Raw genomic sequence first — 278,854 nt, forward strand, 5'->3', positions numbered from 1 at the left:
TTACACTTCTTCATTTACTATCCAATTGGAAGGGAACACATCACGTCAAGAGCCCAACAGAGCTACCAGGCTTATGGTAGAGCCCAGCTCTCTCCCAGGCCACCAGGGCCCCTGGAGAGTGAGTCAGGTGAATCGGAGTTTGAAGAAGACTTCCCGGGGAAGAAAAGGCTTCAGCGGAGCCCAGAGCAAAGAGGAGACCCCCAGGTCAGATATTTACCTTCCCCTAGAAATTTCTGGCAGCGCCATGTGACACCCATTTTACAGAGTGGAACACTGAGTCCCAAGGCCCATTCAGACCTCCCCTGCCTCCCACTCCAGTGGGAGTGTCAGTCCATCTGTTTAACAGCCACTGCCAGTGCCCGATGTGCCCCCAGCTGCAAGCAGGGACAGAGGAGCTGCAGTTCCCGCCAGTTCTGAGCTCTCTGTGCCTGCCAGGGCTTCCTTCTCCCTGCTCCTCCCAGCCTCCTCTGCCTCCGCTGGGCCAGTCACAGGTCCTCCCCTCTCACCTGATCGTAGCCAAAGGCCGAGGAGTGACCACCTGTCCTCTCTGCTCCACCAACAGGCACAGGGTGGGCCTTGTGGACCGACAGCATCAGTGACTCTTCCAGGGCACAGCATCAGGGAGGGCTTCTAGAGGAGGAAGCTAAGGCCTGGAAGGTGAGACACCCAGCCAGGCGGAGCCCGGACGATGCTCCCAGGCTGGGCCTAACATGCAGAATCAGGGGGCCTGGGCAGATGGAAGAGCAGGTAGGTGGGAGTCAGATGCTGGGGAGGGGCCTGCTCTACCCGGTGTGGTGACTGCTGAGTGTCCCACATCTCTCAATGGCCCTGGGGGGGGGGGTGACAGTGTGAGGGCCCAACCCTGCTCGAGGGACAGGCAGGCCGGTCAGGGTGCTGAGGTTGCCTGGGCTGGCTGTTATCCCCAGTGGGCTACTGCCTTCCCCACTATGGGTCTCAGTTTCCCTCCCTGACCAGTGGTGCTGGGCTTCGCAGGAGCCATCCCTGGGGGCCCTAGGAAGGGTGGTGGGATGACCCAGGAGAGGGTTCAGATCGGCCACAGGCCATCCTCCAGAAACAACCCTGGGTCTCTCCCACGGCTCCCAAGGCACAACGAGGTATACAGTTTCCTGTGGAACATGACAGAAGTCCTCAGGCCACCGCTAGGTCCCCAGCACCACGTGCCTGACTGTGCAGAGCGGCAGCCCAAGCTGCAGGCTGCTGGGACACCTGCTCTGTCCCCCAGGCACCACCTGTTAGGGGCTGAGCAGGATCCTCGAATGCACTTGTTGAAGTCCTGAGCCTCAGTGCCTGTCGCTGTGACCTTATTTGGAGACAAGTTCTTCACCATCGTAATCAAGTTAAGATGAGACAGTCGGGTGGGCCCTGATCCAGTGGGACTGCCGTCCTCTTTATTTATTTATTTTTTTTAAGATTTATTTTTTATTTGAAAGATGGAGTTACAGAGAAAGGCAGAGACAAAGAGAGAGAGAGAGGTCTTCCATCCGCTGGTTCACTCCCCAAATGGCCACAATGGTCAGAGCTGGGCCAATCCAAAGCCAGGAGCCAGGAGCTTCTTCCAGGTCTCCCTTGTGGGTGCAGAGCCATCCACTGCTTTCCAAGGCACATTAGCAGGGAGCTGGATCAGAAGTTCAGCAGCTGGGACCTGAACCGGTGCCCATATGGGATGCCTGTGCTGCAGGCTGGGGCTTTAACCCACTGTGCCACAGTGCCGGCCCCAGGCCTGGCATCCTTACAAAAGAAACCTACACAGGAAGAACGCCCAGTGAAGGCAGAAGCTACACTGCCATGGGCCAGCCGCTGCTGGAAGCTGGAAGAGGCTGAGAAGGGCTCCCCGGAGCCTTTGAAGGGAGCGTGGCCCTGCTGACCGCTGATCTAACTCTGGCCTCCTGAACTGTGAGACAATGGTGTTCCAAGGTTCCCTGTGGTCCTTGTCATGAAGACCTAGGATACATGCCCACCGTGGCCACGTGGTCAGCGTTCTTCGACTCCTGGGAACTCGGGCCAGAGTGGTGGCGGGGGGGGGGGCACCACCTCCACCCAGCTCAAGCCAGCACCTGGCGGCCAGCCCCAACCACGCAGGGGAGGGTGAGGGTGTGGGTGCTAACCCAGAGGCAGGGGCCACACAGGCCCGGGTGGCGACTCCAGGCCGTTGGTGGGGAATTCTCAGGCCCTGGATTGGCCTGGAGTGGGCTGGGTCCCAGTGGGCCCTGTGGATGCTGCTGCACTTTCTGGCACGGTGGGGAGGACACACAGCCTTGGTGTCACGTCTCGGGAGCTCACCTGGCCAGGCCCTCCTGAGCCAGCCACCCTGAGCTTCTGGCTATCCCTGGGGCTGGCAACTAGTATGCCAGCCTCAGGACTTTTGTGTCTGCCAGGAAAGCACCTCCCACCCTGCCCGAGCTGGGCAGGGACCATCTCACCTGCTCCAGCTCCAGGGAGTCTGTGGGCTGAGACCCCCTACTAGGTGGTTACCCGGGCTGGGGGCTCTGTTGCGGCTGGGTGGGGCTAGAAAAGGAAAGGTCTGGTCTCTGGGCTCGGTGGGGCCAGCAGAGGTCCCTGAGGGTGGCTTTAGGCAGGAGGGTCAGTCAGGAGAAGGCAGGTCCCCAGCTGCGTGCGGGCCCCTGGAGCCAGATCCGCTCCCACCACCCGGGGGGTAGGGGCAGAGGGCAGAGTCCAGACAGACACCATTGTGGAGGGGGAAGAGGAATTTTGCCCTTTGCCCTGTGGTACCTGCGGAATCTGGCACCCTGAGAACTCAAAACCCTGTTCACAAAATAAGCACAGGCAGGCACAAGTGAAACCACCCTGGGGTGAGAGTGCGAAGCCCAAGGCAGGAGGGACGTGGTGGGAGGAGGCGTGGGGCAGAGACACACCGCCGGCACCCAGCAGACCACACTTCCCGCGGCAGGCAGCCGCTCTCCCGAAAGGGTGTGTCGGGGGCGGGGCCCGAGTCCGCCCCGCCCTTCTCACCGGCCCCGCCCCCGTGCCCGCGAGCCCGGCCGAGAGCCTCGGAGCGCGCAGGATGCGCGGGGCTGCCGCGACCCTCCGCGGCAGGGCTAGGCCCCGGAGGCGGGCCTGGGTCGTCAGCACCGCCGCTCCGGGGAACCGCACAGGTGAGGGCCTGGGCCCTGCGCCCATTATACAGACAGGAAAGAGGAGGGGAGGGGGCACAGCCGGGTGCAGGGGTCGCAGCCGGAGGTCGGGAGGCACGGTCTGGGCTGCCTGAGGACTAGCCCTCCCTCCTACCCTCCGCGAGCTCGGCGGGCGCCCCAGCGGAACCGAAGCCGGACGCGAGCGGCCGAAACCAGGGGGCGGCTCCGTCTGGGGAGTGGGAACTGGCCTCACCTGGCGACGCGCCCCGGGGAGGAAAGAGCCCGCGCCCCCAGCGCAGGAGGCAGCGTCCTCAGGGGCTCGGTGACCCCCCAAGCTCAGGCTACGGAAGAAGGTGGGGCAAGCTTTTAACTTACTTTGAAGTGTTACAACAAAGTGCTAAGGAGGTTTCGCCTTCGGTGCGGGGTTCGAATGCGGCCCTTGCGTTCGTGTTTCAGAGTCTGAGCATTTTAGAAACAGAAACTAAACCGCAACCCTGCGTCTCAGATGTCCCGAAGGTCGTGGTCACCGCTCCCCAGGGGGCCTGGGCGCTGGGTTCTAGCCCTGTGCACAGGAGGAAGTAGAGGCCTGGAGGGTGGGGCTGGGTTAGGCCCAACCCGAGCCTGCAGTCCTGGAAAAGCGGCTAGGCCTGGCTCCTTTGCACAGGTGGAGAAACTGAGGGCCAGAGACTGCAGCGGTCTGCCGAGAGCAAGGCAGCGGCTCGCGGGTCCTAATGCGGTGCTAGGGTCAGGAGCCCTTTGCTCCCCCACTTGAGGAGGGCCGGCCGGCCGGCCGGCCTGCCTGCCTGCTGTCTGGGGGAGGGGAGTCTGAGGTCCCTCGCCCAAGGTCAGACCGAGGCCTGGGAGTGCCTGCCGGCTCTGACGTGTTTGCATACAAAGGCTGTTTGCACCGGAATCCCAGTGAAGGGTCTGTCACTGCACTGGCCACTGGGCGGGCCCCTTCTCAGTCACGTGCCCCACTGCGGTCCATCCCCCTGAGCACTGGCCAGGCACTGGACCCCTCTTCCTTGGAGTTTTGGGGCCCCCCGCTACTCCATGCCTCAGTTTCCCCTGTGTACTTGCCCCTAGGCTTGTGGGCAGGCCTCAGCAAGGGCCTTGGTCCTGCTGTAGGACAATCACTGCCCTGCCTCGGAGCCTCAGTTTCTCCCTGTGAGGCGAAGGAATGAGGCCGGGGTTTTGGGGGGCGTTTTCCCATCACCTAAAACGTAGCGACGTGGGTATGTGTTTCCCACAACCATGGAAGCGGGCTTCGTGGAGCAGATGGAATGAGGAGAGCCCTCCACACGGGCATCCCAAGGCCCGCGGTCTTCCTGGGTGAGGAGGCTGGCTTGTATGTTAAGCAGCCGGCCCGGGCCCTGCTTCCTGTGCCACTCCAGCCCTCCCTCACTTAGGGGGTTGTCCAGGAATAGAGTTCCAGTGGCTCCAGGTAGCCCCCATGACACCCCTGGAAGGGACCTGGAAGGGCAGCAGGAGGCCCAAGAGGTCAGGCAGGGCTTGCTCTGTGTGCCTCCTCTCTGCTCCATCCTTGCAGGCCCACCACCGAGCTGGGCCGAACCCATTTCACAGAGCAGTGAGGCCTCGCGGGAGCCTCTGTGAATCAGGGAGGGGAGGCTTGTGGGGCCCCTGAGGCCTGGCTGTGGTGTCCCGCAGGGTGCTGGCCGGGCACTTTGGTGGAGAAGGCACAGCTCCCTGGAGGCTGGAGACCCCAGGAACTCGGGGGCACACTCATCCGCAGTTCTGGCCTGGAGGCTCAGCCTGGGGGACCCAAGGCCACACCGCAGGCTCAGAGCCTTTGCCACCCTCCAGAGGGGGATGGGCTCGGAGAGGACAGGGGACTCGCCTGAGTACACAGTGTCCGGGCCACGCACTGTCCCAGCTGCTGGGGTCTTGCTTGGTGGTCCTGCTCCTTGAAGACCTGTGTGTGTGCAAGCTGCCCCTTTGACCTGGGAGAACTCCCTCGTAAGGGTTTCTGTTTCCCATCTGGGGAAACTGAGTGCTGGCCAGGGTCACACAGGGGCTCAGTGTCCAGGCCTGGTGAGGCTGGGTCCCCTCCGCTCCCAGAGGGAGCTCCCCGACAAGGTCAGGGTGCGGGGGCCGTGTGGGCGCCAGGAAGGAGGACAGAAGGGCCTGGCCTCTGGTCCAAGGTTCCAGATAAAAGATTAACAAGCAAGGATCATTCTGATTCTGCGGGCCTGCGGGCTGGAAGGGTGGGGGGCCCCACTCCGGTCAGACAAGCACTCCTCCATAGGTGAGGGTGAGGTGGGATGGGCAGAGATGTCTGGTGGGCTGAGGGCCCATGCGGGGTCGGTAGCATCCCCTGAGCCACAGGGTGGGTGTTGGGTGTGTTTTGTTTTAATTTATTTATTTGAAAGGCAGAACAGCAGCAAGAGTTACCCTCCATCTGCTTCTGTCCACTGGTTCACTCCCCGAATGGCTGCAACAGCCAGACCTGGGCCGGGCTGCAGCCAAGAGCCTGGAACTCCATTTGGGTCTCCCACATGGATGGCAGAGATCCAGTCAGGTGGGCCTTCTTCCACTGCTTTGCCAGGCACATTAGGGCAGGGAGCTGGATTGGAAGTGGTGCAGCCAGGACTCGAACTGGCACTCTGATATTGAATGCTGGTGTTGCAAGCAGCGGTTTAACCCCCTCTGTCTTAACGCCGGCCCCTTGTGTGGTTTTATTTCTTCTTTGCTTCAAAGTCATTGATTTAATTTTCCTGTTGATTTTTCCCTCTCCTTTAAGATTTATTTGAATAACGAATGCAGTTTAAAATGCCCCAGAGGCCAGTGCTATGGCATAGCAGGTTAAGCATCCTCCTGCAGCACCAGTGTCCCATGTGGGCGCCGGGTCGAGTTCCGGCTGCTCCACTTTCCATCTGACTTCCTGCTGTTAGCCTGGGAGAGCACTAGAGGATGGCCCAACTGTCTGGGCCCCTGCATCCACATGGGAGACACGGAAGAAGCTCCTGGCTTCAGATCGGCCACGTTTCAGCTGTTTGGGGAAGTGAACCAGCGGATGAAAGACCTCTATCTCTGTTTCTCCCTCTTTGTAACTCTGCCTCTCAAGTATATAAATAAATCTTTTTTAAAAAATGCCCCAGAGCTGAGTATGGAGGGTAGGGGTACAGGGCTGGGGTGTGTGCAGGGTCCAGTGTCCCTGGGGAAGTGAGACAGAGGGGCCTCCAGCATGGCTCCCCAACTCAAGAGCTAGGTGTTCCATGCACAGAAGGGAGCCCAGGGTGTTCATTAAGGGCACCAGGGGTGTTCTTGCTGGTTGTAAGCAGAAGAGGGACAGGTGGGATCTGCCTTGTAGGCACAAGCATGGGACAGGGTTGTCGGGATGTCAGAGCTGGGTGGTGCTGGACCTCGACTACACTGTGGGGTCAGCAAGGAGTGGCTGGGGGCCAAGGGGTCTGTCTGTGAGCCAGGCGGGCCTGGTTCTGTAGTCATTAGGGATGTGGTGGCTGGAGCCTGCCAGCCCTGCCCCCTAAGCCTTAGCGATTTTGCGAGACCTCCCTGGGTTGGGGTATGGCTAAACCTCTGTCGACTGTAGCCCCGGCACTGTGCCGCCCAGCTCTTCTTTGCTGTGAGTCCTATGGGAAGAACCATCTGGAGGGGACAGAGGGTCAGGCCCTCACATTTGACGCTGCCCTATTAGCTCAGGGCGTGGGCAGGCCTGTAGGTCTCAATTTGCTCATCTGGAAATGGGCTCAGCCCAGAGGAAGTATTTGCAGGAGACCCCATCTGGCCTGTGGAGTGGAAGTCCCCTGGATGCCATGGAGTGAGGGGTGGGGTCCTGGTGGATTTGAGGTCTTCTGAGCCCACAGGCCATGAGTTTGGGGACTAGGGTCCCCGAAGGGTCCTGGGGTACTTAGGATATAGTTTAGTTAATGTCCTGCTCGGGAGTGGTCTGTGTACCAGCCCCTGCTACTTGGTCTTTACAGGGCTGTTCCACTTCTTCTTCTTTTTTTTTTTTTTTTTAAGATTTATTTATCTGACAGAGTTACAGAGAGAGAGAGAGACAGAGAGATGTATCTGTCAGTTCACTCCCCCAGATGACTGCAATGGCTGGGGCTGGGCCAGGAGCCAGGAGCTTCTTCTGAGTCTCCCATGTGGGTAGCAGGGTCCCAAGGACTTGGACCATCTTTTGCTGCTTTTCTGTGCACATTAGCAGGGAGCTGGATTGGAAGTGGAGCAGCTGGGACTGACTAGCACCCATATTGGATCTAGGCACTGCAGGTGGTGGCTTAACCCGATAAACCACAATGGCAGCCCCAGCAATTTCACTTCTTACCCATCTCACAGATGGGGAAGTAGAGGCTGAGTGAAATGAGGAGTCTGGGCTTGGGACCTGCCACTGGAGAGCAGTGGGGTCAGGATCAGGCCCCAGAACCCCACAGCCAGCCTCATCTTCTTAACCTAGCCCCTTCCATTTCATTTTTAAAGTAAGAGCTGTCGCAACCATACCCCACATTAGGAATCGGGGCTCTCTGCCTCTTGTGAGCTGGTGACTGCCTGGAAATGCCGGGTCTGATTCTGGGACTACGTTTAAAGTAGCCATCACCCCCAATCCGAGCCCCCCAGGTTCCCACCCTCCCCCCAGCCAACCCTCTGCACACCTGGGTTATGCACTTACAGGACTGGCACTGGTGGTACTGGGCTTGTGCTCCAAATTGTTCTGCACTTTTATTTACATCTTTAATGGGGTGACACAGCCTGAGCCCACAGGTCTGTATGACAGTGCTGGCCCGGTCTTTGTGGGTAAAAGACTTAACCCTTCAAGCCCCACGTTTATGAGAGTCCCTAACTCGGCCGGGGCAGGCTCAGGGCATCGGGGGAGAGCTTGGTTCTGGGCTGTGGATGACGCTCCTGGGTGCAGCTGTCTGAGAACTAGGGCCCTCCCCCAGCGGAACCTGAGGCGACAGCTCAGGATGTGGCTGTTGACAGACGGAGAGCAAAGCGAGACGGAACCTCTCTGTGCCTCACCCACCCACTCAGGTCATCCACGCTGCTCTTTCTGAGATACACTTTGGGGAAGTCTAGTGGTTTCCTTGCTGGGGACGCCATCATTTCATCCAGTACCTCCCCCTACCCCTGCCTGCCTGGGGCAGCATTGACAGGTGCAGACACAGGGCGGGAAGGGACCAGGGTCCTGCTGGCTCCCCAGCTGGCCTGGCTGGCTGGGTGTGGGCAGGGTGATTCCAGCTGGGACTCACAGGCAGGTAGAAGAGCGGGCATCCCAGGCCAGCCCCATGTGGCTGGTGTGGCCAGTGTCGGGGCTGATTTACCGTGAGGTCAGCTCTGGGCCAACAGGGAGTCAACGTTTGTATAACCAAACATCCCCAGCTGGATTCTGCCTGTGATGCTTCCCCAGCCAGGCTTATCAGCTGTATCCATCGCTCCATTTCTTTACCCATCCCTCCAAGCATTTGTTTTCATCAGATTCCGCTTTTACTTTTAAAGGATGGGCTGTGGACTCAGCCAGGCACTGATGTGGGTGCCAGCAGAGGCCTGGAGTGCTCTCACCCCCGACTGACCGCCCGTTGCCCCTCCCCCGCAGTACTCCCCATCCTCTGGCTGAAGGGGCCCCCTCTCTGTGAAGGCCACCAAAACAGAAGAATGAGGAAGTGGAAGTCACAGCTCTAAATTGAGGAGCAGGAAGCGGTAGCGCCTGGCATCCTAGGGAGGGGCCACGTGGCTGCCCTGCCCCACGCCCACTACCCTGACCAGCAGGACAGTTCCTGTCCAGATGCCAGGACCCTGGAAAAGCCACGGGGGTGCCCTGCTTGTGACTCTCGCCTGTGAGGCCAGGCTGCCTGTCATCTGGTCGTTCGATGGCTCCTTCACTCACTCCTGCAGAGCTGGGGGTCATGCAGAGCTCAGACTTGGAAGCCTGGCTTTGCTTCCTGGATCACCCTGTGATCCTGTGCACCCTCACAGAGGCCAAACCAGAGGGGCCGCCCCATCTTGGACTTGAACCTCCAAAACCATGAGCCAAAGTAAGCTCTTTATGAAGTTAGACTGCCTCAGGTCTAACTTGACTGATACACTACAGGTGCAGGATATAGCCCAGGCCAGGGGTTTAGAGTTGTCTTCAGCAGAGAGGGGCCTCAGGCAGTGCTAGTTTTCTGCCCCTCTTCTGCAGGGTAGCACAGCCCCTCCCTGCTCTGCACACTGCCTGCCAGAAGGTGTTACTGTTCCCTGTATACCCTCACCAAGCTGGTGGGCTGGTATTTTAATCTTGACCCTGATAAGAGGGAAAAAATAGTACCTTAGATCTTAAATGTACATTTATTTTATTTTTTAAAGATTTTATTTATTAATTTGAGAGTAGAGTTACAGTGAGAGGGAGAGACAGAGGGAAAGGTCTTCTGTCCGATGGTTCACTCCCCAGTGGCTGCAACGGCCGGAGCTGCGCCGATCTGAAGCCAGGAGCCAGGAGCTTCCTCCCAGTCTCCCACACAGGTGCAGGGGCCCAAGGATTTGGGCCATCCTCTACTGCTTTCCCAGGCCACAGCAGAGAGCTGCATTGGAAGAGGAGCAGCCGGGACTAGAACCAGCGTCCATACCAAAGGGTGCATTTATTTAATTGAAAAATATTTCCCCAAGGTGAGGGGGGTGCATTTGGCTCAGTGAGTGCCCAGGTTCAAGTCCCTGCTCTGCTTCCAATCCTGCCTCTTGCTAATGCACACCCTGGGAGACAGCAGGTGATGGCTCAAGTGCTTGAGTCCCTGCCACCCAGGTGGGAAACTGGATTGAGTTCTGGGCTCCTGGTTTGGGCCTGGCCCAGCCCTGGCTATTGTGGGCATTTAGAGAATGAACCAGCAGATGGAAGATCTCTCTTGCTCACTCTCTGTTGCTCTGCCTTTCAAATTAAAAACAAACAAACAAACTATAATTCACATACTATACAATTCATCCATTTAAAGTGGCTCAGTGGGTAAAGCTGCCACCTGCAGTGCTGCATTCCATATGGGCACTTATTTGGGTCCCAGCTGCTCCACTTCTGATCCAGCTCTTTGCTATGGCCTAGGAAAGTAGTAGAGGATGGCTCAAATCCTTGGGCCCCTGCACCCACGTGGGAGACCTGGAAGAAGCTCCAGGCTCTTGGCTTCAGATGAGTGCAGCTCTGGCTGTTGCAGCCATTTAGGGAGTGAGCCAGTGGATGGAAGACTTCTCTCTGTCTGCCTTTCAAAAAGATAAATAAATAAATTTTTTTTAAAGTACACAGATCAATGACTTTCAGTGCATTCACAGACATGTGCAACTATCACCCTGGTCAAATTTAGAATATTTGCATTACCCCAAAAAAGACCCCAAACCCTTCAACAGTCACCTCTCCATTCTCCTTGCAACCAGCCTCTGACAGCCACTAATTTGCCCATGGTGGGTGTCTTATATAAATGGACTGGGGGGTCTCTATGACCAGTTTCCTTACTCAGTAGAATGTTTCCAAGGTTCGTCCGTGTCGTAGTGTGTCTTGGTGCTTCGTTCCTTTTTGTTGTCAGATAGTGTTCCATTTTTATTTATTTGAAAGGCAGAGAGAGGAAAAGATCTTCCATCTATCTGCTGGTTCACTTCCAAATGTCGACAACAACCAGAGCTGGATCAGGCCAAAGCCAGGAGCCAGGAACTCAATTCAGATCTCCCATGTGGGTGACAGGGACCCAACCACCTGAGTCGTCACCTGCTACCTCTCAGGGTGTGTATTGGCAGGAAGCTGAAATGGGAAGTGGAGCCAGGACTGGAGCCCAGGCTCTTTGACTTTTGATATGAGATGCATCAGATACCTTCCCCTTGTGGATGAGTTTTTGTGTGGACATGTGTTTTCCTTTCTCTTGGGTGTTTATCTAGGAGTTGAGTTACTGGATCGCAGGGCAGTTACGTGTAGGTATGAAAAACTGCTGGACCATTTTCCAAAGTCACTGCACCCTTTTACAATCCCACACGCAGCATATGAGGTTCCAGTTTCTCTTCATTCTCCCTAATACTTGTTATTGTCTGTCTTTTTGATGTATAGGTGACTGGCTGAAGTACTGCCTATTGTGACTTTGAAGGTTAACAGTGTCTTTTCATATGCTTATTGGCAGCTTTCAGAATGTCTAAAGAAGTATCCAGATCCTTTGCCCATTTTTAAATTTGTCTGTTATAGTTGGGGTATAATAATTCTGTTTTAAAGCTTATTTTATTTTTATTTATTTGAAATGCAGACAGAGAGAAAGATCTTCTATCCACTGATTTACTCCCCAGATATCTGTAACAGCCAGGGCTGGGCCAGGCTAAAGCCAGGAGGCCAGAACTCCATCCAGGACTCCCACTCATATCACCGCCACTTGCTGTCTCCCAGGGTGCACATGAGCATTGGAAGTAGAGGCAGGATTCGATCTCGGGCACCCAGATACAGGATGCAGGCATCTCAAGTAGTGGCTTAACCTAATGTCCTTGCAGTGCCCGCACCAAATGCAATCTAGATACAAGTCTCTTATCAGATATATGATTTACAAATATTTTCCCTATCAGTAGAGAGTAGTCTTTTCGCTTTATCGTGTGCTTTGAAGCACAAATGTTTTTAATTTTAATGAAGTCTAGTTCATTATTCTTATGTTTTGTCATAGCTAAGAAAGCATTGCCTAAGATCATAAAGATTAACCCCATGCTCTCTTCTGAGAGTTACAGCTTTAACTCCTAGAGTTAGATCTTTTTTTCATGAAGTGTTAAGCTTGTATGAGATGTAAGGTAGACGTTGCAATTTCATTCATTCTTTTACATGTAAGTATCCAGTTACCTGAGCAGCTGTTATTGAAAAACTGTTCTTTCTCATTGAATTGTCTTGGCAAAAATCAATTGATTGTAAATGTGGGCGTTTACAAAAAGAAAGAAGAAAAAGAATAAACCTGAGAGTTTATTTCTAGACTGTCAATTCTATTCCATTGTCTGTATGTCTGTCCTTAACGTTAGTACCACAGTGTTTTGACTACTGTAACTTATAACTTTGTAGTAGGTTTTGCAATTAGGAAATGTTTAGGCTATTCTAAAACCTTTGCATTTCTGTATGAGCTTTAAGGTTACCTTGTTCATTTCTACAAAGAAAGTCTGTATGTCTGTCCTTAACGTTAGTACCACAGTGTTTTGACTACTGTAACATAACTTTGTAGTAGGTTTTGCAATTAGGAAATGTTTAGGCTATTCTAAAACCTTTGCATTTCTGTATGAGCTTTAAGGTTACCTTGTTCATTTCTACAAAGAAAGTCTGTATGTCTGTCCTTAACGTTAGTACCACAGTGTTTTGACTACTGTAACTTATAACTTTGTAGTAGGTTTTGAAATTAGGAAGTGAGAATCCTCCAAGTTGGTCCTCTTGTTCAAGATTGTTTTGGCTATTCTAAATCCTTTGCATTTCCGTGTGAGCTTTAAGGTTACCTTGTCCATTTCCACAAGGAAAGCAGCCAAGATTCTCATAAGGATTCAGCGAGGTTGAAGGATAGAACAACATACAGGAATCAATTATATTTCTGTATGGTGACAATGAGCAAATCTGTAGATCAATTTGGAGAATATTTATTCATTTTCATTTTATTTGAAAGAGAGAGAGCAATCTTCCCTCTACTGATTTACTCCCCAGATGCCTGCAACAGGCCAGGCCAGGCGCTCCATCCTGGTCTCCCAGCTGGATGGCAGCGGTCCAAGCACCTGGACCATCATCTCCTGCCTTCCCAGGGGCATCAGCAGGAAGCTAATGGATTGGAAATGGAGCAGCTGAGACTCAAACCAGCGCTCCGGTATGGGGTTCCAGCCTTGCAAGGGGCAGCTTCACCCTCTGTACCACACCAGTACCTGCAGTTGATTTTTGTATTTTGTTCTTCTATCCTAAACCTTGCTTAACTTCTCAGTTCCAGCAGGTTTTAGAGGATTCTAAGGCTTCTCTATATGTAAAGTCATGTCATCTAATAGAGATAGTTTTACTTTTCCTTTCAGATTTAGATGTCTTTTCTTGCCTAATTTCCCTGCCTCGTGGTTTTTGAGCCATTTGTTTTACTTTTCTAATTTTCTGGTTTTTTGTTGTGATTTTTGTCATGTCATATAATTATAATAAGTGCTGTTGCTCCTCTCCCTCCCTCTTCCCCCCTCCCCATTCCCTCCCCCCTTCCTGGCTCCCAGTGATCCTTCATCTCCATGCACACTGCCATGGCCACATCTGCCACCCTCACCAGATGCCCAGACCACTGAGGCCACCTGAAAAAATTTCTTTTAAATTAAAAATAATTGGCCAATGCCGCAGCTCACTAGGCTAATCCTCCGCCTACGGCACCGGCACTCCAGGTTCTAGTCCCGGTCGGGGCGCCGGATTCTGTCCCGGTTGCCCCTCTTCCAGGCCAGCTCTCTGCTGTGGCCCGGGAGTGCAGTGGAGGATGGCCCAAGTGCTTGGGCCCTGCACCCCATGGGAGACCAGGAGGAAGCACCTGGCTCCTGGCTTCAGATCTCTCTGTCTCTCTCTCTCACTTTCTGTAACTCTACCTGTCAAAATAATAATAATAATAGTAAGTGCTGTGTATCTAGAAGAGACTAGACCTTTGTTACATGTATCTGCGCTCTACTTCCTGTTCTGCCCTAAATTAGCAGTCTTCAAACCCAGGGCCAGTGCTCCTCCATCAGTGGGCATTCGTGCAGGTCGGCCTCCTCCTCTGAGCCTCGGTTTCCCCCACTGCAGTGATGGTGATCTCTTCCCTGCTCTTCTCTTGGCATGGTGATGAGTGTCACGTGAGTGAGGAACCTGGGTGGTGCCTGGCGGGGAGGGGGGCGGGGCTTACCGTGCTGAAATGCCCAGGGCAGAGTGCCCAGCAGGAGCGGTCAGGGGGCCTGGCTGGTGCCTGTCAATGCCCTGGGTCCTGAGGAGGCAGGGCCGTAGTGGTTGGGGACAGGGAGGCCTGACACCTTGGAGCCTCAGCGTGCCCTCTGGGTGGGCTGATGAGGTCAGAGGTGGGGAGCTGTCCGCCTGCACAGAGGCAGAGCCTGCTCGCAGCCCGCCCACCTCGTCACTCCTGGATGGCCATGAATAGATCTGGGGGCGCTCTTCAGCCCTACCGCAGACACTTTGGATATTCAGAGCCCACAGCATCTGTGGGTCACTTGGTTGTGGATTTAGAGAGAGTCCAGGGAAGTTTGAAGATTTGGGCCCCAAGAAGCTGAATGACGGAGAGCACAGGAATGAAAATTAAAGTTGGAGCGGGGGATGCAATGCAGTGAGATTGAGGAAATGGAAAGCTTGACTGGCTCCGAGAGCGGCCAGACATCCATGCCTGGTGCCTGGGGGACAGTCCTGGATGGACAGAGGACAGGATCACAGTGGGTCACAGTGGGCTGGAGCGGAACGAGGGGGTCCGTCAGACTGCATGCCCCAAGCCTACATCTCCACTACCTTGTCTTTGCAGGCACAAAGCCAGCAGGTGCTCCTCTGAAATGAGCTGCCTGGCACTCAGTCTTTGCCTCAGCACACTTTGGGCACCAGCACAACCTGCTCTGCCTATACAGTCAGTGCTCGGAAATCAGAAACACCAGGGGCCAGCTTTGTGGTGCAGCAGTTTAAGGTGCCACTTGCGATGCCGGTATCCCATATCGGTGTGCGTGTTTGTGTCCCGGCTGCTCTGCTTCCGGTCCGTCTCTCTGCCAATGCACCTGGGAAGGCAGGGGAAGACAGCCCCAGTACCTGGGCCCCTGCCACCCACATGGGAGACTCAGATGGAGATCCTGGCTTCAGCCTGGCCCAGCCCCAGCCATTACAGCCATTTAGGGAGTGAGTCAGTGGCTGGAAGATCTCTCTGTCTCTCTTCTTCCTTCTCTGTTGCTCTGCCTTCTGAATAAATAAAATAAATACTTTTTAAAAAGGCAGAAATTGCAGGAAGGCAGAAGGAAAAGCCCCTTGTACACGGGCACCAGGAGATCTGCTGGGCTTAGCAGGGTCATGGTGCGCCCTGAACCACAGGATGCAACTCCAGTGCCTGTCTGTGGGGACAGCAGAGCAAACTGGGGGCCTCCCACCCAGCTGAGCCCTCAAGGAGCAGCTGCCGTGGTACACGGAGCCTGAGGAAGCTGAAGAGGAAAAGGTTATTTGGAGACTCGAGTCCAGGGTCCCATTGGTTTGGCATCTGATGAGGCTGGAGAGGATGGCAGTGGTGGAGTGTGTTGAGGGTCACATGGCGAAGCAGGGAGCAGAGTGACCAGGCTGGGCCCCTCTCAGTCTTTAGAGCCAGTCCTCTCACAAGGGGACGCCCCCAGTGACCTAAGGACCTCCCACCAGGCCCGCCTGCTAATCGTTTAACAGTGCATTAGTTTCCACCCTCTTGGGACCATTAACTGGCTTTGAAAGTCCTGCGTGAATTCGGGAGACAGACCCTACTGAGTGTGTGGGAGGAAGTTACACTGATTCTGGATTTCTGCCCTGCCAGTGGATGAGCTGTGTGACCTCAGCAAGTGGCATCCCCCTTCCCCAGTTTGCTTCTCCGTCTACTAGGGATATGGCCGGCGGGTTGATGTGCAGACTAATGAGCTAGCAAGTCTCTTCTAAGTGCCAGCTGCTGTCATTATGGTTCTGTAAAAAGTCTAGTGATTGGGGCAGGTGTTTAGCCTGGCTCTTAAGACTCCTCCACCCCACATCAGGGTGCCTGGTTTGATACCCAGCTCTGGTTCCTGACTCCAACTTCATGCGAATGCAGAGCCTGGGAGGCAGTGGTAATAGCAGCAGTGATTGGGTTCCTGCGGCCCACGTGGGAAACCCGGAGTGAGCTCCTGGCTTCAGGCTTCAGGCTGGCCCAGCTCCGGCCTTTGTGGGTATTTGGGGAGCGAACCAGCTGATGAGAGACCTCTTTCTGTCGAATGAATAATAAGAATCCATACGATTGCCACAGCATCCATCTGGAGCTCCTCTCTGTGTCGTTACTGAAGGAGAACAAGCGCAGTGCAACCACTGTAGGCACTGTGTCTGGAGGCAGCTTGGTGAGAAATCGCTGCCTACTGCCAGAGCCATGGCCGTTCCCACCCTTTCACTGCCATGTGGCTGTGGGGCACACGTCCCGTGTGGAAGTCTTGGAGGCAGGCTCTTACTTCCTTTGGCTAAAATCTCAGGTATGTGTGCGGCCTAAAGCCCTTAGGTTATCTTTAGTCTTTGCCACAGGGATGAGGGCTTACTAGAATTACTGTTTCTTTATTACTATGTACTTTTCCATGTCAGCGATTTATGTCTTTTTTTTTTAAGATTTTATTTATTTTATTTGAGAGGTAGAGTTACAAACAGTGAGAGGGAAAGACAGAGAGAATGGTCTTCCATCTGCTGGTTCACTCCCCAAATGGCTGCAACAGCAGGAGCTGTGGCAATCCGAAGCCAGGAGCCAGGTGCTTCCTCCCGGTCTCCCATGCAGGTGCAAGGGCCCAAGGACTTGGGCCATCTTCTATTGCTCTCCCAGGCCATAACAGAGAGCTGGATCGGAAGTAGAGCAGCTGGAACCAGAACCAGAGCCCATATGGGATGCCGGCGCTGCAGGCAGAGGATTAACCTACTGTGCCACGACGCCGGCCCCGATTTGTGTCTCTTATGTGAATGACTCGTTCATATGTTAGTCCTTTTTTTTTTTTTTTCATTTTTATGTTTTATTTGGAAATGTTTGCACCACAACAGTGAAACTGAAGTTTTGAGACAATAGGTATCATTATTTTAGGCAGCATTAGTTTGTTGTAAGAGACATGGAAATGATTTAGGTGATGGAAGAATTCAGAACCTCAGTGGAACGGGCAGATTCATGAGATGCCACTCCAGTGGAGATTTCAGTCTACGTCTTTTCCAGAATGTCACCATCTCTAAATAAAAAACAGTCCCTGTTGTCTGGAACCACTTCAGTGTGTCTGGGTCCTGGAAGAACACTCTGTCCACCTTCCCCACCCACTGGTTGAATCTCTCCACCCTCTGCTTTAGAATCCGATCCCACAGCTCGCACTGTGCCTCGCTACGCTTGTCCTTGAGATTTTTCTGGGAGCGTAATGCCTCCTTGGGTTACGGTTTCCACGGCACTCCTCTCAGCCAATGCCTGGTCAAGCAGGGAAGAAGCCTTCTAAGTGCTTGTCCGCTCGGCTCCCACACAGCCACTTGGAGAGACCCACAGTGTGACCCTCAGGATGTGGGAAAGCCATGGTTTGGTTTGGTTTGGTTTGGTTTGGTTTTTAAATGTGGATGTCCAGCTCTTACTGGGGTGTAAGACCTCTTTATATGTCAAGGGCATATAAAGAAACTTTTCCATGCTTTCCACGTGGCTTTCTGCAGTTTTTATTTTATTTTTTTCATTTGAGCTGATGTTTGCTTTTCAGTTACTAGGAGTAAGGAGTTCTCACCTTTTACCTGAATGCGGTCAGATCTTCTTCCTTGCTCTCTGCCTTTGGAGCTGTGTCTAATAATAACTCTGTCTTTGCTCTCACTATCTTCTACTGTGCTTCTTTCTGCAACGCTGCTATCCTCACGGGATCCAGATGTGCTGTGTCCCAGCATCTGGATGCCTCTGTGACCTTCTCCGGAGCCTCCTGTGGTCTTTGGGGTGACCCCCTGCCTGCTCCGACAAGCAGCAGCCCCAAGCTGGGCCAGTACCTCCCTGCACCCTGCACACCGTCCCACGTGCTCAGCTGCAACCACCCCTCGGGGCACCCTGCACAGCCACAAGCTGAGCCCGTATTTAGGGTCCTGCTCCCAGCACAGTGGTCCCTGTGAGCTCCCCGTCTAAATGTCCACTTGAATACTTGCTGCTGGATCCCAGGCCTGGCTCTGCCACTGTCGGGCCCCTCGCCTCCAAGAGGTGATCGGTGCAGTTTGAGCTGGTACTTTGTCATCTCTCTTTCTCTCTCTTAAATTTTATTTGGAAGGCAGAGTTACACAGAAAGAAGGAGAGAGGGAAAGAGAGAAGTCTTCTATCTACTGGTTCACTCCCCAAGTGGCCTCGATGGTCAGGGCTGGGCCAGGCCAAAGTCAGGAACCATGAACTCATCCGGTTCTCCTAAGTGGGTGGAGGGGCCCAGGCCATTAACAGGGAGCTGGATTGGAGCTGGAGCAGCTGGAATACAAACTGGTACCCACGTGGAATTTTGGCATCGACATATGGTGGCTGAACCTGCTGTGCCACAATGCTGCCCCCCCCCTTTTAAAGATTTTGTTTGTGTGTTTGTTTTCATTTAAAAGGCAAAGTGCCATAGGAAGAGAGAAAGAGAGAGATCTTCCATCTGCCGGTTCACGTTAGAATGGCCAGGCCGAAGCCAGGAGCCTGAAAGTCCAGCTGGGTCTCCCACGCAGGTGCAGGAGTCCAAGGACTTGGTCAGTCTTCCACTGCTTTCCTAGGCCATAGCAGAGAGCTGGGTCAGAAGTGGAGCAGCCATGACTTGAACCAACCCGCGCTCATATGGGATGCTGGTGCCGCAGGTGGCGGCTTTACCAGCCAAGCCACGCTGCTGGCCTCTTATGCCAAGAATTCTAAGCACTGAAGACAGATGGCCTGGTGTCCTTGACCCTGGAGCCTGGGGGAAGAGACAGTTTTCTGGTTGAATTTGTCATGCAGGTTGTGGAAGGGTTGATGAGACAGCTCCTATTGAGTGCCGTGTACGGCAGTTTCCAGAAGGAGACCTGTGTGTTACATTGCTGTGTTCTGTGCATGCACAGGGCCCCAGGTCTGAGCACTGTGGTGGTGCTGGGAGCCTGCAAAGTGCTGCCACCCTCAGGGAGTCTCTGAGAACAAGGGCCTCTGGTAGGATCAGGTCCCAGGGGGCACAGACTCCAAGGTGCAGCTGTCACCCTCAGGAGGGCCAGCCAGGCCCCACCCAGTGTGGCCAAGGGTGGTGGCAGCTGTGTTCCAGGCAGTGGTGATGGCGTGAGGGCCCAAGACCAGGCCTTGGTGCCCAAGGAGGGGGTCTCAGACACTTACCGCATTGCCCCTCGTGCACCATTGCCAGAAGGTGGGCCTGTGGTCCCTGGGATATGCAGCTTTGTTCTGGATGCTATGTCCAGCCAGGAAGCGGGGCCTGGGGCACAGGAGGCGTGTCCACTGTTGGGGGAGAATCCACGGTGTTGCTCAGATTGGAGTCCAGGGCCCTTTTTCCCAGAACCTCCCTCAGCATCTGGTTTTTAGCATGTGGCAGAGGTCACGTGGCAGATGTGTGCTGAGTGTGCGTTGACCCCAGTGCAGGCATTTGCCGCCTTTTGCTCCTCCCTGGAACATGATCTGAGAAGGCGTTAGGCCCGAGAAGGGTTGTGCCAGCTTGGGGCCTTCGGAGAACCCAGGCAGCAGGCCTGGCAAGTCCTTACCAGCACTGTCCACCGTCATCTGCTCCCATTAGGGTTTCAGGGGTGGGGGCCTATGAATTCCTAACTCCAAACTCCCTGTCACAGCTTCTCCAGTTTGCCACTCTGCTAGCTCCTGCACACCCTGCAAAACCCTGCTCAAAAGTTCCCTTCTTGGGGAGAGTCTTCCCAGATAGCGCCCATCCCCAAATGCAGTTTGCACAGACCTCTGCCTCAGCCACCAGTGCCCGGCAGCCTCCTCTAGGGAATGGGCTCCCCAAGGCTGGCGGGTCGGGCGAGCCACACGCGGGAACTGGTGGTGTCTCCTTCACAGCCATGCCGCTGCAGGAGACCCTAGGCTTCAAGGTGGCGGTGATCGCCTCCATCGTGAGCTGCGCCATCATCCTGCTCATGTCCGTGGCCTTCCTCACCTGCTGCCTCCTTAAGTGCATGAAGAGGAGCGAGCAGCGGCGCTCGGACAGGTACGTGGCCTCGCCCCAGGAGGGGCCTGCTGCTGGCATGGGTGGAGTGGGCAGAGGCTCCCCAGGAACCCCAGCACTGCCCACAGCGCTCCCGCACCTGCCCCCGGCTGCCCTGGGCCTCCCCAGTTAGGAAGGGAGGTCAGCAAATGAAGCAGTGTGCTGCCGGTCACGGCGAGGGGGCGGGACCCAGGCTTCCAGGGCGCTTGGCCGGGCAGTGGGCACACTGAGGACTGCGCATGCGTGAGACTCTGCCGTGCCAGTGAACTTCGGGGTTATGCAGGTGCTCCCACGCCTCAAGGGGGCTCCACTTCCCTGTGGCCCCCAGCGTGGGTTAAATGCAGCCCCTGGGGGACATCTGGCCCATGTGGGACTTCGTCCCCACAGTGGCTTCAGCTTTTTGTTACTTGTTTTTTTAATCGTGGTAGAACACATAGAAGTACCCTTTAGCCATCCGCAGCGTGGCGCTCACTGCACGCACAGTGTGGTGCAGCCGGCAGAGGTGAGCTCGAGGGGAACACGACCCCGCTGCCACTGCAGACTTCAGGAGACACTGCGACCCCAGGCCCGGCACACCCACCGGTGGCGCTCTCAGGGGTCTGGCAGCCACCACCCGCGCCAGGGAGCACACAGGTGCCTCCACGCCTGCGGCTAGGGACGCGTGCGTGCGTGCGTGCGTGCGTGCTCAGGGCCCTCCCTCCTGACTCCCCTCAGGACGGCCCAGCTGTGGCACCAGCTGAGAGGCGAAGACCTGGAGACGGTGCAGGCCGCCTACCTGGGCCTCAAGGGCCTCAACTTCAACAACAGCAGCAGTGGCCCCGGGAGCCGGCGCGCTCAGGCGCACGACAACCACAGCTTTACCACGTGAGCGGGGCCGGCGCGGGGCGCGCAGGTCGGGGACGGAGGCACCATGACCTTGGTCGTTCTGTTGCGATTCTGACCTTCCTTCCGGCCAGCTCGCTGGGTTTTCTTCTCTTTCTTTCCATTTCGTCTTGTTGAACTCGCGGATGTTTCTTCTGGTTCTGGGACAGTCTCACTGATACGCAGAAGTAGAGGGAGCAACGTCAGGGATCCCCTGCCCCCTGCCTCCCGGCTCAGTCACGGCGCTGCCCTGCGGGCTTTCCACGGGCCCCAGGGAGCAGGTGTCCCGCCTTGCACGGGCGTTCCAGGCCGGAGGCCTCCATCTGTGCGGGACCTGAGGCCAGCACTGCTCTGGGAGCCCCACCCCTGGAGGTGGGTGAGGGTCCTGATCCCAGTGCTGCCCAGATCCTTCCCCCTCAGTCCACGAGACGTGTGGCATGTCTCAGTTTCCCCACCTGTCATGTAAGAACCACAGGAGTGCTCACCCCCTCCCCGCCCCGTGAGGTCTGTTGTGGTGTGTGTCTCTGGTCCCCACTCGGGACACAGCTCAGGGAGGACTGGCCCCTGGGGTCACTGTTGCTCTTGTCCTCGTGTGGATGAGGACACAGGAACACAGGAAGTGTGGCCTGTGTTGTCCTGTGTACCTGAGAGACGTGCTGGGGCCGGCCAGCGCCTGCAGGAAAGGAATCCTCCTTCCTGTGAGCTCGCCTGGAGCGCCAAGTGCACATCGGGTCAGCGAGGCTGCAGTGGACACGCCTCCCGCAGCCTTTTCCCACCCATCGCTCACCAGCCTGGCCTGAGGCCCTCGCAGTCTCGTTCTTGACAGCTACCTGTCTCGGTCACCGCAGACTGGGTGAGCCGTGAAGGAAGCGGGTTTGCGTGGCTCACAGCTCTGCTCCGTGGAAGGGCCGTGTCTGGCCGTGGCCTTGCTGGCAGAGCGGGGAGGCTGTGCAGGGCATGTGCATACACGTGTGTGTGCATGTGTGTGAAGTGTGCACGTGTGTGTGTGTGTGTGTGTGCACAAGCACAGGAGTGGGATGCACCCGTGTGCATTTCTCCTCTGCTGTCGATCCAGTCATGGCCCCCCGCCCCATGATGACCTCATCTATTTATTGCCTCCCAAAGACCCCTCCCTGCCCCCAAAAACCACAGGCTTTATCTCTCACTGTGGGATCACGTCTCCACGCAGAAGGGATGCTCACATCAAGTGCAAACCACAGCACGTCCTGTTACTCCAAATGCTCCTAGATCCATTCCCACCTCCCCTAGGGACCCATCAGGCTGTGGGGAATGTCTTTGGGCTTAAAGCTATTGTTTGTTTCTTTTCTCCCTTTTAGAAAACTGATTTACTTGAAATGCAGACAGACATACAGAGGTCTCCAATCCAGTGATTCAGTCCCCAGATACCCACGATGGTTGGGGCTGGGCCAGGCCAGAGTAGGGAACACAGTTCAGGTCTCCCATGTGAATGACAGGGACCTAGCCACTTGCCCCGTCACCTGCTGCCTCCCAGGGTGCGCATTAGCAGGAAGCTGGGATCGGAGAACAAAGCCAGGACTGAAACCCACACGCTCTGGGCGTCCCGAGCAGCATCTTCACGCTGTACCAAATGCCCACCCGTTTGTTTTCCGAGACGGCGTCTTTGGTGGGAGCCTGGGAAGGAACCGTGTAGGCCAGAGTCTGAACGTAGCCATAGCCCAGGTCTCCGTCCAGGAGCTCAGGGCAAGCTAGTTCAGCTGCCTCTCTGCAGCGGCCGCGTGGGCTCTGCGTGTCCTGACCCTCTTACTTCCCGCTCGCCTGTGCAGCAGGTGTAAGTGCCACACATAGTCTCGTGGCCAATTCTGTGGCTCAAGTTGACGAGGGACGTTTTCTCCACACCCGGGCTCCCGGTGGCATCGCTGGTGGTAGCTGTTTGTTGGCTCTTCTGGGTTAACCCATTAACGTTTTCCTCCTGAAGACTGGGGCTCCCTGTGAGTTAGGGGAGAGCCCGGCGCACAAAGTGGCTGCAAGTATTTTTATCCACCCTTTTTTCTTTTTTATACTTTTTTTTTTTTTTTTTTTTGACAGGCAGAGTGGACAGTGAGAGAGAGAGACAGAGAGAAAGGTCTTCCTTTGCCGTTGGTTCACCCTCCAATGGCCGCCGCGGCCAGCACGCTGCGGCCGGCGCACCGCGCTGATCCGATGGCAGGAGCCAGGAGCCAGGTGCTTTTCCTGGTCTCCCATGGGGTGCAAGGCCCAAGCACCTGGGCCATCCTCCACTGCACTCCGTGGCCACAGCAGAGAGCTGGACTGGAAGAGGGGCAACCGGGACAGAATCCGGCGCCCCGACCGGGACTAGAACCCGGTGTGCTGGCGCCGCTAGGTGGAGGATTAGCCTAGTGAGCCGCGGCGCCGGCACCCTTCCTTTTTTCTAATTCGGCTCCTGCATGTCCTTTGTGTGTAGTCACGCATCCTGGGCTACGTTGCCTCTCTGACCCCTCTCCCCGTTACAGAACTGTGGCTGGGCTCACCTGTGTCGCCACTGAGGCCAAGAGCAGGTGGGACGGGGGTGCTTGGCAGAGCCCTCCCGGAGCTCACTCTCACATGGGGAACCCCACCCAGCACTCAGCTCGGGGTGTGGCTGGGACTCAGAGGCTGTGGCTCCACCCTCGGCTGCACAGTGCCCGCCCCGAAGGCAAGGTGCTGGCTGCCCAGTGGGTCATAGGTTGTCCTTTGGGAGGTAAGGTTTGCCCTTGACCTCGCTCCTCTTTCCTGAGCCCCCCCCAGCAGTGTGCAGGGCACAGTCCCAGGCTCTTGCAAACCTCCGCTCTTCACCTTTGCGAGGGCCCTGCTTTCACCCGGCTTTGCCGGTGAAGAACTGCGTGGGCCGTGACCCACGGTCACCAGTCACAGCAAGGCTGGGCCTGACCGCAGGCCATCTGGCTGCTCAGCTGCCTGCCAAGCTGCCTCCCTTCTCCATCAGTGAATGGACTTCTCCCTTTCTCTCCTCTCCACAGACCCTTTTACTTGTTCGCTGAATGGACAGGTCATTTCTCGATTCTCATCCCTAGAGTTTTTTCTGAGAATTAGATGTGGGTAGAGTAGTGGTCTGGGAAGGCTTCCTGGAGGTGGTGATACCTGAAGTGAAGGCACTGGGAGAACCCGCATGGGGTGGGGGTCCAGAGTGGCCAGGTAGCCTTGTGTGAGAAAGCCTGCGGTGGGATGGAGACAGGGTCTGATGAGCCTGAGGAATGCATTAGGTTTGTGTTTGGAGGCTGAGAGAATCCTGAGGCTGTTCAAGGGGGTGGTCTGGCCCCAGGCCACCAAAAAGGGCAGGGCCGGCAGGAGGGAAGCATCCTCCTCCTTGGACACTCCTGGTCCCTGTGCTGTCCCCGGGAGGTGCACAGACCTGGCCCAGCAGCGGGCTCCTGGAGGTTTACATACCCTCTGAATAAGCCCAGGCAGCCCCTTCCTGCCCCTCAGCATCGGGAGCCTGGGCCCCCCATCCCGGGGGTGAGGGCCCTGAGGCCCAGTCGGCAGCAGGACCTTGGGGAAGAGATGCACTGGGCCCCCAGCCTTCGTGGCAGGGGTCTGCCTGGGCCCCTGGGCAGGGTGCCTTTCTCCCTTCCCCCAGCTCATGCCTTTTCTCCCCACAGAGAGCTCGAGGGCATCAGAGCCCTGGACGGAGTGACCTGCAGCGTGGACAAGGGCCCCTGGAGCCCCTCCAGCAGCCCCCACACCTGCGTGATGGTGCACACAGAGAACCCAGGGCAGACCCTCCCCGCGCCTGGGCCAACCACAGCACACTTCCCGGGATGACCACAGTGCCAAGGCCAGCGTCACCATCCACGCCGGGAGAGCCAGGCTGGCCACCCAGCTGATCACCCGCAGCTCAACACGTGTCCGGAAATCAGCCTTGGGTTGCCCAGATGCTGAGGGCGGGGACCCAGTGGGGCGGGCTCTGTCCTGAGGCTGCCCAGCTACAGCGATTTTACAGTGGCTCGTTTTCAAAGCACGTTGGGGTTAGCACAGAGGCGCCGTCTCCCTCCAACCAGGGTTCCTTTAAAGAGGCTGGGAGACGTCTTGAGCAGATCTAGTTTTACACAGTAGACTAAGAAAAGAGCAATAAACTTCCTTTCAGCAACTACAGACGGCGACCTTGGCCTCTTCCTTGGCAGGACGTGCCGCCCAGGAGCTGGAGACCCACGGAGGGCTCCACACACCCGGTCTGTAAGTGCTCGGGAATACAGAGGTGACGGTCACTGACCCAGCTGACCACCCCTGTAACAGAGCCGCCCGTGGTGGTGTGAAAGTACATCGCTCGTTATTCCCTGGGCGCTCCGGGTCTGCAGGGCCCTGCTGGGCAGTCGTCACTTGCGGTCTCTCCCATGGTATCAGCCGTCAGCCCGTGACTCACACTCGGGTCCTGTTGGAGCTGGGCCACGCACAGGTCTGGCCTTGTGCCTGGCTGCCAGGAAGGACCTCAGGCGTCTTGCCGCCTGTGTGGCCTGGGCCTCCTCACGACATGGGCGTTTCCAAGGTGAGACTCCCCCGGCGAGCCCCAGGTGGAGGCTGCTTTGCCGTGGAGACCCTGACCTTGGTAGTCATCCCACGTTGCTTCTGCTGTGTCCTGTTCATTAGGAGCCAAGTCCACTCTGCTGATGGGGATGGAAGTTGGACTTGACTGCCAGCTGGGGGTATTGCCGGGTTTGTTGTCACTATGATGGAATACGTGAGGCAAGCTACCTACAAGGAGAAGACATTTAACTCACAGTTCTGGTGGCTCAAGCAGGTGCCTGTGTCAGCCCAGCTCTGGCGAGGACCTCATGGTGGGTGGTGGGAGAGAGGTCCCTGCCTCAGACAGGAAGCCACAAAGAAACAGGAAGAGCCAGATTTGCTGACTTTTAAGTTTATTTACTGATTTTTATTTATTTAAAAGGCAGAGTGATGGGGAGGCGGGGGAGGACAGAACTTCTATCTGCTGCTTCAGTCCCCAAATACCCTCAACAGCCAGTACTGAGTCAAGTCCAAGGCAGGAGCCAGGAACTCTATCCAGGGTTTCCCATGTGGTTGGCAGAACACAAGTGTTTGAGCCACTGTCTGCTGCCTTCCAGGGTGTACATTAGCAGGAGTTGGATTGAAGTGGAGGCCGGACTCAATGCCAGGCACTGTGACACGGGATGTAGGTGTCCCAGGTGGCGGCTGTACCACAGTGTTTTACTACAACTCTCGTGTGAAGTGACTGCGTCCCTGAGAACAACCTTCCTCTTCCAAGGCAGCGCCAGTAACCTACACTCCTCCTACAGGTCCCACTGCACTGGAGACCGAGCTCCCAACACAAGAGCTCTGGGGCCACGTTCCAGCCACGTCCAGAGCAGGGGAGGGGTGACAAAGAACTGCCAGACATGCTTTAAACCCGGTTACTGGTTCGGGTCCCGGCTGCTCCAATTCCGATCCAGCTCCCTGCTAATGTGCCTGAGAAGCAGCAGAGGGTGGCCCAAGGACCTGGGTTCCTGCCACCCATGTGGGAGACCCAGATAGAGTACTGGGCTCCTGGCTTGGCCTGGCCCAACCCTGGCTGTTGCAGCCACGTGGGGAGTGAACCAGCAGATGAAAGACCTCTCTGTGTCTCTGTCACTCTACCTTTCAAATAAAAAAAATAAGACCCAGTTACTTGTCAGAGCAACTGTAAAAGAGAACTCCAGGGGACTGGTTCACACAGCAGACCCATAAACAGGCCTAACACAGACTTGGTTTTAGACATTTGTGTCTGCTGCCATTTAAGATGAACCCAGAGCTCATTCTGTGGCTCCAGTCCCCTCTTCATCACTTCTGAGCCCCACGGTAGTCAGTCCTGGGCCAATTAAAAATATACGTGTAGCAGGGGCCAGTGTTGTGGCACAGTTGCTTAAGCTGCTGCCTGCAACGCTGGCTTCCCACATGGGCGCCAGTTTAGTCTTGGCTGCTCCACTTATGATCTTGGTAAATCTACCTTTCACATAAACAAGGAATCTCACACATACATACGTGCATACACACATACACACACCTGTACTCCCAGTAGCTTGGAGTGTGGCCTGTCTCAGGACATAGAGAAGCAGCTAAGGTTTCCCTTTGATTTTTCCCTGCTCCCAGCCTAGAGGCCTGGCAGCCACGTTGGAGCCATGAGGAGTTCAAGAGGACGAAGCCCTGGGCCCATGCTGTCCTTTGCCTGCTGAAGCCCTATTTGTCATGTTTTCTTGTCACCTACACTGAATGATTGCCTGACTCAGGCTCCAGAGTGGCCTGTTTCCCAGGCATCCTGTGGTTTGTGTATTCTCAGCTGCCACACCTCAGTATTGATGCCCTTCAGGTTTTGGGGATGCTGTTTCTGTCGAGTGGAGTCCTGTAGTGGAATTGTGAGGCCAAACGGTGAGCTTAGGGATCCTGGGGCCCCGTGGGGGTCCACAGCAAGGCACTGAGGGGGAAAGCTCAGACACAGGCTTCACAGGACAGCAGCTGCCATCTCTTGGGGGTTCCTGGAGGCTCAGGAAAGCAGTGCCCTGAGGGTGGTGTGGGTGCACACGGGCCCTGACGCTGCCACGGGTCCGGATGCAGGGTGAGGGTGACAGGGACCCACGGCGAGGGATCAGAAGCCACTCTGCTCCCAACAGGCCTTCAGCACCTCTGGGCAGGGCTCAGCAGGGACAAAAGACTGTTCTTGTTCTAAGTCCCGCCCTCCCAAGCCGTCCCTGCTATGCAGAGCCCCACTGTGGTGAGGGGGAGCCAGGCTGGGGACCCCCATCACATGCCCAGGGCGGTTCAGGCCAGGGGGCCCAGAGGCCTGCCTGGAAGGTCTGGGGCTGTGAGGGGCCATGGGTGTGTGCTCGGTGATGGCTCACGCTGGGCCGCTGGAGCAGAGCACCGGAGAGCTGGGGTGAACGGCTCCAGTGTCTAGTAGCTGAGAGTTCCAGGAGTGGGTGTCCTGATGGCCACAGAGGGGCAAGGGGAGGAAAACGACCTGCTGGGCAGAGCCACATCCAGGAAGGCTGTGCGCTGTGAGCCCCTTGTGAGGCAGCGCACTGGGCTCCCAGTCTACAGGGCTGGGGGCTGCAGCCTTGGAGCAGGGACTGGCAGACCCGTGGAGCTGTGGCTCAGGTGCTGCAGGGGTAGCCGGCTTCAAAGCCCCATGCCCAAACCCTAGCGGCCCGGCCCGGCCCCACCAGCACTGCTCCGGGGGTGACCACTTGCCACTGGGATTCTCGGGGATACACCCAGCTCACTCCCACCAAGGCCCTGGCGCTGCCGCTCCCTTTGCCAGGAACACCAGCCCTTGTTGGCCCCTCCGCTTCCCCATGCTCACCTTGTCCCTCAAAACCCAGCAATTCTGCTATTACGTGGTCCTCCAACCCTCAGTCCCCAGCTCGTCCCAGGTGTCTTGCCCAATGTGCTTGGTGGAGTCGCCAGGGCCCCCATGAGCGCAGGGAAAGGGGTGGGGAGACCCACTCCCACAGCTGTCAGAGGGGGTCCAAGCCTTCTCATGGCCTCCCTGCCTCCAGTCAAGCCCCCCAGAGTCGGTTTCCACACAGCTGCCACAGGGTTTGTTTTTCTACTGTAAAAAATGCACAGTGCAAATCTTACTGTTTTAACCATTTTAAAGCATACGGCTCAGTGGCATTAAGTTACATTCACATTGGTGTGCAGCTTTCACACCACCCAATTCCAGAACTTTTCCATCTTCCCAAACTGCAACTTCGTCCCCATTCAACACTAATGTCCCATTCCCCTCCCCCAGCCACCATCGTTCAACTTTCTGTGGTTTTTGTTGTTGTTGTTGTTGTTTAAGATTTATTTTATTTATTTGAAAGGCAGAGGGACAAAGAGAGCTCTTTCATTCCCTGGTCTACTCCCCACACGGCTAGAACGGCCAGGGATGGGCCAACCTGAAGCCAGGAGCCTGGAGCTTCAACCAGGTTTCCCATGTGGGTGGCAGGGGCCCAAACACCTGGGCCATTCATTCTCTGCTGCTTTTCTCAGGCCACCGGTAGGGAGCAGGTCTGGAAGCGGAGCAGCAGGGACTATAACCAGAGCCCACACAATGCCAGCCCTTCAGCTTCATGTTTATTCTGGGTGCTTCATCTAAGTGAGATGATATGGTCTTTGTCTCTTTGTAACTGGCTTATTTCACTTAGTACAACATCCTCTAGGTTCATCCATGTCACATGTGTCAGAATGTCCTTCCTTTGTTAAAAAGAAAAAAGTGAGAGACAGAGCTCCCATGTGCTGGTTCACTCCCCAAATGCCCACAACAGCTGGAGCTGGCCTAATCTGAAGTTGGGAGCCAGGAATACAATCTGGATCTGCAATGCGAGCCCCAAGAACCCCGTACTGCACCATCACTGCTGCCTCCCAGGGTCTGCCTTAGCAGGAAGCTGGAGTGAGGAATTGGAACCAGGGGGCCGACAGTGTGGCACAGTGGGTTAAGCCGCAGCCTGTGACACCAGCATCCTATTATCTGAGTGTAGAGTCAATTCCCGGCTGCTCTGCTTCTGATCCAGCTCCCTGCTAATGCACCTGGAAATGCAATGAGAGATGGCCCAAGTACTTAGCCTCCTGTCACCCATGTGGGACTCCCAGATGGAGTTCCTGGCTCCTGGCCCAGCCCCAGTCAAACAAAAGAATCTGAGCCCAGAATCACGCCAGCAAGGCCAATATGGAATGTGGACGTTTTAACTGCTAAGCTAAACACCTACTCTAGAATTTGCTTGCCTTTTTTTTTTTAAGTTTATTTTATTTATTTGAAAGGCAGATTCACGAGAGAGAGAGAGAGAGAGAGAGAGAGAGAGAGAGAGAGATATCTTCTATCTGCTGGCCCACTTCCCAAATGGCCATAATAACCAGGGCTGGGTCAGGATGAAGCCAGGAGTTTCATCCGGGTCTCTTGTGTGGTAGCAGGGGAATAAACACTTGGGCAATATTCCACTGCTTTTCCCAAGCCATTAGCAGGGATCTAGATTAGAAGTAGAGCTGGGGCCGGCACTGTGGTGTAATGGGCAAAGCCACCACCTGCAGTGCCATATGGGCGTCAGTTCAAGTCCCAGCTGCTACACTTCTGATCCAGTTCTCTTCTTTGGCCTGAGAAAGCAGTGGAGGATGGCCCAAGTCCTTGGGCCCTGCACCTGCATGGGAGACCAGGAGGAAGCACCTGGCTCCTGGCTTCGGATCGGCGCAGCACTGGCTGTAGCAGCCATTTAGGAGGTGAACCAATGGAAGGAAGAACTTTCTGTCTCTCTCTCTCTCTCTCACTGTCTAAATCTGCCTGTCCAAAAAAAAAAAAAAAAAAAAAAAAAAAAGAAGAAGAAGAAGAAGAAGAAGAAGTGGAGCAGCCAGGACTCGAACTGGCACCCATATGGGATGCGGGTGCTGCAGGCCGTGGGTTAACCTGCTACGCCACAGTACTGGCTCCACTGTTTGTTCCAGAACACTCTTCCCCAGCTATCTCACCGCCCTCTCACTTCAGCCGGGCCTCTGCCCAGATGGCAAGCACATTAGTCCTATGCTGCCAATAACGGAGCACCTCGAAATATACTAGCTCGAAACCAACAACCGTGATTTATTCTCTAGCAGTTGGGGGTCAGGGATCAGGGCTCTTTTAGAGACAGTGGCTCTGGCTCAACGTGTCTCATCTAAAGGCCTGACTGGGGCTGGGGACCCATCTCCAAGGGGACACTCAGGGCAAGCGGATGCTGTTGGCTGGGCCTCAGCTCCACCCCACACAGGGTGCCCCCCAGGGCTGCTTGAGGTGGCTGGCCCCGCCTCAACAGCTATCCAGACACACAAGCCAAAGTCACACCACCATCTCCGCCACACTTGATTTGTCTCATAGGCCGGGCTGATTCTCTGAAGTAGGAGACTACACAAGGGCATGACCCAGGCTGTGAGGATGGCCGGGCCCTCTTGGAGGCTGGAGGCCTCGCTGGGTGCTATAGGTTGGCTCCTGGTGTGGCAGTGTTGAGATGGTGGGACCTTTAAGAGGTGGGGCCTAGTGGCAGATGAGTAAAGCCTCAGACAGGATTAATGCCGGTCTTGGGGAGTGGCTAAGTTTTCACAAGAGGGGGTTATTATAAAGCAAGGCTGCCCTTTGAGCTTGGATCCTTCTGCGCATGGCCAGATCCCTCTCTTCTCTGCCATGCTGTGATGCAGCCAAGGACACTTGTGCCAGCTGTTTGGACCCTCAGGCACCAGAATCCTGAGTCCAAAAAAAAAAAAAAAATGCCATTATAAGTGAGCCAGCTTCAGGTATTTTGTGCTAGCCACACAGACGGACTAAGACACCAGGCACCTTCCAGCTGTAACCTGCCCGGCCCCCTTCGCAGCAGTCGCCAGCGCCCACATGCAGACGTGCCCCGTGTCCCCTGGTAACCGGCAGCCTCTGGACACTTCCTCTGCCCTCCGTGAGAGCTAGCTCTGGGTTGCAGCACGTTTAGCAGACCTTAGTTGATGAATGCATGGACGAATGTGGAGCTGGACTCAAGGGAAGACAGAGCCCACTGGTTGGGGAAGAAGCAGGTGGCCAGAGGCCTCAGTAAGGTGAGGAGGATACTTGGAAAATCAGGGGTGCCTCGCTGGACCACCACAAAGAGCCCACCTGCAGTGAGCTTCCCTACACAGTTTAGCAAGAACCCCTTCCCCCTGTCTCTGATCAGTCCTCACCCCCCACCACCCCTGCCTGCCTTCAGCCAGGATCCGTCTCAGTGCACCTCCCGCTGTTATAACTGAATGCCACTGTCACTCCCCGTCTTCGTGGAGGAACGACACAGGACCCTGCGCTGTTCTTTTGTCTGCTCGGCCCTCCCCGGGTTTGCTGCTGGTTCTTCCCGGGTTGGCTACCGATCCTTCCACCTCCGTGGAAGGGCGGTTCCCCCTGCCACTTTCCCCACTTCCGCAGGGGAGCGGCACACCGCCGGCCGGCTCTCTCGGGGGCTGCACAGGTGTTCCTTCAGATAGATGTTCCCCCTAGATGTTCCTGGTGCATGTTGTCTCTCTCCTCCTTTATAGTCCTCTTCCACCAATCCCAACTCTGCTACCCACACGCCGAGTACGCTGCTCTCCTCCAATCAGGAGCAGGTCCTACAGTTTATTGGTTGAACTGGAGGCAGCTGTGTAGAAGCTGTTGACTCCTCTCCCAGCGCCATATTGTGGGAGAGCAGATGCATAGAATAAGTCTTAATTCCAGTAACTTAGTCTAGTCCGGGTTGCTCCCCACATGCCACAGCCTGGGTAATTCGTAAAGAACAGAAGCTTATAGCCCAGAGCCGTGGAGCAGGTGCCAGCATCTGCTGAGCCATGGCGTGGTGGAGGTGTCACCAGGCAAGGCAGAGCAAGCGTGTCATAGAGAACCACTTTTGTAACAAAGCCACGCCCTCCATAGCCCATTAATCCACTAATCCATTAACTCATGAATGGATTAATCCATTCCTGAGGGCAGAAGCCCTCATGACCCAATCACCTCTTAACCGATTCACCTCTTAATACCTCACATTGCAGATTACTTTTTTTTTTTAAAAAAAAGGATTTATTTATTTATTTTAAAGAGTTAGAGAGAGAGAGAGAGAGGTCTTCCATCCACTGTTTCACTCCCCAGTTGGTTGCAACAGCTGGAGCTGTGCCGATCTGAAACCAGGAGCCAGGAGCTTCTTCCAGGTCTCCCATGTGGGTGCAGGGGCCCAAGGACTTGGGCCAAATTCTACTGCTTTTCAAGGCCATAGCAGAGAGCTGGATGGGAAGTGGAGCAGCCGGGACTCGAACCAGCACCCATATGGGATGCCGGCACTGCAGGCAGCGGCTTTACCTGTTACGCCACAGTGCCAGCCCCGCAGATTACTTTTCAACATGAGAGGGCCTGCAATGCCCCAGCAGCCCATATGGGTGCTATATGGTGTCCGGCTGCTCCACCTCTGACCCAGCTCCCTTCTAATGGTCTAGGCAAAACATGAAAGATGGCCCCTGTCACCCACATGTGAGGCCCAGAGGAAGCTCTTGGCTTTTGGCTTCAGACTGGCCCAGCGCTGGCCCTTGCAGCCATCTGTAACCCATTGCCTTAGTCATTTTCCGTTTCCTGACCCCACCTGCTTCTGCTCACCCTTGTGTTTGGGGAGGGGTGTGTCCTGACTGCCACACCTGGGCCAAGAGTTTTGGGATCTCCAAGCAGTAACTGCACCCATTCTCCACAGGCCTTGCCTGCCCCAAACTGTGATGGGACACAAGGAAGAACCGAGGCAGAGATGGAGGGCACGTGGAAGCAGGGAGCCCGGGTTACTCTGCTAGGGAAGCAGCAGGCCCGCCCAGGCAAGTAGTGAACAACTGTCCACCACCGCAGGCAGCGACCCCAGGTCTCCATTTTGTGGCTGAGACCCACTCATTTGCACAGGTGGGGTTGGGGGGTATAGAGGTGGAACGTGGGTGACCCTGTGAGCCTGCCTGCCTAGCCCATGCAGGACAAGGTTAGCCTGCCTGCTGGCAGGTGGCAGGAGCCCCGGACACATTTTCCCCACCCCTTCTGTTGAAGAGCCTTGTGCCTGCCAATCAGGTAAACTGCTCCCGGCTGTGGCCCAGGCCAACCAGGGAGGCTACGGTAGCCTCCGTGACCTTCGAGCTGACTGGAGAAGCATAGCGGCACCAATATCAGCTCTATCCTATAGAATCAGTGTTGCCCTGAATTAGCCACGCCCCCTCCGCCTCCCTTTAAAAAGTGTGCTTGATTGTTAATAGACATGTTCACCAAAACTTGTCTCCGGTGCTTTTTGTCTAAGAACCTCGCCGCCCCACCATCTTGGCAGTGTGCCGGTCTTGCAGGACGAGCCCCGAGTGGGAGCTTCTGGAAGTGGGCACCCGAGCCAGGAAGGGCTGTGACGGAGGGGGAGTGCGCTGGGAGGCAGCGTTTTGTCCCAGGTCACTCTTCGTACAGTTTGGGAAACCGAGGCTTAGGCGGATTAAATGACCCCCTTGGTCAAGGTCACCAGGGCAGACCAGTGATCCCTGTGAGTTACTGACTAGTTTACTCCCAGAATGGCCACCACAGCCAGGGCTGGGCTAGGAACTACATGCGGGTCTCCTATGTGGGTGGCAGGGACCCAAGCTCTTGGGCCACCATTAGTCGCTTTCCCAGGAAGCTGAATCGGAAGCCAAGCAGCCGGGACTGCAACTGGAGCTTTGACACAGGATGCTGGCATCCCAAGGTGGCTTAACCTGCTGCGACACGACGGCTGCGCCCCACTGGCCTTCCGTCCAGGGCTGACCACCTGCATGACCTTGGGTAAGTCCCGTCCCCTCGGAGTCTCACCCTCCCCGCCTGCAGCAGGGCGCGGCAGCTTGGAGTAGGGCAGGCCGCCGACGGAAGCGCTCGGGCCACCAGGAGGGGTGGAGTCAGACGGGGCTGGTTCACCATGGGGGCGCGGCCTGAGAGACGCGCGCCGGCTTTCGGAGAAGCTTGCGGGGGCGGGACTTGAGTGAGGGAAGGACTAAGTGAGGGGCGGGACTCCGCGCTCCTAGCGGACGCCAGAGGTGCCTGTCTTCGGTGAGGGGCGGGACTCCGCGCTCCTAGCGGACGCCAGAGGTGCCGGTCTTCGGTGAGGGGCGGGACTCCGCGCTCCTAGCGGACGCCAGAGGTGCCTGTCTTCGGTGAGGGGCGGGACTTAGAACCCAGGCGGCGCCGCCGGAGGAGACGTGTCCTGGGCGAAGTGCGCGGCGTAGCGCCCTGGCGGCGCCGGAGGCTGACGCCGGAGAGGTGTGTCTTGGCTGAGGGGCGGGGCGTAGAGCCCTGACGACGAGGACGCCGGGAGACGCCGGAGGGGGCGTGTTGTGAATGAGGGGCGGGAGCTAGAGCCCGGCGGCGACGCAGCCGACGCAGCTGGGGCGGGGACTGAAGGGAAGGGGTGGGGCTCTAGGCCTCCCCCGGGCGGCGGTCAAAGGAGCCGAGGCGGGCGGCTGACCGAGGGGCGGACAGCCGGGACGACGGGCGGTGCCGTGTCGTCGCCATGACAGGTGGGCACGGGGCTTGAACCCGGGCGATGGGGCCGAGTGACCTTGGCGGCGCGGCGGGGGCGGGCGCGGAGGGCGGGGCGCCAGGTGTGGTTGAAGAGGCTGAGGCGCAGGTGGCTCCCGTGCAGGTGCTTCTGGCGCAGGCTGCGCGGCTACGATCAGGGCATTGAGGGGTGGATCGTACCTGCGGATGCGGGAGTTGTGTCGCGGTCGGGGTGCTCCGAGGCGGCATTGAACCTGGGGGAGCAAGGGAGGTGGGTGGGGCTCGGGGCCCCGAGGTGGAAGGAGAGGTGAGGGAGCAGTAGGCGGGTCGGTGTTGGAAGGGGCTGTTCTGTCTCTGTCAGGCATCCCGAGGATGAGTTTGTGGTCTGCGGTAATCTGGCTCCTCCCCACTCACTCGGAGCCTACGGAGACTCCCCCCAAGTTGCACCCCCTGGCCCCCGACAGATCGAGCGGAATGGGGACAGAGTGAACTCAGCCACCCTCTCCCCCACCCAGGGCCTCTTTGGAGTGGGGTTCTTCCCGTGCCCACTTAGCTCTTGGTCCCAGCTAAGCAGGGTGACCCAACTCTGGACCTTCCCATGTGGGGGAAGCCCATCGGGATGATGGGCAGGTGACTGACCCCATGGCAGCGCCATTGAGGAGTGTTGAGAGCTCTCAGAAGCCGCAGCTCACTCCTTAGGGCCTGCCCACGAGGCAGAAGCCACTTAGGATGGTCCAGGGATCAGGGTGGCCCCGAAAGTTGCCAGTCTTTCTGGTGCTCCCTGGATTCTGGGCCCGAGACCGGCACACAAATCGGGATCTGCAGGGCTCGAACCTGGTGCCTTCCAGGATACCAGGCAGAGGAGGGCCCAGTTGCCGCTTGCTGTCCTTGTCATCTCTCTGGACCTTTTGTGTTTGTGGTTGCTAATTCTGAGCACCCACCGTTCACCAGGCCTGGGATAGCATATGTGTGTACAAGTGCCCCGGGCGCTTGGCTGGTTGGTGGTAGGGCCAGGATGAGAGTCCCGGCCCTGGCACCTATGCCTAGGCCCCCGCTTCCCGGCTCCCTTAGCAAGTTCATCAGGATGCATGGGTCACACACAGCTCCAAGGAGGCCCGGCCCAGGGGCTGGGTGTGGGTGGAGCCTAAGGCAGGCCCACCTCGGAGGAGCTGGCAGGCAGAGAAGGCTTTGTGCGTGAAGGGACCCTCAGCCGAGAGGCCACTGAACGGCAGGTGTCCTGAAGGCCCAGACTTCGGACACAGTGCCCTCCCCTTTCTCCCTGCCAGCTACTCGCTGGGCCTCTACACACTGCTCACAACCCTTCATTTTCAGGTTGTACTGAGGCCCATAGAATGCGGGCCTGGGAGGGTCAGGTGGGCAGCCCTGCAAGGCTGCAGACCCATAGTCTCCTGGGGTCAGTGCCCCCCCACCTCGTGCACTGACCGGGGGCTCTGGCTGCCAGCGAGCTGTGTAAGCCGACACCTGCCGCACACAGGGCTGGCGCTCAGCAAGTTACCAGTGATTCTCGCCAGACTGGGTGGGAGCTGGGCCAGGAGGGGCTTGTGGAAAAGATTTGGGAGGGGAGGTTGATGCGGAAGTGTCCAGCCCCGGTGAGAGGCCTCTTCGGCAGGACAGCGACCGAGCAGGGATTAACAGCTGAGAACTGCATGAACCCGTAATTGTCGGCCTGGGGTGGGGCTTCCTGGCAGTGTGGCAGGGGTAGGGGCTGCCAGCCAGGAAGACTTGGTGACCTCAGGGGCCTGTTAAGGACAGGTAGGGCCAGCTTCCTCAGGGCCCCAAAGGCCAGGCTGAGGACTTGTTTGCGGGCTGAAGAGGAGGTTGATGGTGGGGTGACAGCGCTGGGGGCCATACTGCTGGCACCAGGTAGGCGAGAAGGGAGCACGTGGGGCTGGGCAAAGGCTCCGCAGGTTTGTGCAGTGAGCCCACCCTCAGCCTGTGCACTAAGGCCTGGCACCAGGGCGGGTTCCTTGCTTGTGTTTTGTGCTTTGCAGTGACTTGTGCAGGAAGTGCAGAGCCCTGGGCTGTGCTGCCCGTGCCAGGTGACTCAGGGCTGTGGTGACTCAGGACTGCAGTGACTCACAGCTTGTGGGCAGCGGAGGCCCCGCCAGGCTAGCGGCTCAGGGTGCCAGCTGCCATCCACCAGCAGCCCTCAGTCTTGGACCTGGGTCAAGCTATTCCAGAATCCTTTTGTGAATGCCTACTGTGTGCCCAGCCCTGTGCACAGGGCACAGTAGACGCTGGGGAGGCAGTGCTGGACAGACAACCTTGGTCCAGCTCTTGGTCTGGCAGAGAGCCGATTACACCGTGGTAATTAGTGTGTTGGCTAGAAGGGCAGAGGAGGCTTGCGACACTGCCGTGGCTGGTCCCCACCTTGGATCTGTCACTAGCTGACTGCAGTCTCGGGCAGGTATCTCACTGCCCCACTCTGCCTCAGTTTCCCCTCTGAAAATGGGGGTGGTGGTCAGGCTTACACTGCAGAGCTGGTGGGAAGAAGCAGGTAGTGGAGGGGGTTGTGCCCACAGAGTGCCTGGCACATGGGTTGCCCTGTGAACTTGACGATGATTCACCTTCACTCTGAAAAGAAAGGCTGCAGGCAGTGGAGTCCAACTACCCATGAGCCTGCTGTGCAGCCCCGTGCAGGGCCTCCCTGTACGAGACCACTGCACTGTGGTGGGCTGCTGGCGAGGCTGTCTTCCCCCATCGACCACCAGAGAGGCTCGCCCCTTACTGCTCCCTCTGTGGCCATGGCGATGGCCTGAAGCAGATGATCTGATTTAGTGGTCAGAGGGCTTCAATGTGGGTATGGGAGGCAGTGACCATGAACCAGGACAGCCCCATTGTTCTCTGGATGACAGGTGTCTGTGGGGTCACTAGGGGACTGCAGCCCCCTCTCCTACACCAAGAGCCCCTGGGGAGGGGTATGCTGTCTGATCCTTGGGGCGGGAGAGTTTAGAAGTCCAGAGACAGCCCAGGGGAAGGCGGAGACAGGGGAAGACAAGCAACCTCCTGAGTCCAGCCTGTGGCCAAAGCCAGAGAGGGCTCACCTTTCCCAGGTGGTTACCCTGAGTTATACATAGTCAAGGCTGTTAGGAGGAGGAGTTTACTGACATCTGATGCGCTCATTGTTAGCATACATTTGGTAAGTTTTAACAAATGTTCCATAAGCACAGTAGATTCAAAACAGAACTTTTCCATCCCTCCAGGAAGTACCTCCATGCCCATGGGTAATCCCAGCCCAGCCCAGGGATTGATCTGCCTTCTATGAGCCCCATTTTTCCTTTGAAACTCAGTAATGAGATTTTCCAAAAATCTTTTTTAAGAGATTTGTTTGTTTATTTGAAAGGTAGAGTGACCGAGAAAGAAAGATCTTCCAATCCCTGGTTCACTCCCCAGATGCTCATAACAATCGGATCTGGTCCAGACCAGAGTCGTGAGCCTGGGACTTCATCTGGGTCTCTCTCCTGATGGGCGGGAGCTCAGGCACTTGGTCCATCATCTGCTGCCTCCCAGGCACATTAGCAGGAGGCTGGTTCAGAAGCATGGAGTAGCTGGGACTCAAACCCATCACTCCAGTAAGGGATGTGGGTATCACAAGCAGCAGCCACAGTGCCCACCCCCAGACTTTATTTTTAAATAATAACAGTTTTAGTTTACAGAGAGAAAGAGAGAAGGAGAGGGAGAGACAGAGACAGAGAGAGAAGTCTTCCATCTGCTGGTTTGCTCCCCAAATGGCTGCAACAGTAGAGCTGGGCTGATCCAAAACTAGGAGCTTCTTCCGGGTCTCCCACATAGGTACAGGGGCCCAAGCACTTGGGCCATCTTCCACTGCTTTCCCAGGCCATAGCAGAGAGCTGGATCAGAGGTGGAGCAGCCATGACTTGAACCAGCACCCATATGGGATGCTGGCACTGCAGGCAGTGACTTTACCCACTACACCATAGCACCAACCCCAAAAGATTTATTTTTAAAGACAGAGTTACTGAGAGATAGAGGCAGAGAGAGAGATCTGCCATCCACTGGTTCACTCCACAATGACAGAAACTAGGACAGGCCGAAGCCAGGACCAGGAGCTTCTTCTGGGTCTCCCTCTTGGATGCAGAACCCCAAGCACTTGGGCCATCTTCTAGTGCTTTCCCAGGTGCATTAGCAGGGAGCTGGATCAGAAGTGGAGCAGCCAGGTCTTGAACTGGTGCCCATATGTAGGATGCTGGCCCTGCAAGAAACAGCTTTATCTGCTACACCGCAGCGCTGGTCCCTTTTTTTTTTTTTTTTTTTAGAGTGTTCTGTGGGGCCGGCATTGTGGTACAGTGGGTTAAGCCACCACTTGCAGTGCCAGCATCCTGCATCAGAGCACCAGTTTGGGTCCCAGCGGCTGTGCTTCCAGTCCGGCTCTCTGCGAATGCACCTGGAGAAGCAGAAAATGGCCCAGGTGCTTGAGCCCCTGCCACCCACTCGGTTGGAGTTCCTGGCTCCTGGTTTCAGCCTCACTCAGCCCTGGCCATCGTGGCCATTGGGGAGTGAACCAGTGGATGGAAGATATCTCTCTCTCTCTGTATGTCTCTCTCTCCCTCCCTTCTATCTCTCTGCTTTTCAAATAAATAAATTAAATCTCCAAAAACATATACTGCTGAATTTGGTTTGCTAGTATTTAGTTGAAGATTTTTGCATCAATATTTATAAGGGGTATTGGTTTGTAGTTTAATGTTTTTGTAATCTCTTTGGCTGATTTGGTATCATTTTACATAGTAATCATTTTAGTATGATTTTACTTGTTTATTTATGAAATGTTCCTTTTTAGTTTTATGAAAGAGTTTAGGAAGGACTGATGTTGGTTCTTTAGATGTTTAGCAGAATTCATCAGCAAAGCCATCTGTTCCCAAGTTTCATTCTTGAGACAATTTTGATTACTGATATAATCTCCACTAGCTATGGGTCTGTTGAGATTTTCTACTTCTGGATTGTTTAATTTTGGTACATTGTGTGTTTTTTAGGAATTTTTCCATTTTATTTAAGTTGCTTAGTTTATTGTGTACAAATATTGATAAGATTCTCTTAAATCCTTTTAACTTCCATAAAATTGATAGTGATGTTCTCACTTCTATTTCTGATACTAGTAATTTGAGTCTTCTCTGCTTTTTTTTTTTTTAGTCTTGCTATAAGTTTACAAATTTTCTTGCTCCTTTCCAAGAGTCAACTTTTGGTTTTGTTAATTTTCTCTGTTGTGAGTCTTCTCTCCTTTCATTTATCTTTAGTTTTTATTATTTCCTTCCTTCCGTTAGCTTTAGGTTTAGTTTGCCCTTCATTTAGTCTTTGTTATTATTATTTTCCTTCTGCTGGATTAGGTCTTCTTTTGCTAGTTAAGGTGTAATTTTAAATTATTGATTTGAGGTCTTTTCTTAATTGTATGCATTTACAGCTATAATGTTCCATCTCAGCCTTCCATTCGCTGCTTCTCTTAGGTTGTGCTGTGGTGTGTGTGTGTGTGTGTGTGTGTGTGTGTTTTCATTTGTCTCAAAGTGTTCTGTAACTTCCCTGTTACATCGTCTTTGACCCATCAGTCGTTTAATTTCCACACATTTGTGAATTTATAGCTTCTTTCCATGTGATTAGAAAAATCCTGTGGGGATGAGCACTTAGTACAGAGCTTAAGACACTGCTTGGGACGCCTGCATTCCGTATCATAGTGCCCGAGTCCAAGTCATGGCTGCACTTCCGATGCTGGCTGCCAGCTCACTGATACCCTGAGAAGCCGAAGATGATAGCTCAAGTACTTGGGTCCCTGCCACCCATGTGGGAGATCTGGATGGAGTTCCTAGCTACTGGCTTTGGCTTAGCTCATCACAGGCTGTTGTGGGCACTTGGGGGTATGAACCAGCAGATGGAAGATCTCTGTCTCCTTCTCTGCCTTTCAAATAAAATGAAAAACAGATATAGGGACAAAAAGGTCTTTTAAAATATATTGAGCCTCATTTAGTGGCCTGACTTGTTCTGTGGTCTGTCCTGGAGGATGCTCCATATACATTTGAGAAAAATGTGTGTTCTCTGCTGTTGGGTGGGGTATTCAGTCCAAGTCTAAAGCATAATCGATTTGTGATGGTGTTCAAGACCTCTTTGTTAATCTTCTGTCTGGTTGTTCTACTTTTAAAAGTAGTGTATTGAAGTCTCCCTCTATTGTAGAGCTGTCTGTTTCTCCCATCAGTGCTATTAGTGTTTGTTTAGTGTATTTTGGGCATCTGATATTTGTTGTGTATGTGTTTACAATTATTATATAGTCTTGGTGACTTGACCCTTTTATGCAATATACTTTTAAAAAAAAATCTCTTGTAACAGTTTTTTTTTTTTTTTTTTTACCCCTAAATCTTCTGTTTGATATTGGTATTGCCACCTCTCTCTTTTGGCCACAATCTGTATGAGCATTTTTTCTCTATACTTTTAAAAAATATATTTATTTATTTGAAAGGCAGAGTTACAGAGAGGCAGAGGCAGAGAGAGAGAGAGAGAAAGAAAGATAAAGATAAAGATCTTGCATCTGCCATCTTCTACTGCTTTCTCAAGCCATAGCAGAGAATTGGATAGGAAGTAGAGCAGCTGGGTCTTGAACTGGCGTCCATAAGGGATGCTGGCACTACAGGTGGCCGCTTTTCCCACTATGCCACAGTGCCAGCCCCCAGACTTTCACTTTCTAAAGTGAATCTTTTGTAGATAGTAAATAGTTGGCTCCTTTTTTTAAGATTTATTTTTATTTTTATTTATTTGAAAGAGTTACAGAGAGAAGTAGAGACAGAGAGAGAGAGAGAGGTCTTCCATCCACTGGTTCACTTCCCAGATGGCCACAACGGCCAGATCTGTGCCAATCCAAAGCCAGGAGCTTCTTTCAGGTCTCTCACATAGGTACAGGGGCCCAAGGACTTGGGCCATCTTCTACTGCTTTCCCAGGCCATAGCAGAGAGCTGGATTGGAAGAGGAACAGCTGGGACTCAAACCAGTGCCCATATGGGATGCCGGCGCTTCAGGCCAGGGCTTTAACCTGCTGCGCCACAGCGCCGGCCCCAGTTGGCTCCTTTTTTAAAAAGCAATTTTAAAAAACAATTCTGCCAATTTTTGCCTTTTGATTAGAAAGTTTAACCTATTTAGATTGAAAATAGTTGTTGATAAAGAATGACTTATTTCTTCCATTTTGCTGTTTGTTTTCTCTATGTCCTATACCTTTTTTTTTTTTTTTTTTTTTTTTAATGAGAGAGATCTTCCATCTGCTGGTTTACTCCCCAAATGGCCACAACAGCTGGAGCTGCGCCGATCCAAAGCCAGGAGCCTGGAGCTTCTTCTGGGTCTCCCACATGGGTGCAGGGGCCCAAGGGCTTGGGCCATCCTCCACTGCTTTCCCAGGCCATGGCAGAGAGCTGAATCAGAAGTGGAGCAGCTGGGACTCAAACCGGCGCCTGTATGGGATGCCGGCACTGCAGGTGGCAGCTTTATCCACTATGCCACAGTACCTGTCCTACAGCTTTTTAGACCTTCATTTTCTCCATTACTGCTTCCCATTATGTGTTTAGTTGCTTAAAAATTTTTTTTTCTTTATTTAGAAGGCAAGACACAAAGGGAGAGGGCGATCTCCATCCACTGGTTCACTCCCCAAGTGTCCACAACAGCCAAACCTGAGCCAGGCTGAAGCCAGGAGCATCTTCCATATAGGTGGTAGGGACCTAGGCACTTGAGCCATCGCCTGCTGCTTCCCAGGGTGCCCATTACCAGGAAGCTAGATCAGAAGCAGAGTAGTCAGGACTTGAACTAGGCACTCCAGGATGGGATGTGGCCATCCCAAATGGTGACTGATTTTTTTTTTTTTTGTAGTGACATCTTTTGACGTATATATTCTATAGATATTTTCCTGTGGTTAGCATGAAGATTGCATACAGTATCCTAAAATTTTAACACTCTAATTTGAATTGATACCAAGCTAACCTTAATCACATATAAAAATTGTGCTCTTATAATGTGCCCCCCACCAGCCCTGTGTACATGAGGAAATGGGTCAGGCAGCCACAAATGGGAGGCAGTGCACCTGCTGGATCTTGTGTTTCCCCCACCCACAGCTGCTCTGAAGACACATCCTTCTAACGAACAGTCGTAATGAGAAAGAAGATGTACTGATGAGGCCTTAATGTGATTCTGAAAAAACAGAAAACACACACACACACATTTCTGTTCCTGAGAAAACCTCTCTGATTTGCTGTTCCTGGGGGCACTGGCAGCCCCACTGACGTGCTGTGTCCCCTGAGATGCCAGCACGGGCCCCTGAGCCTGCCTGCGTCTGCGTGGCTGTGGGAGCTGCAGAGGATTCCGAGGCCCTAGCCATTTCCAGATGGCCCTGTGGGCAGCCCCAGGGAAAGCAGATGCTCTGCCCCTCTGAGTTTATTCTCTGTGATACGCTCTTGGGCATAGCTGAGGGGCCGGAGGAGGGGCTTCCCGCTGCACCTGCACACGTCCGCCTTCGGGTGGGAGCAGGTCTCGCTGTGTGCCGCACCCCTGTGTGGGCTGGGTTGTCTGTGATGCCCTGGGTGCATCCTCTGGAGAGGCCGCCACAGTGTGGCTCACGCTCTGCTCCCACGTGTGTTCCAGATCAGACCTACTGCGACCGCCTGGTGCAGGACACACCCTTCCTGACAGGCCGCGGGCGCCTGAGCGAGCAGCAGGTAGACAGGATCATCCTGCAGCTGAACCGCTACTACCCACAGATCCTCACCGACAAGCAGGCGGAAAAGGTGCTGAGGAGGTGAGGGGGGGTGCCTGGGGTGCCTCTCAGGGGATGGCGTCGAAGGTGACACACCTGGCCCTGGGCACTAGGGCTGCCCGAGCTTGGAACCGCCTCTTTGGGGGGACCCAAAACGAGCCCAGAACATCAGCTTCTCTGCGCCCAGTCTCTTCACGGATCATCGGGCTTGTGGGCCCCTAGCCGAGCTGTGGGAAGGCTGCAGGAAACCACACATGACAGCACCTGGCACACACACCACACAGCAGTACAAGACCTGGAGGGGAGCGGAGGGGAAGCTGAGGCCTGGGCCTTGCTCCACAGCACCAGACCTGACCTGAAGAACACCGCTTCCTCTCCGCCTTCGTTTCTCCGTGGGTGTCCGGTGGTGGGAGAAGCGCGAGACGGAGTCGTGAGACCAGGAAAAGGAGGAGGAAGCTCCGCAGGCGGCAGAGTTTATGAAGGCAGCTTCACGTGGAGCTCCCCATTGGGAATCGGGGTGCACGGATGTGGTGCAGGCTGCCTCCACTTACTCTGCACAGGGCAGCAGTAGAGGCAAGGCTTGTACTTCTAGAGACTGGGGGGAGCAGGGGGCTTGGTACCACATTCCTGTCTGCTCTTTGGGCACCTTGCTGGGCTCTCCTTAGGCTTCTGGTCGTGTTTAAAATTTGTGGCTGGAGAATGGTGCCGGCTGTGCTGACGGGCGGACAGGAGGCTCCAGGTGGGCAGGTGCTTACCCTGTCTCACCCTGACCTGGAAGCCATGCTGAGAGGGGCTCAGTGTCCCGACTTGTGTCATAGGCCTAGGAGCCCTGTGTGCAGGCTATGGTGAGGACAGGTGAGCAGGTGAACGGCAGTTGCAGGTCCTCCCCAAGAGAGGGCGCTGTGAGTTGCTGCGGTCACTGCCCCACTTTACAGAGGAGGCCTCTACTGCCTGCTGTGCAGTTGCCCGCATGGCTCTCAGGGCAAGGAGGTCAGGCTACAGGCTGCACGCTGAGCCTGTCCCGTTACATGGGAAGGTACAGGGCGTCTCACAGCTCCAGCCTCTCTGTGCTACGCTGGCAGTTTCTGGGCTCTGTCCCAGGAGGCCTAACCTCACCCAGCCTTCCAGTGCTGGGGAACCCTGAGGGCCTCAAGTTCCAGGACACGGATAAGAGCGTTGGGCAGGCCCTGCCTGTCCCACCAGCCCCTGGCTCACTTTGGCTCATGCCACCACCTCCAGCCTCTTGCTCCCTGTCAGTCACAAAATTAAAAGTCTAATACGTTTTCATTTTTTTTTTTTTAGTTTTGAAAAGTTTCAGATGTTTATAGGAACAAAGAGGAAGCAGTTCATGCACACACCCGGTTCCTCACTGCACCTGCCTCAGGAGCTTCTGTGCTGTTGCGTCTAGTTCCAGTTCCCTGTAGCCATGTAGAATGGCACACTGCCACCAGGGGGCAGCACCATCCCAGCCTACTGGTCCACAAGGTCAAGGCCAAGCGCCACCTGACCTTCAGAACCACACATTTGTCCATCAAACACACCAGAAGAGCCTGGTCTTTTCCCAACTTAGTTTTAAATGCTTGAATCATGTTTGTATAGGCAGAAAAATAGAAGCTATCCTGTTGTGCCATCACCTCATTCATTCTCTGTAACAGTCCTACCACACAGGTTTGTTATTGCTTTACAAATGAAGAAGCCAGTTCTCAGAGGGGTGAAGTGACTTGCCCAGGACACACAGAACACCACGCTAAGTGGCATGCTTTATGGTCTCTCCAGGCCTCAGCTTCCCACCCCGCAGGGAGTGGAGATGATCAGTCTATGTGCTTCCTCCCGATGAGGAAGCTAAGGCTGGGGGGTCTGACCCCAGCACCCCACCCTGACCCATGGCTGCCCCCCCACCAGCCTGACCTCCCCTTGTGCCCCTCTCTCTCCCCCAGTTCCGGAACCCCAAGGCATCCCTGCGCCTGCGGCTCTGCGACCTCCTGAGCCACCTGCAGCACAGCGGCGAGCGAGACTGCCAGGAGTTCTACCGCGCCCTGTACATCCACGCCCAGCCGCTGCATGGCCTCCTGCCCAGCCGCCAGGCTCTGCGTAAGTCCCTGTCCCCTGAGCCGCGCTCCAGCTCTGGACAGTGTGGGCGTCCTCTGTACCCGTGTGTGTGTGTGTGTGTGTGTGCAGGCACCCAGGCCTGGGCGGCCGTCTCGGAGCCCCACCCAGGGACCAGCCTATGCCTTCCCAGGGAGAAACACGCAGGCAATGCAGCCGTCTCCCTTGAGTCTCCGTCTCTTCTTCTGTCTTGTTCTCTATCTCCTGTCAGTTTTCACACAGAAGGTGACATCCTCCATGTCTGGTCCTACCTTCCTTTCCCAGACTCCCTCGTGGGGACCCCTTCATGCATCGAGGACAGTAGCCTGTCCTTGCCCTCAGCATGGCCCGCAGCCCCGAGTAACCACCCCCACTGTTCACTGTAGCCAGCCTGTGCACATGTGGGCTCTGCACGGAGCTCCAGGCATGGTGGCAGGCCAGAGGCTCGTGCATTTGGGTTTGGAGGGCCTTGTACCCAGGCAGTGTGCTCCACTCAGGAGGGTGGGTCCCAAGGGTCTGGAATCCTCTGAACTGCTGCGCCAGGGAGAGCGAAGCAAGCTGGGAGAGTGACCCGGATCAGAGGCGCTGTGCTCAGGTTCCTGAAGGAGGGGCTAGAGCCATAGGTGCCTCCAGCCACGCCACTAAGACCCCAAAGAGGCCTCCCCAGACCTTGCTCCATGGGGTCTTCCAAAGCACACCTGGGGCCAAGCCATGGCCCTGCTGGAGGGAGGCAAAGCACCTTGGCCCCCAGCTGGCCCCCAGGCCTGTGCAGCAGGTTAGCCTGCAGGAGAGGCCCCACAGGGGGTGTGGGGCGGAGGAGCCCTGCTGAGCTGCACCTGGGGAGGTGGCCCCCATGCTGGCAGCAGTCGGGCCTTCAACAGTGAAGTTTGGGCCGTGCACAGTGTCCTGTGCCCACACCCCCAGGAATGACACTCTCCCTTCCCCCGACCCATAGCTCCCTGAGCACAGGAGCTAGACCAAAGGAGAAAATCCCAAAGTCCAGGGGCCTCTGGGGCCTCCCCTTGCCACGCCTGGCTGGCCCAGTGCCGTGTACGTCCATGCGGGGACCAGATGGGGCCCTGTGGCCCCAGGAGGTGGCAGCAGTCTTGGGCTTCCCGTCGGGATGACCCCCTGGCTCCCTGGCAACCCACAACTAACCATGCCCTGTGATTTTGTTTCCAGAGAACTCAGATTGCACAGAGCTCGACTGGGGCCGCGAGAGCCACGAGCTGAGTGACAGGGGTAACGCCCCCGCTGCCCCCTCTCTGTCTCTGTCTCTCTCTCGTCTCTGCCTCGGGGCTTCTGCATCCCAAGTCGGGCTCCTTTCCTGGCTTTCTCTCGGTGGACAGACCCCCCCAAGGTGCTTGCTGGCTGGCACAGAAGGGGGGCCCTGTTCACACTTGTTTCTCCCCAGGACCCATGAGCTTCCTGGCGGGCTTGGGCCTGGCTGCGGGCCTGGCGCTCCTCCTCTACTGCTGCCCACCAGGTGGGTGCAAGTGGGCCCTCTCCAGACCACCAGCAGAGTGGGGTCCCCCCCCACCCGGCTGCTTCCCTCAGCCACCAACCAGGGCTGCTGAGAGAGCGCCCCAAACTCTGTGCACATCGGGGCCCCTTGGTCTCTTCGCTCCTTGGTTTCCTCACCTGTGCCGTGGGACGGTGTCGGGCCCCACCTTGCAGGGATTGTGGGAAGGAGGGTCGATGGAGCCCCCCAGCCCTCTGCAGCCCCTGCGGCTCCCAGAGGTCAGGAAATGGTGACTTCTCAGGGGAGGGGGAGGGCTCTGAAGGCCTGTCACACCTGTGGCCTTGAGCAGGTCTCTTCCCACAGGGCCTGGCGTCTCTGAGGGGAGGAGGCTGCCAAGGCCACAGCCTGCGGGCACCCCCTCCCTTCTCTCATGCATTTCTCTTGCTGGGAAGAGCTGCTGGGTGTGGGGCGCCGGCCTCGCCTGCAGCCCACACGGGGCAGGACGGAAGGTTCACACGCCGCTCTGGAGGAGCCAGAGCGGGTAGGGGTGATGGTGCCAGCACCCACCTGCTCCAGCTCCCAGGCTGCGGGCCAGGCCGGAACGCAGGGCCCCTTCCAGGCTGTTCCTGAGCTTTCTCCTCCCTCTGTCCCCCAGACTCCAGGGGGCTGCCGGGGGCCCGGCGCCTCCTCGGCTTCTCGCCGGTCATCGTCGACAGGCACGTCAGCCGCTACCTGCTGGCCTTCCTGGCAGATGACCTGGGGGGCCTCTGACGGCCGCAGACCCGCCCGCCGCTCCACCAAAGAGGCCCCTGTGCCTGCGGGGGCCCGCGCTTCCTTTTCTACGCGTGTTTTTCATTATTTATAACTCCTGTAAGAAGCATATCGCCTTCTCCCTACAAGGTGCTTAATGATATTAAATGTTCACGTCCTCTCAGCCGCTCTCTCTCCCTTGTCTCAGGGGTTTTCTAGATGATTCTGGATGTGTCTGATTCAGCAGCTACTGGTGAGTCCAGCCCTTAGGGCAGGACATCCACTGTGGGAACTCGCCCCCCTATTCCTCTCTCACACTGTCCTCCCCTCCCCCATCCCCTTCCTCTCAGGTTCCCTCCCCTCCCCCATCAGTCTCTGCACCCCAGCCTCCCCCAGACTCCCTGCTGAGCCTTCCCCTGCTATCCCTGCCAGGTGGCAAGAATGGGCTGGCTGGCCCCTCCCTGCGGCCATTTCCAGGGGGACACCAGTAGGGGCCCAGCAGCGGTGAGCTCCCCGCGAGGTCGCACGGAGCCCTCACCACTCACCCAGCAGGTGGGGCTGTTAGCTCTCCTGATGGGGACCCCGAGGCCCAGGGGGCGTCACTCAGCTAGTAAAAGGGAGACCGGATGTTAGGTCACCCCTTCTTTGTTCCCTTCCCCCCAACTGTCCAAGGAGACCCCTTGACCCCTCCTTACCAGGTCTCTGCTCCCAGCCTCGGTCACCGTCCAGTCACCGAGCCTTGGCTCCTCCCTGTCCTGTCAGCCCCCTGTGTCCCCACACAGCTGGGGCCCTCGGGGCCACACCCTACGTGCTGATGGCAGCGGGGGTGAGGAGTCAGTGAGGCTGCAGGCTGGCTGGGCAGGTCCAGGGACTGGGCGCTGGCCACGTAAACCATAACTACAGGCCGGCGCCCCAGCTCACTAGGCTAATCCTCCGCCTTGCGGCGCCGGCACACCGGGTTCTTGTCCCGGTCGGGATGCCGGATTCTGTCCCGGTTGCCCCTCTTCCAGGCCAGCTCTCTGCTGTGGCCAGGGAGTGCAGTGGAGGATGGCCCAAGTGCTTACTTGGGCCCTGCACTCCATGGGAGACCAGGATAAGTACCTGGCTCCTGCCATCGGATCAGTGTGGTGCGCCGGCCGCAGTGCGCTGGCCGCGGCAGCCATTGGAAGGTGAACCAACGGCAAAAGTAAGACCTTTCTCTCTGTCTCTCTCTCACTGTCCACTCTGCCTGTCAAAACACACACACACACACACAAACTACATCCAGAGCCCTTGGCAGGAAGTGAGCTTCAAGTCCTTGTCACCCACAAGGGCCACCCCCCCCCCCCCCGGGAGAGGGAGGTCCGGATCCTGAGAACCAAGCAGTGCCCAGAACCTTTGGAGGTGAAAAGCCTCACAGCACCCCGCTGCCCTGCTCCTGCCGGCCTCGGGGTCTGTCCTGGGACCCTCCGTTGTGGCCCTGGGTGGTGAGTGGGCACAGCAGAGGGCCTGGGCGCTCTGCTCTTGGCTTCCATCATCAGCCCCCTCGGGGCATTCCTGCATTCAGCAGTGCGAACCACCCACCAGGCAGCTCCTCCCGCAGGGCAGGGGCCGGCGGACACCCCAGCACTCCCCGTTCTGTGGGAACCCCATCACTACCCTCACTTCACAGATGAGGAAGCTGAGGCTGAGTCCAAGACCACACTGCAGCCAGGGGGGAGCTCGTGGGCCCCTGCCCACGCACGTAAGTGTGCACGTATGCACATGCACACTCCGTGCGTATTCACTCACAGTACACGCACACACCCGCAAGGCCCTGGGAATGGGCCCTCTCCCGGCGACTTCCCCAGCGCTTCCTCTCACAAGCCTATTTAGGAGAAACAAGAACGCCTGCCAACTTGCAGAATCATCATGAATGTGCGCTTTCCACGGGGGGTTTCCGGAGGCTCCAGGGCAGGCCGTGCCCATGGGATGCCGCCGTGGACAGGACTGGGTCTCGAGCTGGTCTCAGATCCAGGCTCCCCGAGGGGCTCTGCTTCAGTCTCAGGTTCTCCCAGCACACAGGAGTGGGAAGCACAGGCAGGCGCTCCACGATGTGGTGATCTGGTCTCCTGTGTGACTGCAGAGCCTCTGAGACCCCCATTGGCTAGGACGCTACCCCCCAGCGAGGAGAAGTGGCTTTGCAGACAGCCCCCAGGTATAGCTCACTCCACCCCTGAGCCACAAGATCAGAGCCTCAGTTTGCCCATCTGTGAACTGGGAACCTTCCTCTAGGAACCCTTGATCCCAGCTCAGAGCAGCAGGACTCTGGAGGCTACTCCACACTCCCAGGGGTAGTTAGATGCCTGGGTGACATACCCCTGGTGATATTGACAGGCATCTGGGTGATGGGGACAGTGCTAGGTGGGAGTGACAAACACTTGGGTCAAGGGTGTGAATTGGAGTTTGGCATTGTGGCATTTATGATTCCAGAATCCCCTGTCAGCACCAGTTCAAGTCCCAGCTGCTCCACTTGTAAAGATTCATTTATTTGAAAGGTGCAGTTGGAGGGAGACAGAGATCTTCTGTCTCCTGTTTCATTCCCCAGATGGCCGCAGTAGCCAGAGCTGGGCCCATCCGAAGCCAGGAGCTTCTTCCGGGTCTCCCTTTCCCATGTGGGTGCAGGGGCCCAAGCAGTCGGGCCATCCTCAGCTGCTTTTTTAGGCCATGAGCAGGGAGCTGGATCAGCAGTGGAGCGGCCGGGACAGGAAGCAGCATCTGTATGGGACGCCGGCGCCACAGGTGGTGGCCTTGACAGATACACCACAGCACCTGCCCCCACTTCACTTGTGTCCAGGTTCCTGTTAGTGTGCCTGAGAAGGCAGCGAAAGATGGCCCAGGTGCTTGGCCGCTGCATCCCACATGGGAGACCAGGATGCGGTTCCTGGCTCCTGGCTTTACCCTGGCCCAGACCTGAGTGTTACCAGCCATTTGGGGAAAGAACCAGAAGATGGAAGATATTCTCCCCCTCTTCTTTTGAATAAATACATAAATCTTTAACACAAACAGACAAAAGATTTGAGTGGGCATGACTTGCTCAGGAGAGGCCACAACAGGTGCTGAGTTTGTAGTCCCCGCCAGGATTGTCCACAGGTGGTTCTGTGGCCTGGGAAGCTCTGAGACCTGGAGAACTCGGAGCTGCTGGAATAACCTGTAAGGCCGATTCCCTGGGTGCCATGGGCAGGATGCCATCCCCTAAGCAGGACACGCCAGTCTCCTGGGTATTGGTCCTCAGTCTCCCGGGACTGCCAGCTTTGTCCCCTCTGTGACCACCCAGGCCCTGCCCTGAGGTCCACACCTGCCTCGCCCTCTGACCAGGCTGGGCTCCTGCAGCTGAGGTCTGCCAGTCTTGACCACAGCCAGGTGCATCCCTGTTGGCTGCCTCCTGGCCCCAGAGGGGAGGACAGCAGGACATCCCTGCACAGGCCTCAGCACCTCTCAGGCCCCTTCCTCGCCTGATCCATTGGTGGCCATGCCTGGGGATGTAGTAGTCCTCAGAGGAAAGAGGCCACCACCAGCCACATGCACCTGCATAGCACTGTGGGGCACCTGTGCCCTCGCCAGCTGTGCCCCACAGCAGCCGCAGGACACGGCACACCCACCTGTCACTCATCCTGGATGTCCCAGGTGAGTGCCACCTGCTCCAGGACCTCATGACACACAGGTTAGAACAGCTGTCCCCTCCAGGGCCCCAGGCTTTGCTCCCAGGTGCACATGTGTAGGAGCCGCTAGTGGTAGGAGAACTCCCACCACCGGAGACTGGGGGCGGGGGGTGAGGGGGCACAGGAGGATGGGGGTGCTGCCCAGTGGCAGGAGCCGTGTGACAGAGCCCAGGTCGGCAAGGACAGACGGCCATGTCACTCAAAACCCAGAAGTGCAGCTGTAAGTTGCACAACGTGGGGTAATGAGCGTGTCAACTCTGCAGGCTCGGGGTCACGTTGTGGGGGGCACTGACACTGCTAGAACGGGGTGGCTATTTCCAGTTCCTGCTGGCCAACGTCCCAGGGCTGAACCCTTTCTCCCTTACAGATGGCCCTGCCAGTGTCCCCAGATGCTCCTCGGCCACTAGGGCTGCCGCTGCTTGGGTCTGTGTTCCCTGGGGGCCCCTGCCCCTCGTCCTGCACACGAACTCCAGACCAGCCCAGGGGCAGAGACCTGGTCACAGGGTGCGGTCTGAACACCTTTCCTTCTGTGGCTGGCATGAGGGTCTGTGAGGGGTGGGGCCTGTCATGTTCCCCACTGCCTTAGCACCTGAGACAGCCTCCAAGGGGCCCCGTCACTGCTGAGCCTCGTTCTCACCTGTAAGGTGGGTGTAAGAATAGTGACCCCTGCCAGGGAGTGGGCACAGCGGTGCAGGACAGCACCTGGGGTTGGGGCCTGGCTCTAGGAGCACCTGTTACGAGGCAGTAGGACCCCAAATCTTAGTGGGCTGCAGAGATGTGAGGAGCCAGGGCCCCGAGGGGAGGCCTGGGGCCAGGTCTCAGGGCTCCTCGGCCCCCACTTCCCAATGGCCCCACTGCAGCCATGGACGGGGTGGGGCAGAGGCCCTGCTGTGTGGACCTCACGTCCATGGCTTTGTGGGAAGAGGACTGTTGGGCTTAGGCCCAGACAGGTGCACTTCCTCCAGCCAAATGGAGCTAGTGTCCCCTACGAGAAACCTTTGCGAGAAAGATGAGAACAGTCAGCTCCCCGATTTCAACAGGGACACCGGGCAGAATCGGAACCACTGCCCCCCCCCAGCCCTGCCCAGCCCCGCCGCCATCCTGTGGGCAAGTAGGAGAGAAGGTCCCGAGCAAACAGCTAACAGCTGCCCTCTCAGCACATCCAGAACCAGAGGATTAACCGGCCCAGTCCGCACAGGGTGACGGCAAGGAGACTGAGCCACGTGGGAGGGAGCCTGCAGATCCCCCAACCCACAAGGCACACTGCTGTGTGCAGCCTGCTAGGGGCGAGTGCCGTGTCCACGCAGGGCACCTGCGTGATGGAGACACCAGCAAGGGTTCCTGGGAGGGAGTGAGGGGCTGGGATTGGGCCTTGGGGTGACAGCTGCTTCCTCATCAGGGGACATTTCCCCAGGAACAACTTGGAATAAGCCATTATGCTCTGCATCCATCCATCCACCCACCTCTGTTCAGTCAAGCGTCTATCCATTTGTCCTCTATCATTCTCTCTCTCCTGTATCTATCACCATCATTATCTATCATCATCTGTCACAGCTATCATCTATATCTCTCTCGTATCTATCGCCATCACCTCCTCTATCATCCATCACCATCCATTTACCCACCCATCTAATCGCCTCTCTATCGTTACAATAAAAAGGTTAAGAAAACCACCTGGGGTCGGCGCCGTGGCTCACTAGGGTCATCCTCTGCCTGCGGTGCCGGCATCCCATATGGGCGCCGGTTCTAGTCCCGGTTGCTCCTCTTCCAGTCCAGCTCTCTGCTGTGGCCCGGGAAGGCAGTGGAGGATGGCCCAAAGTGCTTGGGCCCTGCACCCGCATGGAAGACCAGGAGGAAGCACCTGGCTCCTGGCTTCGGATTGGCATAGATCCGGCTGTGGCGGCCATTTGGGGGGTGAACCAACAGAAGGAAGACTTTCTCTCTCTCTCTCTCTCTCTCTCTCTCATTGTCTGTGACTCTACCTGTCAAATAAATAAAAATCTTAAAAAAAAAAAAAAAAGAAAACCACCTTCCATCTCACCACCTTCCATCTCAGCCAGCCCCGTGGTCACCCCCCCTTCTATGTGACCAGCCCACCTGCCCCGCCCCAGCTGGCTCCTCCCCCAGCCCGTTCTTTCTGCAGCACCGGTCCTGCTCCAGCCAGCCTCAGGGTTTGTCTCAGACTGTCCCAGAACTGGGAACATTCTCCCCGATCCAATGTCACCTGCTGGCTTCCCCGTAATCTGATGCCACCTCCTCCACCTGGCGGGTCCTCTTGCTTACTTGTAGGCTGGGCCCCTCACTTATGCTCCAGGTGCCCCCACCATGGCTCCCCTGGTGAACAGATCCAGGTTCCTGGGGCCAGAGCAGGCCACACAGAGGGGCCTGGGGGAAAGTCAGGCCAGAGAGGACATGTTAGGGTCCTGGACCCCATGAAGAGGGTCACACCTGCCCTGTTCTCTCCACCCCGACTAGCTCCTGGGCCTAGGTTTTCTGTCCATCCCTTGGTGTTTGTGGTGGGTGCATGGCACCAGCACATGTGGATGAGGGAGTGGGTTTGGCCCAGATGTTCACCAAACACCTAGTTTATTGCCACAGTGCTGGGGACACAGGCAGTGGGGGTGGCACCATGATATGGGGTGCCAGACCAGGGCCTTCAGTAGAAGACCGCCATGGACGGAGCTGGCTACCCCAGGCTCCAGAAGCCCCAGACGGGAGGACTCATTGGCAAGGTGCCAGCCCTGCCACGGGCCAGGCTCGGACACCACGCCAGGTCGTACCGGTCACACTGGCCTCTACCAGAATGTGGATGGTGACTCTAAAAAAGACAAAAAGGGCAGCACAAATGCAAACAGTGGCCAGAGCAGTGAGCAGGAGGGGCAGCCGCGGGCAGTGGTTGGGAAGGCCCCAGGAGCGACCTCAGGCTGAGCCCCAGTGCCCGGTGAAGGCTGGGAGGAGGCTCCCCTCTCGCAACAGCACGTTAGAGCGGGAGGCAGTAACAGCTGGGGTGGGGGCCGGGGTGGGGGCCAGGGCCATGGGAGCTAAGGCACACCCCCCTGGCAATGGGCTGACACCCCACCCTCAGGCATCAGGGTGCCTCGGTAAACACCAGTCCTGACCGTGAGGCCCCGGATGTGTGGGGGGAACCATGCCCTGTCCTTAGCGCCCCTGCCCTTGGAGTCCAGCCTGGTCTCAGTGGCCCCCCACATCGGGGCTCCCCCTCCAGCCCATCCGGGTGAACTTCCTCTCCTGGCAGAGGAGGAACTAAGCCATGTATTGGCCAACATTTGGGTGCTGGCCAGAGACCAGGCTCCCGAGGGCTTCCAGCCAGCCCACAGTGGAGCCACCCCAGGGTGCCCGCGCTGGGCAGGGTGCACCTGGACCACCCTGGCCAGGGTCTGGAGGCACCGGGGCTCCTGCCTTCACAGCCTGTAGCACATCTGCCCACGTGCTCTGCAGCTCAGCACAGGGTGGACTTGTTCCGCATACTGGCTATTTCCAAAAGCTCTCATGATGGGACAGACACAAGGACGGTGTGAACAGTGCACAAGCACCCCACTCCCATCACCAATGTTTGCCAGTCTGGCTTCTCCTACTCCACCCCCCCCCGGGGGTATTTTATTTATTTATTTTTAAAGGTGTGTGGGAGGGGGGTGCAGGGCAGAGAGGGAACACGCTTCCAACTGCTGGTTCACTTCCCAGAGGCCTGCGAGAGAGCTGGGGCTGGGCCAGGCTGAAGCCAGCAGCCCGGAATTCAGTCTGGCCCCAGGGACTCAAGTACTTGAGCCATCAGCTGCTGCCTCACTGGGTGTACATTAGCAGGAAGCTGCAGCCAGGACTTGAACACAGGCACTCCAACGTGGGATGCGGCATCCCAAGCAGTGTCGCAACCACTGAGCCAAACGCCCACCTCTCTCTTTACTTGAAAGCAAAGCCAGGGGGAGAGGGCGGGGAAGTGGGGGCTGCAGGGGCTCTGGAAGGCTTTCCTCTGGAGGGAGAAAGGCTGGTGGGAGATGCCCAGGTATCTCGCCTGCAGGGGGCCAGGTGCAGGCACCTGCAGCAGGACAGACAACACAGATGGGAAGCGCCGCCCCAGGCCACGAGGAGACCGGTGTGTGGGGAGATGCAGGGATGGGCTGGGAGGGGTGGGGGGCAGACCAGGACGGCTGCTGTAGCCCCTTCTCTAGGGAAGGGTTGGGGAGAGGGAGGAGATGAGGGCTTAAAGGCTGGGGCCGGGGAGCTGAGCTTCCCCTGGGTCAGGGATCAGAGCAGGTAGCCCCAAGACTGGCCCCTAGCTGCCCTCCTCCCGTGGACAATGCCCCTGCTGACCACGCCCAGCACCAGATCACACTGCGGACAGGGCGTGGCTTCATGTGTGGCTCCTGTGCAGGCCAGGAGCTGCAGGGCCCAGGGGAGGCATTTGGGGATTCAGATGTGGCTGCCCCTCCCTGACTCCTGGGTGGAGAGGCCCCAGGAGAGGACAGCTGGGGTCCTAAGTCCTCAGTCTCCGAGCTGCCCTGCAGGTGCCTGGGCCAGGGGTCCTGGAACTGCCTCATGGGTGCTGCAGGGGCCGGAGCAGAGCAAGCGCCTGCTGTGTGCTCAGACGGCCAGCTGGTGGGGGCGGGGGTCCTGGGCTGGGCTCTGTTTGATCTTATTTCGCTCTAACGGGCATAGCAGGCCCCGGGTCAGGGTAGTGAGCCCTGCAGGGTCTCCGTCTTGCAGACCTGGGCTGAGCTGCCAGCTCGAGTCAGGCCAGCAAGGAGCCCCGTGCTCCCGTCTCTGTGCCCTGCGGGCCTTCCCAGTTCTGACCCCGTGGCCGAGTGGAACTTGCCCCTCTCACGGGTGCCGGGGAGGTGGCCAGGAATCCCCCAGCAGGGCGCTATTGGGTGTGTAAGGGAGTCTCTGTGTATCCGACAACAACTGCAAGTTATAGAAGCCCTTGGACTCAGCCTCCCGCCCCTATGCCACCATCCCCGACCCTGGGAGGTGCCAGAACCAAAGTGCTCCCCAATCCCAGCCTCTGAGCCGCGCAGGGAGCTGCCCACAGCAGGGGGCGGGCAGCACGTGGAGGCCAGCACGGAGGATCAGGGCTTTATTAGTCATTCCTGATTAGAAAACGCGGGGCTTGAGCTCCCGAGGAGGGGGCAGAGGCTCTGCCGGTCACTGCGGGGCAGGGCCAGTTGCCCATGTGGGCACGGCTCCCTCTCGATGGTCGCCAAGCCCAGGCACTGAGGTCAGCAGGGAGACTGGGAGATGGAGGTGCTGGTGCATCGGCGGGAGGTGAGGCGACTCCTTGTCCCTCAGGAATGTCCTGAGACGGAGGCCGGCCGGGGCCCTTGGTCTGGCTCATCCATGGACCTGCAGCTTGTCCCCAGGGGGCCACGACCCTTCTCCGGGCACAGGACGCTGGGCTGTCCAGTTCCAACCTTCTGGGCCTGCCACCGGCCCACACACACAACACAGCGGCCCCCTGTGCGGCAGTCGGCACAGTGGCTGGCCGCTGGGCCCGGTCCAGCAGAGGCCGGCCTGGGCTCTGGAGGCTTGGAGAGTGCCACGCGCAGCAGGTGATGCCACAGGACGCAGCGGCTCCCGGGGTCAGGCGAGTAGGCTGCAGGGCAGGTGCGATGCAGGCTTCTGAAAGGTGGACGGCAGAGCGTGAGGGGTTCCTGGTGAGCAGCCCACAGCACTGGGCTGTGTGGACACTCAGTATCTAGAGCAAGGGCCCGTGTCACACTTGAGTCACACAGTCTGACCTGTGCAAGGCTTCTCAGCCCTCCCAGCCTCAGTTTCCCCTCTAAAAATTGAATGAATATAGCGTTCCTGGGTCACTGCCAGGATTGGAAGGCCTGGCCCGGTGCAGAGGGCTGAGGCCCCGCAGCTGCGACCACGGCCACCCACCAAGCCCAAGTGCCTGCCCCGGCTGCTTCCATCAGCAAGACATGGAGCATCCCCGGACTCAGGGTCCCTGAGGACAGCCCATGGGCATCGTGGGGTCCCCGAGGAGGGCAGAAGCTGAGAGGACACAGGCAGTGTGCCCTCTTCCCGGTGGGCAGACTACACTTGGGGAAACTTAGGACGGCATGCAGGGCGCTGCGAAGGAGGGAGTGGACTGGCCCCCAGGCTTCTGCAGGGAGCAACTCCAACACACAGATGCCATGTGGGGCTGCCCAGGGCCCGCCCCTCAGGGCTCACAGCCAGAGTGTCCAGGGGCTGGCCACGGCCACGGCCTGGGTGCCTGGGAGGAGGCCAGACACTCCCCAGGCAGCTGTGCAGCTGCAGGCTTGGCTCCCAGTGTTCACGAGGGCCACCTTGGAAGGTCAGCTCTCCATCCTCCCACACACAGGCGCCCTCCTTGAGCACACACTGTCCCTGCGCGTCCTGCTGTGGGCGCCACCTGTCAGGCACGCTGACAAGGCACGCCCAAGGAGGCAGTGTGGGCTGTGGTGTGGACAGCCTGGCTGTGCCCCGAGTCACCCAGTCCTCCCTTTGGCTCCTGTGCCAGGCTGAGGGTCCCCGGGCAGGTGCTTGCCCTCTCGGAGCAAGGGCAGAAGGCGGGGCTGAACATGGCGTGGGACGTGCCTCCTACAAAGGGCCCTCCGCCTGCGTTTGAGGAAGGGTTCAGCCTGAGTCTGTCCCCCAGAGCAGGAAGCAACACAGACCCTGTGAGGTCCCGAGGCGTCTCGGGGGCTCTGCCTGAGGGGCCACCCTGTAGCCGTCCTTCTGAGGGGGCTGAGGAGGGAGCAGAGCCCCCCATTTCCCAAGCAGTCTGGCTAACCACGGAGCCCACCAGACCACAGGCGGCCAGACAGGCCACGTGGATGCCGACAAGGGTCCCCAGCCCAGGAAGGCCCCCGAAGCCAGCAGCCAGCGACCCACCCGAGAAGCCGCCCACCCCCACCCCGACCCCCACGGCCCTGCCGGCTCACCTGGCCCTGCCGGCTCCCCTACTGCTGCGGCGCCGCGTCCGCCATGGGCTTCTGGACCCCGAAGGCTGTGATGAAGATGTTGACCACCACGATGACGAACACCAGGCCCGTGGCCAGGTTGTTGAGGAAGTCCAGTTTGGCGTGCTTGGCCGGGTTGTTCAGGTCGTACTTGACTGTGGGCAAGAGAGCGGTTGGTGGTGCCGAGACAGCCCAGGCCCCGAAACTGGCGCCCACCCAGCCCAGGCTGTGCCCAGTGAGTTTGGTCCCCCAGAGAAAATCACATCTGTTTTGCTAAAACCCTGGCAACAGGGACGCTGGCTGGGGTGGCCCAGGCTGCATCCCACCCCCCCATCTTCTGTAGCTCCACAGGGACCTGAGGCCTCGGTGCAGATGGGACGCTGCTTGGGGCCAGGCTCGGCAGAGCTGTGGCCCCCTGGCTGCCCGCATTCCCGCTCACGCCCACTTCACAGCCGGAACAGAGCCAGGGGGCCCTGGGGCTCTGGTGGCAGACAGGCAGGCCCTGGGGAGACCAGGCTAGGCCCGCCCCCTTCCCACTGTCTGAAGTCAAGGGGATGTCAGTTACGTAGTCTGGGGGAGAGGAGCGTTGGGGGCTGCAGCCACACTTGGCATCTGCATTCAGCAGAGCAGGCCACCAGGAGAGGGCTGGGGGCCAGGGTCCCTCACTCCCCTCCTGGGTGACTCGGCCACTCTTTCACTGTAGGACGGCTGGCAGCTCTAGCCAAGGTCTGTGCAGGGAGCAGGGAGGGCCCGGTAACCAAAGCCCCCCAAGTCTGAGGACCGCGAAACGGCACTGGGCTTTTGCAAGGTGGGGGGTGGGGGGAGGGGAGCGGCGTGGCACCGCCCCGGGCCTACCGAGGAAGATGAGCAGCACCCCCACGCCAATCTGCAGCGCCAGCGAGATGGAGATGAGGACCACCAGGGGCACGAAGAAGGCGAAGCTGGGGCCCTGCTCCACCACGGCCTTCAGCTGCGACGCGTTGGCCATCAGCAGCGCAATGTCCAGCATGCTCTCGGCCGCGCTCTTCTTGTTGGCGTAGTGGTTCACGTTGATGGGCCGGTGCCTCCAGCCCCAGCGGGGCGGCTGCGGGGACAGGGACGGGGATGGGGGCGGTCAGTGGGCGAGGCAGGGAGGGCTCCCTGTGCCCCCACCCGGGTTAAGTGCTCACTGCTGTAAGGAGAGAAGGTGCTGGCTCTATAGACATCCCTAGAATGATGTCCTGGAGAGACAGGAGACGCAAACAGCAGGATCAGGGCACGTGCTCCGGGTTTCCACTGGGCAGTTGGGGGGGGGCTGCCCTCCTGTTGCGGGGGAGGGCCTCCCCTCCCCTCAGGACCTGGGCTCCTGGGCAGCGGCTGGAAGGGAAGTGCCGGATCCCTCCTAACACTGGCCTGTGCTCAAAACCAGCTCTTCCCGGCTGCCCCGCCCCAGCTACTTCCTGTCCTCAGGCTGCTGGGCCAGCAGCCCCCAGAGCCTCGGTGGGCCCCTGGGCACCTTGCTGTGCCCCCCACCACCTGGCAGATGTTCAGAGGAGGCCTGGGCGGACTGCACAGCTGGGCTTAGCTCCTCCATCTTCAGAGAAGTAACACGGGCACACAAGTACCAATTTTTTCTCTCGGCCCCAAGCTGGCGCCTGCCCCTGGGGCCGGTCCCAGCCTCTGCCCAGCGCTGCAGGCCAGTTTCCACATCACCTCCCAGCTCACAGGCCCAGCCGGCCAGGAGGGGCCTTGCCGGTCCCCCTGCCCCAGATACCCTCACTCTCCGAAGCCCTGCTGCCCACCACTGCCTCCAGGGAGCCTCCGAAGACGCCCCTGACAGGACACAGCTGTCTCCTGCCCTGTTCGTGGCAAGGCGACTCCCAAGCACCCAACTTCTCTCGTGAGCAAGCCACTTGGCCCCCCTCAAGCTGCACCATCGTGCCCCTCCCCAGTCACCCAGGACAAATCACTGCCCCCTCATCCTGGCCCCCCGTGCATAGATGCCCAGGTGGCAGGCCCTGAACCGAAGCCACCTGGGACGCTCGCTGGTTGCATTGCAGGCAGTGTCTGGGGCCCAGGGCACGGCCGGCCTCTTGGGGCTGCTCCAGGGGCTCCTGTTTCTGGACTCATGAAAGATGCAGGGAGGGGCAGACTCGCTCAGGCCACAAATACTCACAAGGAAAACACCAGGGGCGGCTGGGACAGGGGCAGAGGCAGGGGCTTGGCTGTAATGCGCACGGTTTGAAGCTTCAGGTTCATGTGAAGTCACGGCCCAGGAGGAAGGGCGGTGGGCTCTGCCACCTGCACCCAGGCCGGACACTGCCATAGCCGGCCTCCAGTGTCAGCTGCGGGAGCTGACAACACCAGGCTCCGTCCCCCCTAGGAGCCTGTGCCCCGGCCCCAGGACAGCCCCTGCTGTGTGCCCACCGAGCCCCTGGCTGGCGGTGCCTCGGCATGCTGAGCCCTGGGCGTCCAGGGCTGCTGGGCTGCAGTGGGCACATGCTCCTACTTGCACAAATCAGAACAAAGCGCCCTTCCTCGAAGGCACCCTAAGGCCCACCCAGACCCCAGCCTAACAGTAAGGGAAAACAGGTGCAGGCCCTCTGAGGAGCTCCCACCCTCTGAGGAGGCACGTACATGTCTACACATGGGCTCATAGACACATATGCACACATACGGGTACACGCATGCAAACACTTGTGCCCAGCCACATCCTCGTACACGTGTACCACAGAACACACATACACATAGAATACACACGTGCATACATGTCCCAGACATGCAAGGTACACACACAGACATAGCACACAAGTGTACACAAACACAGGCATGCACAAATTCAGTGCACATGCACACACCTATGTGCACTTGCAGCACACATACATGTGCATATGCAGTCACATGTATGTGCAAACCCAGAAACACATATAAGATTTATTCGCATGTAAATATGCACACCATGCTGCGTATACATATGTGCATACACTACACACACTCTCGTGTGCACACGTGCAGTCACATATAGATGCACAATCACACACACCACATACATATACACATGACGCAGGCACCCGTGACGTTCACATAAACACACATGTGCCCAGGCTAACTGTGGTGCCCTCTGGCAAGAGGGAAAATTGCTTTTTCTTCTAGGCTCTCTGAGCCACTTAAGGACCTTACAGTCATGGGATCTCGGGCAACCTCGTGCTCCTGGTCTCAGGGAGCGCTCAGACGCGTGAATGCGCACGTCAGCAGCAAGCCCCAGCTCTCAGCTCCCCCAGCCACAGAGCCTGCTGTCCTCATGCCAGGTGGGGTTCAGTGTGGGGGGTACCTAATTCAGAGCCACACAGCAAGGGAGGGCTGTGCCGGGATTTGAACCAGGGCCCCGGGGTTTCGGGGTCCTGTGAGTGGCACCCCTCCACAAGGGTCAGTGGAGGTGGGCCAGGGGAGGGGCCTGAGCTCTCAGAGTCCCCGCTCCGGCTCCAGCAGAGTGGCCTCAGTCTCCCACGTGTGCCACTGGTTGGGGTGGGAGGCGGGCACCCGGGTGGCTCAGAGCCCCAGGGCCCCAGGGCCCCTCAAGGTGAGGGTGCTTCCAGTCCTTTGGCCATCTTCTTCCTGTTCGACCTGCACCACGATAAGGAGGGCAGCCGGGCTGCAGGCCTCTGCATGGGGTCAGCCCCAGCTCCCCACAGCCTGGCCTTGGCCCTGACAACAGGGCCCCTCTGCTACCCCAGTCCCCCCATCTGCACATCGAGGACCCCCTGTGGAAGATCCACCCATCCGTCGAGTGTCGGAGTGTGTCACTCTCCCATCCCACAGGCCTCAGAGGGTACCAACCTAGGGGACCTTGAGGAAGGAGCAGGCCAGAAATCGAGCCCAGGGCTGTGTGCCCTAAACCCCGGGGCTGCCCCAGGACGGTACGGATCGTGAGACCCATGCAGGCAGGGAGGGGGCTGCACTCCAGGCCTCCTGGGGTACTCTGGGCCTCGGAGCCCGAAGGTGACCTCTGCACAGGTAAGTCCCAGGCAGTGTGGCCAGGGGCCCTGTCCGCACAGGTCAGGGAGCCCCATGGGCCTGACCCACTGCCGGGAAGAGAGCCTGGCCAAGACCTGTCCAGTGGCCCGGGTGCTGCAGGGAGCGCGGACCCTGGTTAATGTTCACCAGGCCAGCAGGACTTCTCCTGAACTTGAGCAACAGCCAGGAGTGCGGCGGGCTGGGTCTTTCCTCTGGATGCCGAGGAGCCTTGGTGGGGAGTCGGCAGGGCCCACAGTCCCTGCTACCATGGACGGTCCGTTTCAGCGGTCATGTGTCCCAGGGCCACCTGCTGAGCACCCCCAGTTCAGGTGGGAGGGGCACAGGGACAGGAGAGGGTCTGAGCCAGGCCTGTGGAACCCAGTTCGGCCATAAGCCACTGGTGCTGTGGCCTCTGATTCCAGCACAGCCTGCTCAGGGATCCCGGCCCTCAGCGTCCCCCAGGTGCTGGGGAACTGAGGACTGAGCCCCTCAGCTACCGCCTGGGCCAGGATCTGCCCAGGGCCCGGGCGTCCCTTGTCTGACCCACACACACGGGGGCATGAGCCCAGCCTCAGACTCGACTCCGCTGAAGCCACCTGTTGGGGGTCACACGCAGCTGGGCCGGGGTGGGGGGCTTTGGGGCCCACCCCTCTGAGTCCCGTGCCATCACTACCTCCCCTCCTTCCCAGCCACCTGAAGGCAGCCCCCAAGCACCTCCCGGCTCCCGGGACTGTGTGCCTGGCAGGAAGCCCCAGCCAGACAGCAGGAAGCACGGGAGGGGGCAGCTCCCCACAGCAGCTGGGCAGGGCTGGGCTGGGCAGACCCACTTCCGACGGGCTCAGCACTGGTCGGGAGGGACCTCAAGTCCATGGCAAGGTCAACTTTAGAACTTGGCCAAGACCCCGCCAGCTGCGGGCCGTGCCAGGAAAGCAGAAGTGAGGAAAACAGGAAAACTCCTGGCAGCCGCGGGCCCGCACGGCCAGCCGGCCAGTGCACAGGGCGGCACTCTCTCCTCCCCAGGACCCTCGTCCCAGGGGGCTGTTAGGGGTGGGGGAGCAGAGCGGCGCCAGAGGGCTGTGTCCCCAGCCCGTGCTGGGTAGCTTCCGCTGTACGGCCCCACATATAACTGTTCCCAGTGCCTGGAGATGCCCCGAGCATGACCCCGCCGTGGACCATTTCCAAGCAAAATTGATGTTTACCACTGCGGTGCTGCCGGGCACACACTGGCTCAATCCCTGGGCCCGGCAGCAGGCACGGGGCAGGTGTTGTGGGGGTGGGGGCTTCCTGCTGCTTCCAGCTGACAGGGCTCAGCTGGGTCCCGCGGCTGAGGAGGCGCATCTTCCTGGGCCTCGGCCAGGTGAGCACCGGGCCTCGTCTTGCAGAACAGGAAGCGGAGCCCCCGCTCCGGGCCCTTTCTGAACCTCTGCTGGTGTTACCAGGGGAGACGGTCTCCGTGCAGCCGGTCAGTTACAATGACGTCACTGTCACCTGCCCGGCCTTGCTCCGAGCACTCTGTCCCACTGCCGTCAGCCCTCACCGTGACCCTCTGCGGGGAAGCGCTGCTAACAATCCCATTTCCCCGGGGGAGAAACTGAGGCACACAGTGCCGGCTGGACGTGCCCAGGGAACGAGGCAGGGCACTCAGGTAGGAAGGGGACGGAGGGCACAGAGCAGGTGGGGGAGGCAGAGTGGCCTCAGAGACTGGCAGCCTCCCAGGGAAGCCTCTGCCTGGGACCAGAGACTCCCCCCCGGAGGGGGGGTGTGCCTCAGGACGGCTCCTGTCCCCAGTGTTGGGGCCTGCATGGCCTCTCCCATCTCTCCCAACCCACGCCATGTGGGTCCGCAGGCTGCCTCAGGGCCTTTGCTCCTACTGTTCCCTCTGCTCAGATGCCCTTCCACGGACCCCCACAGCAGCCCCTTGGAGATCCAACACTTTTGCCTTTGCTCCTCTACCTGGTCTGGGCTGCCCTCTGAAAGCAGCTTGGTTGCAGGTGGGGAGGACAGGGCTGCATCACCCTTCCTCTGGTCCCCAAGCCAAGACAGTGACACCCCCCCATCTCCCCTGGCCCGAGATGTGCCCAGACCCTGGAAACACAACCCACCCTGCTGCCTGCCCAGGTGAGCAGAGACGGTGCTGAGTACAGGGCACAGCTGGGCAAGGTCAAAGGTGGGGCTGGCACCCTCCTTTCAAACCAGGTTCCAAGGCACCTGCCCACTTAGTACCTGATCTGCCTGCCCCATTGCCCTGGGGTCATTTCTTGTCTCTATTTAAGAAGGCTCAGAAAGGTGAAGTGACCTCCCTGAGCACGCACAGCCGGGGTGCCCCCTGCTCCAAAGTGCTCACGCAACAGGCAGAGCCGGGTCCCTGGGTCTCCCACACTTGGCTGAGTCTCTCGGGGCACTGGCTTGTCCTCGTGTCTAACCAGGTGACAGGCGTCTGTGCAAAAACCCAGGGCCACCGGGCCTCTGACTCTGGAGGTCCTTCCACCGGATGTGGCCTGTCTCCACCTCGCTAGAGGAGGCCCTCAGGCCAACACCTGGACAGTCTCGCCCATAGAACCTAGGCCGCCAGGAAAATCCCGGAGGGCTGCCAGTCCCCACCCCCACCCCTGGGTGGGAAAAGGAAAGAATGTCCAAAGTCAACAGCCAGAGGGCCATGCCAGGCCCTCAGAACAGCTAGGTCCTGGGATGGAGACTCCGGGCTCAGAACCGTAGGAGACAGGAGGAGGTGCCCCAATTCCAACATAGGGGGGCAGGGGCCACTGCCAGGCCTGCAAGAGCCCCCAGCACCCAGAGGCCAGCCAGGGCAGGCTCAGGACAGGCCCCACCGGGCCTGTGGGTGGACAGCCCGGAGGTGTGAGGGTTGTTTCTCGCAGGCAGACGCCGAGCGCCGCGCAGCCCCAGTTCCCCACGAGGCGGCCCGGACCGTGCGGTCACTGGGTGACGTCGCCGTCTGTCCGCCGCTGGCCTGCAGCCACACGCTGTGGCTCCGTTCTGCCCACCGCGGGCGCGCAGGAGACGGCGGCTGGAGTCGGCGCGGGAGGCGGGCAGCTAGGGCAGCGCGCCGCAGAGCTGGGGAACCCCGCGCCCCTCACTCGCCCCGCGGCCAGTGCCCGAGCCCCGCTGGTCCCCGACGGGGCGCGCGGAACTCGGCGCAGCGCCCCCACCCGCACTCGGGATGAGGCTCGCACAGGTGCCCGTAAGGCTGGCGGGGGGGGCGGGGAGGGTCTCGACGCCGCGGGGGTCTTACCGAGGCGTCGGGCGAGCCAGGTCGCGGGTCGCCGTTGAGCTCATACTCCTCGGGGCCCGAGTCCATGATGCGGCCGCTGGGCCGCCTGTTCCGGCCTGAGCGCGTCCGCGCCTCCGCCTTGGGTCCCGGCTGCGCGCCCGGCCCGCCCCGAGGCCCGCCCCGGTCCGCCCCGGCCCGCCCCCAGACTCCGCCTCCGCCTCCGCCGGGGCGGGCCGGGGCCTGGAGGCCTGGTGCTTGGAGGGGGTGCGTGGGCCAGGACGCCCCCCAGGCCGGGGCGAGGACTGCGGGGCCCTCCGGATCCTGGCTGCGCGGTGGTGAGCAAGGCAGGCCCCCTCTGAGCCCCCGCCGCCGACACTGTAGATCTACAAGGGGGCGCCAGGGACTGCCTGGCGGGGCTGTGCCCTCACTGAGTTTTACCCTGGTGGGGGCTCGCCCGGAGGGGGGGGGACACAGGCCTGTCCACCGCGCCCAGGCGAGGGTCAGGTCCATTTGGGCACCCTGTGCCTGGGCCACTTGTGTGCTGGCTTCCCGCCTTCTGAACCTTGGTTTTCCTGCTCCCTATCTGTGGAGCAGCAGCAGGGCTGGGCTGCCCTTGGTGCCAGCCCCTGGGCATGACGCCTTGCGGGTGGGGGTAAAGCAAATCGGCTCGTCCAGCCCTGGGCTCAATGGGCCCTTGTTGTCCCGGATGTCCCTGGGGCCTGTTGCACTGTGGGAAGCCAGGTGGGATGCAGAGGGCAGGGAACGCTGTCTTCCCGGGGGGGGGGGGGGGGTTGCAAGAGCTTGGAGTAAAGGCTGCACGCCGTGCCCTTCCCTTCTGGGCCCTGGAGTCACCCAGACACTCCTCTGCATGCCCCTGACTTGTGCATTCTCTCCCCCCCCCATCCTGTTCCTGCCTCCACTGGGAGGCCAGGTGGGGGCCAGGCCTCCAGGACTGTGCCTTCCAGAATTGCCGCCCTGTAGCTACGTGGACTCAAGCAGATGGCTTAAGCTCCCTGTCTGTGCCCTCGGCGCAGAGCCGGGGTTTGGTCAAGGCCTTGGGAGCCTGATCTACAAACGGCAGTGCGGACAGGTCAAGCATGACGCCTGGGTCACCACCACAGGCACCATGGGGACCAGCGACGGGCACATCGGCCAGCCCTGTAAGACCACTGAGTGGGGGAAACTGAGGCACACAGCCAGAGGCCCGGAGGGAAGCCACAGTCAGAACTGGGGGAGCATTGCACCTGTCTCCCTGATCCTCATTGGTGGAGGTTCCCTCAGGTGGGGTTGACCTCATCCAGGTGGGCTGGCTGTGTCCCCCATACCTCATCCCTGCTGGGGAGGGGGCTAGATTTGTAAGAAAAACCCAAGGCCCAGAAAATGCAGGTCACAGGACCGGCACTATGGCATGTCGGGTAAAGCCACCACCTGTAGCCCCCATATGAGTGCCGGTTCGAGTCCCAGCTGCTCCACTTCTGATCCGGCTCCCTGCTAATATGCCTGGAAAAACAGTAGAAGATGGCCCAAGCATTTGGGCTCCTGCACCCACGTGGGAGACCTGGAAGAAGCTCCAGGCTCCTGGCTTCAGGTTGGCATAGCTCTAGCTGTTGTGGCCATTTGGGGAGTGAACCAGCGGATGGAAGATGCGTTTCTCTCTCTGTGTCTCTCTCTCTCCTTCTTTCTCTGTAACTCTGCATTCCAAAAAAAAAAAAAAAAAAAAAAAAAATTTCAGGTCACTCTGAGGGATTTATCAGAAAACAGGGCTCTTCTTGCTGACCCATGGTCTGGGCCCCTTCTGTGCTTGGGGCTGGTTGCTTGGCCTCTGTTTCCCCCAGCTGCTCGTTCTTCAGCCTTGTACCCATCTGGGGGCTGAGTGTGCGGGCTGCCCTGGAAGCCCACAGCTCTGCCCTGCAGGCCTCCATGGGGGTGGCCCCCCAACCCCCGACCCGGGGGAACTGAGGGTGGGAGAGGCTGGCCCCGCCCTGGCCCTGGCTGGGAGGGGTGTCTCAGGTGTGTGGATAGTGGTGGTTACTGCTCTCAGCCGACCTGGGTCCCTCTGCTTGTCCATGGGCAGCGGGAAATCCAGAGCTGTAAGTGTCGGCACCACCCACACGAATGTCCTCCCTGGGGGGCAGCGCGGGCACTGGGTGGGAGGGCCGTGGACGCAAGCCCTGCCTTGCCACAGTCCCTGCTGCTGCTGTGTGGCCCATTCTCCTCTGCTTCCACGAGGAGGAGGGGAGAAGGGGTTCCCTAACACGGGGAAATCGGCCTTGGGATGCAAACCGCGCTGTGCCAGCCGCCTGCGGGGGCTGGGGCAGCACCTCTCCCCTCCCCGCCGGCTGCTGCGGCTGTGTGACGGCTGTGTGACGTGGGAGCTGGGCCCGGGCTGCCCCCCAGGGTGCGAGAGGGACTTCCCAGGCCTGCTGTGTCATCCTCCTTTGCCTATGAAAGGGTGGTTCCCAAGAGAGAGAGACCTCCGGGCTCTCTACACAATGCCCTCTGCTGGATCCGGTTCAGGACAAGTCTTAAAGGGACAGTGCCCACAGGGTCCCGCTGTGCACCTGCTTCCAGGTTCCCTACGGTCAGATGCGCCAAGGGTCGGCGTGGACGTGACCGGGGGAGGTGTCCCCAGGAGCAATGCTGAGGCTTGGCGTGCATGCAGACAGACGCACATGCACAGACATGCACCTGGTGTCTGTGTGCGCCTGGGTCTCCGGCTGCTTCTGTGGCCCCAGGAAAGCTCTGTACACACCCCTCCCCATTAAAGGGCCCTCACTGATTCCTCTGGGGCTGGCGTTGTATGGAGTCCACACCCGTCTTCTGAGCTGTGTGGTGGGATTGAGCTTCCTTGTCTATAAAGTGGGGACACGGGGCAGAGGGTGTGCATGAGGCCCCGAGTGGACTGGGGGAGAGGCCGCAGCAGGCTCAGGACTGAGGTCCGGGTGCATCTGGGCCTGGTGGCCCAGAGACCACAGGCACTGAGGAGTCCATGCGTCCCCCAGGGTCTCACCCAGACCCACCCCTGGACAAGGCCTCTGCAGGCAGCATAGCCTTCTGTAGGCTCCGAGGGTGGGCCCCTGAGACCGGCCCCTCCCCCACCCTTGCTGCCCCAGGGACACCCACGTGACTGCGAGGACACAGAGGGTGCCTTGGCCCTGGGAGAGCGGCGGTGAAAGCCTTCCGTGCTCCCATGATGGGGAGCCTTGGGAAGCGGCCGTGCCCAGCAGGGGGGCCTGCCGTGGCACGGAAGGGGAGAGCGAGGCTGGCAAGGCGGCACACGCCCAGGTGGCCCAGCCGCGAGAGGCAGCCGGCTTGCAGGCACAGCTCTGGGCTCTGCCAGGCCACAGCTGCCGGCACATGCCCGCCACCAGGGTGGCCTGGGGCGGCAGCACCTTCCTGGGAGCGGGTGGCCCAGCCAGGGCCAGGCGTGGCTCAGCTTAAGAGCCGTCTCCTGGTGACAGCGGTGCCCGGGGTCTGTGTTTCCAGCAGGCGATTCCAGGGGCCACAGCTGTCGCCCAGTCAGTGCATAGGGGGCGGAGGCGGGGCAGCGGGGAAGGCAGTGTGGCTGCCCCACTTCCGGAGGGGGAGAAGAGAGGCAGCTGGCCCGGGGACCCCGTGGTGGGGGCTCCTGGAGCAGGGGGCAAGGGCGTGGCTGGTCGAGCGTGTTGGTGACCAGGTGACCGGATGATGTGCAGGTCCCTGATGGCCTCATGGTATCCAGCAGAGACGGGGACACGCACACTGCCACGCAGGGAGGCAGAGCTGCCCTGGGAGACCACTGAGCCACAGGAGGCAGGTGGATGTCCACTGCAGGGGTGCGGCTCTGCAGCTGTCCTTAGCACGGACACGGGCAGCCGGCTGCAGGGCACCATGGACAGAGGATCGAGACAGACAGACAACTGTCTTTGCTCCCTCCACGGAGCCTGTCCCTCTGGTCTGTCTTCACCGGTCTATGTGTCCATCTCTCACCTGGCCAGGCTGTGATGCCAGCTTGCTTTGTGGGCATCTGTGATCCCCAGCCCCCCACGCAGTGGCAGGGAGAGTAGTCACCCCTGCTATCTGTTCTCCCCTCCCCCTCAGCGCAGACTTGTCATTTTTAGCTCCACCCATGGCTTCCTGGATTCTGAGTTGAATTCCCTAGTCTCCCACGCAGCGAAGTGTACTGTATGGCTGCTTCTGGTGATGAAAGATGGAAAGATGTGTGTGCAGCATCGGGAAGGGACCTTAAGCAGAGGATGTATGCCCTTTTTATTAGTTCTTCCTTCCTACTAGATGGAAACTGGATGTAATGGCTGGAGCTGCAGCAGCTAGTCTGGGCAATGAGGAGACTTTCTGGACATGGGCGCCTCCCATGGAGATGAAGACTGACACAGGCTGAATCTGCACCCCTGGGAGAACTGGCTGTGCCCCCAGACTTCTCAGGTGTAAGGCGGGAGCTGGGAAGCTATCCTGTTTTGAGCCTTGTAATTTTGGTATTTTCCAATACTTCCCCCTGATCTCAATCCCATTTTGAAAAAGTAAATCCGATGATGCCGCTGGCCAGATTTAAATCTATGAAAACTCTCACTCTGGACCTGGACCCTGCACACCTCCACTGTTAGGCCGGCTCCTGCCCCGCCTTCCCCTCCCCTCCCCTCCCTCCCCTCTCCTCCCCTCTTCCCACCGCCTCCTCCCCTTTCTCCCCTCCAGCCCCTACCCTTCTTTTTGCTGCGTCCAGTTTTCCACCTCAGGGTCCTTGTGTGCCCTGCCCCTCTGCCTGAATGTCCCGTCCCTGGTCTCTGCGGGGCCACTTCCTTCCTGGCACCTGAGGGCAGCCCCGTCCGCAAGGGCCCTCTGTGCCTGGGTCGGTGCCTGGCGGCACCGTGCATGTGTGCACATGTCCATGTGTACATGCGTGCATGAGTGTGCCCGTGTGGGTATGTATGTGCAACTGTGTGTGCGTGCATGCATGTGTGCCCTGCCCCCACCCAAGGCCAGTGTCCTGGTGAGGGTCAGCCTGGGAGGAGGGAATCCACTTCAGAGCCCCCAGGGCTGTTGGCCTCCGCACAGAGCCTGGCCCTGCCACTCCCTCCTGTCTGACCTCCAGGCACGGTGCCCAGGTGTCCCTCGGCCCAGCCCGAGCTCAGCAAACCACTAATGACAGGGCTGCCCGGCCTCCTTATTCTTGGCCCCAGCAGTGACCGCTGCCTGTGGCCACAAAGCCACCAGCCAGCGAGTGCGGGAGTGAGGCCAGGTGTCCACGGGGCAGGTGGCCTGTGGCTTGGTGACAGAGATATCGCGGGGGGCCAGCACCTGCCCCCTTCTCTCCAGCCGTCCAGGCTCAGCTGGGCCTCCACTGCTGGCCTTGACCCGTCCCGGGAGACAGCCAGGCTGGCGGCCCCACCCTGGGGCTGAGAGGAGGGGCCTCTCCCCCGTGTGAGGCCGAGTCTGGATGCTCGGTGCTGGCCCTGGTGCTCGGTGCACAGTCACTGCGGGACCCCTGGGAGCTGCGTCGGCCAGCGGAGGCCACAGCCCCCACCAGCAGCCCCCGCTCCCTCCCGCTCTGCCCAGGGCCAGGCTCCTCTCCTCCAAGCCTCCCTGGCTCCTCCCCAAAGGCCCCGTGCTGCTGAGGTCTTCCCTGTCTGTACAGGGACGCCCCTCCCCGCCACGTCTGACACCCCTGGACCACTTTCCCACGATGGGGGTGTCGGACGGTTTTCCCAAAGAATGCAAGGCCTTGGCAGCACCCCCTAGAGGCTGAGATGGGAAGGGCAGTCACTGCTGAGGGACACGGTGGCCCAGGCCTGGTGAGAGTCATCCCACTGAGGGGTGGTGATACCCATTCCTCAGGCAGGGAAACTGAGGCTGTGAGAGCCAAGACTTGACCCAAGGTCTCCTGCGTCCGCTCTGCGCCCTCATGTCTGTGGGGATGCCGGGGAAGCCCTGTGCTGCCCCCCTGGACAATCACAGCCCACCACAGACCCGAAGCTCACCCCCAGCTCTGCTCCCGGAGGGGAGACCCTGCAGATGCCCTCGGAGCCTGTGGCAAGGCCTCGACCCCTCCAGTCCCTGTGGCAGGGAGGGGACAGCGGTCAGCCAGTGACCTTCAGCCCTAGCCCCGTGCCAGGGGACACTGCGGGCCCGTGGGCTGGGGGCCCATGTCCTTTCGTGCCCTGCGTCCGGCTGGGCCTGTGGTTCTCAAACCGGACAGGCAGGGGAAGCCCTTGGAGGCCCCGGCTCACGTGGCCAAGGCCTGCACTTCTCCCCAAGTCCAGGGGTGCCGGTGCAGCCAGCCCGGGGACCCCCCCTCCAAGTGCTGGCTGGGCCGGCCCTGCTGGACTCAAGGGAGGACATGGGCCATGTGGTGGACCAGCCCTTGGGCGTGGCGGAGGGCGGCCAGGGGCCAGCCCTGGTCAGGCGCCCTCGCTGCCACAGCAGGGTCCGTCGGGCTGTGTGCTAGAGGCGAGTGTGCGGCTGCGGTTGTCTTCCTTGCAAACATCTGGAAGGCGACAGGCCCAAAGGGGGACCCTGTCCCAGCCCCGAGGGTCGCCAAGGCGCCTTTGTGCCAGCGGGGACAATCGTGACCAGGCTGCTGGTGTCCTGGCTGGGCAGTCTCGGGCTGAGGATGCGTCGCCAGGGACACTGCTCCTGGACGGTTTGTCCCTGAGGTCCCAAGTGGGTGGTGCTAAGAGTGTGGAACCTGAGCCCCTGGAGGAGGGGCAGGGTGGGCCCATGCTGTCGGCTGACCTCTCTTTCCATTTGTCTTTTTAGGATGTATGTATTTGTTTAAAAGAGTTACAGAGAAAGAGAGCCAGAGAGAGCTTCCATCTGCTGGTTCACTCTCCAGATGGCCGCAGTGGCCAGGGCTGGGCCAGGCCGCAGCCAGGAGCCGGGAGCTCCATCCTGGTCTCCATGTGGATGGTAGGGGCCGAAAGACATGAGCCATCTTCTGCTGCTTTCCCAGGCCATTAGCAGGGAGCTGATCGGAAGTGGAGCCTCGGGGACTGGAACCAGGGGTGTGATAGGGGACCCTGGTGTCATGGTGGTGGCTCACCCTACTGCGCCCCTATGCTGGCCCTGAGCTCTGCTTCTGTCCTTGTGAGCAAGGCTGATAGGAGTGGGGTGTGGAGGTCCCGGGGGTCCCTGCCTGCCTCGGAAAGAGCCCTTGGGTCCCTCCTCGTTCCTCCCCAAGGGCAGGTAGGTTGTGCCTGCCCTCCTGGCTGGCCATGGGGTACAGCCGCTGCTCAGGGCACCCAGGGGCAGAGCCACCACCCGTGCAGACCCCAGCCCTCCACCTCAGGCAAGTCTGCCGACAGCCAGGCCCGTGGGTGACCGCTGGTCTCTGCGTGGGGTGGCTGCCTGCCCAGCCTGTGCACGTGACCCCTCCGGGGCGGCACCCCAGATGCCACATTTCCGGTCCCTGGCTCGGATGGCGTCTAGGCTGGCAGGGGGCCCAGCCGGGCAGGCCCGTTGCTGGGCAGAGCCTGGGCGGCGTGCAGCGGGGTCGCGCCATGGGCGTCTCACGAGCTGATGAACACCCTTCTTGCACAAAGGGGGCATTTATGGGCCAGGGCTGGCGAGCTTCTGTCTGAACACAGGGAGGACAGAAATAGCCTTTCACAGCGCGCTGGCAGGGCTGGGCCCGCTCTGGAAGGTGTCGGCTTTCCAGCTCTTTCTCCGAGCCGGGCAGCCTGTCCACAGTCGCTGGCCAGTTCCTCATCCCGTCCCGGGAGACAGAGCCCCCTCTGCTGAAACTGTTCTGGAGACAGGGGGAAAGAGAGAGACGGGGTGGGGAGGGGGAGGAAACCCAGGCTAAGCCTCCCTCGGGGCGCCCTGCCTCGATGGCGCCCCATGATGTGACCGGACGCGAGTGTGTGTCTCAGGTGACATGCACGGCCTCCCACCTCTCCCGCGGTGGGGGATGGGGGTGCCGGAGGAGGCCCTGCGGCCGCCGGTCCTTCCCAGCTGTCCGGCTTGACCTGTGCTGTTTCTGCTCCTGAAAAAGCACAGACGGACACGGGCAGAGATCTGCCATCTGCGGGTTCACTCCCCAAGTGCCCACAGGCAGAGCCAGGAGCCACCCGCTCCACCCAGGCCCCGCACGTGACTCAGCACAGCCTCCAACGGGCACTCCCACAGGGAGCACTGTGCCACACACCTGCCCCGCCCCCACTGCGCCAAACGCTGGCCCCCAAGGCTACCTTTTTGATTTTATTTGATTTAAGTTATACAAGCTTCATGTATTTTTTTTTTTTTTTGACAGGCAGAGTGGACAGTGAGAGAGAGAGAGACAGAGAGAAACGTCTTCCTTTGCCGTTGGTTCACCCTCCAAAGGCCGCCACAGCTGGCGCTCTGTAGCCAGCGCACCCTGATCCGAAGCCAGGAGCCAGGTGCTTCTCCTGGTCTCCCATGGGGTGCAGGGCCCAAGCACCTGGGCCATCCTCCACTGCACTCCCTGGCCACAGCAGAGAGCTGGACAGGAAGAGGGGCAACCGGGACAGAATCCGGCGTCCCGACCGGGACTAGAACCCGGTGTGCCGGTGCCGCAAGGTGGAGGATTAGCCTAGTGAGCCGCGGCGCTGGCCATGTATTTCATATATACAGATTCAGGAGCATAGTGACACTTCCTACCCTACCCTCCTCCCGCCTCCCTCGCTCCCACCCTGCCTCCCCCTCCCTCTCCCTTCCCACTGTTAATTTTCACAAACACCTATTTTCATATATGATCATATAAGTAAGCCTCCACTATGTAAAAGAGTTCAAGAAACCTGCACGGTGCGCACAAGATGAGCACGGGCGTACGCAGCTGTCAGGAACAGGAACCGGCTTCTCTCTCCACGCTGGCGCCCCCGGCTGGCGGGGCCTGGCTTCCAGGGGAGCCGCCGCCCGGCCTGAAGCGGAGCCCACAATAGGCACCAGTCCTAGTGGTGTAACTGCAGCACACGGCGAGTCCTGCGAGGGGCCGAGGTTCCCCGTGCCTTTGCCGGGCGCCTGTGTGGTCCCCGGGGTCCCTCTCCCCCTGCCCCGGTTCCTTGTTGGGTGACAAAGGCCCCTCTCTAGGAGGCTTGCCTGTTAGGGACAGCGCTGTGTGTGCACTTCCTACTTTTCTTTCTCTCTCTCTCTCTCTCTCTCTCTCTCTCTCTCTCTCTCTCTCTCTCTTTTAAGGATTTATTGTATTTCTTTGACAGGCAGAGAGAAAAAGAGAGAGAGAGAGAGAGGAGTCTCCCATCCACTGGTTCACTCTGCAGATGGCCACAATGGCCGACAAGGCCAGGGCTGGGCTGGGGTGGAGCCAGGAGCCTGGAACTCCGTCTGGGTCTCCCACACGGGTGGAAGGGGTGCCATGTTCCACTGCTTTCCCAGGTGCACCAGCAGGGAGCTGGATCCGAAGGGGAGCAGCTGTGGGGCCTGTGCTGTGGCGCAGTGGGTTAAGGCCCCGGCTTGCAGCGCCAGCATCCCATATGGGTGCCGGTTCAAGTCCTGGCTGCTCCACTTGTGATCCAGCTCCCTGCTGGTGCACCTGTGAAAGCAGTGGTGGATGGCCCACGTGCTTGGGCCCTTGTACCCGTGTGGGGGACCCAGAGGAGTCTCCTGGCTGCTGACTTCTGCCTGGCCCAGCCCTAGTCATTACGGCCATCTAGGGAGTGAACCAGCAGATGGAAGATCCTTCTTTCTGTCTCCATCTCTCTCTCTGACTCTGCCTTTCAAATAAATACATCTTTTAAAACAATTTAGGGCCGGCGCCGCGGCTCACTAGGCTAATCCTCCGCCTTGTGGCGCCGGCACACCAGGTTCTAGTCCCGGTCGGGGCGCCAGATTCTATCCTGGTTGCCCCTCTTCCAGGCCAGCTCTCTGCTGTGGCCCGGGAGTGCAGAGGAGGATGGCCCAAGTGCTTGGGCCCTGCACCCCATGGGAGACCAGGAGAAGCACCTGGCTCCTGCCATTGGATTAGCGCGCCGGCCACGGCAACCATTGGAGGGTGAACCAACGGCAAAGGAAGACTCTCTGTCTCTCTCTCTCTCTCTCACTGTCCACTCTGCCTGTCCAAAAAAAAAAAAAAAAAAAAAAAAAAAAATTAGATGCTTAAAAAGAGTCCGCCCCATCTTACTTTGTAAGTAGACAGAAAAGGAGACAGCAGCGCCTGAAAGGGGCTCGGTGTCTCCTGACCCCCATCGGAGGCGGGTCTCTCCGCCCCACCCCCCCACAGGTGGGAGTTTCCCGGCACTGGCAGGAGGCCTCTGGGAGCGATGGGGGGGAGCATGAGACCCTGATGTGCACCAATCAGAACCCCGCCCGCTGTCCACGCTTCCTGGTGATGTCTCAGGGAAGGGCCCGAGGCCCAGTCACAGCAGAGACGCCTGCAGGGGGCCCACACTCAGGGGGGCCGGGCGATGCCACAGGCAGGTCGTAGGGGTGTGGGAGACCCCAGGGTCACAGCCTCTGGCCCACTCGGCCCACAATGCCCCAGTCGTCAAGTGCCATGATGTCCACGGCGTCGGGGTGACGTCACCTGTGTGCTCATACAGCACTGTGTCACGTGCCCCTCTCACAACATCGGTGCGTCCTGATGTTGCTCAATTGTCGCCTCTCTCCTGGCCTGCTGGGCCCACCATCCACACGACCAGCCTGGAAGAGGGGCGGGAGTGGGCGGGCTGGGGGCCCCAGGGCCCCACCCCCCACCCCTGCCAGCTCTGGGCTCCCAGCAGGGCACCCTGTATGGAATGGCTCTGCCGGGCCTACGCGTGGAGCCGCGCTCACCTGCAGGACGGGACTACGGCCCTGCCAGAGCTGTCAGAGCCCGACAGTGCGAGAGGCAGACGGGCTCTGGGCCGCAGCTGGTGCCTCCCAGGAGGGGCGACATGGTGGCTGAGTGCTAGGGGCAGGGACCAGTGGGGGCCAGGGCCTCAGCCCCCCCTCCTGCCGCCTTCCACACGGCCGCTGCTGCAGGTGCAGCCACTTGGGGCCTGCCTGCGCCCTCTCCAGGGACTGACGTGGGGGGGGGCCCATGTCCCAGGCAGGGGCTGCTGTTGGTGGCCCTGGGGCAGGTTCCCTTGACTGGGCTGTTGCTGTTCCCCTGCCCTGTGGCTGCTGGACGTGACGTCCACCCCGTGCCCCTGCTCCCAGAGGCCTGGGGCCCGGCGTGACTTGGGGTCAGCCGCCCTCACCTCTCCCTCCCATTGCTGTGCTGGGTGCAAGGAAGAACAGGAGCAGCGATTGTCACTGGGGTCCCCAGGGGTCCCAAAGACAGTGGGACTGGGGTCAACATTCTAGCCATGTTAGAAAATGCTAGCGTTTATTTCCGTGTCATTTTGTTTTCTGTGATTTCGGCAGCTTTGCTCACAAACGCGGCGGCGATGAGAGTGGGTGCCAGTGAGCGATCCCTCCTTTTCTCTGATGGGGCTCAGGCACCAGCCCAGCCTTCCCAGAGCAGGTGCCAGGCTCTGCAGGGGCCCGTGGTCACGGTCACGGAAGCGTGGCGCCCGCTGCCCCTGCACCCTCTGTCAGGGCGTGCGCAAACTCCCTGTGGCAGCTTCACAGCTGGTGCCACGGGATGTGACCTCCTCTCTGGTGTCCAGCCCAGCCCTGGAGGCCAAGTGCTCACTGCGCTCCCCAGGTCCTCAGAACTCAGCCTTGGGGATGGCTGCCGACCCATCAGTGATGGGCAGAGCTGCGTGCAGTAGAGTGGGGCCATCCTCCCCTCCCATCGTAATCTCATCCCACCTGGGCCACTGCCGCCAGCTCAGGTGAGGCTTGGTGTTCTCTGGCCCTATGTCTGGGGTGCCCTTGGCGCTCTCAAGGTTGTTACCTCACAGTCACAAGACAGCTGCTCTAGCTCCAGACATCACATCCCGACACGGTGGGGTGTTTTGCCAGCAAGGAAGTCTGGTGGTGTGGCAGGTAGGGGGGCACTGATAGGGCCTACCACATCCCTCTGCGAGAGACCCAGCCCTGAGTGCAGTGGGCCCTTCCTCCCTCTGAGGGGGCTGGGCAGGGCCGCACAGGCATCCTAAACGGGAGGGACCCTCTGGGCGGCGGCGGGGGTGCAGGCACGGAGGCAGACCAGGGTGGCCGCACACAGACCTGGTGCAGGCTGCCCCCGGGGTGGGCGGGTCTGCCCTTCTCGGCACTCTCCTCCCACCTGTGCTAGAATCCTTCGTAAATGGGAACACGCCTTACGTGCCTGGCTTCCCTCGCCCACCCAGCATTGGAGAAATTCCTGCACACTGCCTCCCGAATTGGGGGGTGGGGGCAGCAGGGCGGCCCCTGGCCTGGAGTGTCCGCTTTGTGAAGCTCCCACGTGAGGCCACGCAGGCGCACTACCCACTGCCCCCCGGGCAGCAGAGCGGTTCCTGGACCACAGCGCCGGCGGCTCTGGGGTCTCCGCAGCGGCCTCCCAGCCCTGCACCCCCCAGCTCCTGGGCTCCTGCGGCGCCGGGTGCCCCCTAGCGGCCGTGCCCGGGCCGTGTCAGTCCCAGCCACAGTGACAGGTGCGGAGCGTGTGGCACTGAGGTTTTAATTAGCGCCTCCGCGATGACTAACGGTAGGGAGCAGGGTTCCGGTCCCGGTAGCTGTTCGCGGATTTTCAAGTCTGGCTCACTTTAAAATTCAGGTTATTCATCATTATAGCATGAGTATTTTTATATGCTTTATATATAATCGGGTACATGTCCTTTGTCGGATATAAAAGGTGTTATAAATGTTTTTTTTTCCAGCTATGTGTCTTGCCTATTATTTTCTTTTTTTAAAAAATTATTTATGTATTTGAAAGGCAGAGAGATCTTACATCCTCTGGTCCACTCCTCAAATGGTCACAACAGCCAGGGCTGGGCCAGGCCAAAGCCAGGAGCCAGGAGCTTCTGCCAGGTCTCCCACATGGGCGCAGGGACCCAAGCACTGGGGCCATCTTCCACTGCTTTCCCAAGCCATCAGCAGGGAGCTGGATTGGAAGTGGAGCAGCTGGGGCTCGAACCAGTGCTCCAGTATGGGCCGCCAGCGTGGCAGGTGGCGTAGCCCACTGTGCCACAACACCAGCCCCTTGTCTGTCCTTTGCCCAATAATGCCTTCTTTTTTAAATCTATTTTTAAGGTACCCAAAATTTCCTAAGTACAACTTTAGGGATAAAAAATGCCTTCTTTTTAACACTTTTTATTTCAGCATAGTTTTACACTCACAAAGCAAGCGTTGTGAAGCCAGAGTTCCCCCATACCCGACCCCAGCTTCGTCCACTAACACCCCGTATTAGTGTGATGTACTGACAGGCAGAAGTGTGAATTTCTGCGAGGTCCAGATCCCCAGACGTTACGGCATCCCCCTCTGCGTGCTGCCCAGGGGGTCGCTGCTCCGCCAGGTCCCTGTGCTGTGCCTTCCTCCTGCACCCCAGACCCCCATAGGTACCGGTTCAGAGACCACTCCTTCCCCGGGTGCAGTGCCCGCCTTTCCCGCTGGGGGCGCCGGAGGTGCTGCAGGAGGAAGAGGGCCGGTTCCTGTGCGCACCTGCTGCGTGGCGGTCAGGACCCCTGGTGCCCTCCGTGAGGTCCTTCTCGGGCCCCACCCCTCTCCATCTCGACTGGCCAGCAGGGGCGCCTGGGCTGGGCGGGGCGGCAGAGTTCCTGGCACCTGGCAGGCTACAGGCACCCCTCTTCATCCAGGCCTAACCTCCCGCACACTGGCCTCCTGGGTGCCCCCCTCTGGCTGGGGAGCCTAGGGGTTCCTGCCCTGCTATCAGGGTTGACTTCGCCGCGTGGCTGCTGCACCTCCCTGGACGTAGGCAAAATGGCCGCCTGTGCTTGCTGCTAGGCGCCACGCCAGCTCCACCGTCGGGAGCCCAGCAGGACAGACGGCGGTGAAAGGGGCCTCAGGACTCTTGCATCTCCCACTCTGACTCCACGGAGCCGCAGCTCGCAGCCCCCGCCTAGTTCCTGTGTCGGAATGAGACTCCTCCAAGGCTTCACGCGGGCGAGTGGAACCCTGCGTTGTGTCACTGCGTGGCTTCGCTAAGCACTGCATCGTTTGGGGCTGGGCGGGGCTGAAGCTGGGAATCAGAAACTCCATCCTGTCTCCGTCCACGTACCTGCAGGGGCCCGAGCACTCTGGCCGACCTCCTGCTGCTTTTCCAGGTGCATTAGCGGGAGCCAGATCGGAAGTGGAGGCAGCCGGGTCTCGAACCGGCGCTCTGCTGGTGGCACGGGCGGCATCTTAACCCATTGCACCCGTGTCAGCCCTGGATACACAACCTTTCCTGGAGGCCGGCTAAGTGTTAAGACAGAGCAGTGAGGCCAGGAAGGGGAGGTGAGTGGTCTGGGAATGGGACTTTCCACAGCCTGCCCATGGTGCCTTTTTTTTTTTTTTTTTAAGATTTATTTATTTATTTGAAAGGCAGAAGCAGAGAGATAGAGACAGACAGGGAGCTCCCATCTGCTGGGTCACTCCCCAGATGGCCGCAACAGCTGGAGCTGGGCCTATCTGAAGCCAGGAACCTGGAGCTTTTTCCGGGTCTCCCACATGGGTGCAGGGGCCCAAGGAATTGGGCCATCTTCTACTGCTTTCCCAGGCCATAGCAGAGAGCTGGATCAGAGGTCGAGCAGCCGGGACTCGAACCAGTGCCCACATAGGACGCTGGCACTGCAGGCAGCGTCTTTACCTGCTATGCCACAGCACCCCCTCCATGGTGCTTTAAAATATATATATATATATATATATAGAGAGAGAGAGAGAGAGAGAGAGAGAGAGAGGTGAGGGGAAGGAGAGAGAGAGAGAGAGAGATGCTACCCCTGGTTTTCTCCCCAAATACCCACAACAGCCAGGGCTGGGCCATGGAACCCCATCCAGGCTGATACAGCATTATGCACCAGTTAGGCAAGCTGGAGTTCTTAGGACCCTGCAACATAATCCTATCTCTTTAACTGCGGGCTTTAACCACCCTCCCAGGATGCACCTGTCTCACCAAGACCCCGCCCCATTTGTAAATCAGAGCAGGTGCCACCCCCTGCCCCATAAGAGTACTGGGGACTGCTCTCTCCCCTCCACGGAACAGCTCAGGGTACCACTCTCGGTTCCTGTCTGTCTCCTAGGGCAGCCCTGTGGCCCTCGCGCACCGGTGTCTGTGTGGGGCATCCCACGTCGCGCGCGAGTGTGAGTTTCCGCACAGGAAAGCAAACCCCATTCCTCTCTGCGCACGCTGTGGGTCTCGGCTTAGAGTTTCTTTCTTTTTTTTTTTTTTTGATTTCTGTCTTTTTTTTTTTTTTTTTTTTTTTTTTTTGACAGGCAGAGTGGACAGTGAGAGAGAGAGACAGAGAGAGAAAGGTCTTCCTTTTGCCGTTGGTTCACCCTCCAATGGCCGCCGCTGCAGCCGGCGCACCGCGCTGATCCGATGGCAGGAGCCAGGATCCAGGTGCTTTTCCTGGTCTCCCATGGGGTGCAGGGCCCAAGCACCTGGGCCATCCTCCACTGCACTCCCTGGCCATAGCAGAGAGCTGGCCTGGAAGAGGGGCAACCGGGACAGAATCCGGCGCCCCAACCGGGACTAGAACCCGGTGTGCCGGCGCCGCAAGGTGGAGGATTAGCCTATTGAGCCACGGCGCCGGCCTTCGGCTTAGAGTTTCTGTCTCTAGGAGCCAAGAGCTGGATTGGAACTTCATGCTTATCACCCGCATCGGGTCTTCCCACGGGGGACGCCAGCCAGCCCCGCTGCCTCCCCAGCTCTGCACTGGCCGAGAGCTGGAGTCAGAAGCCAGAGCTGGGAACTGAACCCGGGGCACTCCCACCTGGGCCGGCAGCCCGGCACCCACCCCGACAAGACAAAGGCGCCAATGAGTGGGAGGGGCTGAGACGGGGCCTGTGTAGTGGCCGGCTGCGAGCCCCGCCCCCTTCCTTACACACCTGCCGCCACTCTTGACCATCCAGCGGCCTCGGGGACTCCCTAGGCTCGGCGTGCCCCCTGCCTGCGGCGGCTGTGCCGTCTTTTCCATCCAAGCTGCTGCTCCTTTGGCACCCAGAGGGCTTCCCTGCCACCCAAACAGCAGATGGCCAGGCAATGAAGTCTCACGCGAACGTCAAATAGAGAAAACTCTAATGCAGTCGGCAGAGCCTACAGCTAGACGAGTGCGCTCGCCGACACCTGTCGTTCTGTGAGGGCCACGCCCTTGCCTGCTGGGACGGGCAGTGCTGCGCAGGCCGGTGACCGGTGAGCAAGAGCTGGGCCCGGGCCAGGCCGGGCAGAGGGGGGTTCTGTGGTCTCACTGTCAGTGTTTGTGCCAGGCTTGCGGAAGAAGTCCCTGCATTCCAGGCCTGGACCCATCCCCGCCACAGCGGTCGTGGGACACCTGCCATCAGCCAGGGCCTGTGACAGGGTTTCATATGCTTGCTCACCCAGGGCCAAGGGCTGGTGTGAGCGCCGTAAAACCAAAGTACCAGTGCGTTAGGCAGGAGACATTGCTGTCTCTTCGCAGGAATGATGTCCTCAGGCAGCCAGGTCAGGGGCCTCAGGGGCAGACTCTGCATTTACAGGGCCCAGGTTCTTCCTCTCTCCCTGCTCTGCCGTTCTCAACACATGGCTTTCACCTCATGGCTCCCTGAGTTCCAGCCACGGTACTTGCATTCCAGCCAGCGGAATGTAGGGAAAGAAAAAAAAATTGTGTAATTTCACACTCTGAGACACTTCTCAGAGCTTCTTTGGATTCTTCCATTCATATCTTTTTTTTTTTAATTATTTATTTGAAAGTCAGAGTGACACACAGAGGGAAGGAGAGAGAGAGAGAGAGAGAGAGAGAGAGAGAGAGAGAGAGAGAGGTCTTCCATCCACTGGTTCACTCCCCAATTGGCCGCAATGGCTGAAGCTGTGCCGATCCAAAGCCAGGATCCAGGGGCTTCTTCCAGGTCTCCCATGCAGGTGCAGGGGGCCCAAGCACTTGGGCCATCTTCTACTGCTTTTCCAGGCCATAGCAGAGAGCTAGATTGGAAATAGAGCAGCCGGGTCTCGAACCGGTGCCTATATGGGATGCCAGCACTGTAGGAAGAAGAGAATGATTACAGGAGAACATTCTCTCTCTCTCTCTCTCTCTCTCTCTCTCTCTCTCTCCTTCACAGACCTAATTTCAATAAGTTCCAATAATCATAAATTGTTATTTACCTAATTACCTAGTTTCAATAAGTTCCAATAATCATAAATTGTTATTTACTTTTTTCTTAGTTTGAGAGACAGAGAGACAAAGAAAGAGAGCTCCCATCGACGGGGCTGGGCCAGGCCATGAACCAGCAGACAGGCTCACAAGCCATGCAAGTGGCCAGGACCCGAGTCTGGAGCCATCGCCTGCCACCTCCCAGGATGTGCATCAGCCAGAAGCTGGAATCAGAAGCAGAGCTGAGATTCAAAGCCAGCCGCTCTGATACAGGTGTAGCATTTTAACTGCTGTGCCAAATAAGAGTGCCTAATACTTTTCGGAAGTTCCAGTCTTGCTCATAGATGTTTGCTACAGCCTAATCACACAGCACGGAAGTCAAGTGGCCTGTGGTGAAACCCCCCTCCCGCTCCTGTGCCGAGACACCCAGTGCCAGCAGAGCCCAGCGGTCCTCAGATGGGACCTGAGCCCGGCAGCACCGGCTCCAGCACCGGCAGGAACACGTCAGCCGTGCAGATCCGCAGGCCCCCGCTGCAGCTCCGCAGACTCAGAGGGTGTGCGAGTGAGGCTGGGAGCCTGTGTGCAGGAGCACGTGGGTGCTGGTGGCTGTTGTGAGCCCCAGGCATCCGCGTGTGGGTGGCCCTGCCCCACGGCCCCGGGGGAGGCCACACAGCCCACGCTGTTCTGCCCCCAGCCATTTCCTTCAATGACGCTCAGTGTCGTGGGGGCTCTGTGACGTGCAGTTCACATACCCACATGGGGCAAGGCGCGACTCTGATGCCTGGACCCCGCCCCTGAAGCGCTGAAGTAGTGTGGGGCACTGCCCACTCACAGGGGCTTCTAGAAGCTTCCAGGTGGTCCCCGCAGCAGCCAGGTTTGAGGCTACGGCTTGAGCAGCCTTCCCTGTCATCTGCCCATTTGATCCCAGAGCGCTGAGACAGGCAAGCGGCTGCCAGCGACCACATCCCACTGAGGAAGAAAGAGCTCCGAGGGGCTGCATGAAGCCACTAGAGGCCGGCGCCGCGGCTCACTAGGCTAATCCTCCGCCTTGCGGCGCCAGCACACCGGGTTCTAGTCCCGGTCGGGGCGCCGGATTCTGTCCCGGTTGCCCCTCTTCCAGGCCAGCTCTCTGCTGTGGCCAGGAAGTGCAATGGAGGATGGCCCAAGTGCTTGGGCCCTGCACCCCATGGGAGACCAGGATAAGTACCTGGCTCCTGCCATCGGATCAGTGCAGTGCGCCGGCCGCAGCGTGCCGGCCGCGGCAGCCATTGGAGGGTGAACCAACGGCAAAAGAAAGACCTTTCTCTCTGTCTCTCTCGCTCTCTCTCACTATCCACTCTGCCTGTCAAAAAAAAAAAAAAAAAAAAAAAAAAAAAAAAAAAAAAAAAAAAAGCCACTAGAACAGCAGGCGATGTCTGGGCAGAGAGGCCGGCATTCCTGACCCCAGCGCTAGTTCCCCAGCCAAAGCTTCCTGTGTCCACGGGCACAACTCAGAGGCGAACCGCAAAGTCCCCAAGAGCAGAAGGGAGCAGCTCTTCACTTCTCTTGGACGGTGCAGAGCCATTTCTCACGCCCGTTGAAGATGTGGAGGAGGGGCAGTGCCTGCTTCAGCCACAGACCCCAAATCAGGCCAGAGGATCCCGGGGAGGTGGCTTGTGGCCCGCGTGGACTCCGCTGACAAAGTAAAACCCAGGCGGAGGGGCCTGCGGTTCACTGATAGCACCCGGCCAGCTGTCCCCACCCTGGCTTCTGCAGCAGCTCTGACCATGGCTCCTGGGGCACGTGCCAGGAGCTGGGGGCAGCCTCGGGAGTCACGGGCTGTTACTGCGCAGCCTCCCGGGCCACCCTGTCATGTTGGGGTCCAGCATGGGACCCCACGATGTGCACACCACCCAGCCCACTGCATTGGCTCAGCCTTAGTGGTCGGTGCACAGATGACGCCTGGAGGGGAGGGGTCGCAGACTCCCTCGGAGGACCTGGGGGTTATCCGGCTCTCACCTCCTGGAATTTATGGGAATCCCAGTATGGGCAGTAGACAGACCACTGTCCATACCCGGGGCCCACTAGGGGCCACTGCCCACATCTGGAAGGGTTGGGGTGCACCTCAGCCTTGAGAACACCCCGGGTGGGCAGGCTGCCGGTTGCTGTGGACCCTCAGGAGACCCTATGGAAACAGGGCCTCTACTCACCTCCCAACCCCTCAAAAATGCAACAATGGGTATACGTGAGTGGTGACCCAACAGTGGGTGGCCACGCCCACAGAAGAGGCTGGGTGCAGTCTGCAGGTGAAGCTTCTGTCTGGGGCGCCAGCATCCCATATGGGCACCAGTTCGAGTCCCGGCTGCTCCACTTCCTGTACAGCTCCCTGCTAATGCACTTGGAAAAGCAACGGAGGATGACCCAAGTCTTTGGGCCACATGGTCTCCACATGGGAGACCCGGAAGAAGCTCCTGGCTTCAGGCTGGCCCAGCCCTGACTGTTGTGAGCATCTGGGATGGGAGCCAGCAGATGGAAGATTCATTCTCTCTCTCTCTCTCTCTCTCTCTCTCAAATAACTAAATCTTTAAAAAGGGAGACCAAGTCGGTGGTTGGTCTGCAGTATATACTCAGGGTTGTGCGACTCCCCACCATCAGCTTTAGAAGGTTTGCATCCGTGTGCCTACAAGGCCATACCCGTCTGCCCCATGCGGGTGGCCAGCGGCACTGATGGCCTGTGTCTCTGCTGTCTTTCAGAACCCCCGCGGGCCTCGGTTCATTGGGTCTCTTTGCCCACGGGCAGGGCAGCACCCTCCCCCAATTCCTCTTCCCCTCCCTGCTGTCACTGCAGGCTGCAGCCACGTGGCCCCCTGATGGGCGTATCCACTGGGTCTGTCCCACAAGGCCCGCGGTGTGTCTCCTGCGCCAAGGTTGGCTGAATGGCTGCTGCCCCTGCGGCCCCATTTAGTAAGGGGGCGAGAATCTTTACCGCCCGGTGTTCTGCGCCGGAGGACGTGAGCTCCGTGCAGCCGTGTCGGGGATGGGACGCAGGTGCACATGCCGGGGCGCTGGGAGCCAGGCAGCAGGCCAGCCGCGGAGACACCGGCCTCCAGGCTTCGGAACGGGCGGCAGGGGCGGCAGTGCCCGCGGCCGCCAGCAGGGGCCGCCGCGCACCCGGCTCTGAGGCCCAAGGCGGCGCGTGCAGGGAACGGAGCAACCGGGGCCGGCGCCAGGGCCGCTGAACGCGGGCAGAGCTGCGAGGCGCGAGCAGCCAGCGAACTCCTGGGAGTTCAGCACTTTCAGAATCGGAGGAGAGATGTCTGTCGTCATACCAGGAGTCTCCAGAAAGTTCACGGGAATGTGTGTTAGGAAAAATTATGTAGAGATTCCAAAAATGCTTCTGCACAAAAAAAAAAAAAAAAAAAAAAAAAAAAAAACCAAAAAACAAACTACCCTTTTTTGGTAAGTAAAGACAAAAAGAAATATCCGGGTACCTCCTTTTTTTTTTTTTTTTTTTTTTTAAGATTTATTTATTGGAAAGGCAGAATTACAGAGGGGGGAGGGGGGAGAGAGAGAGAGAGAGAGAGAGAGAGAGAGAGAGATCTTCCTGTTGGTTCACTCCCCAAGTGGGTCAGGACAAGGCTAGAAGCCTAGAACTCCATCCGGGTCTTCTGCACAGGTGCAGGGGCCCCAGCACTTGGGCCATCCTCCACTGCTTTCCCCAGGCGCGTTAGCAGGGAGCTGGGTTGGAAGAGACACAGCCATGCTGCGTCACAACGCCCGCCCCTCCTTGTTTCTTTTCTTTCTGTTTTGAGAGGCAGAGGCAGATAGACATGTTGACAGAGAGAGCTCCCATCTAACGCCCACAACAGCCCAGGCTATCAGGTTGGGTCTTCTCTGGGGGTGGCAGGGACCCAGCCACTTGAGCTGTCACTGCAGCTTCCCAGGGTCTGCACTGGCAAGAAGCTGGAATCCAGAGAGGGGACTGACATCCAGGCACTCCGCCCGTGGGCCGCGGACGTCCTGGCCAGCATCTTACCTGCAGGTGAAACGCCCACCCCAAACTTGCCTTTTATTTCTGAGTCCCTGTGTGTACGAAGAACTCCTAAAGCCAAACACAGTAAAACAAACAACTAGATTCGATAGTGTCTTCAAAGCAGAAGAACAGACGACAAGCACAGGGGAAGTGCACGACGTCCCTGGTCACTGGGAAAAACAAATCAGAACCACGGGGTGCCCCGCTCACTCAGCTGCACGGCTGGAGATTTTTAAAAGCCGAATCTCAAGTGCTGTCACGTGAGCGGGGAGTGGGGGCGGGGGGGCGGGAGAGACGCCGCAACCCTTGTCCGCTGCTGGGGGCAGGTGGCAGGGTGCAGCTGCTGTGAGCAACCGCGTGGGGGCGCCTCAAGCTCAGAATCGCCTAGACTCCGTGGTCTCGCCGAGGTGCGTGCAGAACCGTTCACGTGATGGTTGACAGCGGCTGGATCATAATCGCCAAGAAGTGGAAACAGCTCAGATAACCTGCAACTAGCCAGTGGGTGAACAGGGCGCGGCGTGGCCAGTGCAGCATCGCTCATACCGAGAGGCGCTGAAGCTGGACGAACCTGGGAAACGGGGTCGATGGAAGAAGCCAGGAGGGCAGTGCTGGGGTGCGGCAGTCTAAGCCGCTGCTGGTGACGCGACATCTCACACTGTAGTGCCAGCTCGGGTCCCGGCTCCTCCACTTCTGATCCAGCTCCCTGCTAATGCGCTTGGAAAGGCAGTGAGTGACAGCCCGAGTGCTAGGGCCCCTGCCACCCACGTGGGAGAGTAGGATGGAGTTTTCAGGTCCTGGCTTCAGCCTGGCTCAGCCTTGGCTATTGTGGCCATTTGGGGAGTGAGCCAGTGGGTGGGACATCAGTGTCTTTCTATGTCTCTCAGTTACTCTGTCTTTCAAGTAAGTAAATAGAAGGCAGACACCAAAGGCCCCATGTTGTGTGAGTCTCTTTATAGGAAATGTCCAGAGTCGGAAACTAGAGAGGGGTTACCCCCAGGGCCCGGGGAGGGGCGGGGGGAGTGACTTCGTGGAGATGGGGTCCTCGGGGACATGAAAGCACTCTGGGCTTTGGTGGTGCTAACACCACTGAGATACAGGTGTCAGAAGGTGGGTTCCGTGGTGGGTGATCTGTGTCTCTCTTTGCACAGGACTTTGTGGGTCAGTGTGAAAACGCACTGGCTGGGAGCCAGTCTCCACCCCTCTTGGCTCCACTTCCACACGCGGCCAGCTTTCCATCAAAGTCAAGTAGCTTGTTCACTGCACTCGGGCTCTCTCTCTGGGCTGTGACTGGCGGGCAGGAGTGTGTCTGGGGACACAGCTGGCATGGTGCCATCCCCAGTCCTGAGGCGGCTGCCGGAGACAGTCCTGCAGGCAGAGCGGCCGTGTGCACGGCGAGGCAGCCGCTTGTCAGGGCTGGGGGCAGTGGGCAGGCTGGACAGCACCAGACTGGCTTTTTGTGTCACTTACCATTTTAAACCAGCCCCAAAGCTGCAGCAGCAGCTCAGCGTAGAGCAGTAGATGTGTTGGGATTGAAGTCCTGGCTCAGAACCTGCCCGAAGTGCAACCTTTCAACAGTGTTGCCTTGTGGCCAGGGAGAGGCCCTGCAGAACAGATGAGGCCCCCATTAGACCCAGGGCCCCAGGGCCCCAGGACAGCACCAAGAGTCCCACTGTGGCATGAGCCTCTCTCTCTTTTTTTTTTCTAAAAGATTTATTTATTTGAAAGTCAGAGTTATAGAGAGAAGTCTTCTGTCCACTGGTTCACTCTCCAGGTAGCCACAATGGCCAGGGCTAAGCTGATCTGAAGCCAGGAGCCAGGAGCTTCTTCCAGGTCTCCCTTGGGGTGCAGGGGCCCAAGGACTTGGGCCATCCTCTGCTGCTTTCCCGGGTGCATTAGCAGGGAGCTGGATAGGAAGTGGAGCAGCCAGGACACGAACCAGCAGCCCTATGGGATGCTGGTGTGGCAGGCGGCAACCCAACACGCTGGCCCCAGGATGAGCTGCTTAAAAAGTCTCCGTGTCTGGGAGCTCCAGGTGCTTGGAATCAGGACAAACGAGTGAATTTTTCCTCTGCAATTCCTGTCCCGCCTTGCAGATCCAGAAAGGGAGCTCGGAGAGGTGCCCAGGGACTCAGGGCTGACGCCTGCTTCTTGTCCTTGATGTCCTCAGTCCCCTCTGGGTACTGTGGGGGATGGGTCCCAGGACTCCAGCAGATACCGAAATCCACAGATGCTCACATTCCTCACATAAGCAGGCATACTCATGGTGTATAACCCATACAGATGATGTATAATACAACGTAAATACTATATAATAAACAATGGGCCGGCGCCGTGGCTCAATAGGTTAATCCTCCGCTTTGCGGCACCGGCACACCGGGTTCTAGTCCTGGTTGGGGCGCCGGATTCTGTCCCGGTTGCCCCTCTTCCAGGCCAGCTCTCTGCTGTGGCCCGGGATTGCAGTGGAGGATGGCCCAGGTGCTTGGGCCCTGCACCCGCATGGAAGACCAGGAGAAGCACCTGGCTCCTGATCAGTGCAATGCGCCGGCCGCAGCGTGCCGGCCGTGGCAGCCATTGGAGGGTGAACCAACGGCAAAAGGAAGACCTTTCTCTCTGTCTCTCTCTCTCTCACTGTCCACTCTGCCTGTCAAAAAATAAAAAAATAAAAAATAAATAAATAAACAATGAGCGGAAGGTCTGTACGTGTTCAATACAGAGGCAAGGTTTTCCCTGTGACCGGCTAAGTGTACGGCTGCAGGACTCCTGGCCGCGGGGCTGGCTACTGCTTACCTTGTCATGTCCTTTTCTCCTCTTGTCTGTCATCCTTCCCGCCCTCCTTGCCTCTCTTCCCCGTCTCACTTCTGGTCCTTGGAGTAGACGACGTGTCCATCCGCACACCCTCCTTCCTGCATTGCTGATGGGGAGGGGTCGTGGGGCCTATCCGGGGCCACTTCGGGGCCTCCACTCTCGCCCCACTCTTGTCCTGTTGGATGAGAGGTGAGGGCACAGGACTGGGGATTTGGGTGGTCCTTAGGCTGTAAGTGGGTGACTGGCAGGTCAGAGAGGCAGCAGGGAGCCGGCATGATGGGCAGTCACACTGTAGGTCCCTGGTCTTGTGATGGCCAGGGATCCAGCCTGGCGGGGACCTGGGCCCATTCAGGGCTGTGTCTCCAGCGCCCAACAGGTGCCTGCCTGTGAAAGGATTAGTGGAGATGGCTATACAGGGTACATGTGCAGGAAGAAGCCGGGATGGGAGCCCACCCTGCCGCACCTGCCCACCAGTGTATTTCCTGTTGGAAACAGATAAAATTAAGATGCTACATAAATAAAACCCCCATGCTTTGTGCTGTTGCTTCCAGTAGTGGCATCAGGGACAGACGTTCATTCATTGGGCCTTTGTGAGGGCTGCTGGTGGCCTTGTCGGGTCACAGGAATGCAGACCTTGGCCGTGTCTGAGCCAGCTGATGGGAGCTGGTGGGCTCAGAGTCCCTGGGGCTGCCCCTGGGCAGTGGTCATCTTCCCTGTAAGGGACCATAATGCCCTCCTCCTTTAGGGCCCCCAAGGAGTGCAGGTGCTTTGTGGATGGCAGGATCTGTGAACCAGGGAGCTGGGCTGGCTCCAGATACATCTATGTCCCTTGGAACACCCATGAATGCCTTGAACCCCCATGCGTGTCCACAGTCACCAGTCTCTGTCGGGGGAGGACCTCTGGCCTCCACACGCCAGGACTGGGGGCGGGTCTGAGGCCCCTGCTGATCCCTGCCTGGGAGTGGGTCTCTTGGGGGGTGCCTGGTGACCAGTGTGATGAGGCTGTGGCCAGCAGGGACCCAGCCTGGACTAAGTACCAACTCATTTTAGCTTCCCTGGGATCATAGGGCCAACAAGGGACCCTGGCTACAAGGTGTGGGCCCAGTGTCCCCTGTTGACCAGGGTACAGGGTGAGACCCACACAGCCAGGTCCTGGCAGCACAGAGCCACGGTAGTGGGTCTTCCACTTCCTGGCCTAAGCTGCCGGCTCCCAACCTTGCAGACGTTCACTCGGTCCCCTCTGTGGCCTTGTGAGGTGGGTAGTGATGCCACTTACAGGTGGAAAACCCAGGCCCAGCAGCCCCCAGCCTGTGGCATCTTGCCCTCAGGTGGGTGTGGCTGGGCGGCCATGCTCTCAGGGCTGGGGGAGCATGTCCAGGTTCCTGCCTGGGCCTGCCTCGGGAGCAGGGGCCACCTGCAGGGCTGGCTGAGCCCCACTCAGCAGGACCAGGGGGGATGTCTCCCGCTTGATGCAGCTCCTGCCCTTGAGGCCCTGCTGTGGGCTAGAAGACAGTGGCACTTTTTTTTTTCTTTTATAAAGATTCATTCATTTATTTGAAAGTCAGAGTTACACAGAGAAAGGAGAGGCAGAGAGAGAGAGGTCCTTCATCTGATGGTTCACTCCCCAACTACGCCAATCGGAAGCCAGGAGCCAGGAGCCTCCTCCAGGTCTCCCACATGGGTGCAGGGGCCCAAAGACTTGAGCCATCTTCTACTGCTCTCCCAGGTCACAGCAGAGAGCTGGATTGGAAGTGGAGCAGCCGGGACTAGAGCCGGTGCCCAAATGTGATGCCAGCACCTCAGGCCAGGGTGTTAACCCCCTCCCCCTTTTTTTTCTTTTTTGACAGGCAGAGTTAGACAGTGAGAGAGAGACAGAGAGAAAGGTCTTCCTTTTCCATTGGTTCACCCCCCAAGTGGCCGCTACGGCTGGTGCACTGTAGCCAGCACGCTGCGCTGATCCGAAGCCAGGAGCCAGGTGCTTCCTCCTGGTCTCCCATGCAGGTGCAGGGCCCAAGGACTTGGGCCATCCTCCACTGCCTTCCCGGGCCACAGCAGAGAGCTGGACTGGAAGAGGAGCAACCGGGACAGAATCCACCGCCCCAACCAGGACTAGAACCTGGGGTGCCGGCGCCGCAGGCGGAGGATTAGCCTAGTGAGCCACAGCGCTGGCCCGGTGGCACTTTGAGAGCAATTTCAGACAGGACCAGGAGCACATGCAAATGGTTACAGGTCACAGGGACCTCTCCTGGCCATGGAGACCTCACCACCAGTCACACGGGAACTGTGGGAGGTATTAAGTGGACCAGCCAGTGTTACGAGGGGTTTGGGAGCAGGAAGGGTCTTGGGTCCCAGGTCCCAGCCAGCCCCTGGGCCACTCAGCATCCTGAGATGGCTGCAGTGACAGGGTGGCAGGGACAGGCGGAGGGGCCCAGATGTGTCATGGGCTGGCCTGGGGGCTGGGGTGAGGCTCTTGAACCCCAGGTCTCATCCTTTATCTTGGAGGAGCGACGATGCAGAGACCACCACAGAGCCTTTGTGTGGCCTTGTGTGACCCCTCCTGCAGGCTGTTGCTGGGGGTGGGGGTGACTTTGTCCCCACTTCACAGATGCAGAGGTGGCCCAGCTGGAGGATGTGCCAGTCTGGGCACAGAGCCTGCTGTCACTCTCTGGAAAGATGTCCCATCCACATTGCTTCCTGTGTGGGCTCAGAGGCTCCTGTCGCGGCTGTGGCTCTTTCCTCCCACATGTGGTCATTGAGAGCTGGCTGCTGCCACGCCTTGTCCAGGGGTCTCCACACCCAACACGCCCCCTGGAGCCCAGAGCTGACAGCCGAGCGGGACAACGCCAGCCCCTGAGTGGCCGATGGCGGAACAGAGACATAGGAACGGCCCTGCCGTGGTGGGGGGAGGCTGAGCCTGGCTCCTAACAAGGGACCTGGAAATTGCCACCCTTCTCCTAATCCTGGAGACAATTAATGATTGCTCTGTGGGTGAGGCTGCAGGGACAGACGCTCCCTGCCTTGCCGGCGGGAGTGTGAATTGGTATAACCTCTCGTGAGGGCATATTGGCAGAATCTATGAAAATTACAAATGCATGCACTTTTCAACCCAGTTATCCCACTTCTGGGAATTCGCCCCGCAGATGGGCTCCTCCTGAGCCCATCGCAAGCTGGCTGTAGCCTTGTTTGTGCCGTGGAACAAGCTGGTCCCCTAAACCACAGCCTCTTCCCCTAGCGGAATGCTGCCCGGCCCGGCCGTCCTTCAGAAAGAGCCAGGGAGTCCCCGGTGGGCTGGAGCAGATCTCAGAAGCGAGGCAGCAGGCTGGGAAGTGAGCGCCAGCAGAGGGTCCTCCTGTCAGCAGAGGTGGGGACTGAGCACCTCGCTTTCGTGCAGATTCCAGAATCTGGAGATGCTGAGACAGAATTTCTTTTACCTTTCTGGGCTTTCTGTCTTTGAACCATGTGGCTGTGATGTTTTAACAATAGGGGTCAGCATCGTGGCGCGGCGTGTAAGGCACCGTTTGAGATGCTGGCATACCATATCGGAGTGCAGGTTCAAGCCCTGGCTGCTCTGTTTCCAATTCAGCTTCCTGCTTACGTGCCTGGGAGAACAAGCGAAAGATGGGCCAAGTACCTGGGCCCCTGCCACCCAGCTGGGGGACCTGGATGGAGCTCCAGGCTCCTGGCTTTGGCTTGGCTCAGCCCTGGTGCATTGCTGGCTTTTTGGGGAGTAAACCAGCTGATTAGAAGATCTCTCTCTGTCTCTCCCTCTTTCTCTGTAACTGCCTTTTAAATAAAATAATTAAAAAATTAATGATAATAATAATAAGTAAGAGATCCTCACAGCCTCTCTTGGGCCTTGGGCAAGTTTTACTGCTGAAGTCCAGTGCGGAGCCTCTGGTGCAGCTCCGGCACAGCTGTGGCCGGCCATCCACATGTGCCAGAAAGAGCTCAAATCTGAAACCAGGAGCCAGGAGCTTCCTCTGGGTCTCCCACGTGGGTGCAGGGGCCCAAGGACTTGGGCCATCTTCTACCGCTTTCCCAGGCCATGGCAGAGAGTTGGATCAGAAGTGAAACAGCCAGGACTCAAACCAGCGTCCATATGGGTTGCCGGCACTGCAGGTGGCGGCTTTACCAACTACGCCACCATGCCGGCCCCAGTTGAAACAAACAGCACAGCTCATCCTGTTTTGGTGACTGGGAGGGGGCAGGGGGGAATATGAGGGAGGTGCTGTGTGGGGAGCCCCGCCTGCCCCCGGGCCCCCTGGAGCAGCCTAACTTCACGGCTTGCTCCCCTGGGGGCCAGCATGTCTTGTCAGCAGGGGGATGCAGCTTGCAGAGTCCGAGTTCCTACTTTATGGGGTCATCCAGGTGCCTGGATCTTCCCAGCCCAGAACTGCCGCTCAGTCCCTGTGGGATGCTGGAGGGTGACCTATCCTGTGATGGGTGTTCAGGACAGACTGTGGGGTTGGGTGCCAGGGAAGTTGTCTGTGTTAGGAATGTGGACCCACAGGGTCTTCAGCACAGCCAGAGGGGGTCACGCTCTCTCTGTCACAAAGCTTAGACCTGCGACCGGTCCTTCCTGGTACTGGCTCACCGGGCTCCTCTGGGCCACTGCCATGTGCTTGGGCCTAGGACGCCATTGGAGACCCCAGCGTGGGGCTGCTTGAGGCCTGGGTGTCGGTCCCCTCCATGAATCGGATGCCAGAAGCCCGACTCCCCAGATGCTGTGGTCCCAATGTGTCCCAGGAAGTGCACGTGGCGGAAGCTTGGTCCGTAACTCAGTGGTATTGAGAGGTGGGGTCACGAGGGCTCCGCCCTCAGGAATGGGCTGGTCTACGCGTGGATGAGTGAGTGACGGGGGAGGGGTTGCTGAGGGAGCAGCTCCACCATGTGGCCACCACATCCTGATGCAGCAGGGGGCCCTCGGCAGAACCCAGCAGGTGCCAGTGCTGTGCTCTTGGGCTCCCCAGCCCGCAGAACCGTGGGCCCAATAACCCTCTCTTCTTTGGAGATTTTCTGCTCTTAGTATTTTGTGATAGCAAAAATAGACCAAGTCACCAGCCCACCAGATGTGAGATGTGGAGGTACCGCCCGCCCTGTGCACAGAACTCAAGACAGGAGTGGGGGAGAGGCGATGTAGGAAGCAGAGCTAAAGGCAGGGCCTCTGTGGGGAGGTGCTCTGCCCTTGAGCCCCTGGGTGGAGATGCGCAGGTGCATATTCCCTGCAAACCCCTGGGGGTGGGGGTGGCTTGCATGGTGAAGACAAAACTGTGCTTTTGCGGCTTTCAACAATAGGAGCAGCTGGTTGCTGGCCTGCAGCAAGGCAGGGAGAGTCTGTCCCTGGCCAAGGCTCTCAGGGCACATCCAGACCTCATTTCTGCTGACCCAGGAGGCGGAGCGTGGCGTCACGAGGGCTCCTGTTGTGCTGTTAATTGGCAATTTTCTTTTCAGGAACAGAGTGGTACCTTGTTCGCGTTTAGGAGTCGCCTGGACTCTCTTCCTGTTAGTCTTGGACTGACGTCACTTCTGCAGTCCTCCATCGGGTTGCTAATCTTTAGTGCCCTAGGTAGCGCTGATCTCTCAGCGTTGTCGCGTTTTTGCTTGGTGATCTCCCTGGTTAGGTGTGGCACTGTAGCCGGTGGAGGCTGAGACGCGCCCTGGCGCCTTAGAGGAGGTTGATGAGACCGAGTTACGGAGTGTTGGCTGTGAGTTGCGCGAGAGTGAAATAGCAGCACCTCCAGAGAGAGGGCAGGGAATTCCCTGGTCAGTGCCCGCCCGAGAACAATGACTCCATTTTCACTGACGCACTGCTCTGGCAATCCTGCAGGACGTGATCGCCATGAACATGAGCATCGACTGTATACACTTCTTTTTTTTTTTTTTTCAGTTTGTTTTTATTTATCTGAAAGGCAGGGTTGGAGAGAGAGAGAGAGAGAGAGAGAGAGAGAGAGAGAGAGAGATCTCCCCAAATGGCTGCAATGGCCGGGGATGGGCCAGGCTGAAGTCAGGAGCCAGGAGCTTTCTCTGGGTCACCCATATGGGTGCAGGGGCCCAAGCACTTGGGCCATATTCAGCTGCTTCCTCAGGCACGTTAGCGTGGAGCTGAATCAGAAGTGGAGCAGCTGGGACTCAAGCTGACTCTCATATGGGATGCCGGCATCGAAGGTGGCAGCTTAGCCTGTTGTACCATAATGCTGGTCCTCACTTTACGCTACTATTTATTTATTTTTCATTTTACTTGAAAGACAGATCTTTTACATACCGATTCACTCCCCAAATGCCCAAAACAGCTAGGGCTGAGCCAGGACAAAGCCAGGGGCCTAGAATTCCATCAGGGTCCTAGGTATTGTTCTGGTACCCGAGCGATTACCTACTGCCTCCCGGGTGCACCTTCGCAGGCAGCTGGATCAGAAGCAGAGGAGCCGGGACTCAAACCAGGCACCCCAACATGGAATGCAGGCACCCCCAGTGGCATCTTAACCTCTGTGCCAAAACAGCCGCCGGATTGTCATGCTCAGAATTGTCATGCTTCCCACTTGGCTCCTTTAACAAATGACACTGTTGCATCTCCTGCCTCTGTCTCCTTATCCTGGACCCAGGTTGCTCTTCTGGGCAGCCTCCCCGAGGCCCCACCCACGGGATCTGCAATTCACTGTGGTGATTTCCGGGGTGAGCACTGGGCTGGGCACACAGGAAGCCCTGCAGGTGTCTGGGGCAGGCCTCACAGCACATCTGAAGGACCAGGATCTTCCAAGGACCAGCAACAAGCAGTTTGTACCGAGCCTGCTGGAAAAAGCAGGAGCCAGGTGGGCCAAGTCCATTGCGAAGTGGAAAAAAACCATCCTCACCTCCTTCACACAGAGAATGACGCGGCCCCTCTGGGGTTCTCACGGGGCCGCGGCATTGATTTGCCACCAGGCATGGGCCCCACTGGGTGCAAATTGGAAACTCCGGCAGGAGAGACCCCTGCCGGCCCAGACCTGAGCCGGGCTGTCCAGCAGTCAGCCTCTGCCCTGAGCTGTGAGCACAGAGCTGCAAGCCGCCGCTGCCTGGCCCCTCCTCCTGCCCTGGCCACAGATCCTGCTAGTTCTGCTCTCGTGGAAATGGGGGAAGGAGGACTCGTTCCTGGCAGGCTGGGCGGCTCTGCCGTGGCCTTTCCTTGCTTGTGGGTGGGCCCTGTGGGCAAGCTGAGAGCGTGGAAGCTGGGGCGTCCCAGCCAGGGCAGGTGTGTGCCCAGAGCTAGGTGAGGGTTGCTCAGCGCACGGGGCCCCACCCCCGGTCCCGGCCCCCCTCCTCTCACAATGCCATCTCCGCAGCCAGTGGAGTCCTTCCTGGGCTGGTGAGAATTTGGGGGGAATCGCTCCATGCTCTTCTCCAAGCCCTGGAAGAGGGGCACCTCTGTCTGCTACTCTGTTGACTAACAAGGAAATGATGTTCAGGGAAATTAACAATCAGGCTGAAGGTCAAGGCCAGCTGGCAGTGTCAGGCCTTGAGTCAGAGCTACAAGCCTCCAGACCCGAAGTTAGGTGCGCATGCCACTCCCTGCTGCCTCTTTGTTCATCCTGGGGCCTCTGGGTTCTTTCAGGCAGCAGCGGAGTTGGGGGGGGGGAGTGGCACTGGCATCCCAAATGGCCGCCGGTTTGAGTCCCGGCTGCTCCTCTTCCGGTCCTGCTCTCTGCTGTGGCCTGGGAAAGCAGTAGAAGATGGCCCAACTCCTTGGGCCTCTGCATGCGAGTGGGAGGCCCGGAAGAAGCTCCTGGCTCCTGGCTTTGGATCTGTGCAGCTCCAGCCATTGAGGTCAATTGGGAAGTGAACCAGCAGATGGAAGACTTCTCTCTCTGTCTCTCCCTCTCTCTGTCTGTAACTATGCCTCTCAAGTAAATAAATGAATCTTTAAAAAAAAAAAAAAAGACACAGGCAGGGCGGGGTTGTGGTACAGCAGGTAAAGCTGCGCTTTGGGACGTCTTTCTACCGCATTGAAGCACCTGGGTCCAAGTCCCGCCTCTGCCTCCCATTCAGCTCCCTTCTCGTGCACAGGCTGCTAGGCAGCCGAGGACGGTTCCAGGGCTTGGGTCCCTGCCCCTGACGGGGGAGGTCCGGATGGAGTTTCAGGCTCCTGGCTGCAGCCTGATGCAGCCTCTGGATGTTGTGGGAATCTGAGGAGTGAACCTCAGTGGATTGCTCTGCCTTTCAAATACATAAAAGTAAACATTTCCAAAAAATAAAGACACAGGGCCACACTGAGCTGCCTCTTGTTCAAAGGGCAGGACAATGCACAGCAGAGAGGGGGTCACAGTGGCCTGGCAGTTGTGGGTGTGCTCCCTGCAGCTTCTCCCCCCTTCCAGCTTCTCCTCCCTGCAGCTTCTCTGCCCTTCCAGCTTCTCCTCCCTTCCAGCTTCTCTTCTGCACGCTGCCACTTCTCGTCATGATAAAACTCTACAAATAGCATTTAAATGGCTTCATCATATTTGATTACGTAGGCATAGCGTGGTTTACGTAACCATTTTCGGATCGTTGAACGTTTACAAGATTCCTAATGCTTATCATAAATAATCCTCCAGTGAACATCTTTATGTGTTGCTCTCTGCACCGCTGGCCACTTCGTTTGTGTAAATTCTCCAGGAGGGAATTACTGACTTGAACGGTATGAACCATGTTTAGATGCCTGCTCCTATCACAGGCCGACTCCGTTTAAAGGCAGCAGGACACAGCGCGCAAGGGCTGTAGCAGCCATCGGAGCCCAGAGGAAACCTAAACTGAAATCAGGGCCCTGCCAGCGCTGGCTGTCCACGGGGGGCAGAGAACGGGCAGGCTCAGGCCTGGCATCAAGCTGCACACAGCTCTGCTGCCTGTCAGAGCCCCAGACAGGAGCCCCAGGGGTCTCCAGGGCTTGTCACAGAGGCCCATGGCCAGGCAAGAGGCAGCCCTCCTGGGCCCACCTCCGGAGGCATGGCCCATGGGCCACGGAGTCTGGCACTGTGGCTCTCCCCTGGCGGGTCCCTTTTCTTCTCAGAGCCCCCATCTGATAATGGCACCACCTCCTGCTCACACAGGAGCCCAGTGAGCACTGGCTATCCTTACCATTGTCATCGCCACTCCCTCCCCAGCCAGATTTACTGGGGGTCCCACCACTCAGGGGCACCAGAGACCACCCCTACCTCCACGAGGTGTCTGGTTCGAGTTCCTCAGGCAGGGAGCAGGCTGATACATTTGGGAGTGGTCTGGTCAGCGGAGGCTAGGGCAGTAGTGTGCTCCACTCTTGGCAGCTGGCTTCACTGTGGAACACCCACACATCCCGCGACATTTAAGGGGCCAAAGCTTTGTGCCCTGGGCCAAGACAGAACAGGACATATGATCATACACCTAATGTGTGCTTATTTGGGAAATATTTTTTTAAAGATTTATTTATTTATTTGAAAGAGTTACACAGAGAGAGGAGAGGCAGAGAGAGAGAGAGAGGTCTTCCATCCGATGGTTCATTCCCCAGATAGCCGCAACGGCCGGAGCTGCGCCAATCCAAAGCCAGGAGCCAGGAGCCAGGAGCCAGGAGCCAGGAGCTTCTTCCCAGTCTCCCACGTGGATGCAGGGGCCCAAGGACTTGGGCCATCTACTGCTATCCCTGGCCATAGCAGAGAGCTGGACAGGAAGTGGAGCAGCTGGGTCTCGAACCGGCGCCCATATGGGATGCCAGCGCTTCAGGCCAGGGCGTTAACCCACTGTGCCACAGCGCCGGCCCCTATTTGAGAAATATCGAATGATCACTCTGCTTGGGAGAAAACCATTTGAATCGTTTGCTCATTGAATACACACTTGCTCGCCTGTGCCCGCCGCAGGAGGCAGTGGGCCTCAGGTTTGGGTAATGCCATCGTGCACAACTGGAAACAGTTTTATTTCCGCTTTTGCTCTTTTCTCCACTTTGTATGATGAGTTTGTGCTCTTACAAGTCACTACGTATAATCCAGACAATGGAACGTTGTCCGTCATAGGAAGGGAGGAAGCAGCGACACATACTGCAGCTCGGATGGACCAGGCTCAGTGAGCGGAGACACAGAGGGATCCCTCCCTGTGATTCCATTTGTAGGCCATGTCCAGGACAGAGAAGCCCACAGACACAGACTGTGGGCTAGTGGTTGCCAGGGTTGGGGTTTCTTTCGGGCTGATACGAATTAGATGGTGGTGATGGTTTCTAACCTTGTAACCTTCATGGTACACGAATCATATCAATAAGCTGGTTTAAAAGAATTAACTTTTTTTTTTTTAATTTTATTTGTCTGAAAGACATAGTTACAGAGAGAGGTAGAGAGAGAGAGGTCTTCCATCTGCTGGTTCACTCCCCAAATGGCCACAACAGCCAGAGCTGAGCCAATCCAGTCAGGAGCCAGGAGCTTCTTCGAGGTCTCCACGTGGATGCAGGGGCCCAAGGACTTGGACCGTCCTCCACTGCTTTCCCAGGCATATTAGCAGGGAGCTGGATCTGAAGTGGAGCAGCCAGGACTCGAAAAGGCGTCCATATGGGATGCAGGCCTTGCAGGTGGTGTCTTAACCCACTGTACCACAGCGCAGGCCCCAGAGACCCTCTTGTCTTGACGGCCCATCTCCTCGCCCTCTCTGCAGGCCCACTGCTGCTCTTCCTCTGGCCATGGGGAGCACGTGGTAGCTAAGGCAGGGGGTGAGCAAGCAGTGGTCAGGTTGTCTCCAGGAAGGCTCCAAGGAAGCAAATCTGGAGATGTCCCGGCTTGCATATCCTACACTCCAAGAGCAAGTGTCACCCTGGCTGGCTCTCATCCCCAGTAAACTTTGGGTATTTCCAGGCAGCCTTGTGTCCCTACTAACACGGCCTCTTCCCCGATTCCTGCTGGCTCTGCCCAAGGACTTGTCATGGCCAAGAGGCATAGGGCACGCCCAGGATGTCACTGGTTTTTAGCATGAGCAGCTGGAGCAGGCTCTGGTGGGTGGGTTTGTGGCAAACCCAGCCCCTCTGGCTGTCTCTTCTCAAAGCTGTGACTTCCAGCTCTGAGGCACTGTTGCTGTGTGAGTGCTCACCCAGCAGGCAGCTTGCATGGAACACCTACTATATGCCAGGTCTTCCCAGCATCCGGCACCTGTGTGGGGCTCCTGCATGCAGGTTAGGACCCGCTGGAAGGTTCCAGACTCCCAAGGTCTGGCTCAACCCATGAACATGGCAAACTGTCCCAGACAGGTGGAGAGGGCTTCTCACGCCTCAGGGAACTGAGGCAGCACTGTGGACCCATTTTACGGGTGGGGAAGCTGAGGCTGGGGAGGCTGTGGGAGAGGCTGCGTGGACTCTGCCTCCCTCTACCTGCGTGTTCTCTCTTCTTCCCAGGGCTTACACTTTTGCTTTGAACTGTGTCATCTGCCTCAGCAGAACTGAGTGTCCCCTGAAGGTCGCCCTTCCCCGCTGGTCCCACAAAGTGCTGCACCTCCTTCCAGGATGGTGCGGAGCCATTTCTGATTCGTGTCAGATTCAGAACGTCTCTGATGGAAGCAAACGAGGCTCTTCAGTAGCTTATCCATCACAGCTGAGTCATTCTAGAAGCACTGGTTCATTCTGTACCACCTGATCCACCCTCCGTGGGCTGTGCCCACGGACAGCTCCCTTCCAGCTGGGGAGCCCGACTCCGGCTAGAAGCTGCTGACCGATGGCTCCCCCTCCCCCCAGCCACTGCTTGTCTGCTGTCCTTTGTCCTCCCTGCAGCCCCCAGGCCACTCTGCCTCTCTCCCCAGCCTTGTCCCCCTGTGGGGAGTCCTCTCATGTAGAGAGGTGGCCTGTCTGTGCTGGACCTGAGCCCCACAGAAGCAGACTTGCCTGGGATGGGGCTCCCACGGCAAGGCCAGACTCCTTTTCTTCTAGTCGGTGAGCCTAGGGGGATGGACGCTGAGGTCAGCAGAGGCCATGGGATGCCTTCCCTCCCTCTGCAGGTGTTTGTTGAGCAACCACAGTGCGCTGAGACTGGTGAGGATGACATGGCGCCCATCTCACAGACTGCAAAGTGGTGGTGTGGTGCTGGAGCCCCCTCTGCACAGGGCAGGCACCTGTCTGCAGGGGCATATTGGTTGGGTTAGACTGGGGCACAGGGGCAGCCTAGACTTGGGGGGAGCTTTCTCTTTAAGGGGCTCCCTGGAGCTGGGGGCACCTAGTCTTGGGGAATCTGCCATGAAAGCCAGGGGTGGTGCAGTCACACTCTCCACTTGGTGGCCTTGACCTACTTTTCTAAAGTGGAGGGTCCCTGGACAAAGGCCTCGGTATGCTCCTCTGTTGCAAGCAGCCAAAGCAGATGCTGTGTCATGGCTCGGAATCATGCAAACTTTGCAGTTTGCAAAGTTCCTCCACAGCCCTGGCTCACAGACCCTCAGGACAAGCAGCAAAACAATGGGTGCTGTTTATTCTCTCTGACTACAGCAGCGAGATAGAGGCTCAGAGATGTCCCGTGACCTGGCTATGGGCACACAGCGAGTACCATCAAAACCCTGGCTTCCTAGGTCTGAGCCAGCTGGGACCCCAGGGCCTATTCCTGAGCCCAGCCCAAGATTCCTCGCAAAGGGAACTGTGACGTGTCCACTAGCTGTTCAGCTGTGGACTCTAATGGTCAAGGGCGAGCAGAGGAAATGAGCTCTCCGTCACAGGTGGTATGTAAGCAGGGCTGTGTGAAATCACACCCGAGAGCCTGCAGAACACAAAGCACGTCCACCTGTGGCCCAGGCCATAGTTCCTCACCCAGACCTGTGAGTGTGTGATGGCCAGCAGCCACAGGAGGTGACAGGCATGGTGTCCACGCTGCCAGGAAGAGGCCACACTGAGCGTGTTGGTTTCAGAACATCCTTGGTTCTGTCCCTTTGCAGAGGCCTGAACACACTGTTATGGACAGGCCTGGGCTCAGGGCGTCCCTCCTGGCCTGAGTCCAGGAGGAATTGGCTGCCCTTTAAGGTGGACGAGCCAGGATGACCAAGCTTGCTCTGTAGGGTGGGATACTGAGGTTCAGGAAGAACTGGGGCTTGTGGAGTCACTCAGATGGTGGGGCCTTCAGCCCCCACAGGGAAGACAGAAAGGCCCTTATCTACCTGCCTTCTCTGCCTGCAGGTCCCGCCCAGGCCCGTAGCACTGCTGTCTGCTGTGTGTTTCCTCCTCGTGTGGGGTGTGGGCTCTGGGCTCTGGGCTCAGGCCTGTCTAGCAAGGTAGATGTGGGATTAGATAACATACGCTAACAGTGCCAAGCGCCTTGCACACGCTCAGCCACCAGATCTCGGTGGGGAGAGTCCTGATTGGAGGTGTTTGCCCTTTTCCATAGTGCAAACAGCCAGCACGCCTGGCCTCGGGCTGCGAGGTGGCATCACTGGGCTCAGGGCTGGGACGAGGTGTGCACGTCGTCTTGTGACTCAGTTTCAGCTGGCGCCAGCACCTGCTGCCAGCGCCCAGCAGGCCCAGGCACTCCCACTGCTCTCTGTAACAGCTGGATCAGGGCACACTCTACCCTCTCCTCTTGGTGCCTTCTGCTGGCTTTTATGTCACGTGAGTGACTTTGGGCCAGGGTTTCAGGGCTGGCAGCCCGTGGGCACCGCTTCCTCACTGGACATTTGTGTCTGACCCTGCACCACATCGGGGGTGGGGAGTGAGGTGAGACCACTGGGTGTCTTCCTCGGGCCCTGGTTGCTTCATGTGGAAGTGGGTCCCAGGATTGTGTGTGCAGGGCTAGAGGGTGGGGCAGGGTGAGGTGTCAGCTGGGGGGCTCGCCTGGAGCAGGGCTCAGGAATTACTGCCGCAGGGCTGCAAAGTCAGAGATACACAGGGAGGGACTGGTCCATGGGAGCCAAGGGCGGGAAGGCAGCAGGAGAGACCACATGAGGCTCCCAGGACACTTTGGTTCAAGTGGCTTCTGGAAGCTTCTCCATGCCCTCATGCAAAGCATCTCAGTGCAGCTCCTTTAGCAGGAGCCCTGGGCTTTAGGGCAGGTAACTTTTGCCTTAGGGGCCTCAGTTTATTGCACTGTGCAATGGGCACAATGATCACCAGTACCCACCTCCCTGGTGATGGTGAAGTGCTCACAGGTCGCGTGGGTACAGGTCGGGAAGGCAGTCCAGTCCCCTAGCGGGCTTAGTCGGGGCTGGGCTCCCAAGGATGGGAGTATTCCGCTCTGGACTTTGCCTGGCCTGGCTGTTCTGTCCGGACACTGTGGGCTCTGAGCCCGTGCTTGCTCATTTGGACAACCCGGCCTGCGGCGCCTAGAGCTCCAGCGGCTGGGGGCGCTGCGGGGTGGGAGTTGTAGGGTGGATCGCGACCGCGGGAGGGCGGTCCGCAGGTGGTTGCGCGCGCCCGTAGCCAGGTGGGCGTGCCAGGCCCCGCCTTGCCGGCAGGGGCGGAGCGAGCTAAGGCCGCGCCCCCAGCGCGCCGGGTCGGAGCCAGTGCGGGAGCGGAGGCGCGCGGAGCCGGCAGAGCACGCGGGAGCGCGGTCCCGCAGCGGCCCGGCCAAGGAGCTGCGCGCAGGAAACCGAACAGCGCGACGACACCCGCCCAGCGCGGACCCGCCCAGAGACCTCGGCCCCAGAGCACAGACCCCAGCCCCAGAGCGCACACCCGGCCCCGGAGCGCGGCCTCGCCCGCCCCGGCCGCCCGGCCGCGGGCATGGACGGCGCCCGCTCGCCCTGTGAGTGCCGACCCCCGCCCGCCGCCTTTGTGTGCGCGCCGCGCCGCCGCAGCCCCCTCCCTGCGCCCCTCCCGCGTCCTTTGTGGAGCCGCCGCCTGGCCGGTGCCTCCCCCCGCTTCGGGCCTCCCTGTCCCCTACGCTGCCACCCCCAGGACAGCCTAGCGGGGTCCTTCCCGAGCCGGGGCTGGGCAGGGCGCAGGCCCTCTCCCCGCGGCCCCCAGGTTCCTTCTGCAGCCCCGGGGGGACTCCCCAGCAGGTCCTTCCCGGGGTCCCTGGGACAGCCCAGGGAAGGCCCTCTCCGGGGCCGCAGCTGAGCCCGGCACGGCCCCCTCCCGACCCGAACCTCCCGGATCCTTTCTGTAGCCTCCGCCTCGGGCCCCCAGGGACTGGCGGCCCGGGAGGTCCCTCCGCGGCAGGGCTGGGCAGGGCGCGGACCGGCGGCGCTGTCTCATCCGCGCCGGGCAGGTGCGGCAGGGCGGGCGCTCACGCGGGCCCGTGCGTCCTTGGCCCGCAGAGATGGACGGCGATGGCGGCCGAGGCGCCCCCGGCGCGCTGACGGAGGCCGGGCTCCGGGGGCCAGCGGGCATGGCGGAGCCGCGGGCGCGGGCGGCGCGGCCCGGGCCGCAGCGCTTCCTGCGGCGCAGCGTGGTGGAGTCGGACCAGGAGGAGCCGCCGGGCCTGGAAGCGGCCGAGGCGCCGAGCGCGCAGCCCCCGCAGCCCCTGCAGCGCCGGGTGCTTCTGCTCTGCAAGACTCGCCGCCTCATTGCCGAGCGCGCCCGCGGCCGCCCCTCCGCCCCCGCGGCCGCCGTGCCGCCCGGAACCCTCAGCGGCCCCGGCGCCCCCACGGACCCCGGGCCCGAGCCAGAGCGCGCGCAGCAGCCTGGTCCGGACCCCGCCGCGGCCGCGCCTGCTGCCGAGCGGGCCCCGGACGGCGGCCCCCGGGAGGAGCAGGGGGCGGCCGCTGTGGGGCAGGCAGGGCAGGAGGACGCGGGGGTGGCCGAGGCCAAGCCGGACCCGGGGGAGCCCGGGCGCGCCCGCCGGGAGGAACCCGGGGAGGAGGAGGACGACGAGGACGACCTCAAGGCCGTGGCCACCTCCCTGGACGGCCGCTTCCTGAAGTTTGACATCGAGCTGGGCCGCGGCTCCTTCAAGACGGTCTACAAGGGGCTGGACACGGAGACCTGGGTGGAGGTGGCCTGGTGCGAGCTGCAGGTGAGCCAGCTGCAAGGGGGCTATCAGTGCGCCGGCTTTGGGAGCCCTGAAGCCCCTGCGTGTCACCCACCGTGTGGGTGGCCGGCAGGACCAGCCAGGTGCGCATGCGTGTGGTGGGCGTGCTGTGTCTGCAAGGGTAGGGTGTGTGAACCTGCTGGGTGTGCACGCGCGGCGTGGAGGGCGTGACGGTCGGCCCTGCGCCTTCCCGCTGGCCTGACCCAGGTGGACGGCACAGCTGGATCTTGTTAGAAGCCTGATGTAGGTTTCCGGGCCTATGTCTAGGCCCTCCCAAGGTGATCTGGGAAGCTCTTGAGCTGCCTTGTAATTAGTGCTTTGCTGTGCCCTGCCAGGTTGTAGGTACCTCAGCAGGGGTGGCTGACCGGGCCCTGCGCCCCTCTGGCCAACTCCTGCGAGGCCTGTCAGCCGCCTTCCCAAGCGCTCTGTTCACAAAATGGTCGTGTGAGGTCTTAAAACCAACTCACGCGAAAGGCGGATGGGCAGTTTCCATAACCTTACCCTCATGCCGGCTGTGCCAGCCCCGGCCCAGGGAGATTATATAAAAGGCAACTCTAGCCATGGCCAGGGCCAGCTTTGGAAGAGGAGGCAGCTCCTGTCACTGGGTGTTTATGGGTCCTCCCTCGCTGGGGCGGGCTGGGGGGGGTGGTCAGCTGTCATGCGGGGCTGGCCTAGGAGACCGCTTGGAGGTGTAAGCCTATCCCACCAGCCTGTAACATTAGCCAGCCTTCCAGGGCTGGGCGAGCCGGGGCAAGCTAGGTGCCAGGGCCGCCAGCCGCGCTGCAGGCCGCCTGTGTTTCTGGCTCGCTGCAGGGTGTAGGAGCTGGGCTCATGTGGTGGGTGTTGACCTGCCCTTCTCCCAGGACAAAGAGCCCCGGAGGCCTGGCCTCCCCATGGCCCCGTGTCCTGCCATGGAAACGTGCCCATCCGCGACGGGGTCAGTGGTGTCCTCGGGGGTCATTCGGGAGTGGCTAAGGAGTTCCTCTCCCTCCTGGCTCTGCAGATCCCGGGCCCCTCTGCGAGGTAGCCTTGGTGTGCAGGCTGGGGCTGTGGTCTGGGGTCCAGGGGTGTGCCGGGCGTTCTTACTGCTGCATGAGGGGCAGAGGCAGTCTGGGGAGGGGGAGCAGGTGGTCTGCTGTCGCCAGATGACCAGCACGGTGGCTCCGGTGCCTGCTAGTGCTGCGGCGGCTGAATGCCTGAGAGGGTGGGGGACAGGCTGGGGGTGCTGCAGCAGCCCGGGTCTGAGTGAGAGCTCGGCAGTGGATCCTGCTGATCTGGCCGAGGCACTGCGGGCCCATGTGACTCCCCGAGCACGTTAGCTCCCCTTCCCTTTAAGGAAAGGCCGGCCGTTCTGCCTCTGGGGCTGCCTGCTGTGGGCAGAGCCACGCGGGGTGGGGCCTGGCTGCCGCCCAGGGGTCCCTGGCTCCTCACTGCTCACGTGCGCCCCCGAGCCGACACACATCCTTGGGAGTGAGTTGCCTCCAACAGAGGGGTCTGAGACCCCTCTGTGTGTGTGTGTGCTCTGTGCTGTGAGCCCCACCGCAGGGGACATGGAGCAAGCCCCCAGGTCGCTGGCAAGGAGACTGTGGGGGGCACGGTGAGATCAGGGAAGAGGGCGCTGCTTGGCACGGAGGGTGGGGTGGGGCTGCATGTGGTGTCCCGGGCGTTGGCCATGGCTGGGAGGGGTCGGGGGAGTGTGGGGCAGCAGGGAGTCCACAAGCCACAGCCCCCAGACCAGGGCACAGGGAAGGTGCTTCAGGACCGGGTTGAAGGTGTCAGTCCTCCAGGACCTCACCCAGTTGAGGGGCGTCCCCGGGGAGGGTGCCAGGTGTGTTAGCCCTGTGACTGGGGAGGGGTTGCTGGCACCTTGGTCCCCCGTGTTCCTGGGTGTCGAGGGCTCCTCGCCAGGAGGGTCTGTTGGGGTGTTGCCTGCAGCCAGGGCGGTGTGGAGGAATCCCTCCACCTCCCTCTCCCCCGAGTACCGGTGCACATCAGGACAGTGGCCCCTGCCCCCAGGCTGCAGGCGTCAGGGCACCTTCTAGGGCCTGATCTTGCAGACCAGGTGAGTGAGGTAGCTGTGTAATGAGGGCGATGTTTCTCTCACAGCCCAGGGCAGCAAGCTTTCGCCTTCTGAAGTCTCTCTGGATGTCTAAAGGTGAAGCTTGCACTGGCCTTTTGGGGGAAGCCTTTGTAAAGTCCTACTTCCCTGTCATTTTTTTCTTTTGAATTACCTTTTGTTCTTGATGCCAGAGCACACTAGTAGCAAGGAAGGAAGGAAGAACCGCCCCTGGGAAAACTCCCCCCCCACTCTCATTCTGCCAACCTTCGCACGGCCCCGTCCTGGTAGGGGGTGTGTGCCGTAGCTTGGGGTCCCCTCTTGGCTCTGGGAGTGGCCACTGGCCCACTGTGGCGAGCAGGGCTGCTTGAGGTGGGCCCCCTGGGCCTGCCCTCTCACAAGGCCTCTGGGGGGTGGTGAGGTCCAGACACACTGTCCAAGTGGCATGGCCACAGTAGGGCATTAAGGGGGTACCTGGTGTGGTGTGCCGATGGAGGAACAGTGAGGGGATAGCTAATGTGTCACCATATGTACCACTTGCCCTGCCCTGTCCTGCTGCCCAGCACAGCCCTGTTCTTGCCTCTTTTTTGGTGTAAAACTTTTTTACTTTTTAAAAAGATTTATTCATTTATTTGAAAGGCACAGTTGCAGAGAGAGAGGTCTTCCATCCGCTGGTTCACTCCCCAAATGGCTGCAGAGGCTGGAGCTGGGCCCTTCTGAAGCCAGGAACCAGAAGCTTCTGGGTCTCCCACGTGGGTGCAGGGCCTAAGGACCTGGGCCATCTTCCACTGCTTTCCCAGGCCACAGCAGAGAGCTGGATCGGAAGTGGAACAGCTGGGACTGGAACCAGTGCCCCTATGGGATGCTGGCACTGCAGGCAGTGGCTCCACACCACAGCTCCGGCTCCTGGGGCTAAACTTTGGCAACCTCCCCCCTCTTCTTTGCTCTTGGGTTGCTGGATTGGTGCTGTCCTATGCAGTTCACTTTGAGAAATGCAGCCAGTTCAGGCCCTGGGCTGTTTTCCAGGAGGCTTGCTGGAGGTGGTCGCTGGGCCTTTCCTAGCCTGGCCTGGCAGGAGCCTTGGCTTTGATTCCCACATCAATCCCAGCCTGTCCTTGTTCAGGTCCCCCTACTGTTGGTGGCCATGGAGCCCTAGGCCCTTTGGCTGCTGCCTCCTACAAAAGTCCACTGGGAACTGGTAGGCAGGCTGGGAGTCCTTGTTCCAAAGATGGTGCCTGGTGCCTGGGGCCCCGCGTCCAGCATGGGGTCTGTCTACCTAGAAGAGACGCTCGGGCCTCGACGCTTGGCCCTTGTTGGGCGTTTCAGGGGCGGTGGGAGTCCTGAGGAGGACAGGGATGGGTGGGAGGAGCTGCTGCTGTTAGTCCCAGACCTGGTGACCAGGGACACAGGGATGCAGGTCCCCAGGTAGCCTGGGTGCCAGGTGGGTTTTGCTGCTGCTTCGAGCTGCCTGGCAGGAGCAGGGCTCCCGTGGGCAGCAGTGGCTGGATTTGAGGAGTTGTGTTTCCTGACTTGTCCACGGCCACTCTCCGTCTCGGCATCCCCTCTCTGCCTGGACCTGTGAGGGGATGAAACAGGGGCTCCAGAGGTGCATCCTGGGTGCTGTTAGCTTGCTCGGTGGATAGCCTTGCTGCCCTGGCCTGCCACCTCTCCTGTGTCTGGGGTGGCCCCACCCAGCTTGACAGCCCACGTGGCCAGCCACCTCCAAGCCGCGACCCTCCCGACATGGGATGAGGGGCAGAGAAGGGGACAGGGGCATGGTTCCGGCTGAGGAGGCCGTGGTGCTCACCTGCGGGGCAGACACTCAGGGCCCGGCCCACTTTTCTTCACCTCCTGAGCGCTCGGTTTTCTGGGGAGCGTTGAGTTAGGTGGATGGTGGTTCGTGTTCCTGGCAGGAGGTTTTAAGTGCTACGCGGGCCATGTGTTGGTTGGGTTGGCAAGAAGGTTGGCAAGCACTGCTGAAAGGCCCATGGGGACGGCTCTCCCGCCCTCCTGCCAGGTGCCAGAAATGTGACGTCCGAGCACTCGGGGCCCTCCGGTGCCTGAGCCGTGTCAGGAGGGGTGTGTGGTTAGTGGTGTGGTCAGCAGCAAGGACTGGCAGCCCACACTGCGGCCACCCTGTAGGGGGCACGTGACAGCTCGGGAACCCACAGCTCATTCCCCGTTGGAAGGAAGGGCTCCTGTGACCAAGACTGCGCCTTCAGGGGCGCCTGGCTGAGCCTGACTGAGGGCCAGGTTGCTGTGCGACTCGGCCTCTGTCTGGCCCTTCTGACCCCGGGTGAGGACCCAGGGATGTCCACACGTGGGAGGCAAATGGGCACCTGCTGCTCGTTTGACCTGAAGTGTGGGGAGGCCTTCGAGGGGCAGCTGGACACGCCTGCATGATGGCCTGTCTGTGTCTGCGTCCTGTCCCCATGTGCCCTGAGGAGCGCGGGGTGCGGCTGGAGCAGCTCAGCACCGTGTTCTTGATTTTCTTGACGTTTAGCATATACAACCACACTCTCTGCTGGTGAGGCTGTAGCTCATTTCCAGAGGCTGAAACGGAGGCTCCGGTTACCTGGAATGGTCACCAGGACACCAGACAGGTCAGCTAGGGACCTTCTACAAACCTCATGGTGAGGGGGACAGAGCGCTGGGATGGGGTCCAGGCTGGAGAGGTACAGCAGGCCTGGGTCTTCACCAGAAATATCCACAGAGGACAGAAGGGGTCATTTGGGCTGTGAGAGCCTGGGCCAGGTGACAGCTGCATCGTCGGGCAGACCTGGTGTGTGTGACAGCGAGCGTTGGTGGAGGTGTGTGTGGGTTCCAGGCCCGGAGGTGCCACAGCAAACTGGACGGGCTGTGATCATGGGAGACAGAGTGGATGAGAGATGTGAGAACGGCGGGCGAGGCACTGCCCCCGGTGGAGAGCCGGGTCGTCGGGGGAAGGCCCCGGGGAAGACAGCCCTGTAGGTGCCGGGAGATGGGACCACTGAGCAAAGGCCCTGAGGTGGGAGTGAGGAGCAGGCTGCCACGTCCAGGTGAGAGGTGGCAGTGTGCAGGTGGGGTTGGATTCTGGGTGCATTTGGAGGTCAAGACACAGGTTTTGGTGCAGGCTGAACTTGGGGGCAGAGAGGTAGGAATCCGAGTGACAGCAGAGGATGTGCTAGCTGACCTCCAGGTGGACGTGGGGGAAGAGCTGACCCAGGCTTGGCCTTGAGCCCATCACTCACCATCCAGAACAGCTTGGACCTTGTGTACTCGCGGCCCTTCTGAGCCCGTAGGCGTCTCCAGGGGCCTATGGCTTGGACCTGGTTTCAGTCTGCAGCTGGAAATGACCAAGGGGACGACTCAGGCTCCAGGAGAATTTGACCTGGCACAGCAGAGGTTTGGGCCACCTGTCTGGGTCTGCTCTGTGGGCTGTCAACATCCACCTGTAACAGTGGGGAAGGGGCTTGGGAAGTCTCCTGGCCAGGCGGGGCGGGGCGGCCCCACCAGAGGTCCTGGCACACAGACACTCTGGGGGAGGAAGGCCTGCTGTGATTTCCCAGTGTCCTCTGCGAGCCTTGGTTTCACTCATTTGTGCTCTGGGGATGGTGCCAGCCGACCCTCAGGGCCCCAGCGCTATTGAGGGAAACGTGTTCCTCCCAAGCACAGAGGGCCTCGTCAGCCTGTGCAAAGTCAACACTTGTCAGCAGCGGCAGTCAGAAGCAGAGACAAGTTCAAAGTGGCCGAGGGAGGCTGGTTCCTGTCTCCTGCCCTGCCAGCACCTGGGATGTTGTAGCCTTATCTCTGGGCTGCGATAAGGAGGAGGGTGTGAGCTGGGGTTTTTGAAAAGCGACTTAGGCTCTGCCTCTGGCCGGGGCTGTTTTAGAGAATGTCGCCGGGGTGCACAGGCCCTTGCGATGGTTACAGCTTTTCCTACCTCCGAGGTTCTTCAAATCCAATTCTGTTCCCTAGTGGGTTGAATCCTAAGGGTTTCCTGGAATACCTCATTGCAATCTTTCATTTAAGTTGGCTTTTATTAAATACATATGAATATTTTTTGAAAAGAATAAAGTAAAGGTGATTAAGACAGTGTGGCCTTGGTGGAAGAGCAGACAAATAGATCAGTGGGACAGAATAGAGAGCCCGGAAGTACACCCACGAATAGTCAGCTGGGAGTTGACGAGGGAGCCACGTCATTTGCAAGGAGCACAGATGGTCTTTCCGACAAAGGAAGCAAAGCAACCGGACATCCACGCGCCGAAAGTCCCAAATCTAGACACAGACCTTCTGCCCTTCAGAATTCACTTCGATGGGTCAAAATTAAAGCCTGTGGAACTCCCAGAAGATAACCTAAGAGAGCTCCAGCAGCCTTGGGTTTGGCAACGGCATTCTAGTCACAGCCAGGGGCATAGTGCAGGAAAGAAAGAGGAGCCGGCTGCTTGGAGAATAGGAACTTCTGCTCTGCGGACGGCAACAGCTGGGATGGCAAGACAAGTCCCCAGCTGGGAAGAAGTATTTGCAAAAGACATCTGATGGAGGGCTGTTAGCCAAGGTGTACCACACAAGGAATTCATGAAACTCGGCCATCAGAAAGCAACCAGTACATAGTGGGCCAAAAGTGTGAACAGCCTCTACCAACGACGACACGGAGATGGCAAATGAGCTTATTTGTGCTGCACGTCGTGTAAGTACAAGTTGACCGTATGAGCCACGTTACACTATCAGACTTGGGGCCAGGGGGGCCACCAGGGGACTGTCAGAATGGCCACCACACTGACGCCACCACGTGCCGGTGAGGATGTGGATGGAGCAGCAGGCACTCTCGCTGGGGGGGATGCGAAATGGTGCAGCTACTTTGGAAAACAGTCTGGCAGTTTCTTATAAAGCTGAGTGTGCTCTTACCAAATGATCCAGCAATCGCAATGCTTGGTGTTTACCCAAATAAGTAGTCAACGTATGTCTCCGCACAGAAACCTGTACATGCGTGTTTGTAACAGCTTCATTGATGGTTGCCGAAGCCTGGAAGCCACGGGGACATCCTTCAGTAGTGAACGGAGAGAGAAGCCGTGGTGCGTGCAGATAAGGGGATAGTGGAGCTAAAAAGAAATGAGTTTTCGAGCCGTGAAAAGACGTGGAGGAAAAGCTTAAATACACATCTAAGTGGAAGAAGCCAATCTGAAAAGGCTCCAGAACTATGGATTCAGTGAGAAGTCAGTGGCTGCCAGCAGTCCAGGAAGAGGGAAGGAAGCAGGAAGAGACAGATTTGCAGGGCGTTGAGTCTACCCTGCAGGACACTGTGATGGTGGAGCTGGGTCATCCTACAGCTGCCCAAGCTCACAGAAGGCGCAGTACCAGGAGTGAGTCCTCCTGGCGGCTGTGGGTGTTGGTTAGTAATGCTGTATCCATTTGGCTCGTCAGTGACACCAGTGCAAGATGTGTGTGTGTATGAGAAGAGTATGGGAACGGCTGTACTGTCTGCTCAGTCCTTCCACTAACCCAGAACTTCTCTAAAAAGTACTTGTCTAATTAAGAAAAGGATACAACAGCTGCATTTAAGTCTGTAGAAACACCCCACCCCCCCATGCAAGTGAATACAGCTAGTTCTGTTTTTTGTGTATTACCTTCTAATTAGTGAACACACATGCACACATACTACTTTCCTTTTAAAAGTATAGCTGCCAGGGCTGGCGCTGTGGTGTAGCAGGTAAAGCCACCACCTGCAGTGCTGGCATCCCATATGGGTGCTGGTTTGGGTCTACTGGTCCAGCTCTCTGCTGTGGCCTGCGAAAGAAGTAGAAGATGGTCCAAGTCCTTGCAGCCCTGCACCTGCATGGGAGACCTGGAAGAGACTCCTGGCTTCGGATTGGCGCAGCTCCAGCCACTGGAGCCGTCTAGGGAGTGAACCAGCAAATGGAGGACCTCTCTGTCTCTCTTTGCTTCTGCCTCTCTGTAACTCTGCCTTTCAAATAAATCTTTTTTTTTTTTTTTTTTTTTTTGACAGGCAGAGTGGACAGTGAGAGAGAGCGAGAGAGACAGAGAGAAAGGTCTTCCTTTGCCGTTGGTTCATCCTCCAATGGCCGCCGCGGCTGGCGCGCTGCAGCCGGTGCACCGCGCTGATCCGAAGGCAGGAGCCAGGTGCTTCTCCTGGTTTCCCATGGGGTGCAGGGCCCAAGCACTTGGGTCATCCTACACTGCACTCCCTGGCCACAGCAGAGAACTGGCCTGGAAGAGGGGCAACCGGGACAGAATCCGGCGCCCCGACCGGGACTAGAACCCAGTGTGCCGGCGCCACAAGGTGGAGGATTAGCCTAGTGAGCGGCTCAGATAAATCTTAAAAAAAAAAAAAAAAAAAAAAAAAAAAAAAAAAAAGTACAGCTGCCATCACAAGAGGTCACAACTTTAAAATTTTTTTTAAAAGTTTGTTTATTTGAAAGTTGGAGTTAGAGAAAGAAGTCTCCTGATTAACTTCCCAGATGGCTGCAATGACTGGTGCTGAACCAGACCAAAGTCAGGAGCCAGGAGCCAGGAGCCTCCTCGGGTCTCCCACATGGGTGCAGGAGCCTAAACAATTGAACCATCCTCCACGGCTTTCCCAGGCAATTAGCAGGGAGCTGGATCAGAAGTAGAGCAGCTGGGACTCGAACTAGTGCCCATATAAGATACTGGCTCTTCAGGCTGTGCCTTATCTCATTGTACTGGCCCTTTGTCTTTTTTTTTTTTTTTTTTTTTCCTGGAGCATCTTTTGAAGCTGTTGGTTTGCTAGGGGAGGCTGTTGACTCGTGATCTTTCCCTGGGGACTTTTTCAGAAAGACTGACTGCCATGCCCTGGGATAGAGCCTGGTGGTCACGGGAGGTGACCCTGGGTCCTGGGCTCCCTGAGTGCCTGCTTCCAGGGCCTAGGGGCCAGATGATCATGCCTTTGTGCTCCAGGAGGGGCAGGGCTGGGCAGGTGGTCTTCCGAGTGCCTACTTCCCTGAGCACCAGGGCTGGCTGGCGCTCCAGGAGGGTGTGTGCAGTGTAGCTCCAGAAATTAGGGACGTGGCGGACACGAACAGTGTCACGCACACGGGCAGAGGAGCAGCAGGCGGATAGAGGAGGGCACAGACCCGGTGCCCCGAGTCTTGGGTGGCTACCGCCGGGCGTGGCGCTAGGATTTCCTGGTTTGAGGACTGTCGGGTGCTCCGACCCACGTGTGAGCTCCTTGGTCCTCAGGAGGCGCGGCTCGCATTCAAGGCTGTGCCGTGAAATCGTGGCGGCTGACGTGGCCTCTGCCTCGCGGCTGCAGAGAAGTGGCTGCCCCTGGGTAGGTTTCAGGGAGTGCTGGGCCAGCAGGCATCGCCTGGTGGGACTCTCAGGGCCTGTAAAATTCCCTCTGTCTTGGGAAGCTGTCCAGGGGCACATTGGGCCCTCTCTGCCTTCCGTATCTTACAGGTGTCTCAGACCAGCAGGGCTCTGGGGAGGGGCGTGTCTGGGGAGGTTGCTGCTGGTACTTCTTGGTGTCCTTGCGAACACTGCAGGGTGGGAGTAGGGGCTGGGGGTCCTCCCTGTCCCCTGTGGTGCAGGTGATGTTGGCAGCCTTCGTTGCTCTGAAAATCGGCCCCTTCCCTGACACCTGTCAGGCCAGGAGCTGCCCTCGAAGGTCTGTCTTCCCTCTGGCATCCACGCCCCACCCCCAGCCACCTTGCTCTCCCAGCTCCATGTGTGCTTGGCTCTCAGATGGACTAGGAAACTTTGCTGACCTTTGGTCATGCCCAGAGTCTGACATCTGGAGAGGACCCCAGAGGCAGCCTGCGGTGCGGATGGGGACACAATACTTCCCTCTTCTCAGCCTTCCTCGCCATATTGGCTGCTGTGTTCCCAGTCTGGCTTAGTGCCTCATGGCTGCAAGGGGGCTGCCAGAGCGTTAGCATCACAGCTGCATTTGAAGGTAGGAAGGAAGTAGGTGGTTAGCTGGACCCTAGCACCCACAAGGCCTCTTTCTCCAAAGGCTCTGTCCATATCTTAATTCATAAAGGCAGCTGTTTACCATGATCCTTTTGGGGCTTACCTCTCTGGAAAGGCATGGTTGGCGTGACAGGTTAGGATCTGCCGGCCAGGGCTGGGTGCTGCAGGGTCCACCTGGGAGGAAGGGAGGGGCTGCTGCGTGGGCTAGCGCTGCATCCAGGCTGCTTGTCTCCTCCCTCCAGACTGGGCTGGGGGCTGCCCTGCCTGGCCCCACGTGCCCAGCAGTGTCTGATGCTGCCTCCTGCCCACGCTCCGCCCTGTGGGCTCTGAGGGGTGTCCTGCCCCGCCCCTGTCACCACTGTCTCCCCCCCACCAGCACATGGAGTTTTCCTGTCCCGTCCACTTTTTCTTGTGCGAAACTTCGAGCAGGTACCAGTTGCTCGTGTTCGGCCACATTCCTTCTCACTGCATGCGTCCTGCTCGCTGTGATTTCTGACCCACTTGTGATTGGCCCTGAGTGTGCCGGTGCGAGCCTCCTACCAGGAACCAGGACGCGTCCCCACAGAGCCGCAGGCAGCGTCCCTCAGGGTCCCCCGGGCGCGCTGATGTGACCTACGTGCCGACCAGGCTGCCCGGGGCCGCCCGGCTCCTTTTCCCCGTTTGATCCTGGCTGGTTGTCTAGGCCACTGGAGTTCATGCCTCCACCTTTTGTTGCTAATATTGTTCTTCAGTTCTGGGGCACGGATGCTGTACGTGTAGCTCGTGTGCATTTCCGGTGCGGAGCTGTGTGTGTCAGTGTGGACGCTGTGTGCCTGCTTTCTGACGTGGACACTGCGTGCAGGTCTGGCGTGGACATCATGGGTGTGGGACGCAGACACAGCAGGACACAGAGCTATTGCCTTAGAAGTTAACTCTGCTGATGTCGCTGATAGTTCTCTGTGCCCCAGACACATAGGAGCCCCCTGGGAGGGAGGTGCTGTGATCCACCCCTCCCCCCCTTACTGAGGAGGCTGAGACCAGGAACTACAAGATGTTGTCTTGTCTCTCCAGCCAGGGCAGGTGCCCCAGGGGCTGCTGGCGTCCTCCTGCGCCTTGGCCCCCTGAGCCAGAGCAGCTCCTGCCTGGGTTTTCAGCTGAATGGTTGTTTCTGCCAGGACCTGCCGTCTGCCAGGGAGCTGTGACCCTCCCTGTGCCCTGAGCCTCCTGTGCGGTCCAGGTCCCGTGGGGCTGGCAGGATGCCGGGGTGGGGGAGCACCTTCAGGTAGCAGCCTCACCAGGGCCTGCTTAGCCAGGAAAGGGCAGCAGGAGGTCTGGGTCGTCACTGCCCTCTGCTAGCCCTGGCCCGCTCCGTCGTGGGAGCAGGGGTGCTGGGTACTGGGTTTCCTGAGGCTGCTGAGGCTGGAGGTGACGTATGAGACAGACGCCGGACGCTGATGTGGGAGGGCCTGCCAGAGCCTCCCTGCTGGGACACTGCCGTTCTCCCTTTGGTCCATGCCCTTCTCCCCTGGCTTCTGTCTCCGGGCATTTCCCCAAAGTCAGTAGCACAGTGGCATCTGCGCTGATGTGAGTGGGGGTGATGAATCACCTGGACCCCTACTCCTGCTGCCCATGGCCCTGGGGGAGGCTGAGCAGCTTGGGTGAGTCAGGCCTCGGGTGGGCGGAAGCTGGCTCAGCCCCCACTGGCCCCTGCAGCTGGGCTCCTGTAACCTCTGGGCTGGGCCTGGCTGGCCCTGGGTGGCTCTGAGATGGCAGGTGGGTGCAGCTTCTCAGTCCAGCTGTGCAGGGGTCTGGGGGCCACCTCCTGCTGCTAGGATGGCACCAGGGTCCGGCCGGGATGCCTGCCTGAGGCTGAGGGAGCCCCCTCCCACTGTGGCCCAGCCTCGTCCTGATGGCCGGACCCCCACAGTGCCAGGCTTGCGCTCCCGGCAGTGGAGCGGTTCCCTGGGCAGCCACCCTGTGCTTCAGGTCAGGAAGTGATGTTGCTGGCTTGGCTGGCTGCGAGGCCGTGGCATCTGCCCCGACAGGTCCCTGAGAATTTCTTCTCTTTAATTAAGAGGTTCGAGCCAGGGAATGAATGCCGGGGAATGAATGTGTCGGAGCACAGAGCTGCAGAGGGGGAGTCAGGAGGGGCAGCGTGTGTCTGTGACCCCCGCCTGGGGCTGTCCTCCTGAGGCCCTTCTGCACAGTGTCACTGCTGGCCTATGGGACCGCAGAGTCGCTGGTTATTACTGGGGGAGGGTGCCCTGCAGCTGCTGAAGGCGCCAGCTCCATACGGGCTGAGCCGCCGCCTCTGTCTCTGCTGTGGGGCCACCTTTATCTCAAGAAGCCCAAGGGCCAGGTGCGTTTGAGGTGGGGAGATAAGGGCACTGTGTCCAGTGCAGCCCTAGTGCACTGTGCTTTGTATTTTTTTTTAAGGTTTATTTTTATTTATTTGAAAGACAGAGTTGCAGAGTAGAGATGGGGAGAGAGAGAGAGAAGTTTCGCTTCCTAAATGGAAGCAACAGCCAGAGCTGAGCCTATCTGGAGCCAGGAGCTTCTTCCGGGTCTCCCATATGGGTGCAAGGTCCCAGGGACTTGGATTATCCTCTGCTGCTTTCCCAGGTGCATTAGCAGGGAGCTGGATCAGAGGTGGAGCAGCCGGGACTTGAACCGATGCACATGTGGGATGCAGATACTGCAGGCCAGGGCTTTAACCCACTGTACCACAGCACCAGCTCCCTGTGCTTTGTGTTTGGTGGATGGGGGTGGGTGCGGTGCTCTGCCTGTGGTCCTTAGCCCTTCCCCGGATTCGGGGTCATGCTTGGGGGGATGGAGGTGGTGTGGGGGCTCCCTCTGGAATCAGTAGCCACCATGACCACCAGGGGACACGGACGCCTCATCCAGGGGCTCTGGTGATGCTGGGTCTTTCTAGCTGGCCCCTGGGTCCCCAGTGGAGTCAGGCGGGGCTGGCTAAGGGCTGCCCGCACCCTGGTGAAGACCCTGGGTGGGTCCTGGCTGGCAGGAGCTGTGCCCTGTGTGGGCTCAGGGTGTGGAGGCTGCAGATGGCTCTGTACCCAGGCGGGGTGCTGTGTGTAAAAAGGGGTTTGGAAAGGAGGCAGGAAAGAGAATAAACATGGCCCAGGGCAAGAACAAGGAAACTGGGTGAGGGAAGAGGGCAGGAGCGCTGAAAACACTCCGCCAGCAGCAACACCAAGTAAAAGCCGGGGGACGAAATACAGAGCAACAGTTTTTAAAATAGAAAAGGACACAGGATACCTTCTGAAGGTAAAGGAAATTGGAACACGCCAGTTTCAGCTCTCTTGGGAGGGCTCCTGGAGGAGGGGTAGCATGGGCGTGGCCCCCCCAGACCCCTCCTCCCCCCTCAGCGCTGGTGTTTCCCGCCCTGCGGGCTGGCATCTCTGGCTTCCTGGGTCCCCCAGGACACTGCCTACCCTTGACCCTGCCCTTGACGGCATCCCAGGTCCTGACCGCGGTGTCCGCGTATGGGTGCTGCCTGCTTATCCCTGCCCACTCCGGAGCCTGCGCTGCCACTGGGTCGGGACTGTTCCAGACAGGCTGCCGAGCTGTCCCAAGGCGGGCCACCTTCCTGGTCCTCCACGGCTCGAGGCCCGCGTGCTCTCCTGGGAGGCGCAGCGTGGGAACGGGCGCCGGCTCCCAGCTCTCGTGGCTTCCTTCCTGCCACAGAGCTCCCTGGAGTCTGGCCGGAGTTTCTTGCTGGCTTGTCTGGCTGCTGGCCCCAAGCACCGTGTCCTGACGAGCAGGAAGCAGACCCTTGGTGGGACCTGACCCAGGGTGGGAGACGGTGGCACCGTGTGTGTGCTGCCTGCTCCTGCACCTCCCCTGTCCAGGGAAGAGTCCGCGTGGCTCACGTCTGGCCCGGCAGCCCCTGTAAATATTTGATGATGGCAGTGATAGAGAGACAAAGGCAGGCTGTGTTCCCTGGAGGGAGCGAGACGGTGACATTGGAACGTTCTGGCCCTACCGGCTGCTTCCCTGAGCAGTTTATGGATGAGGCTTAAGGCAGGCCTTTGTGTCCACTGGCTGCAGAAGAGAACAGAGCCCCTGGGGACCTGGCAGGGTTGAGGGGAAACCTGGCTGGGCACGAGGGGGCAGGGTCTACCCAGGGCCGGAGGTCACTGTGCATTTAGCCCTGCAAATCAAGACCTGGGACAAACCCCGGCCCCCACCCCTGGAGTGAGGGGTGATGCAGTGTGCCCTGGGCCTCTGACAACACACGGGGGCTCAGTGCCTGGCCCCATGTCACTCAGCCGCCACGATGCATCACAGGTCCCCTTCCTGCGGCCTGAGCCTACATCGCTCTCCGTGCAGGTCTTTGCTGGCGCTGTGTGCACGCGCGCATGTATGTGTGTGTGTTGTCTTTGGTCTGCTAGCCAGGAACGGGCCTGCCCTGGGGGCACTTCCCTTTGAGAGGACATCCCACGGAGCAGCCACCTGTGGCCAGGCGGGGCTGGGGATGCTTTCTCCTGGGGAGGGGCAGGAACTGCTGGGGGCCTGGCGCTCAGGGTGCGGTGGGTGTTTGCATGGCTGAGGGCCTTTGAACAAAAGGGCCTGGGCGGGGCTGGGGCGGCTTCCTGGTGGAGGCTGAATCAGCGGGATGGAAAGGTGTGATTATTGATGGTCAGTGCAGCTGGCGCAGCAGCCTTCCTCCCTTCTGCTTGTCCTCCCGGGGCCTGTGAGGGGGCGTGGGGACACCGAGGCGCAGGCAGGTTGTGCTGGCTGGATAATGGCTGGAGTGTAGGACTCTCGGCCCTCACGGCCCGGGTTATGGGCTGTGATGCCCCTGCTGGGGTGGTGGGGCTTGGAGCCCTGGTGAAGGAGCCTGGAACGTCCTTTGCTGAACTCAGGACCCTGAAGGGGGCTGGCGGATGAGGGGCTTGGCCCGGAGTGGGGTGCAGCCAGGACTGTGGATGGACACGGACAGGTGACCCAGAGCAGGAGGCAGTTGGAGGAGGGGGAGCAGGTCCAGCCTCCAGGCAGTGGGGAGGCCAGCCAGGAGGTTTTCTTCTTTCATTCAAAATACAAGACAGCTCTGGCCCGCAGAGGTGGGGAGGTGCCCATGTCCTTGTCCCCAGAGCCCGTGCACGACTCAGGGGCCTCCACAGGTGGGATTGAGCTGTGGTTCTGACGTGGGAGATTGTCCTGGTATTGGGTGACCAGTGTCACAGCGGGAGGACAGATCGTCAGATTCGGGGGAGGAAGGGGCCACAGGTGTGTGGAAGCCAGAGGGGGCTGGACGGCTTCTCCCCAGAGCCCTGCCACCCTGTTCTTGCCAGCGAGGCTGACCTCCTGCTCTGGCCTCTAGTACTGCAGGTACTACATGCGATATTTTGTTACTGCAGCTGGGGCATGCTACATTCAGGCTGCCTGGCTGGCCACATGGCCCAGGAGACAGAGCACAGCCTGGGACTTGGGCACACAGGCAGTGGGGTGGGAGGAATATCTGGAGGGCTCCCTGGAAGAGGTTCCCTGAGGAGGACTTGGAGCCGTTCATGGGACCCCGAGATGGCTTTCTTAGAAGAGGATGTTGTGGCTGGCTGGCGAGGGAGTTCTGGTGAGTGCTGGAGAGGAGGTGCTGAGATGGTGAGGCCACTTGGGGTTGGGGGTGGTTTGACTGCCTACCTGCTTAGTGGGTACTAGGGAGCCATTGAAGGCTCTTGGGGGAGAGCACATGAAAACGCAGTTGAGGGACATGGGCCTGACAACTGTGTCATCTGAGATGGTGGGAGTGGCAGAGATGAGGGGCCTCTCCACGACCCGCACCCGTGCTCACAATGCTGCTGGGGAAGTGATCCTCTCCGCCCGCGCGGGAGGAGGACAGTACATCAGCTCCCTCGGGTCCGTGGGCTCCAGGCGGCGGCAGCAGCTTCCTGGGGCAGGGGGTCCGAGCACTTGGGGCAGAACCGGCCTGGCATAGAGGCCAGAGTCCATTGAGGCTGCGATGAGGCTGGGCAGCCCTGACAGACGGTCTCAGGAGCCGGAGGCGCCGGGGACAGATTGCACGGGAGCAAGTTGCCAGCTCTTCTGGGGCAGGTGCCGCGCTCTCTCGGGGACCTGGTGTGGCAGGGCCGGGAGGGGTGGCTGGTGTTCCCTGACAGGGCCTGGCATCGCTTTCTGCCCGACATGAGTGTTGCAGCAAATCGGCAGCAGCTGGGGCTTGGGGAAGTCAGAGAGAGAGAGACGGATGCCCACGGTGCCGGAGGGCTGCATGCCACAGGCGGGCTGTGTGCCTGGGAGGCCTGGCCGCCCCTGCCCCTGCCCGGCCCCTGTGAGCAGCCTGCAAGCCCTGGGCTAAGAGGTGAACTCAGCCAGGCGAGGCAGTGCCGGGCTGGGGTCGGCGCTCCACCATCTGACGTCTGAGAGCCTCGCTAACTGGGCTGCTGAGCGCCCCTCCCCAGGCTGTCTTCTGTAGGTCAGATTTGTCAGATTCCCAATGACCAGTGCCGCGTCCCAGGGCCGGGCCTCGGCGCAGAGGGGTCCAGGGGCAGATAGTCACTGTGCCCTCATGACCGGGATGAGGGGGCCAGCGTCACCCCTTGGTGGTGGTGGTAGGGGCAAAGGGGCCGCGGTGCCCAAAGGAGAGGCTGGGTGAGCCCCCCAAGTCTGGAGGGAGGTGGCCCTGAGGGACTGGCCCCTAGAAGCTGGGAGACACCCCCACCCCCACCAGCCCTCTCGCTGCCCCCTCTCTGCCCCTCTGGCTCCTCTCTGTTCTGTCCCCTTTGTCCCCCCGCTCTGTCCCTGGCTCTCCTGCGGCCCTGTCTGGAGCCCGGTCTCCATAGCAACGGGTGCGCTGTGGAAGCTGGCGCCTGCTCGGCCTCATCCCGTGGGGAGGTATTTTTGGCACTTGCTGAGGGATTTTATTTTATCCTTGGTGTTGCCTTTTACTCTCTGAGTGACACAGAGCCGAGGGGAGCCTTGGAGAAACCTCACTCTGGGGAGCTGGGCCCAGTGGGTCCTTCTCAGAGTCAGCCAAGACCCTGGGGTTGGGGGGGGTGCTCTGGGGCTTCATGCTGTGTCGCCGGCTTGGTGACACTGGTGGCTCGGTGACACTGGTGGCTTGGTGACACTGGCCCCTCAGGCAGCAGGGCTGGGGCCATAGACACGCTGGGCACTCAGGGTGGCTCTAGAAATGGTGAATTGGGGTGACCAGGGCAGGGGAGCTGGGAGTGGGAGAGCTGGCTGGAGGCCCTGAGGCCTGGGGCTGAGCCAGGGCGTGGGCTGCCATTCAGCAGGGACCCTCCGAGGCCTGGGCTGTGGAGCAAGGCTGCGGCTCCACTCCCCGCCCCGCCTCTGACCCGCCCCTGACCGGTTCTACAGATGAGAAAGCAGAGACTGCCAAGGGGCTGTGCCGGCCGGGGCTTGTGGGGTCCGGGGGTCCTCTGCTGCCTTCCAGTTCTTCCTCCGTGGGGCTCCCCAAGAGCACAATCTGCATGGGGTTCATTTCCCCCTGTTCTCTGGGGCCATTTCTCTGAGGCTTGGAGCTGCCCCTCTCAGAGTTCCTGGCCCTGGTGACAGGGTTGGCGGCAGAACGAGGGGGCACGGGAAGCACCCGCTCCCTCTGTCTGCGGGATTCAGTGTTGCTTGTGCTGCCTTGGCTCCACTCCTTGTCATGGTTCCCAGGAGACCCCAGCACTGCCCTGGCCCCGGCACAGTGGGGGGTGGGGGTGCGTTTCCACAGAGCCCTGGGTGGGCCGGCACCATGAGGGTGGTGCCGGGGCGGGGGTAGGTGGGTCCGTCCCAGGAGCTGGTGCTGGGCTCCACCACCCCTGGCAAGGTGGGGGCTCCCTGGCCGTCTCTTCATCTGCTGAGGATGACCACGCCTAGCTTACAGGAGGCTGTGGGCTGCTGGTGATGCCCATCCTGTGCCAGGCTCCCATGAGGGCAGAGGCCACTCCCGAAGGGTAAGGCTCGGGCCGAAGCAGAGGCAGGACCAGCTGACCGAAGCCCAGAACCCCACTTAGTAATTCATTATTGCAGGGAATCTCAAGTGGACCAGGAAGTAGACGACACTTGAGGAACTTCACGTTCCCTGCCCACCCCCGCAGCACCCCCACACCCCCTCAGTCGCCAGGGCATCCTTGTTGTCCTTTGTCTCGCACTAAGACCCCCAGACTGGGAGATCACACCCCTGGCTGTGACCTGCCCCAGATACCTGCGGGGCTGTCCGCGGTTGTGCCCCAAATGCAGGAGACGCCTTGGGTCTCCCAGCTCCGGGGAGGGGCTCTCCTCTCCTGTCACCCACAGCCCTCCTGCTCAGCCTGCAGTCGGTGTCCTTGGGGTGATCGGGCAGGCCCGCGGCAGCTCGGGGAGAAGCATTCAGCGTGCGCGTTACAGGATCGTTCATTCTGTCTTCAGCGAGTGTACAAACCCCAACTCCATTTATAGAGCAGATGCCGAAGGGAGCACTTGAGGAAATTAAACGCCATGGTAACCTCGCTCGGGAAATGAAAACAGCCTCGCTTGCCGCCGCCGCCGCACTGCCAGGGTCACGGGTGGACTGCAGCGGCACCGGAGCTCGCCTGCCGCCTGGCTCCGCCTGCTTTCAGCTTGATGAAATTGAGCAGACTGCAGAGCCTGGGAACTCGTGAAGGGGAAGCAGCTCCCCGCATGTTCAGGGGAGAACACGGCCGCGCTCCTGCTCGGGGGTTCACTCTCATGCGTGTGAGGTTTACGAGGACAGCTCTGTGCCACCCCCGCCCCTTGGTCCAGGAGCTCCACGGCCGCCGCAAGGACCCTACCCCTCTACCAGGCCCTGTGTGTTGATTTCTTGCTTATGAGTAATGCCACAGTGAGGCAGGATGTGCAGCGTCCTCCGTGTGAGCAGCGTGTTCCGCCTGCGTGCATAAGGTGTCTCTGGTGTGCGGCATCCGCTGTGCATGCTGCGTGTTCCACGTGCATTTGGTGTCTCCAGCGTGCGCGCGGCGTCTCCCGTGTGCGCATAAGCACAGTCCAGTGTGTGGCTTGATCGGGATCCTCTCTGATCCTCCTGGTTCTGGCTTGTTCCCCTGCTCTGCCCGGGATCCGCGTCCTGTCGCCCAGGGCATGACAGCAGCAGGGCCCTTGGTGTCCCACAGGTCGCCGTGGCCTCAGCCGCTCAGCCTTGGAGTGCAGTGAGCGCCAAGCTCGCCCCCATCTTCCCTGGAAAGGCTCCGGCCGTGGTTGAGGAGGCACGTGAGGGGCGTGTGTGACGTCTGGAGCGTTTGAGCCAGTGCAGTGGCCGGCACTGAAGGGGGCCCATCTGCGGGTCCCTGGGCTGCCCCTGAGGGAGGAGGTGGGCCCCCTGGGTTCCTTCACTTGTGTATTCATTCACATACTCATGCCGTTACTCATTCATCTGCTTATTTACCACTCATTCATTCCCTTCTCTCACACATCGCAATCTCATTCATACGCTCACTCCTTCTCTCATTGTTCACTCATTCATTCACTCATGGTCCGTTCCCTCCTCATTCCTCACTCGTTGGTTGTTATATCCACCTGCTCATCCATCCGATCATTCACTCATTCTCCTTTGGTTGAGAGGTGCGCCCTCACTCAGACCCTGCGGGGAATTACACAATGGGGAGATTTTATTTGCTTTCTCCCCGGACCCCTGTAGATTTCAGCAGAGCCAGTACCTGGGAGTCGGGAGGCGAGATTAGCCTCAGGCGTTAGAACCAACTCTGTTGCTGGGCTGGATGTGCTTTATCTGCCTACTGGGGTCTCAGTGGGTGAGGATGCCCCACTCCCCACCCCAGCACAGCATCAGTCTGCCCAGCAGATGCCCGCCTGTCCCCTGCACTTGCGAAGGCTTCTCTGGAGCCTTCTCAGATGGCCCTGGGCGGTGTCATTTCAGCCAGGCTATTCCTTCCCTGATGGCCCCCAGAGCTCGGTGCACACAGGGCCCGTGGGGATGCAGGAGCCCGGCGGCCAGGGGTCAGGTTCCAGGCTGCCCCCTGCTGGGATGTTGTACCCGAGTCTCAGCTTCTGTAAAACAGGATTGAGCCTGACGGGAGCCGTCCTGCCCCGTGTGTGGCTGTCCAGCAGGCCGGGCTGTGGGTAGATGTTTGCTTCAAGGCAGAGACATGAATGCGTGCAGGAAAGGGGGCCATTTCCTCTTCTCTGGGGTGTGAGTAAGTAGAGAATCTCCTCAGATACGGGCTCTGCAGACCCCACGTTCATGGGATGTCTAGAGTTTTGCTCTTGGGCCTTGGGGTGGTTCCCACCTTGGAATGCACAGTGTGGCAGGTGGGGGTGAAGGAGGCCCAGGGCACCAGAGCTGAGCTTTGCTAAATCTGGCTTGAGGAGGGAGACGGCTTTACTGTCGCGTGTTGCAGGTCTCCTTCCTGTGAACACTGGGCTCAGCGTTGGATTTGGGATTCTCTTCCGACCTTGGGGAGGGACTGTGTGTGCCTTCTTCCCAGAGTTGGTTGGAGCAGCAGGGTTGTGTGTGTGCAGTGGGCGTGCCCTGGAGAGGCCCGGGCTGTGAGAGCACTGAGCAGTCAGGAGAGCAGTGTCACTGGGGTGGCAGGCTCTGCTCATCCCACCTGTCATTTCATTGCATATTCCTAATTTTGGGTCATTAATTTTTTCAGATTTATTTATTTATGTGGAAGTTAGAGTTACACACACACAGAGAAGGAGAGGCAGAGAGAGAGAAGACTTCCATCCACTGGTTCACTCCCGAATTGGCTGCAATGGCTGGAGCTGTGCCAATCCGAAGCCAGGAGCTTCCTCCGGTCTCCCATGTGGGTGCAGGGACCCAAGGGCTTAGGCTTGGACCATCCTCTACTGCTTTCCTAGGCCACAGCAGAGAGCTGGGTCGGAAGTGGAGCAGCCGGCACTTGAAGTGGCACCCATGTGGGATGCTGGCACTGCAGATGGCAGCTTTACCTGCTATGCCATAGCGCCGGCCCCAATGGGTCATTATTTTATCAAATAATTGCATATACATGTAATTGTAATTTTCACAAGCAAGGTGCATTCTCAAATGTAAGTAAAGGATTGTCATGCGTTCTATAAATTTCTATAAATCGTAATCTATAGGTTACAACCTTGACATACAGGAGTGTGAAATGCACTAGCACTCTGACTTTTTTTTTTCCAAAGATTTATTTTTCTTATTTAAAGGCAGAGTTGGAGAGAGAGAGAGAGAGAGAGAGAGAGAGAGAGAGAGAGAAAATATGAATGTCTTCCATCTGCTGGTTCATTCCCCAAATGGTTGCAACAGCCAGGGTTGGGCCAGACTGAAACCAGGAGCTAGAAACTGGGTCTCCCATGTGGGTACAGAGGCTTGAGTACTTGGGCCATCCTCCCCTGCTTTCTCAGGCACATTAGCAGGGAGATGGGTTGGAGCAGAGGAGCTGGGACTTGAATTGGCACCCATATGGGATGCTGGTGTTGCAGGCAATGGCTTTATCTGCTGTGCCACAATGCTGGCCCCTGGTTCTATTCTTTTCTTTCCTTTTTTTTTTTTGAAGATTTATTTATTTAAAAGGCAGAGTTACAGAGAGGTAGAGGCAGAGGGGGAGAGAGAGAGGTCTTCTACCCGCTGGCTCACTCCCCAGATGGTTACAACGACCAAAGCTGGGTTGATCCGAAGCCAGGAGCTTCATCCGGGTCTCCCACCTGGGTGCAAGGGCCCAAAGACTTGGGCCATCTTCCACTGCTTTTTCCAGTCCATATGGGATTCTGACATTGCAGGCAGCAGCTTTACCGGCTATGCCACAGCACTGCTCCCCCACCCCCGCCCCGCCCCAGTTCTATTCTTTGTGCCTTCTTTCCGAACCCCATGAACCCCATTTATGCACAGGCTGGACCTTTTCCACTGACTGTGTAAACCCTTTATTCCCTTCTCTATCCAGTTATCTCTGTTTCTGTCTGTACATTTCCGACTGGCTTCTCCTCCAGTTTGCTAGTCCTCTGTTCGTTATGTCTAATTTGCTGTTAAACCCTTCTACTTGTTCAGCATTCCTGACCTAAAAGTCTGCAATCCCAAATGCTCCAAAATCTGAACCATTTTGAGTGCTGACATGATGCCACAAGTGGAAGATGCCACACCTGAGCCCGTGAAGGGGTTGCACCCAAAACGCAGATGCATTGAAAATGCTGTACAGAGCTACCTTCAGGCCGTCTGCACAGGCATAAATGAATGCTGATGAATTTCGTGTTTGGACGAGCATCCCAGCCCCAGGATGCCTCATCACGTGTATGCGAGATTCTCAAGCCTGGAAAGTCTGGTCCTGAGCATTCTGCATAAGAGAAACTCAACGTGTATTATATTCATAATTTTATATCTTAGCTCTAGTTTTCTGTTTGGTTCTTATTTCACAGCTTTCAGTTATGGTGAAATTGCTCATTTTGCTGTCTATTTTCTTGCTCACAATGATCACAGTAATTTTAAAGCCTGTGTCTGCTAACAAGATTTGGGTCCCCCAGGGGTTTGATGCGATTGTATTGTTTCTTCTTCCTCTTTTTCTTCCTCCTCTTTCTCCTCTCCATCCTCCTCCTCCTCTTCCTCCTCTTCTTCCACCTCCTCCTCCTCCTCTTCTCCTTCTTCTTCCTCTTCAACTTCCTCTTCCTCTTTTTTGGTCATTTGGTTTTGTCCCTTAGTCTGCCTGGTAATTTTTATTTATGTGTTTAAAAATTATGGAGACATTTGAGGCTCTGGATGATTTTAGCTTTTTCTCTGGATTTACATTGGCTGCTAGGAGGCGATTAGAATAAGATCGAATCATAATCTGATCTAGTGGACTTCTGCATCATCCACTCTCCCATGTACCCTCTCTGGGAGTCGAGTTCACTGAGGCTCCCGTCTGTCTTCCCAGCGCTGTGAGGTTGCTGAGGTTTTGTCCAGCATCTCAGCTTCTAGTCTGCTGTTTGGTGTTGACACTCCGAGGCAGCACCATCCTGTGGAAACGTAACATGAGCACCGTCGAAAGTGTAATAGAAACAGATGGGAAAATTTTGATACATTTCCAAAATTTTATCTAATCAATGTAGATCATTAATGAGATTCTACATTCCTTGTAAAAATACTACATCTCTGAAATGGAGTGTGCACTTGCACTTAAAACACATCTCAGCCTGGACTAGCCTCACTTCCTGTGCTCATTAGCCACAGGCCTAGCTGTAGCCTTGGGCCGCACAACCACAGGGAGCGAGGCGGCACTGCATGTGCAGGTTCCTGCGGTCTAGGAGAGGCAGGACCGGGGCACTGAGATGAGCAGAGCTGGTGCTTCATCTAGTCACGCGTGGACTGTGCACCTGCCGTCTTCTTGTGGCTCCCAGGCTCTCGCTGCCAGCTCCAGAGGTGCCCAGGAGTCAGTTAACAGATTGGAGAGCAGATGTGGACAGCAGGGGCTTTTCTTACCCCTAGGTTGCTCTGGGGCTCCGTGGTCCTGCCCCCCGTGCTGCTGTAGCAATCTGTCAATGCCCCCCAACCTAGCACAGTACCTAATTCAGAGGGACACTATGGACATTTATGCCCCAGGCTCTCTGCTCAGCAGACACCCAGCCTCCAGCACCTACAGCCTTGGCCTCTGAGATCCTCTTGGTCCAGGGACCCATGAGAAGGGGACGGTGAGGTTCAGGAGATGTCATCCTGGAATGGTTTAGGGGGTGGGTCTAGACCTTGGTCCTTGTAGGGCGGCAGGCATCGCATCCCTGCCTCTCACAGGTGCCTGGAGCCACGGGGCTGGACATTTTCTCCTATTGGAGGTATTGTAGGGGAGGGGTCTGTTTTCTGGGGGAGGGGCTGCAGCATTCAGCAGACAGCACACACTGCCCTGGAGCGGGTAGGGGGGGTCTGAGCCTGTGGACCTTCGGTGGGGGCTGGATGGCCACATGGCCAGGTGGCAGCTCCCGAGGCCAAGCCCCAAGAGGGTGGATGACCTCAGCAGCCTGACCTCGACAGCTGACCACACAGCATCCTGAGGAGTCCTACAGGCCTCAGCCCTGGGTGTCCTGCCTGCCTGCCTGCCCGCCTGCCCGTTGGGAGCTGTCCTTGGTAGTTGAGCTGTTAATCCCACTGACCCACGTCCATGGGGCTATCCAAGTCTATCTTTAGGTGTCCCTGCAGGGAAATGGCCAGGGGCGGCCACTCCCGTCTAGAAACCAGATATGCAACATGATCAGGTGCGAGGGGTGGCTGCCTGGCTTCCGCCCCGGCTCCTGGTCACCTTGGTGTCTGCTTGGGGAGGAGCTGGGTGTGTCCTCTGGTGGAGTTTCAGAGAGGGACAGTCCCATGGGACTCTCCCTGTCGCCTCGCTGTCTCATGCCCCACCGCTCTGGCCAGCATCTGAGGGATGGAGCAGATGTGGCATTACTCTGAGGGCGTAACTGGGTGTTCCTCCGAGGGAAGCAAAGGCCTCCTTGCTGTGGCCAGCCGGGTGTGGTGTCTGCCACCAGCGTGGGGCAGCTTTCTGTGGTGGGAGAGGGGCTTGGGGCCGACGCGCTTGGCAGGTCCGCTGTTCTGGTCTTATTCCCCCCTTCTGCCTGGTGGCCCTTTGCCTGAGTTTCCTTCATCCACCCACCTCCGGGGAGACCAGCTGGGTGCTGAGTGCCTGAACGTGAGGGGCCGATACTCAGGATGCAAGAACGGGACGGGGAAGCCCTGCTGGCCCTGGTCTGGCCTTGCAGAGCAAGGCAGCCACTCAGTGAGTGCACCAGGCTATGCAGTGGGATCAGAGGCCATGTCTAAGGCTGTGGCCAGGTGCCTGGATGTCCTTGGAGAAAGGCTGGACAAGCCCTGGTCCTCACTTCTTCCAGAGGGCAGGTGCTCTGGGTGGGTGGCTCCCAACTAGACCGGTTTCTCTCTCAACCATTCTCCCAAATGTGAGTGGCCTGTGTCCACCAACACCCCCAGTCTTCCTGGGTTCCACGTGCCGTGGGTGGGGCTGGCCCCCATCTTGGAGAGCCCCATGGCAGCCCTTGATGAGTTTGGGGCTCATGTTCCTCCTGCTTCTGCATTGGTGCAAACACCTGCCAATCTGAGTGCAGTGGAGGCATCTACCTCTGAGAAGTTTGGATATGGATTGTGGGGAGGGGCTCTTCCATTTATGCTGCAGAGCAACCCGCCCCTAGGGGTTAGGTGTGGACCCCAGGTATGTCATTGGCATTTAGCCCATGGTTCGCATTACGGTTGCCGGTCCATGCAGATGACCAGGCAGGGGCCCTCAGTGTGGGCTGTGGCTCAGTCCATCTGTAGGGCCACGGGGCTGAGAGACAACCCTTGGGTGTGTCCCACAGAGTGGAGGAAACTGCATGTGCCTCCCCCGCCCCCGCCTCCCTTTTTTTTGTCTGGAGTTCTAAGTCAACCCTGCAAACTTGAAAGCTTTTATTTGGAAATGAGACACCCATATGTACTGCTGCCTGGCCCGGCTCCTGCATGGTTTCTGAGTCTGCTGAGCAAGGCCAGGTGATGCCCCGCTTGTGTGTGTGTGTCCCTCACAGGTGCCTGTGGGATGCAGACCCTGCCCCTTCTAGCTTGGCCTTTCCGGGTAAGAGGATGGACAGACCTAAAGGGCATCTCCCCACCTCCCTGTAGGACAGGAGTCTGTGCTCTGAGACCCTGGGTATGGAGGAGGGGGTTCAGTATTTTGAGGCAGTTCCCCCAGGGTCTGAATGAGCCACCTGGGTCCTGCCATCCTGAACCCCTGGGCCAGCAGGGGCGTGAGGACTTGGCCCTCCCTAGGACGTGTGAGGCAGCAGGTGCGCGGCCCAGAGCCCCGGGAATGTATTTAGGATGCATCCTGTCGGGCGAGGGCTCTGACCTCCTGGCAGAGAGCACCATGAAGATGCAGTTCTTGGTAAAGCAGGCGGCAGCTGCTGGGACACAGGCCCACACTGGCCACCAGCTGCCCTGGGCCTGCTCCCCGGCTCCTTACTCACTGGTGGCCCTGGGCTTGGTCCCCAGGGGCCAGTGCTCAGAGAACAGCGGGCAGCAAGCTTCTTATCCTACTCTGTCCAGCGTGGACCCCATAAGCCACAAGCACTACAGTGAAAGAGAAAGTCGGGACCTGGTCACTGTGCTCCCAGCCCCCCGGGCGGCGCAGATAGGCAGTGGCTTCCTGGTGGAGCCTCCTGCTGGATGGCGCCACCTCAGGTGCCCCTGGCATGCCACCAGGCAGCGTCCAGTGGTCACCTTCCTTCCAGGGCTGCCTGAGACCCTGGTGCTGGAGACCCCTCGTCCCAGCCTCCCAGGCAGGTGCTGCTGTGGCCAGCTTCCGACTTGTCCCCCCCCAACCCCACCCTGTCCTCACAGTGACCCTCTGCTCCTCTGCTGAGGTCTGGAAGGAGTGGCTCACAGTAGGGTCCCCACTGGCCGGCGTTTCAGCCTGTGGCCCCTGTGACTCCCCCACCCCCACCATGGGATTGGTCAGGGCTACACCTCCCATTCACAGCTGAGGAGCTGAAGCCTGGATTCTGCTCTTGCCCTCCCAAATCCTAAGACCCCTTATGGTTTTTTCTGTTTGGCCTACTGCCAAGGGCTGGACAGCAGTGTTGAGGGGCTGAGGCGAGGCCCCTGGGCCCAAGTGGTTCTCAGTGACTCCCTGGGTGGGTGTGGCCTCATACGCACCCAAAGAGCCCTGCAGCCCTTCCTGCTTTGTGTGTTGGGGGGTGGGGGTGGAACACTGGGGGACCCTGAAAGTTAGAACTGAGGTTCCCATGGCCCGGGCCAGAGATGCTGAGTGAGACCCACGGAGTGTGGCATCGTGGCATTTGTGCAGAGCTGGGAACGCTGTGGGAGGGGCAGGGGCCTGCTGGCCCTGGGCAGGGAGTGTCCCTGTTGGGAGGAAGGACCTTACTTCCTCTGTGGCCTGAGGCCTGGGTCAGATGCTGGGGAGGTGGTGGGTTTGGGGGTCCCTTCGGAAAGCCTCGTGCCAGCGATCGGGTCACTGTGCTGCTCATGTGTGGCCCAAGCAGCTCACAGATCTGTCACGCCTGTCACAGCTCAGGGCCTTAGGGAACGGGTGTGTGTAGGCCCCATCCTGCACCTGCCTGGGTCTCTTTCTTCTCTTGGCCTTGTGCCCTGTCTCTGCTGAGACATGGTGGCCCTGCTGGCCTCCCAAGAGGGTCTTTTCCTGAGCTGATGTTGGGAGTGAAGGGTTGGGGAGTGGGGGCTGGACTCCCACAGTCAGAGCCCTGGGGTGGGGCTTGGCTCAAAGCCAACCCCTTTGCTGTTTCCAGGGATGGGGCTTCCTAACAGCAGGGCAGGTGAGCGGGCCCTGCCCACGCGGGATGGGTTGCCAGGCTAGGGGACCACGGCAGAGCCGGGACACACTGCACTGCTGCGCTCGGGGCACTGAGGAGCCCTCCGGGGGAGGCCGGTGGGTCCAGTCTCTGGGTCTTGCTAGAGCTGGGCGGAGCGTCCCCTGCCACCTGCTGACCAAGTGAGCGTGTCCTCAGAGTGAGCAGACGCCAGCCGGAGGTGCTGTCTCCAGAGCTGGTTACCATCCCATCGTCCTCAGCGACAGACGAGGCCTCAGTGAGGTGTATGCTGCACGTTGGTTGCCTGTGAGTTCCAGTTTGTAATGGTCACTTGGGTGGACGCCCGATCTGGACGGGAGGCAGAGGTGCACGTCCTCATGTGTTTATGAAGCCACTCACAGGAGGGTCGGATGACGGGGCAGCCGGGCTCGTGGGAGACATTCCGACAAGTGGAGTCAATATTTGCAGAGTGCTGGGAACATCCTCATTTATGGCTGTTGAAGCCTGAGATGGCCTGGTGGGGTCCACTGAGGCCTGTTATTCCTGAGCGTGGCTGCTGGGAGCTCGCTGTGGGTGGCCCTGGTCTGGCAGGCTTTGAGAGAGTGAAGCCTCAGGGTACTTGGTACCTTCCCTCTCCTCGTCTCCCTTCCTTTATTTATTTATTTATTTATTTGAGAGGTAGAGTAGTTACAGACAGTGAGAAGTAGAGACAGAGAGAAAGGTCTTCTGTCTGCTGGTTCACTCCCCAGATGGCCACAATGGCCAGTGCTGCGCCGATCCGAAGCCAGGGGCCAGGAGCTTCTTCCGGGTCTCCCACGTGGGTGCAGGGGCCCAAGGACTTGGACCATCTTCTACTGTTTTCCCAGGCCATAGCAGAGAGCCGGATCAAAAGAGGAGCAGCCGGGACTAGAACCGGTGCCCAGATGGGGTGCGGCACCACAGATGGAGGATTAACCTCCTCCTTTTTTTAAAAAAGATTTATTTATTTTATCTGCTTGAAAGGCACACACACAGAGAGGTCTTCCATTTTCTGGTTCACACCTCAAATGACCACGATGGCCAGAGCTGGACCAAACCAAAGCCAGGACTTTCCTCCGGTTTTCCACGTGGGTGCAGGCGCCCAAGCACTTGGGCCATCTTCCACTGCTTTCTGAGGCCACAGCAGAGAGCTGGATCAGAAGTGGAGCAGCCGGGACTCGAATCTGTGCCCATATGGGATGCTGGCGCTGCAGGCAGATGCTTAACCTACTACACCATAGCGCAGGCCCCTTCCCTCCCCTTTTAAAGAAAACAGGATTGTTTAGAAAAGCAGGGCCTGGGTCTTCAAGTTCAGGTTTCTGCCTTTGAGCCCTGGAAACTTCTGGGAGCTTCTGACAAAGATGACTGAGCGTGGCCATACTTGGCTGCTGGCTTACCCGCCTCTGCACGTGCGATGGCGGCATCTGGCCACCGTGTCCCTTTCCTGTGACTGGCTCTGGGGGCAAGGCACTCAGTGTCTTCTGAGAAGCGAGGGCCACCCCCGATGGTGGCCACTTCTGTTCGTCAGGGCCAGGGAAGGTTGTCATTGTGGTAATGATGCCTGTTTCCCTCTGTGAATTAGATACAGACCCGCTCCCCCGTGTGGCCATGTGGTTTACTGAGGAGGTGCAGTGGGACCGTGGTCTGATCCTACAGTGGCCGTCACGGGGGACAGTTTGCAGAGTCCTCTGCGGCCTCCGCCATGTCAGCCAGCGGCGGGTGCTGGGTGTGGACTGTTGCCCCTGAGAAGCATGAGGGTGATGCCACCGAGCCTCGGACAGTTAGGTACCCACTTCCTGTCCCTGGCCCTGCAGTGACACACATGACACATGGCCTGAACTCATGCCTGTCCAGGTCTTTGCCTCCAAGGCCCCAAGTCCCGCCCACACTACATGAGTGGCAGCTGTGGTTCTGCCTAGGCTGCTTACAGCTGCTGCTTAGGGATGGGGAGGCCTGGCTGGTGCTGTCCACCCATGCCTGCACCTGGTTTGTGGCACCATGGTGACTGCTTGTTCTCTCAGCTGTGGTGGAGGTAGGGGAAGGAACAGCCTTCCTGGGCCCAGACCCCGTGCTCACGCCTGCTCAGGATGAACAGGTAGTGAGGAGCACACCATTCCCAGCTGGGGCAGGGGTGGAGATTCAGGTCCTCAGGACCTGGGAATAGCAGACACTCTGCCCCCCATCTCCCAGGAAGGCTGGAGCACGTGGGCCACACCTGGGAGGTAAGGGGACTGAGAGGGCGCATGCATGTGGCTGAGCGCTTGTGTTGCCTTCCCAGAGTGTCTGCTACTCCCACGGAGCTGGGATGTTGGGATGTGAACATTTAGCTCCAGGAGGGAGGCGAGTCCTTGGGGGAGCCCGAGCTCATCAGGGGCTTGGGACCCTCCATCCCACACACCCTGCCTGACTCGATTCTCTGTGCACAGGGCAGTTGTGGACAATGACCCTTGAGGCTTTGTTTTGATTTACAGCCATGTAGCACTGGAGAGAGGCCCCACCCATGCACCAGGCTCGTCACCCGACGCGGCCTTGCCAGTGCCCGGCGCCCGCCCTCTTCCTCCTGCCCTTGCCTGGGCAGGGATTGTGCCTTCTCCTGGCAGGTCTCAGAGCACCAAGCAGCGTGCTTCCTGTGGCTGGACCTTGAGCCTCGCCAATAGGAGGATGCCACAGCATCCTGGGAGCAGCAAGCCTGGCCCCTGTGGTCTGACAGTGGCCACCACTGCCCATTGGGGTCTTTCCAGCAGAGCCGGTGGCCCCAAGGTATCAGGAGAGCAGCCACCGGCAGACATCCCACACATCTGAGCAAGAGCTAGGATTGTGTCACCAACACCATGAGTGCTGCTGTGTGTAGCCCCCTGTGGCCCTGGGGCTCAGTGAGACTGCCAGGCTCCGTCCATGGCACACACCACAGCCAGCGTTGTTCCAGGGCCCTTAGATCTTTTCGCTGTCTGATTGAACTTGAGGTTCTCTGCCACTCTGACAGGTTTCAGACCTTCTTTTAAGGATCGGATGCCGTGGCTTGTTGAACTCAAGCCCGTCTAGCCCGTTCGTAAGTGAATTCGCCCCACACACGTGGGACGGGCCAGTGCTTCTGCTGTCATGGAATTGATGGCCCACAGTGAGGAGAATTCTGCTAGGCTCTAGGATTGGGCACCAGGCTGCCTGGCGAGACACCTGACTGAGCTGTTCCAGGTGGAGCGGTTGGGCAGGGCGCTGCCATGGTAACCGTAGTGCTGGCATGGAATACAAAGGGAGGTCCTCTTGGCCGTCAGCCCACCTCTGGAGCGCCTCTGACTCCTGGGTCTTTGGTTTATCCACGCAAGCTGGTAGCTGCCTTCGGAAATGAAGACTGGGGGCTGTGCAGGCCCGTCCCCACACCTCCTGGCTTTTTTGGGTTGTTTAAACCTGAACGGTTTGCTCTGATGCCACAGGATCTCTCACACGGTGTTGTCCGTTGGTGCTGAAGCCCTGGCAGAAATAACTTAGTGCGGGAGTGGTGCTGTGAGCTTCCTGCAGAAGCAGTGACCAGGGCTGTGGAGGGAGCTTCGAGGAAGCAGGGCTCTCTCCTCCCCAGCCTCCTTCATCCTCGTGCACTGGTCACTGGGGTCACTGGGGCCCCGCCCCTTTGTTAAGTCGCCTTTGAGATGAGTCTGGACATCTGGCTTGATTCATGTTTGCTGGGTATAGGATTCCAAGGTGGCACCTGCCCCTCCCCGCTCTGCCTTGCAGACGGAAGCGCTCTGGGCCCTTGTATGCTGAATTGCCCTGAACAGTCTGGAGGTGTGTCGCTTTGCACGGCTCTGATCCGGCCTCGACAGGTCTTTCTGTTCTGTCTTCCCCCTCCAGCTCGGGGAGCTGCCGGTTCGCTGTTTGTATTTGGCGATGTCTGTTCACTGAGTGCCTGTGGCACAGGTGTTTGATTTCCAGGTGGCTCTTTTCCTTCTACTTTGCTCACTTTCCTCGTTGACTCTCTGGATGTGTTCATTTATCTTTTTTTTTTTTTTTTTTTTTTTTTTTTTTGACAGGCAGAGTGGACAGAGAGAGAGAGACAGACAGAGAGAAAGGTCTTCCTTTGCCGTTGGTTCACCCTCCAATGGCCGCCGCGGCTGGCGCGCTGCGGCCGGCGCACCACGCTGATCCGATGGCAGGAGCCAGGTGCTTCTCCTGGTCTCCCTTGGGGTGCAGGGCCCAAGCACTTGGGCCATCCTCCACTGCACTCCGGGGCCACAGCAGAGAGCTGGCCTGGAAGAGGGGCAACCGGGACAGAATCCGGTGCCCCGACCGGGACTAGAACCCGGTGTGCTGGCACCGCAAGGCGGAGGATTAGCCCAGTGAGCCGCGGCGCCGGCCTCATTTATCTTTCACGTTTGGAAAATTGGGGTGTGACTTCCATATAAAGAAGCGTGGAAGCGTGTGAGCGGCTGGGCTGTGACAGAAACCCGGAGGTGCATTTCTGACGATGGGGAGCGCTCCCCTCACTCCAGGCCTCTCGGCCACTTCTGCCCACCCATGGGCTCCGCCTGTCCCAGTGGTGTTAATTCTGCATCACTTCTGTCCTTGGCAGAGTCTCCCATCCATGTGGGACCCCACTGGACGCTCATTTTGTGGTGTGGCTTCTTTTTCTTTTGGGGGATACACATTTCGTTTTATTGCAACAAAGCAACTTGTACACTTTTTTTTTTTAAAGATTTATTTTATTTATTTGAAAGTCAGAGTCCCAGAGAGAGGAGAGGCAGAGAGAGAGAGAGACGTCTTCCATCCATCGGCTCACTCCCCAGATGGCCACAACAGCTGGAGCCATGCCGATCCGAAGCCAGGAGCTTCTTCCGGGTCTCTCACATGGGTGCAGGGGTCCAAGGACCCGAACCATTCTCTATTGCTATCCAGGCCACAGCAGAGAGCTGGATCAGAAGAGGAGCAGCCAGGACCAGAACTGGCGCCCACATGGGATACCAGGGCTTCAATCCACTGTGCCACAGCGCAGGCCCCAACTTGTACACTTTTAACGTTTAAAACTGAGCATCAGCTTTGTTTTCCAGTGTAAAATAAACAGGAACAGAATTGCAATAGAGAATGTCTATTCCAAGTAAGATCCTGCAGGTTCTGCATCAAGTGGCAGCACTCAAGCCATCACTAGGAGAGAATTTTATTTTTAGAAGCGTCAGCTTAAACTGCGAGGATGTCCGTTAAGCATCACAATCAGACACGCCAGAGGAGAAGCCGTGTTGTCAAACTGCCCACTTCACCTACCCACACACCTCAAACCCACCCCTGGGTGACCTTCTATAACCCCATTTTCTTCTCTTTTTTTTTAACCGAGACAAAGTAGACAGATCCGTGTTGGTAAATGCTAACTGTCCATCTTCACACAAAGACACACTGTGATCTCTGAGCCCCATCTACAGAGAAAGGAGGGGGGAAAGCTAGAATTCTGTGCTCTGCTCACAGGCCCGGCCCCCTCCAGCTCCCGCAGAGCCAAGGGAGCAGCCGGCTTCCTTTTTCCCACAGAGCACGGTGGTGTTGATTTCTTACAGTTTTTGTGGAGACAGGGAAGGGTCAAGATGAATTGGGAACACACAGGGAAGAGATCCTTTGCCCATTGTATTCTGCTTCAGGTCTTTGCCCCACAGTAAGCTGAGAACTGTGGTGTAGAGAAAAGAGGCCTCAGAAACAGGGAGACTGAGCACAAGAGGGAAAAAATGAAATAAAAACAAGAAGACAGCAGCTTGCTCCCAGGGACTAGAGAGAATAATAATAACCAGTAAAAAAGTTGGAATCGATCAGTGCTTTCTGTTAGTCATCTTCTCCTTCATCCTCCGCGCCTTCCCCTTCCTCCTCATCCCCTTCTTCAGCGATGTCTTCCAGTCCTCTTCCTCCACCCCCGCCCTGCCCTTCCTCTTCCCCTTCCATCATCCGCGTAGCGCTGCAATGGCTTCGGCCATGTGTCCGCTTCGGTGACTCCTCCCTCAGCTGCACCTGCCTGAGAATGAGTGGACAGGAGAGCGGGTGCAGAGGTGCACCTGTTCCTGTCGGCCCCTGCTTGGCTGGCGCACCCCAGCGTTAGCCTTGAGCGTGCCCCCAGATCCTTTCCAGACCTCCCTTTGATATCAGGGGACTCTGACGATGCATCGCCGCTGTCATGCAGATGAAATTCTTTGCAGAGAGCTTTATTTTTGAAGTAAGGATCCTCATCAAAATGCAGATCTGTTCTGTAACCTGCTTTGGTATCTTCAGATTCTGCCACTTGAACTCTGGTCAGACGATGCAGCGCCGCCTCAGCCTGGTTGACAAATGTTCCCCCCAGATCTGGGATCTGGGCCATCTATCCTGACCTCTGCTGGGTAGAGGGTTGGCGGAGTTTGTCGTATTTCTGCTCTCAGAGTCTCCTTGCTGACTTGTTCATTGCGCCCGTCTGCAATTCACCAATATGTTCGATTGCTTCTCTTTGTTCTTTTTCTCCTTTGAACAAAGCCCAAGAGAGGCCCATATGTGTGCCGGCCTTGGGGCTGAGCTGCTCCAGGCTTCTTTGTTTGAGGCAGGAGTGAGGGTGGGTGTCTGGGGGCCATGCTTAGGGAAAGTGCCAGAACAAGGACCGGGCAGGAAGAAGCTCCGACAGCTCGGGGTCTGGCTTCTTTCATTCAGCTTGATGGTTCTGGAATTCTCCCAGGGTGTTGTGAGAATCAGGATTTTGTTTCTTTTTATTTTATTACTCATTTTTTAAAACAATTTTTATTGGGGCCAGCACTGTGGCGTAGCGGGTGAAGCCGCCACCTGCAGTGCTGGCAGTTCGGGTCCCGGCTGCTCTACTTCTGATCCAGCTCTCTGCTATGGCCTGGGAAAGCAATAGAAGATGGCCTAAGTCCTTGGTCCCCTGCACCCATGTGGGAGACCTGGAAGAGGCTCCTGGCTCCTGGCTCCTGGCTCTGGATTGGTGCAGCTCTGGTCGTCGTGGCCATCTGGGGAGTGAACCAGCAGATGGAAGACTCTGACTCACTCTCTCTCTCTCTCTCTCTCTCTCTCTCTCTCTGCCTTTCCTCTCTCTGTGTAACTCTGACTTTCAAATAAATAAATTTTTTAAAGAAAAAAATTTTTATTTATCTATTTGAGAGACAGCATTCTCATTTTGCTGGTTCACTGACCAGATACTTGTAACAGCTGGGACTGCGCCAGGATCTCAATCCAGGTCCCTCACGTGGGTGGCAGGGACCCAGGGGCTTGAGGTGACATCAGCTGTCTCTCCAGGTCTGCTGTAGGAAGAAGCTGGCATCGGGCTCCAGGACTCCAACCCAGGCACTCCGAGGTGGGACACGGGGACCTTAGCTGGTGTCCTGTCAGGCTGGATGCCTGCCCCAGGTGTTTGTTCCCTTTTATTTCTCAGTCACGGTCCATTTGGGTGGATGTGGCCATGGGTGTTTCTGTGATGGGGGGCTGCTAGAACTCCCATGTGCCTGTCATTTGTGGATCTCCAGGAGGGGAGTGATGGGCCATAGAGCAGGTGCAGACCTGCCCGGGGCTTAGGAGGGAATGGTGGGCCATAGAGCAGGTGCGGACCTGCCCGGGGCTAGGAGGGAATGGTGGGACATAGAGCAGGTGCGGACCTGCCCGGGGCTAGGAGGGAATGGTGGGACATAGAGCAGGTGCGGACCTGTCCGGGGCTAGGAGGGAATGGTGGGCCATAGAGCAGGTGCGGACCTGCCCGGGGCTAGGAGGGAATGGTGGGACATAGAGCAGGTGCGGACCTGCCCGGTTCTAGGAGGGAATGGTGGGCCATAGAGCAGGTGCAGACCTGCCCGGGGCTAGGAGGGAATGGTGGGACATAGAACAGGTGCGGACCTGCCCAGGACTTCGAGGGCTGTCTCACCTCACACTCAGTGACTGGGGGGAGGGGCATGAGGGACGGGGTGGGGGCATTGTGGGCAGGTGCTTCCGGCTCCCAGCGGTTGGAACTGTCAGTCTCTTCAGTGTAGCTTGTCTGGACAGTGGGCAGTGGTGTCTTGATGTGGTGTTAAGTGGCATTTTCCTGATGACTGACGTTCTGAGCATCTTTTCATGTGCTGCTGGGCTGTTGCTGTCATCTTCGGTGCACGGTCTGTTTGTTTCTCTGCGTTACAGAAGTTCTTCATATGCTCTGGGTCTGAGTCCTTTGTCAGACTCACATACTAAGATGAGTTTCTCTCACTTGGCTCAACTTTCATTTTCTTCAATAAATAGGCAGTTTTGAAGAGTTTCTGTCCTGGTGCAGTGGGTGAAGCTGCTGCCCATGATGCCAGCATCCCATATCAGAGCACTGGTTTGGTTCCCGACTGCTCCACTTCTGATCCAGCTCCCTGCTAACGAGCCTAGGAAAGCAACAGAGGATGGCCCAAGTCCTTGGGCCCCTGTCACCCAGATGGAGTTCTGGGCTCTTGGGTTCCACCTGGCCAAGACCTGGCTGTTGCCACCATTTGGGAAGTGAACCAGCAGATGGAAGCTCGCTCTCTGTCAGTCGGTCTATCTCCTCTGCTGTCTCTCCTCCTGACTTTCAAATAAATAAATAGGTCTTTAAAAATAACTGGTTTTGACGAGCAGAACATGTTCCCATTTTACTAACTTTTTGTACTTAATGTGTTATTAGGTTATAGACCATCTCCCTTTAAAACATCTATGCTAGGAAGGCGACTTCAGCCATTAGCGTGTCAGAGTTCTTTGCTGACTGTTCCTCCTTAATGCTTGCCCTTATTTGTGCTGGGCACTGGGGTCTTCATAGGAGCATTAAATGTTATACATTTTATTTATTTGCATTTTATTGGAGAAGTAGACACAAAGACTGATGGGGTGCGCTCCCCAGGTGCCCACGACAGCCAGGGCTGGGCCAGGAGATAGGAACGCCATCTGATCCGCCCACATCAGTGGCAGGGACCCAGGTGCCTGAGCCGCTTATGATGTGCATTAGCAGGAAGCTGAGTTGGAAGCAGAGCTGGGGCTTGCACCGGGCCCTCTGAAACGGGATGTGGGCATCACGAGCCGAGTCGCCACCACTGCCAACCCCCCACCCCTTTTATGAGAACGTTCAGTGGGTGTTTTTCCTCGTCCCTGGTTTACTGCTTTCCCTGGGTTTGACCGTGCCCATGGCTTCTCTTGGCTCTGTGGGTGATGGTGGCTGTCCTGCCCCACTCAGGAATGGAGGCCTGGGCAGGTCTGGGCTGGGGGGAGGGTCTGGCGGGGGTGCTGGAGGAGGAGCTGTGAGTGCGGCCACCACTGGGGGTCATTCCTTAGCAAGACGACCTTCCTCATGATCCCATGGCCCACACCTCATCTCTAGGTTGGAGTCTGGCTTGCTGTTCTGTGGGGCCTTCCGAAAGGGCCTTGGGGCCTTGGCTTCCATTTCCTGTTCTGTGGGGCCTTCCGAAAGGGCCTTGGGGCCTTGGCTTCCGTTTCCTGTCAGTTCCTGTCTCTCCTGCCATCCGTCTGGGTGCACCTGTTTTCTGTCTCCTGGACTTCTTGAGCATTTCACCCTTCCGTCTTCAGTGGTGTTTATAGTTCTCTTCTGGAAACACACACATCTTGTTTCTGACATTCCCATGACTGCTGGGGGGGGAGAGGCAGACTTTGCCCTGTGAGCTATAGACCCGGGCCTCAGAAGTGACCCTGGGCTCTGCTCAGGGGGGAGGTGTGTGTCAGCGAGGGGCGGGGGCACACGGGGCCACAGCCCTCGCTTCATCTGGGAAGCTGGGAAGTCACAGAGCGTTGGGCCATGCTGGCTCTTTGGGGAGGGTCCACTGGAGGATTTGGGAAGGGCAGGGCCAAGGTCTGGGTGGGCTGCAGGGAGAACGAGTCGGGGGTGGTGTAATGCCGGCTGTGTGAGCTTGGGTGGACGTGGTACCCGCCGGCAGTGGTGTCCTGGGCGAAGCAGGTGGATGGGGCATGTCCGACCTCATGGACCACATGAGGTCTCCAGGGTGGTGATGGTGGTGCTTGTGTATTGTGCCTTGTTTTAAATTCAAGGCCAGTGGTTCAGTTCTGCTGGCGTGGCCACGCATACTGACCCCACGGCTGTGTCCTCCTGCACCGGACACGGCCACAGCTGCTGGCCCTGCAGGGTGGGCTCTGTCAGGGTTCTTAATTTTCTGCTCTCAGGTCTGGCCTCTGGTGCTTGTCAGGGTCCGACTGACCTGATCTGTTGTGTTCTGAGCGCTTCCCCTGAGTCGTGCGTGCATTGGAACAAATGCGTTCCTCATTTTCCCCACCGCGGTTTAGCACGATTTATTTCGAGAAAGAAAGGTCTCCGCATCAGGCTGTTCACAAAAATCACTTTAGGAAACAAATATTAAGACTGCTGCGCTCGTTATCTTAGAGGGTGCGTGTGACGTGCCACGGTTGTGTTTGTGCTGAGCCCAGCTCCCCGTCACACTGTTCGTGGGGTGCCCCCCACCTCCAACTCCCAGCCCCTCCTCAGCCAAGCACGCGCGCCTCTGTGGCATGGGAGCCACGTGCAGCCCTGCTGCAGATGTTCAGAGCGCTCGCCTGCTGGGGGCGCCAGGCCTCCGGCTGCCTAGAACTTGGGTTCCCGAGGCCCCCACACAGGGGCTGCATCCGGGGTTGCGGGGTCCGATGTGGTGTTGCCGGGGGCTGAGTGTCCCTGTGGGGGCCTGTGAGCGCTCCTGCGCTGGAAGGGGGTTTGGGGACCTCTGTGTCCCTGCCTTTGGTTGGTGCCTGTGTGCAGAGAGGGAGGGCTGGTGCCGCTGCCTCTGCGGCCTGGGGTGAACCGTCCCCGTTCCCTGCTGTGCCCCAGTTCTCTGCCTCTGTTGGGCAGGAGAGCGGCCGGCGGGCCTGGTCCTGTGAGCGCCGCCCACTCAGTGCGTGTCCCCCACTGCAGGACCGGAAGCTCACCAAGCTGGAGCGGCAGCGCTTCAAGGAGGAGGCAGAGATGCTGAAAGGCCTGCAGCACCCCAACATCGTGCGCTTCTACGACTTCTGGGAGTCCAGTGCCAAGGGCAAGCGGTGCATCGTGCTGGTGACCGAGCTGATGACCTCGGGAACGCTGAAGACGTAAGTGCCGCTGCCCGCCAGCCGGGGTGGTGGTGGCCGGGGGGATGCCACGGCTGGGGCTGCCCAAGGTCCTGGGCCATCGCCTCGTGGAAGTGTACCTTTTGGGTGATGCATCTACATACCCCCGGGAATAGGAAGCCAAGTCAAAGGATCCACAGCAAAGCGACTGGCTGCTCTGCCAGCATCTGGCACTCTTGCGTGTCGGATGGTGGATGTGCCCATCTCTCAGACGTGGTCAGGAGGCCGTCCCTTCCCTTGTGGGGCATCAGGAGGTGGTTTCTCTCCCAGGGACACAGTTCGTGGGTGTGCAGGGTCTGGAGCAGGCTGGTCAGGTTGAGTTGAGCACAGCGGAGGAGAACAGGGGGCCATGGTGTGCCCTTGGGCAGTCGACATGGTCTGCCCCACTGGGTGGCTGTAACCCAGGTCCCCCTGCATCGTTCAGACCCTGTAGCCTCGGGCAGGGCTTCAATGTCCGCCTGCTACTGGGCAGTTTTACTCCTAAGTGGCCGCACAGCATGGGGAGAGCCCCATTCCCAGCCTCACCTGCTGCCTGTCTCTGGGGACAGCTCAGAGCAGGTCACACAGGTGAGCAGTGTTCGGGAGGGCCTGGCCTTCCTGACCTCTGACCCCGGTTGTCCCATTGGCCACGAGCTTCCCGCCCCTCCCCTCTCCCCTGAGGCATTCCTGGGTGGGATTCTGCCCTGCTGCCGTGGCTCCTGGCTGTTTGGAGACAGGTTTGGGGTCTGGGTCGGCCTGAGCTTTAGTAACGAGGTCCCTGAGATTTAGTAGCAAGGTCCCTGGTATTGCAGGAGCAACAGGTGGGCCGGCCACCCAACCTGGTCACCTGCTTGTGGGCCTGGCCTCCGCTGTGTGACCCCCAGCCAAGGCAGGCCTGCCCAGCTCTCCTGGTCACCTTCCCTATCATGGATGTTTCAAGCAGGCCCTGGGCATGCATGGGCGGAGTCTTTCCAGGGAGCTGCTCCTCGAGCCGTGCCCCCCCCTCCCCCCCGAGCAGGTACCTGAAGCGGTTCAAGGTGATGAAGCCCAAGGTGCTGCGCAGCTGGTGCCGGCAGATCCTGAAGGGCCTGCTGTTCCTGCACACGCGGACGCCGCCCATCATCCACCGGGACCTGAAGTGCGACAACATCTTCATCACCGGGCCCACCGGCTCTGTGAAGATCGGCGACTTGGGCCTGGCCACCCTCAAGAGAGCGTCGTTCGCCAAAAGCGTCATAGGTGGGCCTGCTTCTCCTGCCTGGGCCACGAGGCTCCTGGGGGCGCTGAGCTGAATCTGGGGGCCGGGCAAATCTGGGGCAGGAGGCCTAGTGGGCAGAGTGCCTGGGGCCAGGGGCTCGGGCCGGGCGTATGAGCCACTCTTCTAGCCGCTGGTGGCTCGGCCAAGGGAGGTGCCACAGCGGGGAAGGCAGGGAAGGAGGCCCTGGCCACAGAGGAATTGGGGAACTTTGAGGCAAGTGATATGGCAGCTGGTCTAAGTGGGCAGCGAGGGTTCCAGGCTGTGGGGCCCAAGAAGTGACCACTTGGAGTACCTGGGGGAGGGCACATGGGTGTTCTGTGAGGGGCAGGGAGTGGTGCAGAGGGATTTAGTTGTTTTTTTTTTTTGTTTTGTTTTTGACAGAGTGGACAGTGAGAGAGAGAGACAGAGAGAAAGGTCTTCCTTTGCCGTTGGTTCACCCTCCAATGGCCGCCGCGGCCAGCACGCTGCGGCCGGTGCACCGCGCTGATCCCATGGCAGGAGCCAGGAGCCAGGTGCTTTTCCTGGTCTCCCATGGGGTGCAGGGCCCAAGCACTTGGGCCATCCTCCACTGCACTCCCGGGCCACAGCAGAGAGCTGGCCTGGAAGAGGGGCAACCGGGACAGAATCCGGCGCCCCAACCGGGACTAGAACCCGGTGTGCCAGCGCTGCAAGGCGGAGGATTAGCCTAGTGAGCCGCAGTGCCAGCCGAAGGGATTTAGTTTGTTAGAGATGTTGTTGACCTCTCTTTCTCATCCTCAATCCTCAGCCTTTCGAGAGGAGACACCTTGGGCCTTGGGGGGACAGCTGGCCCAAGGCTGCTGTGAGGGGCCGGGGGTGGGGCTGCATCTTGCTGTGCACCTGCCCCAGGGTGGTCCTGGTGTGTGGGGTGCTCACTGTCCCCCAGACCCCAAGGGGGGGTCCTCACGAACTGTGAAGAAGAGAGAGTTTGGGGGGCTTACGGAGCAGCTGCTTGTTGGGGTTGAGATGCCTGGATGGTGCCTGCAGGTGCAGGGCCAGGGGCCCAGTGTAGCTGGGGAGGCCCAGGTGGGATCTAGTGGGACCTGGAGACTGAAGCCCCACATGCCCCCGTGATGAGGGTGGCTCCCCAGAGGCAGGAGTGGGGGCAGTTGGTCCTGGGGCTTGGGGTTTGCATGGTTTTGCCGTGTGTTTGGAGGAAGTGAAGGCCTGAGAAGTGCTTTGCTAGCAGTGGTGGGTTTGGAATGTGACATCTGAGGCAGGGTGGCTGCCCCAGAAGGGGTCTGGCAGCCCTGCGGGAAGCCAAGTGGTGGTGCCCAGGGGCTGCCCCAGGCCTCAGTTTTCCTAACAGCGAAATGTGAGGGGCAGGGGAGGGGAAGTGCTCAGTCCTGCAGGGACCAAGAGCAGGGCTCCAGGCTCTGGGCGGTTTTGGGCTCAGTGACGTGGCAGAGAGGGCCGCTCGGGGCCACTTGCCTCAAATGGCAACACTCAGGTCCCTGGACTTCCCGGCCAGAGTTTCACACTGCAGAGGGAGGCTGACATGTGGGGTGGGGAGTAGGTGTTTCCAGCAGGCACAGCAGGGCCCTGCCCCACCATGGGTGCCAGGGCCCAGAAAGTTCCTGTTGGAGAAGCCTGGACCAGGAGCGGCCTTGGCTGCCCCTTCTCAAGGGCAGGGCTTTGTTAGTTCAAGTCTCCTGATGCTGGGCTGCAGTGGGTTGGGGGACACTCTTGTGAGCAGTGTTGGCTCAGGTTACCTGTGGGTGCTTGCCCTAAGTCCTCCTGGGCCCAGGGTTCCATCTGAGACACAGCCTCAGCCCACCAGCCCCCCTGTCCTCCCTGACACAGGTGTCTGGGGGCCCCTGGGGGCAGTTGATGCCAGGGTTCCGTTGCAGGCCTCGGGCTTGCACTTCAGACATGGCCCATATCAGGACAGGGCTTGGTACCGGCCTCCCCCGGCTGCTATGGACCCTCCGGAGGGAGATGATCCCTGTGCTTAGAGCATCAGGCTGTGGCCATTTCCCCTCGGCCTCACCTGATGCCAGGTGTTGGCACAGGTGTGAGCCATATGTTGCCCATGGGGTTTGGTGCCCTGGGTTTCAAACCTTCCTGGGTGTGTGTTGCTGGTTTGTGTGTGCTGGTCTGGGCCTGAGCTGGGCTCTGAGGGAACCAGGTCCTGTCACCAGACTGCTGATGGCTGGGGCAGGCGGCTGTGCAGGAAGCCGGACCCTGTGGGTGTGGAGGTGCCCTACCCACCTAGGAGGGCTTCTGAGAGGCGGCAGTGATGGAGGTGGGCCTGCTGGGGAGAGAGCTGAGAAAGTGGGCCACGGGAACTGAGGGTGTTTCCTCTGGGGAGAGCTGCCGGCTGGCTCTGGGTAGGCTGGGCATTCCGGACGGACGGTGGGAGAGGGGTCGTTGCTGATGAGCACTGAAGGGCTCCAGCCAGTGTGGGGTCCCCAGCAGACGTGGCCCCCTTCCCATCCTCCCGGGAGAAGACCGGGATGTGGGCTCTGCCTGCTGAGGGAGAGGATGGATGAGCCCCCTCTGTTGGTTTCGCTCTAACACAATTCTTGAGCATAGTTATGGCTAGGGTGTCTTTGACTTCCGCAAAGGAAGTTTGTGTTTCATTACAGACCCAGAAACAGACAGGGCCTCTTAGCTGCGAGAGGCTGGGCTGCAGCCACCTTCCTGGCTTAGCAGAAGAGAGGCTGTTCCTGCAGACCTTTGTCTGCCCTTGCAGGGGGGGCTTGTGGAGGGGGTGGCACGAGGCAGGCTCCCAGTGCCGGATGAGTGGGTCTGGGCTGGGGAGGTGTGCAGAGACCTAGGGGGTGCAAGCAGGTGTGTGAGGGACCCTGGGGACCCTTCTGAGTGGCTGTGATGGTTCAGGCCTCTGCAGCGCCGGGGAGCCCCTCAGGGTGGTGTCTGGGGGAACCTGGGGTGACAGAGGGGCAGGGCTGGTGTTCACCTCACCAGCAACCCAGCGGGCTTAGGCTACATGTGGTCTTTCTGCCATTTGCATCCAGCAGGGCCTGGGCAGTGCCTTCCCTATTCTGTGGCAAACTCAGGGCGAGGGGGGGCGAGGTGGGGGAGAGAAACTTGAGAAATTTAAAAGTTACCAGTGCAAAAACTTTCCATGTAATCGTGTTCCTCAAAGGCCTGAAAGGGTAAACATTCCCAGTGCAAGATTCCCCAACTCTGCCCAGTCCCGTTATTTCTGATGGATTCTTCCAGAGTTCTGCAGGCTTGTGCGTGAACCTAAACGCAGTCTGGTTTTCCCCCATTTTTACCCAAAATGTTAACTTTTTTGGTTAAACACACAACTTTTAAATTGAAGCGATGGGTAAATGAAAGCCCAGCATGTGCTTTGTAATCCAGTGATTGCTTTGTGCTATTTTGCATCTGCTGTAAAAAATAAAACATGTTGACAGTCTTCCAGTCAACAAACACACAGATGGTAAAAGCAGCCCCGTTGAAATCGCTGGTCCCTTTTCTCGGTGCTCAGCTCTGCAGACACACAGGACCTTTTTCAATGAAAAGGTCTTTGCAATTACTGTTCAAGCGAAAGCTCACTGTAGAGAAGCTGAAAGCTGCAGACTGACGTAGCTAAAGGAGAACAGCGCAGCCACCTCCCAGACGGCATTGTCTCGGATGCGGTGAGCACCTGCCACCCTGTACTGTGTGGATTGCACCAAGGCCAAGTCCGACTTCATGCAGATGTCAGTTTTCACCCCTTGTGTTTCTAGGATGTGAGCAGTTCCCATCCTATTTATTTATTTATTTATTTATTTATTTTTGACAGGCAGAGTGGACAGTGAGACAGACAGACCGAGAGAACGGTCTTCCTTTGCCGTTGGTTCACCCTCCAATGGCTGCTGCGGCTGGCACGCTGCAGCTGGCGCACTGCGCTGATCCAAAGGCAGGAGCCAGGTGCTTCTCCTGGTCTCCCGTGGGGTGCAGGGCCCAAGCACTTGGGCCATCCTCCACTGCACTCCCGGGCCACAGCAGAGAGCTGGCCTGGAAGAGGGGCAACCGGGACAGAATCCGGCGCCCCGACTGGGACTAGAACCCGGTGTGCTGGCACTGCAGGCGGAAGATTAGCCTATTGAGCCGCAGCGCCGGCCTAGTTCCCATCCTAAACCCTCTATGGGACCTGACACGTGGACGCCCTTTGCCGGCTCCCTGCCTGTCTTTGGTGATGGTGATTGTTCCCCGAGGGGTGTGCCTGGCATGCCTAAGCATCCCCTGTCTGGGGACGGTCAAGGCCTCTGTGGGTGTTTGGAGTTAGAAGCAGCTCTGGCATGGCTGCTGAGTTTTGCCTGCCTCATGGTGACCAAGCGCTGCCTGATGCTGGGTCTGTCCGCCAGGGGTGGGGAACACCCTGCCCACAGGCTGTATAAGGTCCCACGAAATCATTTGCTCTGGCCCTGCCATGGCAACCACAAGCAAGACTCAAATTTCAATAAATCTATAGCAGGCTATATATATATATATATATATATATATATTTTTTTTTTTTTTTTAAAGATTTGGGGCCGGCGCTGTGGCATAGTGGATAGGACTGCTGCCTGCAGTGCCGGCAGACCACATGGGTGTCGTTTCGAGTCCTGGCTGCACCACTTCCAATCCAGCTCTCTGCTGTGGCCTGGGTGGGAAAGCAGCAGAAGATGGCCCAAGAGCTTGGGCCCCTGTACCCACGTGGGAGATCTGGAAGAAGCTCCTGGCTCCTGGCTTCGGTTTGGCCCAGCTCCAGCCGTTGCAGCCATTTGGAGAGTGAATCAGCGGATGGAAGACCTCTTTCTCTATCTCTTTGCCTCTACCTCTGTAACTCTGCCTTTCAAATTTGAAAAGCAGAGTTACAGAGAAAGAGGGAGAGACACAGAGAAGTCTTCCATCTGCTGGTTCACTCCCCAGATGGCCACAACCACTAGGTCTGGGCCAGGCCAAAGCCTGAAACTCCATCTAGGTTTCCCACGCAGGGGTTCAGGATTTGGGCCATCTTCTGCTTTCCCAGGCACATTAGCAGGGAGCAGAGCAGGACGGTCAAGGCCTCTGTGGGTGTTTGGAGTTATAAGCAGCTCTGGGATGGCTACTGAATTGACTTGAATTGGCCCCCACCCATATAGGATGCTCGCGTAGCAGGTGGCAGCTTAACCTGCTGTGTCACAATGCTGGCCCTAAGCAAGCAGATTTTTAAGTTGGTAATTTTGTATGGCCTGCCAATGATGTTGCAAATATACCAACGGCCTTGACAGAAAAAAGGATCCCCAGCCCTGCCTTAGGGCCACGCAGGTCAGGAGTGTGCATCGGATACAGGCAGTATTCCCTGGAAGTCAGGGTCTCCACCTTTGTGGTCAGGGAGTAGTGCTGTGAGCTGCTGGCTAGCCTCAGAATCCTGAGCTTCCAGGAGATTTTTTTTGGAGATTTCAGTCTGGAACATGCTATTTTTGTTTAATAGTCATGATCAACTTCTGTTGATTTTTTTACATAAATAGCTTGTAGAATGCCTTAAACCGTGTTTTCCCAATATGTTTGTGTTACAGCACACATTTCTTTGTGAAAGTGTTCATTAAATCTGCAGAGGGAATGAGGGGAGAAGATGAAGAATAAGGTTTCTGAATGAGTCCTCAGGGACAGGCCCAGTGTTTGCCAATTACTTTTCTGCTGTGAGAAGTTACTGGTCTGGGGGCGGGTGTTGTGGCACAGCAGGTTGAACCTCTGCCTGTGATGCCGGCATCCTTATGAGTGCTGGTTCAAGTCCTGGCTTCTGCACTTCTGATCCAGCTCCCTGCTAATGCACCTGGGAAAGCAGCAGAGGGTAGCCTGAGTGCTTGGGCCCCTGCGATCCACATGGGGGACCTGGATAGAATGCCAGGCTCCTGGCTTTGGCCTGGCCCAGCCCTGGCCATTGTTACCATTTGGGACTTGAAGCAGAAGATGGAAGAGCTCTCTCTCTATACCTGTCTCTTCCTGTTTCTCTCTCTAACTCTGCCTTAAAAAGGAAGGAAGGGGGAGAGGGGGAAGGGACAAAGGGAGGAATTAGGTTTGTAACTTGGATCCTGGATTCTGAGACAGAGGGCGGGGAGCATGGGGCAGGCCTAAGAACTGGGTGTTCTGAGCGTGCACCGTTCTGTCAGGCTCCTGGGTGCTGAGCCCTGTGTCTGCTGCTCCCGGCACAGGTACCCCTGAGTTCATGGCGCCCGAGATGTACGAGGAGCACTACGACGAGTCCGTGGACGTCTACGCCTTCGGGATGTGCATGCTGGAGATGGCCACCTCGGAGTACCCCTACTCAGAGTGCCAGAACGCCGCCCAGATCTACCGAAAGGTCACCTGTGTGAGTTCCCTGGCTCTTGTTAATGAGGGCGCAGCCATGGGCATGGGCCACGTCCTCGTAAAGACCCCACAGTAGCTGTGCAAGGGAAGAGAGTGGCTGTTTTACAGATAGGGAAACTGAGGCTTCGGGGGACGGTTGCTCATGGTTTCCTAGCAATGGGGATGGTGGTTACGGGTTGCTGTGGGTAGGACTTAGCCTTAGGAGTTGTCCCACAGCACTTCGAGTTCCTGGACAGGGGAAACTGAGGCTGAGGGGGCGGGAACTCCAGGGGGCTCTCCTGGAGGAGGTGTGCCCAGCCACCTGTCCCCAGAGCCCTGCTCCGGGCTGCCCCGGGGCCACTGCTTCCCCCATCTGCTTTATTTTGGAACCACTCTTTTTTTCTTTTTTACCAATTTGGCTGAGTGTGTGTCTAGGAGGCTGCTGGCATTGGGCAGCCCGGGAACCTTAATCCCTGTTTTGCTGGCACTGTGAGTTTTTTATTTGATGAGATGACTTCAGCTGTACAAACAGACCTGCCTCACAGGGCGGGGGAGCCAAACAGCGTCCACGGGCAGGGCAGCTGGCTGGGCTTTCCTGTGCCGAGCCCCACGGTCAGGCCGGGACGCCCCCAGGGAGGTCCCTGACCTTGGCCGCAGGCAGCTGTGATCCCAGGAGTCCTCATTGTCCCTGCCCGGTGCATGCCCGGCCTGGGCAGCTGTGCTCTGTGCGATTCCCATCTGCCCTGCTATGCCCCGGCACCCACGGATTTGTGTGTTTGCAGCACCCCTGGTCTGTGCCTCCAGCCTGAGCCCCTCTGGTGGATGACGTGTGTTTCTATCCTTTGGTTTTGAATTCTGGATCATCAGTCGCCTGGTAGCTCCACGCCCCTCCTGGACTGGGGCCTGGGCCTCTGTCAGGGACCCGCACACACAGATGCTGAGTTTCCCAAGAGAGGCAAGGGGGCCTGCAGTGGGAAGTGTGAGGAAGTGAGGGGTTTGGGAGACTTAGGACACCATTTGCCGGGCTTGTAGCTCCAGGGGGAGCTGGGCTCCTGGTTTGCACCATGGGCAATGGACTGGGGTCTTTTCATCTGGGAGCTGGGCTGGGAGTAGTGTCCCAGGCATGCGGCTGGATGTGCTTCTGGGGTTCCTTCCTTGTAGGTCTGCCCTGGTCCAGGGGCACAGCAGCTTGCTCAGTGGTTGCACTTCCATCCCCCTCCCTCCCTCTCTCTTCCTGTTTGGGAAAATTCATGCTTTATGTCTTCCATATTTAAAAAAAAAAGCCAAGGTAAAGCTTTCCAAGGTTGAATCTTATGATGATTGATGCCCTCAGTGTGCTTAGAACTTTTGCAATTAGTTGTGCTGCCCCCTTCCTCCCCCCACCCCCAAACTAAACAAACCCAGCAGACTGCAGAGGTACCTCGCCCACCCCTGCTTCTGAGGGCGGGGTCTAGCTGGGGGGCTGCACTCTGGGGCCCAGGAGTGGCTGCCTTCAGTCTAGCACCTGCCTTGTCCCTTTCCTGCCCTGAAAGCTGCCTGGCCTTAGTCCTGGGCCAGCAGCTGTGACCACAAACAGCACCCTTACTCCCTTAAGGGGTGGGTGTGGGGAGAGAGCCTTCGTGTGGTGAGGAAGGCCCTGTGCTGTGGGAGGTGCGGAACCCACCGTGTAATTACTGGGCTCCGGCTGCAGCCCCAAGGCCATGAGCCTCTGGCACAGAGGTGCCTGCAGTCCCATGAAGGAGGCTTTGCAGCCAAGCTCTGGTCAACACCCTTCTAGAAGCTGACTGCTATATTTGAGGTGTTAACCCCACTGTCGAATTCTGCAGCTCAGGTGACACCACGCTGGTGTTGTTGCCTGGGAGATGGTCGTTATGGAGATGAGGATGGGAGCCTGAGCCTGGGCTGGAGGCCTGGCTGGTGGGTGAGGGAAGGTGTCCACGCTGAGTGGCAGGGAACCGTGCTGCTGGCCTTGGTGGTAGGGAGAGATCGGAGGGGGCCAATGGTCCCTATGGCTTCGGCCTTACTCCCTGTCCACCTGGTGGAGCCTGCGGCTTGAGTGTGCTGCATCTGTGGGCACAGGGCCCAGCCTCCGCCAGTGTTTCTTCAAGTGTCTCTTCCCAGCCCCCTGCCACATTGCTCTGTGTGATATGTGCATGTTTGACTGTTGGTTTATCTCAAGTTCGGAAGCGAGCAGAATAGAACCTCCACAACCATCTTTCTCGCTCTGCTGCGTGTCCCATGGTTGACCCATCTTCTCTGCAGCGTTTCATCCGCCGTTCACATGCTGCAGTGAAACCTCCAGTCCAGAAGCTGTGGTTTCCATCTCTGTTTCCGTGTGGTTCTTTTTTTATATCTGGCATTGCTGTTCCTGTTCATTTTTCTTTAAATACGCATATATAGAGCTACAGTGAGTTTTAACATCCTTGTCTGCAATGTCTCGCTCATTTCTGAGTCTATTTCTGTTGACTGGTTTTTCTGCCAAGTCATGGATCATACGCTCCTGCTTCTTGGCATACAAGGGGGACTTCAAAATGTTCATGGAAAAATGGAGTTAAAAATGAGTTTATTTTGATGCAAAGAGTTTTGAAATCCATGCATCATATTTTCAAAATAACACATTTTCCATGAACTTTACGAGAACCTTCGTGTCTGGTAATTTTTGGTTGGATGCTGTACATTGTGTGTGTCACGTTTTGTAGTGCTCTATGTGAACTCTGGGCCTGGCTCTGCTGTTAGGATGTGACCATGCACACATGATCTGGGGTTTGAGGGAACCTTGTGCAGGTATCTGGGGCTCCTTTTGCTGCTTCCCTCACTCCCTCCCAGAGCTCTGCTTTGTAGCCTTTTCAGTCTCCCTGAACTCTTGAGCTTCACCCTTAATTCATAGACCACAGACTCAGCTGGGTTCCTGTGTCCCAGCCTGGGAACTGTTCCTGGATAGCAAGCTGGGTGGGCCCCATGTGTCTCTGTCCATGTCCTGCACTGCCAACATCCAGGATCACAACGTGACCGTCTGGCGTGTTTGGTCTGGTTTCCTAGTGGTTTGTGCTTGTCCTCTCATCATGGTGGTGGTGGAGGAGGAGGTCCCTGCGCTGTGGTGGGGGTGGTGCCCTGGAGCTGCTGATTGTGTCAGATGACTCTGTCCTCTGCTTCTCAGGGCATCAAGCCAGCCAGCTTTGAGAAAGTGCATGATCCCGAAATCAAGGAGATTATTGGAGAGTGCATCTGCAAAAACAAGGAGGAAAGGTGAGTTCTGTGTGGGGTTGGGCCCTGGATCTTTTTTGTTTTTTAAAAAATATGTCTTCATTTATTTGAAAGGCAGAGTGACGGACAGAGAGGTCTTCCATCCACTGTTTCACTCCCTAAGTGGCTGCAACAGCCGGGACTGGGCCAGGCAGAAGTCAGGAGTCTGGCACTCTGTCTGGGTCTCCCAAGCACTTGGGCCATTTTCTGGCTGCTTTCCCAGGAACTTTAGCAGGGAGCTGGATCAGAAGTGGAGCAGCCAGGACTCCTGTGGGAGTACTGCCCCGTGTCTGTCCTGGCCCTGGGCCTTTTTTTTTTTTTTTTTTTTTTAACAGGCAGAGTTAGTGAGAGAGAGAGACAGAGAGAAAGGTCTTCCTTTTTCCGTTGGTTCACCCCCGAAGTGGCCACTATGGCCGGTGCTGCTGCTGGCACGCTGCGCCGATCCGAAGCCAGGAGCTTCCTACTGGTTTCCCATGCGGGTGCAGGGCCCAAGCACTTGGGCCATCCTCCACTGCCTTCCCGGGCCACAGCAGAGAGCTGGACTGGAAGAGGAGCAACAGGGACAGAACTGGCGCCCCAACCGGGACTAGAACCCAGGGTGCCGGCGCCACAGGTGGAGGATTAGCTTAGTGAGCCACAGCGCCGGCCAGCCCTGGTCTTTCTCCAGCTGGTGTTTGCAGCACGCTCCTGACAAGAGAAAACTCCAGAGCCAGACTGAGTGCTCAGGCCACAGTAACTCCAGGCTGGGAAGCTGGGGTGGGCAGCCTTCTCTGGGGCCTAGGTCTGGCCAGGGGGTTTAAGGGCCTAGGACTCCCTTTCGCCCTTTAATTTTTCTCCAGTTTTCCCAGGAGGTGAGGGTGGGGCTTACCTATTCCTATGGCCTTAGGAAACCTTCCATACAGGGGCTCTTGGATCTGCCTCAGCCCCATCCTCCCTCCTGAGCTCCAGGTTCCGTATTTTGTGCATCTCCAAGCAGCATGGCCTGGGGGTGTAGGGGGGAACAGGCCCCACGGCTAAGCCATCTAGACCCTCAGAGCAGGCACAGAAAACTGTGCTATTTCTCTCTCCCCAAACAGACTGGGGTACATCTACACATCCACACCACACCCTCAGCAGTAAAAGGGGGTGGTTGGCCTATGTCACAGCCACACAGATGACCTGGCAGCCGGGACATGGGAGGAAGCCAGGCCCACAGCAACACTTGCTGCATGACTGCATGCATAAGAGAGGAGGGCTAGGGGTGCACTAGGGTAGCAAAGCCTTGTGGTCCCCAGAGCTAGCATTATCCAGTGCCTGGCCACTGGCTTCCTGTGAGCAGCCTTCCCAGCTGGCTTTGGGCTGGTACCCCCTAGGCTCTGCAGGTCCTTGATCGCCACCCCTGCTTTATAGTATACCTCCTCCCATCTTCTCTGCCTCATCCTGCAGAGACACCCCCCACCCCCCGAAAACTGAGACCCGTGTCCCGGCACCAGGTTGGGGACTCTGGGTTTCCATGTTAGTCCCACCCAGAACCAGGTGTCTCCCTGTGGTGAGAGTTGACAGCTCACTGACACACCGCAGGGCCAAACCTGCACGGTGGGTAGTCTGGTGCTTTTGCATGCATTGTATCCTTCACAAGGAAGAGAAGGAAGTCAAGACAAGGTGCAGTAAGAGCCGATCTCAGGGATGGCGTTCACTGTGCTGGGAGCCGCCCTCAGGGCATAGCCTGCCACTAGGCAGTGGAATCAAACAACCTCGGGAGGGTGCCGTCCGGCTGCCCGCGCCCTGCGGGCATGCCCTGTGCGTGACCGCTCTCCTTGTAGGTATGAGATCAAGGACCTGCTGAGTCACGCTTTCTTTGCGGAGGACACGGGTGTGAGAGTGGAGCTGGCCGAGGAGGACCACGGCCGGAAGTCCACCATCGCGCTGCGGCTGTGGGTGGAAGACCCCAAGAAGCTGAAGGGCAAGCCCAAGGACAATGGCGCCATAGAGTTCACCTTCGACCTGGAGAAGGAGACCCCCGACGAGGTGGCCCAGGAAATGGTAACCCGCGCGGCTCATGCTGCCACCCGCACCTTGCGTGGGCAGGTCTGGGGGCAGCTCAGAAATTGGTCAGGGAGGAACCCAATGAGAGTAAAGCGCTGCTTGGCTTGACCTGGTTCTTTGTTGATGGTGCTGTGGTCCGGGGCTGGGTTTGGGGCCTCCGGGGCTCCTTTAGCTTGGGGGGCATGGTTGTGCTTGTTTGAATTTCTAGGAAGGAGCATGCATTTCTCTCTTGTTCTTCTCCTTGCTCTTCCCCTTCATGTGTGGCTCTAAGGGTGAGGAGCAGCTTGGGGCACCTGCAGCAGGAGAGACCCCTTTCTGCCTGGGTTATTGGCGGGGCCTTACGCTGGCTGCGTGGGAGGGCAGGAGGTGGAGCCAGTGGTCGCTGGCAGGGAACAGTAGCTCAGGTGAAAGAAGAGAGGCCGCACCGTCTCCAGAGCATTTCAGATCTCAGATTTTCCATTTAGGGACACTCCCCCGGTAAAGTCAGTGCCAGTGTGAAAAACCCTGACCTCTGCAATACTTCCGGTCCCCAGCATTTCAGATCAGGGCTCTTCCACCTGTAATGAGGAAATGATACTTGTGTGGCGCCTGTGGTGTGGGAAGTGGGGGGATGGATACCGAGAGCCCTGAGTGCCTGGCACAGTTACTGTGGCTCTGTTCCCTAGGCTTCCACTCCCAAGTGGGACCCCACGGCCCACGTGTGGCTACTAAGGATTAAGTTACTGAACCTTTAAAACTCAGTTTCTTGGTTTCACTGGCCACATGTCAAGGGCTCGATACCGCTGAGGCCATGGCGCTTGTGATGGGCATGTGGAAGGATCTCTGTAGCCTGCGTGTTCTGCTGGGTAGGGCTGCCATTTAGAAGGTAGCTAAATGGGCATGCAGTGGGGGCTTGTTTGCTGGACCGGGGACACCTGACCCAGAGAGGCAGTGGCTGGCGTGTAGTTGGAAAGAGGCCATTCTGGCAACCTGGCTATGGTGTAAGACAGACTCGGGTGTCCACATTGTTAATGATCAGAGATGGGCAAACTTAGTAAGTCAGCCTGTTGGATGAGAACCAGCGAGACCTGCAGTGGGCTGGACAAAGCCAGGGAAAAAGAACCACAAGGCTGGGCGTCCGGAGAGGCCTTCGCTGTCGCGGGTGGGGAAGTGTACATTCGAGATGACTGGGTGATGGGCCACTGATTTTTAGGGAGCCTAGTAGCAGCAGCAGCCCGTGGCTTGCTGCAGGAGACCCGCCAGCCTCGCCAGCGCTGACCACCAAGGTGCACCCTTTGCTCTTCGGTAAAACAAGCTTGTTACTGAGTGTGGCCACACCTGCTGAAGGTGTCACCTGCAGATGTCCCAGGACTGGGAGCCGTTTCCAGTGAGAAGTGGAGCCAGGCCTTGGATGGGGGCAGGGAGCAGGGGCGGGGAGGCCGCTCTGCGCAGGCTCTGTTCCGGTGGGGAGACTGAAGCCTGGGGATGCTGGGAAGGTGTGTGTGTGCCCACCCTGAGGACTCTGCTGCTCCTGGCCCCTCCTGGCCTTCTCAGGGACGTGGATCTGAGGGCGGAGCTAGAGCCCCTGGGTCTGGAGGGGAGGAGTTGTGTCCCGGCTGTGATGGCACATTGTGGATAGGGGTGGGCGCCGTGTCTCACTGTCAGGCTGGCGGCTTCTCCATGGGGCTCCTACTGCCAGCTGGCTGCACCATCACCCCCAGGCCAGCCGGTCCCTGCCCGGCTTGCTGTTGGTCTTGTCCCTGACCTAGTCAAGCCTCTGCAGTGAACAGCGGGCCTCTGGGATTCTCAGGAATCCTTGGGCTACATAGGAGGAGGTTTTCAGACACAGCTGCCCTGATGGCTTAAGGACTGCATCCCAGGAGTCACCAGCCCAGCCCTCCCGTGCCTTCACCAGTTGAAGTCACCATTGCCCTCCAGTTTGTTGCAAGTAGTCACTGTCACGTGGGTGGCGTGCAGCCATGGGCAGGGAGGGTGCTGCCGTTTGATGGTAGCTGTATGCTGAGAGCATCCTCCTGGGGGGACCATGCTGGCCACTGGTGCTGGACTATGGGGAGGCATGGCTCATGGGGTCTCAGGCCCATGAGAGGTTGCGGCAATACCAGGCCACATTGGCTTTTGCCTTGCAGGAAGTGTGGGCAAGGTGATTGAATGTCCTAGATTGGATGTGACAGAATGGCCTCTGGAGAGGCAGGTAGGGTGAGGCGCTCTCCTTCCTCCCTGGAATGTGGTCGCACCTGCTAGGTGCTGGGCTGGGCCTGACACCAGCAAGCAGAGCCTGGAAGGCAGGTGCCGCACAGTGGCTGAACCATGGTAGGGGATGTGAGGGCTTAGTACGAAGGATTCTGCTGCTGACAGCACATCCCAGGAGCTGTCCAAGGATCCCAGACAAGTGGGATCTGGATAGCGCCTCCTACGGGATAAAGCCTTCACCATAACCTGTCCCTGGCACTTGCTGTACACCTGGGCCAGGTCCCGGTGTCAGCTCACACGTGTGACGTAACAGCCGAGTACCAGGGCATCCATGCAGAAGCAACGTGGCTCATGTCCAGTTAAGGAACAACCATGAAGCAGAACAAATCCCCAACCTGCTGAGGAAACAGGCCCAGCCGGGGGCCGCCTGTGGTGAGCTGAAGGCTGTGCGTTCCCAGGGGGGCTGTGTTCCCTGTGACAGAACCCGTCATCAGCCACCTCTGCTCCCTCTCCGCCTCTCACTGGCCTCGGGTTGATGCTGAGCCTCTTTGAAGGGATCCCGGGGGCCTCTCCAGGTTCTGCCCTCACAGCAAGGTGCCTGGGCTGGCAGGGCCTTGCTGCCTGCCACCCCTCTGCCCCCTAGTCTATGGAGACTGGAGCTCGGTCTGAGGCCACTCTTGCTCTTAAAAACCACATGAGGCCGGCGCCGCGGCTCACTAGGCTAATCTTCCGCCTTGCGGCGCCAGCACACTGGGTGCTAGTCCCGGTCGGGGAGCCGGATTCTGTCCCGGTTGCCCCTCTTCCAGGCCAGCTCTCTGCTGTGGCCCGGGAGTGCAGTGGAGGATGGCCCAGGTACTTGGGCCCTGCACCCCATGGGAGACCAGGATAAGTACCTGGCTCCTTCCATCAGATCAGCGTGGTGCGCCGGCTGCAGCGTGCCAGCCGCGGCGGCCATTGGAGGGTGAACCAACGGCAAAGGAAGGCCTTTCTCTCTCTCTCTCTCTCACTGTCCACTCTGCCTATCAAAACAAAACAAAACAAACAAACAAACAAAAAAACACATGAGCTCTGTGCTTCCCTGTTTGGGAGAAATAGAAGAAATGCCTTGGAGGGAGGGCCGGGGGCTGTGCAGAGGGACATGGGAGGGAAGTGGACCTGGCCTGTGGGCATCGTGGAGAGTGACATGGTGGGGGAGGGCTGTTTGCTTTGGCAGCCTCTAGTCTCAGGTGGGCTGTGCCTGGGCAGAGACAGGCAGAGGGGCGCTGTGGCCTCAGTGTGACCCGGGTCACCTGGCGCCTGGGGGACAGTCTCGGCTGATGCCCACTCCCTGCACACACCTGTCCCCAGGTATCATAACGGGGTGTTGCCCACTGAGGGGACTGCCTGCTGCAGCCCACGTCAGGCCTGGTGGGGGGGGCCTCTCCTGTCCGTTCCCCATCTCCCCACCAGGCGCCCTGTGGTTGGGGTGTGGTCTTCAGGGTCCCTAGGAAGCGCTTTCCCAACACTGGGGGCCAGCACAGCCCCTCCTCCAGGAGCCCGAGTCTCACTCTGGTGCGGAGCCGGCGGGAGCCCAGGGCGGAAGCCTGCGCTGACTGGCCGGTGTCCGCCCCCAGCCACCCTCCGCTGACCGCTTGTGTGGGCCGCGCCCCCAGCCTGCTCCCGCCCCTGGTGCTCAGGGAGACCTCAGCCTGGGCCGTTTCCGTGAGGAAACTTCATTCCGCCAAAGGCAATTGTCTTGTGATGGAAATTGTTTTTGAAATAGTCACAAACTTGCTGAGAAACGATGGAGAAGCTGCTTCTGGGAACCGCTCGGGAATGAGTTGCTGACCTGGTCCCCGCGCGCCGAGTATTTCCGTGTGTGTTTCCCACACACCGGGACAGCTCCCTGCACAGCTGCACCCGGGGTCAGCCATGAATGTGCCACCCCTGTGTCTCCACCCGCCTGTCTCAGGTGACTCAGATCCCCCGCGACACCATCACAGCGAGGGCACAGGACAGGGTCGTGTGTCCCCTCAGGAGGCTCAGGCATCCTTCTTTGGTTTGGTTTGCGTATTTGGTTTTTGTTTTATTAGAAAGACAGAGGTTTCCAGCCTCCGGTTCAGCCTCTGGTTCAGTCCCCAGATGTCCACAATAGCCAAGGCTGGGTCAGGCTGGAGCTAGGAGCTAGAACTCAGACTGTGTCTCTTGCGTGGGCAGCAAGGATGCAGGGACTCACACCATCAGCACCTGCTGCATCCCGGGGTGTGCATGAGCAGGAAGTTGTCATCGGAAGTGGAGGTGGGAATTGAACCCAGACCTATGGGATGGGATCAAACCAAGCGTATCTTAACCCCAGTTCCCAGTGCCCACCCCTTGGGTTCCTTTTGGGGCGGAGCACGCTTAGTTAGGCGGTGCGTCTTTCCCCGCATCTCAGGAAGGCGCCGCATTCCTGCCGCATCCTGCCCGCGGGGTCAGGCTTCTGTCTGTCTCACTGTGGGGGAGGCTCACTCAGGGGGCTGGGGGCAGTTGTGCCTTCTCCACGAGGCGCTGTCCCCCTCTGCTGGAGCTGATGCCTGTCTCGGGGGAGGAAACCACGCAGCTATCCTGGTTCCTGTCAAACTGTGCAGTTGGCTTTCCTCTCTCCGGTCTCAGGGTGCTGTTCTCTTCCCTGGGCTGCACTGCCCTGTGAGATGTCTGTTGCTCCCTGACTGATCCTCCCCAAAGGCAGCACTTGAAACACTCTGGCCTGCACAGCCTCTGAGGTCAGGGGTCGGGGTGGGGGGAGCCCAGCTTGAGGGACTCAGGCCTCCTGTAGGGCTACGTGCTTAGACTTGATGGGGTCTCACTGCTGAGACCCCGGTTCCCTACCTGGCGGGCCTCTGCGCAGAGCTGCTCCTGGTGCGGCTTCCCCTAGAGCAGATGATCCAGGAGAGGGCAGGGGGGAGAGATGGAGGCTGAGACACAGCTGTCAACACAAAGGCAGAGGGAGAGAGACAGAGAGCTGTCACACTCACCCACCTGGCCCTGGCAGGACACCCCATTTTTTCTGACCCCATGGGTGATTTGCACCCCCACACACAGTGTGCAAGATCTTTGAGAATTTGTGGGCACACCCCTGAACCCTCCTCATGCCACTGCTCATCTGATGTCCACTTGTCCCAGATTGCCCGGCAGGAGGCCCTGTGCTGGCTCCCGTGTCTGCACAGCCCCGACGCTTCCTGTGCATCTCCCCCAAGTCCGGTTCATCCTTGTCCTCCTGCCTGGCCCTAAGCTGTGTTCCCTGAAGCCACACTGGTTTCCTGCACGGGACTGTGGGTGGACAGAGCCCGCAGGACACGTGGCATTTATGCGGGCGCCATAGGCACACGTGCAGTCCATCTGTGGTGTTTGTCCTCTCGCCGGCGGCTCTGATGCCCACCCAGCACCGCCAGGCTCCTTTCCACGTTGGAGGAGCCAGCGTCCCTGTTCCCGACGCGTTCTTGCTTGGTCAGCCGCACACGGTCACCGGCCTCCAGCTCTGGAACCCCTCTACCTCACCCCGCCGATGTGCCTCCTGTGTCCACCTGGCCCACATCTGGGCGCCGTCCTGCACGGCACCTCCCCTCTCTCGAGGCTTGTCCAGCCTCGCGTCTGAGGAGCCGGGTTTTCCGGAAGGGAGGGAGGTCTGGGGGATGAGCAATCTCCGTCCTTGCACTTGCAGCTCAGCCAGAGCAGCCCTTCAAAGGGGGCCTCTTTCTCCAAGAAGCGAGAAGGTGATTTTGCTATGAATTGTCTCAGCGGGCTCCGGATGCGGCCTGGAGTCTCAGGGCTGCTGTACAAATGCTCTCGCACACTCTTCTCTGGTTGATCAGTTTTAGGGTTTCGCCAGGCACTGGACCCCACACTGCTGTCGGCGCCACTTAGAACTCGAGTGTCTCTCCCCATTCCGGGCAGCCCCCAGCCTCTGGGACAGCTCAGGATTCCCGTGAAAGCTGTGGCATTGTAGCTGCTGTCCCCATTTCTGAGCACAGGAACAAGGGTGGGCTGGGACCTCAAGAAATCCCAGGGACTGGCAGCTGAGCTGCTGAGGGCAGTTTGCTGCCCCGGCCACTGCGCTCTGCAGATTCCAGTCGATGAGGGCCTATGGTTACCCTGGGGTGATGTGAGCCTCCTAGGAAGCATTGGGGGCTGCATTTGGGGGCTGTGGGGTCCCAGGAAGGACCCCTCGGCACAGGTGGTGAGGGCCGCCCGCCAATGGCGGGCCTTAGAGGAGCAAGGCGACCTGGTATCCATGATGCTGACAGTGTGACCACCTTTGCAGATCGAGTCTGGCTTCTTCCACGAGAGCGATGTGAAGATCGTGGCCAAGTCCATCCGGGACCGTGTGGCATTGATCCAGTGGCGGCGAGAAAGGATCTGGCCTGCGTTGCAGCCCAAGGAGCCACGGGACGCAGGCAGCCCCGACAAGGCCAAGGCGCCAGCGGCACCCCTGCAGGTCCAGGTGACCTATCATGCACAGGCGGGGCCACCAGGGCCCGAGGAGTCAGAGGCCGACCAGCACCTCGTGCCCCCCACGCTGCCGGCCAGCGCCACCTCCCTGGCCTGTGAGTACTGGTGTGGGCCACAGTGATAGCCATGCCCTCCCCCTCCCAGTAAAGCCAGCTGTTGGGCAAAAACAAAGTCCTTCCCCTTTATTGGAAGCCTGGTACGGAAGGCAGATGGGAGCGCCATGCTGCCCTCAGGTAGTCGAGTTGTTGCTCTGGGGCCTGGGGCCTGCCAGTGTCCTTAGTACCAGGACCTGGGAAGAAGGCATGTGCGGAAGGGTGGGATTGACCAGGGTGGGGCTCGTGAGCACTGCTCTAGAGGGGTTGGGACTCTGTCAGCATTTCCCAGGGGTCTCTTACGGGGGGGTGGGGGGTGGCGTTAGGGCTCACCGAAGGCCAGCTTCTCAGGACACACAGGGACAAGCATGCCTGCAGCCAGCAGCGTCAGGGGCAGCCAGTCCAGCCCCAGGTCCCTGTTGTGGACCCGGGTCAGGTTCTTTTGGGCCTCGTATGGGTGGCAGGGCAGTGAGATGCTGCCGTCTTAGCCTGTGTTTGCTGTTAGCATGCTCCATCCCGTGTCATCTGCTGTCCGGTGGCCAAACTTTGAGACATTTGGTGCATTTTCCATGGGGGGAATCTCCGGTGGACTGGGGGAGCCGCTGTGAGGCGTGCTTCCTCTCAGCCCAACAGCAGCGGGGCTGGTGTCTAGCACTCTACAGCAAGCTGAGGGTGGAGGGCCGTGGCCGTGTCTGCTCTGTGCACCAGCCCGGAGCAGAATCATCGCGTGACCTGTCCGGCCAGTGTGTCAGGCTGTCCGTGTGGAAAGACTGGAACGTGTTTGGTTTGCTTAATATACACATCCTTGTTTGTCGTTAAAGGAGCAAAGCAGCTCCCGGCAGCTGTTCGAATTCAGTGATTGCTGCGTCACTGCTCCGTCTTGTGATAAACCTGAAAAATTAATTAAGAAGCACAAGGTTTTTGTAGGAAAAAGTTCTCCCAGTCTGACAGTCGTAATTGTTGGTTGGACACTTTCTGGGGTGGGCATTTCAGCATCTCCGTTTGTTGCACTTTGAAGAGACGGTGTTGGGTCTAGAAATAGTTCAGGTGTCAGCTCAGGCTGGGCCGTGTGAGATGGTCCAGGGCAGACAGTAAGTGCTTGGTCAAGTCCCATTAGACTTTGGAGCACCCTGCACATAGATCTGTCCCCTGCTGCCTCACGGTGATGGCATGTGCTGCAAGCAGAGGCTGTAACCACACTTCTCAAAACATTTGACTCACTTGTTGTAATTTTACAAAGCAGATGATGTCACCACCATGTGGAATGAAGTCCAGAGTCTGCAAGGGTGCTTAGTTGTGCTCCCTGGGGGCAGCAGGTGATATCGGTCTCCCCATTGACTTTCTGTAGATGATCCATGCACACACATACATAATACCACATACGTGGGCATGTGCACACACATCACATATGTGTATACAGCTACATGCATACCTGGTTGTGTATGAGCACACAGTGTACCCCACACAAGTATACCTATCTGCCCACCCACACACAGGGTCCGTGTACCCACACAAATGTACACACCCATACTTGTGGACACTCATTTACATTCACACATAAGCACATGAATGTACCATGCTCACACACACTCTTACATATATGTACATAGTGCACCCATATACTCACATCCATGTGCAGTGTACACATAGTCACATATGCATACTCAGACACATTGTGCTTGAATATACACAAACACTCACATGCTTAAACACATACATGTTTGCACACATGCACAATGCATACCCCATGCCCCTCTAGTCCGCAGTGGAGGGCACCCCACGTGCTCTGAGCTCTTCTGTCCTCATGCTCCCACCTGGTCCCAGAGGGTCCCATGATGTTGACCGTGATTCACGGAGAGCTGATGGGGCCACAGTGGGTCCATGTATTTACAAGAAGACCAGCAAGCATGCACATGCATCGTGGGAAGATAAAGCAGAGTACACGTTTCATTCTTCCCTCCGTGTGCCTCTCACTGAGCTTGGTCTAAGCAGCCGAGGACAGCAGCAGGGTGACTTGTCAGCAGGCCCGAAAGTGGTTGCTAAAGTTAACTTTTAATTATCCAAATAATAAGCACGCTCACACTGGAAATGTGGAGTGTTACACATGTGGTTACACTGGCTCTCTCAGAGCTGTACATACCCTTCCTCCCTCCCTAAGTGGAAATGACCACATAAATGACCAGCTGGCTCATTAGAAATCAGAGCCATGTGTCTAATTGGTTTTGCACAATTAATCTCTGCATTCCTTCCTAGTCTAAATAAGTTCCAGTCCCTGGAAAAATTACTTTCCTGCAAAGCCCACAAGCTATCCCTTGTAGTGTGCTTAAGTGACAGGTGTATGGATGTGTCGCTCTGAAAGGTGGCCCCTGGGCATTCCGAGGTGGCAAGTCCTAATGCTTCTGTGGCTCTTGGGATCTGGAAACCGTAACTAAAAGTGCTGTTTCAGGCAGGCTTTTGCTTCTCACAGTTCAGCGGCCTGGCCATGCAGGGAGCAGTCGCCCCTGGCCTGTGGCAGCGAGGCATGCCCAGTGTGTCCTATCTGTGCCCTGAGTACAGGCAGGTCTGTCCACTGCACCCGCGGTTGGCAGAGCTGTGTGGCCCGGCCCATGTCGTCTCTGGGAGCCCACCTGGGGCCATGGACACTCTGCCCTCTGTTCCCCCACGTGGTGGGTGCGACCCCTCCTGAGGCCTCTCTGGGAGGGGGTGCAGGCCTCCTTTTCCAACTGTGTCAGAGTTGGTCTGTGACCTGTCTCCCCGTCCAGCCCTTTGCCCCAGCGTGAGGGTGGTGGGCGTCTCAGTCACGGAGGAGGAGCATTTCCCTCACAATTAAGACGTCAGCTGTTCCTTAGCTTGTCCCTCTGCTGCTAAAGGCTGGACAGTGCCCACTGTCCAAGCTGTGACAGGTTCCCATGTGTGCACTGCATGGGGCGATGGCGTCTGCCCCCAGGAGGGTTGTGGGCTGTGCCTGGCCTGGCATCCACGCTGCCCTGATGCTGGGCCATGTTGGGGTGGGTGCAGGTACAACCCTCACCTTGCTGTATTGTTCCGGAATAGTTGACTGTTCAGACAGCATTCATTGGCCAGTTATGAAATCTGCAGAACCCATCCAGTCTGGGAGATGGAGCTGTGCAGACCAGCCCAGGTCTGCCCCGTGCGGTGCCGTGGAGGTGGCTCCGGGCGTGTCCACACTAAGCCATGTCTTTGTCCTCCCCAGCGGACAGCACCTTCGACAGCGGCCAGGGCTCCACGGTGTACTCAGACTCGCAGAGCAGCCAGCAGAGCGTGGTGCTCGGCTCCCTCGTGGACGCAGCGCCCCTGGCCCCCTGCGTGTGCAGCCCCCCGGTGAGCGAGGGACCCGGCCTCCCACACAGCCTGCCCTCACTGGGACCCTTCCAGCAGCCCGCCGCCACGGTGAGTCCCAGAGCCACCCCAACCTGTCCCCGCAGATGAGGGCCACCCTGGCTGCACCAGCTGTGGCCAGGCTGAAGGTGGCCCCTGGCTGGCTGCTGGCCACCTTGCCCTGGGAGACCTGCAGAAGCAGGCCTAGGGGAGACCCCGTCTTTGCCAGGAACTGGGGAACGGCAGCCTCTGACATGGCCCTGAAGACCCCAATGAGAAAGACACTGTCGGGAAACAGACGCCAGGGGTCCCCATGATAGGACTGGCCTTGTCCCTCCCCTGAGCACGTACTGGTGCTGGCGGTGACAACAGGCAGCCGCCCGGCCGCTGGACCTGGCCTGAGATGTCAGGCTGTCCCAAAGTGACAGAAGTGCGTCAGTGGTCATGACAAAACCCGAGATTTAGTTTTGGTGTCTAGCCCCATGGGGGATGGTCTGTCACCTCTGGCAGGGGGTCACTGCCATGACAACCCAGTGGGAGTGTGGGGAACACTGAGCACGAGATGTCCAAACTGGGGATGTGAGACCTTGGAGAGAGGAGGGTTGCAGGGGCGGGATGGTGGGGGGATGGGGGTGGGGGTAAAATCACACTTGGTGTTTATTGTTTGACTTTTTTTTTTTTTTTAAGAGAGGAGCTAGTCTGTCTGTCTATCTAAATTTGAGCCGCAGAGACAGACAAACAGAGATACTGCCATCTGCTGGTTCACTCCCCAAATGCCCATGTCAGCAGGTGCTGGTTGGGGGTCCAAAGCTGAGAGGCAGGAACTCAGTCCAGGTCTACACGGGGGTGGCAGGGATCCAACTGCTTGAGCTATCACTGTTGCCTCCCGGGATCTGCATTAAGAGGAAGCGGGAGGAGCCGGCGCCGTGGCTCAATAGGCTAATCCTCCGCCTTGTGGCGCCGGCACACAGGGTTCTAGTCCCGGTTGGGGCGCCGGATTCTGTCCCGGTTGCCCCTCTTCCAGGCCAGCTCTCTGCTGTGGCCCGGGAGTGCAGTGGAGGATGGCCCAAGTGCTTGGGCCTGCACCCCATGGGAGACCAGGAGAAGCACCTGGCTCCTGCCTTTGGATCAGCGCGATGCGCCGGCTGCAGCGCAGCAGCCATTGGAGGGTGAACCCACGACAAAAGGAAGACCTTTCTCTCACTGTCCACTCTGCCTGTCAAAAAAAAAAAAAAAAAAAAAAAAAGAGGAAGCGGGAGCCAGAGCTGAGCATGGAATCTGGGCACCCTGGAGCGGGGGAGGTGGGGAGATGCAGGCATCTGAACCGCTGGGCTGAACGCTCACTCCTGATTTTCATTCTGTTAACACTAAAGCAGACAAAGCCATCGCTCACTTCCCAGGCCCTTGTGCCCAGTGGCAGAGAAGTCCTTGAAGGGAGACACCGCCCCCGGCCCCATGGTGGGCTCTGTCTTCACCCCTCCCACCTGCCGCTTCGCTAACTACAGTTCTCACTTTGACCACTGAGGCATCCTGTTGGCCGATGCTCTGTCCTGCCGGCTGCCCGCCACGCCGCTGCCCATGAGCTGTCCCTTCTGTCTGAGCAGAGCAGGGGCCATCGAGAGGGCCCAGGAAGTCCCTTTGGAAAAGCAGCCCAAACTGTCGGCCGTGTCTGCCGTTGCTGCCCGCAGTCTCGGGCCTCATGGGCAGCCGTTTGAGAAGCGGCTCCTTGCTGCTCTAGACCGATGGCTCTTGGCGGTGTGGACACCTGAGCTAGGGCTGAGCCCTGTGTCCTGCCCAGCTCTCACCCTGTCAGCCGAGGGTAGGGCTTCCTGTGGCTGCACGATGTGCCGTCCCCCTGCGTCCTCCTGGGCTGGGGCTGCCCTGTGGGCCCGTGGCAACGTGGCTGAGCCCAGCATCACGGCTCAGCGCTGTGTCGAAGCAGGGGGTGCGGGCGGGAGCCCGCGGCTGTGGGCTCGGAGGCTGTGCTCTGTACCTCGGCGCGCTCTCTGGTGACGCAGACGCCTCCGACAGAAAGGGCAGGACCTGAGGAGTCCCTGGGGTGCTGAGGGCTCAGCCCACGCTGCCATGCGTGCTGGTGTCACGGGAATGGAGGGCCCTGCTCAGTGGGAGCTGACTGCTGCTCTGTGGCTCCCCATAGATCCCGATTCCAGGCTCAGTCCCAAACCCCTGCTCTTTGTACCTCCCCCGGCGCTGCCTTTCCTAGAGCCCTGGCGGGAACGGTGAAGGGAGCGAGGCAGTTGCAGATCCCCCTCCTGGCATCCTGACGGCAGACAGAACCGCAGGGAAGTTTCCATGCAGGGGGAGATGAAGCGCGAGCCGAGCCTCGGAGCCTCGGGTGGTCCCTTGTAGCCCCCCTGCCTGCCACATCCCCGTGTTCTGACGGCGTTTTCCCCATAGACGCCCGGTCTCCGTCTCTGTGGAACAAGGACTCTCAGAGGCCAAATCAGCCCCGTTATTGTGCTGAACCATCGACAAGCTAGCAGTGACTCCTGTGTAGCCCTGTAAGGAGCTCAGATGCACAGCTCCCTGGGGACCCAGGAGTGACGACTGCTGGCTGTGTGTGGACTTGGGTCCTGGCTGCGGGGCCGTCTCTCCCCGTGGAGCCGAGTCTGTGCCGCCTCAGGGGGCGGGCTTTGTGCTGGCGTCCATGCTCCATGGTCTGTGTGTTGTCTGCACACGTCCATCCTCCTCACGGCCAGACAGGAAGTGTCCCTGCTTCTGCAAAGCCCTGTGAGGGCCTCCTCCGAGCCATGGAGGAGCTGAGGCTCCCTGGGCTGATGCGTCACACTGTCCTTGGGCTGGGGCAGCAGGATTCTGGCGGTTGTGGGTTAGTGCACCAGACTTCCACTGATCCCATTTCTGGGAGCAGGGTCCTGGGGGGGGGGGGCTGGGCTCAGGGATGAGGGGACGTCCCAGGGAAGCTGCTGAGCGTGGCCTGGCTTTCCACAGCCCGGCCTGTCAGTGGGCCCCATCCCAGCCCCTGCGCACCCTCAGCTCCTGCAGCATTTCCCGGAGCCAGCGATGAGCTTCACGCCCGGGCTGCCGCCATCCAGTGCCCCGGTGCCCACGGCCCCCAGCCAGCAGGTGCCCCCTGGCCAGCAGGTGAGTGTGGTGCCCCTTCCAGGCCCTCATGGCAGGGGGTCGGCTCTGCTGGCCCAGGGCCAGGGTCTGTGAACACTCACAGGCCTCTGTGTGTGAGCTTCCAACAGGGTATGTGTGCATGTGCATGTGTGGTGTTCACATGTATATGTGTGTGTGGTGTTCATATGTCCGCAGCTCATAAATGAGCTGCACACATGGAGGGCTCTGCTCAGGTTTTCTGCAAGGACTTCACGTCCCTGGCTCAGTGGAGTCTGGTGGTCTGTGTGTGTCACTGTGCAAGCACGTATGGGTGCATGTATGTGTATCAAGTGTGCGTTGTACCATGTGTGAGTGTGTAGGTGTGTGAGTGAATACGTGCGAGTGTGAGTGACTGTATAAGCTTGAGCGTGTGTACATCAGTGTATGTGTGTGTGAGTGTGCCTGGGGAGCGGATGTACTGTGTACGTGTGTGGGTCTGCCCTGCGAGGGTGAGTCTGTCCCTGTAGGGTACCTCCTGCCTCAGCAGGGCAGTGGTCTGTGGCCCCTTTCTCCTCTAGCCTCCCCCGCTGGCCCAGCCGACGCCCCTGCCGCAGGTCCTGGCCCCACAGACGGTGGGCCCTCTCCAGCCAGTGGCTTCCCACCTGCCTCCGTACCTGGCTCCGACCTCCCAGGTGGTGGCTCCTGCTCAACTAAAGCCCCTCCAGATGCCCCCGCCGGCCCTGCAGCCGCTCGCTCAAGTCCCTCAGCAGGTACCTGGGGCCGGTGGGGGTGGGTCCACGGCTCCAGCTGCTGGGAGGCTGTACGGCGTGGGCATGGCCCAAAGATTTTGCTTCCACTGAGAACCTCCAAAGCGTTAGGTTCCGACTAGCTTTTGTTCACGGTGCAGGAACAGGCTGAGATGGTTTGGGATGTTGGGCCTGACTGTCCCAACGCTTCTAAATGCAATGCTCCAAAGCTTCAAAGCCTGTTATCCCCTCTGGCGCCTCCTGTCTAACCTTGACCCCTTGTGGGTGTGGACACCGGGAGACCTCGTGAGCCAAGCGGGTCCTTTCCGGGCTGCCACGTTAACTGTTCCAGCTTGAGAATTTCACATTGGGGTTGTATCTGGATCCGTCCAGCAGTGGCTAGACGTTAGTGCCCCCTTTGTGCTACAGCGTGCGCGTGCCGGTGGTGGACGCCCTGTGGGGTCCCAGCTGACAGCTGCGGTGACTCTTCCAGATGCCTCCGATGCCCGTCGTGCCTCCCATCACGCCCCTGGCGGGGATCGACAGCCTCCCACCGGCCCTCGCCGACCTGCCGGCAGCAAATGTGGCGCCTGTGCCCCCAGCGCAGTATTTCTCTCCCGCGGTGATCTTGCCCAGCCTCACCACCCCGATGCCCGCATCCCCGGCTCTGCCTCTGCAGGCGGTCAAGCTGCCCCACCCCCCTGGGGCACCTCTGGCCGTGCCCTGCCGCACCATCGTGCCAAACGCGCCAGCTGCCATCCCGCTGCTGGCCATGGCCCCGCAGGGTGTGGCTGCCCTGTCTCTCCACCCTGCGGTGGCCCAGCTCCCAGCCCAGCTCCCAGCTCCCCCAGTGTACCCGGCGGCGGCCTTCCCACAGATGGCGCCCACGGACATCCCGCCATCTCCACACCACGCGGTGCCAGGCGTGCGGGCCGCCCCTCCACAGCCGGTGCCATCCGTGCCTCCTCAGCCACTCCAGCCCGGCATGGTCCACTTGCCTGATCAGGCTCCAGCCGCTGCACCTGGGAGCCAGGTAACCCATTCACAGGGCCAAGGAGACCTTCAGAACCCCTCAGTACAAGGCAGCCTTAATGTTTCCCTCCCTGCGTCGTGGCTGCCTCTTGGCACCTGGACTAAGGGGCAGGCGGTGCCAGGTGAGGAGGCAGCTGTGCCCTGTACATCCCTTGTGGCTGAGGGTCACGGGCATTGGGGTGTGTGATGGTTCTTGTATCCTGCCACACCAGGGTCAGCAGCTGCTCTGTGTGCATACCTGACGGCTCTGAGCCATGCCTGGTGTCGTGGCACCTGCCCTCACCTGTACCAGGGTCCCTGGGGGCACCAGGGCTGAGGGTGCATCTTGGGTCAGCCCCTCATGGAGCACCTTGTTGGGGGCCACACCTGTCTTAGTAGCAAGGAAATGAAGGAGAGCGGAGTGGCCTGGGGCCCCAAGGACGAGGACTAGAAGATGGTCTTGGTGTGGTTGGGGGACTGTCCTCGTGTTAGATGGAGACGTGGGACCGCTCGCCTGGCTGCCTGTGAAGGGTTGTGCTGGCACCAGGGATGTGTGTCCTGCCACGGTGGACGCAGGCCTCCCGTGAGGCCCTGCCCAGCACACTCTGGCTCTCTCTATGTGCACTTGGAGCTGGCATGGGGGCCCCTGCAGCTGGATCCCCTTTCTGGAGTCCTCCCAGTCTGTGCCTCCCAGCAGTTCTGTGGCCTGCACAGCCTCTGGCTGCTGAGCCTCAGGTTCTCTCAGCCCCCTCCGCTTGTATTGGGAAGATTAACCCAGATGTGAGCAAGAGCCCAGGGTTGAGGGAGCACCCCAGGTGCCCCCAGCTCCTCCTGTGCTGAGACCCCGTGTCAGAGTACACGTAGAACCCTCTGTGCACTCCTCGCTGTCTGATTTCCAGAGGACTGTGCACTTGGAGGAGGAAGGGGATGGTATTTCATGGCCAGCAGGGTGGAGTTTGTTTGCCCCAACCCAAATCCTGCTGGTTCCCCATCAGGGCTGTTTCAGAGCAAAGCCAAGGGCAACACACATGGCCATCCTGTGGCGTGTCGAGGCCCGGCCATGTGGCGCTGGCCTGTGGACTCACAGTGTCCCAGGGAAGGCACTGCCACTTTGGGCATTGCTATGGGCTTGGTGGCTGTACATTGGACAAGGACTTTAAATTTATTGTTGAGCCTGGCTGGCCACCCTGCGGACTCCCTGACCGCCGCAGCTGGGACGTCTGACCAGGACAGGAATGTCCCCCGCTGGGTGGCTATGTGACCTTTCTGACCCTGCCTGGGATCCGGCAGAGCTGGCCCACGTGGATGGCCATTTCCAAGTTCACGAGACACAGAAGTCGCCCTAAATTTCCGACCTTCTCAGCTGGGCAGAGGACAGATTGTTCCATTATTTTCTGGCCCACGGGCTCCCCTCTGCCTGTCTTACCTCTTGTCCCCTAGGGTCCCTCTGCTGGAGGCAGCAGGTGCCAGTGAGCGCCTGAAGGCTGCGCTGGGGACCTGGAAGGGTCAGTGTGCGCCCTAAGCTGACCTGGCTAGAGCAGAAGTCTCCGGGGTCAGACACCTCTGTGTGCAGTGCAGTGTCAGGGTTCACCTGGGCTTAGCTGGAAGTTGGTTAAGTGAAGTGTGGGTTGAGGGATTCCTGCAGAGACAGATTCTTACACAAAAAAGGTTCTGTGCTGCCCATTCCTGCCTGCTTCTGCGGAATCTGTGTGCTGACCATGCTCTGAAACCAAGGCTTGCCTGCAGCCAGCATGTAGACTGGAGAGGGGCGTCCCTCCCCTCCCCCCGGGAGCTCACCCATGCGCCTGGGTGCAGCCCCCGAGTGCAACCCTTCATCCCGTGCCCTGTGCCCCCAGGTCCTGCTGGGCCACCCGCCTCCATACCCCATAGACGTTGCCACCCCAGTCCCCGCCGTGCCCGTGACGCCTGCTGCAGTCCTGTCTCCGCCGCTGCCAGATGTGCGACCGCCTGCTGGCCCCGAGCTCCTGCCTCAGTTCCCCAGCTCCCTGGCCCCCATGGTGGTGGCGGTCTCTCAGAGCGTGCCCACCCAGACCGCCACGCTGCTGCCGCCAGCAAACGCATCGCTACCCAGCGGGCCTGTGATTGCTAGCCCCTGCCCGGCCGTCCAGCTGACGGTGGAGCCGGCTCAAGAGGTGTGTGCCCCTCTGCTCCACTCATCCCCTGGCCAGGCACCATGGCTCTCGGGGCCCGTTCTGTGACCTTGGGACTCAACTTCAGAGGTCAGGAACGCTTGCAGGAGGTGGGGTGTGCTCCCGGAAAGCCACGTAGTCCTGTTCTTGTCTCTTCCAAATTTTATGCTCTGTGCAAACCCACATCAGGGTGGGGAGCGTGAATTTTCTAAATGGGTCTGGAGGGAACTTTCCCGCGGAGAGGATGCAAAGCCTGCAAACCGCTCTCACAGAGGCTGTCGTTAGCAGTTTTGGAAGGGGGGCAGCCCACGTGGCTCCAAGCCTTTCCACAAGATGAAAAACCTCCTGCCTGGCCTCTGCGGCCCCTCCCCCGCCGGGGGCAGGCAGGGGCGAGCGGGCGGTGGGCCGAGGGCCAGGGCAGGGATGCTGGGAGGCAGGAGCAGCGTGACCCTGTCTCTGTTCTGCGGTTTTCATTCCAGGAGCAGGCCTTGCAGGACAAGCCGCCTGGCCTCCCGCCGAGCTGTGAGAGGTACTGACCCGCTGGCAGCCTTGGGGATGGGGGCGGGACACAGACCCGGATGCCAGCTAGCGTGGCCCCTGCCCCCATTTCCCATGCTGCTGGCAAGGTTTTACACCGATATCACCCCTCCTCCAACCCTGACCTGGTGGCGCCTCTGGCCCTGCTCTCCAGTCTCTGTCAGCCCAGGTTGCCACCTGCTCTGGGCATGATCTGGATCCGTGCTCTGTGTCCTGTTCCCAGGGGCGCTCCAGGATGGCGAGGCCGTGGGTAGACAGTCTTGTCCAGAGGATGGGAGGGGTCAGGGAAGGGCCCTGGGGAACAGGGCAGAATCTGGTCCTGACCCTGTGTCTCCCAGCTGCTGGCAGGTGCTGTGTTCTGTGGAGGGAGCAGCGTCCCAGGAAGTGGCCCTTTGTCCTACTCTCTGGGTTCTAGGCCCTTGGGCCATCCTCACAGCGGCTTGGAGGTTCCTGTTACACAACTGAGGCTTTGGCGGGGGGGCGGGGGCGCTGATTCTCCGGTCAGGCAGGACTGAGGTCACATAGCCAATAACCAGAAAGCCCTAGGTTACCCTGGATGAGCACTGCGGTGAGAGGAGGGGCCCTGGGCCACCCCCGCAGGTCACAGCTTCAGACCCAGCCAGGCTGTCTCTGTAGACGCTGAGCTCCAGACCACGGTGGGCTGCTTGCTTGTCCGTGGGTGCCCCTAACGTCCCTGGTTCTTGCTTAGCTGCGGAGGCTCAGACGTCCCTTCCGGGAAAGAGCTGAGTGACGGCTGTGAAGGCGCCTTTGGCGGGGGCAGGCTGGAGGCCCGCGCGTCCCGGAGGCACCACCGCAGGTCCACACGTGCCCGCTCCCGGCAGGAGAGGGCCAGCCGGCCCCGACTGACCATCCTGAACGTGAGTGGCGGGTGGGGGTGCAGGTGCAGCACCCCTGCGGCCTGGCAGCCACTGACTGTGCGTCCCTGCAGGTGTGCAACACGGGGGACAAAATGGTGGAATGCCAGCTGGAAACACACAACCGCAAGATGGTGACTTTCAAGTTCGACCTGGACGGAGATGCGCCCGACGAGATCGCCACTTACATGGTGAGGTGGGGCCCAGGCACCCCAGGGTGGCCCTGTGTGGGGGGTTGGGCTGCCTGTGGTTCTGGTCTGGCCCCTGGGGCTGTCCCCAGAGCTGTGGGTCTGGTTCAGGGAGTGCTGACGTGCACACTGTGGGCTCTGTCTGCACCTGCTCTGCTCTTGGAGCCTTCGGGGTAAGAGGGCAGCCCCTGGGGCACATCCACAGCTGTCCCAGGTCCGTGGCTCTGAGCGGCTCTGGAACAACTCCCCCTGCACCTCAGAATGGCATGTCAGCAGAGGGCAAGATGTCCCCAAGTGCTTCATGTCCCTTGGCCCTGCTGAGAGCCGACCACTGGCCTTACCAGTGGGGCAGTGACTTCCGCTGTGCCGTGAGCCCTGCACCTCCTACGCCAGGTCCTCAACTCTCCCCGTGCCTCTGTTTAGAGCCACCCCTCCCAAGTGTGCCTTGAGCCCTCATGGCTCACAAGAGTCTCGCAGCCCCACACTTGCCCTGGGGCATCCTGCTGTGTCCCCAGCAGCCACCCAGCAAACAGAGAGATGCACACCAGGCTCCCTGGCGAGATGGCCTTCTTCCCAGATGACTGTAGGGAAGCCATGGCGCCCAGTGTTGCTGGGCCCCCTCGCCCCAGAGTGGATCTCAGACTGGGAGGGTGAATTTCAGCCAGTGATGTAAATCTCCCCGCATAGCTAATGGCTGCTGTGCGGAACACCCCGCCCACTCCGGAGGCCAGCAGAAAGCTGCCCCTTGAGCCCCGTCCCTGGCCTCTTCTGCCCTGGCTTCATTAAATCCTCATGTGGGCTTCGAGGAGACACTATGATGTCTGCCCCAGAGACAGCCTGGCTGGAGCCCTCCTGGAGCCTAGGCCTGGAGCGTGGTCCCCACAGCGATAAAGAAGTGGCTCTGGTACCTGCTAAGTAACACCAGCAAGCCGTGATTCGGGACTTGGAGATAGGGCAGAGAGCAGACTCTGAAGGGGGTTGCTGGGCAGCTAAGGGGAGCCGTCCCAGGTAGGTGGAGGGAGGAGAATTCTGCTAGACGTGGAAGGCTAGGCTGACTCCGCAGGATTCCTGCGGCCACGGGGTTAGGCCCGAGGCAGCTCAGGACCCGGGATAAGCCTGGTGCAGGAGAGAGGCAGAGGCGCCTGTGCTTGTTCGGTCAGTGTCTACTCCTTGTTCTCTTGCAACAACAAAGGCCCCGAGACTGGGTAACTTATAAAGAATCGAAGTGTACAAGGATGTAGCTCATTGTTCTGGGGGCCAGGAAGTCTAGGAGCAAGGCACCAGCACCGCTTCTAGACCTGGTGAGGGCACCCCGGGGTGACAGAGCAGGTGCCAGCTCGGCTCTCCCTTCCTCTTCTCCAGAGCCGCTGATGCCGGCATGGGGCCTCGTACCCATGACCTCCTCTAACCCTAGTCATCTCCCAGAGGCTCCGCCTTTAAAGCCCATCCACCTAGGGATTCGGGGGTTAGGTTTCCAACACAGCAACTTTTGGGAGAGACGTTCCAACCCTAGCAGGGTCTTGGTCAGAGTGAGCAGCTGGCTGCTCGCTCGCCTGTGAACAAGCACCCAGCTGCTGGAACCAAAGTGCCTGGCCTCTCCTCTCGCTGCAATGGCCAGACCTGAGTTGATCAGAAGCCAGGAGCTTCTTCCAGGTCTCCCACATGGGTGCAGGGGCCCAAGGACTTGTGCCATCTTCTACTGCTTTCCCAGGCATGTTAGCAGGGAGCTGGATTGGAAGTGGAGCAGCTGGGACTTGAACCGGTGCCCATATGGGATGCTAACACCACAGGCAGTGGCCCAACCTGCTATTCCACAGCACCAGCCCCAAACTGGGCACTTCTAAACCAAGTCATCTGAAATTCCTCTACACAGTAAGCGTGGTATCAGGAGTAACATTTGGCCCTTAAATGTGGCTGTCCCCATGAGGTTCCTGGGACTGCCCGCTCCCCCTGTTCCTCTCTCAGGGGCAATAGGTCTCTGGGAGCTTGAGTGGAAGGAAGATGTTTGCCTGGTGGGGCAGGTGCTGTCCAGAAGCCCCCTCCCGTCCTGCGAAGGCCGCGGAATGTCTCAGCAGCAGGAGAGGTTTGGCAGGGCCGTGTATGAGACCCCCTTTCCTGCTGCCTGCTAAAAGCGGCACTTGGAGGGTTGATTTAGTTGGCATCAATTGCTGGTTAGACCTGGACCTGTGTATTGAGGTTTTCTCTGTGTACTTAACAAGAAGTCCATGGTTTTATTTTTAACAGATTTTTGCAGTCACCATGGGGTTCTGGCTCGGTTTTGTTTGGTGGCTTGTCACAAAATGGGGACGTTGCATTGCCTTCTTGGATGGCAGGTCCTCATCCCAACAGTGCACCTTGCCTGCAGCCGTGTCCTGTCCCGTCAGTGTCTCAGTCACAATGCGCACACTCAGCACACCGGGACCAGTTTTCTTCCCGAGTGGCGCCTCCATGGCTGAGCCTTCGGCCTGCCTGGCACAACCTGGGGCCCTTTCTTGGAGAAGAGCCTTGGGGCTCCCACGGGGAGGCCAATCCCAAGAAGTTCTGGTGAAAACCAGGTGTGGGCTCAGGGACAGAGCTTGTAACCGACGTGGGCGTTTGGGTGTCTCCCCCAAAGGCAGGGGTGTTGAGCGGGGCACACACCATGGGCTCTTCTAGGGGAGCAGGGGCGTCAGGAGCCATAGCAGAGCCCACTTGCTGCACATGGGCCTCACTGGACTGCTGCTGAAGGCGGGAGGCTGCGGCTCAGCCTGAATCGCGGGCTGTGGATCTGCCTGCTGTGTGGCATTGCTTATACTGTCAGGAGGCTCTGTCCTGGATCCCCAGGGCCTGCAGCCTTCACCTTCAAATCCAGCCTTTGGCGCAGGCCTTACCTGGTGCCCGTGCCCACAGGTGCATCCTGGGCACCTGGCTGCCCCACAGGTGGCTGGACTGGCGCTGGGCTCCCTCTCAAGTGCTGCAGTGCCCGCCAGCCCTGGGGCCCCTGCGTTCAGGGCCCGGCTTCTCCGGCGGCGGCCCCTCTTGCTCCAGGTCCGCCCCAGGAGCAGCACAGCCCCTGTGCAGGGATGCAGTTGCTCACCCTGCCGCCCAGCAGGGCCTGGGCCAGGGGAGCAGGGAGCCGCCAGGACCCGCGCTGCCGTCCTGTGGGTCCTCACCAGCTGCACCTGCTGTAGGTGGAGCACGGCTTCATTCTGCCCGCCGAGCGCGACACGTTCATTGAGCAGATGAAGGAAGTGATGGACAAGGCGGAGGACTTGCTCAGCGAGGACACGGACGCCGACCGTGGCTCTGACCCCGGCACCAGCCCACCACACCTGGGCACCTGTGTCCTGGGTGCAGGCGAGGTGAGGCCTTGGAGCCTGGGGAGGTGAGGGGACGGGCACTTCCTGAGACAGCTGTGCTGACCGCTGACTGCACCCTCTTACAGGAAAGTGGGCAGTCCCAGGCGAACGCCCCCGTGTATCAGCAGAATGGTGAGTCCCTGTTCCCAGTCCCGCCGTGTTAGCTTTTATAGACCCTCTTAGCAGTAGGCATTCGACAACAACCCCCAGTGTAAACTGGCTGGCTTGGAGGTTGTGGGGCGGGTGGTGAGCAGGGTCCTATGGGGCAGCCACCTGGCCCAAGGAGCTGTCACCTGCTGATCTACATCACCACTGTCCTGGCTGGTGCTGGCGGCAGCCCAGGAACTAAATCCAAGCCAGGGTACCGCGAGAGGCTCGGGCTGCCGCTGGCTGGGCTCCCCCTGGCTCCACCACCCCTGTGGGAAGGAGAGGAACAGATGGAAGCTTTCCCCAGGGCCTGGGTGCCAAGGTGCCTGGACCACCTGTGTCATGGAGGGAAGCTCTGTAGGGTTATGTGTGGGTTCCCTGCCTATGCCCTTTTTAGAGACAACCTCACGGTTGGGAACAAGTCCCCAGAGACCCTGGGTGTGGCAGGCTCAGTGCAGTGGCAGGAGCCGCCCACCCTGCCAGAGAGCCCCCCCGCAGCACGCTCTCTCCTTCACAGTCCTGCACACAGGGAAGCGGTGGTTTATCATCTGTCCCGTGGCTGAGCACCCCCCGGCCGATGCCCTCGAGTCATCGCCTCCGCTGCCTCCGAGCTCCCTGCCGCCTGAAGCCAGCCAAGGTAGGAGTGGCAGAAGCCCGGACCCTCCCGGGAACAGGTGGCTTCCTCTGGGCGGAGTGCCTGCACCTGTTCCCGGAAGCTCAGAACTTCTACGAGGCCGTGTCCCTCTGCCTGTTTCCCCTGCATCAGCTGAGTCATGGAAGCACCGGCAGGAGCCACCCTGTGACCTGTGTGTGGGGGAGGCTCAGGCAGCAGGTGTCTGGCTTCCTGTCCGGCTGGGAAGGATCACTGTACCGCCGAGCCCCAGGCCTGGCTATGTGCAGTCGGGAAGAAGCCCCTGTAGTGCCAGGCCTCTGGCTTCAGTGGTCCATGCGACAGGATCACTGCATTAAGGGTCTTCGCCTGCACAAACCAGGAAACCTTTCACGGTTTTGTTATCCATAAATAGGAAAAGTGAGTGCCAGGACTAATAGTTTGAGTTAATGTCCACTGCGGAGGACCGAAAACTTTGGATGAGTTATGAAAATCATCCACTCAGAGGCCCGGTGGATGGCAGAGGATTATCAGGCCGGGTCCCAGGCAGGATGCAGAAGGGGGGATAGGAGCTGAGTTTGGCCCTGTTTCTGCTGGGACTCTCCCATGCCTGTAGGGCTGCCCGAGAGTCCAGGTGTGCCTCCAGCAAGTCGCTGACCACAGAGAAGGGGCTGGCCTGGGCCTGCAGTGGGCCTGCTGAAGCCTGTCCGGGAGGCTCACAGCCCTGCACCAGGGCAGGCTCAGCGCTGAGCGCTCGGGGGAACTAAAGCCCTTCTGTGGAAGCTGGCCTCACTTTGGGGCTGGTAGTACACGTGCAGAGAATTCTGTGGGTATAACATCTGACGTACCAGGGTCGGTGCCGTGTTGCAGCGGGTTGGACTGCTGCTTGTGACAATGCCAGCATCCTGTATCAGCCCTGGCTCAAGTCTCCCAGCTGCTTAGCTTCCAGTCCAGCTCCCTGCTGGTGCTTCTGCGACCAAGTACTGGGGTCTCTGCCACCCATGTGGGAGACCAGACTGGAATCTGGGCTCCTTCCTGCCTTGGGCCGGGATGAACCAGTGGATGAAAGATCTCTTTCTCGCACTGACTCTCCCTGTGTCATTCTGCCTTTCAAGTTAGTAAAATAAGCTTTATAAAAATAATCTCTGGTATCTAATAAAAAATAATCCGGGTTCTGGGTAAGATGGGGTGTGCAGTCATCTAAGCATCTCTTGATGTTGAAGTGACTGCACCTCTGGGACAGATGATGACACAGCTGTCCGAGTACTCAGGGAGGTGGCAGCAGCAGTGAGGCTGAGAGCCGCGGGGGCGGTGGGAAGGCAGGCGGATCCCGGCCCCAGCCTCCTGCAGGCTTCAGAGCAGTGAAGGGGGCTCCACAAGGGACCCCCCCCCCCAGGCCCAGCTTGCAGAGCAGGGAAGAGCGCCCAGAGCTCAGGAGGGGCCCGCCCCGCCCCCTCGTCTTCCTTGTCTGCCCCTCGCCTGCACCAGGCAGCTGCAGGTTGAAGGAGGAGACACTGAAGCAGGGAGAGGCTTCCTCTCTGGTGAGGGGAGCCAGGGCCCCAGCAGGCACGGAACCCAAACCTGCTGCTGTCTTTCTCCACCTTCCTGCCACTGCCCTGCCTGCCTGGCATAGTCATGGGCCAGAATGAGGAATCCCTTGGGAACCAGGACGTACCAGAGAGAGCACAGAAGAGCCTGGGGAAGCAACTCCATGAAGTGAAGCTCCAGGGAGCACCCTCAACCCGTGCATGCGTGGATTTGATCTGAAGTAGCAGGGAAACAGTAGCTGTGAGAACTGAGTTCGTGGGTAGAGCCCTCCTATGTTGCAGACTGGCCCGTGAGGGACACGCTCCGGGAAAGATCACTTTCGTACTGCTTGACCGACGTGAAACCAAAGCCCCTGGAAGGCAGGTTGCAATTTGCAGCCTGAACCCAACCAGGTCCCTTACCTGCCAAAGCGGAAATACCAACATGCACCGCAGGAACTGGACAAGACTAAAGACTTCATAGTATCATTCCAGATGTCCAGAATATATTCCGAAATTGTTCAGTAAATGAAAAACTATGGAAGTGTCAACTTGCCAGATGAAAGAGAGCCAGTGCTCGCGGGTACATCAGAAAGTTCATGGAAAAATGAAAAATAAGTATTTGGGTGCAAAAAACCTCAAAATCCATGCAACAGTCTTTTTGTAATAACAATTTTCATCATCTTGTGAAGGAGCTCTTTAATGCATGGATTTAAAAACTTCCTAACACCAAAGGAAACTTAAGTTTTAATGCCAATGTCCACAAACTTTATGAAGTCTTGTCATATGCCAAAGACAAGATGACAGAGATGTAAAAATCTGACAGGAACCTTGTGCATACACTAGAACAAGCAATTGGGAACATTCTTGAGACAAATGTTAAAAGTATCACAAAAACAGAAAAGATACAAAGAAGTAACAAATGGAAATTTCAGCAATGAAAATTAAAATACCTGAAATTATCTAACTGGAGCATATGGAACAAAGATAGCAAAAATGAACAGAGCCCCACGGGCCTGTGGAACACTAACAAAAGGTGCAGTGTTCTTGTCGTTAGAGTTCCAGAATGAGAAGAGAAAGTGCAGAGCTGGGAATGGGTTTGAAGGATTAGTGCTGAACGCCTGCCACGTTTGGAGAGAGGCATCGACCTAGAAGCTAAGCAAACCCCAGACAAGACAGACACGAAGAAATCCATGCCTGGACACATAATCCGTCTGCTGCAGCCAGGAAAACAATGACGGGTAGTTACCTTCAGGGGAGCAGGGCTTCAAATGACTGTAGATTTCTCCCGGAAACCAGGGAGTCCAGAAGGAAGCAGCATAGCTTGTAAAACTGTGCAAAGAACAAGAATGTCAACCCAGATTTCTGTTTTCAAGGATGCTGTCAGGCATGACACTGAAGTAATGCCATTCTGACATAAAGCAAAGCACTGATAGCCAGGATACCTGGTCTGGAAGAACTGCTGAAGATGTTTACACCAGAGTGTAGCTTGGAACGTCAAGGCTGAAGGAAGAACAGCAAAAATGGTGACTAACTGTAAATTCAAGAGATTGGCTAGTTCACTCCCCAGATTACGTGCAATAGCTGAGACTGGACCAGGATGAAACCAAGAGCCTGAAACTCAACTCATATCTGTACACGGGTGGCCTGGGTCATCATCTATTGCCTCCCAAGGTGCATGCTAGTAAGAAGCTAGAATTGAAAGTGGAGCTGGGACTTGAACCCACGCACTCCAGCATGAGATGCGATCCTGCCTAGTGGTGTCTTACCTGTGTGCCAAATGCACATCACCTCGTTAATTCTTTAACACGTCTGACAATTGAAATTTTAAAACTTTAGAACATTGTCTGTATGTAGATATAATAACACAACAGATTTTGTTTTTTTTTTTTATGTTACATATGTTTTTGGTGTCTCCACATTCCAATTGAAGTCATAAAATATTGATGCTAAGTAGACTGTGGTAGGTTAAGGATGTGTACTTAGAATTCCCAGAGCAATCACTAAAGGAACTGCACAAGGAGATGTAGTCAAAATCATAATAGATAATTGAAGATAAACTTAAAAAATTCAAATCACCCAAGAGAAGGCAAGGAGAAACTGAAGATTAAAAAACAACAACCTAAGCAAACTGGGGAGAATAAAGCAGTAAAATGGTAGTCTTTAAATATATTAGTAATTAAATTAGAAGTAAGGATTTTTTTCTTTTTTTTTTTTTTGAAAGGCAGAGTGACAGAGGGAGAGACAGAAAGAGAGCTTCTATCTGCTGTGTCACTTCCCAAATAATCCCAATGTCCAGGACTGGACCATGCCGAATCCAGAAGCCTGGAGCTCCATCTGGGTCTCCCATGTGGGTAGCAGGGACCCAGGTACTTGGATTATCTTCTGCTTTCTCAGGTACATTAACAGGGCCCTGAACAGGAAACAGAAGAACAGGGACTCAAACCAGCACTCTGATATGGGTGGCAGTGTTGCAAGCAACCACTTATCCCACTGCTGCACAATGCTGGACCCAAAAGTAAAGATCTTAACACATCGATTAAAAGACAGATTGTCAGAATGTGTATGTGTGTGTGGATTTTTTAAGACTTATTTATTTATTTGAAAGAGTTACACAGAGAGAGAAGGAGAGGCAGAGAGAGAGAGAGAGAGAGAGAGAGAGGTCTTCCATCCACTGGTACATTCCCCAGTTGGCTATAATGGCCAGAGCTGTGCTGATCCGAAGCCAGGAGCCAGGAGCTTCTTCCAGGTCCCCCACATGGGTGCAGGGGCCCAAGGGCTTGGACCATCTTCTGCTGCTTTCCCAGGCTGTAGCAGAGAGCTGGATCGGAAATGGAGCAGCCAGGACTTGAACCGGCGATCATATGGGATGCCGGCACTGTAGGCGGTGGCTTTACCTGCTACGCCACAGCGCCAGCTCCTGTATGTGTTTTAAACCTTCAACATCTTAAGTATGTACTCTCTACGAGAAACCGCCAATGCAATGGCATAGGTTGGTTAAAAGAAAAAGGACCGTAAAAGATACACCATGCAAATTCACATCGGAAGAGCACTGTGGTGGCTATTTTAACTTCAGACAAAATAGACTTGTCAGCAAAGATAAAACTGTCCTTACTGTGTATGCACCTAACGACAGAGCTTCAAACTGACTGAACAGAAAGCAGAAATAGAGACTTCACAAATAGAGTTCGAGGCTTCAGCACTCCTCTCGGTAATGGATAAAATCAATAGAAAATCAGGAAGAATATGCAAGATCTGAACAATAATCAATGAACTTGAACTAACTGGTATCTGTAGAATGTTCCACTCAAAATCAACAGGATACACATGCTTTTCAAGTATGTATAGAACAATTACCTGGATGGCTGTAAAACAAAAGTTTAAAGGAATTTAAGTTATATAAAGTATATTATGTGATACAATTAAAAATTAAATAGCACTTCTAAATAATGTATAGGAAACATTTTGAAATGAAAATACTTAAAACTTGTGAGGTGCAGCTTCAGCAGTTTTTAGAGGGTAGTGTGTAGCATGCACTAAATGCCTTGGGAAAAGAGGTGTCATCAGTGTCACAACCTTCCACCTTAAACAAGGAAAAGTATGACAAGGTGAATTCAAAGAAGCAGCTGTAAAATAATGAGAAATCAATGAAATTTAAAACAAAAACAGACCAACAGGAAAACAGTGGTTCCTTGTAATCAATCAATCAATCAATCAATAAAGCACAAAATGATAAACCAGCAAGCCTGACAAGAAGCACAGACAGGGGCCAGCGCCGTGGCTCACTTGGCTAATCCTCCGCCTGCGGCACCGGCATCCCATGTGGGCACCAGGTTCTGTCCCGGTTGCTCCTCCTCCAATCCAGCTCTCTGCTGTGGCCCAGGAAGGATGGCCCAAGTGCTTGGGCTCCTGCACCCGCATGGGAGACTAGGAAGAGGCACCTGGCTCCTGGCTTCGGATCGGCATAGCTCCAGCCGTAGCTGCCATTTTGGGGGGTGAACCAGCTGGGGGAAGATATCTCTCTCTCTCTCTCTCTCTCTCTCTCTCTCTCTCTCATTGTCTAACTCTTATCTGTCAAATAAATAAATAAATAGCACAGACATAAAATACCACTAGTGTACCACTACTGTGGACAAGCCTACAGATATAAATCAGATAACTTAGATGAGTCTAATTCCCCATAATCTGTAAACTACTAAAACTTACCCAAGATGGCAGTGGATAATCTGAATATTCCTATACCTATTTAATAGACTGAATTTGCAGTTTAAAAAAATCTCCTCAAAAAGAATTATCTAGGGCCAGATAGTTTCACTGATGAACTCCATCTAACATTTTAAAAGCATAATACGGCCGGCGCCGCGGCTCCCTAGGCTAATCCTCCGCCTTGCGGCGCTGGCACACCGGGTTCTAGTCCTGGTCGGGGCGCCGGATTCTGTCCCGGTTGCCCCTCTTCCAGGCCAGCTCTCTGCTGTGGCCCAGGAGTGCAGTGGAGGATGGCCCAAGTGCTTGGGCCCTGCACCCCATGGGAGACCAGGATAAGTACCTGGTTCCTGCCATCGGATCAGTGCGGTGCGCTGGCCACAGCACGCTGGCCGTGGCGGTCATTGGAGGGTGAACCAACGGCAAAGGAAGACCTTTCTCTCTGTCTCTCTCTCTCACTGTCCACTCTGCCTGTCAAAAAATAAAAAATAAAAAAAAAGCATAATACCAATTTTATACAATCTCTTCAATAAAATAAAAGACAAAAGAGTACCTTCTAAATCATTTTACAAAGCCAGCATTGTCCTGATTAAAAAACAGACAAAAGCAGTACTAAAAAATATGAGAATGGTAGACAGTTATCAAGTTTCATAAACACAGAAGGACAAAATGCTCAATTACATATTCACAAGTGAATTTATAACAAGAACAAAATACCAAGACAAAGTGGCAAGGCAATATTCAAGAGTCGACTAATTCGCCATATTGATAGTCTAACAACAGAAAGAAAAAAAAACCCTGATCATAAGCAAAAGCATTTGAACAAATAAAAAAATCATTCATGATAAAAATTCTTAAACTGGGAAAGGAAGGGACCGTCTTAACCTGGTAAAGATCATCAGAAAATGAAAAACAATGGGAAAAACCTATAGCTAATATCATAATTGGTGATGAAAGGCCAAATACACTCTCCCTAAGATTGAGAACTTGGCAAGAATGTTCATCATCACCATTATTGTTCAACATTGAACTGGAAGTTTTAACCAGACTCCAAAAATACAAGCAGCAGAAATAAAAGCATGTGAATTCAAGAGGAAGAAGCAAAACTCTTAGTATTTACAAACAATGTTTTATATACGTAGACCATCACAACAGTTCTACAGCAGTCACAACAGTTCCTAGAACCAGTAGTGAGTTCAGCAAGATCACAGGACATTTAGTCAACACACAAAACAATTCTTTTTCTGTATACTAGCAATCAACAATTAAAAACCAAAAATCTATAGTAGCATATATATATATTAAACCTAGCAAAACATACACAGAATCTATATGCTGGAAACTAGAAAGAACCAATGAAATAAATCAAAGATGACCTAAATAAATGGAAAAATATACCATGTTCATTTAAAGACTCAACAGAGTAAAAATGGCAGCTCTCTTCAGATTCATCTCTAGATTTAATGCAGTGCAGTGCAAGTGAAAATTAAAGCAGGATATTTGGTGGCTATAAACAGGCTGACCCTATAGTTTATATGGGAGCACAAAGCAAATAGAAGTAGCTAAAATAGTTTCATCGAAGAATCAAGTTAGAAGGATCACATTGTCCAATATTAAGACTTACTATAAAGTCATAGTAATCCAAGTGGTAAATATCAGCCCTGGAACAGAACAGGGAGGCCAGAAATAGACCTACACAAATAAGGCCATTTGATTTTTTTTTTAACAAAGATGCAAAAGCAATTCAATGGATAAAGGGTAATCTTTTCAATAAATGCTATTGGAATAGTTGCTCATCTCTCTGCCAAAAGATAAAAAAATGGAGGCCGGTGCTGTGGTGCATCAGGTTAACACCCTGGCCTGAAGCACTGGCATGCCATATGGGCGCCGGTTCGAGACCTGGCTGCTCCACTTCCGATCCAGCTCTCTGCTATGGCCTGGGAAAGCAGTAGAAGATGGTCCAAGTCCTTGGGCCCCCTGCACCCACATGGGAGACCCAGAGGAAGCTCCTGGCTCCTGGCTTCAAATTGGCTCAGCTCCGGCTGTTGCAGCCAACTGGGGAGTGAACCAGTGGATGAAAGACCTCTCTCTTTCTGCCTCTCCTCTCTCTATATATGACTTCCAAATAAATGAATAAATCTTTAAAAGAAAAAAATGGTCCTTGACCCTAAGCCTCACATCTTACATTAAAATTAATTCAAAATGGATGAAATGTAAAATGCAAAACATCGGAGAAGATCTTTGTGATCTTTGCTGGGAGTTCTTAGTCCTGACATCAAAAATACTGTCTGTAAAAGAAGAATGGATAAATCGGACATTATCAAAATAGAAATCTTCTGCTCTGTGAAAACAACTGTTAAGAGAATAAAAAGACAAACTATAGCCTGGGAGAAGATAACTGTAAATCATAGCCTACGTAGGATTTGTATCCAGAATATATAAAGGGTCAAAGCTTAGCATTAAGAAACAGAATTCAGTTAACAAATGGGCAGTTGACTCAAACAGGAATTTCAGAGAGGATATAAGGATGGCAATTAAACACATGCAGTTGTTCAGTGTCATTGATTACAAGGGAAATGCACGTGAAGACCACAGTGAGAGACAACAGTATCGAGTCTTGGTGTGAAAACAAAGCAGCTACAACTCAGAAATTCCTGGAGGGAATGTCCCATTGTACAAGTACTCAAGAAGACAGGCAATTTATTAGAAAAGATACACTTACTATATGAGGGTACCTCAGAAAAAAAGTTCATGGAAAAGAAAATTATATATTTATTGTTTATTGTGTAAATTTTTTTGAAGTCCATACATTTCCGTAATATACATTTTCCATGACCTTTTTGAAGACCCCTTGTGTGTCATAGCAATTTCATTCCTTAATATTTATCCTAGAAAAATGAAAATTCATGTACCTCTATAATGAATGGTTATATCAGCTTTAATCGTAATTACCCAGATTGGAAACTATCTAAATATCCTGCAGGTGGGGGAATGAATAAACTCTGCTACTTAGAAAAAGAAACAAACTATTGGTAAATGAGTCAGCATGGGTGAACCTAAGAGGCATTGTACTGAGTGGAAGAAGCCGACCTCAAAAGGCCATATATTGTATAGTTTCATTTATAATGACTGTGTCAAAAACTAAACTACAGTGGTAGAGAACAGGATGAGTATTTGTCAGAGGTGATCCGTAGAGAGAGCCAGAGAGAAATCTTCCATCTGCCGACTCATTCCCCAGATACAACAGCCAGGACAAGGCAGGCTGAAGCCAGCAACCCAGAACTCAATCTGGCTCTTCATATGGTGTCAGGAACCCAAATACTTGAGCCATCCTCTAGTGCCTCCCAGGGTGCATATAAGCAGGAAGCTAGCATTGGGAGCGGAGACAAGACTTGAACTCAGATACTCCAGTACAGGATGCTGGCATCCCACATGCCATCTTAACTGCTGCACCAAGCACTTGATCCAAGATTGTAACTATAAAAGGTTGGTGCAAAGAAGTTGTGTGTGTGTGTGTGTGTGGGGGGGGTGATGGCCTTGTTTCTCATCCCGATTGTGGTGATAATTACTTGAATAGGCATGTATTAAGACTCAAAGGACTCTACACCTAGGGAAAAAGTTCATTGCACTGTATCTTTTCAAAAGTCTACATATGTTGAGAAAGCAAATAACCAGGCAAATAATGAAATAAGGTAGTGTGAGAGAAAACCAGCAAAAACATTAGACAAAAAGACATCCTGAGAAATGACTAGATCCAGTAACTGAGCAGGGTTTTGCTTACATGGTCCTATTGTATTTCTGTATATTGACAATTGAAGTTCTTAAAAAGGAATTCTTTACAATGCACGAATCATTTACATGGAGTGATGTGCAAGACCTGCCTGTATACTGAAAACTACAAAACAGTGCTGTTGGAAATGAGAGAAGAGCTGCGCAGGGTTGGAAGACACAGTATTGCTACAGAATAGATTCTCCCTCCGCTGAGTGGATTCGGGGAACTGCAGTCAGAACGCTAGCATTCTTTTTGCAGAAATTGATCACCCATCTCTGAACTTCATATGAAAACACAAAGGACATTGGAATGGAACTTGGAAAAAGAACAACTTAAATGGAGTGCTAATGATACCAGATTTCAATAGTTAGTGTAAAACTGCAGTAATCAAGACAGTATGATGTTGGCCCAAAGACAAACGACCACATCAGTGAAGTAAAATAGAGTATCTGGACATGCCTAGTACAAATGCAGTTTTTAAAATATATATATATATATATATATATATATATATTTTTTTTTTTTTTTCTGTTCGTGATCAGTTGAGCCTGCGGTGAAGAGTCCGTGGATGCAGAGGGTCAGTTATCCTCACCCAAAAGAAATGAAAGCATTGCCCATATAAGCACTTGTACAGGAAATGTTCACAGCAGTTGTATTGATGATAACCAAACCCTGGGACCATCACTGAGCAGATAAACATGTGCTGGTGTGTCCCTAGAACGTGACACCACCGTACAACAAAAAGGCACCGGCTGTTGGTACTCCAGGTAGCAGGAGTGGTTCTCCAAATCATGACGCCACGTGTAAGACAAAGAATGCATGGGACTGCACTTGGATAAGGTAGCAGAAAATGTAAACTACCCCACAGGGATGGAAAACGGATCAGCAGCTGTCTGGGACCGACGGTGAGGTGAGGGTGGCAGGTGGGGTGATGGCAAAGGCTTTCGAGGAAGCTTCTGGGAGAACAATGGGCATTGGTCGTCGTATCCATTTTGGTGGCAGTTTTGCTTCCGTACCTATGTCACAACTTACAGAACTGTTCTTTAAGTATAGGAAGATGGCCTCAACAATTCTATCATTAAAGTTATTAAGACCAAGCAACGGTAACAAAGAGAGCTGGTTCCCTGAGGTCCAGACGTGGGGATCTGTGCACAGGCCACGGCCCTTACTGGCTGTGGCAAAGAAACCGATGATGAGATGGACATTTTTGTCAAAGAATTGGAAACTATGCCAAAAATCAAGCGAAGTGGAGATGGTGGAGCTGAAAAACACAGTAGTGAAAATGAGACGTGGATGGGTGGTTTGTTTGCTGTTGCAGAGTAACAGTAACAGTGCAGCTCAAGAGAAAAGACAAAGTAAGGGTGAGGACAACAGTGGGGAGTAGAGGAGGGGAGCTAAGAGGTTGTTGGGAGATGGTCAGACACGCAGTGTGGACACTCAGCGACCGGATGAGACAGACCAAGTCTGAGGAGATGTAGCAGACAAGTGGAAGGTGTTAGCAAATTCCAGAAACCTCTGAACTCCCAAAGTTAAGAAAAATCCACACTTAAATAGCTTGTAGTTGAAGTGCTGAAAACCAGGGCAAAAAATCAGAGGACGCCGCCGGGGGAAGAAAGGTTTGTGCAGCTGCTGGCAGAACGAGCCGCGTTCCCTGCAGAGCCAGCAGCCGCACATCCTGACCACAGGCTGGAGGCCCCGTCGCCTGCACATCTCAGCTGAACACAGGCTGCCTGTGTGGACAGAACCGTGGGCCGAGACAGGTCAGGACGCGTGCGGGGGTGTGTAACTGTCGGGATCTCCGTGAATGTTGTCATGTAAGACAGTGTCCTTTGAGGTTTAAAGCGCAGGAGGCATAGTAAAGTGTGCAAATAGGAGCATGTGTATCAAAGAGAAGGAAGGGCGCTTTAATGACTGTGGGGTTCGTTTCTTGTCTGGGAAGAGAGCATAGTCAAGAATATACATTGTGGGGCAGGCGTTGTGCTGCTGTGGGTTAAGCTGCTTGGGACATAACACCCCATATCAGACAGCTTGTGGTGGGGTTCCGCCTCTGCTGCTGCTTTTTGTTTATAGATTTATTTATTTGAAAGGTGGAGTTACAGAGAGAGGGAGAGAGATCTTCCATCTGCTAGTTCACTCCCCCAAATGGCTGCAGTGGCCAGGTTGGGCCAGGCCAGGGCCAGGACCTAGAAGCCAGGAGCTTCATTCGGGTCTCCCACGTGGGTGCAGGGCCCCAAGGACTTGGACCACCTGCTGCTGCTCTCCCCGTTGCATTAGCAGGGAGCTGGATCAGAAGTACAGCAACCGGGCCGGCGCCGCGGCTCACTAGGCTAATCCTCCGCCTTGCGGCACCGGCACACTGGGTTCTAATCCCGGTTGGAGCGCCAGATTCTGTCCCAGTTGCCCCTCTTCCAGGCCAGCTCTCTGCTGTGGCCAGGGAGTACTGTGGAGGATGGCCAAGTCCTTGGGCCCTGCACCCCATGGGAGACCAGGATAAGCACCTGGCTCCTGCCATCGGATCAACGCGGTGCGCCGGCCATTGGAGGGTGAACCAAGGGCAAAAGGAAGACCTTTCTCTCTGTCTCTCTCACTGTCCACTCTGCCTGTCAAAAAAAAAAAAAAAAAAAAAAAGTACAGCAACCGGGACTTGAACAGTGCCCACATAGGATGCCGACTTCGCAAACTGCAGCTTAACTCGGTGTACCACGAAGCTGGCCCCAACAAATATTCTTGATAGTGAAATGTTGAATTCTTTCTCTTCAACACGGGGAACAAAGATACCCATCCCCCCAACTTGTATTCAGTGTCCAGCGTCCTGGTGGCGCAGTATAGGAGGGGAAGAGGAGGGGAGATAGAAAAAAGAAAGAAAAGCAGTAGGATTGAAGAGGCCCAGGCCCTGCTGAGTGCAGTCAGATCTGGATTTGGGGGGCTGGAACCCAGCATTTCTCTGTCAAACCCTCTAGGCAATGCCGATCTGCAGCCATGCTTAAAAGCCAGTGCCCTGGCCAATTTTTGTACATATATAAGGAAGTGTCATATGGTGCCCCTCAACAGTATTTTTCATTTAAAGGAAGTGCTGTTCATCTGGGAAAATGGTTTTCCAAAGCAAATGTTGGCTTCTTTGAGTTGTTGCCAACTTGAGGCAGGCTTTCTTCTATCGGTTCCAACATCAGCCTCTCCGCAAGTGGGAATGAATACACAGCACATGCCATGTGATGTGTAACTCCATGTTAGGCTATGTAAGAGGTGATGTTCCTTCCAATATTACTACTTTGTATCCAAAATGTAGACAGAATAAGATAGCAATCTTTTTACAGTTTATTTATTTGAAAAGTAGGGATCTGGTGCCATGGTATAGTAGGCTAAGCCTCCGCCTGTGGCGCTGGCATCCCATATGGGCTCCAGTTCATGTCCTGTCTGCTCCTCTTCTGATCCAGCTCTCTGCTATAGCCTGAGAAAGCAGTAGAAGATGGCCCAGGTCCTTGGGCCCCTGCACCCACGTGGGAGACCCAAAAGAAGCTCCTGGCTCCTGGCTTTGGATCAGCACAGCTCTGGCCATTGTGGTTGATTGGGGGTGAACCAGCAGGTGGAAAAGCTTTTTCTGTTTCTCCCTCTTTCTGTAACTGTACCTCTCAAACTAAAAAAATAAAATAAAATAGCTGGTGGTAGGGGGGATCTTCCATCCACCAGTTCATTCCCCAAATGCCTGCAACAAGCAAGGCTGTGCCGGGCTGAAGCCAGGAGCGGGAACTCCATCCTTGTCTCCCAAGTGAGCAGTGAGGACCTAAGGGCATGAGCCATTGCCTGCTGCCTCCGGATGCACAACACAGGAAGCTGGATTAGAAACAGAGACCATCTCTGGGAAAGGACATTGCTCTGCTGAACACCGTGACCCAACACGTAAATCTGCAGTCTGGGAACAAGGGTGGGAATGCTGAGCCCAGACCCAGTCAGCTGTGGACCCATGATTGACAAGACAGCTCTGACTGCTCCGCGCCGGGGACAGGATGGTTGTCTGCAAGAAAAGGATGTGACAGCAGGCTGTCCGCATGGGGGCAGCGGCCAGGGCTTCTGTCACATGCTATCTACAAAACTCAGTAACCACGGCTTGTGAATCTCGGTGTAAAAGGTAAAACAGTACAATTCCCAGAAGTAACGGGAGAATGTTTTTATGGCCCCACTGTAGAGAGTCATATTAAAGCGCTAATTAAGATGCTGGGGGCAAGACGGGCATAAATATGACACCATCCGTCCAGCTCGGAGTGCGAGATGTCTGCATGAATGTGTGGCCAGTTCTTGTCCAGTACACGTAAGGACCTCTAAGGATCGAAAAGAAAAGAGGACTCATTGGAAAACAGGCTAGAGGCTTGGACAGCTGCGGGGATCAATAAGATATGTTGCCTAGACACGGTGGAATAATATTCCACTATACAGTCAAGCCCATGGAAGCAGAGGGAAGACGGGAGTTGCCCGGCCTGCAGGAGAGAAGCAGACGTGCTGTTCAGTGGGCTGAAGTTTTATGGCTGCAGGCTGGGGGCATCTAGAGAGACAGAGGGGGCCAGGTGCCAGGGACAAGGGCAGTGCTGCCCCGCGGGGGCTGCTGCAACCCACCCCACCCCCCCACCCCCGACACTGGATCGTGCTGCTTGGAGAGACACATGGGAGGGCTGGAAACGAAAGTGGAGGAGGGACCGCCCATCGCCATGAATGACCTTTGATGGCAGCGAGGAGAGTTGCAAAGTGAGTCTGGGGACGTGAGGGGTCTTTAGGGACAAGTGATCTCCTGCCCCCACTTTTTTAAAATTTAGTGTTCATTTTTGTGCATTTTGGTGATGTTTTTTAAAAAAATAGACAAAGGTTTGGTTTTTTTAAGGTAAGGAGGAAGAGCTCAGAGGTCAAGTAAGTCCGGGTAATGCTGCCTCCTGCGTCCTCCCCCGGGCACGGCAGCCCCGTGCGCTCTGGGTACAGTGCCGCTGGGCGCTGCTCCCTGGCCTGGTCTCCAGGTGCCTCTGCCTGGGATCTTTACCAGCTCCTGCAGAACTGAGACGTCCTGTGCTCCACCTTGCCAAGGACTGGGCATCTGATGCACTGGGAGTCCCAGGTTCTTGTCCACCCCTGGACTGGGGAGGGAGTGCCCGAGAGTCAGATGCCATGGTGCCGTGAGGGTGCGGCGGATGGGCACTCTGAGCGGACTGGGGAGAGCATCCCCGACGGGCAGGCACCACGGTGCTGGGGAGGGCTACCTCCCGCAGGCAGGGCAGGCAGTGCTGCTTCAGCCGGGAGAAGATGCTGCTGGAACCGACCCCGAGGTGAGATCGGCCGCTCGGAGCTCCTGGAGGGGTTTCGGGAAGGCTGTGCTCCACACCGAGGCCGCCTGCAGGCAGCAGGGACTTGGTGTGTCGGGCGGACCAGGCTGTGTGTCAGCGTCACACTCACAGCCCCAGCGCCAGCCATGACTAAGACGTGTTTCCCGTTTCTTCTAGATCCAGCACCTTGTGCCGACCAGCCACCCTTGAAGGAAGCACCCAGCTTCCTAGCTGGTCAGCAGCTCCCGAGCCAGGCAGGCCTCAGTGACTCTCCGGGTGGGACTGCAGCCCCCTTGGCGCCATCCTACCCTCCTGGGACTGCTGCCCCCCAAGACGCAGCAGCAGCAGCCGCCAGCGCCGTGCCAGAGCCAGCGTTAGTGCCAGGGCCTGCCGTGCAGGCAGGAGGCCCAGGGGCCCCTCAGGGGCCAGCTAGGGAGTGTGAGGTCCCCCCAGTGCTCTCAGAGACTCACGATGTCCAGCTGACTGTGCAGCCCCTCGGCGTGGGCCAGGGACCCGGTGACCCAGCCCCAGAGGCCCCCCGCTACCCCACAGGTCTGGTGGAAACCGCCCCAGCCAGGGAGGCCAGTACCCCAGCGGAGTCCTTGCTGGCCCTGGCGCCCGAGCCCAGCCCACCTGGCAGGGCCCTGCAGCCTGCCCTAGGCCACCCACCACCCCCACTCCCCTCCGCGGTAGGGGCCATCAGCTTGGCCCCCTCCCAGCTCCCCAGTCCTCCACTGGGGCCCGCTGCCCCTCCACCACCGCCCTCAGCCCTGGAGTCAGATGGGGAAGGGCCGCCCCCCAGGGTGGGCTTTGTGGACAGTACCATCAAGAGTCTGGATGAGAAGCTGCGGACCCTGCTCTACCAGGAGCACGTGCCTACCTCCTCGGCCTCGGCCGGGACCCCTGGGGAGGCGAGCGACAGAGACTTCACACTAGAATCTTTGAGAGGAGACCAGCACCATGCCGAGGCCTGCGGAGCGGATGCAGCCCTGACCCCAGCACCCAGCATTGCGGCCCTGGGGCCCACCCAGGTGCCCCAGCCCTCGGTAAGGAGGCAACCTGGATGTCCCAGCTGTGGAATGGGCATTCTGGCTGTGCAGGGGTGCTCCCGTCCAGAGCTGGCTGGACCACACGTGTTTTGCAACAAATGGCCCCCCTGGGGTCCTGGTAGGCAGCATCGGTGGGCTGCAGAGAGGAGCTGGGTGGCTGAGGGTAGCTCCGGAGCAGGAGGGGAGAAGACCTGCTTTATTAGCTAACAGGGTATGGACAGGCCGGGCTCATGCCCTTTCCTGTTTGCATTTCTGCCTCCAGCTGGAGAAGTCGGAGACAGCCCCTGTGCCAGGGGTCGAGACGGAGCAGGAGCGAGAGCAGGGTGCATCTTCGCCAACAACAGGTAACAGAGCTCAAGGTTGCCGGGTACCGCCAGCCGTCTTTGGGCCTGAAACCTGTGTCTGCATCCTCACCCTTCAGTATCTCAGGCTGGGGTAGAGCCCGTCATCATGTCACAAAACCCAGAGTTCTGGAAGGAACCACACTAGAAATAGATGAGCGCCTTGGCAGGGGTGCAGGGAGCTCACAGGGCCTGTGCAGGCCTCAGGACCCCCAGTAACCGAGTGTCCACACCTGTTTGGGTTGATGTCTCCCCTCCCTCCATACGCCCATGGTTATTTTGGCTGGAGGCCCTGCAGCCCCTGGAAGCTGTCCCCTGCCCCTCCATGCCTTGCTGTGGAACCTCCTGCTAGTGTTCATCTCACTGTCTGATGCCTGAGCCTCCATCCCAGGGAGCGTCTAAGGTGGGAGGGTCTTCCTTAGCCTGGAATTTCTTGGGGGGTGGGCAAGATGAGATGGGAGCAGACGATCAGACAGGGCTGCGCAGTCCCCAGCTGCGTTCCCAGAGCAGTGGCCTGGCTGGGGACAACTGCATTGACTTCCAGGATGCCACACTTTTAGAGTTGGGAAGAGAGGCCTGGGTCAGCGGCTGTGCACAGGAGGGGCTGGCGAGCTTTAGCTGGGGGCAGGTGAGGGACAGGCGTGGGGGCAGGAAAGGATGAGGAAGAGGGCGTGTGTCAGGTGCTGGTGCCTTCCCCTTTAGCATGTTGGCCCAGCTTGGCCCTGGCTGCTGTCAGTGGGGTGATGGGGGGTGAGAAGCTCAGTCGGGTGGGGTCTCTGCATATCAGCTCATAGAGTTTGTCTTGTTGCCTCTTCCGGCAAGCCTGGGACAACCTATTCAGAAAAAGTGGGCTGGCAGAGTGGTTGAGATGCCCACATCCCACATCAGAGTGCCTGGTTCGACTCTCAGCTCCTCTGCTTCCCATCCGGCTTCTTGTTAATGCACACCTGGGAGGCAGCAGGTGATGGTTCAAGTACCTGGGTCCCTGCCACCCACATGGGAGACCCAGAAAGAGTTCCAAACTCCTGGCTCAGCCTGGCCCAGCCCTGGCTGTTGGGGCATTTAAGGAGTAAATCGGGCCGGCGCCGCGGCTCCCTAGGCTAATCCTCCGCCTTGCGGCGCCGGCACACTGGGTTCTAGTCCCGGTCGGGGTGCCGGATTCTGTCCCGGTTGCCCCTCTTCCAGGCCAGCTCTCTGCTGTGGCCAGGGAAGTGCAGTGGAGGATGGCCCAAGTGCTTGGGCCCTGCACCCCATGGGAGACCAGGATAAGTACCTGGCTCCTGCCATTGGATCAGCACGGTGCGCCAGCCGCAGCGTGCCAGCCGCGGCAGCCATTGGAGGGTGAACCAACGGCAAAGGAAGACCTTTCTCTCTGTCTCTCTCTCTCACTGTCCACTCTGCCTGTCCAAAAAAAAAAAAAAAAAAAAAGTAAATCAGTAGCTGGAGGACCTCCCTGCCTTGCTCTCTCTCTCTCTTTCTCTTTCAAATGACATGAAAATAAATAAGTAAATTTGAAAAAAAGAAATAAGAGGCTGTACCCCACTCTGTAAGCAGGAGTGGTTGGAGATCAGCCCTCCTAAACAAGGAAGACATGGGCAAGACAGCTGCTGGCCATGAGGTGTGCAGAGAGCCTGGCTGCACGAGGGCCCTTGGGGTTGAAGCTGCTTCCCTTCCCTGAGTGTGTAGGTATCTTCCGTGAGGTCACATGTACCAGTGCCACAGGCTAGGATGTCACAAGTGTGACCCAAAAAAAGATCCAGGGCACTCACCGCGGGCAGCCTGTCTGTGGGCCATTCCCATTCCCGCCGCCCCCAGCCCCTGTGATGTTGTCCTGTCCCCACAGCAGAGTCAACCTCCAGCAACACGCTGGGCTGCGACAGTGATGGGGGGCAGGTGGCCTCAGACTCCCCCGTGGCGCCCGGGGCCACCCAGGTAAGAGCAATTCAGCTTGGCCGCTGGGGGTGGGGGGTGGGTCTGCTCTCTGCTGGGGCTCCCCTGGACTGTCCTCATTTCTGCTTGTTTCCCAAGGACGCCCCTGCACGCATGGAGCCCCCAGACCGGAAGAGCGGGGTCCCCAGGGAAGCCTTGGCAGAGCTGGCCCAGAGCTGCCCGGGGGCAGTCACAGACAGCAGCCAGCCCAGCCACCACCTGGCACATGGTGCCCGGCTCTCGGGCTCCCCTCCGAAGTGGCTCGGACAGCCGGACAGGGACTCACCTGCCAGAACTGTGGGCCGCTTCTCGGTGGTCAGCACACAGGACGAGTGGACACTGGCCTCCCCACACAACCTGCGGTACTCGGCCCCACCCGACGTCTACCTGGACGAGGCTCCCTCCAGCCCAGACGTGAAGCTGGCGGTGCGACGGGCGCAGACGGCCTCCTCCATCGAGGTGGGCGTTGGCGAGCCCGCGTCCAGTGACTCTGGGGACGAGTGTCTGCAAGGGAGACCCCCAGTGCAGAAGCAGGCCTCCCTGCCCGGCAGCGGCACAGCCAGTGACTTGGTGAAGAAGGCCACGGCCTTCCTGCACAGGTCCTCGAGGGCTGGCTCCCTGGGGCCTGAAACGCCCAGCAGGGCGGGCGTGAAGGTCCCCACCATCAGCGTCACCTCCTTCCACTCCCAGTCATCCTACATAAGCAGCGACAACGACTCAGAGTTCGAGGACGCCGACATCAAGAGGGAGCTGCGGAGTCTGCGGGAGAAGTACGTGGGTGCAAGCCGAGGCGCGGGCTCCAGGGGCCGGGGAAGCCACTGGGCAGCATTAAGTGCGCTCAGAGCGGCGAGCTAGGGGGCTGGGTGGTGGTGAGCCTGGCTTGGGCTCTTCCTGTGGCCTTGAGAGCAGAGTCCCACCCCCAGGGTGTCCTCAGGCCTGGACTGGTGCTGCCCTGTGCTCTGTCTGGCCCCTGCTTCTCTGGGGGCTGCATCTCCCCGCTGCACAGTTGCCCTCAGCCTGCCGCTGAGCTGTTGCTGCGGTGGCCCTCAGAGAGATGTCTTAGGGGATCATGGGACCTGTGCCTTCTCTCCAGCGCACACATGCACACTTTCTTGCTGTATGTGTATATATGTCTGTCTCATGCGGCCCGTATTCGCCCCATTCTTGGAGATGCAGCTGGGATCTGAGCTGTCCTCAGGGTGGCCGTGGGAGGCGGCACTGTGGTTCCGAAGGGGTGACTAAAGCTGAGTTCCCCGGGGACAGCAGAGCCATCAAGCTCATTCTGTGGGAGCGGGCTCAAGTGGTGGACCTCCTGAGAGGGCCGTCTCTTTGGGGCCCAGGCACGGAGAGGGCAGAGCGCTCTGGCTAGGCCTGGGAGGAGGTCGGTGCAGCGCGTGGAGGACGGCTTGGCTCTCTGCCGGAGAATGGGGAGCACTACAGGCTACTGGTTTGGGGCACTCAATAGGCAGGCCCAGCAGCCATGGCCAGCGTGGCTTTAGTTGAGGGTGGGTGGGCAGCACCTGGACCTGAGGGGCAGGGGTCCCTGGGCACAGCCTCTCAGGGATGATTCCCAGAAAACCAGTAGTCAGCTGCAAAAGGGAGCTCATAAGCCTCAGTTGAGAATGGAGGGCACTTGGTGGCATCAGCTACACAGTGGCCCACGGATCCCAAGTGTTGCATGGGAATCCCGTGGACTCCTCATTAGGACACAGGAGCCTGGACTGCTCCTCCTCACCAGGGTTTCTCAGGAGCCCCGTGCTTGACCCACCCTTGCTTTCCGGAGCTGGAAACCCAGGGCACCTGCGGGGAGCAGGCTGGGCAGCTCAGTGGGCAGGCGGGCTCCAGTGTGGGGGTCATGTTGCAGCAGGGTTTCGGGAACCACAGCGCTGCCTGAAGTCCCTCTGCCCACCTGACATCCCACGGCTGACCAACATCCCGTCCGACATGTTACTGCTTTTGAACGCAAATCCGATGCAAACAGCAGTTTTCCACTTCTCCCCGGAGTTTGTAGGGAAGAAAACCCTCAGGGTTGTGTTCTTTTTTATTTGGCTGTTTTTAATGGAAGTTATCTTTCTAAAGCAGACTTGTCCACTGTGGAGGATACACGAGGTAGAATCAGAACTTGTTCCTCTTTTTTTTTTTTTTTTTTTTTTAATTAGATTTTTTTTTTTTTTGACAGGCAGAGTTAGAGCCAGAGAGAAAGGTCCTCCTTTCTGTTGGTTCACCCCCCAAATGGCTGCTACGGCCGGCGCACTGTGCCTGTCCGAAGCCAGGAGCCAGGTGCTTCCTCCTGGTCTCCCATGCGGGTGCAGGGCCCAAGCACTTGGGCCATCCTCCACTGCCTTCCCGGGCCACAGCAGAGAGCTAAACTGGAAGAGGAACAACCGGGACAGAACCAGTGCCGCAACTGGAACTAGAACCCCGGGGTACTGGTGCCGCAGGCGGAGGATTAGCCAAGTGAGCTGCAGCGCCGGCCAGAACTTGTTCCTCTTTCCCAACCATAAAAATCGCCTATTTTCCCAGCCGGACAAGACAGAGTGGGGGATGGGCTGGGGGAGAGAAGGGACTGCAGGCCCCGTGGGAGCCAACCACACCCAGGTGTAGGAGGGTGTAAGGGAGGCAGGCAGGGGTGCAGTCAACTCATCCCCAAGTGAGCCTAGCAGGGGGCCTTGCCTCCTCCCTTCGGTGGTCCTGCAAAGCACCCCTGTTCACCACCTGTGTGTGGCGGAAGTGACACAGATTTGCGTGTTAATCAGAGGCAGGCTGTCCCTCTCCTCACCCATGTATTGATGTGTAGGGTTTGGTTGTAAGCATATTTGGAAAGGTGACAGTCTGCAGGTTTACCTGTGTTGTTGGGCACTTTGATGCTGCAGGCCCCCAGCCTGGCACATGGCTCGGACAGAAGCAGACCGTGCCACTTAGAGCCCCGCTGTGGCCCTTCCGAGCATAGCCCACCCGCCTGCCTCCTGTCTCCCCTTCTCAGGCACCTCAAGGAGATCTCGGAGCTGCAGAGCCAGCAGAAGCAGGAGATCGAGGCCCTGTACCGCCGCCTGGGCAAACCCCTGCCACCCAGCGTGGGCTTCTTCCACACGGCGCCCCCCACCGGCCGCCGGAGGAAACCCAGCAAGAGCAAGCTGAAGGCGGGCAGGCTCCTGAACCCCCTGGTGCAGCAGCTCAAGGTCGTGGCCTCCAGCACAGGTTGGCGCACCTGCCGCACGGAGGGCTGCGCCGGCAGGGACAGGAGGGGGATGGGAGGGCTCCAGGGACAGCTTTCCCAGACCTGGGCGAGGGCTCGGGGTTGAGTTTCTGGACCTCCTTTCCCTGGGGTAGGAAAATCACTACAGGCTGAGAGAAGCCTGCCTCTGTCCTGGGTGCAGAGACGAGGCCTGGGCAGGGGCGCCCGGGGTGCCTCAGAAGCTCCAGGCCCTCCCTGCCTGCCTCCCCCTGCCCCGCCCCCGGCGGGGGATGCCTCCTTCCACCCCAGTTCTCAGGCCCATGCCACCAGGTCTGCTCAGTAGGGATGCAGCAACTGCCCTTAGCAGCGGGGCAGGGGAGCATGGACACAGCTTCCTGGCCTTGTTAATAGGACACGTGGTCACGGGGATGGCACTGGCCTGGCTCCAGGCAGCCAGGAGCCCATGTATGCACATGCCAGGAGGTCCCGCGAGGCCTTCTGGGCAATGCTGCAAGGTGCTCTGAGGCCAGGGATGTGGGACCCGAGCTCCCCAAGCGTGCCAGACAGGAAGCTAACTGTCAGCTAATAACCAGTTCGTGAGTCGCTCAAGCTCCCCAAATTCGGTGCTAGTGCCCCAGCTAAAGGGAGACTCACTGCTGTGAAGGGTGCACAGACCACCTTAAGCCTGGGTTGTGCCAGCCTTTACCATATTGCACAGCACAAGGTCCCCCAAGGCACTGAGGCCTGGGGAGGCTGGGCACGTCCCTTCATCGTCCCCGCAGTCCCACGGGGGACATCCAGCCACCCATCGTTGTCCGCAGGAAGCTCTGAGCTTCCTCAAGGCCACCCGGCAAAGAGCAGGGACCAGACCCAGCCCGTGCCCTCCCCTGCCCGGTGGCGCCTCATGGTGCCTGTCGCCTCTTCTCCCCCCGCCCAGGTCACTTGTCTGACTCCAGCAGAGGCCCTCCCGCTAAGGACCCTGCCCACACCAGCACGCCCCTGTGCGCCAAGGCAGTTCAGACCCAGCAGCCCTGCTCTGTTCGCGCCTCCCTGTCCACGGACATCTGCTCCGGCTTAGCCAATGACGGAGGCGGAGCGCGTGGCCAAGGTGATTCCAGCTTGCCTGTGTCCAGCATGTGCCAGCCACGTAGGGCTCAGTGGCGTCCAGGAGCACGCCTGTGTGTCAGAGGGGACACGCGCTGCGGCAAAGGCTGCTGAGGCGGCTTCGTAGAAGAGGAGGCAAAGATGTAGTCTTTGGAGGAAAGGATGCAATTGCCCCTCCCCCCCTGCATCGCCAGATCTTGCTGTAAGCAGCCCGAGGCAGGTGATGCGTTTGCTAGAGCCGGCCTCTCGAACGTGGCCCCATGACGGGAGGGGAAGGGGCCAGGCATCACGCTGTGTTCCCAGGCACCGGCTGCCCCACTCCTGCCTGCTCCCCGTAGCAGAGCTGGACGGGGCTATACTCCAGGCCCTTCCCAAGTCCAAGGGCCAGCTGGGGGTCGAGGGCTCAGCTCTTGAGCTGGGAGCGTGGCCCGAGGAGGACGTGTTCTCGTCAACGCCGCCGTGGCTGGATAAGGTGCTCTCCTGGCCTCACCAGAGAACCATGGCGACTGCTGCAGGTGCCCGCCCACCCGCCCACCTGCCCCGCCCACCCTCCCCCCCCACCCCCGGGCCGCTCCTCTCTGCTGCTCGCGTGGCCTCCTCCCCACGCCGGGTCAGTGGCTGTGGTGCTGGGCTGGGCTAGGTGCAGCCGTGGATGTTAGTTACGAGGCTGGTGTGGCTGTTGGTGCGGAGGAGTGGTCGCAGCAACTGTACTTGATGAGTGTCTCTTTGTTTTCTTCCCTCTATATTCACTTGCAGGCTGGACGGTTTACCACCCAACGTCTGAGAGAGGGGCCTATAAGTCTAGTAGCAAGCCTCGCGCTCGATTCCTCACTGGACCCGTATCTGTGTCCATCTGTCTGTATTTGTTCTTTTGTATTTTACCACCTCCCAGCCCTTGGTTTCTCCCCCAGCCCCCTGTCTTCATCACCTCTCATGCATTTCAGAGGATGCCTCCCCACCCCTTGACGCCACTTCCGCAGTGTCACAGGGGGACCCCACGAGCCCTTCCCTGGAACGCCCCGGTCGGCTCGCATGCATGCTCTTGGCTGTGCCCTGGCACCAAAAGCATGCGCGGCGGCTCGCCACCTCCGCCCAAGCACCTGTGCCCCACACCTGTCAGGGTGCCTTGCATTATTTCCGTCACCTCATTTATTTATTTTTTTTTTATGTTGGACGTGGTTTTGTTTTTTCTGTTTTTGTTTTCGTTCTGTTGCGATTGTGGCAGATATCCATGTCCGCTGTCCCCAGTTCCAGTGACAGCAGAAAGACAGCCCCAACCTCCTCCAGACGTGGGTGTTGCCCACGCGTCTGGACTCGGAAGACGTGCGTGTGGCAGGCCGATGCCGTCCGCCGGGTCCCTGGAGCGTGTGACCTCTGTGCAGGGGTCCAAGTCCAGCCCCCAGCCTGCAGACTCCCACCGCCCCACTCCCACCTGTGGACATGCTGACGAGCGTGGGTTCTGCCGAGGGCGTCCTGAGTCCCCTCCGTGCCCGGACCAGGAGCTCTGGAGCCCCCCACAGTCTCTCCTCATCCTCTGCATTTCTCAACCTCAAAAGATGAGGTTGAGGCCCTCCCCCGCGGCTCCCCTAGGCGAGCCTGCACCCCACCTCGCCCCCTCTCCTTATCCGTCCAGCTGGAGCACTTTGCTGGCTGTATTTTTCCTGTGACCCACTCCCCCGACGTGACCTCAGGGATAAAGTCACTGTCACAGCTCCTCAAATCTACCAAACCAAAACCCAGTTCAGGCTCCCTCAGATACCCTGGGCCAGGCTCCTGGGGCCCCAGATTCCCCCTGCCCAGGAACGCACACCTGTGTCGGGCCACCCAAAGCAGGGCGATTTGTTTTAAATTCTCCGAACGATTGGCAAGTGCATCAAAATCTGTGGAGGTTTTAGGCTTTTGCCTTTTTGCTAGAAAAAATTAAGCTTTTTGACAATTGGATTGGATATGCTGGTGTGGGGCACCTGACTTTTTGCTGGTACAATAAAGATACATTGTGCTTGTGGAAGCCAAGGCCACGCCCCCCGGTGGGTGCCATGGCCACTAGTGCCCCATCAGAGGCCGCTCGAGGCAGGACGGGTTGGGTCGAGGGCTTCGGACGCAGTGTCATGTGGCAGTTGGCGCGTGGGTCCGGTCAGTTGCTGCCTTGAGGACAGGGCGGGGCTGGAGGCCCCCTTGCTGTGCCCCCTGGTCCCTGCCTGCTTTACAGTTCACTTGCTGTTCGTCTCCCGTGCGTATGCAGCTTGCCCTGGGGTGGTCGCCAGGTTGAGGACACGGGGCCCTGGCGTCTCGCATCCCCGGACGGCCCAACTTGGGGGCCCAGCAGAGCAGACAGCAGCGATGGCCGTGGCAGATGGTGATCTCACGGCCTCTCTCCCAGGTTGTGTGTTTAAAGGGTTTCCCTTGGTTTTACTGTTACTGGCCGGTATGGGTGAAGGATTTGGGTTTTGGCTGCATTGGTGTGGCCCTGAGACAGAGATGTGTGAGGCAGGCTTAGCACGCAGCTTCTCGGTGTGGGGCCTGGCCCCTTCTCCTGCTGGGTGAGTTCGGTGCTATTGCTGGTTCCATAGGCCAGCCTTGGCTGAGTCAGTCTCTGCATCGAGTGTCCCCACACACTGCCAAGTGGAGGATCAGGATCCAGTCAGATGGGCTGCCACCCAGGAGACGACTGGAGGGCAGTCAGGTGTTGGCAGTGCTGAGCAGCTCAGGACTATGGGTGGGGGCCGGGGTTGGCTGGACGGGCAAGTCCGCTGGTGCCAGCAGGGGCTGGTGATTGACGGCACAGGGCATGGGAGCAGCACACTGAGCTTTGTGTGCTGGGGACCTGTGGAGTCTGGAGTCACATGCAGCTGGGGAGGGGCCAGCCAAGCGCAGCTGAGTGCTCCCCTGATAAAGGCTAGAGAGCCTAGTACACTGCCTTGGTTTGTGACCCCCCCCCCCTTTTCCTGGAATAGAGGAGATTGCAGGAAAGCAAATGCATTAAATTCTTTTTTTTTTTTTTCAAAGATTTGTTTGTTTATTTGAAAGTTAGTTACACAGAGAGAGAAAGAGAGGTCTTCCATCCACTGGTTCACTCCCCGGTTGGCTGCAACAGCCGGAGCTGTGCCAGTCCGAAGCCAGGAGCCAGGAGCTTCTTCCAGGTCTCCCATGCGGGTACAGGGGCCCAAGGACTTGGGCCATCTTCTACTGCTTTCCCAGGCCATAGCAGAGAGCTGGATCGGAAGTGGAGCAGCCGGGTCTTGAACCGGCACCCATATGGGATGCTGGCACTGCAGGCAGTGGCTTTACCCGCTATGCCACAACACTGGCCTCACGTTAAATTCTGAAGTAGAGAAAGGTCTCAGCTTCCAGGAAGCTCCAGGAAGATGACAGGTCCCTGGCAGGGTGAGTTGGAACTGGGCAATGGGGTGGGGACTGTCCCAGGGTAGAGCAGGGCCAAGCATAGGTGGCCCCAGAAGCCAGAGCGAGTGACTTTGTGTGGAGGGCAGGGACGGGGTCCAGGTCACAGCAGTGGGGTTCTGTGTCGCAGGCCCTCAGCACAGACTTGTGTCTACTGGATGCATCCTGGCAGTCAGCGGGCAGCTGGGGGAGCGTGTCCTGAGGGGCGATGAGTCAGAGGCCATGTTGATGCTGCTCACTGACCTCCCTCGGGTCCCCCTACCTTGTCAGATGGGCCTTTCTCGGTGGGTCTCTCTATGTGTTTTTTCTCACCTGTCAGCTATGGCATGTTTGACTCGGGGACCCTCAGACAGGAGAGCCCGTGCTCAGCCAGGTCCTGTGGACAGAGATGCTCAGAGGAGAGGGACTCTGCATCCTGGCGGGGGTCGGCGTGGCTCACCCGTGGGCTATCAGGGACCCCGTGGGGCTCGGGGTCATGCGGCACAGGCGGAAGTGAGTGTCCCCATCTCAGCACAGAGACATGGTTACTCCATGTGGAGACATCATGAAGGGTTTCTGGGACTGATGGTGCTGTCCAGCAGAGCTGACCCCCTCGAGGTAGTGACGCCGTGTGGCATGGCGTTGGGGGCTGGGGCTGCCGCACCGTGACATGAGGAATTGCTCTTGGGCCTGACCTACTTTTAAAAAAAGTCTTCATTTGAAAGAAAAGAGAGAGACAGAGATCTTCGTCTGCTGGTTTACTCCACAGATGACTGGGGGGCCTGGCCAAAGCTAGGAGCCCAGAACTCAATCCATGTCTCCCATGTGGGTGGCAGGAACTCACTTGGCAGGCATTACCTGCCACCTCCCAAGGTGTGCGTAGCAGGAAGCTGGATCAGAAGCAGAGCCAGGACTTTGAACTGAGGCTCTCCAACATGAGATTTGCATGTCCCAAGAGGTGCCATAACCATTTCACCAAATACTTAGCCCCTGACCCAATTTTTCAGCATCGGTCTTAGTCTCGGTTTGAATCCTTCAATCCTTCATGCCTGAGGCCTTCTGGACAGTGCAGGGAGGGGTGCTCAGGCCCTGCGCAGACTAGCAACCCCCAGGTAGCCTCTGTTTTTCTTTCCTTGTGACAAAGGGAGTGGGGACAGAGCAGGGCCTTAGCTCACTGCACAGGCCTACAGGCACAATGAGCCCCTGCCCCAGGCTTGTCCACATGTTTGCTGCCTTTCATACATTCTGGGAGGAAACTGTATTTTCCAACAGCTGGGAGGAGTCTGCGTGGCCCCCACCCCTAGCAGCCCCCAGAATCTGGGCCCTTCTGCCTCCTGCTGGTTCTCTCTTCCCTCCATGGCTGCCTCCCAGCGGGGCAGGAGCCCAGGGTGCTTATCCTGACCTAGACTGGCTAGGCAGGGCTTGTCCATCAGATTCCCTCTGTGTGCTGTGTAGCTGAAGGCTAGGGCCAGGGCAAAGGCAGTGAGGGAGGCGGAGGTGGCACCCGCTAAGACAGGCAGCACTGGTCAGAGTGGGGCCAGGGGTCTCCCCAGCCTAGAGATGGCTCTTCCCCTGAGACCAAGGCCTATATGGCGAGGTTCCTGATCTGTTTGTCCAGAGGCTGAGAGAGATGTCTGTGCTGTGGTTACCTGGGAAGTCCATAGCGGGTGGGTACCATCTTCTCTGGACGCCTGGGCTGTGTCCAGGAAGACCATGGCGGGAAGGGGTTGTTCGTACTGTGTTCACCTGGGCTGCTGTCCAGGACGGCTGTGGGGGTGGGAGCCACCCATTTGCTGGTCATCTGTGGCTGTGAGTAGGAAAGGCCGAGGAGGGTAGGAGCTGTCTGTTCTTTGGTCACCTGGGGCCATGTCCAGCAAGGCTATGGGGGCCAGACGGGGCAGTGTTGTCCTTGGCTCTGAGAGTGTGCTCTGGGATCCTAGGGAGGTGAGACAGCTCTGGCCCACAGGCCCAGCTCCCTCTGGTGGCTCCTGGGCAGCCCCTGGCCTACCTGGTGTTCTTCCCGGTGTGAGGATGGCCAGGAACTAGTGGGAGTACCAGCCCTTCCAGCCCCATCAAGAGCTCCAGGCGGGCAGAGACAGCTTTTCCTAGCACTCCTTTGGAGGCTGGGTCAGGGGACCCAGTGTGACCACAGTCCCTCCATTGCTGTGGGACCACTGCAGTCTAGCAGGGGGGTGATGCCTTTCCACGGTGGTGCACGCTGGATCCGAGCTGTGTGGGTGGGCATAGTCGCAGAGCTTGGGGGTCCCTGCTTCACTGTAGCAAACAGTCCATACCCCTGCATGCCAGAGGGATCCCCAGGGCACATCAGCCCTGCATTTCTGCGCAGTGTCCTCCTGGAATGGCAACCAGCTGGGACTTGGCCCCAGAGCGGCTCTGTCCGGGTCCCTCCTGTCCACCTCCTTCCTTTTTGAACACTAAAAGCTGACAGAATCTCAGCTCGTCTTTCCCCACGGTGGCCTCAGAGAACATCCAGAATGAGCTAAAAATCAGTTGATTTGAGCTGGGTTTCCCAGTCCTGTGTTCACAGCCTGGGTGGGCTCAGGTCAGAGAAGGAAGGCCACCATGGCCGGGTTGTCCAGGTCGCTGGAAGTTCAGAGTTCAGCCTTCGCCCAGGGGCAGGGCTAAGCCTGGGCGCCCTGTTCTGGGGAGTGTGTCCCAGAGGACAGAGTGTGCTCCTGGTGAGGGGACAGAAGGACCCTCTGCACCAGGATGGCCTTGCTGAGTGACCTTGAGAAAGTCTGAGCCCGTCTCTGGGCCAGCTCTGCCTGTCCAGCTTCCCGGGTAGCCAGAGGACAAGCTGGCGTGGCAGCACCCCCGGCCCTCCAGGCCCTGCTGGGCAGTACAGTGAGCTGATGGCCCATCCACCCAGCACCAGAGACCCGGGGGGCGTGTGGGCTGCTCTGTGTAGAGGTGGTCCAGTAACGGGAGTGGGGAGTGGGGGGTGCTGGATGTTCACATGGAGGCCTCGCCCAGGTCAAGGAAAGGTGTGTATCTTGGGAATCGGGGACAGCCCTTAGTATCCCAACCTGATACCTCCTCACTGACCTCACCCACGCCAGCCATCTGCGATCTAGTATGGGCCTGAAACCTGCAAAACAATGTATCTTTTTGCACTTGGAAAACCTCCAGCGGCCTCAGTGGCCGCTGACCCAGGCCCAGCCCAGCTGTGTCTGAGAGCTGAGCTCCAGCGCCTGGCTTTGGGTGGGTTTTCCCGCCTCAACCATGGGGCTCCCCACAGCCTGGTGTTGGAAGGCCACGCGGTGTGGTGTGCTTTGCTTTTTTTTTTTTTTTTCTCCCCCTTCCCTTTTTTCTTTCTCTTTTTTCTGGAATATGCTTCTAGAGACACATACTTCTCCCTGAGGCTTGGGGGCTGGCCCTGGCCCCTCTGCCCCTCGGCGATGCCCGCAGGAGCCTGCACACTAACTGGGGGTGCTGCCCGTTAACCCCCCGCCGGGTTGGCCCTCCTCTCCGAACCGCTGCCCGTGTCTTCCCCGCCCTGCACACTGACAGCTCTGGCTTGGTGTGGTTCATGTCCGGTGTGTGCCGTTCTGCCTAACCCCGTGGTCTTGTGTCGTTTCTTTTTCCCTTGCAGGGTCAGCCCTGAAGCGTCTCTGCCTAGGCAAAGAACACAGCAGTAGTAATTATCCGGGTTTCTTTCCCCTTCTGTCCCGTCTCATCGCATGGGCTTCCCTGTGGCTAGTGCGCGCCAGGGGCCTGCGGCCAGCGGCCTGGGCCTACCCCCTGCCCGCTCTGTGCCCCTCGCTGGGCAGCTTTGCTTCCGCCTGGCAGGACGGCGCCCTCCGGCCCTCGTTGTGTCGCCGTGGCTCCTAGAGTGTGTGCGGTCTCGCCAGTTCACATCTAACAGGCTGACCCTTCTCCGGAACATCCCCAGATTCCCAATCATTAATTGGCTCCTTTTCCAAAACCGTAGGAATGAGTATTTCCTTGAGGTGTGAGGATGAGTCCCTCCCCACGAGGAGCGATACCAGCACTGAATGGGTATTGGTTTGCCTGGGCCACTCATCTCTCTCGCGCGCTCTTTAGTTTTCTTTCTTTCTTTTGATTTTTTTCTGGCTGAAAGTTCATGTAGAAATAGCTCCATGTGTGTAAAATCTCATCACTAATTTTTAATTGTTTGTGTCTGTGCTTTTCCATTGCTAGCCACTAAAGTACACTACATTTCGGAACAGCTTGTTTGAAGAGATGGTCATTAGGTGATTTTTTTTTTTTTGCAAACACAGGGAACTTTTTAATTGGCTTATTCAAAATCACCACCCAGAAATTATGTGTGGGGTGGGGGCATAGGGGACCTCACTTTAAAAAATTTAAATCCCGTGTTGGTCACTAGCTTTTAGTGAAGCAGAAACCGCTCTGGTCAGCCCGTGGGCCCCACGGCAGTGGGCTCTAGGTGCCTGCCACTTTGTTAACATCTTCCACAGAGCCACCGGTAAGGAGATGCTATTTCAGTGTCTTCAATTCCAAAATATCAAGCTGTTCAAACTGATGGGCGTGTGAATGACGAGGCCCACGTCCTGTGCTGCCTCCCTCCCACCGACAGGGGTCGCTGGCAGGCTTGGGGGAGGCTGGCCAGCTGGAGCACCCTCCCAAGGAGTGTCTCCTCCTCCTCTCAGCACCCTCCTTACACCCAGGCTGCAGAGGCCAGAGAGCCAGACGAATCTGTCCCTAGTCCCTAGGATGCTGACACTCGTGTGTCCGGCAGTGCCAGCAGTTTCCCATGTCTCCCACGTGAATCTGGGGGGATGGGTGGCGGTGGGCAAAGCCCAGCTGGGGGCTCCTGTCCTCTGGCCTGGCCACCTGGCACAGCCCAGTCACCGGCAGCCTGAGGAATGCCCTTCCGTGTCTCAAACCAGGCAGCTAGGCCCCCTGCTGCAGACCGCCTCTTGAAGCAAGGTGTTGCTGGCCAAGTGGGGCCATGGTCTTGGCCATCCCGTGAGAATGACTGCAGCCAGCCCACTGGGGGCGCTGGGCGAGTGTGTGGCGTCACCAATCCTGGCCTGTATGTGACTCCCCAGGGTCCTCCACCAGCAGCCTGGCCCCGGGCCCCGAGCCAGGCACCCAGCCCACCCTGCACGTCCAGGCGCAGGTGAACAACAGCAACAACAAGAAGGGGACATTCACAGATGACCTGCACAAGCTGGTGGACGAGTGGACGAGCAGGACGGCGGGGGCCACGCAGCTGAAGCCCACACTCAACCAGCTGAAGCAGACGCAGAAGCTGCAGGACATGGAGGCCCAGGCCGGCTGGGGGTCCGCCCCCAGCGAGGTGAGAGCTGTGAGTGCTGGCTGGGGGCTCCTGGGCTGGGGTCGGGGTAGTGGCCTCTAGGTGGAGCAGAAGGTTAGGCACTTGGCTCTCATGGTCTGAGTTTGTGGTCTCAAGAATTAGGCCTCCCCCTTCATGAGTTGGGAGGTAAGTGACGCCCACAACCCCGTGGCCGGCAGAAGGAAGGGATGGGGGGCTGGAGCTGTGACTCGAGTCCAGCTATACCAGCAGCCCCGCGCTGGCAGGGGCGGCTCACCTTGGCCAACAGATCCACATCCGCCTGCACTCGGTGTCCTCAGGCTGGAGCAGGGGGCAGGGATGTGCTCTCCTTGGGGACAGCCATCCTCGGGCTGTAGCTAAAGCGCACTGGGACCAACGCGGGGCAAGGTGAGGGCCGATTCCTGTAGGTTTTGGTACATAAGGTGTTCTCGTGTCAGGATTAGTTGGAGAGGGAACCCCTCTTTCTCAGTTATCTGGAGGAGTTTGTGGAAGATACGCATTATTTCCACTCCAAATGTTTAGTACATTATTAGTGAAGCCACCTGGGCTGGAGTTGTTTTAGGTTTTAGTGTGGGAGATTTTCCTGCATGACCTTTTACTTTGAAACATTTTTTAAAAATGAAGAGTTGAAAATGCTATATACAACTGTATACGAGGGCTCTTGGAAAAGTTGATGGAGAGGGGCCTGCACTGTGGCACAGCTGGTTAAGCTGCTGCCTGCAGCACCGGCATCCTATGGGTGCTGGTTTGTTCCCTGCTGCTCCACTTCTAATCCAGCTCCCTGCTAATGCACCTGGGAAAGCAGCAAAAGAGGGCCCAATTTGCACCCATGTGGGAGACCCAGATAAAGCTCCTGGCTTCAGCCTGGCCCAGCTCGGATCCATGTGGCCGTTTGGCAAGTGAACCAGCACATGGAAGATCTCTCTGTGTGTCTCCTCTCTCTCTCTGTAACTTTGTCTTTGGAATAGATAATTTTTAAAAAGAAAAATGAATGGAGAAAATAGGATTAAAAGTCAAGTTTATTGTGGTACAAAGAAAGTTGAAATGCACACCTGTACACTTTCCATGAACTTTTTGAAGCCTCCTGGGGTGCACACATTTTGCTGTATTTGTCACACACACGCTCCATCCTTGGAGCGTGGGCTTTTCATTATGGATGCAGTTTCTTCTACAGCTTTAACACCATTTGGAAATTTTGGTTTCTTTTTGCAACAGATTTATTCTGCTTTTCTGGCCATTGATTCTTCTCCTCCAAATTTGGCTTGCATTTTCAAATTAATTGCCATAAAATTGTCCATACCTTGATTTTTACAGTTGATGGGGTTTATAGTGACATTCTCTTTTTCATTCCTAGTATTGATGACCTCTGCTTTCTGTGTCTCTCTCCCCGCGCCTTTCTGCTTGTCTGTTTGCTTTTGCAATCTCAGAGGTTTGTACATTTTATTAGCCCTTTCTAAGAACTGTTTTTCTTTGCTGATCTTTATCATGTGTTTCATTAATCTCTTGCATTTTTATTTTCTTCTGTCTTTGAGTTAATTTAGTGGTTCCAGAAGTTTAAGATGTACAGTTCTAGGTTTCTTTTCTAATGTAGGCATTCAAGGCTATAAAAATCTCTCTAATGGTTTCAGTTGCACTCCAGATATATTTGAGATATAACATTTGGCCAGCGCCGCAGCTCACTAGACTAATCCTCCGCCTGTGGCGCCGGCACATTGGGTTCTAGTCCTGGTCGGGGCGCCAGATTCTGTCCCAGTTGCCCCTCTTCCAGTCCAGCTCTCTGCTGTGGCCCAAGTCCTTGGGCCCTGCACCTGCATGGGAGACCAGGAGAAGCACCTGGCTCCTGGCTTCGGATCAGCGCGGTGCACCGGCCGGTGCGCCAGCCTCAGCAGCCACTGGGGGGGGGGGGGTGAACCAACGGAAAAGGAAGACCTTTCTCTCTGTCTCTCTCTCTCACTGTCCACTCTGCCTGTCCAAAAAAAAAAAAGAGAGAGAGATAACATTTTTATTCACTTCCACTTCATTTCAAAATTGTTTGTAATTTTCATTACATGTAGTTAGCAGTCTTTTAAAGATTTATTTGAAAGATAGTGTTAATAAATAAAAAATAAAAAGAAGAAAGGCAGAATTACAGAGAGAGACATAGAGAGGGAAAGAGATTTTCCATCACTGGTTCACTCCCCAGATGGCCTCAACAACCAGGGCTGGGCCATACTAAAGCCAAGAATCAGAAGCCTCTCTCGGTCTCCCACATAGGTGGCAGGAGCCTGAGCATTTGGGCCATCTTTCGCTGCTCTTCTCAGGCCGTTAGCAGAGAGCTGGATCGTAAGTGGAGCAGCTGGGACACGAACTGGTGCCCATATAGTATGCCGGCATTGCAGGCAGTGGCCCAGCCTGCTGTGCCACAGTGCTGGCCCCTAGTTAGCAGCTGTCTAATGGGCATTTTTAGTGTTTCTGGGCTCAGTTCCCGTGATGAGAGCTGACTTGGTTCTCTGTGAAATGTGCTGGGACCTGCTTTTGATCACATTATCAGTCTTGCTCCCCTGCAGGAAACTGAACTGGATCTACTCCTTTTCCATTTCGTGTCTGCTCCTGCAGGCCAACCCAGCCTTCTGTCTCTTCAAATGTCTGCATACCTCCCTCAGGCGGACTCCCCAGATCCCTTCTCCATGGCTGGGCACTTGGTGTAGTGGTTACAACACAGCTTGGGAGACCCACATCCCACGTCAGAGTGCCTGGGTTCGAGTCTTGGCTCTGCTCCCAATTCCAGCTTCCTGCTTACGCATACACTGGGAGGCAGCAGGTGATGGCTCAGGTGGTTGGGTCTCTGCTCTCCACTTGGGAGATTTGGATTGAGTTCCCAGATCCCAGCTTCAGCCTGGCCCAACCTTTGTTGTAGGCATTGGGGGAGTGAACCAGCAAATGGGAATCCTTGCTCTCTCTCTCTCTCAAAAAAAAATAAGAAAAATAACAACTATTTGAAAATCCATTTTCTCTCTCTCTCTCTATATATATATATAATATATATAATAAATATATATTATATTTAAATATATATATATTTGCCAGTTCAGTGGCAAAAATATTGCAGTGTGGCTCTAAGGCCCTGTGAGGGCTGCACCCCAAGCCTGGGAGCTCTGTGCTCCTTGTCCAGCTGAGCTGCACCCATGTCCGGGTTCAGGTCCTGCTGCTCAGATGTCTGGGGTCCCTAAGGAAACCTGTTTTCCTAGTTCCTCTTACTGTTTTTATTGTGGTAAAATGCATACAATATAAAATTTACCAATGTAGTCACTTGTAAGCGCACAGATCCGTGGCATTAAGTACATATTACATGGGTGTGTTACCCTCACTACCTGTCATCTGTCCCCATTCCATCCCACCTTCCCAGTCCTGCTCTGCTTACCCAGCCACTGGCACCCCATGATTCGGCTTTCTGATCATGGAGGCCTCAGAGAAGTGGAATCACACGGTACTTGTTCTTCATGTTGGCTTCATTCACTTAGCACTCATACGGCAGTAACTCTCAGAACCTCACTACGTTTTCCCAAGTTTTTTTTTATTGTGGTAAAATAGACGTGAGATTTTTCCATCTGAACCATTTTCAAGCCTGCAGTTAACTGCTATTGAATGTGTTCACAAGTACTGGACAGCCATCACGCCATGCATCTCCAGAATTCCCTTCATCTTGCAGAGCTGAAACTGTCCCCACTCAACAACTCCCTGTGGGCCCTCCCCCGGGCCCAGGCAGCCACCCCTCTGCTTGTTACGTCTGTGGATTTGACTGCTCTTGGGGCCTCACCTAGGTGGCATGGTGTCACCTGTGTCTCTTTGTGACCAACATACTCCACTTAGCTTAACACTCTCAAGGGTCATCGCATGGGTCAGAATTTCTTTTCCGGTTAGGGGTGATTCTTGTTGATCCTTTGATCCATCAGTGGACACTTGGGTTGCTTCCACATTTTAGCTACCGCTAGGAACCTGAGTGTACAAATATCTTTTCAAGACTCTGCTTTGAATCATTCTGTGTGTGCTATAATCAGACATGAAGTTTCTGGATCAGGTAATAATTCCGTTGTTGATGTTTTGAGGAACCGCTTTACTGTTTCAGCGTAAATACCATTTGACATTCCCACCAGAGTTCACTAAGGGTTCCAGTTTCTTGACATCTGTGCCAACACCAGTTATTTTCCGGTGTTGTGATAGTAGCCTTCCGTCCTGTCAGGTGTGAGGTGGTATCTTGTGGTTTTAATTTATTTATATCTCCCAAATAATTGGTAATGTTGAACATCTTTTCATGTTTTTTGGCCTTGAAGAAATGTCTTTTTTGAGTCCTTTGCTTGAGTTATTTGTGTTTTTTTATTGTTGAATTGTAGGAATTCTCTGTTATGGATATTAACCCCTCCTCACATACATGATTTGTTAGTATTTGCTCCTTTATTTATTTATTTATTTATTTGACAGACAGAGTGGACAGTGAGAGAGACAGACAGAGAGAAAGGTCTTCCTTTTCCTTTGGTTTGCCCCCCAATGGCCACTGCGGCCAGCGCGCTGCAGCCGGCGCACCTCGCTGATCCGAAGCCAGGAGCCAGGTGCTTCTCCTGGTCTCCCATGGGGTGCAGGGCCCAAGCACTTGGGCCATCCTCCACTGCACTCCCGGGCCACAGCAGAGAGCTGGCCTGGAAGAGGGGCAACGGGGACACGCCCTGACCGGGACTAGAACCCGGTGTGCCGGCGCCGCAGGCGGAGGATTAGCCTAGTGAGCCGCGGCTCACTAATCCTTTCAGTTGCCTTTTTACACTGTTGATAGTGTCTTTTAATACACAAATTCTTACAATTTGTCTTTTTTCTTCTTTCGTTGTTTGTCTTTGGTGTCGGATCCAAGAAATCATTACCAAATATAATGCTGCAAATGTTTCCCCTGTGTTTTCTTCCTCAAGTTTAGTAGTTTTAGCTTTTACATTTAGATGTTCAGTCCACTTTGAGTTAGTTTTTGTATATGATATAAGGTGAAGTCCAATTTTTCCCACCAGAATTTGTTAAAAAGGCTGTCCTTTCCCCCACTGAATGGTCTTGGCACCGTTGTTGACAATAATTTCTCCAACTATATGAGTTTATTTCTGAACTTTCTGATCTATTCCTTGGGTCTCTATGTCTATAGATGCCAGTGCCACAGTGTTTTAATTATCGTAGATTTGTGATAAATTTTGAAATTAGGACAGATGAGTCTCCAGTTTTTTTTCCTTTTTAAGATTGTTTGAAATCTGGAATCCCTTCAGAGTTGGCTGGATTTTGAGGATGGATTTTTCTATTTCTGGGAGGAAAAAAAAAAGGTCATGGGGATTTTGATAGGCATTGCATTTTGCATTGAATCTGTAGATCATGTTGGGTAATAGGTTTACCCAATTTTAACAGTATTAAGTTTCTAATTCATGAAGATGGGCTCTTTCCATTTATGGCCTCTTGAATTTAATTCCTTTTTTTTTTTTTTTTTTTTTTTGGACTAGTGTTCTATCGTGTGGGGGGCCACATCGTGTTCATTTGTTCATTACCTGGGCAGCACTTAGTTGTTGTCGCTCCCCGTCTTCATGGAGGAACGACACAGGACCCTGCGCTGTTCTTTTGTCTGCTTGGCCCTCCCCAGGTTTGCTGCTGGTTCTTCCCGGGTTGGCTGCCGACCCTTCCACCTCCGTGGAAGGGTGGTTCCCCCTGGCCACCTTCCCCACTTCCGCAGGGGAGCGGCACACCGCCGGCCGGCTCTCTCGGGGGCTGCACAGGTGTTCCTTCAGATAGATGTTCCCCCTAGATGTTCCTGGTGCATGTTGTCTCTCTCCTCCTTTATAGTCCTCTTCCGCCAATCCCAACTCTGCTACCCACACGCCGAGTACGCTGCTCTCCTCCAATCAGGAGCAGCTCCTGCAGCTTGTCAAGTTGGTGAGAGGCAGCTGGGTAGAAGCTGTTGCCTCCTCTCCCAGCGCCATATTGTGGGAGAGCAGATGCATAGAATAAGTCTTAATTCCAGTAACTTAGTCTAGTCCAAGTTGCTCCCCACAGATCCCCCTTTCTTTTTATTTTTTGGCGTTGATACGTGCCTGTCTTCGGTGCCCCGTGGCACACACTCTGCTCTGCTTGCTGGAGTTGCTCACAGGTGCTTACAAGCCCTACCAATCAGGCAAACCGAATCCGGGTCCTCTCTTCGGCATGTTGTGAGGAGGTTTTTAGGCGCTGATGCGTGCCTGTGTTCGGTGCCCTGCAGCGCATGCTCTGCTCTGCTAGAACTGCCTGCAGGTACTTACAAGCCCTAACAATCAGGCAAACCGAATCCAAGCCTTCTCATTGCCGTATTGTGGGGAGACTTATTGGTGTTGATAACGTGCCTATCTTCGGTGACCTGCAGCTCATACTCTGGTCGAGCTGCCTGCTGGTGCTTATTGCCTTACTAATCAGGCAGACCGAATCCAAGCCTTCTCATTGCGGTATTGTGGGGAGACTTATTGATGTTAATTCGTGCCTGTCTTCGGTGACCTGCGGCGCATAAGCTGCTAGCCGCCCGCAGGTGCTCACCACCTCCCTAATCAGGCAGACCGAATCCAAGCTCTCTCATTGCCATGTTGGGGGGAGGCCTTATTTTTCTCTATTTCTCTATCTCCGGGCATTCCTATTTCTCCTATTTCACTTCTATCTACCAGCATTCCTATTTCTCTCATTTTACTTCTAAACTTCTGTTTCTCTTATCCCTGCGGCATCCCCGTGCCCGCCCCGAGGCTGCTTCTCAGCGCCTCGCCCCGCGGCGGCGGCTTCCCGGCTCTGAGCCGCCTCAGAGCTTCTCTCATCTGTGCGGCTTCCCGGCGCCCGCCCTGCGGCGGGCTCCCGGCTCTGCGCAGCTCGGCTTCGCGCGCACACTCCGCGGTCTCCACGCCCTTCGCGCCCGCACCACGGCCTCGCGCCAGCCCCGCGTTCCCTATCTATTCACGCCCCATGCTCTCTCTGCACGCGGCGGCTTCCGCGAGTCACACAGCGTAGCTTACATTTCCGCCGCTGGTATTCAGTCCAAGTTCCCCGGACTAACCTGGCGAATTCCAACCTGGCGGCCCACGTCTCTGCCTCTGGTTACAGATTTTCGCCTTTTGCTCCCCGGGCTGACTTGAAGAATTCCAAGCTGGCTTACGTCTCCGCCTCGGCCTGCACTCGCGGCATCATCCTCCCTAACATTTTTCTCTACCCGGTATGTTTCCCTAAGTTTTCTTCCAACAATATTCCTCCCTCATTTCTCCTGGCCTCTTCCCACAGTCCGTATCCAAGTCTAAGTTTCTTATAGGTTTCACTTTCACTTTCAACCTGCAGTCCGTATCTGAGTCTAAGTTTCTTCTTGCTCTCACTTTAAATCCTAACTTCTTTCCCACAGTCCGTATCCAAGTCTATGCCTAGGCTTTCAATAGCTTCTTCCGGCACCTTTTCTGTCCGGCTTTCCCTAGGCTCTTTGCTAGTCTCTCTCTCTCCGGTATTTTCCCACTTCTTCCCGTTTCTTCCCTCCTAGGTTTCCTATCCGAGTCACGGCACCATTATGTCGCTCCCCATCTTCATGGAGGAACGACACAGGACTCTGCGCTGTTCTTTTGTCTGCTCGGCCCTCCCCGGGTTTGCTGCTGGTTCTTCCCGGGTTGGCTACCGACCCTTCCACCTCCGTGGAAGGGCGGTTCCCCCTGCCACTTTCCCCACTTCCGCAGGGGAGCGGCACACCGCCGGCCGGCTCTCTCGGGGGCTGCACAGGTGTTCCTTCAGATAGATGTTCCCCCTAGATGTTCCTGGTGCATGTTGTCTCTCTCCTCCTTTATAGTCCTCTTCCGCCAATCCCAACTCTGCTACCCACACGCCGAGTACGCTGCTCTCCTCCAATCAGGAGCAGCTCCTGCAGCTTGTCAAGTTGGCGAGAGGCAGCTGGGTAGACGCTGTTGCCTCCTCTCCCAGCGCCATATTGTGGGAGAGCAGATGCATAGAATAAGTCTTAATTCCAGTAACTTAGTCTAGTCCGAGTTGCTCCCCACAAGTTGTGTCCACCTTTGGGCTACTGTGAATAATGCTACTATGAGTACTGGTGTTAAGTTTGAGGCCCTGCTTTCAGTTCTTGTGGTATGTACGTAGGCGGGGAACCTGTGGCAGTGCTATGGTAACTTTGAGAAACTGTCCTACTGTTTTCCACAGAAGTTGTGCTGTGAACAAGGGTTCCCATGTCTTCACATCCTTGCCAGTACTTTTTGTCACCCTTACCCTTAAAAAAAAAAAAAAGTCATCCTGATGGGTATGGAGTCGTCTTGTTATGGTTCTTATTTTTATGTCCCTAAGGATTAGTGACATTGAGCATCTTCTCATGTGCCTACTGGCTGTTTGTGTATCTTCTTTGGAAAAATGTGCGCTTCTTGCCCTTTTTTTTATTTAGGTTTGAGGTTTGTTATAAAGTTGTAGAAATTCTTTCTATATACTGGTGACCAAGTCCTTATCAGCTATGATTTGCAAACACTTCGTTTCATTCACTAGGCGCTTTCACTTTCTTAATACTTCCATACTCAGAAGTTGTGAATTTCTGTGATGTGTAGTTTGTTTTTTTTTCTATTTTTGCCTATGTTTTTTGTGTCACATCCATGAAATCGTTACCAAATGCAGTGTCATGATGATTTTCCCCTGTCTTCTAAGAGTTTATAGTATTAGCTCGTATGTGTAGTCTTTCATTTAATTTTTGTGTATGTTTTAAAGCCAGGCTCCATCTTTGTTCTCTTGTATGGGCATGTTCCATTTTCTCAGCAGAATTTGTTGAGACAACTGTCCTTTTTCCTTACAGAATGGTCTTGATACTCTTGTCAAATCAGTTGACCATAGGCATAGTTTATTTCTGCATTCTCTATTCAATTCTAGTCTATATATTTATCCTATTACTGTTACCCTTGTGATGAATTTTGAAGTTAGGAAGTAAGAGCCCTCCAACTTAAATCTGTTGAGAATTAATCTTTGAGAATTAACATGAATTTAAGGATGACTTTTGCTGTTTCTTAAAAATATGCCTTTGAAATTTTGATAGGGATTGCATTAGCTGCATATTTCTTTGGGTGGTATGGACATTTTATAGCATCAAGTCAACAATCCATGAACATGGAATGTCTCTTCATTTATTTATGTCTTTAATTTTGTCTGGCAATATTCTATATAAGTTTTCATATATAAGTTGTTCAACTCATTGGTTAAATTTATTCCTAAGTATTTTGTTCCTTTTGATGCTATTGTAAATGGAATTGTTTTCTTAATTTCCTTTTTGGACTGTTCAGTGCTAAAGTATACAACTGATTTTTGCATATTGATTTTGTATCCTGCAACTCTGCTGAATTCACTATTTTAATTGTTGTTTTGTGCATTCTTTAGATTTATCTACATGTGAGATCTCATTATCTTTAAAAATTCATTCATTGATTTGAGAGGCAAACACAGAGAGAGACAGAGAGATATCCCCCATCTACTGGTTCACTCCCCAGATGCCCACAACAGCCAGGACTGGAGCAGACTGAAGCCAGGAGCCCAGAATGCAGTCTGGAGTCCCCATGTGGATGGAAAGGACCCAGCGATTTGGACCATCCCCATCCATCTCCCACAGTGCACATTGGCAAGAAGCTATAGTCGGGCAGAGCCAGGATTCATCCCCAGGAACTCTGACAGGGATGCAGGTGTCTTAACAACTAGGCCAAATGCCTGCCCTCATGCCACTTGTGTTTTTAATTTTTTAATTTTTGTATTTTTTTGTTTTTTTTCCCTCATGCTATTTTTTTTTTTACTTTTATTTAATGAATATAAATTTCCAAAGTACAACTTATGGATTACAATGGCTTCCCCCCCATAACTTCCCTCCCACCTGCAACCCTCCCCTTTCCCGCTCCCTCTCCCCTTCCATTCACATCAAGATTCATTTTCAATTCTCTTTATATACAGATCAGTTTAGCATATATTAAGTAAAGATTTCAACAGTTTGCACCCACATAGAAACACAAAGTGAAAAATACTGTTTGAGTACTAGTTATAGCATTAAATCACAATGTACAACACATTAAGGACAGAGATCCTACATGAGGAATAAGTGCACAGTGACTCCTGTTGTTGACTTAACAATTTGACACTCTTGTTTATGGCATCAGTAATCTCCCTAGGTTCCAGTCATGAGTTGCCAAGGCTATGGAAGCCTTTTGAATTCACCAACTCTGATCATATTTAGACAAGGCCATGGTCAAAGTGGAAGTTCTCTCCTCCCTTCAGAGAAAGGTACCTCCTTCTTTGATGACCTATTCTTTCCATTGGGATCTCACTCGCAGAGATCTTTCATTTAGGTTTGGTTTGGTTTGTTTTTGTTTGTTTGTTTGTTTGTTTGTTTTTTGCCAGAGTGTCTTGGCTTTCCATGCCTGAAATACTCTCATGGGCTTTTCAGCTGGATCCGAATGCCTTAAGGGTTGATTCTGAGGCCAGAGTGCTGTTTAGGACATCCATCATTCTATCCCTCATGCTATTTGTTAACAGAAATCATTTAACTCCTTTGATTCCGATTCAGATACGTTTTCTTTCTTTTTCTTGTCTAATTTCTATGACAAGAACTTCCAGTACTGTGTTACATAGAAGAGGCTCAAAAGGACATCCTTTTCTTGTTCCTGGTCTTAAAGGAAAAGCTTTCAGTCTTTCACTTCTGACACCATGTTCACTGTGGGTTTTTCATAGATCACCTTTATCATGTTGAAGAAGTTTCCATCTATTCCTAATTTAGTGAATGCTTTTTATCAAGCAGAGGAGGTGCTGAATTTTGTTACACGTTTTTTCTGCATTAATTGAGATGATGTTTTTATTCTTGATGCTCTTATTGTTGTGTGTCGCATTGGATGGTTCCATTTATTGAACCACCTTTGCCTTCCTGGGATACACCCTACCTGGTTGTGATGCATAATCCTTCTAATAGGCTACTGAATTAAATTTGCTGGAGTTGTATTCAGGATTTTTACATCAGAATACATCAGAGTTATCGGTCTATAATTTTCTTGAGAAGTCTTTATCTGACTATGGTATCAAAATGATGCTGGCCCTGTAGAATGGATTAGAAAGCATTCCCTCCTTGCTCAAGGTTTTGGGAGCTTAAGGATGATTGGCATTAATTCCTTAAATGGTATAATTCACCAATGGAGCCATCTGGTCCTAGATTTTTCTTTGTTGAAAAATTTTCTATTAGTGACAGTCTCCCTGTGTGTTACAAGTCTGTTCCTTCTTGGGTTATATTGGTAGTTTGTTTCTAGGAGTTTGTCCATTTCATGAATAGATCTAATTTGGTAGGTAAAAATGTCAGTTTTGTTTATATTTTCTGGGAAACAACTTTTGGGTTGTAATTGGTTCTTCAGTTTTGTTTCTCTCTGCTGTAATCTTTGATTTCCTTCCTTCTGCTAGGTTTGGGTTACTTTGCTCTTCTTTTTTCTAGTTCCTCAGGGTATACAGTTAGGTCAGCAATTTGATATCTTTCTTCTTTTTGGATATTATTTTCTTTCTGATTATTTCTTTGGCTCTTTTGAGTTTCTTTTTTAAGATTTATTTATTTATTTGAAAGGCAGAGTTACAAAGAGCAGAGAGAAAGAGAGAGAGAGGTCTTCCATCCACCGGTATACTCCCCAAATGGTCACAACAGCTGGAACTGGGCCAATCCGAAGCCAGGAGCCAGGAGCTTCTTCTCAGTCTCCCCACATGGGTGCAGGGTCCCAAGCACTTGGGCCATCTTCAGCTGCTTTCCTAGGCCACACGCAGAGAGCTGGATCAGAAGTGGAGCAGCTTGGACTTGAACCGGCGCCCATATGGAAAGCTGGCACTTCAGGTGGTGGCTTTATCTGCTATACCACAGCGCCGGCCCCTTGAGTGTTAAGAGTATGTTAATTTCTATACATGTATGAGTTTTCTGTTGTCCTTTTGTTATTGATTTCTAATTTCATTCACTGTTGGAAAGATACTTTGTATTATTTTAGTTTTTTAAAGCTGGTTAAGATTGGATTTGCTGGTTCATTCGCCAAATGGCTGCCACTGCTGGGACTAGGCCAGGCTGAAGCCAGGAGCCAGGAGCCTCCTCTGAGTCTCCCACGTGGGTGCAGAACCCAAGCAGTTGGGCCATTCTCCACTGCTTTCCCAGGCGCATTAGCAGGGAGCTGGATCGGAATTGGAGTAGCCGTGACTCACAGTCATCCATATAGGCAGTAGCCTAACCCACCACACCACAGTACTGGCCCCAAATAATTCTTTTTTTAGGTTTTATTTAATTATTTGAAAGGCAGAGTTACAGGGAGAGATATCATCTATCTGTTGGTTCACTCCCCCAACCCCACCCCACCCCACCCCAAAAAATGCCTGCAACAGCTGGGGCTGGTACTTGGGCCGTATTCCACTGCTTTCCCAGGTGCGTTAGCAGGGAGCTGGATCAGAAGTGGAGCAGCTGGGACTTGAGCCAACATTCATATGGAATGCTAGCATTGTAGGCGGAGGCTTAACCCACTGTGCCACAATGGCAGCCCCAACTGTTTCTTTGAGTTATTGTCTATTATCCATTTATTTCATCCCCAATTGCCTGCAACATCTAGGTCTAGGCCAGGCTGGAACCAGGCGCCCAGAACTTAGTCTGTGCCTTCCACGTGGGTGGCAGGGACCTCAGTCCTTGAATCATCAGCTGCTGCCGTGCTGGGTGCACATTAGCAGGAAGCTGGGTCAGAAGCAGAGGAGCTGGGACTGACACAGGCTCTCGGGATATGAGACGTAGGCATCCAAACAGCATCTTAATTTCTGCAGCAAATACCTGCCCTTCTCCTTCATTTTTGAAGGATCATTTCACTGGATATAGACTACTTGGTTGGCTGTATTTTGTACACCTTAAAAGGGTGCTTTTTTGTGTGAAAAATGGAATTAAAAGTATGAGTTTTGGTGCAAAAAAATGAATATCCATAAGTCTTTTCATAATATACATTTTCAACATATTATGAAAAAATATTGTGCACCAAAACATTCTTTGCACCAAAATAAACTCACGTTTTTTAATGCCCTTTTCCCATGCCGTTTTGAAGCCCTCCTGTGTCATGCTGCTGCATCTGGCCCCCATGCAGAATCAGCTGTTAATCCTGTGAAGCATCCTGTCAGTGATGAACACTTCTCTCACGTGCTGCTTTCAAGATTTTTTTTTTTAAGAGTTATTTATTTATTTGAAAGCCAGAATTACAGAGAGGCAGAGGCAGAGGAAGAGAGAGAAAGAGAGGTCTTTGATCTGCTGGTTCACTCCTCAAATGGCCGCAACAGCTGGAACTGGGCCAATCAGGAGCCAGGAGCTTCTTCCGGGTCTCCCACGCAGGTGCAGGGGCCCAAGGACTTGGGCCATCCTCCACTGCTTTCCCAGGCCATAGCAGGGAAGTGGATTTGAAGTGGAGCAGCTGGGTCTTGAACCGGCTCCCAGATGGGATGCCGGCGCTTCAGGTGGTGACTTTACCCATTCCGCCGCAGCACTGGCCTCAGCTTTCAAGATTATTATCTGTGGCATTCAGTAATTTGAGCACAGTTGATCCAGTGTGTATCTGATTTTGTCCTGCCTAGAGTTCTGTGAACCTCTTAGATGTGTAGATTCCCATCTCTGATGAAATGTGGGAGATTTTCAGCCATTATTTCTTCAAATTTCTTTCCTGCCCTTGTCGTTGTCTTCTGTGACTCTCATCACGCATGTGGTGCCCCATAGAGCCCTTAGGCTCTGTACGCTTGTCTGCACTGTTCTTTCTGCTCCTCATACTTGATCATTTAAATTGTGTCTCTGATTTGCTGTTTCTTTATTCTGCTTGCTCAAATCTGCTTTGAGGGTCAGCCCTGTGGCTTATTGGGTTAAAGTCACAGCCTGCAGTGCTGGCGTCCCATATGGACACTGGTGCAAGATCTGGCTGCTCCACTTCTGATCCAGCTCCTTGCTAATATGCCTGGGAAAGCAGTGGAGGATGGTCCAAGTCCTTGGGCTCCTGCACCCACGTGGGAGACCTGAAGAAGCTCCTGGTTCCTGGCTTCAGAGCTGCCCAGCTCCGGCCATTATGACCATTTGGGGAGTGAACCAGTGGATAGAAGATCTCTCTCTATGTGTTTCTCTCTGTAACCCCACCTCTCAAGTAAATAAATAAATCTTGTTTTTAAAAAAGTCTGCTTTGAGCTCCTCCGGTACATTTTAAAATTTGAGTTAGTAGACTTTTTGGTACTAATATTTCTGTTTGGTCCCTTTTATAATTTTATCCAGTACTATTCTCTCTTTTTCATAGTTTCCTTTATCTCTTTGGACATACTTAGGCCCATTCATTTAAGGCCTTTGTTCAGTAGGTCCAGTATCAGAGTTTCCTCAGGGAAAGTTTCTGTCAATTAAACTTTTCTTCCTTTGAATGGACTATGCCTTCCTATTTTAATTTCTACAGATTTTAGTTTATTAAATGTTTATTTGTGCCTAAGGGACTTTTAAATATCTGCTGAGTTTTTAATTTTGGTTATTGTATTTCTTCAGTGGTAGAATTCCTACAAGGACAATTTAAAGAGATCATGAAAAATGGAATGAAATGTTTGTTTTGGTACAAATATTTTTGAAATCCATAAGGTTTATGGAAAATGTGTATAGATTTTAAAAAATTTGTACCAAAATAAACATACCTTTTAATTATATTTTTCATGAACTTTTTAAAAAAGATTAATTTATTTATTTGAAAGAGTTACAGAGCCAGAGGGAGAGAGCGAGAGAGATCTTCCACCCACTGGTTCACTCCCCAGATGGCTGCAACAGCAAGGTCTGTGCCAGGCCAAAGCCAGGAGTCAGGAGCTTCCTGTGGGTCCCCTGTGTGGGTGGCAGGGGCTCAAACTGTTGGGCCATCTTCTGCTGCTTTTCCCAGGCCATTAGCAGAGAGCTGCATCAGAAGTGGAGCAGCCGGGATACGAACCAGTGCCCACATGGGATGCCAGCATCACAGACAACGGCTTACCCACTGAGCCACAATGCCAGCCCCTTTGTGAATATTTTTAATTCATGTTTGTTTTTCCCATGTATGTTATATCCTTTAAAAAAAAGATTTATTTAATTTATTTGAAAGAGCCACACAGAGAGTGAGCTTCCATCTGCTGGTTTACTCCCCAAATGGCCACAATGGCTGGGTCTGGGCCAGGCTGAACCCAGTCTCCAGGAGCTTCTTCCAGGTCTCCCACATAGGTAGCAGGGGCCCAAGCACTTGTGCCATCTTCCACTGCTTTCCCAGGCAAATTAGCAGGGAGCTGGATCAGAAGTGAAGCAGCCAGGTCTCAAACTGGTGCTCATATGGGATGCTGGCACCACAGGTGACGGCTTTACCTGCTATGCCACAATGCTATATTCTTTTTTTAAATAGCTTCTGGGGCTGGCACTGTGGCACGGTGGGTTAAGTCACAGCCTGCAGCGCCAGCATCCCAAATGGGCACTGGTTCAAGTCCGGGCCGCTCCACTTCTGATCTAGCTCCCTGCAACTGCACCTGGAAGAGCAGCAGCAGATGATCCAAGTCCTTGGGCCCCTGCACCCGTGTAGGAGACTGGGAAAAAGCTCCTGGATCCTGGCTTTGGCCTGGCCCAGCCCCAGTCAGTATTGCCATCTGGGGAGTGAACCAGCAGATGAAAGATCTGTCTCTCTCTGTAACTCTGACTTTATGTAACTCTTTTAAATAAATAAATAAATCTTTAATAAGTAAATAAATGAATAGCTTCCAACTCAATCAAAATTCTCAATTTTGTATCTTCACATAGTATTTGTTTCTGTTTTCTCTGTCAGCTGCATTTTCTCTGTATTGCCTTGTCTCATGAGTTTTTTTAAATAGATTTTGTATAGGATATTTGAAAATTTGTGATAAGAATTTGAAGGGTAGTAGGCTTATTATTATTGTTTTCAGTTTGCCTGTGATCATCTTTTCATATTCTTATCTGCCATCTTTTATAAAGTGCTGGTCAAGGATATTGACCATTAAAAGTTAACTTGCTTATCTTTTTACTGATTTGAGGGATTTTGTCCTATATCTTTTGTCATATATTGCATGGATGTCTTCTACCAATCTGTGACTTTTTTTCTCTACCAATCTGTGACTTTTTTCACTTTTAATTTTTATTTTCATTTGTATTTGAAAGACAGTGAGCTCTTCCATCCATTGGTTCCTTCCCCAGATGCTTGCAATAACCAGGGCTAGGCCAGGCCAAAACCAGAACCAGGAGCTCCATCTGTGCCTCCCGCTGGGTACCAGGAAGTCAAGTACTTGAGCCATCATCTGCTGCCTTTCGGGGTGCACGTTAGCTGGAAGCTGGATTAGAAGGAGAGCGGGGTGAGGGGAAGGGCAGTGCTGTGGCATAGCAGGTAAAGCCGCCGCCTGCAGGGCCAGCATCCCATATGGGTGCTGGTTCAAGTCCCAGCTGCTCCTCTTCTGATCGAGCTCTCTGCTATGGCCTGGAAAAGCAGTAGAGTATGGCTCAAGTCCTTGGGCTCCTGCACCCACGTGGGAGACCCAGAAGAAGCTCCTGGCCTCAGATCAGCCCAGCTCCTGCCGTTGTGGCTATTTGGGGGTAAACCAGCAGATAGAAGACACCTCTCTGTCTGCCTCTACCTGTCTGTAACTCTGCCTTTCAAATAATAAATAAATGAATTTTAAACAAAAAGAAAAAAGGAGAACAGGAACTCAAACTAGGCATTCTGATGTGGGGATGCAGGTGTCCCAAGTGAAGTCTTATCCACTACACCAAACACCTGTCCTGTGTCATTTTGCATTACTTAATGGTGAAATGGCAGAGGCTTTAATTTTGTTTTTTTTTCTAGAAGGTTTGTAATTTTGGCTATTGTATTCAGGCCTGTGAGTCATCTCAGGTTAACCTGTGTATGATTTGGTGATTTTTCCTGTGTGCATTGTTGGTAGTTCCAGCATTCTTTGCACATGCATGGCACTGATTTTCAGACATTTATCAGGGGGCCACGTATATGTAAGTGTGTTTCTGAACTTGCAGTTTTGTTTCCATTAGCCATTCTTTTATCATTATTGGCAGTACCACACTCTCAATTACCGTACCTGTGTTGTGAGTTTTAATGGTGATAAGACCTGTAATGCTAATCTCTAAGAATGTCTTGATTTTTCTGTTTTAATGTTTGCAGAGAGGAATGCCCCTTTGCCTGCGGTGGCTGCCTGAAACCGCAGGTGGCACCAAACTCTATATGCATTTATTTTTACCCTGCACATGCACACATACAGCATGATTATGCTGGATCCAGTCATGGCCCAGGCAGGACGGAGACACGTGGTCCCAGATTTTATCACACTACTCAGCACAGCACAGAGTTTAAAACAGGAATTTTTATTTCTGGCACTGTGCATTTACTGTTTTCAGACTGTGGTTGACTACAGCTAACGGAAGCCATGGAAAGTGTCAGTGCAGATAAGCGAAGGGGACACCATAGCTTTCAGAAACAGCTTGTTACTCTGTAGAAGATGACCTGCTAGGATTTCAACTGGGAGCACATTACACCTGTTGATCAGCTGAATGTGAGGTGATGGATCACCATTATTGAGTGTTCCTACAAAGATGGTGTCTCTGCTCTTTGTCTTTGGTGAGAAGTAGTTCCACATCTTTCAGTTTATCTCTAGATGGTTGATGTCTTGGGATCTGTTCCTTCAGTGTGCTTTTCCAGTTGTATGTTGCCCGTATATGGGAATGTGGTTGCAGGTCAGCCTTGATTGGCTTCTTAGTTCTAGAAACTGGCTTGTCCATCCATGGGGAGCGTCTCCATACAGTCTTGTCATCTGCAGAGAGCTTCCCTTTGCCTTTGCAGGCTGCACCTCATTCCTCTTCTAGCCTCGGCTGGAACTTCCCTGGAGTGCTGACAGAAGTGCTAAGGAGCTTTGGGAAGCATTTGGTGTTTCACCACCAGAAGGGCTTGGCTGTCAGCTTCGAGGAGGCCTTGCTAAGGGAAGGCTCCCTCTCAGCCTGCCCCTGAGGGTGCCTTGTATGAGGGTGTGGGGCTGTGGAGAGCTCGCCCTGCGTCTACAGGGTCCTTACTGGAGTGAGGTGTAGTGGTTCCCAGCGGGACAGCAACCTGGCATTCCTGGGGCAACCCTGACAGGTGGGGATGTTTTGTCTTTTCTGTAGTCCCTGGACTCTATTTGCCAACATTTGCTTTTGAGTGTTGAAGGCTGTGGTCTGTGACCTCTTTTCTTGGGATAGCCTCAGCAGGTTTCTGTCTCTCTCTCTCTCTTTTTTTTTTTTTTTTTTTTTTTTTACAGGCAGAGTGGACAGTGAGAGAGAGAGACAGAGAGAAAGTTCTTCCTTTTGCCGCTGGTTCACCCTCCAATGGCTGCCGCGGCCGGCGCACCACGCTGATCTGAAGCCAGGAGCCAGGTGCTTCTCCTGGTCTCCCATGGGGTGCAGGGCCCAAGCACTTGGGCCATCCTCCACTGCACTCACTGGCCACAGCAGAGAGCTGGCCTGGAAGAGGGGCAACCGGGACAGAATCCGGCGCCCCGACCGGGACTAGAACCCAGTGTGCCGGCGCCGCTAGGTGGAGGATTAGCCTAGTGAGCCGCGGTGCTGGCCCAGGTTTCTTTCTCATTCCATGCTGGCTCCAGGAGCCCCTGGCTGCCCCTTTTCCTCTCTTTCGTGGCTTTTCCATTGACTGACAGCACAAGGGAGGGACTGCCTTGCCATCCTGCCTAGCACAATTGCTATGCCCAGGCACCGGTCTGCCTTTTTATTCTTTGTAATAAAATACCTGAGTCAGGCTGACTTTATAAAGAAAAGAAGTTTATTCAGTGCACAGTTTTGGAGGCCAACAGCCCAAGCTTGGGTGGTCCCACTGGTAGAGCTCTAGTGAGAGCTTAACAGCAGAGGGAAGGAGTGAGCATGTTGTAAACAGGAAGCCAGACAGAGGCTGGGCTCCCACAGTTTCTTTTAAGGGCAATCCCCAGTGGCCAGCAGACCTCCCACTGGGCCCCAGCTTTTGAAGGTTCCACTGTGCCATATCAATACACTGAGGACCAGGCCTCACTGCACAAATCCCTCCCCAGTCACATCCCAGCCATAGCATGAGTCAAGCAAGAGGCCTGGGTGTCCGCGGAGTGGAGGGGTCCAGCTCTGAGGCCTGCTCTGGCCTGTGGACGGTCTGGGTACGCAGCCCAAAGTTGGCCTGGCTGTACCATCTCCCTGGTGCCAGCCCTGGGGATGCTTGTCTGCAGCGGGGCGGGGACTACTCTATCCTGAGGAAGGGACACCGCAGGGACCCCAGAGCCATGGGGAGAGGCCAGCTGATTGCAGCCTTGTGTACCTTCCTCTCTCTCTCTCTGTCCCACAGATGCCAACAGCTCGAGCAGGAATGGGGATGCCATGTCTGGCCCCAGTGCCCGGCCCTCTGTGCACCGCAGCCATTCCCGGAGCCACCCCAGCCCTCCCTGTGCCCACACCAGGTACTGCCTGCTCCAGCATCCCCACCTTGCCCTGTGCACTGCCTCTGGGTCAGTATGGAGGCCTGATTCCAGTGCCTGTGTCATGGGGGCCCTGGGCAGCCCAGAGGGGCCCACCCATGTTGCCAGCGTTCCTGTGGCCACCCGTGGTCAGTGCACCTGCCTCCCGGCTCCACATCACATAGCCTTCTGCCCTGCCGCTGGCTGGAGGGAACATACTGAACTGTGCAGGGGAAGTGGGTTGTGCTTTGGCCCCTGTGTCCTTCCCTTCCACCATGGGCACAGGGCCCAGCCACGAGGGCGCAGCATGCGGTAACCAGACTGGCTTTTGATGTTGCTGCAGGCCGCTTCACTCTTAGGTCCGCATGTGGCTCACACCCACCGCCTGTCCTTGAGTTAACGGTTAGCACCATGCCATCACCTCGCACAAGTGCAGGGTCTTGACTTCAGCTTTTCCCGATGGAAAGAGACATTTTAAAAAAATCACTTATGAGAAAAGGTGTATTTTGTTGACAACCGGCCTGTGCATTGGTATCTTTATTTACCATGTTAAGTTGCGGATATGTGAATGGTCTCCCAATCTGATCTTTAGTTTTTTGTTGTAAATATTTTGTTTTAAAAAAAGCAAAAGAACTGAATTGGCAGTCTTGAATATATTGGAACAGCTGCAAATGCTAGGCCAGCTGGACTTGGCCCTTGGAGCGGGGCTGGCGGGGCAGGGTTGGGGGTGAGGGGTGTCCCTGACTTACTCAGTGGCCAAGTTGCTCAGTAAGGAATATCAGCAATGAAGCTGGGCTGTGAGGAGCGTACCAGAAAATGCTCAGTGAGCAAAGCTCACCAGAGCCCATGGCTGCTGTGAGCACACAGGTGCAGGGCCTCAGCACTCCCACCTGTCCCTGTACCCAGCAGCACCTAACACTTCCTGCCCACTGGCCTGCCCCTTCCATGATTTTCATAGGGGCTGCTGATGGCAGGACCCTCTCCTGGAGACCCTGACAGGCCCCGTCTCAGACAGGCACCTGCTAGCCCTGGGCAGGGACGAAGGCCCCACCTCCTCCCGCAGAAGGCCGCCTGCCTGGCAGCCTGCTGCAACTGTTTGGTTCCGCTGTGCTTATAAGAACCTGCTGGATTATTTTGGTTTAAATACATCGTTCCACCCATTCAGTTAGAGTTGGATTTTTCAGGTCATTGTGCAGCCTTTTGCCAGGGGAGACGCTGTGATGAGAGACTTCTCTCCTCTGTAGTGGGCGCCCTCAGCCCTAGCCCTCAGTGATGGAGGCCGCCTGCCCCTTCCCTCTGCCTGTGAGTCTGTTCCTCACACATGATGGTGGGACCCCCGTGAGACTATGTATATGAAGGAGAAAATAAACACTTGTGCTTGAAAACACTGTGGAACAACATCTTTTTCTTACCCTCTGTCCACATAAAACCAGACTGTAGGGAGGATGGGACGTTACCGAGCAGGGAGCTGGGGGACGGGGGAGGCCGAGTAAGGCGCCAGGTTGGACCCAGCACAGGGCAAGGAGAGCGAGGCCCTAAGGATGCTGGTGTCTGCCCTGCACCTGAGCTGTGCTCAGTAGCACAGACGAGGGGAGAGTCTCTCGTGGTCAGCTGAATGGCATCTCTGCCCCATCCACGCTGGGGCTGCCTCCCAGAATGCCCAGCTGCAGGACCCCGGATGGTACCCAGCATCCTTTTCTTGCTGGTGGGTGGAACACCTGGGAGGGCGGGACACCTCTGCCGAGGACTTGGGGGCTGGGTTACCACAGGTCACCTGAGGGTGCTGGCCTTCCAGCAGGGGCGTGGCCTTAAGGCAGGTGGTGATTTGGGGAGAGGCCCCTCTCTGTGCATTACTGGCTGGCCCTCCCCCAACAGCTCTTGCAGGGCACCTTTCTCTCCTGCATCACAGGGCTGACACTGACTCAGCTGACGGCCCGGTGTGTCCTGCCCTGTCCAGGTAGCAGTGGACACCTCTGCTCAGGAGAAGGGGCACTGTGTCCCAGAGCCAGTGCATCCTGTAACTTCACTGCAGCCCCTGTCCCAGTGCTACCCCTGGGCAGAGGCAAGGAAGCTGAGGACCGACCATTCACTCACCGTGCCCCAGGGGACCAGGGGCTGCTGGCTCTTGGGTCATCTGGCCATGGAGGAGCTAGGCTGCCCTGTCTGGGTTTGGGCAGTCATCTCCGTAAGGGAAACGACCTGACCACAGGCTGCTGGGGCCTGTGTTAAGGACAGGACCTGTCTGCATAGGGTGTGGACATAGGTTGGCCTGGCTTGGGCATCACCTGGGAGAGCCGGCTGCATGTGACTGGTCAAGGCCTGGCCCCCAGGAGAGGCCGGTGCCCTGTGGCCAGCTAATAAGCTGTGGCGGTCTTGTTTTCTAGGTCCTGAGAGTGAGAAGCCCGACTGAGTCGGCCCGGATGCCAGGCCCAAGTCGTGTCGTCTGAGCAGAGAGGTGACCGACCTTCAGGGCCCACCGCTCTCGTGTCCAGTTCACACTGTTTTGTAACCACTTTCTAACCATTTTGTATTCACGATTGGAAACACAAACGTAATGCAAGAATAAAACATATTTTGGGGGAGCGGGGATGTTGGCTGTCCACTCTCCTTTTGCTGGCCTTGGGTATACAGATGGCTCAGTGGTGTGGAGGGTGAGGGTGGGGACACTGGCAGGCTCTGGCATGCCCAAGGCAGCCCCTTCTCCGGCTGTCACAGATACAGGTTCCCCGTCACCCACTCAGGCACACGCTGCTCAGCCTCCCTGTGGGCTGTGGAGACCGGAGGTGGCCATGTCCAGCCCCTTCCATCAGGGAAAGCACAGCCAGCCTGTGTTCTGAGGTCCTTGGCCATAGCAGGTGGCAGATAGGCCCACTGGCTCCACGGAGGCTGCGCCCCACGGCAGGAGAGGTCTAAAGCGCAGTGTGTAAAACAGGGAAGCTGTCCTCAGCTCCGCCAGGGATGCATGCAGTAGGAAGAGCTCCATGGGCTGGCCGGGCCAGCAGGAGTGAGGACCCCAGGCGAGGGTCCAGAGGTCTCCGGCACCGTGACGGGGAAGACCTGTGCCTTTATTTTCATGGTTCTCTGACTGCGATTTGGCATCTCCTCCAGCGATGGATGGGAGGTAGGCTTAGCAGTGCCAGGGTTTCATCTCTGCCGGAGCCCTCAGATGGTGCTGTGACATTAACGGTGGTAGCCAGTGCCCCAGAATGTAGTCTGGACCCATCAGGACAGAATACCTAAGCCTGAGGTTTAACTCCTGCCCTGCAGGCTTCTGCCCTGGACACAAGTCTTGAGGCTGCATCATTGCATCCTGGGAGCCTGCGAGGCCAGGCTCTGAAGGGTTGGGGCGGAACCCTGGGGGGGATGGTGTAATGTTCTCTGCAAGGGGGTGATGCTGACCCCAAAAGCCTGGATTCCAAGGCAGGGGCTGGAGCTTATCCTGGGGACCCTGGGGGCAGGGGCCTGCTGGGCACTTCTGAGCAGCAGAGGACAGCAGGCATGCCTGGGTGGGGTGGGTGTGGGTGGGCTTCGGACCACTGCCCTCCCCTGCGTGTGCAGCAGGACCTCAGTAACGCTGTCACTGTTGACTTTCTGTCACCTGTGGTGGCTCCCGTTGCAGATTTTCTGCTGGCATGCTGGCTACCTTTGCACGCCCCATGTATATTTAGAGCATTCTCTTCTAGCAAGTGAACAGCACGTGCTGATGAGAAGACTTAGCAGTGAAGGGGTAGAATAGACCTGCAGATGATAAAAGCAGTCCCTGCACAGCAGTGAAAATGCTCCTAGGTGGCTTTAGGAGCCCTTAGAAGCCAGGACCTAAGAGGGAGAAGTTCAAGTGGATCCGACTGAACAGATGTTCACCCTGCAACACAGCTAGGAGCCTCCCACTTCCTGCAGCTCCTCCTCTGCAGGCTGTGTGTACCGTCTCCACCTAGGACCGAGTCTCAGAACCCTGCCCACCGCTTCCACGTGAGCAAGGCCCTCTGGAAGCATCTCCCAACGGCCATGTTGATCAATACAGGCGGAGGCAATGACCAAACCGACTTCCTCTGGGAGTGGTCTTGGATATGTTCCTGCTCCTCTGGGGCCCTGCACATACACCTGCTGCTGCTGCTCAGAAGGGCCCAGCAGGTCCCCACCCCGGGGTTCCCAGGATTAGCATCAAGCACTTCTTGGAACTCAGGGCCTTTGGGGGTCAGCTAAGCCCCTGGAGTACCTTCCACTGCCCCCCCCAGAACTGCCTCCCATCCTCTGCTTTCTGTTTCCCACTCAGGGTAGCACGCTCAGCCCTCGTGGAGAGATCACGAATGTGTGACTTACTTGTTACACTTGATTTTAAGCTTCCCACAGACAGGCAAAGTGTCCTTGCTGTACTGGCACCCTCAGTGAGCCTGGCCAGGGCACAGAGGAGCGTGGCGATGAGGTCACACTCTCCCTTTGGACAAAGGGAGCCTGCAGTGGTGCTTGTTGGCTCCACTTACGGGTTTCTGGGGTGAGAAGACCCTGACCCAGGCATGAGTGCCTTTGGTAGTGCCCCCACAGTTGCTGCCAGGCACCCCTCGGCTCCTCCTGCAGGGCCCCGCCGGCCGAGCCGTGGATTCCGCCCTGTTCTCAGGTTGCCTGTGGAGTTGCTCCAGACAGTCCATTGTCCTCTTCGTGTCTGCCTCACGGACGCACCTCATCTTCAGGGTAAGGAGCTTCACTTTTCTGACAAGTGCACTTTAATAAGAGCTGGTCAGTGCTCTGCGACCTGGGAACACTTGGCGATATGAGTTAAGTACCCCCAACAATTCCACTTGGCTGAGGTTATGCTACATGACCTCTACACCTCCTGGTCATTAGCGTCTTGGTGGCTTAGCCGGGGAGCCCAGCCTTAACTTACTATGTTGTTTCTTTGGGAAACAAAACCATGGTGTCTTAGTTGGCTTAGGCTGCCACACAAGAGATCCCAGACTGGGCAGCTTAAATGACAGAAATGTGTTTCCCAGGGTTCTGAGGTGCCCATCAAGGTAAGCTGCATCCTGAGGCCTCTCTGCCGGGCCCTAGGTGGCGCCGTCTCACTGTGTGAGCTCTGTGGCAGGCGGGCCGCGACTGCTGTGCCTCTTCTTACAGGGCACAAATCTTGTCAGTCCAAGGCCCCACTCCTACGACCACATTAACTTTAATTACTTTTGTAAAGGCCCCTCATCCACACCCATAATCACCTTCCACGTAGGAATTTTGGGGGTATGTACAAACAGTCCAGGACGCAAGGCCTATGAAATACTTCTGGCCCACAATCTACCCGTAAGGTGGAAGCTATCCTGGTCTCTACTTGCACGCACATACAGACAGCCCCCAACTTACAATGACCCGAGGTACGACGGTGTGAACGATGCAGGTCCAGTGACAGACACCGTCCTGGGAAGGCTGCATTCAGTTACCGCTCTGCCGCCTGACCCTCTCCCACAGTGCTCTCGCAGCAGCAAGTGCGGCTCCAGGTCAGCCCCACCTTCGTGAGGGGAACACCCACGGCTGTGCAGAAGATGAGGGACAGTCAATGCCTTTTCCACTTACCGGTGTTTTCAACATCCAGTGCGGTTGTTGAGACCCACTGTAAGTCGAGGAGCAGCTACTTTGGAACAAACAAAGTGTATGTACAGACGGGGAGATGAAGGAGGAAGGAATCAAGACATATTCATGGAAGAAAACTTTGAGAAAAGAACACCTGCTTCCTTCCCAGGGCCCCACAGAGGCTGATGAGGAGATGAGCCTGTACAGTCTGGCCCAGTTCTGAAGCTTCAGAGTTGGGCTGTGGGGATGTGGGCCAGCAGTGAGCACAGCAGCCTGGGTGCAGAGAGAACTCCAGCATGCGGGGACACAGGAGAAAGAGAAAGGAGAACAAAGAATAGACTCAAAGTCAGGTTGTGTGCTGATAGACTTTACCCTAAGTATACATGGCCACGCTCGGTAGTGGTCACTGATCTAATCACTTCAGATCTGGGCAAGGAGTTTGAAACAGTGGCATGGGAGGCTCGCATCCTGTATCAGAGCGACTGGCTCAAGTCCTGGTTCCTGCGCCTCTGACTCAGCTTCCTGGGAGGCAGCCCATGATGGCTCAAGTACTTGGGTCCCTGCCACCCATATGGGACACATGGGTAGAGTTTTTGGCTCCTGGCTTTGGCCTGGCCCATCACTGGCTGTTGTGGGCATTTGGGGAGTGAACCAGTAGATGGAAGTCACTGTGTCTTTCAAATAAATAATAGATATTTATGAGCCAACTGATTGATATGCTTAGGGCGCTAAAGGATAAAACAGGTATCTTGCAGGAACAGACTGGTAATTCAAGCAGAGAGAGAGATGTGCTCAGAAATGGTTGCAGAGGCTGTAAAGTACAAACACTATCAGAAATGAAGCCTTAGCTGGGCTCACAATGGACTGGACACAGCCGAGGAAAGGTGCGGTGAGCCTGCAGCTAGGTCACCAGGAACTTCCCACACTGAGAAGACGAACAAGAAGCAAAACAGAACAGAAAGAAGCCCAGGGAAGCGTGAGTCAGTTACAGAGGTGTAATTCTTGCATAGTGGGAACAACATGGGAAGACAGGGAGGAAGACAAGAAATATTAGAAGAAATAACAGCTGAGAATAATTGTTCAGAAGTAATGAGACATCAAGCCAAAGCAAACATTCAGGGGGCTTGAGACTAATACCAAGCTTGAGGATGAATTCCAAACAACATCTCCACCTGGGCCTGTATTTTTCAAACTGCAAAAAACTAAAGATGTGGACAAAATCTTGAGTCCAGGGGGAAACCATCACCTACAGAGAAACGAGGATGTGAAATATCACTTTTCAGAAACTGCAAGCAAAGAGAAAGTGGGATGAAATATTTAAAGTGTTGAATGGAAAAATACCAACTTAGAATTCTATATCTAGAAAATGAAGCCAAAATGGAAAATTTTTAAGACCAAAAAAAGGGGGCAGGTACCTTGGTTGTCAGTAGATCTGCTGTGCAGTAAGTATTCTGAGAAATGATACAGGTCTCCATAATGCAACAACATTGGAGAAGGCACAAAAGAAGGTAAAATATTTCATTATTAACCAATCTAACACATTTATTTAAATCAGAATAGCAATAATGTGTTGGGTAACTAGCTTAGATAAACTCAATGAGAGACAACAGCAATTATAAGGAGAACTGAAAATACTCTGTTATGAGGTATTTGTACTGCCCAGGAAGAAGTATAGTGTTGCTTGAAAGTAAACTTGGGGCCGGCGCCGGCACACCGGGTTCTAGTCCCAGTCGGGGCGCCGGATTCTGTCCTGGTTGCCCCTCTTCCAGGCCAGCTCTCTGCTGTGGCCAGGGAGTGCAGTGGAGGATGGCCCAAGTGCTTGGGCCCTGCACCCCATGGGAGACCAGGATAAGCACCTGGCTCCTGCCATCAGATCAGCGCGGTGCGCTGGCCACAGCACGCTAGCTGCGGCGGCCATTGGAGGGTGAACCAACGGCAAAGGAAGACCTTTCTCTCTGTCTCTCTCTCTCACTGTCCACTCTGCCTGTCAAAAAAAAAAGGTATGTAATTGATATGCTAAGAAGGAAAACACTAAAACCAAAGTAGGATGAGAAAGAGCAAATGCTGTGGGCAGCTACAAGGAAGCAGCAACTATGTATCCCAACATCAGCTGGAGGTGCAGAGCCGGGGGCATAACTGATGGTCTACCCAGGAAGCCAGGCCCTTGTTTCCCTCACACACAGCACATGCCTCAGAGTTCTGAGGGGTCACTGGGGCCACAGGACACTGGTCAGCCATCAGAGTGGCAGAGCCTTTGCAGCCTGAGGGCTGGCTGCCGTTCCCGAAATGTCTCATCAGCTGGTGATGGGCAACAGTTTGAGACAAGTGCTGGTGGCCCTCAGGATGCCCTGGGTGATCTGGGCGTACTCTGCTGCAGCGGTCTGATGTCCCCGAGGTGTGGGCCAGTTCTCCACCATGGCAGACCCTCTCCTGGTGGCTCTGAACAGAAACCAAGGTTGGTCTCCCCTTGGGGTCCTCGGCCACTTTCTTAAAAGAGCAGGGAACAGTGAGACTCCTGATGCTACCCGCGTGACTGACATGGAACTCGAGGCAGCTGCTCCTCGCAGTGATGGAGAAGAGGACCCAAGGAAGACAGCGGCTGTGTGCACGACCACACTGACCCTCAGCCCAGCGCACAGCTGCCGGGCCAGGAAACCGTGAGACGGGAGCAGGGACTGCAGCAGGAGACAGAGGAGAGAGAAAGGCCGGGGCCCTGGAAGGCAGGCAGGAAGCAGCCGTGAGTGAGTGAGGCTGCTGAGACCTCTGGGCCTCCCCGTGCTCAGGGTCCTGCATCTCCTCATCCCTGAGTGACCACAGGGAGGACAGAGGGACAGGGACATGGAGCCAACGAGGAGGAAGAGGGGTCAGGGCCCAGCGACCCAGCCATGCATCCATCTGGAGAGTGGCAGTGAGGGTGGTGACGGACTGTGCCCATAGAGGGCCCCGAGGGCGCGGGGGAGAACTGGCCGACAGCTGCAGAAGAAAGCCAGAGGCGGGAAGGGCTCAGGGCACACGGGGAACGGCTGACGGTGGAGCAGGCAGTGCAGGGAGCTGCAGAAGCTGCCCGAAGACAGCAGGGTGTGGGGCTGGGGCCTCAGCTGGGAGCAGGAGCTGCCCTTGTGGGAGAGAAGGTGAAGCTCATGTAGCAGACAATGGCATCTATGAGCCGATGGCCCAGGATGCGACAAAGGCGCTGCAGACTCCCGCTGCTCCTGTCAGCATGAGATCCTCGCCCACGGGTAGAGCAGGGAGGAAGCTGGTGGCCGCTGTGTGTGCCAAGAGGGGCTCCGGGAGCCCGGGGCAGTGCGTGAGCAGGCAGGCGGAGGCTGGCGGAGGCTGAGGCCCAGTTCCAGTCTTCCACACGTGGCCCTTGGGCTCCTTGGGAGCTCCCCGCAGCCCACAGAAGTTCGTCAGGGCCTGGGGGCTCTGGGCTGGCAGGTCCCCAGGGCTGAGGCCTCTGTACTTGGAGCTGACAAGATGCCACCAGGTAGGGACAGAGCAGAAGGAATCCAGCCCTTGGAGCCCCAGTCCTTGGGACAGAAGCCCTCATGAGCAGCAGATGCCCGTGCCATTGGCACCAGCACAGAGTGCTCCTGCCACACCTGCCGCTGACTGCCCCTGCTGTGCTGCGGGGCGGGGGGGGGGGGGGGCGTGCATTTTTGTTATCCATTCATCTGTTGGTGGACATGCGTTGCTTCTACTTTTGGTTAGTTTTAATAGTGCTGCTAAGGGACATGCCTGTGCTGCAAGTGTCTGCACGAGTCCCTGCTTTCAGTTCTCTGGGGGTAAATATCTAGGGGAGGAACTGCTGGGCCATACAGTAATTCCATGCAAAGCTTTCTGAAGAACCTCCACACGTTGTATAGCACCTGCACCATTTAGCATTTGTACCAGTTACATGTGAGGGTACCATCCCCCACATGCTCACCAACACATAACTGTACTTAACTGCTGTCCTAATGCTGTGAGGTGGCATCTCATTGTGGTTTTGATTTACGTGGTTCCAACTGACAGCATCTCCCTAATGACTGCGGACTGGAGCAGCTTTGCACATGCTCACCAGCCAGTTGTGTATCCCTGAAGAAAGCATGGGGGGGACTGGATGGAGAGGGCATGAGACCCCACTGTTTACCCCTCACAGCTCATGTGAATCTAAAGTCATTTCAGAAGAAGAAACTAATCCTGCGAGTGGGGTTTGGCACAGCAGTTAAGACCCTGCTTGGTATACCTACACCCCATACTGGAGTGGATGGGTACGAGTCCAACCTCTGCTTCCAATCCAGCTCCCTGCTAACGAGCACCCTGAGAGGCAGCAGCTGGTGGCTCAAGTAGCTGGGTCCCTGCCGCCCACATGGGAGACCCAGATTGAGTTCTGGGCTTCTGGCTTCAGCCTGGAGCAGCCCTGGATCTTGGGTGCGCTGAAGGAATGAACCAGCATATGAAAGATCTCTGTTTCTGTCTGTCTGCTTTTCAAAATAAATAAATATTTTAAAGTACATAAAATACTTTAAAATACTAAATCACAATAAAATGAAAAATATGTATCTTAATGGTTGCATGATTAGTCAGGCGTCAACTAAAATAAATGTGATTTCACTTTTAACTTTTCCAGTATATCCTATTGCATTTAGGGTGATACACTGAAAAACATGCTGTGGCATTTAATTTGATGGGCAGGGTTCTAACCCAGAAGTGCTTATTTCTATCAGGTATAAAACAAACTGATATTAAAATTAGGCATATTTGTAAATGAAAAAAATACAGAAAGGAGTAAGCCCCTACAAGAGGATATATGCACATTTCTTTTTCAAAGAAAGAAAGAACGCCACAGGCAAAATATAGATCAGTATGGTATAGACTTTCTTTGCTGTCTTTATTTTTCCTTTGGCTACAGAGAGCGAGTGAGCGAGCTTCCATCCACTGGTTCACTCCCTAAATGACCTCAAGGGCCATGAATAGGCCAGGCCAAAGCCAGGAGCCCAGAGCTTATTCCAAGTCTCCCACATGGGTGCAGGAGCTCAAGCACTTGGGTCATCTTCCACTGCTTTCCTAGTGCATTTGCAGGGAGCTGCATGGGAAGTGGAGCAGCCAGGACATGAACCAGCGCCCATATGGAATGCCACCACCAAAGGCTGCTGCTTAACCCACTGAACCACAGCACTGGCCCCTGCCCTCTTGAGTTTTCTAACTTAGTTGGTTTAAGCGAAAGTTATGACACTGTTTGTGGTGGTTCTAAATATGAACACAGGAATTATTTCAGATAACTAAGTTGTCTTAAATAGCAGAAGCAGGAGATGAGTGGGAGAGGTTTGAAACGCAAAGGTAGGAAGGTGTCTGTGTTTCATGCGCAGCAGTAAATTGTCTATGCTAGCAGAATGGTATAATTATGTGTATGTGATATAATACCGAGACCACCCACTGAACAAGGCAGGCAAAAATATGTGCTCAACAACACTACAGAGAATTACAAATATAATTGTAAAAACATATTCAAGCAAGCCACAGGAAGACCAAAAATAGAAAAAGAAGAAACATAGGACATAAAAACCTCTATTATGTCATTGATTCCACTAATTCTTTTTTTTTTTTTTTTTTTTGACAGGCAGAGTGGACAGTGAGAGAGAGAGACAGAGAGAAAGGTCTTCCTCTTGCCATTGGTTCACCCTCCAATGGCCGCCGCGGCTGGCGCGCTGCAGCCGGCGCACCGCGCTGATCCGATGGCAGGAGCCAGGTACTTATCCTGGTCTCCCATGTACCAGTAAAGGATAGAGACTGGCAGAGTGGATTAAACAGCATGACAAGGCTTCTACATTGGAGAGAATCATCTCGGCAGTGATACGAGCAGAGTGAAGCCAAGAAGTAACTTCAGTTCTTCAGTTTTACACACTTTTTTTTAAAGATTTATTTATTTATTTGAAAGGTGGAGCTACAGAGAGGCAGAGGCAGAGGCAGATGCAGAGAGAGAGAGATGTCTTCCATCTGATGGTTCACTCCCCAAGTGGCTGCAATGGCCAGAGCTGGGCTGAAGTCAGGAGCCAGGAACTTCCTCTGGGTCTCCCATGCAGGTGCAGGGGCCCAAGTACCTGGGCCATCTTCCACTGCTTTTCCAGGCTGTAGCAGAGATCTGGGTCGGAAATGGAGCAGCCAGGACTTGAGCTGGCACATGGAATGCAGGCACTGCAGGCTGCAGCTTTACCTGCTATGCCACAGCACCAGCTCCTACACGTCTCAGAGCAAAGAAAACCGAGTGCTTCCTAACTCATTGAATGAAGCTAATACTACACTGATTCCCAACCCAGGAAAAGACAGTACAAAAAGCAAAACTATGAATCAGTATGCCTTATAAATATGGACACAAAAATCCTTCACGTAGTGAGTAAGCAGAATTAAGTGATATAGGAACCGACATTGCGGCATACTAGGCTAGGCCTCCGCCTGCAGCACGGCCATCCCACATGGGCGCAGGTTCATGTCCCAGCTGCTGCTCTTTGCATCCAGCTCTCTGCTGATGGCCTGAGAAAGCAGTAGAAGATGGCTCAAGTGCTTGGGACCCTTGCACCCTCGCAGGAGACCTGGAAGAAGCTTCTGGCTCCTGGCTTTAGTTCAGCACAGCTCCAGCCCTTGCGGCCATTTGGGGAGTGAACCAGCAGACGGAAGATCTTTATCGCTGTCTCTCCCTCTCTGTGTCTGTGACTACCTCTTAAATACATAATTAAAAAAGAATTCAGTGATGCAATAAAAAGAATTAACACCCCAACCCAGTGCAGTTATCCTTTCAATGCAAGCTTGTTCACTATTGGGAAATCAAGTAACCCGCCACATTAACAGGCTATGGAAGAAAAGCACATGCTCCTATCAATAATACAGAAAAATTCCATACCTGTTTGGGAAAACACACATAGAAAATTGGGAACAGGAGGGACTTTCCTCACCTTGATGAAGAGCATCTGCAAAACAAACCCAAAGCTGACACACTGTGGACAGAAAGGACACTTTTCCCCCAGAAGAGGAATAATGCAAAAATATCCGTTCTCATGTTCTAATTCTACATAGCACTGGCATTTCTAGCCAATTCAGTCAAAGCAGAAGAGCAAACAAAAGGTATACAATTGGGGCTGGCACTGTGGGATAGCAGGTATAGCTGCTACCTGCAGTGCGGCATCCCATATGGGTGCTTGTTCGTGTCCCAGCTGCTTCACCTCCAAATCAGCTGCCTGCTAATGGCCTGGGAAAAGCAGTGGAGAATGGCCTAAGTACCTGGGCCCCTGCCACCCAAGTAGGAGACCCAGAAAAAGCTCCTGGTTCCTGGCTTACCTGGCCGTTGCAGACATCTAGGGAGTAAACCAGCAGATGAAAGATCTTTTTTTCTTTCTCTCTCTTTCCCTTTCTCTCTGTAACTCTGGCTTTCAAAATAAATCTTTTTTTTTTTAAAGGCACATGATTTGGGAAGAAAGAAAACTTTAGTTGCAGATACTAGGACTGCCAATGTGGAAAATCCCAAGGTATCTATCTATAAAAACAAACAAACAAACAAACAAAAAAACAGTTCCTACAAATATCGGTGAGTTCAGCAAGGTCTCAGATACAAGATAAAAACAAACACAAAACCAACTGCACATCTGTATAATAGTGATAACCACAGAGACATAAAAGTTAAAAACAGCATTGTTTACAATAGTTTGAAGAGGGAAATATTTTGACCTAAGCTGAACAAAGTGTTCATAAATTTTAAAATGATACTATGGAGTTCTGCTGAGTGAAGACAGAAATTTAAATGAGTGAGCAGATGTATTATGTGCACGGGTTGGAAGACAACACAGTAAAGATGTTAATTTTCCTCAAATTGATACACAGATTTAATGCAATTTCTTTAAATGCCCAGCCAGATATTTTTGTAGAAATAGACAAAATTATTCTAATATAGCCATGGAAAGGCAAAGGATCTAGAAAACTAACAAGAATTTTGAAATAGAAGGATGAACTTGGAAGAATGAATGTACCTCATTTCAAGACTCACTAGGTAGTTACAGTAATTGATTGTCAATGTTTGTGGGGTGAGAGACACAAAGATCAACTAAGCAGATAAACTCAGACCCACACTAAAATGATGAACAGAGTTTAGACAAAAGAATAAAGCAATTCAATGGAGGAAGACTAGTTTTCTATCATCTATCATATAGCTGTTCACTATCTGACAAATGGTGCTAGAGCATTTGTATAGCCATCAGCAAAAAATTGAACTTTGATCTAAATGTAACACAGTAAACAAAAATTAAGGGTCCAACATTGTGGCATAGCAGGTAAACCCACCACCTGAGACACTGGCATCCCATGTGGGTGCTGGTTCGAGTCCTGGCTGTTCCACTTCCAATCCAGCTCCCTAATGGCCCAGGAAAAGCAGCAGAAGATGGCCCAAGTGCTGTGGCCCCTGCCCACCCATATGGGAGACCCTGATGAAGCTCCTGGCTCCTGGCTTCAGCCTGGTTCAGCTCTAGCTGAAGTGGCCATCTAGGAAGGATGAACCAGTGGAAGGCAGATTCATTCCCTCTGTCTCTATCCCTTCCTCCCTCTCTGTAACTCTACCTTTCAAATAAATAAATAAAAATTAATTCAAAATTGATCATGGATTTAAATGCAGAAGTAAATTTTTTGTATTATTCAGCTTTTCATTGCTATAACAAGATAACCTGAGACACACAAATGTCATAAAGGAATGAGGTTTGTTAGCTCTGTGATCTGGTCTGGCCTCTCCCGTGAGAGCATTCTTGCTGACAGATTCCTGGCAGGTAAAAGAGCATCATATGTCAAGAGAAAGGATTCCCACAGGTCTACATCTCCAATTTCTCCTTGTAAAGCCACCACAACCATATTGCGGTATCTGTCATAATCACTTTAATCCAATCAAAACATTTCCCAGCTCACTGCCTGAAAGCACTGTAACTGGATTTTCTACTCTCTCAATGTCATTAGTTTGGGCTACTAAACACCTGTATGATTCAGGGGCCAAATCATGGTAAAACAAGAGTAATTTGCAGACATTTACATATGAGAAATACACCAGGATTTAAGGCTGCACCAATAATACTCTAGGCTTTAGAACAAAGGCACCATCCATAAAGGCAAAACTAATAAAGTAGAATTTTTGAAGATGGAAAGAAACCTCTTTTGTTCTGGGAATAATTATGTTGAGGAAAAAAAAAAACAATATAAAGAGTAGGAGAAAATATTTTAAATATTTCCCAACAGGAAGACAATCCAACCAGTTAGACAAAGGGAAAATGACATGAATCGACATTTCAGCAATAGGCGTATACAGCTGTAAAATAAATAGAAGAAAAGTTACTCGCCACCATTAGAGATCAGGGAAATGAAAATTCACCTCATGGGGAGATACTGTATCGCTACGCTGCCATTCATAGGAATAAGATTTTTTAGAAGATTTTATTTCTTGGAGAGTTAGAGAGACAGAAGGAAAGGTCTTCCATCTACTAGTTCACTCCCCAATTCACCACAACGGCCTGGGCTGGAGCCAGGAGTCAGGAGCTTCTTCCGGGTCTCACACATGGGTGCCGGGGCCAAGCATCCGGGCTATCCTCTGTTGCTTTTCCAGGCCGTAAGCAGAGAGCTGGATCGGAAGAGGAGCAGCCAGGATACAAACCGGTGCCTATATGAAATGCCAGAGCCACAGGCAGACGCTTAGCTTACTATGCCACAGTCCCCAAGAATGAGTAAAATTTTTAAAATTGTCATCATCAAATGCTGTCAAGTTACAGAGAAACTATTTCACACTTTACTGATACTGGGAATGTAAAATGACCCTGGGGTCCTTAGAGAAATTTGGGGGCCAGTACTGTGGCATAGGTGAAGCCTCTGCATGCAGTGCCAGCACACCACAGGGGAACCAGTTCTAGTCCCGGCTGCTCCACTTCCAAGCCAGCTCCCGGCAAATGTGCCTGGGAAAGCAGCAGATGCCACAAGTGCTTGGGTCCCTGCACCCACAGGGTAGACCCGGAGGAAGCTCCTAGCTCTTGGCTTCTGATCCAACCACCTCTGGCCCTTGTGGCCACCTGGGGAGTGAACCAGTGGATAGAAGACCTCTCTCTGTGTCTCTAAACCCCCCGCCCCCCCCGGGTGTGTGTGTGTGTGTGTGTAATTCTGCCTTTCAGGTGAATAAATAATCTTTGAAAAAGGAAGACATATTTAGTTCTTCTACGTCTGGGCAGGAAGTGTACAGGGTGAGCCTGGAGCACCTTGTAGACAGAAGGGGCCCATCAAGGAGCAGGCACTTCAGCAGGGCCCAGAGGCCAACGTAAAGCCACTCCCACTGACCTCGGCCGGAATAACGGCAAAACTAACTCCAATGGTCTGAATCACGCTGGAGATTGGAAAACTCATAACTGCAGAAGGCTATTAAGAAAAACTCAGCCTTTGTTGGATGGGAGGGAACCAAACGAGGATTGTGACAACGGTAAATGGAAGGAAGGGGACGCGGCATCAACCCTGCTCCTTGCGCAGAAGACCCCAGGCACCAGGGCCGGGGTCTCCTTCCCGACCCCCTGCTTTGCCCTCGGCCCACTCGCAGCGCACACAGGCGCCCCCGAAACACCCACCCGGGACTCCTCCACTGAGACCTGGCGGCTCCCACGTCATCACCGGGAGGAACGCCTCACCACCGGCCCAGGGACCCCGCCTCCGCCCCCACGCCCTCGCCCCAGGCCCCGCAGGGCCTCCAGGGCGGGCAGGGCGGCTCCTGTCTGGTCCCACCCCACCGCACTCCCCAGCAGGGGCGACTCGGAGACCCAGAGAAACTAACCCAGGAGAACACGCGACGCCCTGGGGGCACTCGGGGGCCACCACGCCCGTCCTCGACACAGGAAAGACGCCGCCTCCTGGGACACTGCTCAGAGACCCCAGTCCCCACGCGGGAGAGGGCAGGTGCACGGCGGCAGCTCACCTGGAGCAGCAGCGGCCGGGCCGGCACCACGCGCGCTCCCGGGGCCAGCGGACTCCTGGCCCGGAGGCTGCCGCGGGCTCGCCGAGACCACGGCCCCGGGAGCCGGTGTGCAGGGCCCACGCGTTCTGGATCCAGCCCCGGAGCCTCATCTGAGTCTCCGGATGACGATGAAGCCGCCGTCAGCCTCCGGAACGCACTGGGCTCTGCCCGAAGGGCGGTCGGAGCTTCGGAAGGGACCACGACCGCCGCGGCAGCGGAACCCGCCTTCCTGGGTTCGTGGATGGCGTAGAGGCCCGGGTCAGCCCAGGCCAGCTCAGCCAGGCGCGCATCCTCCGGGACCCTATGCGACACCGGTACGGAACCAACAGCCGGAGCCCCGCCTACAGCGGTGCGCCCGCCCCGCCCCGCCCCCGACTCCGCCCACCCCGTGTGACCCTGTCCCCGGTGGCCCCGCCCTCCTGGGGGTCACGTTACGCCCGCGGCTGCGCTCCGCCCATCACTGACGTATGCGCTCCGCCCACCACTTGCGGCCGCGCGCCCTCGCGATCCGCCTCACGTCGCCCGCAGTCTACCTAGGCGCCAGCCGGCCCACAGGGTTTTTAGGTTTCTATAGTTTCCTTTTTTCTCAGTATTTGTTTTCTCCAGAAACATGCAGTTATATTTTTTAAAAGGCTATTTATGCTGCCCTATAAACTAGTTGTTACGGTTATCTTAAAATGAGTTGATACACTCTGGATTTCTGTTTTAATTTCTAATGTGGAGACTGTCACTAGGCACAACCCTCCGAATCGGGAGGTCTTTGGGCTCCTCCATGATTTTTGAGGGCTTTTTAAGGCCCCGGGAAGCGGGCGCTTCTGTGCTGCGCGATGCCCAGGCTCCTGTCCTGGCGAATCCGAGCGCGCCCTGCTGGGGTGAGCCCGTCCGGGCTGAGGGCGGCGTCTCTGCTGTGTCTGAGAGTCCGACGGAGGAGACAGGGCGAGGACGCAGCCGGGTTCTAGAACCCAGGCTCCGAGGAGAGAGGACCGCGTTCCTCCCTGCCTTCCCTTCCCGAGGACGCCGACGCCTCACCCACCGTCTCCCGGCCCTGAGGCCCGAGGGCAGGGCGAGCGCTCCGCAGACGCGCAGCCCGGCCCCGTCGCCCCTGCCCCGGCTACCAGCGGACTCGGGGCTGCGGGAGCCCTGCACCCTGGAGCCCTTCCCAGCACAGAGCACGCGCGCCCCTGCCTAGGAGGAGTCCCGCACCCCGCAGCCCCAGGCGGTCAGCACCGCGGAGGACCGTGCTTGTGAGACTGGCTCGTGGTCTGGGAGTCCCCGGGGCCTCCGGACGACCGCTCGGAGCGGGTGCGGCCGCGATGCTGGGCGGAGCTGGGGCGGAACCACAGGGGTGGGCGGGCTCCAGGTGGCGCCGTACCTGGCCGCGTCTCCCTGCAGTTGCTTCTGACCCGGGTTTCAGGAGCGTGGCCCACAAGATGCTCGCGTCACTGAACTGCCGTGGGCAGACCCTTGTCCTCCACGCCACCGACCTCAGAAACTCCGACTGCGCTCCCGGCCGGGCCCAGGGGGCTCCGGAGGCTCCCGACGGCTTCACCCTCACCGGCAGACCCAGGCGAGGCGCCGGGGCCGGGGCCGGATCCAGAACGCGTGGGCCCTGCACACCGGCCCCCGGGGCCGTGGTCTCGGCGAGCCCGCGGCAGCCTCCGGGCCAGGAGTCCGCTGGCCCCGGGAGCGCGCGTGGTGCCGGCCCGGCCGCTGCTGCTCCAGGTGAGCTGCCGCCGTGCACCTGCCCTCTCCCGCGTGGGGACTGGGGTCTCTGAGCAGTGTCCCAGGAGGCGGCGTCTTTCCTGTGGCGAGGACGGGCGTGGTGGCCCCCGAGTGCCCCCAGGGCGTCGCGGGTTCTCCCCCGTCAGTTCTCTGGGTCTCCGAGTCGCCCCTGCTGGGGAGTGCGGTGGGGTGGGACCAGACGGGAGCCGCCCTCCTCCCGCCCTGCCCGCCCTGGAGGCCCTGCGGGGCCTGGGGCGAGGGCGTGGGGGCGGAGGCGGGGTCCCTGGGCCGCTGGTGAGGCCGCGTTCCTCCCGGTGATGACGTGGGAGCCGCCAGGTCTTAGTGGAGGAGTCCCGGGTGGGTGTTTCGGGGGCGCGTGTGTGCGCTGCGCTGCGCTGCGAGTGGGCCGAGAGCGAAGCAGGAGGTCGGGAAGGAGACCCCGGCCCTGGTGCCTGGGGTCTTCTGCGGAAGGAGCAGGGAGGATGCCGCGTCCCCTTCCTTCCATTTACCGTTGTCACAATCCTCGTTTGGTTCCCTCCCATCCAACAAAGGCTGAGTTTTTAATAGCCTTCTGCAGTTTTGAGTTTTCCAATCTTCAACGTGATTCAGACCACTGGAGTTAGTTTTGCCGTTATTCCGGCCGAGGTCAGTGGGAGTGGCTTTTCGTTGGCCTCTGGGCCCTGCTGAAGTGCCTGCTCCTTGATGGGCCCCTTCTGTCTACAAGGTGCTCCAGGCTCACCCTGTACATTCCCTGCCCAGTAGAAGGAATACTTATTTCTTTAAGGACCTCTGGGTCCTTTCGCATTCCCACTACCAGCAAAGGTATGAAGCAGTTTCTCTGCAAATTTGCCAGCACTTGATTTTGGCAACGCTTTGTTCTCTAGCTGTAGGGTGATCCATCATCTCACCATGGGGGTTAATTTTCATTTCCCTAATGTCCAATGATGTCAGTATCTTATTTACTCCATGTCTATCACACTGTTTTTGTCATTTACCCCTTTTCTAACTGGTTAGGTTTTTTTTCCTTTTGTGGTGTTGAGTTCCTCATATATGCTAGATACTGATCGTTTATCTGGAATATACTTTAAAATACTTCCTTCTTGTATTTAGGCTGCTTTTCTTTTTAACATGGTTATTCCAAGGACAAAAGGGTTTGTTGTCAAAACAAACTTTTTCATCAGTTTTTGTGTTTATGAATTTTTTTGTGGAAAGTTTGAAGTATTGTTGGAGTAGTCTTAAATTCTGCTATGTGTCTCAAATGAAGGTGTCTGAAAGACTGCTGTGGTTTGACTAGGAGTTAGCTCCTGCATTCATCCCCAAAACCTTCATGCTATTGATACTGAGAGGCTGGAGACAACCTAGTTACAGGCTTTACAGGTAGCGTGTTTGGAAAATAGTTTGAATGGATGAAGGTCGTTATGGTAGGAACCCCCATGGTGAATCCTGGTGGTTTTACAAGGAGAAATGTGAGACAGACACAGACATGTGCACAGCGTTCCCTTTGACATACTGTGCTCTATGCCACATCAGGACTGTCAGAGAAAAGTGACATCACTAGAGGCCAATCCACTGGCCTGCAGTCTTGAGCTGTGACATTCCAGACTGTGAATCTAATAAACCTCTTTCCTTGATGAAGTTAGCCTGCTTGAGGTGTTTAGTTATACTGATGAAAAGCTGAACAGGAAGATTTATCCATGATGGGTTTTGGAGTTAATTTTTGTACACCGTGTTACATTTGGACCAAGGTTCAAGTTTTTGCTGATGGTTATATAAATGGTTTTCTTAAAGCAGACAGCATGAGATAAGTGGTATTAAAATGATCCTTGGAATGCTTTTGTACTTTAGTCTGAACTTTGTTCTTATTTTCATTGTGAGTCTATCAGTTTGATTTCTGTGTCTTTCCCTCACAGACATTAATAGTCAGTTACTGTAGCTATGTAGTAAGTATTGAAATGAGGTGGAGTCCTTCCTCCAAATTCATCCTTCCATTTAAAAATCACTGCTATTCTAAATCCTTTGCATTACCATAGACAAATTAGAATTAAAAATATCTAGCTAGATGCTTAAAGCAATTGCATTAAACCTGTTTATCAGTTTGAGGGAAATTGGCATCTTTACTTTGTTGAGTCTTCAAATCCATGACCATGGTCAATCTGCTCATTTGGTTAAATCTTTGTTTAGTTCATCAGAGCTCTGCAATATTGTGGGGAGCAACCCGGACTATACTGTTACTGGAATTAAGACTTATTCTATGCATCTGCTCTCCCACAATATGGCGCTGGGAGAGAAGAAAACAGCTTCTACGCAGCTGCCTCCAGTTCAACCAATAAACTGTAGGACCTACTCCTGATTGGAGGAGAGCAGCGTACTCGGCATGTGGGCAGCCGAGTTAGGATTGGCGGAGGAGGACTATAAAGGAGGAGAGAGACGGCATGCACCAAGGAACATCTAAGAGGAACATCTAAGGGGAACACCTAAGGGGAACACCTGTGCAGCCCCCAGAGAGCCGGCCGGCGGTGTGCCGCTCCCCTGCGGAAGTGGGGAATGTGGCCAGGGGGAACTGCCCTTCCACGGAGGTGGAGGGGATAGCAGCAAACCCGGGGAGGGCCGAGCAGACGAAAGAACAGCGCAGGGTCCTGTGTCGTTCCTCCACGAAGAGGGGAAGCGACATAATGGTGCCGTGACTCGGATATGAAGCCTAGGCAGGGTTTAGTGTCGTTCCTCCACGAAGAGGGGGAGCGACATAATGGTGCCGTGAATCGGATAGGAAACCTAGGACGGATAGGAAACCTAGGACGGATATGAAACTTAGGAGGGAAGAAACGGGAAGAAGTGGAAAATATCGGAGAGAGAAACTAGCAAACAGCCTAGGGAAAAGCCGGACGAAAAAGGTGCCGGAAGAAGCTATTGAAAGCCTAGGCATAGACTCGGATACGGACTACGGGGGGAAGCTGGGAGAAATCTCTAAGGTCGAAAGCGAAAGTGAAAGCTAGAACAAACAAGACTCGGATGCAGACTGTGGGGAGAGGCCAGGAGAAATGAGGGAGGAGTATTGTTGGAAGAAAGCTTGGGGAAACATACCGGGTAGAGAAAAATGTCAGGGAAATTGAAGCCGCGGGGGACAGGCCGAGGCGGAGACGAAAGCCACTTTGGGATTCTCAAGTTAGCCCGGGAATGGGGGGCGAAAAGTTGAAACCAGAAGCGGAAACGTAAGCCAGATTGGGATCCGTCTGATTAGCCCGGGGAGCAAAGGACGGGAAGCCAAATTGTGGGGCGGAGACGTGAGCTGGGTTGAATTCGCCAGATTAGCCCGGGGAACTTAGATTGAATACTAGTGGCGGAGACGTGAGCTGACGCTGTGTGATTCGCGGAGGCTGCCGCGCGCAGAGAGAGCGTGCGGGGCACAAGTAGATAGGGAACGCGCGGCTAGCGTGGAGACCGTGGAGTGTGCCCGCAAAGCCGAGCCGCGCAGATGAGAGAGACGCGGGCTGAAGCGGCTCAGCCGGAAAGCCGCCGAGAAACAGCCTCGGGGCGGGCGCTGGGAAGCCGCGGGGATAAGAGAAACAGAAGTTTAGAAGTAAAATGAGAGAAATAGGAATGTTGGCAGACAGAAGTAAAACAGGAGAAATAGGAATGCCCGGAGATAGAGAAATAGAGAAATAGAAAGGCCTCCCCACAATATTGCAATGAGAAGGCTTGGATTCAGTCTGCCTGATTAGTGAGGCGATGAGCACCTGCGGGCGGCTAGCAGCTTATGCACCGCAGGTCACCGAAGACAGGCACGAATTAACATCAATAAGGCCTCCCCACAACACAGCAATGAGAGAGCTTGGATTCGGTCTGCCTGATTAGTAAGGCGGTAAGCACCAGCAGGCAGCTCGACCAGAGTATGAGCTGCAGGTCACCGAAGATAGGCACGAACCAACACTAATAAGTCTCCCCACAATACGGCAATGAGAAGGCTTGGATTCGGTTTGCCTGATTAGTAAGGCGGTAAGCACCAGCAGGCAGCTCGACCAGAGTATGAGCTGCAGGTCACCGAAGATAGGCACGAACCAACACTAATAAGTCTCCCCACAATACGGCAATGAGAAGGCTTGGATTCGGTTTGCCTGATTGTTAGGGCTTGTAAGCCCCTGCAGGCAGAGCAGAGCATGCGCTGCGGGGCACCGAACACAGGCACGCATCAGCGCCTAAAAACCTCCTCACAACATGGCGAAGAGAGGACCCGGATTCGGTTTGCCTGATTGATAGGACTTGTAAGAACCTGTGGCAACTCTAGCAAGTAGAGCAGAGTGTGTGCCGCGGGACACCGAAGACAGGCGCGTATCAACGCCAAAAAATAAAAAGAAAGGGGGATCTGTGGGGAGCAACCCGGACTAGACTGTTACTGGAATTAAGACTTATTCTATGCATCTGCTCTCCCACAATATGGCGCTGGGAGAGAAGAAAACAGCTTCTACGCAGCTGCCTCCAGTTCAACCAATAAACTGTAGGACCTACTCCTGATTGGAGGAGAGCAGCGTACTCGGCGTGTGGGCAGCCAAGTTAGGATTGGCGGAGGAGGACTATAAAGGAGGAGAGAGACGGCATGCACCAAGGAACATCTAAGAGGAACATCTAAGGGGAACATCTAAGGGGAACACCTAAGGGGAACACCTGTGCAGCCCCCAGAGAGCCGGCCGGCGGTGTGCCGCTCCCCTGCGGAAGTGGGGAATGTGGCCAGGGGGAACTGCCCTTCCACGGAGGTGGAGGGGATAGCAGCAAACCCGGGGAGGGCCGAGCAGACGAAAGAACAGCGCAGGGTCCTGTGTCGTTCCTCCACGAAGAGGGGGAGCGACACAATATCAGTATATAAATATTATGATCATTATGTGAGGTTTAGATCAGAGTATTTCCCTTGTGAACCATTGTAAATGGCACTGGAATTTTAATTTTTAGGTTCATGTGTTCAGCACTAGCATACAGGTATGCAATTGATTTTGTGTTTCTATTTTCATCTTTGATTCTGAAATCCTGGTAAACACACTCCCACCTGTAGGAAGTGATTTTTTAAATATAAAAATACCTTGGCACTTTCCACACAGGCAGTCCTGATATCTGCAAATAACAATTTTATTTCTTCCTTCCCAAGTCATGTGCCTTTTACTTCCTCTTCTACTATGATTGAATTGGCTAGAAATGCCACGCTGTGTAGAATTAGAGCATGGGAACACATACTCTTGCTTTTTCCTCTTCTGGGGGACACGCTCTTTCTGTTCACAGTTAAGTGTGTCAGCTTCGGGTTTGTTTTCCACGTGATCTTCATCAAGGTGAGGACGCCACACTCTGTTCTCACTTTTCTATGGGTGTTTTCCCAAATGGGTGTTGATTTTTCTCAAATAATTCTTCTGCATAAAATTATTGGATCATGTGCTTGTCTTCCTTAGCCTATAGATGTGGTAGATTACTTGATTTTGAGATAGTTAAACAAGTCTTATATCAAGAGAATAATTCCACTTGCTCATGGTGTAGAATTCTTTTTATATGCACTGTTGAATTCAGCTTAGTCCTACTAAGGATGTGAAGGGTTTTTGCATCCATATTTATAAGGCATGATAATTTGTAGTTTTGCTTCTTGTACTGTCTTTTTCTGGTTTGGGAATCAGTTTGAGACTAACATCATACAAGGATTTAGGAAGCATTCTCTTTGCTCTGAAAAACAGTGTGTAGGGGCCTGCCTTGTGGTGTAGGGAGTAAAACCATCGCCTGCAAGACCAGCATCCCTGCTCCACTTCTGATCCAGCTCCCTGCTAATGGCCCAGGAAAAGCAGGGGAGGATGGCCCAAGTACTTGGGTCCCTGCCACCCACGTGGGAGATCCAGATGAAGCTCCTGGCTTCTGGCTTCAGCCTGGTGCAGCAGTGGCCATTGCAGCCATCTGGGGAGTGAACCAGTGGGTGGAAGATCTGTCTCTCCCTCTCTGCCTGTAACTCTGCCTCTCAAATAAATAAATAGATAAATATTTGAGAGGCAGAGGCAGAGAGAGGTCTTCCATCTGCTGGTTCATTCCCCAAATGGCCACAATGGCCAGTGTTGGGCTGATCTGAAGCCAGGAACCAGGAGCTTTATCTGCGGTGGCTTTACCTGCTTCAGCACAGCACCAGCCCCAAATAAATAAATATTTAAAAAATAAAAAGAGGGGGCCGGCGCCGCGGCTCACTAGGCTAATCCTCCGCCTAGCGGCGCCGGCACACCGGGTTCTAGTCCCGGTCGGGGCGCCGGATTCTGTCCCGGTTGCCCCTCTTCCAGGCCAGCCCTCTGCTGTGGCCAGGGAGTGCAGTGGAGGATGGCCCAGGTGCTTGGGCCCTGCACCCCATGGGAGACCAGGAAAAGCACCTGGCTCCTGGCTCCTGCCATCGGATCAGCGCGGTGCGCCGGCCGCAGCGCGCCGGCCGCGGCGGCCATTGGAGGGTGAACCAACGGCAAAGGAAGACCTTTCTCTCTGTCTCTCTCTCTCACTGTCCACTCTGCCTGTCAAAAAATAAAAAAAAATAAAAATAAAAAAAAAATAAAAATAAAAAAAAAAAATAAAAAGAGGGGATGACACTGTGGCATAGCAGGTAAAGCCACTGCCTGAAGTGCCAGCATTCCATATTGGTGCCAGTTCAAGACCCAGCTGCTCCACTTCCAATTTAGCTCTCTGGTGTGGCCTGGGAAAGCAGTGGAAGATGGCCCAAGTCCTTGGGCCCCTGTACCCACATGGGAGACCTGGAAGAAGCTCTTGGCTCCTGGCTTATGATTGGCCCAGCTCTGTCATTGCAGCCATATGGGATGCCAGCACTGCAGACTCAGCATTTTTGACTCAATGTCATCGCACAAACCTCAGAGTAGCTGCTGAGGTTTGAATAAGATATGTGCCTGAACTTATAAGATAATTAATCTCCAAAGTCATAAGTTTATGGTTCCAAGAAGTACCATAATCCAATTATGTTATAGGAGGTGGCTTGTGGGAGGTCCTTAGGTCAATAGGCATCTTGTTGCAGTGTGGTTCTGAGAGAGAGCTGGTTACAAGAGAGAGGGGCATAGTCATGCCCTCTTTTTCCTGACTCCACACATGATCTTTCCTCCTCATGTGCTCTGCCACTTCTTTCCTCCCATCTCACCACAGATGTAACCAGGCCTGCTGGGTCCTGGACTGTGAGCCACCAAGACTATGAGCTGTACCAAACCTTCTTCCTGTAAGTAGCTTCTTTCAGGTACTGCATTATGTGATGAAAAACTGAAGGCTGCACAACCAATCACTTTGTTAATTGCCCAGTGCAGGATTTAACAGTCATCCTGGTGTATTCATTAGGTCCCTGCTCGCTCCTGCCAGTCCCTTTGCTTCTATCTTATTAGTGCCCATTTGTCTTTATATCCCTGTTCATGCTTCATTTCCTCAGGAAGCCTTCTCTGACCTATTTCTGGGTCACTGTCTATGTCCTGTGCTCCCACTAGAATGTGCCCTCCCCTTTAGACCACCCTACTCATGTCTTAGAGTGCCTTGTTACCCACTAGAGCTAGAAGGAGTTAGAAAGAGATCTTAACCATGTGCCAGAATCAAATCAAGCCTCAGCCCGGACAGGGAATGTTGGATCATGACCATCATTGCCCATCATGACCCAGAGCCGAGATGGTCAAGGGCAGGGCTGCTGCTTGTGCACCACTCTCAGACAAGACTGGGCTCCATACCTAATGCACCAGGTCTTTGGCTAAAGGGTCAGATCATGCTGAAGTGCGAGATGATGTGACAGGTGGATGTGTGTGGTTCTCAGGAAGAGACAGACATTTCCATGAAAAACTGGGTTCCTTGGATGCTCATGGGATTTTACATCAGGAAGGTGAAGAGGAAAGTCAGAAGGAGTTTGGGGTGTGGGGGGATCTGTGGACATTCCTTGGATTAGATGGAGGTTGAGGAGCAAGCACATGTCAGAGGGCCCTCAGGATTTTAGCCTGAGGCACCAAAAAGATCTGGGGCTTTGGGAGTAAAAATCAGCATCAGTGAGCTGCAGAGCTATTGTAGACTTTGCCTCAAAGTCCTGCCGACCTCATCTGACCCTTGTCTCCAGAACCCTAACTGCACACCTTACCCTGTGCATCCCCATCCCCATCAAGATGTTTGTGTCTTTGTGTCTGCACCTGTACCAAGCATTCTGCCAGAAGTGCCCAGCCCCATTCATGTTCACCCCCTCTAACCCCATAAGCATCTAATGGCCCTGCTGCTTAACATCTGGACCCAGCACTGACATAACCTTGATGCTGCAAGGTGTCAACCCACCCCTACCCTGACCTGATAGACCAGAAATCTGCATTGTCATAGGAGATGAAAGAGATTTCCAGGCACCACGAAACATGCAGAGCATTGTAGAGACCCCCTGTCATCTGTAAGTCTGCAGTGCAGGGCCACCTCCTTGAGGGAGCCCTCCTTGACTCTTCCCATCTATAGTGACAGCAGGGACAGTGAGAGGCAGGCATGGGTGTGCCACCAAGTGCTCATGCCATTCTCACAGGCACCTAGGATCACAAGTGGTTGGTTCTTTTATGGGCAGGAGCTCTGGGGGCTGAATTCACTATTCTCGATCGCCACCTGGTGGCATCGTGTCACCTCAATGTGAGCTATAGAGGACTCACCTCTGGGAATCCTCACCAAATCCTGTATCCAGAAAAGAAGACCTTTGGTGACATCCTGCATGTCCCTGCCTTCCCTAGGGTTGTTACGGGCACAGGATAGCCCTTTGCACTTGGCCCATGCCACCCACCCCAACTCCCTTCCAGGCACCTCGCCCTAGGATGAAGAAGCTGAATTCTGACGGTCTTTATCCCACCTGATTACTCTGCTTGGAATGTTCTCCCCAGCATTTCTGACTACCTCCTCCTCACCCTAAAACTACCTGTCACCTCCCCAGGGTCATCCAGTCACCTGCCAACCATCACCGACTGTGACTTTGCAGAGCACACAGTCCTGTCACCTGATTCTTGGGCCCTTTGGTCTGGCACATCCCTCCCTGCAGTGAAAGCTCTGGAGGCCTCGGGCCTCTTCTGGCTGTGTCTCCACCATGGCCTCCTATGCACCCATGACAGCACGTGTGGCCGAGGACCCCAAGGGGAGACCTCTGAAAACCTCACAGCAGCTGGAGGAGATACATTCACTCTCTGGGTGGGAATGACAAGACCACACCTATGCTCTCGTCCTCACAGAGCGTGTGAGTCGGGGGCCTCTGAGGTCGTGGTGGGCCCTTGTCTGGTCTGAGCTGGTCCTGGAGGCTGCCTCCTCCTTCTGCTCTGCTTGGGCCTCTGGTGCTGGCTGCCTGTTGCCCCAGCAGGACAGGGGGATGGCAGGAGAGAGGGTGGGGCGGCTTTCCCAGGCCTGGAGACAGTCCCTCCCTGGGTCAGAGGACACCTCCTCCTCTCTTCCCTTAGGCCTAGGGTTGGGGCAGCTGCCCCCATTGCTGAGTCTGGGCCTCTCATCACCCATGTCCTGGCTCGCAGCCCCGCCCACAGCCAGACTCTGTCCCTCGTCACAGACTTGGTGCCTGTCCCAGCAGGGTGTGGGATCTCGGGGGACATCCTGTCCAGTCCCTGAGGTCCCTGTCCTGTGTGTAAAACATACAGGAACCTGTGGGGTACATAGAAATTAAGTATTGTGATATTTGTCTTTATTTATTTTAAATCCTATTTCAACATTTGCAGCTATTGTTTTTATGCTTTGCTCAGTTACTAACATAATAGAAGTACTTCAGCCTACGTATGATTTTGTATGTTTGCAATCAAGAAAAAAACTATTTTACTGCATTTAATTTTAAAAATGTTTAACAACTATTTCTATCCCAAACAAAATAATTTTTTAAAATTCCAAAATGAGCAATGACTACTTAATGTTACCTATAAATGACTCTATGACTATTACTGCTAAACTGATAATAATAGTATGAGCTTTAGATGGTGTGATGTTATTGTTTGGTTTTCTCTTTTTGCATTGGTTTTAAAAACCCATGGAAATTATTCAGGTAAAGAACCTGTGCAGATTTCTTTTATCAGCTCATAGCACACAGGATGTTCTCTGCTCTTTTACTTGCAAGTCAAACATGCATGATGATTTAAGTTTACCTAAATGTAAAAGCAATACTTTATTGAATTCTAGAGGATCCATTGACATGGAAATAGTGCATTCAACAAAATTATTTGTAGCTAACCTGTGTTTGAACAGTACTATCTCCCAGCTACACTACTGCCATCACACTTCAACAAGAGCAATGGCGGCACTAAGTAGAGATGCACAGCTAAACAAGAACAGCTCAATCCCGATGGCAGCATCACAGGCAGAAGCCCGACTGATGATGTTTCTCCATGGCTGTGGCCTCTGAGCCTGGCTGCAAGACAGCAGAGCAAAACCGTTGGATGCCACTGGGCTTCAGACCCTTCTCAAGGGGACCTTTTTCCCTCCCTGGGGACCTGCCAGCCCAGAGCCCCCAGGCCCTGACGGACTTCTGTGGGCTGCGGGGAGCTCCCAAGGAGCCCAAGGGCCACGTGTGGAAGACTGGAACTGGGCCTCAGCCTCCGCCAGCCTCCGCCTGCCTGCTCACGCACTGCCCCGGGCTCCCGGAGCCCCTCTTGGCACACACAGCGGCCACCAGCTTCCTCCCTGCTCCTCTCGTGGGCGAGGATCTCATGCTGACGGGAGCAGCGGGAGACTGCAGCGCCTTTGTCGCATCCTGGGCCATCGGCTCATAGATGCCATTGTCTGCTACATGAGCTTCACCTTCTCTCCCACGAGGGCAGCTCCTGCTCCCAGCTGAGGCCCCAGCCCCGCACCCTGCTGTCTTCAGGCAGCTCCTGCAACTCCCTGTGCCGCCTGCTCCACCATCAGCCGTTCCCCGTGTGCCCTGAGCCCTTCCAGCCTCTGGCTTTCTTCTGCAGCTGTCGGCCAGTTCTCCCCTGCGCCCTCGGGGCCCTCCGTGGGCACAGTCCGTCACCATCCTCACTGCCACTCTCCAGATGGATGCATGGCTGGGTCGCTGGGCCCTGACCCCTCTTCCTCCTCGTTGGCTCCATGTCCCTGTCCCTCTGTCCTCCCTGTGGTCACTCAGGGATGAGGAGATGCAGGACCCCGAGCATGGGGAGGCCCAGAGGTCTCGGCAGCCTCACTCTCACTCACGGCTGCTTCCTGCCTGCCTTCCAGGGCCCCGGCCTTTCTCTCTCCTCTGTCTCCTGCTGCAGTCCCTGCTCCCGTCTCACGGTTTCCTGGCCCGGCAGCTGTGCACTGGGCTGAGGGTCAGTGTGGTCGTGCACACAGCCGCTGTCTTCCTCGGGTCCTCCTCTCCAGCACTGCGAGGAGCAGCTGCCTCGAGTTCCATGTCAGTCACGCGGGTAGCGTCAGGAGTCTCACTGTTCCCTGCTTTTTTAAGAAAGTGGCCGAGGACCCCAAGGGGAGACCAACCTTGGTTTCCGTTCAGAGCCACTAGGAGAGGGTCTACCATGGTGGAGAACTGGCCCGCACCTCGGGCAGTGTCAGAGTAGCACTCTCCCGTGGCCTTGGCCCCATGTTGGCGTTGGCTGTTCCGGGAGCCACACCTGCTCCTTCCTTCTTCCTCCTGTGTGTCCTTTCTTCACCACAAAAGCCACCACAGCAGTGCAAGCCGGGATCCTGCATGGGATCCTGGGGACCCCCAGCACTTGTCTCAGGCTGCCTCACATCAACATCAGAGCAGCCCACAATGGGCCCAGGACCCATACAGGGACATTTTGGGGATAATAACAGGGTGTCCAGTCTCCAAAATTCTGCCAGTCTGCCTCACTGAGCAGTGTCCTGTGGCCATGAAAACAGGGCTCTGTTAGATAGAAATCTAAAAGCAGTCAAAGCACCAGATCCTTGTTTCAGCCAATGCTCCTTTCCCTCACTTTTTCATTCTGTTCCACTTCTGTGTTACCCAGTTAAGAAAACAAGTAGGGGCCAGTGCTGCAGCACAGTAGGTTAAAGCCCGGCCTGCAGTGCTGGCATCCCATATGGGTGCCGGTTCTAGTCCCAGCTGTTCCACTTCTGGTCCAGCTCTCTGCTATGGCCTGGGAAACAGTAGAAGATGGCCCAAGTCCTTGGACCCCTGTAACTGCGTGGGAGACTTGGAAGAAGCTCCTGTCTTTGGATTGGCTCAGTTTTGGCCATTGCAGCCATTTTTGGGGGAGTGAAACAGTAGATGGAAGACCTCTCTCTCTGTCTCTAACTCTCTCTGTAACTCTGTCTTTCAAATAAATAAAGATAAATCTGAAAAAAAAAACAAATATATTTTTTGCAAAGAGAAAAAGCAGAAGAGTATAAACATTTGCCAAAAACAAGCATAGACTATTTCAAGTGTATTTCTTTTCTCTCTCCCCCCAGCCCAGAAACCCTTTATTTCAGGTGTACAAACTTCATGCTTTTCATAAACACAACTTTAGGAACAAAGTGATTCTTCCTACTGTCCCTGCTCTCCCACCCTTCATCCTCCTCCCTCTCCTATTCTCATTCTTTTTTTTTTTTTTTTTTTTTTTACTAAAATCTATTTTTTTTTTGACAGGCAGAGTGGACAGTGAGAGAGACAGAGACAGAGAGAAAGGTCTTCCTTTTGCCGTTGGTTCACCCTCCAATGACCGCCGCGGCCGGCGCGCTGCGGCCGGCGCATCACACTGATCCGAAGGCAGGAGCCAGGTGCTTCTCCTGGTCTCCCATGGGGTGCAGGGCCCAAGCACCTGGGCCATCCTCCACTGCCTTCCCGGGCCACAGCAGAGAGCTGGCCTGGAAGAGGGGCAACCGGGACAGAATCCGGCGCCCCGACCGGGACTAGAACCCGGTGTGCCGGCGCCGCTAGGCGGAGGATTAGCCTAGTGAGCTGCAGCACCGGCCTAAAATCTATTTTCAATTAGTTTTATACACAAAAGATGAACTCTATACTAAGAGTCCAACAAATAGTATGAAAAAAAAAAAACTGTTCCTCAACAGTTTTTTGATTTCTCCTGTGATCCACTGGTCATTCAGGAGCATGTTGTTCAGTCTCTGCCCTGAGACTGCACTCTGTCCACATTTTTTTTTAACTATCTTTCCCTAGACTAGAGCTGTAAGCTCCCTCCCTATTCTACCATCTTGATCTCTCTGTCTTAAATGTATTTTTCGATCTTACTTCTTAATGTAATTATCTCCTGATCCATACTTTTGCTGCATGTCATTTTACTACTTTTCTACATTTTTACCTAACCCATGTCTGTCTTTAATTAATTTTATTTGAAAGGTAGAGAGAAACAGAGATAGGTCTTCCATCTGCTGGTTCACTCCCTAAGTGCCCTCAAAGCTAGGGCCAGGCCAGGTCAAAGCCCAGAGCCCAGATCTCATCCAGGTCTCCTACCTGAGCACCAGGGACACAAGTACTTGAGCAGTCATCTGCTGAAGGGTGCACATCAGCAGGAAGTTGGATCAGAAGTAAAATAGCTAGAATTCAAACCAGGCACTCTGATACAGGATGCAGGCATCCCAAATGGCAACTTAACCCCGTGCCAAACACCCCCACCATATGTACATTTAAATAATACTATACTGTGTCATGATCAGATGTACTGTAGCAAGGTATTCCCAAATTCCCTTTTCCTTTTTTTTTTAAAGATTTATTTATTTGAAAGGAAGAAGTACAGAGAGAGAGAGACAGACATAGAGAGAGACATAGAGACAGAGACAAAGAGATCTCCCATTTGCTGGTTCACTCCCCAAATGGCTGCAACAGCCGCAGCTAGGTCAGACTGAAGCCAGGAGCCAGGAGCCGGAGCTTCTTCCTGGTTTCCCATGCACCTGAGCCATTTTCCACTGCTTTCCCAGGCATATTAGTGGGGAGCTGGATTAGAAGTGGAGCAGCTGGGAATGGAACCGGTGCCCATATGAGATGCTGGTGCTGCAGGCAGTGGCTTAACCTGGTATGACACAACGCCAGCCTCTCCTTTACTTTTTTAAAATTTATTTTAGGGGTCAGTGCTGTAGCATAGCGGTAAAGCCACCACCTGTGGCTTGGGTCCCTACACCCGTGTGGGAGACCTGGAAGAAGCTTCTGGTTCCTGGCTTCGGATCAGCTCAGCTCTGTCCATTGTGGCCATCTGGGAAGTGAACCAGTGGATGGAAGATATCTCTCTCTTTTTCTCTCTCTCTCTGCCTCTCCTTCTCTGTCTGTGTGACTCTGACTTTCAAATAAATAAATCTTTTAAAAAATAAACTGCAAAAATAGTTTATTTAAAAAAATTCATTTTAATTTGAGTAGCAGAGAGAGACTTAGACTGAGAGAGAGAGAGAGAGCGCGCACTTTCATCTGCTGGATCACTTCCCAAATGTCTCCATTAGCCAGAATCCAGGGACTCCTTGCAGGTCTCTCACGTAAGTCCAGGAATGCAATCTCTTGATGCAGTCTCTTGCCTCCCAGAGTCTATATGAGCAGGAAGTTGGAATCCTGAGCCAGAGGCAGGCATCCAACTCAGGCACTCCAATGTGGGGACAAACGGGTACCTTAACACCTAGACAAACTGCCTGCCCTTGCTTTCCTTTCTTATAACATTGCTCTCCTTCATTAAACACATCCCAAGTTACAATCACCAAAAACATTATTGATATGGTTAATTTGAAAAGATTATTATTTGATTAGTTAAGAAAAATTATTCTATTTAATGTTCATTTCTTCCTTGTCAGTGTTCTTTCATTATGTAGATTTGAGTTTACCTATATCTTTTCCTTCACTCTCAAGAGTGTCTTTTAATATGTCTTTTTTTCTAAAGATTTATTTATTTATTTGAAAGGCAGAGTTACAGAGAGGAGAGGCAGAGAGAAAGAGGGAGAGGGAGAGGGAGAAAGAGAGAGAGGTCTTTCACCCTCTGATTCACTCCCCAGATGGCCACAATGGCTGGAGCTGTGCTGACCTGAAGCAAGGAGCCAGGAGCTTTTTCCGGATCTCCCACGTGGGTGCAAGGGCCCAAGGACTTGGGCCATTGTCTACGTCTTTCCCAGGCTATAGCAGAGAGAGCTGGACCAGAGGTAGAGCAGCCGGGACTCAAACCAGCACCCATATGGGATGCCAGCCCTGCAGGCACCAGCTTTACCCACTATGCCACAGCACTGGCCCCAAGACTTCTTGCAGCTGTCAGCAAATTCCCTCAATACATGTTTGCCTGAGAAAGTCTTTATTTCTTCCTTACTTTTGAAGGATAATTCCACTAGATACAGAATTCTAGATGTATTATTATTATTATTATTATATCTGGATATTTCACTCTACTCTCTGGTTTCCTACTTGGTCTCTGAAGAGAATTCTGATGTCATTCTTTTTTTAAAAAAATTTATTTATTTTTATTTGAAAGTCAGAGTTACTCAGAGAGAGGAGAGGCAGAGAAAGAGGTCTTCCATCCACTGGTTCACTCCCCAAATGGCCAGAGCTGCACTAATCTGAAGCCAGGAGCTTCTTCCAGGTCTCCCGCATGGGTGCAGGGTCCCAAGGACATGGACCATCTTCTGCTGCTTTCCCAGGCCATAGCAGAGAGCTGGATAGGAAGTAGAGCAACCAGGACTCCAACCGACAACCATATGACATGCTGGCACTGCAGGTGGCAACTTTACCCGCTACGCCACAGCTCTGGCCCCCTGATGTCATTCTTATCATTGTTCCTCTATGGGTAAGATTTTTTTTCCTCTGAATTTAAAAAAGTATTTATTTAAATGACAGAGTTAAGAGTTACAGAACGATAGGGAGAGACAGAGACAGAGAAAGATCTTTGATCTGCTGGCTCACTCCCCAAATGGGAGCAATGGGTGGGAGCTGGTTCAGGCTGAGCCTAGACACCTGGAACTCCCAGACTCAAGTTCCAGCTACTTTGCCTTCAATCCAGCTTCCTGTTAATGTGCCTGAGAAGGCAGCAGATGATGGCCCAAGTTTTGGGGTCCCCTAGCACTCCAGTGAGAGACCCAGATGGAGTTCCTGGCTCTGGGCTTCAGCCTGTCTGTTGTAGCCCTTTGGGAAATGAACAAGCAGATGGGAGATTTCTATCTCTCTGTGTCACTCTGCCTTTCAAATAATTAATAAATGAACAAATAAATCTTTTAGAAATATAAAATAATTCCAACATCTTTGCCATGTCTGGTCTACATTGCTATTTTAGATTGTATGTCTTTTTGTTTCTTTGTTTTTTTGGCTTTGTGGTTTTTGTTGTAAGCTGGACATGATGTCTGCACCATGTGCTAAGTAGACCTTTAGGGCTGTGCTGATGAGGTGGAGGAGGGGGAGGCGGAAGAAGCATCCTGTAGCCCTGTGATTAGTTCGCTGTCTCTCCAAGAGCTGTGCGCCCTGACTGTGAATTTTCACACGTGCTTCTCAGCCACACATTCAGGTGGAACACAAAGGGCTGGAGTAGGACAGTTCCCTTCCTCAGGTCCATTAGACTGGGATAAAGCCCCAGCACTTCGGCGCTGGTTGGATCGTTTCTCCTAACAGCAGGCCTTCTCAGGAGCAGAGTGCTGTGCTGTGTTTTAAAGGGGTGCCTTTCCATTCTCTCAGGGATTTTTCTCTGATGTTGACTGTGAGAACCTGGCGCAACTCCGGGGCGAAGAATTCAGAAAAGGCTGGACCCCCACACTCGCCTACTCAGCCTCCCACAATCTGATGCTCAGTTCAGGTCTTCCTCACCGCAGTGGATCCTGTGGCGCTTTCTACTTTCAGGTTTCTTCTGTATCCACTCCTCTCTCGCTCCAATCGGGGGAGCAGCAGTTTGCCCTGTTAATTTTCTGATTGATCCAAGAAGAATTGTTGATTTTTCAGTGTTTCTCTCTTGTCTAACTCCTTGTTAGGATGGAGTGATCACCGTCTAGTTCCTTATATCCCACACAAGAAATGAAAACTCTAACCTTTGTTTCTTTTTTTTTAAAGAGTTATTTATTTACTTCTTTTTTTAAAAAAAGATTTATTTATTTATTGGAAGTCAGGGTTACAAAGAGAGAGTAGAGGCAGAGAGAGAGAGTTGTGCCAGTCCCCAACAGCACTTTTAAACAACTTACTTCATGTGTTTGAAAGGTGATCATAGAAAGAGACAGAGAGATGTCTCATATGCTAGTTCACTGCCCAAATGTCTACAGTCTTGCCCAGGCCAAGCTGATGCCAGCAGCCAGGAGCTCACGTGGGTGGCAAGTATGCAATTACTTGTCCCATCCCATGCTGCCTGCCAGGGTGCACATTAGCAGAAAGCCAGAATGGAGTGAGGAGCCAGGGCTGAAAACTGGCACTGTAACAAGTGTTGTGGGCATCTTGAGTGGTGGCTGAATCATTATTGTGCCCTAAAATCACTTTTAATACTGCTTTTGCTGTATGCCACAGATTTTGATATGTTGTGATTTCATTTTTATTTGTTTCAAGAACTATTTTGATTTCCCTTTCATTTTTAAAGACTCATTGCTTGTCTGAGAACATGTGGTTCAGTTTCCATATATGTATATATTTTCCATTGCTCTTCTTATCTTATTCTACTTTTATTTTGAGATCTGGAAAGATATATGATACAATTTTAGTTTTTTCTAAACATGTTTAGACTTATATAATGGCCTACCATATGGTCTATCCTGGAGAATGTTCTGCATGCTACTGAGACCATGGGCTTCTCAGCTGTTGGACGAACTGTTAAGTGAATTTCGTTTCTATTACGGTTCGTTTCCAGCACATCTGCAGATCTATTCACCAGATAATCTGTCCACGGATGAAACTGGAGTGCTGAAGCCCTGAACCATTACAGTATTGAGTTTTTCTCTCTCCCTTTAAGTTTTTTTTTTTTTTTGACAGGCAGAGTGGACAGTGAGAGAGAGAGAGACAGAGAGAAAGGTCTTCCTTTGCCGTTGGTTCACCCTCCAATGGCCGCCGCGGCCGGCGCGCTGCGGCCGGCGCACCGCGCTGATCCGATGGCAGGAGCCAGGAGCCAGGTGCTTCTCCTGGTCTCCCATGGGGTGCAGGGCCCAAGGACCTGGGCCATCCTCCACTGCACTCCCTGGCCACAGCAGAGGGCTGGCCTGGAAGAGGGGCAACCGGGACAGAATCCGGCGCCCCGACCGGGACTAGAACCCGGTGTGCCGGCGCCGCTAGGCGGAGGATTAGCCTAGTGAGCCGCGGCGCCGGCCTCCCTTTAAGTTTCATGTTTGCTTTATATATGTGTGTGGTCTGACTCCGTGTGCAAATTTTATCTTCTTGGTGAAATGATTTTTTCATCAATATATAATGGCACTCTTTTTCTCTTCTCACATTTTTTATTTAGCATGTGTTTTATCTGATGCGAGTACAGCAAGCACTGAACACCCCAGGGGGAGTCTTTGGCATCTGGGAAATGTTTTCCTCTCATCCCCGCTCCTGGAGACAGCTCTGGGTTCACAGGTCCAAGTGTCCCCGTGTGGCCTTCACTCCGCCCAGGAAATCCTGCCAGTGAAAACAGAGTTCTATCAGCATAAGTGCCTTTGTCTCGATGAATGCTCTTCTGCTCCTGAGGAGCTGATGCGTGAAATATGCATTAGGAGGTCTGTGTAGCAACATGTAGGAGAAAACCGACTGTAATGCAGAGACCCTTCTCCAGGGACGTGCAGTGGCTCAGCGCAGCGCTGCGTGCACAGCCTGAGCGCACCCATTGGCTCACTCATGGGTCTGCTCCTTGGTGTCTGTGGATGTGCATGGCAGCTGGTGGATGACTGCTGCTGGGAAATATCTGGGGAGTGGTGGGCGCGACGGTGCCAGGATTGGAGGACAGAGGCCTTGAGGACCACCTTTTCCTGTGTGTTGATGAGCTCCATAAAATCTCCACACATATATGTGAGGCTCCTGATTTTGTCACTGTAGAAAGTGAACCAAATTCCACTGGCACAGGCTTCATGCAGGGCCAAGACTTCAGTACCACACGTGTGGTTCTCTCCTGCTTGCAGGCAGACAGCTGTATGTGGCTGCTCTCTGCTCTAGGGTGGTGTCAGGGCTTGGCTGGTAGGTGAGCCCAGGGGCTGTCACAGCATTCGGAGACAGGCAGCTGGAGAGTAGAGAGGCCTGTGTAGGCCATTCTAGTAGCTCGTCCCCACCCCGGCCAGCCCTGGACCAGGACCCAGGGCCACAGGGGAGAACCAGCAGCCCCACAGATGCGGTCATCACCCTCCTGGAGGGAGGTTTACGTTCCCATAGAGGAGACAGAGAGTAAGCTCCTAAGGTCACAAGGTCACTGAAAGCAAAACAAGCATAAGTGATGGTGATGGTAGGAGGGAGGCTTTGACCCACAAAGGGTGGAAGGGCTGGGGGAACAGCAGATGCTAAGGCCCTGAGGCAGGAAGAAGCCCAGTGGCAGATGGGAATGAAGCAGGAGGCACTGGTTGCGTTCTAGGGTGTGGCTGAGGGAGGACCTGCTGATCATGGGTTTGAACAGACATCCGGATGGCAGGAGGATGACGGACTGTCTGGGAGACTCGAGGGATGACAGGAAAGGTCATGAGGACAGGAGCCAAGCCCTGCAGGATGTCCCAGAGAGAGAGCTGGGGAAGACTACGAGGGGCCCACTGGAACACATGACAAAGGAGGGATGTCTGCCATGGAGGCCGAAGTTCATCCAGATGGTGCAGAAAGGGGTGGTGGGGAAAGGAGAGGAGGAGGAGGGCAAGGAGGGCGATAGCCTGAAATGGGCAGGAGAGGAGACAGGCAGGAGGGTGGAAGGCTGTAGGGTCCGGGTATCTGTATCTGTAGAGCCCAGGGAGAATGGATCGAGGAAGGGAGGCTGTGGCTAGAGCCCTCCTATCCAGTGTGATGGGAAGGAGGGCCCTAAGCCAGGTCCTGAGGCCTTTGCTCTGGTGTCACTGGGCCTGCATGCTCCCTCTAGTGAGGATCCCTGCTGAGCCCGAGCCCCTCTTTCAGCAACATGCTTGGTGAACTCAGAAAAGCCTCAGTTTCCCCATCTATAACATGGGTATGCCCTTGCCTCTGGGGGAAACCCACCGGGGACCAGCATGCTATCCTGGCCACACTGGAATTGAGTCATTGTACCAAGCTTGCACCTCCCAGGCCAGAAATGCAAGTGCAAGGCCACAGGAGAGACAGCGGCCAGCATGTTCCCCTGGGCCATGCTGCATGCTCACAGCACACCTGCACTGGCTGCAGAGGGCCCCTACTCAGCTATGCAGCCTCTGTGTCACCTCCTGTCCCATCCTCATCACTGCTGAGGATTGATGCGTAGCTCCTCTTAAAGACTCTGTATACAGAAGGCGCTCAACAAACAGCACTGTCCTCAACTCCTTAGACCTAACCCTTACTCTCAGAGGCCCCTGCCCCTCCCAGCCCCAAGGAGGAGCCAGAACCAGGATGCACCAGGGTCTCTTTTTTATTTATTTATTTTTCTTTTCCTTATTTTCTTTTTCTTCCTCTCATTAAAGGTTCTTCCATAGGCTGACCCATGAAAACTTTGTTGAGACTTTTACTTCCTCTAGGTAGTTAAGTTCCACAGTCTTCTAGCAGCTGCCAATCTGCGGCCTCACTAAACCTCCAGTCAGGAGTAGGAGTAGTGACAGGCAGTGTATACCAAGGGCGGGGACCCAATCCAGGCAAGCCTATGACCGCACTTACTGGGAATTCCTCGCTCCTGGGGACAATTGTAGTCCCTGATTCCCATCACAAACGGGGTGCAGCAGGTTACCCTTACCCATCGGTGGAGGGGAGGCATTGCAGGCTTCTTAATGCTTACCCTTGGCCTTCTAAGAAGTTGAACCACTCAGAGGTCTCTAGTTAGTAGGCTAAATTAACCCGAAAAATCGCTCCATTCAGAATGGGCATGCACAAATTCCCAAGTTCTGAACTCTGGGTCAGGGGAGAGTTGAGCCAGCTCCAAGGCTAGGGGGTAGGGTGCTGGGTCTCTGCTCTCCAACATCCCCAGGCCAGCCACTGGGTTCCCAAACAGGGAACCTTGCTGTGAGACCTGGGCAGGTGGGCCCTGTCTGGGCTGAGGGGTCTCTGTGCTACCACGTCAAAGCTGCTAGGGGGGCTCTCAGACACCCGCGTGTAGACAACACCAAGCCCCAGCAAGTGAGCGGCTCACAGGCTCCCCTGGGCCATGCCGCATGCTCACAGCACACCTGCACTGTGGGGAGCAACTCGGACTAGACTAAGTTACTGGAATTAAGACTTATTCTATGCATCTGCTCTCCCACAATATGGCGCTGGGAGAGGAGGAAACAGCTTCTACACAGCTGCCTCCAGTTCAACCAATAAACTGTAGGACCTGCTCCTGATTGGAGGAGAGCAGCGTACTCGGCGTGTGGGTAGCAGAGTTGGGATTGGTGGAAGAGGACTATAAAGGAGGGGAGAAACAACATGCACCAGGAACATCTATCTGAAGGAACACCTGTGCAGCCCTGAGAGAGCCGGCCGGCAGTGTGCCGCTCCCCTGCGGAAGTGGGGAAAGTGGCAGGGGGCCCGCCCCTCCACGGAGGTGGAGGGACGGTAGCCAACCCGGGAAGAACCAGCAGCAAACCCGGGGAGGGCCGAGCAGACAAAAGAACAGCGCAGGGTCCTGTGTCGTTCCTCCACAAAGACGGGGAGCGACATAATGGTGCCGTGACTCGGATAGGAAGCCTAGGCAGGGTTTAGTGTCGTTCCTCCACGAAGAGGGGGAGCGACATAATGGTGCCGTGACTCGGATAGGGAACCTAGGAGGGAAGAAACAGGAAAAAGTGGGAAAATACCTGAGAGAGAGACTAGAAAAGAGCCTAGGGAAAAGCCGGACGGAAAAGGTGCCGGAAGAAGCTATTGAAAGCCTAGGCATAGACTCGGATACGGACTGTGGGAAAGAAGTTAGGATTTAAAGTGAAAGCAAGAAGAAACTTAGACTCAGATACGGACTGTGGGGAGAAGCCAGGAAAAATGAGAGGGGAATATTGTTGGAAGAAAAGTTAGGAAACATACCGGGTAGAGAAAAATATGTTAGGGAAGATGAAGCCGCCGTGGGGCAAGGCGCCGGGAAGCCGCGGGGATAAGAGAAATAGAAGTTTAGAAGTAAAATGAGAGAAATAGGAATGCTGGCAGATAGAAGTAAAATAGGAGAAATAGGAATGCCCGGAGATAGAGAAATAGAGAAAAATAAGGCCTCCCCACAACACGGCAATGAGAGAGCTTGGATTCGGTCTGCCTGATTAGTAAGACGATAAGCACCTGTGGGCGGCTGCAGGTCACCGAAGACAGGCACGTTATCAACACCAATAAGTCTCCCCACAATACGGCAATGAGAAGGCTCGGATTCGGTTTGCCTGATTGGTAGGGCTTGTAAGCACCTGCAGTCAGTTCTAGCAGAGCAGAGCATGCACTGCAGGGCACCGAACACAGGCACGCATCAGCGCCTAAAAACCTCCTCACAACATGGCAAAGAGAGGACCCGGATTCGGTTTGCCTGATTGGTAGGGCTTGTAAGCACCTGTGGGCAACTCCAGCAAGCAGAGCAGAGTGTGCGCCACGGGGCACCGAAGACAGGCGCGTATCAACGCCAAAAATAAAAAGAAAGGGGGATCTATGGGGAGCAACTCGGACTAGACTAAGTTACTGGAATTAAGACTTATTCTATGCATCTGCTCTCCCACAATATGGCGCTGGGAGAGGAGGAAACAGCTTCTACACAGCTGCCTCCAGTTCAACCAATAAACTGTAGGACCTGCTCCTGATTGGAGGAGAGCAGCGTACTCGGCGTGTGGGTAGCAGAGTTGGGATTGGTGGAAGAGGACTATAAAGGAGGGGAGAAACAACATGCACCAGGAACATCTATCTGAAGGAACACCTGTGCAGCCCCTGAGAGAGCCGGCCGGCAGTGTGCCACTCCCCCTGCGGAAGTGGGCAAAGTGGCAGGGGGAACCGCCCTTCCACGGAGGTGGAAGGACGGTAGCCAACCCGGGAAGAACCAGCAGCAAACCCGGGGAGGGCCGAGCAGACAAAAGAACAGCGCAGGGTCCTGTGTCGTTCCTCCACAAAGACGGGGAGCAACATAATGGTGCCGTGACTCGGATAGGAAGCCTAGGCAGGGTCCTGTGTCGTTCCTCCATGAAGAGGGGGAGCGACATAATGGTGCCGTGACTCGGATATGAAGCCTAGGCAGGGCTTAGTGTCATTCCTCCATGAAGAGGGGGAGCGACACTGCACTGGCTGCAGAGGGCCCCCACCCAGCTGTGCAGCCTCTGTGTCACCTCCTGTCCCATCCTCATCACTGCTGAGGATCGATGCGTAGCTCCTCTTAAAGACTCTGTATACAGAAGGCGCTCAACAAACAGCACTGCCCTCAACGCCTTAGACCTAGTCACAGGTGGGCCTTTTACCAGGTGGGGAGCAATTTCACAAACATGTCTGGAGTCGCTGCTCCACCTCCAGCCCAGGAAGTCTGTGGCGGCCTCCAAACGGGCCACCGGGGGTGATGCTATCAAGTACACCTGCCTCTCTATGGCATTTCAGAGCAGAGGTTGTGGCCTGTGCAAGCTGGCCCCGAAGTGCTCCAGCCCTGTGGGCAGCCCCCGAGTGGGAAGTTTTAACCCTTACATCACATCTAACACATGGCTTTCTTCAAGACCCTTTAGAGACTCTCTCTCAGATGGCTGCTGTGGTGGCTCAGATTGTCAACCCAAATAACACAGCAGCCATCTGAGAGAGGTTCTCTAAAGAGAATGATGTTTATTTGGCAGCTGTAGCACAGCATTGCCGTGGAAATGTACATGCTCTAGTAAATTGTGGTCGTATTCAAAGAGACTGAGGCAAGGGGAGGTTTTGTTTTGTTTTTAAAGACTATTTACAAGGCAGAGTGACAGAGAGAGGAAGAGCCAGAGCCAGAGATAGATATCTTCCATCCACTAGTTCATGTCCCAAATGGCCACAATGGCTCAGGCTGGGCCAGGCCAAAGCCAGGAGCCTGGAACTCCATGCTGGCCTCCCACATGGGTGCCAGGGGCCCGAATACTTGGCCATCTTCTGCTGCTTTCCCAGGTGCATTAGCAGGGAGCTGGACAAGAAACCATCACCCATCTCATGATCATGTGGCCAGGCCATGGGCTACCATACATGAATCCCTAAAAGTCCACACAAAAGGGCTCTTCTCATTGTTCAGTTCCTTCTCAGCAGGGAACACAGCATGCAATTCATACCATTGGGCTGGCTGTGTTTACCTTCTTCACAGTTTTTCTACCAGTTGCTGCTGTGTGGTACCCTTTGGGTTTGGGTGTTACCTGTTCACCTTGGAATTGCCACCTGTAAAGCGAGCAGATGTCAGTCCATTGAGAGCTGTTCATAGGGCATTGCTACTGCAGCCATAGATCTGAAAGACCCTCAGTTCGCTCCCAAGCTGGGCCTAGGGGAAAAGAGGAGACCTGTCTGTGCACACAGTGAGCACCCCCTGCACCCTGCACCCTCCACCCTCCACTCCAGCATCACATTCCTGTGAGAATCATTTCCATATTACCCTGGGGCTCTTCTGGGCACTGCCTTCCTTAGTGCTGTGAGTCTCTGCCATCACCCAGGACACCATGGGGGTCTTATATGTCTTTTGATCAGAGGGGCTGTTTCAATTAATGCCCAATTGCAAACCAGTGATTGTTTCACATAGTGTCTTGTCCTACCATCACCTCTGGAGCTTTCCTAGTCCCAAGTCCCAAGTCACCACTGGGTGGCACTCGTGGACTTTGGCTATTGGCTCCAAACTATGAAAGTGCTCCATGAACCATCAGCCTGTTCGGTGCGTCAAAACTTGTGCTGTTGTACAGAGAATTTGTTAGCACCAGGAATCAAGCTTCTAACACATCATTAACTAATTAAAAATAAGAGTATCTCTGCCCACCAAGCATTCTGTACTGTTTCCAATTAAGAATTGTATGGACTCAGGCAATTCTGTGGGTTCCCACTTAATGTATGTGGTTAATTCCGACTGAAGAGCAAACTTTCATGCCTTAGTCCCACAATACAAGTTGGAGGGTGTTCCCCAGCCAAGTGTAATACCCATCCCATTAACACTTCACTTAAAGTCCATCTGAGCGTTCCAATTCCCCTCTGCATTTTCACCTTGATCCCATCTGTCTACCTACCCTTGCTTCCTATAGCTTTCCCATCTAACTGTAACCCTATGGACACCTCACTAACAGGCACAGGGGACCCATGTCCAGATGTCCCAGTAAAATTTCTTCTCTAGCCCCTGGCCAGCTTGCCCATGCATGTGACTTTGTGTGGAGCTGAGGGCCTCTGGGAGGTGATTAGGTCCACATGAGGTTGTGAGCCCTAGACAAATGCCTTATCAAAAGATGCACCGGAGAGAATGCTGCCCCATTCTGCTACCCACCTTGTGATGGGCCCTCACGAAGAATCCAGCCTTACTCGCACCCTGACCCTGGACTTCTAGCCTCCAGCTCTATTAGAAATAAGTGTTTGTTGTTTAAGCCACTCCAGTACTCATGTACTGAGTTCCATTACAGCAGCCTGAACTAAGACATCATTTTTTTCTTCTTTTCTAATTTTCATTTTGTATTTGACTTTCTTTTTTTTTTTTTTTTTTTGGACAGGCAGAGTGGACAGTGAGAGAAACAGAGAGAAAGGTCTTCCTTTTGCCGTTGGTTCACCCTCCAATGGCCACTGCGGCCGGCGCGCTGCGGCCAGCGCACAGCACTGATCCGATGGCAGGAGCCAGGTACTTCTCCTGGTCTCCCATGGGGTGCAGGGCCCAAGCACTTGGGCCATCCTCCACTGCACTCCCTGGCCACAGCAGAGAGCTGGCCTGGAAGAGGGGCAACCGGGAGAGAATTCGGCGCCCCGACCAGAACTAGAACCCGGTGTGCTGGCGCTGCAAGGCGGAGGATTAGCCTAGTGAGCCACGGCGCCGGCCGACTTTCTTTTTTTTTTTTTTTAAGATTTATTTTATTTGAAAAGCAGAGTTGGGGGGAGGAGATGGAGATATCTTCCATCTGCTGGTTCACTCCCACATGATAGCAACAGCCAGGGCTGGGCCAGACCAAAGCCAGGAGCCAGGAGCTTCGTCTGGGTCTCCCACATGCATGCAAGGGCCCAAGGACTTGGGCCATCTTCCACTGCTTTTCCCAGGCCATTATCAGGGAACTGGATCAGAAGTGGAGCAGCCAGGACTTGAACTGGTGCCCATATGGAATGTTGGCATTGCAGGCACTGACTTTACCTGTCGCATCTCAACGCTGGACCCTGCATTCAACTTTCAACAGTTTGGCTATGAAAGTGTTTAGGTGTGAATCTCTGTGTTTATCTCTATTTCTGGATCTGTAGATTAATGGTTTTTCCCAAATTTCTAATGTTTGGTTCATTATGTCCTCAAATATTTTCTCTGTCCCTTTCTCTCCCTTTCCTTTGGGACATCACTCACTGTGTTATCTTGATACATTTGGTGTTGCCTCACAGGTGCCTGATGTTGTTTTCATCTTTCCCCAGTCTTGTTTTCCTCTTTATTTTCAGACTGATTAATTTTTAACATATCTTTAAGTTTTTGGTTGTGCATTGTGGCTTGCTGGTTCTTTCTTTTACCTGTAGTAAATGCTTCATTTGCTATTGTGCTCTTCAATTCCAGAATGGGAATTTCCGTTCAGTTCTTTTGTATAACTTTTGTCTTTATTGAGATTCTCTATTTGTTAAGTCATTGCTGTAAAGCATCCTGCTAGCTATTTAAATATGGGCTTCTTTAGTTCTTTGAACTTACTTATAATAGCTGCTTTGAAGGCTTTGTTTGCAAAATCCAATATTTGGGGACAATCAAATGGAATTCCCATTGGGTGTCCTTTTTCTGAGTAGGTCTATGCATGATGTTTTATTGAGCACTTGGCTTTTGAGAAAATGTACTGTAGCAGCTCTGGACTCCAGTTTCCCTCCCTGAACATTATTGTCATTTTTGTTTGTTTGTGAACTTGTGTAGCGCTTTGTTCTCCTTTCCATGAATAAGCCCTGCTTCCCAGGTCCTGCCCCTGTGACTTCACGGTGTGCGCCTTCAGCTGCAGGTTGATCAGATGAAGCTCAAAGGCCCCGAGGCTTCCACCTGCTGTGGGGGGAGCTGTGTTTGGGCAGAGGAGCATCCAGTCTAGCCCTAGACCATTTCCCACCTACTCTGGGACTCACATTCCACTGAGATCTCTTGCTCTTCTCCGTGTATACAGTCATACTCAGCTGCCCAGACATGGCCGTGGTTTTGACACTCTCCAGTCTGCACCACCTGTGTGCACATCTCAGGTCAGTCTGGGATCTGAGAGTTTATCACACCCCTAGCACCCTGGGCCCCCCTAGTATATCCCCATCAGGTCCATTTCTTGTTCAAAACAAGCCTGACCTCAGGTTGGTGGAGGTGCTGCCTTTCTTGACTGTTTGCCACTGAGCTCAACTTCAGTCTGAATACTCAAATGTAATTGTTCTGTCAGTGGGATCGAAGATGACAGTTTTCTTGACCTGTTCCACAGTCAACAGTGTTGAGAGGTGACGGCAGGGTCCCCAGGCAAGAATATCACAGACTTTGCTGCCTGTATCGAATATCAGGTGTTTTCATGAATAAACACTTCTCAGTTTGATGTACACATGTGGCAAATTTCCAGTGCACTGAAACGGATGGTTTGTTTGGCTTTGTTGTTGTTTTTTGACAGGCAGAGTTAGACAGTAAGAGAGAGACAGAGAGAAAGGTCTTCCTTCCGTTGGTTCACTCCCCAAATGGCTGCTACAGCCAGCACGCTGCGCTGATCTGAAGCCAGGAGCCAGGTGCTTCTCCTGGTCTCCCATGCGGGTGCAGGGCCCAAGCATCTGGGCCATCCTCCACTGCACTCCCTGGCCACAGCAGAGAGCTGGACTGGAAGAGGAGCAACCGGGACAGAATCTGGTGCCCCAACCGGGACTAGAACCTGGTGTGCCGGCGCCACAGGCAGAGGATTAGCCTAGTAAGCCGCGGCACCGGCTTTGGCTTTGTTTTTGTCTTTTACTGTTTTAATGATTTTCTCCAGATTCATAGGTGTTTTATGGGGAGAGGATTTGTGACCTTGCTAAATTCATCATGTCAAAACTCCAAATATGGGACTGGCATTGTGGCACAGCGTGTTAAGCCACTGCTTGCAATACCTGCATCCTGTAGGAGTGCAAATTCTGATACAGCTTCCTACCAATGCAGTAGAAGATGGCCCAAGTGGTTGGGTCCCTGCCATCCATGGAGTTCCTGGCTCCTGGCTTTGGTCTGGCCCCGCCCTGGCCATTGTGGCCATTTGCTGAGTGACCCATTAGATGGAAAATCACTTTCTTTGTCTCTCCCTCTATTTCTGTCACTCTGCCTTTCAAATAAATGAAATAAAATAATTTTTTAAAAATCCCAAATAGGATTTTTAATTTTAAGATTTCTATTATTGCAGTGCTGCACATTGTCTACTTTTATTCCTTGTCCGTTTCTACAACATTTACATCCTCATTCCCAATGTTGCAAAAGCTTGAAGTCTAAGAACCACATTTCCTGGAGAACTCTCTTAGCCCCTGATGGATTAGCATGGGTTCTGCCAATGAGATGTGATTGCATGAGGTTTAGAAGGCATAGTGATGTGTGCTGTGCCGGCTCTGGATAACGTAAAATATGGCAGTGACTCGGTTCCATGGGAGGCTGTAAAAAATGTGGTGTCCGGGTCTGGGCAGCTGTGGCCTTGGCCATGGTCTTTAGCTTCTTCTTCTTTTAAGATTTTTATTTTATTTATTTGAAAGTCAGAGTTACACAGAGAGAGAAGGAGAGGCAGAGAGGTCTTCCATCCGCTGGTTCACTCCCCAATTGGCCTCAATGGCTGGAGCTGCACTGATCCAAAGCCAGGAACCAGGAGCTTCCTCTAAGTCTTCCCATGCAGGTACTGCTTTCCCAGGCCATAGCAGAGAGCTGGATAGGAAGTGGAGCAGCCGGGTCTCGAACCGGTGCCCATATGGGATGCCGGCACTGCAGGCAGCGGCTTTACTCCCTATACCACAGCGCCAGCCACTTCAGCTTCTTGACACACTATTGGATCACAGCATGACTCTGAGGTCTAGCCACAGGACTCCAACTTTTACTCGTTCAGTCCTTTCCACGATTTTGAAAACAGCCAATCCCCTCTATTAAATCCCTTTCTGCTTGAAGCATTTATGATGGTCCCTATTTCCTATATTACAGCCTCGTCTATACAGTTACTAAGGGCGTATGGGGGTAGTTAGGCTCTTCCATCTATCCAAAATCACTGCTCCCTGAGGAACTATACCCAGACTTGACTGGAAGGACCATAAGTCCCCTGCAGTTCCTGGATGTGGGTGCAGCAGCTGGCCAAGACCTGGGTTGTTTTACTGGGCGTGTTTATAGTATTTTATCTAAGTGCTGGCATTATTCAAAGTGTGTATTTGAGAAGAGGGTTTTTGTTGGTGAAAACTCAAACATTTCAGCTCAGACATCTAGATCCAAGCAGGAAGTGAGTATCTTACTCTTTCCCTGGGCTTCAATACTGAGAGGCGGGATTGTCTTCCACCAAGACTCACAAGATGTGGAATTCACCCAATGTGGGGAAAAGGTTTCAGGTACTGGGGGCCCTGGTGCTGGAAAGACCACAAATCTGCAGAGCAACAGTTTGAGTGAAAGCCTGTGAAAAATGTGATGCCCACAAGAGCTCAGCTGTGTTTAATGCAGCCTCAGAGATTCTGAGCAGAAGTGCCTCATTTACTGGGGTCCCTGAAGGATCAGCGGCAGAACAGGGGTCCAGGTGTCACAGGAGGAAATGAGTTGAAGGGTGAACTTCCACCTACCAGAGCTCATGGATACGAATCCATAGCTTATTATCCTAACACTACATCTGTTTCCTCATCCACAAAATGTGAGTAATAGTTAACCCATGAGGCTTTGCTAAGAATTAACTAAGAGGGGAAAGCATTGTGGTACAGTGCCTTAAGCCCCTACTTGCAATGCTCACATCTCATACCAGAGTGCCTGGCATCAAGCCCTACTTCCACTTCCTATCCAGATTCCTGCTAATGTGAGTTCCAGGATGCAGCAGATGATGGCTCAAGTACTTAGCTCCCTGCCAACCATGTAGGAGACCCAGATTGATTTCTTGGCTTCTGACTTCCATCTTGTCCAGCCCTGGACTTTATAGGCATTTGGGCAGTGAAACCAGTGGATAGAAGATCTCTCTCTCTCTCTCTCTTTATGTTACATTGCCTTTCAAATAAATTAACTTTTAAAGCAAACAAAGATGATACCTGTGGTTTGAAATAACTAGCTACTTATTATGAAAATATTATAGTAATAATGCATTTGCTAAGTGTGGCCCAATCCAATGATTTAGTGCAGGTTGGGGCTGGACCACATTGGCTGTAAAAGCCCACTGTTGAATTTGAAGACATTTGGAGCCTGTTGCTAAGCTCAGCCTCCATTGTATACATTTATGATTATATTATATTAAAAGCCTAGAAGCAGACGTTTGGCATAGCAGTTAGGAAGTGTTGGGAGACCTGTGTCGCATACTGGGATGCCTGGCTTTGAGTCCCAGCTTCATTCTCAATTCCACCTTCCTGCTAATGTGTACCCTGCGAGGCCACAGTTGTTGGCTCACATAGTTGGACCCTGCAGCTCAGGCAAGAGACCTGGGTTGAATTCTAGGCTCCTGGCTTTGACCTCCCCTATCCTTAGCTATTACAGGCATTTGGGGAGTGATCCAGCAATGGAAAATC

The 278,854-nt window shown here is 55.9% G+C and overlaps 4 protein-coding genes, 1 non-coding gene and 1 pseudogene across 30 annotated transcripts; 4 read left to right on the forward strand and 2 right to left on the reverse strand.

Moving 5' to 3' along the window:
* Positions 1-2,976: 2,976 nt before the first annotated feature.
* SUSD3 (sushi domain containing 3) lies at positions 2,977-24,902 on the forward strand. 2 transcript variants are annotated; one of them, XM_008256949.4, is made up of 4 exons: positions 2,977-3,134; positions 19,769-19,916; positions 20,628-20,777; positions 24,410-24,902. In XM_008256949.4, exons 1-4 carry the CDS (start codon positions 3,044-3,046, stop codon positions 24,570-24,572), a joined length of 552 nt encoding a protein of 183 aa, XP_008255171.2. In that variant the 5' UTR covers positions 2,977-3,043; the 3' UTR covers positions 24,573-24,902. The 2 variants fall into 2 exon arrangements, with proteins under 2 accessions (XP_008255171.2, XP_051702890.2); XM_051846930.2 differs by lacking the exon at positions 2,977-3,134 and adding an exon at positions 13,749-13,889.
* Positions 16,952-19,100, reverse strand: LOC138847665 (10 kDa heat shock protein, mitochondrial pseudogene; annotated as a pseudogene).
* A 9,577-nt stretch (positions 24,903-34,479) lies between the features above and the next one.
* Positions 34,480-53,509, forward strand: CARD19 (caspase recruitment domain family member 19). Of its 3 annotated transcripts, XM_070050030.1 has the most exons (7): positions 34,559-34,775; positions 43,396-43,538; positions 45,445-45,598; positions 46,775-46,834; positions 47,007-47,078; positions 48,013-48,057; positions 48,237-53,509. In XM_070050030.1, exons 1-6 carry the CDS (start codon positions 34,769-34,771, stop codon positions 48,021-48,023), a joined length of 447 nt encoding a protein of 148 aa, XP_069906131.1. In that variant the 5' UTR covers positions 34,559-34,768; the 3' UTR covers positions 48,024-48,057; positions 48,237-53,509. The 3 variants fall into 3 exon arrangements, with proteins under 3 accessions (XP_008255152.1, XP_008255156.1, XP_069906131.1); XM_008256930.4 differs by lacking the exons at positions 48,013-48,057; positions 48,237-53,509 and adding an exon at positions 47,710-47,988 and having other exon boundaries at positions 34,480-34,775; XM_008256934.4 differs by lacking the exons at positions 46,775-46,834; positions 48,013-48,057; positions 48,237-53,509 and adding an exon at positions 47,710-47,988 and having other exon boundaries at positions 34,556-34,775.
* Positions 53,510-56,563: 3,054 nt separating this feature from the next.
* NINJ1 (ninjurin 1) lies at positions 56,564-65,850 on the reverse strand. Of its 3 annotated transcripts, none has more exons than XM_051846942.2 (4): positions 65,672-65,850; positions 59,284-59,512; positions 58,411-58,583; positions 56,564-57,118 (listed from the first exon to the last, which is right to left on the reverse strand). In XM_051846942.2, the coding sequence occupies exons 1-3, from the start codon at positions 65,735-65,737 to the stop codon at positions 58,429-58,431; spliced, it is 450 nt and encodes a 149-aa protein (XP_051702902.1). In that variant the 5' UTR covers positions 65,738-65,850; the 3' UTR covers positions 56,564-57,118; positions 58,411-58,428. The 3 variants fall into 3 exon arrangements, with proteins under 3 accessions (XP_051702902.1, XP_069906126.1, XP_051702908.1); XM_070050025.1 differs by having other exon boundaries at positions 56,564-57,175; positions 65,672-65,830; XM_051846948.2 differs by having other exon boundaries at positions 56,564-57,194; positions 65,672-65,830.
* A 14-nt stretch (positions 65,851-65,864) lies between these two features.
* LOC127482843 (uncharacterized) lies at positions 65,865-70,188 on the forward strand. The gene is made up of 3 exons (XR_011379291.1): positions 65,865-65,985; positions 66,582-66,810; positions 69,923-70,188. It is a non-coding gene; the product is annotated as an uncharacterized protein (transcript).
* Positions 70,189-103,969: 33,781 nt separating this feature from the next.
* Positions 103,970-232,437, forward strand: WNK2 (WNK lysine deficient protein kinase 2). 21 transcript variants are annotated; one of them, XM_070050054.1, is made up of 30 exons: positions 103,975-104,223; positions 104,738-105,435; positions 143,517-143,689; positions 144,705-144,925; positions 151,094-151,251; positions 154,387-154,475; positions 156,275-156,494; positions 162,967-163,249; positions 166,461-166,657; positions 169,556-169,708; positions 170,245-170,436; positions 170,906-171,445; positions 173,280-173,576; positions 174,053-174,102; positions 174,820-174,988; positions 175,060-175,176; positions 178,344-178,514; positions 178,598-178,643; positions 179,176-179,295; positions 194,250-195,118; positions 195,384-195,465; positions 197,306-197,394; positions 197,491-198,161; positions 200,375-200,589; positions 201,504-201,674; positions 202,427-202,525; positions 208,662-208,706; positions 210,103-210,362; positions 229,742-229,853; positions 232,235-232,437. In XM_070050054.1, the coding sequence occupies exons 2-30, from the start codon at positions 104,740-104,742 to the stop codon at positions 232,258-232,260; spliced, it is 6,531 nt and encodes a 2,176-aa protein (XP_069906155.1). In that variant the 5' UTR covers positions 103,975-104,223; positions 104,738-104,739; the 3' UTR covers positions 232,261-232,437. The 21 variants fall into 21 exon arrangements, 18 of the variants coding, with proteins under 18 accessions (XP_051715023.1, XP_069906155.1, XP_069906166.1 ...); XM_070050065.1 differs by having other exon boundaries at positions 210,103-210,353; XM_070050056.1 differs by having other exon boundaries at positions 197,309-197,394.
* Positions 232,438-278,854: the final 46,417 nt, after the last annotated feature.

The sequence above is a fragment of the Oryctolagus cuniculus genome, chromosome 1 (assembly GCF_964237555.1).
Source record: "Oryctolagus cuniculus chromosome 1, mOryCun1.1, whole genome shotgun sequence".
Lineage (NCBI taxonomy): Eukaryota > Metazoa > Chordata > Mammalia > Lagomorpha > Leporidae > Oryctolagus > Oryctolagus cuniculus.

What these genes read in the sequence shown, in the direction of transcription:
- SUSD3 (XM_008256949.4), top strand. Translation starts at nt 3,044, where the DNA reads ATGCGCGGGGCTGCCGCGACCCTCCGCGGCAGGGCTAGGCCCCGGAGG. An exon ending in GAGCAGCGGCGCTCGGACAG is followed by an intron (nt 19,917 to 20,627) that starts GTACGTGGCCTC and finishes GACTCCCCTCAG; the next exon opens with GACGGCCCAGCTGTGGCACC. An exon ending in GACAACCACAGCTTTACCAC is followed by an intron (nt 20,778 to 24,409) that starts GTGAGCGGGGCC and finishes TTCTCCCCACAG; the next exon opens with AGAGCTCGAGGGCATCAGAG.
- CARD19 (XM_008256930.4), top strand. An exon ending in CCGACAAGCAGGCGGAAAAG is followed by an intron (nt 43,539 to 45,444) that starts GTGCTGAGGAGG and finishes TCTCTCCCCCAG; the next exon opens with TTCCGGAACCCCAAGGCATC. An exon ending in CCACGAGCTGAGTGACAGGG is followed by an intron (nt 46,835 to 47,006) that starts GTAACGCCCCCG and finishes GTTTCTCCCCAG; the next exon opens with GACCCATGAGCTTCCTGGCG.
- NINJ1 (XM_051846942.2), bottom strand. Translation starts at nt 65,737, where the DNA reads ATGGACTCGGGCCCCGAGGAGTATGAGCTCAACGGCGACCCGCGACCT. An exon ending in CTGGCTCGCCCGACGCCTCG is followed by an intron (nt 59,513 to 65,671) that starts GTAAGACCCCCG and finishes CTGTCCCCGCAG; the next exon opens with CCGCCCCGCTGGGGCTGGAG. An exon ending in GGTGCTGCTCATCTTCCTCG is followed by an intron (nt 58,584 to 59,283) that starts GTAGGCCCGGGG and finishes TCTTGCCCACAG; the next exon opens with TCAAGTACGACCTGAACAAC.
- WNK2 (XM_051859063.2), top strand. Translation starts at nt 104,740, where the DNA reads ATGGACGGCGATGGCGGCCGAGGCGCCCCCGGCGCGCTGACGGAGGCC. An exon ending in ACCTCGGGAACGCTGAAGAC is followed by an intron (nt 143,690 to 144,704) that starts GTAAGTGCCGCT and finishes CCCCCCGAGCAG; the next exon opens with GTACCTGAAGCGGTTCAAGG. An exon ending in CGGTGGAGCCGGCTCAAGAG is followed by an intron (nt 173,577 to 174,052) that starts GTGTGTGCCCCT and finishes TTTTCATTCCAG; the next exon opens with GAGCAGGCCTTGCAGGACAA.